Consider the following 238348-nt stretch of genomic DNA (forward strand, 5'->3'; position numbering starts at 1 on the left):
TCCCCAACTATCTCCTTTATTAAACTCTCACAGACTAAGCCCACATACCCCTGGCCTTAAGACACCTCTGTGTTGGGTCCTGGACAATGAGGGACTACTCCTCTATCCCAGAGGATAGAGTTTTATCCCAGGACTCATTGAAATTATTGAAACTATCCAACCTAAACTGACTCAGGGAACCCACCATGCCTCATCCACTCCTTCCCAACAAAGACTCTGGGCCATGCTCTGCTTGGTTCCCTTCTGCTCCTGACTGACCCTGGTCCATCCCCATGTGGCCCTGCACGGCTTCTGTTTCTAGGGGTCGTCATTTCCATGTCTGGGTGTCTTACACCTGAATAAAACAAATCCTGGGCACATTTTAACATACCAATAGGAAACGCAACAGTCTGCACACCAGGGACACATTACAGTCACCCAAGGCGCTGTCTGCCCAGCGCTTGAGCACAGAGCTTTCATTTACTTGTCCTGCAGAAGGGCTTCAGGTGATAATGTGTAGCCAGGGCTGAGACACACTCAGCGAGTGGTTCTCAAAGTGTGATCCTGGGACCAGCAGCATCAGTGTCCCCTGGGGGCTTGTTAGGAATACAAATTTGGGGACCCCACAGAGATCTCCTAATTCAGAATCTCTGGCAGTAAGGTCTTAATCTAAGTTCTCCTGGGTGACTGTGAAAATAGGCTCAAGTTTGAAAACCACTGTGCTGGGCTAAAGCAGTGCAGAGTCAGAGAAGCAGGCCACCAGCGGGCTGAGGGCCTGGAGCCCTTACATTTCTAGCCACACGTTTAATGCCATCTCTTTAAAGCTGGTGCTGAGTTACAGCTTCTTCTCTTCCTGGAATCTTGGTGCACTCCATTAATTCTGATATGTTGTATTTCCATTTTTGTGTGTCTCAAGTTATTTTTTCATTTCTCTTTTGATTTCCCCTTTGACCCAGTGATTGCTTAGTAGCATGTTGTTTAGTCTCCACACATTTGTGAATTTTCCTGTTTTATTCTTATAATTGATTTCTAGTTTTATACCAGGAAAGATGCTTGATATGATTTCAGTTTTCTTAAACATATTGACTTGTGTTGTGGCTTAACGTGATCTGTCCTGAAGAATGTTTCATGTGTGGTTGAGAAGAATATGTATTCTGCTACTTTTGGGAGGAATGTTCTATACATGTCTATTAAATTAATTTGGCCTAACCTGTCATTTAAGGCCCATGTTTCCTTATTGATTTTGTCTGGAGTCTATCCATGGATGAGTTAAAGTCCCCACCTGTTATTGCATTGCTAGCATTGGAGAAGGAAATGGCAAACCACTCCGGTGTTCTTGCCTGGAGAATCCCAGGGATGGGGTCGCACAGAGTCGGACATGACTGAAGTGACTTAGCAGCAGCAGCAGCAGTCTCCTTTCAGATCTGTTAATATTTGCTTTATATATTTAGGTGTTCTTAGATTAGGAACATAAATATTTATAAATGTTATAAGCTCTTGTTAGACTGACCTCTTTACTGTTATGTAATGGCTTTGTCTCTTAATATAGTCTATGTCTTATTTTGTCTGATATAAGTATAGCTATCCCAGCTTTCTTTTGGTTTCTATTTGCATGAAATATCTTTTTCCATCTCCTCACTTTCAGTCTATGTGTGTCCTTACTTCTGATATGAGCCACTTGTAGGCAGCATATAGATGGGCCTTGTATTTTTTATTCATAAGGCCACTTTATGTCTATTGATTGGAGAAGTTAGTCCATTTATAATAAAGTAATTATTGATAATTGTGTACTTATCACCATTTTGTTATCAGTAATTGTTTTCTGGCTGTTTTGTATTTCCTGTTCCTTTCTTCTACTCCGGTTCTGTTCTTTCGTGATTTGATGATTTTCTGCAGTGGTATGCTTAGATTCCTTTCTCTTTATCTTTTGTGTATTTACTGCAGGTTTTTGCTCTGTAGTTACCATGAAGCTTACATAAAACAACTTGTATTTGTAACAGCCTATTTTAAGATGATAACAAGTTTGAGCACATTCTAAAGCTCTACATTTTTACTCCCTCCACCTCCACCTTTTGTGTTTTGGATATCACAGTGTTCCTGGAATCCTGGGACAGAGCTGGCACTGATGTAGCTGAACTTAACCTTTGCATGCCCATCTCCTCTCTCATATAGTTTGGATACAATTAGAAAAACAAACAAACAAACAAAAAAAAACCTGAGCAAGTTATTCCTCAAAATCACGTTTTCTTTGGTGAGAATAAAAACTGGGCTAATGTTCACTCCTATGGAAGGCATCCAGATAGCAGGCCGGGCCTTGAGTTTTGGCACAGACAAGCCCCAGCCTGTGCCCATAGACACATCAGAGGAGACTCACTGGTCTGAGATCCACATAATGAAAACCAAAAGATTTTCATGTTTTCTTGAATATTCCAAGTTTACAACATTTTACCTCTGAAAGGCCCCTCTTGCCAATTTCCTTCAGTGAGTCAGTTTAATCTCTAAACATTACCTCCTCTGCGTTCTGTATTACCACAGTGACATGGGCAGTTAAGTATTTATGTTTCAGAACTAGAAATTTATCTAGCTTCACATGCTGACGTTACCTGCTACAATTAATCATGACTGCATCTGAACAATAACCCCCCTGACACTTTCAGAGCTCCAAAAACTAGGTCAGGGACATGCTTATACTTCTTGTTGTTTTGTGCTATCCTTGGAATAAGCAATAACAGAAAACATTTACATTGTGAAATATGCTATTACTGACCATATTAAAATATTATCTCTTCAGCAGAGAACAAATCTCATAAATCAGGGATTTCCTAACACTATGTGTTGATGTTAGCTTAGCTCTGTCTTGAATTTTGGTTTCAATACCTGAAATATCAGTTGACGTGAGATGCCTGTGTGGAACGCAGGGCTAGTGAAATAATTTTACTTTAAAAGTTATTTAAGTATTTGCTGAGAGGCCCCAATGACTTGGATAAGGTAGAAGAATGTGTGGAAACCAACAGATGTTTGAATCTGTAATGTTACTAATACAATGTTTATTAATAAAATTGCTAATTGGTCTTAAATAAGATCTGCTGTATTAATTATAATCTAAGTCCTTGAAGGTACAAAATCTAGAGAAAACCACCTCGGTTTTTCCCCCCTTCATTACTATTAGGGAAATGTGCGGGCTGTCACAGTCTGTTTTAGATAAATGGTGAGACTTTGAGCTGTCAGGTTGAGATCACCTCTTTTTCCAGAAAGACTACCACCTATGTGTGGAATTGGCCAAAATGAGCTAAAAGTGCATTTGGCTGCAGGAGACTGAGCCCACCGTCCCTGAGCCTCATGAGATGCGGGGAAGTTAGGAGCTGGGGACTCCACGGCCGAGGATGGCCTGACGGGGCCTCCGTGCTCTGCTGGCCTTTCCAGAGAACACACCCGCACCACAGGGCCAGGCAGCCAGCACTGAGGCCCGTAGGAAATAAGGCGGGAAAGAGCAGGATTCAGATTCCCTAGGCCAGGGTGATCTGGTAAATTCCTGGAGAACTGGAGCTAAGCTTGTTCGCAGGCTAGCGCAGTGCATGGCCCGTGGGGAGGGAGCAGGCAGGATCTAGGTGTGGAATCAGTGCAGATGGAGCAGGGGATGCAGGTCTGGGCTTTGCTTGTTGAGACAATGCAAGCGGAAACTAGATAGCTAAAAACTGGAGGTGCTGACTGACCCTGGACAGTGCTATACTCCTCTCAGCCTTCTCTACCCCCCCACAACGCTCGGCAATCAGGGGTCAGAGCTTCCCAGTGTCCAGAGGAGGTGCGATGTGTGGTAATGATGTATGTAGAGAACATGGTTACTTCCATTCCTAAGAGGAAAGCCTCTCACTAACACTAGGGGACAGAACTGAATGTCATACAGACTTGCTACAGGCAAGTCAAGTTAAAAAGACACTTAAAGAGTTCTGTAAGAAGCTACCCTCCCGATGACTAAAACATATAGTTGGGAAGAGTTTGGATATCCTGCTTTTCCACTGTGCATTAAATAAAAAACACTTTTGGCTCTGTAAGTGGATTTACCAATAAAACATAATCAGCTTTGGACTATAAACTCTAAAATATTTTGTTAAAAATATTTTAACAAATATTTTGGAGCAGTGTTGGAGCCCTGAAGCTAATTTATTCAGAGGCCTTCTAGTTGAGCTCATTAGATAACCAGAAACATCTTAATATATATCCATTCTTCCACTTAGGGACACATTTTCTCATGTCAAGTCAGTGAAGAACTACCTCCTCTGACCCATTGGTATAACTAACTGGCATTTAAAACTAACAAAAAATGTAGAGGAAGGAAAATCTTTCATTTCTCAATAATTTCTTTAAAACTATATATAGAAAATTGAGAACTGGGCTTGATGCTCAGGGCAGGGTATCTGCGGTACTGCCAAATCCATGGGAGATGCTGGAGAGGTTCACTTGTCTCTCCTCCCTCTCCCAGCGGGATGGAGATTGAAGTTGCTGCCTCTTTTTATAGACGGTCATGCTTTAAAAACATCTCCAAGTAGTTTTAGAAAGACATATATGAAAGACTCTGATGAATTATTGAGTAAGAGCCTCCCTAAGTGACTGAGATTTGTTCTTTCAGTTCAAGAAGTGTCACCCGATGGTACAAGGGTGCTCACAGATGATGTGGCTGTGATTTGTATCTGCACATCCTGGGGGAAGGAACCACACATACATCTACTTCAAAACATGCTCAGGGCACTGTTCATAAACCTGGGAAACAGTAACCTTGTCTGCAGACATACTCACAACTTTGTCTGAACATCTGCTTCATATTTACTGTGATCAGGCACTGCTTCTGGTCCAGATCCACCTTTAATTCCACAAAGTGCCTGCTCTAAAGTCAACCGTATCTGTTACTTTCAGGGGAAAAAAAAGGTGATTATATTCTAATAAGGCATATTTCTTTACAACTGAAGTCTCCTTTGTACTTTGTACAACACGAACTTCAGTCCTTAGTATGTAGCGGCAGTTCAGATGTACCTAACCCTGGGACCGTCAGACATGATCGGATTTTTCCGATGTGTTTCCTAAGTCAAAAACATCACCTTAGGGTTTAGTGCCTTGCAGTGACCTCCATTTTAAAGAAAGCATCTATGTTACAGAAAACTAATCTCTGAACTTTATTAATCTATGGACCCCATGCCGCTTAGTGCAGTGACATTTTTCGTGGGTGACTGTGGTTGAGATAGTTGTGAAGGACTGCGTAACTACACTTTGCTGAGCGTAAACATTAATAAAATATATGATCAACTTCCTACTATAGCCTAAGGGTAAAAATATGGAAAGCAACATACTTCTGTCAGTTCCCATTATCATTGAGATAGTCTTGAAAGCATTACGGACTGAAATGGCAAAAATGGAAATGTGTCTTGTATTATTTTTTCAGTTTTTAAAGAAGGACAGAGCTTCAATTCTGGAAGGGCGCTCACTTTACAGATGAGGAAACAGAATCTGGAAGGTCACTTGCTCAAAGGCACGTGAGTGTCTAGCGACAGCATCAGGCCTGCTGCCTGGGTCTCCCAGTGCTGTGGGGTGCAGACCACCTGTCCCCCATCGTCAGGTTGCTACCTGAGACTCATCTCAGGTAGTGTCAGCTCAACGGCATGTCAACATCATGCATTGCTAACAAACCAAGTGGTTAGAAAGTCAGGGGTTTTGTTTTATTTTTGTTTTAGCCCTTTTTCTTTTTGTGATGGCTCTAGAATGAACTCCTACCTGCCCTCCCCACTCCCCCCCAAAATTGAGAAAACAGTCTAGATTTCTGCCAGAGTATGCAAGAAGAGAAATAAATCTGAGTAGATATTCTATTTCTAAGCAGTTTTAAATTACTTTTTAAAGGAGCATTCAATGCAAAACTTTCAGTGGTAAACAAAAGAGGTGGCAAGGAATACTCAGTATTAAATAAATGGTCAAACACATTTTCCCACATACTATCAGTCATGAGAAAACAGTAAGCTATCAATATTTTTTATTTCTAAAAGCCAAATTTAATAAATTAATAAATGCATGCCAGATAAAAACACAAAATTACAACTGAAAACCAATAATAACTTAACAAAATGCTCCGTTGTACTTTTTTTTATTGGTAGAGATAATTTACTAAAGTAACAAATCCGAAAACACATTTTGCTTTTGCTGGAAAGAAAGTACTATGTTAGAGAAGAACTAAGAGAAACCAGAAATGAAGCATTTGAGAAAAGTAGGCATATGTTATAGTCTATGGCAATGCAGCAGCCAGAGGTACTGTTTTCTCCATTTGTGTGCATGTTTATAGAAGCATCAGAAAGCAATGACATAGGACCCAAAAGCAAAGTCACGACAGATTTACTCTGCGAAACATGCTGAGCTACAACCACGGGCGACCCAGGATGAAGGGGCGGTGCAGGTTTGGTGTCTCCTCTGTATGGGGTTCCCTTGCCAAACAGGGGGCTAATCATGCAATAGCTTGAGTTTCTCTGAACATGATAAACACCCAGGATTACTAGAACTGGAAAGTGTGTGTTCACTGTTTTACAAGGACAGCTGAGCGGTGCTATGGAAACAATGGGAAGTTCCTTCATTTTACTCTGGTTATATGCCCAAACTTCCAACCAAGAAATAATTCAGCTATAAGAGCCAATTAAATTACTATAAAACATTCCTTCATCTGTAAAACATTTCTTTTTTCCTTCAAACTAAAAATTTAAAATAAAATGTCTTCGTTTTTGATGAGCAGTTCCACCACCAGTCTCTGATACCGTATGTCGTTCAGGGCGGCCATGGCGTCCAGTTCTGGAGATCTCATGAGTGTTGGGCCGAAGACGATCCCAAGGTTCTCCGCATTCATCAGATTCTCCTTTTCGTGGAGCGTGACTCTGGAAAAACACAAGAAAGGGAGGATGACTTCGTGGAGGACATGGGGGTCTTTGTCGTGCTGGAGCGCTAAAACAGAAACAAGATTCAAAGTGGGCTCTGTCCACTGATCAACCCTGCTGCTAGGTTATTTCTCAAAGTACTGACTCTCCTTAAGTAAATGGTGGGAATAATGTAAACTTCTGGTGACCACTGGAGCTGAAGCCAGAGCTGATGTGCCGGCCTGCGCGGGTTCTGTTCTATTTGTGGACTCTCCTGCCATGGCCCGGAGCCGAGGGAAGGGGCTGGGTCATCTTGATTACTCCATCACATCTCCCTCCACTTTGGCGAGATCTTGTTTCCTATAGAGTGTTTTTGCAAGCTGAATAGTTATACTGAGTATCTAGGGGGAGAGTGGCAGTGATATTAACAGAAAACGGCTCAGGGTAAGCAACCTCATCAGGGAGTGTTAAGTATTTTTATGATTTTTATTGCTTCAGCAAAGGCACAGAGACTATAATTTGAGAGTTATTCCTTTGTTTTAGTGTGGCGTTCTTAACTGCACACACATATGCAGCAAACTTGAATTTATAAGTGAAGTTATAAGCATATTAAAAGTTTTAACTTATGGTGCTTCTAAGGATGGAGAACATGTAAAGTGTTTGAAAGCACCATGAGCTAAATATTCACTTTTGGGTAAGCTGGACCTAAAGGCATACAAAGTACATGTCAAGTTCTACTGAGCTTTTTTGTTTGCTTCTGATTGGTCTTACATCTGGGAACCCTAAAACCACTAAAATTTGGTCATATAATTTTGGAAACTTTGCTTCAACTGGGAGAGATGGAGGGTGACTGAGCCGGGAAATAAAGCTACCTCACCATCCATCACTTTAAAACATTAAATCAGAAGTAATTGAAATATTTTATTTTCCATTCCTCTCTTTACCCCTTTCTTTACTCCATCACTTTTTACAGCAGGTTTCAGTGTTGGCAACATTAATTCAAAAATCTAAAATAGTAAGTCTGAAGTGCCTATTTTGGAGCAAGACATAAGAAAAGTGAGCTTTCTTGCAAGTTGCTTCTTTCTTGCTTTATTATATTAATGCTAGTGTCTTTATATAGCTGCAACCTTTTCCCTTTCCACAAAAATTAATGCATGTCCTTGGCAGTATATTGGTATTTCTAACATGTCTGCAAACATATACTGGAACTGAAAATCCATTTATGAAAGAATCAAGTCTGCATACCGTTTTATAGTACAGAATATTTTTAGCATTCCTTCTCAACTTGTGTGATTTCACACCAGGAGACAAGACAGCTAGGCATTTATTCATTCTTTGACAGATCACCTGACCTCTCTTTCACCTTTGTTTTCATTTGATTCTTAACATCTGGATGTGGAACAAGTATATTCCAAGTTAGAAACTTGCCTCTTCAGATGCGCCATGAGGTACCGGAGGGTTTCGCAATGAGCAGGCGGCAGCAGTTTCAGTGCTTCGTGAAGGGTTTCTAATTGCTCATCAGGATCCATGATTTCTGTAACAGCAAGATGAATACCAAGGAGAGAACCTTTAACAGACAACTGGTACAAATGGCTCATTTAATTCTATTCTTGTGGTGATCTTCTGAAGCTGACAAGGTCACTGCCCATGGCTTCGGAAAATAATTTTTAAGGTTCAAGTCTCAGACTTCCAAAAGTTTAGTGTCCATGTGGCAAGTCCATTTCCTTGGACTTCTGGGGAGGCCACCCAGTGTTTTCACTTGAGGGTCCTGGGGTCTGTTAACTATGAAAATTGGATACTGGATGTATAGGATATAACTTTAAAAAACTCAGACACATGTATGCAAGGATAAAAACATAAAAGCAAACGAGGTCACCTTCGAACACTATAGACATACTGAAGCCATGCTGCGCTGTTCAAAATATTTTGAAAATCTCCTTTCAGCATCTTCATTTAGATATTTTAGTTCTTTGTTGGCCAAAAAGTCACATTCCTTTCAGGTCACAGAGTGCATTTAATCCATCAGTTACTTCCATATTCAGAAACAATAGATTTCTTTGGAATTTTGTGTTCTCAAAAAGAGAACCATGGCACATTCCTGCTTCAACCCAAACATGAGGAAGATGGGGCACCTTTAAATGTTGGGTGTCAGGGCAACTGCCTTTAAATGTTGGCTAGCATCCTTAAAATGCTGGAAGTCCACATCTAACCAGAATATAACATTTAAGACACAAGCCCAAGAATCCTGTTCTTTCTAATTTATAAAACTAATTCAATGGCAGTGTACTAGAGTCAGGTAAAAACTAATATAAGATCAATGTGAAATGTTCCTAGGATTGGCAGAGCAGATGTGGTAAATTTTAGAATGTGAACACTGACTGAAGTTTTTTAATTCAAAGAAACTTTAGCCATTTTACAGTTTCTGCTGAAAGTTTCCTCAGAGTTCTTGGTTCATTTCTCAGCAATAAAGGATGAGTTGTTTGCCTTTTGCTATAATAAATAATGCATAGCCTTTGAACCTTGGGACTTCAAGGTTCAAAGTGCCAATTCATTAACAGCCGTAACATCTCAGATACTGAATTTCAATCATTTAATTTCTAGAACTAAGAGAAGAAAATTCCATTTACTATTGAAAACTACTACTTAGTTTTTACTTGGCTATAGTTTTTATGATTGCACTAATTAATTAGAAACTACAGTATTCTGGAAATTGAAAAAAAGAGTAACAGTTTCCTTTTAACTGCTACAGCTAATCTTTATAAGGAGAATCCCGAGATAGTATGAAATTAAGGACAGTGTTGGTGGCCTAGCAAACAAGCAAAATTTCCTGTTCACAGACAGCTTACTTTCTACTGGAGGCAACAGCTGATAAACAATGAACAGCCTATCTAAAGAGGTTTTACTAGATCAGAATGATTCCTGTGGAAAAAATCAGCAGGATAAGAAACACTGAGAGGGCTGAGAGGGTGCAGTATTATGGGATGGTCAGGATAGGCCTTAATGAGAAAAAGGTCTTGAGCACAGACTTAAGAGGGAGCGAGGGAATGAACTCCATGGAGATCCGGGTGAAGGTGGTTCCGTGCAGAGAGAAGCCTTGCAAAGAAACAGCCGTGCGAAGGGCCTGAGGGGACAGTGTGCCTGTAATGTCTGAGTTAAGCGAGGAACCAAGTGTGGCTGCAGGAGCCCAAGCAAGGAGGGGAGGAGAAGGGGGTGAGGTCAGAGAGGTAAGAGGCGCTTCATCACGGCATGGGCTGTGGCTGGTTTAGGAGCACAGCATTTACAGAGAGAAATGGGAAGGTTCTACACGAGGGAGGGTCATGATCTGACAACATTTTTCACATCACTCCTCTGGCTGCCATGTAGGGAACAGGCTATGGAAGGGCAAGAGTAAAACCGGACAGATGGCTCTGGTCATAATTACACACACCCAGGTGAGGAATGACCAGGTGGTGCAGTGAAGGTGATAAGAAGTTGTTGGATTCTGGGCACATTTTGAGGGCAGTGTCCAGAGGATTTTCTGATGAGGGGTGTATGAAAAAGAGAAGAATCAAGAATGGGCCAAAATTTGGGCTTAGGCAACTGGTAGGGTGGAGCCTCAATTAACTGAGATGGGGAAGATCATAGGTGGATGAGGTTTGGGGGAAAGATGGGAGTTGCTTTTGAGATGTCTTTCAGATATCTAAGTGAACTTGCTGACTATGGACTGATCTGGGGTTTAGGGAGAGGACCAGACCGGAAATATAAATTTGGGAACTAAGGACAAAATGCAGTTGAATATACTGATATTAAATTGACCAAGATTCTTCTCTAGAATTAATTTCTCTTTTTTCCTCACTTAGAAAAGTCCTACCCATGATAAATTTTTCAGAGACTGCAAACCTTTAGCCTCAAGAAAACCACAGCATAATTTAAGAGTGAGACAGATACAGCAGAATGTACTCAGAGATGGAAGGTCACCATCAGCTGTTGAAGTACATGAAAGACTTGCATGTGAGAGGGGGACACTGGGACCACCGCGAGGAGTTAAAAGCAGGCAGATTCCCGGCGCCTCTGTCAGTGGACGTCTGTCTACCAGTGGATGGGCTGCCTGGAGAAGCAGTGATCTTAGTTTGTTGTTGTTGTTTAATTGTCTCCTGCTTGGCAGGCGGATTCTTTACCACTAAGCCACCAGGGAAGTCGTTCCTATAGTTACAGGGTGTTTAAAAAAGAAGGTGTTGGCACTGCTGTATTTTAAAATGGATAGCCAACAAGGACCTACTCTATAGCACATGGAATTCTCCTCAGTATCATGAGGCAACCGAGACGGGAGGGGAGTTTGGGGGAGAATGGATACATGTATATGTAATATGTATGTACATATATGTATGGCTAAGTCCCTTTGCTGTTCATCTGGAATAATCACAACACTGATGACTGGCTATACCTCAATACAAAATAAAAAGCTGAAAAAAACAAACCCCAAACAACAACAACAACAACAAAAAAGAATGTGTTGGAGAAAGAAGTCCAGTTACATGACCCCTTAGATTATCCAAAAATGCTAAGATACTATGGTTCTGAGTATAAAATTATGTTTACTCATTCAACAAGTGTTTTTGAACATTATTATTTTGGGTTCTCCTGGTAGCTCAGTTGGTAAAGAATCTGCCTGCAATGGAGGAGATCGCTTGCAATGCAGGAGATTCGAGTTTCATCCCTGGGTCAGGAAGATCCCCTGGAGAAGGAAACGGCAACCAACCCACTCCAGTATTCTTTTTGCCTGGAAAATTTCATGGACAGAGGAGCCGGGTGGGCCACAGTCCATAGGGTCACAGGAGTCGGATATGACTTAGCAACTAAACCATTATGTAACTGGGCACTGCGGTAATACAAACAGGAGAGGACCCCTGCACCTGAGGGAGTGACCGTCTAGCAGGGAAGACCAGATGTAACTATCACCTTGGCAGGAAGGAATGAGGCTGGGAACGAGGCCCATCTGTGTGTGAGGGGACTCTAAGGGAGAGAGGTGGCCTGCAGCTGAGAGGTCCTGGAAAAGTCTGGAGGATCTGGGGATGTGGGTATGGACACTGTGGGGGCAGGAAGTGAGCACTCTGCACATGTATCAGGCCTAGTTACAAGCTCTCTGAATGAAAGTACTGTCTGATTCTTCAGAGAAATTCAAATCCGAGAAGAATAAAACTTAAGCAAGCCAAAGGGGTGAATCAGTGACACAGCTGATGGGGAAACTCAGCAAACTCTCTTTCCAGACTTCTCTTCAGCACATTTTAAATCTCTGAGGACAAAGAACCCTGGGTTTTCTCTCTGAGTTTATCTGACTCACTCACAGTTACATACTAATTGAGTCATGTAACTTTTCTGAGATCTTCTGGGAAGGGCTGTTAGACTCCTTGGCCAGAAGATGGTTTCTCTATTCAGCCCGACCCAGAGCTCAGCTGTGGTAGTGTTCTTCTCACTGTGATGCATGCTGGGTCACTGAGCATGGCCTCTGTTTTGTAGGGCACTGATTTCTTCACTGGGGAGACCAAGGCTTCAAGTTGGTTCATAAGAGAGTTTCCAGGGGATTATGAATTAAGGGTTATGAAGCTCTTCAAGCGTTTGGTTGGGATGCCCTGGCCTTCTCCCCCCTTGAATCCTTTTCTCATTTTCTGCAACCACTCCCTTCCAGCTTTTAACCAGCAGCTTCTCCAGGGAAGGCTGCCAGAGCAGCGTTCAAACAGCTTTTGCAGGGGAAAGCTTTAATGAGAACTCTGACTTTGCTGTTGTGGTTGCTATTGGCAAGGGCTTCTAGTAAATGCCAGAGATACCGGAGACCTGAAGAACATGGTCCCCGGTTGTTTCAATGGCTGAGATACAAAAAGCTCATCGCGAAGGGTGAGTTAGCTCTGTGCTCTGTTTGAAAGGGGTTCCACCCCTTCCCTCTTGTCTTCCTCCTCCTTTTAATCCTTCTGTTCCCTGTTCCATGAGGGAAGACACAGCATGCAGAGGGGAGAGGGCCAGGGCTTTGATGTTAGACAGATGTGAATTTGAAAGCCAGGGTGGGCCACCCCCTCTTGCCATGTGACCATGGACAATTATACCTATAACATCTCATTTCTTCTAAAACAGCATCATGGGTGTAAAGTGCCCAGCACATTTCTGGCACTGAATATGTTATATAAATCTTAGCTTCTCTCATTTTCCTTATCTATCAATACAGAAAGAGAAAGGCTGTCTCTTTGAGTCTGAAGAATGAAACTGCTTCTACTACCAGGAAAGACATGTTACAAGGACACATTGTTCCACAAACTTTTTGATAGCAGTATCAAACATGTACAGTAAACATGTATATTGTGCATAAACATTATGCGCCAGGGTTTCTGGTGTCACACATTGTATTAGAGGGAAAGGGAATTTCTACCTTGATTAAGGGAAGTTTCTTCTGATATGCTTTCAAGAGCTCTCTGAGGCGTGACATAAGGGAGCTTGCTGACTTCGCTGAATAGGAGGGCTGATTCAGACACAAACCCAAGCACGGTGACACATGCTTTGGAAGAATAATAAAGAGGGGAGATTGTCCTCAGCAGCTTGGGTGGGTATGGGGAAAGGCAGGGAGGTAATTTGGGAGTGAGGGGTGAAAGGCCTTAAAATCCGTAAGGAGAGCTTAGATTTTTCTTCTAAGTAGACAAAGGGGTTATGCAGCCTTCAGAACTGGCTGAATCCTGGCTCTGTCCTTTGCTAACTGGATGCCCACGGGCTAGTCACATTTCAATTTTACTCCCAAGCCACATGGGGGCAGAAATGCCGTCCAGTGGAGCCCCCATGCTGTCCTGGGGGCTGGGGTAAACCAGGGTCCGAGCAGCCCTTCATGGTACAGGTGTGTGTCGAGTGCTTTCCAGACTAGTGGTTACGTGATTTCTCTCTCTGGGAGGAAATCTGTGCCCCACCAAACAAGAACCCGTAAGCTCCTTCACACAATTTTCATGATCTGCCCTGAACCCATCCTGAATTCCCATGGAAGAGACAGAGTCTTGTGGCTTCTAATATGAATGCTTGTAAAAAATCAATGCAATTCTCACAGCTGTTCTCTACATGAGAGCTTGAACTGACCCGCGAGGAATCGGGGCTCCATGGAACTAACCACAAAAATTCTCAACACAAGCTCTGAAGGGAAACTGAAAATTAGAACAAAGAAAGTTTGTACTTCACGAAATTCCAAAATCAAAAAGCAAATCAGTGTTACTGAGGAAGTGATGTTATTATTTAAAGATCAAGACAACATATGGTTTTTAAGAGAGAGAAGCAAACGACAGAAATAGCCTATCTTTTTAGAAAAAAGAAAAAAAAAAGGTAATGCCAACACTTAAAATCTGTTAAGAATTCCTTTCTTTAAAAAAAAAAAGTGTGAACTACAGGTATGATTTTTGCACCATAAATAAAAGTTGGCAAATGAGCCTTTGCTTTTTCTCATTTTCATCTTAACTAGAGCTTATTTTTTAACTTTTTAAAACTTTTATTTCTTAACATTTGATCTAAAACAGGGCTTCTTAAAGTATAATCTATGAACCTGAGGCAGTCTGCAAACTGTTACTGGCATGTCACAGGATAAGGACAGAAACTGAAAGTAAGAATTTATATATTTTATAGCAGTCTGACAGAGTAATCTTTGTGTTTGCTGAATCTAACAACAGATAGTTGGTATTTTTTTCAATTTTGTTTTTCTAATTGTTTTTACTTTACTTTACAAAAGTACTGTTCATGTCTAGGAGAACTGGTGTAAGCCTTACTTTGGAAAGTAAAGGTTACACATTACATAGATGCTTCTGATGGTAGAAGTCATAAATAACCTATGTTAGAGAAGAGTTCAAAATTCTTGTGAGTACATTAGCCATGGAGAGAGGCCAGGGAGAAATATTTCATAAAATGCATTCAAGATACTCAGCAGAAAAAAACAGGAGATGTGATTACCTAGGAGAGACGATTTGTCAGGTTACAAGTGCATGCCTTCATACTTACTGGCGGACTCTATAAACTTAGGGTAGGCGTCATATGTGATGAGTGGAATTGGTAAATCCCTGAAGTACAGTTTCAGTGCACCAGTGATAATGTTGATATCTTCATACATGTTCACAGAAATATCTGCTTTCTCACCATCTTTGAAGGGTGTTAAAAGAAACAAAAGTAAATATCTGGATTCATAGCACTTTTAACAAATAACATTTTTGTACACTGTTTTTAAAGATTCACAACACTTCAATTTTAAACATCAAATTCACTGTGCTGATATATTTATATGTTTTCTGTGGAACACAACCTGAATTTTTTATTGTAAAGTTATTTATTCTTCAACGATTTATGACAGAGGGGGACAGTAGGAGATGACTGAGGTTAACACAAATATTTTAAAATTTCATGAGAATTCCTAGAGGAATACTGTGGGGTAACTTTTTCTTTCTTTTTAAAATAAACATAGAGAATGTGAAAAATAACAACTGAGATCCTCCCAACTTACAAAAGACCCAGCACAAAAGGCCACCTTTGATTCACCCTGGGTTCCCATACATAATGTTCGATCTTGCCTGAGCCCTGGGGGTAGGAGAGTTAGTGAGAAGGGAAAAAGCAAAACAAAACTCTAGAGTATTGCGATAACAACAGAAGAAATTATAAAACACAGGAATATTTTAGACTTGCTGGGCCTTAACACTCTTAAGGAAAGCTGGCCTTCCTTCATGGTAACCCCTTCTGCCCTCCCCTGCACTTAGTACTTTGTTAAAACAGCTCAGTTTTCATCTACTAAAGATTTAATTTCTACTCTGAGCTAGATCTTATACTAATTTATTTTATTCCACTTGGCTTATGAAAGATTTCTAAGGATGAAAAAGCAGCCTCTTCCTACAGAGCTATTAGAATGGCTAGAACCGGAACACCGACACCACCAAATGCTGGCAAGGATGTAGAGCCCCAGGAACTCTCTCTGGTCGCTAGCAGAAATACAAAGAGGAGCTGCCACTTCAGAAAACAGGCAGGTGCTTGCAAAGCTAAACAAACACTTACCATATAACCAGCAATCATACTCCTTAGTATTTACCCAAAGAAACTGAAAACTTTTGTCCACACAAAAACCTGCACACAAATGTTTCTAGCAGCTGTATTTGCAATTGCCAAAAACATGGAAGCAACCAAGGTGGCTTTCAATAAGTGAACCGATAAACTGTGGTATACCCAGACGAAAACAATATTACTCAGTGATAAAAATAAATGAGCTCTCAAACCATGAAAGACACGGAGGAACTTTGAATGCACATTGCCAAGTAATGGAGGCCAGTCTGGAAAAGTTACATACTGTATGATTCCAACTATTTGACAATCTGGAAAAGGCAAAGCTATGGAGTCAGTAAGAAGATCAGCGGCATTTAGCGGAGGAAGGGGAAGTAGAACAGGTGGAGTGCAAGGATTGGTACAGTAGTGAAAGTTCTGGATGGCACTGTAATGGTGGATATGTGACGTTACGCATTTGCCCAAAACCACAGAACTGTACAACATAAAGATGAACTTTAACGTAAACTACTGACTTTGGTCAGTAATAATGTACTGACATCAATGTTGGCTCACAATTGTAACAGACTGTATCATATGAATGAGAGATGTTAACCGAGGAAACTGTGGCCAGGAGCAAGAAAGGAGGGGTTATATGGCAGATCTCCCACGGCCAGTGGCTGGGAATGGACTTGATTAGTTGCTACCTTCCAGAGAAAAAGAAATGCCTCTTAACATTCAATCTTGTGTAGATTCAGGGTTGTTCCCGATGCCATTTCTTCACCTCGTCTTCTTCAACCTTGTCAAATATGTGGGCTGACCTAGATTTGCTCTTACTGTGTTGATGATAATATCTCATTTTTTGGTCTTCTGCTTCTGTTGGCTGTTAGAGGTCTGTGATGGGAGAGGAGTGTGATGGAACCAGAAGTGTGTACTTGCAAAGAAAAGGGTCTGTTCACGATCACAACTCCTGTTCTTTTTACTTCCTATATTCAAGCTTACAGCTCTTTGCTACCACTTATTCCAGTGCTCAAAACAAAGACAAATCGGAGAACCATGGGAACAAAACCTTAATTTAAATGTTAAAAGAAAATAAGCTGCACTGAGCTTTTCTTTGGCTGGGCCCCTCCTCCCACAGAGGGGTCTGAGGCCAGAAGGTCTTCAGGTCCTCTCAGATTCTTGCCCCAACACATGAGCTTGAATTTTCTTTTTTCTGGTTGGTCTTTCAAATCCACATATTTTGGCAGTTTTGTGATATTGGAGATTTAACACAATATTTCAGCATAACAATGTAGGAGAAAAGACTACTTTGACCATGTAATACCATTCCAACAGTCAATTAGCTGGGAAGTGCTAAGCATGCATGCCAACTTACAGGAAAATTCACAAAGCTTCTCCTTTTTACCAAATAGATCATATCAACTCAGAAGTAAAGCTTTCAGGAAGTAAGCTAATTAGCACATGTGGTCAAAACCCTAAATTTCTTATATAAAAATTAATGAGCTTGAACTTGGATGACAAGATGCTGGGGAGGCATGCAAGCAGGCAGAGTTAGGTCGGCCACAACAGACCTAACTTGGTCTGGAAATCTGAGCTCTGTAATGCCTTAGATCCCTTCCTCTCCCATCCACCTCCACTGTTTTCACCACGGTTTCTGGTAAATTTAATTGCTCTGTATATATTTTGGTGAACATGGACCAGCCTTGGAGACTCAAATATTGGTAATATAGTTAAATTTTATACTTCCTTCTCATCCTGAAATTTAATAGTTTAATACTTACAACTAATACAGAAATTATAAAAATTATAAGCTAAGTCATATTATTTGGCATAATAATAATTAGTGATTTAAAAAAAACAATGGAAAGAATAAAATAAGAAATTGTGTCTCTTTGGGTAGAGTATTATTGTCCTAAGTTAATGAACTTGCTGGAAAACACACCTCTGTCAAAAGCCATCTTGACATCTTCAATTAGGTCACTAAATCCCGAGACTCGATACAGTCCTTCAGAATTAAGACCTGAAAAAATAAAGCAGGGGAGCTAATTAGTCTCTTTGGGGTAATGTCCTTTCCTCAGATTTTAACTTCTTCTCATACTTCAGGCTGGGAAGTAATGTGTCAGGAAGAATGATGAAATAGGTACGTTTAGAAATATGTATGTTTAGAAACCTCTTCATACTTTGCTCCTAAGATAAAATAGTTTTACTCACAGTTCTTTAATTCTGACCTACTGTCACCTGAATATCTGTAATTTGGCTCATCATTTTGTCTAACTAGATCAAATGCCTTAAGTGTTAAGGGAAATAATTTCATCACTGCTACTATACCATAAATTCTTTTACATGAGAAGACTGAGATAAGCTATATTAATAGGCCCGTAGCAATTATTTCCAAAGTATCAGAGACTAATTCTGGGTTTTGGTTGTTTGGCCTAGGATAGTTTTAAACAGAGCATTTATTTCTTTGCTTTTTTTTTTTTTTTCTTTTTTTATTTCTTTGCTTTTTGGACCTAAGAAAAGTATAAAAACTGAAAAAAGAACTGGTATTATCTACATAATCAAGTTTTACAGACTGGAAGCATCATCCATAAATATATTTTTAAGCATACTATTTCTTATAACTGGTTAAGTGTACCTTGAAATCATGTTGGTTAATTACTTGTTAACTGCTTTCAGACTGTCAGATTGTTATCTGAAATCATTCCCCCTAAACATGCAGAAGAAAGCCTGGCTGTGCAGGGAATTATGAATGTCCTGAGCCCCGCTGGAAACGCCTCACCTCGAGATTCAATCTCCCTGATGCACATGTCCACCACCATGGGCCGCTTAGTGATGTGGGCTTTCACAAGTGTCGTCAGGTCACAACTGTACACCTTCTTGACATGTTTCAAGTCTGGCTTACAGTCATTTGGGACCATCTTGGAACACTGCTTATGAACATTCAAACCACAATCTAAAGAATTTAAAAAGGAAAAATTCATTATTATTTTCAGAATTTTGAGTGTTCTGTTTATTTTGGCAAGACACCTCAACCTGAATTAGGTTTAAAGACTAGCTTTCAGCCAGCAGAGTGAGGGGAACATTCTTCTCATTCTCTCTTTTGGAAAATTTTGATTTTAAGTTAGAAGACTAGAATTCCAGCTCATATTCCATCATTTACTCACTGTATGATCTCAAGAGAATACCCAGACCAAAGTTAATAAGTGTTCAATTAAATGTCTATAAAATGTAACATTATGCCAATTAAAAATTTATCCATTTCTTTAAAGTTATATAAAAATTATATTCAATGTGGGATATAGCTGCATTTTAACAAATCTGAGGAAGTGGAATTGAACCCCTAAAAGTAGAGTATCCAAGGGCCCTCTTAAAATGATGCTGATCATACTTATATATACTCATAGCTCTTTAAATGTATGCATATGATAATGATATAGAATACATCTAGATAGCTAAAAATAGCTATAGTTATTATTTGTTACTGCTATCATCAACAGCTTACTAATGCCAAGCACACTATTTCAAGTGCTTTACATTATTTCATTTAAGCTCACAGATTTCTATAAAACAGGTGCTATTATTCTTCTCTTTTATAAATGTGATGAAACCAAGCACACGGGTGTTAACTAACTTATCTACAGCATTTAGTACATTGTGGAGCCAAGATTCAAGCCTACAAAGATTGTAGAGTCCACGATTTTAACACCTACCATACTGCCTCTACTGAAGTTGTTCCTTTGCTTTGTCATTTTATTGGGTTATAAATTCTAAAATGCCAGAGCCCAAGTATTTTCCAGTTAACATTTTGAGACATTTTATTTTCAAGAAGAAGAGCACAATGGCATTTTAGAAGAAGCAGACAGAAACACAAATATTTTTCTAAATTAGACTTAGGAAACACGGACTGTACCTGAATAATTTAACTCAATTTTATCTTTCTGGTTTTTTGGTAAATGTTACCCGTTTATTTTTAAGCTCATGAAAACTTGACACTGACCTCTTGTAAATCCAATCCAAGTGGGGTACACACAGTTTATAGCCAAGTCTTAATGGATTAGGGGCTTCCCAGGTGGTGGTAGTGGTAAAGAACCCTCCTGCCAATTCAGGAGATTCAAGAGATGCAGGTTTGATCTCTGGGGCAGTAAGATCCCCTGAAGGAGGGCATGGCAACCCACTTCAGTATTGTTGCCTGGAGAATCCCACGAACTGAGGAGCCTGGCAAGCTGCAATCCATGGGGTCACAAAGAGTTGGACACGATTGAAGCGACTTAGCACACAATGGATTTGAAAATCATACAATGCCATTACCACTGTCTGTGGTCCTTGGGTAAGCTTCAGCTTTGCGTACTGTTTGGGCAGAAAGGGGAGCATAACATTCACCTCACAGAATTGTTACAAGGATTAAGGAGCCAATGTAGTCAAGGTGATTTGCATATTGTAAAATGTTAGACAAATACTGACGATAATCATCATTATGACCTTTGGTAAAGTTGCAATTGAGTTATATATGATAGTAACAGTTAACAGAGACAAGGAAAATTAGCCATGGCTTAAAAATGCAATTGTTATTTCATCAAATATGTAGACATTTTTTGGCCAACCTGACAAAAGAACTTAAAACTTGTGGTGACTCATAGGGAGGAAGTCCTATGTTCTGAGCATCTCCCAAGTGAAAAGACAGGCTTGGTGTAGAGGGAAGTTGGGTCTTTGCAGGTGTGTGTCTGTAAGTGAACAGCACGGGAGATGGCACGGCAGTGCTGACAGTGTCCAAACATTACCACCACTAAAGAACAGCAGCTGCTGCTTTGAGCACGTAAAGGCTGCCAGGCACAGGCGCTCTAGTGCGCCATCTGAAGAAATGACCCAACACTGTTCTACATAGTCAAATAATATCCAAATGAGACCAGGACCCAAACCCTAAATTTCTCTTTATTTCATATTAGATATAAATAAGATTTCTGATTCAATCATAAGGCAAATCGGTGGTAAAATGTCCACTTAAAAGACCTCATTTTCCCTGAACATTTTAATGTTTTGGACAGCTTCTATAATTTAGAGCTAGATCTATTAATTCTGTGCTTTTGAGTGAGTTACTTAAGATTTTCTGTGACTTATATAGAATGGGAATAATAATATTTACCCATTAATATTGGATCTATCATTAGCTTCTATTATTATGTTAATGTGAGGCTGTACCATGACTCTGTTGTTATTCAGAAGAAGGAAGTAACACTGAGGAGCCTTTCCTAAGGAGTGCCCCAGGGTTCCTTGAATGGCACTGTCATGATCAGCTTAGGGTCAGGAGCTGAGCTGACCTCTAGGCCAATTCTGTTTGTCAGATGTGAGTGCCAGGTCCTGAAAAGGACTTGGATGCTGGGGTTATAGCTGCTTCCTCATCTACACAGTTCTTAGTACATTTCATTTATAGAAAAGTACCTCCAAGCAGGTACATCATTTTTCTCTGACTGCTTTACCAAATTTGGGGAGTTTCAGCCACTGATTTCTCAAATATTTTTACCCCTCCCACTTATCCTCTCCCGGGATTCCAACAACACAGATGTTAAATCTTTTGTTACTGTCCTACAGGTCTTTGAGGCTCAATTCACTTTTTAAAATCTATTTTCCCCTCTCTTTTGAGTTGGATAATTTCTACTGATCTATTTCAGGTTCATGGATTCCTGCCTCTGGCATATCCAATCTATCAATACTACTGAGCCCATCCTGTGGGTATTTTGTTCATAAGTTGCTCAGTTCTAAAACATCCACTTAATTCTTTCTTATATCTTTATTTCCTTCTGATATTTCCTATTTTTCATTTGTTTCAAGAGTCTTTCTAATTGTTTCTTGGAACATTTTTTATGAAAGCTGTTTTCCTTATCAGATAATTCCAACATCTGTATCACCTCAATATTGGTGACTATTGATTATCTTCTTTCATCTGAGTTGAGATTTTCCTGGTTGCTGGTAATGAAGTTTAATTTTGAACTGCATCCTGGATATTTTGAGTGTTATAAGACCGTGTGGTCCCTATTGAAATCTTCAACTTTAGCAGGTAGTTAAGCTGTTTAGATTTAGAATGCATATCCTGGGACACTATATAGGCTGTGTTTCAAATGTCAACCTAGTTTACAAAGCCTTTGTAATGCTTTTGCAGTGCTCACCACACTTGTATGTAATTCAAATGGCAAGACTCTACCCCACATTCTGGGCAGGGAAGAGGTCCTAGACATTACTGCAGGGCGGAGATGAAGTCTTGGTTTGCCTCCATGCCTGGTTGGGGAGGAGTACTGTGCTGCATGGGACTGCGGGGTGGGCACAAAAGACAGAGTTCTGATCATGGTCTCAGCTGCCTCATTACTGCAGGTCAGGGGTGGAGACAGGGCTCTGCCCATAGATTTAGGCTGAATGGGTGCTCCTTCTACTAGAGGGTGAGGATAAAAGTCAGGGTTCATTCCACCCATAGGCTCAGCCAAGAAAGGGTACCACTTTCTTCCTGCAGAATGGTGGGGGAAGACAGGGCTCCACTCACAGACTCACAGGAGAGAAGTACAACCCTGTGACTGCAGAGTGGGGTGGAAAACAGGGACCTACCCACAGGCTTCTGCTGCAGCATCCACGGGGGCGGGGGAGCAGTGTGGCCTTGTCATGGTGCCCACCTGGAGAATGCAGATGCACTAAAAGGTTTCTGTCTGGCTCAGCTGCCCTTTCCCCAGGACTTTGCCTAGGAAGAGCCGGTTCTCTCGGGATTATTTTTTGTGTCTGCTGGCATTTATGACTTGTGGGCGTCTCTAGTGCTCAGGCTGAGATACACAGGAGTTAAAAAAAACAACTCCAAAATACCACCAGGCAACTGACTTCTGAGTTCCTTAGCCCCCACCTTTTATTTAAAAAATGTGGACCATATTTTAAAGACTTTTATTGGTTTGTTACAATCTTGCTTCTGTTTTTTGTGCTTTGGTCTTATGACCCCGAGGCACATGGTAACTTAGCTTCCTGACCAAGGATCAAACCTGTACCCTCTGCCTAAGAAGGCAGGAAGTCTTAACCACTGGATAACCAAGGAAGTCCCAGCCTTCCTTCTTATACCAAACTTTCACAGTCTTTTGATAGTTGACATACATATTCTGTCCAGGATCTTTTGTTACCATCATTGTGAAGAATAAAACAAAGACTATTTATTCATCTCCTCTAGCACTGGAAAAACTCTCATATAGTATTTTAGAAGTATAAAAGTCGGCAGAGCTTCATTATCTAAAAATAATGCTGAGGTACTTTAAGTTACTTTAAGACACTTTAATGCTTTAAGTGTGTGTACAGAAGTCACAGAACCAGCTGGATAGGGCTGGCATTAATAACCTACCCCACCGTCTTCATTTCACAAAGACAGTGAGGCGCAGAGAGGCTGAAGCATTTGTTCGAAAGTTACTCGGCCAAAAAGTGGCAGAAAGGAGACTTTAACCTTGGCTTCTTAATTCCTAGCCTGTGGTCTTCCCACTCAGTGATATATATCACTTTTCCCTAGCAGTACACCATGTATGCAGAGTTATTATTTTCAGAGCTAAAGATGAATCTGCTGTTTTCAACCTCTTATTCAATAATGTGTGTTGTTTCTATTATTTGTTGTATATACTTAAGTTTAAAAGACACGGCTGTATATATAAGGCTGTATATATATTTACTGTTATATAGGTATCGATACATGATCTGGCAAGGATGTTTAAAAAGCAGTGATAAAACTTACCCATTATATCTTATTTTGTCACATTCTTTCCTAACTATAAACTCTAAATGGAAATCCAGTAGAAAGGAAACAGTAAAATTTGAATGTATACACAGAATATCAAAATATCTGAACCGCACTCAGTTCACTTCAGTCACTCAGTTGTGTCCGACTCTTTGCGACCCCATGAACCGCAGCATGTCAGGCCTCCCTGTCCATCACCAACTCCCGGAGTCAACCCAAACCCATGTCCATTGAGTCGGTGATGCCATCCAACCATCTCATCCTCTGTCATCCCCTTTTCCTCCTGCCTTCAATCTTCACTAATGGTCTGATACTAACTTTTTTTCCTTTGAGTGTTTGCAGTTATCTCCCATTTTAAACATCAGCAAATGACTAATTTATTTGTGATTGGGTGAAAACTGGATAAAGTGATGACTATGGTCAGATTTAGTTTTTAATGAGGATGGAAATGTTTCCTAAACTGATATTCTTTCTTCCATTTGAATAAGATTAAACTATGGGACAATATATTATGCTCAATTTTAGAAATTTCAAAGGCCAAATTTTTGGCAGGATTGGATATGAAGTCCTTCAGAGGACCAAAGGATAGGGCAAAGTCATTAAAATAAAGCATCTTTATACCCTTAAATTCACAGTGCAATATACCAGCTCTGAGCGTGCTCTGAAAATTGCTGCTTCAGGGACTAGCAGTATATCAATATTTCAGTTTGCCATTAAGACTTTATTTGGTTTTCATACTTATTTATTAAAGTCATATAACTCCTATATAGTTCCATTTCTCCCAGGGAAGCTCTACACTATAAATGAAAAAAAAATCCATAAAAGATTATTTCATTTGTTGCATCTCTTGGCTTGGCAGGTTACTTTTATGTTACAATTAAACCACATTGTCCCTTCCCAATTCTTCAAGTTAATAAGCATAGAATAAACACAAGAAAGGAGGAATGAGAAATTCAAAACATATCTTATTCTATCCTTATGAAGTATTTCTGTTAAGACTACTAACTTGAAGTTACTGTCAGATTTTCTGGGCTTGAGTTCTCTACAAAAAAATGTGTTTTATATCTAAACAGCACAGAAACCTATTTTTGAAATAGATAGCTGATATTTATATTCCACTGACAGTATTAAGGGGTGATATTAATGTGTGTTTTAAAAAGAAAGGTAATTATTCATTCTTTTCTATGCATGTTCCCATTTTAAATAACTGCAAATAGTTTTTAAACATGTCTCTTAGTTGTCCCCACCACCACCCCAGAAAAGTGGGACTAGCCCATTTTTAACATGCATCAGAAGGCCTTATTTTCACCAAAAAAAATTAAGAAGAATATTTTGTTTTGGGGGATATTTATGAAAATACCGCTTTCGTGTATTAAAGGAGCTACATGAAAGTCTTAAGCAAGTCTGACCAATTTCTCATTGGGTTACAAGGACAAATGTAACTTTTTAGATACAATCAAAGCAGTAATTAAAAGACATTACTTCCCTTTCTCCAGCCTAGAAGTTAAGTGCTTTATACACAAAGCAATAAATACATTTTATTATTAGGAAGAAACTGCTGCTATTTCCTTTTGAGAGTTGGCAGCAATGACAATGATACACTGGAAAAATGAAGTCACTTTCCTAAATAACAAACACTAAGCTGATGGGTCTGATTTACAATTATCATCCGGCTTAACTTCTTAGAATATTCTGAGCAGGCTAAATAAAGACAGTTCAGGAATGCTGGTAAAATAATGATCTTTTTAATGAGAGGGATGTTTGATGATCTCAGTGATTATGTAATAATAATAGATTACTTTAACCTATAAGCTTACATTTCATAAAGGAAAAATGGTCTAATATTATTCTATCTGAACGACAACGATCCTTTGCCCTTTACTTCTGAACGCTACTTACTTTGCTCACAACTATTTTAGTAGGAGGAGCAGTGCTCCCAAGCTGCAGTTAGATGGTCCCTTGTAATGTCGTTTTACTCAGTTTAAAGAAGGCGAGAGTAAGGGAGACTGGCAGCGGAGATGTTGAATGCCAACTATGGGGCTTTGGAGAGCACGTCTGCAGTGACTCCAGGCCCATGCATACCCTTGCTGTTCCTTCCGCTGTCCTTGTCTGTGTGGGCGGCTGAGCAAGCCTAGAACATTCGGTCCTGAAGGGACAGGTTGCTCGCTATTGGCTGCCAGCCTGGTGACTGGAACACCACCCAACATTTTATATAATGTTTAAAAAAAAAATGGGTGGTGGGATACAAAATTGCTGCTTTTGCCAAACATTCTTTAAAAGTTCCTGACAAGCTCTCTTCTGCCTTGGTGTATTTTGAAAAAAAGAAACCAGAAGAAAGCAAGCTGTCAAAAGCAGATAGATACATCTCTTTTCTGACAAGTTGTAAGCAAGCCATTTTTCTTTGGAAGTACCAGCTTTAATGTTTAGTGGCTAGTGTATTAGTTTACTATTGCTGCTGTAACAAATTATCATAAACTCAGTGGTTTAAAACAATACAAGCGTATCATCTAACAGTTCTAGAAGTCGGAAGTACAAAATCAGTTTCACTGGACTGAAATCAAGGCCTTAGCTAGCCTATGTTCCTTTTGGAGGCTCCAGGGGAGAGTCTGTTTCTTATCTTGCCTTTTCCTGCTTCCAGAGGCCGCCTGCATTCATTGGCTCGTGGCCCCCTTCAAAGCCAGCTGTATAGCATCTTTGCTCTTTCCTGACCCCTGCTTCTGTGCTTCTATCTTTCCTCTGAATCAGCTCTACTGCATCGCTCTTCTAGGAACTCTTGCAATTATGATTACATTGGGCCCATTCTGACAATCCACAGGACTCTTCCCCATCTCAAATTCCTTAACTTGGTCACAGAGTCTCCTTTGTCATGAAAGGCAAAACCTGTGCCATGGTCAGGCTCTGGTGATTAGGAAGCAGACATTTTCGGGCAGCCAGTGTTCACCATACCATAGTTCTCTCTCTCTTTAAATTATTAATTCTTTGCATTTTGTTTTAAATAAAGTAGATGGCTCAAAGATCAGGATGAGCCATTTTAGATGAAAGAATCTCACTGTCAATCTAAATGTAATTAGTTGTCATGGAATAATTCAAATCCCAACCTTCCACATTTAAAAACTGGGTTGACCTGTTTTACACAGCTCAGTAATACAGTTCCAATCACACAGAAGATAATGCTTTTGAAGGCAAGATATAACATAAAACCAATAAGCTTTTCTTTACATTCTTGACCTTTACTCACAATAAAAAGAAAAGGCTATTCAATCAGGCTATTCAATTCAAGTCAGTGCCTATAGGATGGGATGAATCATTTTCTTTCTTTTCCTTCACATTATTACTATCATAAACATTCCAAAACATTTCTTTCAAATATGATTTAGGATTGTAGCATATTGCCAAAAATTATTCATATGTGTGGTGCTAGTTTTCTGCTAATAGCTAACTCAGAATTCTCATGTAGATGGCCTTCACTCTTTCAAAACATACATGATACACATCATCCCTCTAGTGAAAGAAAAGGTTTTGAGTTAGTGACAGTCATAAAGTGTTTAAAAACCATTGCAGCCTCAGCTGGTCAAGGTTATGTCATAAAGGCAAACCAGGCTTATCGAGACCATCATTCTTTGAACAGGTGATCTGTGCTTTGGAAAGTGTACATCATTTGCCTTTGAAACACCACGACAATGTGGCTGATCTTAACTATACCACCATGTTCCACTGTGGTCCCCTCCAGTTCAAGGCTCAACCACAGCCTTCCCAGTGATGCTTCCTCATACTGACTCTGGGCAACCACCAGCCAGAAAGATAATGATCTCATTTACTCTCTGGGCAGAAGTCTGCAAATGGGGCTGTCAGTCCTCTACCATGATGGAGGAATCAGACTGGCTCTGAGCTGAGGCTCTCCTTGAAGGACACCTTTGCACAGTTCAAAGTCAAGGCGTGGGGAATGCTTACTGTTCCATGTAGCAGGGAAGTCCATGAATGGATCTGGCTAGTAACATATGCCTGAAACCTTATTATGCCTTAGTGGTGCTAAGGAAGTCATAACTGAAGGTGGGGGGGCGGGGAGGTAACTTGGAATGCTCATATGCAATGCATACTTATCTTGCTATTCAAAGAAAATGCAATTGAGAAATAAAAAAATCAGACTTTAGAAGTTTCTGCAAATAATGGACAACAAAAGTATTCCATTAAGAATCATGCCACAAAAGAAATGTGGATTTTTAGTGTTAAATTTGACAGTTACTTCAGTTACCATTTCAAAATACTTTACTCTTCATATACATATTTAGAGTTAAGCTTCATGCAAAAAACATGTAAGAACATTTTTTAGCTTTAAAATTTAAATAGCAGAAACTTCTATGACCTAACATCACACACTTGAAACAAATAATTATTTTTAAGTCTATGCCAGAATTTAGAGCTGTTGACTAAATGGCCAGTACTCAGTATAGTCGTTCTATATAAATGAATTTCACATGATTTCAGTAACACTTATTTCATAAAGCATTTCAATAAATCCCTGAGTTGGTTATTTATGTGGAAATCTTACAAGTTTCTAAATTTAAATCTAAAATACTATGGTCATATGTTATAAAAAGGATTTGGCAAATTCAAGATTTCAAAATATCAAAAACAAAGTATCAGTGACTAAGTGGTTTTTCAAAATATGATAATCATCTTTGAAGATAAATTCACAGGTTTTTAAAGCTTCAATTTGATTTCACAAAATTTAGTAAGGACAATTCAGCTTAAAAAGCTTTTAAAATTCAGTTTCTAAGGCAACAATCATAGGTCCCTGTACACTGCTTTAAAAAAAATCGTTTTTACAAATTTAGTTACTGCAACATCAAAGGCAAGGCAAATTTAACTGCCTTACTTTTACCTCCTTTTATCAGACTTTCTGAACAAGATTACTTCCCTCTTTTTAATGGATCAGACTGCTTCCCATTAAGGAAGGTTAAAGGCAGATAAAATATCAATATCCAAACTGGATGCTGAGAATTCGGCCTATTGCATGTTAAGAGCAAATAGGGATTCAGCCCATTGTATGTGCCTAACAGCCAGTCTCCTCGTAAATTATTCCTTATAACTTCATGTCTTACTCAATAAAGAGAAAAGGAAAGAGCTCTTACCTGCACATTTCACTCCCTGAGCAATGAGCCCCCACATGAAATTAGCACAGTATTCACACCAGTGTGGCCCTCTGAATGTATGAACCTGAAAAAGAGTAGTGACAAAGTGGCCAGGGGAAACACATACATGAGATTATTTCCCATCAAAGCACTCATACACAAGTCACAGTTAGTATGAAGAGGCACAATACGGTTACATGTACAAAAACCTTGGTTAAGTGGAATCAAGCATTTAAAATTTCTTTCAGAGCTTGATTTTCTCTTTGTTTTAGAAATGGTGATAAATCAAGCCAATATCCTGTGATTTCCTTTTGAAAACAGTTTTCACAGTGGAACTTTCCAACTGGTTCCTTCCAGCTGTAAGCAGTTTCATCTACATGTTATACAAGCACTGGCGTATTCTGAGTGCTATAGCACGGAGGAGGAGGATGAGGAGTGATGTAAAATCTTTCTGGATCCTGTAAGGATTTTGTCGGATGATCCACCTCTGTTCTCTGTGATCACAGTTGGGGCCATGGGTATTGAAGGTGATGTTTAGTGACTGGTCACAACAGAATCATCAAAAAGGGCCAATTTCTGTTCAAAACCGTTTTGATACTTACTATGTTAGCCAAGAAAATATATTTTAGAAACTACAGAAGTTACAGTTAATCAGAAACCCTGTTTGAATACAGTAATTACTCATCTTCCCAGCTCATAAAAGTTTAACTGCAGTAGATTCTTTTATCCCTAAGAAAGGAACTCCCAAAGAATTCAAACACTAAAATACCTCTAGAATTTATGCATAGGAAAGAGAAGCCATTTTAGCTTAAACCAGATGAAAAAACACTGGTAGAATAGAAAAACAATACATCCAAATCCTGAACATTAAAGAATAAAGGAAAAAAAATCTTGAATATTAACACTTTAGACTTCTGAGCAAATATTGGCTGAAAATGTACTGAAGAAACAGGTTAGAAGAAAAGGGAGAGGGAACAAGGAAGTTACTGATCTGCATCAATTATATTTACTTGAGATAATTTCTTAAATATATTATTTCCTCCAGCAGAAAATAGTCAAGACAAGAGTCAAAACCATAGTGTGACAATCCGATTTGCAAACAATGAAATTACAGCTAATATTGTCACTTTTACTGCTGTTCTGTTTATGTACTGAATTGGTCTTAGAAACTAAGTGATTTTTTTGTTTGTTTTTGCTTTTTGTTGGTTATCTATTTTATATATAGTGGTGTGTGTATGTTAATCCCAGTCTCCTAATTTATTCCTCTCCTGGCCCCCTTTCCCCTTTGGTAAACATAAATTTGTTTTCTGTGTCTGTGAGTTTGTTTTGAAAATAAATTCATTTGTGTCTTTTTTTTTTTCTTTAGATCTCATATATAAATGGTATCATATGTTTGTCTGGCTTCACTCAGTATGATAATCTCTAGGTTCACCCATGTTGTTCCAAGTGGCATTATTTCATTCTTTATGACTGAGGAGTATCCCACTATAAATATGTACCACATTTTCTCTACCCATTCCTCTGTCAATGGATATTTAACTTGCTTCCATGTCTTGGATACTGTATATATACTACTGCAATGAACACTGGGATTCTTGTATTTTTTTGAATTATGGTTTTTTCCAGATATATGCCCAGGAGTGGGATTGGTGGGTCATATGGTAGCTCTATTTTTAGATTTTTAAGGAACGTCCATACTGTTCTTTATAGTGGCTGCACCAATTTACATTCCCACCAACACTATAGGAAGGTTGCCTTTTCTCTAACCCCATTCCAGCATTTATTGTTTACAGACATTTTAAGGATGCCATTTTGACCTGTGTGAGGTGGTACCTCACTGTAGCTTTGATTTGCATTTCTCTAATAATTAGCAATGTTGAGCATCTTTTTTTTTTTTTTAATTTTATTTTATTAGTTGGAGGCCAATTACTTCACAACATTTCAGTGGGTTTTGTCATACATTGACACGAATCAGCCATTGAGTTACACGTATTCCCCATCCCGATCCCCCCTCCCACCTCCCTCTCCACCCGACTCCTCTGGGTCCTCCCAGTGCACCAGGCCCGAGCACTCGTCTCATGCATCCCACCTGGGCTAGTGATCTGATTCACCATAGATAATACACATGCTGTTCTTTTGAAACATCCCACCCTCACCTTCTCCCACGGAGTTCAAAAGTCTGTTCTGTACTTCTGTGTTTCTTTTTCTGTTTTGCATATAGGGTTTGAGCATCTTTTCATATGCGTTTTGGCTATCTGTATTTCTTCTTTGCAGAAAGGTCTATTTAGGTCCTCTGCCTAGTTCTTGGTTGGATTGTTTGTTTTTAATAGAGCTGTATGAGCTGTTTGTACATTTTGGAAATTAATTCTTTGTCGGTCACTTCATTCGCAGATATTTTCTCCTCTTATGTATATTGTCTTTTCATTTTGTTTATGGTTTCCTTTGCTGTGCAAAAGCTTTTAAGTTTAATTAGGTCTCACTTGTTTATTGGTAAGTGATTTTTAACACTGATACAAATATATAAATAAACTTCAAACTTAAGATGCCACTGAACATAAGACTTACCCTGAATGTAAGATACATATATTCCAGGTAGAGAAATCACCAATTAACTTATGGCATGCCACTAATTACAAGCTTCAGATTATAAATTTCAGAGATGTTAAAATGAAAAAAACAAAAAACAAAAACGTAGTAGAATCAATGAAATATGGTATATTAAAATTCAAACTACTACTGCTGGCCAAAATATCCATATAAGGCGACAGTGGATAACCCAGGGTTCATTACAAGCAGGTATGTACTTGTGGCTCTGGTCGCTGCCAAGTGAGCTCAAGTACAAAACTTTGTGTTGATTTTGAGGGGAAAAAAAAAAAGGCCATAATCCTGTCTATGTTTTTTATGGAAGTGTCAGGAATGCAGACACAGTTGCTTCTGGGTTGTTAATGATGTTCAGAGCCTGCAAACTGAAAGCATTTCCTGGAGTTCCTGAAGCTGAGCCCAAGATTAACATCCAGACAGTGTCTGATGTCTTTGTTTTTGCCTATGTTCCTCTGAGTGAATAAAACTGGATAAAGTATGCAATCTTGCTTTTAATCTGAGGCAATTGAGTGAAATAGATAGCACTGACTCATATTTTAAAAGTTATATAGCTACAAAATAGCTATAGAACTGTGAAGTTATTTTTAGAGGCAATCTCAGGATAACCCAGTGTCTCTTAACTTGGTAAGGTTAATAAACTGGATTAGAAGAGTGGAGAAGTCCTGGTTTTGTACCTGCCGTTATTCATGATAAAAGGTGTTTAAGTTCCGCTGGTGTGTAAATCACTGGAACAAAGAAGGGCTCTTGGCAAACAGTGCTGGGTACTGAGATGTTGTTGTAGAACCAATTCCCTGCTTTGCCTTCACAAAGCAGTAGTGAATGTGGCCTTCTGAAAACCTTGCGACATTTCTTTAATCAGGATCACACATGCATCTCAGAAAGCAATCTTTAGGAAATTGTTCTTGATTCAGTTCCTTCCTGGACAGGTTTTATAAAGGCATCTTGCCACCTGGGGCTGGTTTTAATTTTGTTTTCTTAAACCACTTGTAAGGCAGGTTATATAGCTCTCAAGGAAATGGTTCTAGAAGTAGGCCTTGAGGCACCAGAAGCTTGCTAAACTAGTATTTGTGTAACAGGATTTAAATGAATTTCCTTTTGAATTTTTGTATCTAAAACTTGTTATTTCTTAAATTTTTTGACTTTCCTGACTCCATGACACTGGATTGTACTTGTAAAAACTGAATATTGTAGTCTTTGTGTCTCTTTGATCCTCCTAAAGGTTATCAAAACAAATGGACATCATTCATGCACTAATCCTTTTTATTCATTTACAAACATTAAGTGATGACATATACAAAAATTTTTTTAAAATATTGGCTCAAGGAATTCACCATAGGTTTCTCCTGCTAAATACAACATGAAAAGCCTCTTCTGAAAGTGTCTGCAAAGTATAAGGGCAGCTGGGGAGGGGCGTTGCTTGGTTAAGATGAATGAGTTGAGGCTTCCAGGTGAGCAGAATCAGGCTTAAATGGGGTTGTGTGTGTCGGAGGATGCATTAGGGATAGGCTGCTCCAAGGAAATGAGAGACACGCCAGGAGAGAGACAATGGGATGTTTAGAGGATTGTGAGGCAGTTCAGTGTGGGTGGGGTGGGAGTGACTGGCGCGGCAGGAGCAGAGAGGGGCAGATGGGGCCTCTTCCATACCTGCAAACGTATACTTTGTTCAGTCAGCAATGCAGGGCCACTGAAGATTTTTAAGGGAACAAGGCTGGAGGAAGACAGACCAGGCAGGCTGCTACAGCAGTGGTCCAGGTGCCGGATGACATGGACCTGAACTCAGGCAGTGCTGACTGAGAACTCGGACGCAGGATCGGTAGGACTCGGTAACGGACTGAGTCACAGGCAAAGGAGAGGAGGAGGACTGGGGCCAAGTCTTAGGCTTTGGGGCCTGTTGTTGAGGCAAGATGGCATTAACAGGGGGAACAGGAGCAGAGGAACAGGTGTGGGAGGGAGGTGGGGGGGGGAGAGTGGAAGGGATGGAGGTAGCTTGTGGAGGAAGTTTCCTGAGGGCACCCAGTGGAGATGGGACCAGGGCAGAGGGACTAGCTCTGAATAAAAAACCGGACTCTTCCCCTTCCCCGAGGTGGGAGGGCCAAGGGCAAGGGGGAGAGGACAGCTGTGCATAGCAGGAGAGGTGGGAGCCCGGGACCCAGAAGGCTAAGGGAGGTCACACTTGGCGGTTTAGTTGCTATTGTGTTAGGAAGTAAGTGCAGTCATGAAGCAAATGAAGAGTTTAGAAAAAGTGGGGAACAGGAACCGGAACTGGTCAGAAATTCAGAGAAGCGCTGCTGTACTTGAAAGCAAGTCTCTTTCCTGGATGGCATTATAATCCTATCACTACTGTAACAGTGTAAAGTGCATTAAAGAAAAAGTGATAAAAAAAAGTGATGTATACTTTCTTTTAAAAAGGGTGATTATGTTACATTTGAGCTGTTTTATTTTATATACAGTTTTACATTATCAGTGATTTTACATATTTTTCTGATTCAAAAAAAGATACCTTTAACAAGTCAGTTGTACCAACTGTAGAACTTAGAATAGCTATATGACTTCCAGTTGTTCTGCTCCATCTGGCACCACAGAAGCAGGACACTCTACGCCTGCAGACGAAGCTCCAGGGCATTGACACTGCAGATAATTCTGCTCACTAGACGTGGTTGTATTCCGACTACCCATCTCAGAGCGACTGAATCAGAAATGTAATGGGCATTCAAAACACAATAATTAAAAGGTCAAAAGTTGCATCTTGGAGGTTCTTCCTGCTTAGGATTATGCTGAGAGAGAGCTAGGCTGGAATCTGGAAGAAAGGAGGCCTGATTGGTTCACAAGGAGCTCAGGCAAGCGCGAGGCTGTAAGAGATCGGCTGGTGCCTGAGATGCCCTGTAATATACAGCAAACACTCGCAGACATCCGCACAGGTCAGCACTCAGGGAATCAAGATTACTGACGTCTTCATAGCACAACGAACAGATACTCATTAAGTGACATTTTCCATGTGTAATTTTTTAGGGAATTTTTGTAAACTGTCCCAGATTTTTATGTTTATATGTCTGTGTTTTAGTTTTCCTGTCTCTTCTTATTCTCCAAGGCTGTCAGCTCTTTTTCTCTCTTCCTAATCCTTTTCCCACCTCTAATTCTTAGTTGTAAACCTGGAAATCTGATAAGGTAACTTTGCTAACACTGGATGTAGATCAAGAAAATGTATTGCCTATCTTCCTCTTGAAGGCATTAACAAACCAAACCAAACCAAACCCACCAAACTTCTGATTCCTTGTCTGTGTTTCTTATAGCTATGCCTGAGGGATATTGGTCCTGTAAAAAAGAACGTCTTAGTAGCATCATGTTTTATTCTATAACATTCTTTAGTCTCTATTTACTGTTTCTTATAAGCAGAGGCCACCTCAACTTCTGTTGTGTACTGTATGACCTTACTGACATATGCTGGCTTTATAAGGTGGAAAAATAACCAATTCCTTTATAAACGGCACTATTTCTTCCTTCTGGTTATTTAAACCAATCACTTGATTAATTTATAAAAAAGGGATTCCTTTAGGGAATGTTTTGATCCCAATCAGCGTTAGCATGTAACAGTGTTAGTGAGGTCAGAGATGGTCCTGAGGAAAGCTATCTTTTAATTTGGCCACAGATATTTTTTTCTAGGCCACCTCCAAAGCTTTTGGTACATCTTGATGAATGAAAGTGACATAGTACATGGTGTAAATTATACTGCCGTGAACAAAGGACAGAGCAACTTGTTTTAAGGACCTCTTCTCTTTTGCAACTGGAAAAAAAACAACTTTATTACCATGGCATCTGAGATTGCTCTCACCTGTGAATACCTCCTGTCACATCAATCACCTTAAAAGAAGATGAAAGACTATACTAACTAATGGACCCAACAGAGTCTGTCACAGGGTGGGTACCGGTCAGAAACAGGCTGAAAAGGACAGACAATGAGGGAGATGGGTGGGCTCCTGAGGGGTCCGCATGGCACAGGCCAAGGGTCCTTTGTCTCCTGGGTATCAATCTAGGTAAAAACTGAAGCTGTTCTCAACTGAGCCTCCTGTCACATTAACCCGAACCCTGGTTTCCATAAGAAAACCAGCACATCTGCTTCTCAGGTTTCTGATGTTCACATCTCCAGTTTGAATGTCAGTAACAGAAACAGCAGAAAAGAATTCTATGCTATGGCAAGAGAAAGAAAAAAAATCACATCTTCATTATTCCTCCCAAGCCATAACACTACCTCTAGAAATAAGCATGAATGCAAACAGTCAAGGAGAGTGCCTGCAAAGCCTGCTGCAAATATATACTATGTCGGAGGCGATAAGAACATTAGGGGAAATGAAAGTTTGCCTGGAAAGGTGGGAATGACATTTCAGCTGCCGCTCTTCATTTGGGAGGCTCTGATGAGTCAGTTCTCCAGTGTGATATTAGGCAACGAAGGGAGAGAACAGATGATCAAAATCAAAAGGAAAGGAATGTAGGTAGGCAGGCAGCTGGGCACAAAAGGCTTTTTTTTTTTTCATTTTTATCTTTAGGGCAGCTGAATGTACTCTTTTAAGGAGCCAAAGTTAGTCTTACTGAGATGGCTTAATTTTGATCCAAAAGGTCTGGGATTTAGAATTTTGGCCCTAATCTGACCTCTTTGTGGTTAAGGTATATTTTGTTTGATACTAAATAATGAGATGAGACTGCAGAACACTGGCTATTATCATTAGCAACAAACACTTAAAACTGTACAGAGGTACCCTGCAGGAAAAAAAAATGGTAGGGAGGGGGAACTTAAAAATAGGAGTATCTTTAGTATTATAGCTTCCTAGTGGCTTAGTGGTAAAGAATCTGCCTGCAATGCAGGAGACCTGGGTTTGATCCCTGGGTCAGGAAGATCCCCTGGAGAAGGGAATAGTTACCCACTCCAGTATTCTTGCCTGGAGAATCCCATGGACAGAGGAGCCTGGCGGGCTACAGTCCATGGGGTCACAAAGAATGGAACACAACTGAGCGACTAACACTTTTTTTCTTTTAGTATCAGAGCAATACTTCTTGCCTTGTTATTTAAACTATGAGTGGTCCTAACATTCTTCGGGAGAACTCTATAGCAAACAGTAAGGTTTGGGTCTGGCTGAGCCAGCAGCACTGACATGGCGCTGGCCGGCCTCCCTGACTTGTCCTAGTGTAAGGTGGCGCCCAGCGCAGGAAAGGCAGGAGTGCCCGGAGCTCATGCTGAGAGATGGCCTCAAGCAGCGCTTGGGGCTGGAGGGCGCCTGGTGTAGGAGATGGGGCACGGCCTCTGGCCGACCTCAGGGGGCTCTGTGCGCAGGAAGCACTGACAGATGTCCACTCTGCCAGCTGCCCGGGTGCTAACAGCGTCCACAACCGGCTACTACCCATGGCGTGCAGGGGCTGGGAGGTACTCACTTCACCACACAAGCAGTTAATACTGCCGGAGGTATCACTGTGAAAAGGAGGACAAAGGACAGAAAACTCAGGAACCTGAGGTTTCAAGAGTGAGAAAGCTGTTCAGAATTGAGGGAGGTATCATGAGACTCCTGGACATACCTTGGTCATATCACCAATCAGTGGTATCCTCCTAAATATGAGAAATAACTGCAGGAAAAAGCTAAGGTAACATGGTCAGGCTACAACAACACTAGCCATGCTTTACTAGTAGGACAATGATCAGGATACTATTAATAATTTAGTTCTGCTCCCACATGTAAAACATTAAAAAAAAATGATTTTTATTAATTGGTACATAAAATGGTTCTTTAAACATAAGCATGTACAGAAAAAGTAATGTAATGTCAGTTCTGTTCACACAGTCCATTCACCACAATCCTATACAGGGTCTTGTTCAGTTGCTGAGTCATGTCTAACTCTTTGCGACACCATGGACTGCAGCACACCAGGCTTCCTTGTCCTTCACTATCACCCAGAGTTTGCTCAAGTTCATGTCAATTGAATCGGCGATGCTATCTAACCATCTCATCCTCTGTCACCCTCTTGGGACTTATTAACAAAGTTTAAATTTCTTTATGGCTTCCTTCGTGATCTATCTTTCCACATCAACACTATCCCAGTGAGGGAGAAATACCTCTAAAATTACAGCTGAGTTAATGTGGTACAGACAAGTGAACTTGCTTAGGCTCAAACACAACTTCATTAGTGCTAAAACACAAACAGTTTCTTGTGTAAATGCTCTAAGCTGTCAGACTGGCCCCTTACACAGAGCCATCAACTTGAAATCCAGGAATCAGGCAGTGGGAACACCAAACTACTCAAGCATTTATTTTATTTATCACATTACAAGGTGAAGTTTGTGTAATAAACTATATAACAATAAATATCACCCAGTAATTTAAAAACTTTCCATTCTAAAATATGGGTGTTTAAAGCATTACAAAACCTATAATTTAATGTTTAGCCATTTTTCAAGTTTCAGAAGCAAATTTCTTTTAATTTCTTTTTATAGGAGCTCTAATGAGAGCTTTGTCTCTAAATCAAATGATGGTTAAAAAGTTTTAAAATGTTGAACACCATACCTAAAACTTCTACTTTGAAAGTTTAGTTTCATTACTTGGGCTAATGTTGCATTTAAATATCAGTAGGGAAAAATCAACACAATAAATCAATACTTCAAAATATCAATCTCCTAAAGTCATATTATGAAAGGATAATAGGAAAATACAATAAATGAATCAACTAGGTTGTGCAATAAAAACCACTGTACAATGCAAAGCTGAGCGACAATCTCTATACCACATTATAGGATGTAAACTGAACACTAAGAGACAAAAAAGCTCAGACTAATCCACATTATCTTATGATCCACAATTTCTCAAAGCCAAGTCTGTACTAATAGTAACATTTCCTCAAAGCCAGGTTTCAATTTCTTTTTGGCTTATAGTTGTAAAAATGTCATCTGAAGAAGTTTATTGTTTTATTATGAATAGAGTATTCCTCTAATCACCTAGAAAAGGTTTGACTAAAATGCACAAAAAATTCTTAGATTATGTAGTTCAAACTCTTTAAAGCTCTAGTAAAAGAGATCCAAATTTTCTCTATTGTTTTCTATTGGTTTAATTGGGTCATCTTTTTCTAATTTCCTAAGGTGAAAGTTTAGCTAATTAATTTGACCTTTTTTCCCCAAAATAAGTATTTAATGGTACAAAGTTCAGTTTAAGCACTATTTTAGCCACATTCCATGAATTTTGGTATGTTGTAGTTTTCCCTGTTATTCAGGCTAAAATATTTTCTAATGTTTCTATAATCACTTCTTTAACTAACAGTAAGTTTAATTTCTAAACATGTGGAAACATTTTCAGATTTTTGAATTTAATTCTGTTGTGGTAAGAAGATATGCTTTATATGATTTTAATCCTTTTACATTTATTGACACTTGCTTTATGGCCCAGAATATTGCCTATCTTGGTAAATCTTTCATGTTCACTTGAATAGTTTGTGTGCTCTGCTGCTGCCAAGTAGAATACTCTGCAAATACCATGTTTGATACTGTTGTTCAAGTCTTCTACATCCTTACTGATTTTACATTTGTTCTACTTGTCTGTCCTATCACTGTGAGAGCAGCGCAGAGATCTCCATCTGTGATTGTGGATCTGCCCATTTCACTTTTCAGTTGCTGCTTTATGTATTTTGAATCTCTGATATTAGGGTGCATATAAATTTTAAATTATGTCCTCTTGATGAATTTTACCCTTTTAACCACCAATAATACTTCTTGTTCTGAAAACTACTATGTTTTAAGTATAGCCACTTGAACTTTCTTTGAATTACTGTTTATATGATAAATCTTTTTATTTCTCTGTCTTTAAGGTGGGTTTCTTGCAGATAGAATACAGCTGCATCTTGGTTTTTAAATCCAATCTGGCAACAACCTCTCTTAATGGAGTGTGTAGTGTTGTTCCATTTAGTGTAGCTCTTAATAAAATTGACTTTATACCTCGCTTTTGTTTTCTATATATTCCATTTGGGTTTTTTTCTTGCATACTTTTTATGAATCCATTCTGTCCAAACTATTGGCTTATAACTGTTTTATTCTTTACAGTTTGTTCTACAGTTTACCATATACATCTTTAACAATATTATAGTCTACCTTCAAACAATATTATACCACCTCATGTATAGTGTATCTTACAACAGTACATTTCCACTTTCCGACCCTATACTTTATGCTATTGTAATTTGTGTTACTTGTACAAACTATACAATATATTACTATTTTTGCTTTAAACAGTAATTTTTCAAAAAACACTACAATGATGGAAAAATATATTTTTACACTTACATGTTTACTATTGCTGGCATTCTTTATTGTTTTGTACAGACCTAAATTTCCATCTGGTATTATTTTTCCTTTGTCTGAATAACTTTCTTTAACATTCTTATAGGTCTCTTGGTGATGGAATCACTCAGGTTTTTTTTGTTGTTGTTTAAAAAATATTTGTCTTCAGATTTGAAAGATTTTTTTACTGAATATAGTATTCTAGAATATAGTCTTATTATTATTGTTGAGTACTTTGAAGATGTTATTCCATTGTTTTGCATAGTTACTGATGAGAATTTTGCTGTATTTCAGCATCTGTATACATTCTCCCCACTCCCCAACAGTACTAGTGAAGTGAAAAGTGAAGTTGCTCAATCGTGTCTAACTCTTTGAGACCCCATGGACTATAGCCTACCAGGCTCCTCCGTCTATGCAGTACCAGTGACAAAGCAAAATATGCTTCTCCTGTTGGCATATTTTTCCTACACTGAAATAATCTTTAGTTACAGATGTTAATCCCTTTTAAAAAATGTACATTCTGTTTGTGAGTGTGCACATTTAAGGTCCTATAAAACCATAAAGCTACAAATACATAATGAAACTGGAATGTGAAAATAAAATTCAAGAGAAACCAAACACATGTTTAATTTCTAGAGCCTAGAGACATCTTTTATATATTTTACCATATGTAAGGGATTAAAACGTCACCTCTCAGGCTGAAGCAGAGTTCCACTTTAGGAGGAAAACTTCTTACCCAAAACCTGGTTTTCTCTTTGTTTCTCTGCTGCTCTTACAATTTTCTCTTTAGCACTGGTTTTCAGCAATTTGATTATGATGTGCCTAGTGGTGTTTCAATGTCTTTTCTATTTGGTGCTCATAGCACTTCTTGGGTCTGTGGGTTTTCATCAAATTTACACAATTCTTGGTAATTATAGCTTCAAATAATTGTTTTATCCCGTGACCTCCCACCATTGCATCCTCCCGACTCTAGCTGCACTTAAGGTAGATTGATATTGTCCTACTGGTCTCTGATGCTGTGCCCCAACCCCTTGCCCCGAGTCTCTGTCCTCCATTTTGGATATTTTTATTGCTGTGTCTTCTGGTTCAATAATCTTCATCTTCTCTGGTATCTAGTATGCTATTAATACCATCCAGTGTATTTTAAATTTCAGGCATATTTTTTCTTTTATCTCTAGAGCGTCCATTTGGATTGTTTTAAACAGTTTCCCTTTCTTTACTCACTGCAGCCTTTAGTCTACTGCTAATTTAATCATGCTACTAAGATGATACCATTCTGAGGACTTTTAAAACAATGCCTCATCTATTATGATGCCTTTCCACTTCTACTGGTGGGCAAAACTACTCTCAGCCTAGGTAATTATTCAGCCTCAGTAATTATTCAGCCTGTTGCTTTCTGGTGGTTTTCTGATAGTTTCTCTCATGCAGGTGTAGATAAGTACTCACCCAAAACACTCCTGAAGATGCCTATGCAGAACTCCAGGGCTCGGCGTACAGCTCTGTCCCCCAGGTACTCTGCCCCCCAAACTTTAGCTTGTCTTGCCAAACTCCAATCTGTGTCCTCAACTTGGCTAGCCCAGAGGACTCCCCCTCCGTGTGCTGTGGCCCGGACACTGCCTTCACGCAGTGACAGCGATCTTGACTCACCCGGCTTGTGTTCCTTCTTTAGGTATCACAGAACTGTAAGACCTGTTGTTCAATGTCTGACTGTTGTTTTGTGTACTTTTTATGGTTTGCTAGTTGTGTAAGATGGGAAAGTATATCTATTTCTTCCATCATGGCTGAAAGCGGGAGTTGAGATTATGTTCTTGATTCTAAAACTGATCTTTCATGTGAGCTTGAACCTGCGGCTTTTCTGGGCATCCACCCCAACACATGTCACATGGCATTAACCTCATCAGCAATCCTCAATGCCCTTTATACAGGCTGACCTGCTTCTGGATTCTTTCACCCTCATGTTCTACATGTGCACTTCTCTCAGCAAAGTCTTACATTAACATTGTATTCAGGAAGCTGTACACCAGGACCTTGTAACTGGTGATTTCATTTGTCATTTAATGTTGTAATGGGCACTTCTTATTTTTTAGCCATGCAAGATAAATGTCTTGTATTTGGCTAACTGTTTTCAACCCATGTGAACTGTATGGAGCCGACCCTATCCCCCGCTCCAGGGGAAGGTATGTGACCTAGATCCAAGCCAATCAGCACATTCCATTCTCTTGAACCAGAGCTACTGGTTCAGAGATGGGCATGTAAAATAATTGGGTGAATGCCTGCCAAGCCTAGACCCTTTGCTCAAATAGTCTTTAAGCAGCTGACTAGAATCTGAGCATATACAGAGCAGGAACCTCTGCCAGCCATTCTGTCACCAGACAGAGCCTAAAAATGAAGACAGAACTGGGTGACAGAGCATTTTAAGCCCTGGGCCAAGGGATACCTTCAAGTAACACTGGACTTTTCCTACTTTGTGAGCCAGTAATTTCTTTGCCTCAGAGAGCTTGGGTTGGGCTTTCTGACACTTGGATGGAAAGTCCCCCATCTGTTCTTTCAAATGGTAAATATCAGTTTGGGTTCCAAGTGGATTTCTAAAGACACACTGAGGCAACATCATACAATGGTGGAGTAATGAGCTGTAATAGCAAACCGTGAAAGCAAAATTACAGGCCTCTGAGAGGTGAATCTTCTCTTTACGAACACACTGTGCAAGCTTGCAGGGCAGAGCCACAGCAGCCATCAGGGTGTGGAACATGTAAGGGCTAGCTAGGACTCCAAACACAGGGAGTTCTACAAAAGAGAAAGAATGAACCTCACATTCAGGCCTGACTTGGGCAAATCCATTCACACAGCCAAAAATGTCATCTCCACTGCAACAGACTGGAGGACATTCAAGAATCCTCTGACTCCCATGACCTAAAAATGAACGTATTCTTTTCAACTTTTATGTCTGGATAAAACTTTAAAAACAACTCGGTACATGTAAGTCCATGGCTGATTCATCTCAATGTATGGCAAAAACCATTACAATATTGTAAAGTAATTAGCCTCCAACTAATAAAAATAAGTGGGAAAAAAAAAAATAAAAACACCCCCGGTTCTACTTTTGCTCCCTACAAAATACACACATATAGAAAATAAGCAGTTGAGTATTTTCTTCAGGAGTGTACCACTACTGGGCTATTTCCCCTTTTCTATCTTTCCTATTCTGCAGCAGGAAGAATATTAATGTAATTTAAGATGAGAGGTTAGTAAACCTGAAAAAAAAAGCTATTGGTATGTTATTTATTGGAAAATAATCTGTAGTGGTTTCTCAGCTATCAGTAGTGCTGTGGTAAAATATCTAAGCAAGAAAAATCAATATCTGCATGTGCTCTCTTCACTTAAAAAGATCTTTCCTAGATTTATATTCCATTTCTTTTGGTGTCTATGTGTCTGTTCTCTCTGCCCTTTGGGCAATGATATTTTGGGCTATACACTGTTACATAAGAATAACAAATGCTAACTAATAAGGGTAATAATTGTACTGAGATATAGAGAAGATGTTATGACATGTACATATTCCTCAAGCATAAACTTTGATTACTTCATTAAAGCCACAATAGGCTTCACTATTAGACTGTCTCCCAAGGAATGTTGATATAGTGAGCCACAAAGAAAAGGAAGAAAAGTATAATGTGTCAAGGTTGCAGAAAACAGAGATAATGAAATATTACATATGAATAGAATTAAGACTTAATCCTAAATTAACTCTGGGGGTGGGAGGGATAGATATATGATACAAACAACTAGAAAAAGTTGCCTATAAAGTATGAACATGTCCCAAATCCTTGAAGATTAGATTACTGTGTGGACAAAAACTAAAGTACTAAGAGAAAAGAATTCTAGAAGAGGTGGCTTTTAAAACTGTGTGTTCTTCCTAAGGATTTACATTCTTGTTACTGTGCTGAGTCACATGCCAGGCTGATCCTCCACTTTAGGAAACATTTTGGAGAAACCACACTTTCTAAAACATTGTCAACAGCACAGACAGACATGATGGAAATAATCAATGCTGCATTAGATGCAGCTCTCAGACAGAGGGTCTCAAATTAGGATACTGGTTGAAAATAAGAACTAGGATAGGTTCTGGTGACAGAGAACGAGTGCCAGGCTCCTCCTTAAGGTGTTTAAAAGTGGCAACCTTAACATCTTAAAAGTTTGTTTTGTTTTTAAATTATTTGGTTTTTAATTTCATAAAAGACATGGTACACCTAATGTGTTTCACTAACAGCCTCCTAGTGAAACAAACTTGCAAAGTTCTCCCCAAATGCTAAATTACTCTCTAATACTTTGTTCTTTAATCCCATGAAAGAAATAAGACTCCTAATAAATTCCACTAACAGTCTCCAAGAAAGACAAACTTCCAAATCTCTCTCCAAATTTGAAAAGAACAAGAGCAAAAAATAGGCAATAAGACTACATCTAACGTTCTTCAGCACAGCAAAAGAAACAATCAACAGAGTGAAAAGGGAACCTGCTGCTGGGTCATAGCACACTAGCAGTTTTAGTTTTAAGTTTTTGAGGAACCTCTGTAATGTTTTCCATAGTGGCTGTACCAATTTACACTCCCACCACCCGTGCATAAGGGTTTCCCTCACTCTGCACCCTCTACGACACTGGTCATTTCTGTCTTTTTGATAACAGGCATTCTAACCGGCATGAGATGACACATCTTGTTTTGATTTGCATTTCCCCGATGATTGGTGATGCTGAGCACCTCTTCATACAGCTGCTGACCATCTGTGTATCTTCTTTTGAAAAAGGTCTATTCAGGTCCTTTGCTCATTTCTGAAATGAATTTTTTGGTATGACTTCCCTATATATTTTGGATGTTAACCTCTTACCAGATACATGATTTGCAAATGTCAATGTTTTCTTAATCCACAGGTTGCCTTTTCACCCTGTTGACTGTTACCTTTACTGTGCAAAAGTTTCTGCTTATCTATTTTTCGCTTTTGCTACCTGTGCTTTTGGGGCTATATGTAAATAATCAATGCCAAGACCAACGTCAAAACATTTTCCTCTATGTTTTCATCTTCTAGATTTTTGGTTTCAGGGCTTATATCTAAGTCTTTAACATGAAACATTTTTTTTTTATAAATGCTGTGAGACCAGCCGAGTCCAAGAAGTACAGAGAGTCCCATACAGGATAAACCTAAGTAAGAACACACCAAAACACAAAGTAATCAAATTGACAAAAAGACAAAGAACATTAAAAGCAACAAATAACCCTATGGGAGTTCCCTTGTAAGTTATCAGCTGATTTTTCAGCAGAAACTGTGGAGGCCAGAAGGGAGTGGCATGAGATATTTAAAGTGTTGAAAGGAAAGAAGCTACAACCAAGAATACTCTATCCAGCAAGGCTCTTGTTCAGATTTGATGAAGAAATCAAAAGCTTAACAGACAAGCAAAAGATAAGAGAATTCAGCACCACCAGACCAGTTTTGCAACAAATGCTAAAGGAACTTATTACTTTTCTAGGCAGAAAAAGGCCACAACTAGAAATGAAAAATTACAAATGGAAAAGCTCACTGGCAAAGGCAAACACACAGTAAGGGGAAGAAATCATCTGCACACAAATATATCAAAACCATCAATTCTGAGGAGAGGAGGGCACAAATGCAGGACATTGGAAATGCATTTGAAATTAAAAGACCAGCAACTTAAAACAATCTTGTTTCTATAGAGACTGTTGCATCAAAACCTCATGGTAACTGCAAACTGAAAATCTACACTAGAGACACAAAAACAAAAAAGGAATCCAAACACAACACTAAAGTTAGTCATCAAGTCATAAGAGAGCAAAAGAAGAAAAGGAAGAAAAAACATCTACAAAACCAAATCCAAAATAATTACGAATGGCAACAGGCAATGTGAATTGGTTATATGACTTGGAACTCAAACCTGAGTTGAGCTCTGCAATAATCTAGAGGGGTGGGACTGGGAGGGAAGTGGGAAGATGATTTAAGAGGGAGGAGACATATGTATACTTAACGGCTGATTCATGTTAAAGTTTGGCAGAAACCAACACAATTCAGTAAAGCAATTATCCTTTGATTAAAAAAAAAAGAATGACAAAAGGAACATATGAGTTGGCCTAAAATTTTGCTCATGCTTTTACATAAGATCTTATGGAAACTCAGAATGAACTTTTTGGCCAACCCAATACATATCAATAATTACCTTAAATGTAAATGGATTAAATGCTCCAACCAAAGACACAGGCTGGCTAAATGGATACAAAAACAGGACCCATATATATGCTGTCTATAAGAGAACCATTTCAGATATAGGGACACACAGAGACTGAAAGTGAGGGGATGGAAAAGGTATTCCATGCAAATAGAAATCAAAAGAAAGCTGGAGTAGCAATACTCGGACGAAATAGACTTTAAAGATTGTTACAGGAGACAGGGAAGGACACTACAGAGATCAAGGGATCAATCCAAGAAGAAGCTATAACAATTTTAAATATATATGCACCTCAGTATATAAGGCAAATGCTAATAACCATAAAAGGAGAAATCGACAGTAACACAATAATAGTGGAGGACTTGAACACCTCAGTTTCATCAATGGACAGATCATCCAGACAGAAAATCAATAAGAAAACACAGGCTTTAAATGACACATTAGACCAAATGGACTTGATATATATAGAGCATTCTACCCAAAAGCAGCAGAACACATTGCGAAGTGCATATGGAACATTCTCCTGGACAGATTACATGCTGGACCACAAAGTGAGCCTTGATAAATTTAAGATTAAAGATCCTATCAAGCATCTTTTCCTACCACAACACTATGAGATTAGAAATCAACTGAACGGGGAAGAAAAAACTGTAAAAACACAAACATGTGGAGGCTAAACAACATGCTACTAAACAATCAATGGATTACTGAAGAAATCAAAGAGGAAATCAAAACAACACCTAGAGACAAATGAAAACAAAAGCATGGCCATCCAAAACCTTTGGGACACAGCAAAAGCAATACAATCTTACCTCAGGAAACAAGAAAAATCACAAATAAACAACCTAACCTTACACTTAGAGCAACAAGAGAAAAAAGAACACCTCCCCCCCACTAAAGTTAGTAGAAGAAAAGAAATTATAAAGAAATAAAAAAACAAAATTGATAAACCTTTAGCCAGACTCACCAAAAAAAAAAAAAAATCAAATCAATAAATTAGAAATTAAAAAATAAAAGTTTCAATGGACATCACAGAAATACAAAGGATCATAAGAGACTACTACAAGCAACTATATGCCAATAAAACAGGCAACCTAGAAGAAACGAACACATTTTTAGAAAGGTACAATCTCCTAAGACTGACTCAGGAAGAAACAGAAAATATGAACAGACCAATCACAAATATTGAAACTGTGATTTAAAAGATCCCAAGAAACAAAAGTCCAGGATGGGATGGCTTCACAGGTGAATTCTATCAAACACTTAAAGAGTTAACACCTATCCGTCTGAGATATTCCAAGAAACTGCAGAGGAAGGAATATTCCCAACCTCATTCTATGAGGCCACCATCACCCTGATATCAAAACCAGACAAAAATAACACTCAAAAAAGAAACTTATAGGCCAATATCACTGATGTACATAGATGCAAAAATCCTCAATATAATACTAGCAATCCAAGTCCAACAATACACTAAAAGGATCATATAGCATGATCAAGGGAGATTTAGCCCAGGCGTACAAGGATGCTTCCATATCTGCAAATCAATGTGATAACACCACAACAACTCTCCAGAAAGTGAGCACAGAGAGAATATACCTCAATATAATCAAGGCTATATATGACAAACCTACAGTTAACATCATTCTCAATGGTGAATAGCTGAAAGCATTTCCTGTAAGATTAGTACAAAACAAGGATATCTGCTCTCACCACTTTTCAACATAGTTTTGAAAGTCCTATCCATGGCAATCAAAGAAGAAAAATAAAGGGAATCCAAACTGGAAAAAAAGAAGTAAAACTGTCACTGTTTGCTGATGACATGGTACTATATAGAGAAAATCCTAAAGATGCTAACAGAAAATTACCAGAACTCATCAATAAATTTGGTAAAGTTGCAGGATACGAAATAAATACAAAGAAACCTGTTGCATTTCTATACACTAACAATGGAAGATCAGAAAGAAATAAAGAATCCCATTTAACATCACATCAAAGAGAATAAAATACGTAGGAATAAATCTAACTGTATTCTGAAAACTATAAGGAGGCAAAAGACCTATACTCCATAAACTGTAAGCCACTGATGAAAGAAACTGAAGATGACACAAACAGATGGAAAAATATACCACGTTTTTAGAGGAAAATATACGCAGAACACTCTTTGACATGAAATGAAGCAGTATCTTTTTTTGATCCATCTCCTAGAATAATGGAAAAACAAAAATAGACAAAAGGGACCTAATTAAACTCAAAAGCTTTTGCACAGCAAAGGAAACCATAAACAAAAAGAACCCATAGAATAGGAGAAAATATTTGCAAATGATGCAACTGGGGGATTAATTTCTAAAATATACAAATAGCTCATACAGTTCAATATAGAAAAAATAAGTAATTCAATTTAAAAAATGGGCAGAAGACCTAAATAGACATTTCTCCAAAGAAGACATACAGATGGTCAAGAGGCTCATGAAAAGATGCTCAACATTGCTAATTTATTAGAGAGATGCAAATCAAAACTACAATGAGCTATCACCTCATACAATTCAGAATGGCCACCATCAAAAGTCTACAAACAATAAACGGAAAGAGTGCGCAGAAAAGGGAACCCTCGCGTACACTGCTGGTAGGAATGTAAATTGGTATAGACACTGGAGAACAGTATGGAAGTTCCTTAAGAAACTAAAAATAGGACTACCATATGATCCTGCAATCCCCCTCCTCAGCATATATCTAGAGAAAAACATGGTTAGAAAGGATACATGCACCCCAATATTCACTGCAGCACTGTATACAATAACCAAGACATGGAAGCAACCTAGATGTCCATGAATAGATGAACGGATAAAGAAGATGTGGTACATATACACAATGGAATTAGTACTCAACCATTAAAAAGAAGGAAATACTGCCATTTGCAGCAACATCAACAGACCTGGAGATTATAATACTATGTGAAGTCAGTCAGACAGAAAAAGGCAATTATCATATGATATCCTTTATATGTGGAATCTAAGAAAAATGATACCAATGAACTAATTTACAGAACAAACTCATTCAAAGAGTGAATTTATGGTTATAGGGTATGGGAGGGATAGATTCAAAGTTTGCAATTGACATGTACACACTACTGTATTTAAAATAGATAACCAACAAGGACCTACTATATAGCACAGGGAACTCTGCTTAATACTCTGCAATAACCTAAACGAAAAAAGAATTTGAAAAAGAACAGATAACAGGTACATGTGTAACTGAATCACTTTGCTGTATACCTGAGACTAACACAACACTGTTAATCAACTATATTCCAATATAAAATAAAAATTAAAAAGTATCTATAATCCTTCATTTTTTCTTTTAATTAATTTTCTCAAGTAGTCAGTTCTGTTATTATCACATTATATGTAATCTTGACTTTGTCTTATAGAGCTATTTGAATTAAACATACCAAATGGAACACTGAATAATTTGAAGGAGGTAAAAGAAATACAGAAGATTTCACTGTATTCTGTGGTGCGTGAAAATGCTCTTACATAACTATGCCTGGGAGCTAAGAAAGAAGCAAGAGCTTTCTTTAGCACCACAATCATGCCAGGGTTCTCAACTGCATCAGGATCTCTGCTACTGGGCAAGAAACAGTCTTGGTATGGATTCAGAAAAAATACCCACTTAGGGGTAATTTGTAATAACAGAAATAGTGGTTATCACGTACCTACACATATCAGGAATTCAACTTTTCTCATGTAGAACCAGAGGTTTAGAGAGATGAAGCAACCCGCCCAAGGTCACACAAATAGCAAGCAAGTTCCTGAGGGCCAGGACTGGATCTGAGTTGTTCAATCTGGAGAGCCTCAGATGTAGGATACAGTCACAGCTGGTGGGGTGCCTGTGTCTGACCTTTAATGGCAGAGGTGGTTAGTTTTGCTTAGTTTTTAAGTCGGTTTAAGAAATCTGCACTTGTGCACTTGCTCAGTCTGTTGTGTTAGGATAGGGGCAGTTCTTAAAATGAGAGGTTGATCCAGGAGACAGTGAAAATTATTTTCACTCTAATATATGCTGACAACTTTACAGAATTATCATTTTTAAAGGATGTGGTATACTTATTTTTAAATGACGACCTCCCTAACAAAGACAACTATCTTTCTTGCGATAGATTCTTTATCAAATCCTTCCTTGTAAGTAATAATGGAAGGGGACTGTGTTATATAACACAGCAAAATGGGAAGCTGTCCTGGTTTTTTCTCTTTTATTATAAGGAACACAGTAACAAAAAACAAACACTTGCCTAGAATATGGAGTTAGGCCCAGTTGAATTTTTTGCGGGGGGTGGGGGGCGGATTTCACCAAAGGTACAAGATACTCGTGGCTTCACCTTCTGAAATGAGATCTGACAGCTGTTCCACACCACAGAGCAATGTTACATAACAAGGCAGTTCAAGAGGCAAAAAAGAAAACCACATTGAAGTGAGGCTTTGGTGAGTGGGTAGGTGGTTCAGCAGACTACACTTTCAGCAACAAAAAAACAGTCAGTGGCAAGGCCACAGGAATGATTATCAGTATGTAAATGCTCAGGACTTTCCCGACAATAAATCTCTGAGCTGGACATACTTACATATCACAGCCAGTGACCTTCTAATTGAGCATCTGTGTGGGAGAGCACAGCTCCAGCCACAGACTCTGAATTCTTTTAGGGATGTCCCCAGAAGTCAAGTATGCCCCCCCACTTCTCTTTTTTATAACGCGACCCCACAGAAACATTTTTTAAGAAACAAAGAGTAATTTCAATGGAAAGAGTCAAATTTTGAGACTTTTGACCTCATTAGCAACTCTAAAAAGTATGTAATGCAATCCACTGTCCCACATGAGCTCTTCCTGAGCATGCATACATTACAGTGAGTCCAAGCTCATTTTAATTTTTTAGCTCCAGAAAGGGAAGCAGACTTCTACTTTTTAATATGCTCCTTATAAACAACAACAAAAAACCTACAATTTTAAAACAGTATTGGTACCAAGCTATGAGTCACAATTGGTCCCACAGTCAGTACTTTCTGGTTATACAAAATCTGCTCATTAAAGTCACATGTTAAATTAAAATTGAGAAATTACTGGAAGACAGACCCCCCAAAATGAAAGAATATGCTTATTTATGAAATTCTTGAACAGATCTACCCTTTGCTTTTTATCAATATTGACAGAAAGCATGTACAATGAACTTAGCACTAAAATGGCATCCTTAACAGGTCAATCTGTTTCTGCTTAACATACCAGAGGGATATATTTAAAAAATCTCAGCCATTCTGAAAGAGTTCACATAATTTCCTGCTTAGGAACCCAAATGGCTATTTTTGAGACCAAACATGTAGCTAATTTGATATTTGCAAAAGGATATATTTGGGATCATTTTCCTGATAAAAATCCTGTTAAGACCAGGTGGCACATCATGCAAGACACTGAGGCCTAGTACCTACAGGGACTGTTCAGGTTCATAAATGGAAGAGGTACTTAAGACTGGATACATTTTATATCAGTGGTCTCAATTTCATTTTACATCAAAGACTGGTTGAAAGGTCAAATCTTTAATAATGTTGAAAGACAGAAAAGAGAACACTATTTGGTTTACCTTGAAATATTAGCAATCATTACACAGCCCATGCACTCGGGAATGTATCCTTTATCCCCAGATAATCTCAAGTTCATAAAAATCTTTTTCACTATGCAAAAAGCTGAGCATATTGGAGGCTGGGTATTTGGCATTTTAGTAAAATTAATGATAGTGTTAAAAATCAGGATAAGTTGCAAATTCGGAATGAAATGTCTTACTACAGAGCTTGGTGCATTCTATCTGCTGAATAAATTAATAAACAAATGGAAGAGCAGGGTCTCCAGCCTTATCATCTTCTGAAAACAGATATCCCCTAACATCAAAACTAATGCCATTTTGTCTACACTAACAATATTCTTATCTCAGGAACTTCATCATAAAGTTGTATAACTACTGGGCAGTTACTATAGAAATGCTAGTGCATTTACCCATGAAGTGTAATTGGGTCTCCTTACATACAGTCTCACATATGTTCTCTGAATTAGGTTGCAAAGGACTGAACTTCAAGGTCTTGTATCATGATATAAATGCAGGCAAGATCTACATATAGTTTGAATCTACACACACATTTTGATGAAAATGATTAAAGTACAGTTGATAAAACACAGTAGCATAATAATTAAAAACTATACATATATACACATACACAAGGTGAAAGGAAATACTCAAAAAGTGAAGAGAAGCTGCTAAGTGTCAGCAGCATAACAGTCCCATGGTAGCCATCCTCCTTTTATCACGGTCAATTCATTAGCAGAGGAGAAAAGACAGAAACTATGGGAAATGGACACCATCTGCTCAATCCAGATGCAACAGCACATGCTTCTTATAGCCAAAGCTTTTTACCAGAAATGAAAGGAGATAAGATCTAATCCTCTCACAAAATATCCCAGAAAGGTGGTTAGACTTCTTTGCATCACAAATAATAATGCCAAGATCATTATTAATTGAGACCTTTTAAATATCAGTCAAGACTTTTACCATTGAGTATACACTGATCAAACAGAATACTAAATCAGCACTAGAGAAAATGGGGTTGGATTCTATCAGCTTTACTCAGCTATTCCTTAAAAAAAAAACCATGCTTAAAACATCTTCATTCCCTGAATAGCAAGAACAGTTTAGTCCAGTCACCCTAATTTTAAACAGACATACTTTTAATATTGTATATTTCAAGTAATGAGCATTTCCTTTCTGAGAAGAAAAGGTTAAAAATAAATATTCTTACCTTGAAATTGTGGACCTTTTCATATTTTGGAATTTGTTCGTTTTCTTTCAGAGTTGCTCTTCTAACAAGTGATGTCAACTGCGAATAAGCAAAGAGTTTCAGAGGTTGCCAGATTGTCACAGACGACTTTTGAGAACCCAGTTTCATTCCCAAGGCTGCTATCAATAAATCTTGCTGACGGCCCTCTTGTTTTGATTTGTGAACTGTAGCTCTATTAGTTTTCCTACCCGACCAAGACTCTTTGGATGGCATTTTGGAATTCTCAGGAAATAAAGCAAACCTATATTGATCTATGTCTGTCGATGAACTCTATTCAGCTAACAAATGAGCATTCTTCCAGCCAGCACAGAGCCCTACCCTACAGAGAGCTGCAGAGAAGCTGCACGGGGAGGTGGAGGAGGGTGATGAAGCACTTCTTAAAAGAGGTCCACTAACCAGAAAAATTCTTCTTTCTTCCTTTTTTTTTTTTAAAGGGCTCTATATTTAAGCTTCTGAAAACTTAAAAGTCTGAACAGAAATAAAGAGTCGATGCCAACACACAAAACATTCAGCATTTCTCTATCCTTTTTAAAGAGCCATGCAATTTTGACAAATGATGCATTTCTAAAAGCTTTCTTTTCTAGTCAGTACATTAAAGTCCATTCTGAAGGAGAGGTGCCTACATACTGCCTGCGGTCAGGTTCCAGCAACTGACACCCTGGGAAGCCCCTGGCAGAGGGTGGGGGAGGGCAGGGATTTGACAAGGAAGGCTGGATTAGACTGGTCACCGTAAGAAAGGAGAGAACCAATGAGAATCGAGCAACAGTATTTAAGTACTGTATTCCTCAACTCTATCTCCCTCCTCTCATGTAAGATTTTCTTGCTGGCTCAAGGCAAAAAAAAAAAAAAAAAATCAGTGTGAAGACAATGAGCACTGAATGAGTCATGCATCATTACAAAATGGATTTTTTTTAACCTATTAAAAGCAAAGGAAAATTAACACACACAGCACTAGATTTTAAAAAGAAGGTACCACCTGCCAGGTAAATTATGAAAAGCTGATCTATAATTTGCCTTTGTGCATATGGACTACAGTTAGTTAACTAAAACCCCATTTTATTAAACATGAGCAAAAGCTGAAAAGTATTTTGATGAAATACAAAAGTATGATAACTTGGTTCCATCTCTCTAACAGTCAGTTCCATCTCTCTACCATGAGTAGTTTTATTGTGTATCTCTAATTTTAAATAGGTCCAACCATTATTTTAAATGTTAATCTCAACATTCTTCATTCAAAGAGCTTCAGGCCAGGTCACGGTGCAAGTTGGTTGGGAACAGTCCCTCAAGTACACAGGTCCCAGATGTAGTGTTGGGCCCTGAGGTGTCTGTTTGCTGATATACAAAGGCAAGTGCTGGGCAAGAGACTCAAACCCAGCTCCATTTAAGAGCAATACCTACACAGTACATTTTTTTTTTTTTAAACTAAGGGGCTGTAAACTTAGGTTTTCTCATACTGGTTCCCTCAACACCTCCCATCTGTTTCCTCATGCTATAGTAATTAAGTTTAACCCATTCTGATTCTAAAGTTACATTGTATTTAAAGAATCAAAAATGCTGTATTCAAATGAATTCAGTCCATCTGCTTAGATAAGTGCAAAAAATGTTTTTCAGATTTCATAGTCTGTAAGGGGTATGGGGCCCCTGCAGATTCTAATGTAATCAGGGCATGAAGTGGTCCTTAAACCATGGCAGATATTGATAATACTGAATGACTGATTTGTAAACATACCCCAATATTTTTTAATTTGTGTCTATAGTTCCATCTTTTAAAATAATTTCTTTTTAAAAAGATACTTCTAAGTAAATAAAAAGGCAAACATTAACATTTACATCTACAAATGTTTCATTTCCAAAAATTTATACCCTTACATGATTAATATGAGACAAAAAATTTTTTTCCAAGTAGAAACACAATGGAAAGAACTTCCTTGCCTAACCTACATTGCTCTTTAGCTCAGACCTAGTTTGTCATGTGATGACTAAAAATAGAAAGGCCAGTCAACTGTTTAGTTACACACAACCTATAGTCAAGTTTATGTTTTTCTCAGCGGGCCTGAAAAACACAGACTCTAAAGGCAAATTTGACAGTAATTTATTTCTCCACATTATTTAACAATGAATGTTTAAATTACTAAGTTAAAGAAAACAGTTACCCATGTAACCCAAGAAACTTTTTCCTGAGTATTTCCGATTAAGAAATACTTTATTATAGATCATTCCAGTCCTTCAGCTGTAGTAACTAAAATTCAACCAAAGTATAAAAATATTCATACTAGAGTTCTCCAGAAAATTCGTGGCTGAGTAAAAATGAATATTTTTGTCACTGAGAGGTAAGGTCTACTAAGACTCCAGAGTCACTGTCTTTCCTGAGTAACTGTTCTACCTAAGTAAGAAATACTGGAATAATTAAAACTTGGGCAACTATCTAGGGCACCAAGAAGACAAAAAACACAATGGTTCCAGATGAAAAACTTCTTAGCTCCTCTCAACTGGCTGGAGGTCTTGTCACTATTACACCTTCCATAATTGCAGCTGCATTTCTGCATTAATTTGAGGAGCTCTCAAGTCAGAATCGCTAACTCTTGCATTCAGAACCAGTATCAACGTTCTGACATTCCAGACAAATGTCTACCACTCTTCCTTATATTTTTCTGGCCATATCTATCTGCTTAGATGGATAGAGCATCTATTAATTATGACTGTCATTCATTATTAGGTACTTAGGCTCTAAGCACCCAGCTGAACACTTTACATATATACAGAATCCCATTAATTCCACAGAAAAACTATCTATGAGGCATATATTATTACCCTTGTTTTATAGCGCGAAGAACTGAGGCCTACAGAAGTTAACTTCCCCAAATTGTACAGTTATTAGGTTAAGTGGTGGATAGGAGATAGACTTTTAAACACTGTGCTATATCCACTCAAATGAGAAAACGAAAGGAAACCACTGAATCTGAGAGTAGTTCCTTTTTCTCTCTGACTCTATTCAAGGTGTTTCTCTAGTTATTTTCTCCTTTCAGTTCTGAAGAGTAGCAATAGATTGTAAGAGATAGCAAAGAATGAGGAACACCAAATGGTAAGAAGAAGTAATAATCACTAAGATCTAGATAGATCTCAAGGGTAGCTCACAATACATGCAGTAGGAAATGCAGCCCTCAGGCTCCATCCAGATACCCCCTCCTTCGGGATGCCTTTGACCATTTGAAGCAATTAGATGTGACGCCACCCACCTGTGAACCTCAGAGTCCTTCACTTGTTCATTAAATATGCGATGTATCACCTTCTATCTCATATCACAGTTGCCTACGTAGCTGTTTATATAGAACTAGATCTTACACATCTCAGTATAAACCCTGAATCTAGCACAGTAGCTTGCACAAATAAAGATTCAATGAATAAAAATCAAATGAAGGCAGCTATTTTTACTGGGGGGGCAGTGTATTATAATAAAAAAACGTGATTTAAAATCAGAGACACTGAAGTTTGAATCCTGACCTTGGAAGATTTATTTGTTGCCTTGGTTATTACATACTATGGATAACAATCCTGGAGAAGGGAATGGCTACTCACTCCAGTATTCTTGCCTGGAGAATTCCATGGACAAAAGAGCCTGGTGGGCTACAGTCCATGGAATTTCAAAGAGTTGGACATAACTGAGCTACAAACACTTTCACTTTCATGTTCATGGATAGTAATACCTATTTTATAGGGTACTGGACAGTTTGGGGATGATACATAAAGAGGAAAAGGCTATAGATAGTTCTGTTTAGTTCAGTTGCTCAGTCGTGTCTGACTCTTTGTGACCCCATGAACTGCAGCACGCCAGGCCTCCCTGTCCATCACTAACTCCCGGAGTCTACCCAAACCCATGTCCATTGAGTCGGTGATGCCATCCAACCATCTCATCCTCTGTTGTCCCCTTCTCCTCCTGCCCTCAATCCTTCCCAGCATCAGGGTCTTTTCAAATGAGTCAGCTCTTCGTATCAGGTGGCCAAAGTATTGGAGTTTCAGCTTCAACATCAGTCCTTCCAATAAGTACCCAGGACTGATCTCCTTTAGGATGGACTGGTTGGATGTCCTTGCAGTCCAAGGAACTCTTAAGAGTCTTCTCCAACACCACAGTTCAAAAGCATCAATTCTTCGGTGCTCAGCTTTCTTTATAGTCCAACTCTCACATCCACACAAGCACTCAATAAATGATACAGGGCAGCTGTACCAAATATTGGCTGCAGAGTATGTACACCGTGTAATGTAAGACAGGTTTCTGTATAAGTGAAAGTGAAAGTTGCTCAGTTGTGTCTGACTCTTTGTGACCCCATGGATTGTACAGTCCATGGAATTCTCCTGGTCAGAATACTGAAGTGGGTAGCCTTGCCCTTTTCCAGGGGATCTTCCCAACCCAGGAATCGAACCCAGGTCTCCTGCATTGCAGGCAGATTCTTTACCAGCTGAGCCACAAGGAACCAATTCTGTACAAGGAGTTAGATTAATCTGCCTTTGGTTCATCCATACAAGCATGCCTAGAAACTCCTGCTCTTCTCTTTATATTATGGTCTCTATCAAATTCCCCCAATTCTAGTTCTAATCCTATCTTTCAAAAGGCATATAATGTGTGAGCTGAGGGAGCAGGGATGGGATGGGATTAAAAGTAAAGAAGATTCTCAGCATTTGTTAAGAAGTCAGGAACAATGTGTGATGCTTCATATCTTTGTCCTAGTTCTTGGTTATAGAGCCTGAGACATGTTGCATAATGGACATTTTATAGGCAAAGAAATGCTCAAGGATCATTCTTGCTGGAGCAGTATTTTGCTTTGTATTTTGACTGGGAATCTTTGGCCTGTCTTGGACCTGACCCTGCCCACCCTTAACACAGACATCATTTCTGTATTCTGCTCAGATGAAGGTGACTAGGCTGCAAAGAGAGATGGGAAAGCAGCAGATTCCACAACTTCTCTGTGTTTACCTTGGTCCATACCATCTGTGGTTGAGAGAAGAGGACTGGGAAAATGGGGGCTGGTAGTGTTGTAAGGGGGAAATAGGTGACCTTAGAAAGGAATCCATTTGCTGTTTTTCAAACAAAGAAATTTTTCCCACTGACCCCACTATGCTGTTGTCTAGTAACAATACTGGATTTGTGCTGAGCTAGCCTCTCATTTTCACCAAGTGTAGCAAAACAGGAACATGGGCTCCTGGGTTAGAGAGAAGTGCTGACTTCAACCCCCTTCATCTACTGGCTGTGGTGTCTTTGCTCAACCTACTGATTTATTTGTTTTTCTTTGCTTATGTGTAAAGCGGATTAAAAGTACTTACATTATAGAATGACTAAGAACTAAATGAGATAATAAGCATTTTTCATTATTCCTAGCACAGAAAGTAATTAATAAATAGAAGTTTCACCTCTTTTCCTTCTAAGACCCCATCTATCCAAGTTCAGAGTTAGTATAACTTGTGACAGTGATACACATTAAAGGCCCAAGGCCACTGTCCTAAGCAACGTGAGTTTCAGGTCAAACTGTAGCCACATGGTTTAGGGACACATCATAAGCATCAGTTCAGTTCAGTCACTCAGTTGTGTCCGACTCTCTGCAACCCCATGGACTGCAGCATGCCAGGCTTTCCTGTCCATCACCAACTCACAGAGTTTGCTCAAACTCATGTCTATCGAGTTGGTGATGCCATCCAGCCATCTCATCTTCTGTCGCCCCCTTTACCTTCTACCTTCAATCTTGTCCAGCATCAGGGTCTTTTCATAGGCATCACCATTCTGCAGTTTTTAAATTTACCATGTCCTGGTAATCTGAACCCCTGGGCTCAAACTGAGTAACCCCTGTCCTCTCCTCCTTCCTACCTAAAATCCTGCTTACACTAAGGTGCAGATGGCTGATTACACTTCCTTTTCAATGAATATTTGATTTTAGTATGGGACCAAGACTTAAGCCAAAAGAATAAATCTCCAATTACCAAATGTCAGGATACATTAACAGTGAGAATGTTTTCTAGAAAACTAGAAAGATCTCATGCAAACAGTTACCTCCTTTGTAACATCATGATGACATCACAGACTCATGAGCTCAATGTTCCAGTTAATTAAGCTAAATCAACATTCCATCCAATAAGTACCATAAAGGATTGTTCTAGCTGGCATGGCCCTAAGGCTCATGGACGTGTAGAGTAGCTGGATTTACTTACTACTGGGTGATCTAAAACACTGATTCAGGTTTAGCAAATTGTGCAATTTCTACAAAATGTTGAAACTGAGTGATAAACAACAGTCTTCCACAATCAAAATTTGTAGATCCAAGCAAATTCAGCTCACTTTAGATATACTGATTATTCATATGTGTGTCCCCTAATTTATCATTTGTAACCTAGTTTCTCTCCATTAGAGCCAAGAGTGGAATATATTCAAGGTACTTAACAATTATACGTCAGCTTACATTTATTAACTGACAACTACACAGCACTGTACTAGTAAATGCTTTACAGGTATGACGTAGTTAATTTCCCCTTCCTGGATCACAGCCTTGTTGTGGTGAAGGGGCTTGCATAACTCAATGAAGCCACAAGTCATGCCATGCAGCGCCACCCAAGACAGATGGGTCACAGCCAAGAGTTCTGACAAAACATGGTCCACCAGAGAAGGAAATGGCAAGCCACTTCAGTACTCTTGCCATGAGAACCCTATGAACAGTATGAAAAGGCAAAAAAAGATATGATGTTGAAAGATATGACTCCAGGTCAGAAGGTGTCCAATATGATACTGGGTAAGAGCAGAGTCCAGAAAGAATGAAGTGGCTGGGTCAAAGTGGAAATGATGCTCAAGTCCTGTTAGGTTCATGAATCAAGATAAATTCGACATGGTCAAGCAGGAGATGGCAAAAATGAACATCGACATCTTAGCAATTTAGTGAACTAAAATGTACAGGAATGGAAGAATTAAATTCAGATGACCACTATATCTACTACTGTGGGCAAGAATCCCTTAGAAGAAATACAGTAGCCTTCATAGTCAACAAGAGTCTGAAATGCAGTACTTGGGTGCAGTGTCATAAATGACGGAATGATCTCAGTTCCTTTCCAAGGCAAGTCCTTCAGCATCAGAGTAATCCAAGTCTATTCTGCAACCACTAATGCCAAAGAAGGTAAGGTTAACCAGTTTTATAAAGACCTACAACACTCAAACCAGTCAATCCTAAAGGAATTCAACCCACAACACTCATTACAAGGACTGATGCTGAAACTCCAAAATTCTGGCCACCTGATGCGAAGAACTGACTTATTAGAAAAGACCCTGATGCTGGGAAAGATTGAGGGCAGGAGGAGAAGGGGGTGACAGAGGATGAGATGGCTGGATGGCATCACTGATTCAGTGGACATGAGTTTGAGTAAACTCTGGGAGATAGTGAAAGACAGGGAGCCTGGTGTGGTGCAGTCCATGGGATCACAAAGAGTTGGACATGACTTAGTGACAGACAACAACAACACCACCTTCTAGAACTAACACCCAAAAGATGTCCTTTTCATAACAGGGGATTGGAATGCAAAAGTGGGAAGTCAAGAGACACCTGGAATAAAAAGCAAATTTGGAGAGGAGTACAAAATGAAGCAGAGCAAAGGCTAACAGATTTATCAAGAAAACATGCTGGTTATAGCAAACTCCCTTTTCCCACAACCCAAGAGATGATTCTCCAAATGAACATCACTAGATGATCAATAATGAAATCAGATTGATTATAGTCTTTGCAGATGGAAAAGCTCCATACAGTCTGTAAAATCAAGACCTAGAGTTGACTGTGGTTCAGATCATGAGCTTTTTATTGCAAAATTCAAGCTCAAATTGAAGAAAGCAGGGAAAACCACTAGGCCATTCAGGTATGACCTAAATCAAATCCGTTATGATTATAGAGTGGAGCTGACAAATAGATTCAAGTGATTAGATCTGGTAGACAGAGTATCAGAAGAACTATGGATGGAGGTTTGTAACACTATACAGAAGGCGTGACCAAAACCATCCCAAAGAAATGCAAGAAGGCAAAGCAGTTGTCTGAGGAGGCTAACAATTAGCTGGGGAAAGAAGAGAAGCAACAGGCAAAGGAGAAAAGGAAAAGATATACTTAACTGAATGCAGAGTTCCAGAGAATAGCCTTCTTAAATGAATACTGCAGAGAAACAGAGGGGAAAAAAATAGAAAAGACTCTAGATCACTTTAAGAAACTTGAAGATCTCAAAGGAACATTTCATGCAAGAATGGGCATGATAAAGGACAGAAACAGTAAGCACCAAACAGAAGCAGAAGAAATTAAAAAGAGGTGGAAAGAATACACAGAAGAACTATACAAGAAAGGTTTTAATGACCTGGAGAACCGCGATGGTGTAGTCATTCACCTAGAGCCTCACATCCTAGAGTGCAGAGTAAAGTGGACCTTAGGAAGCATCACTATGAACAAAGCTAGTGGAGGTGATGGAATTCCAGCTGAGCTATTTCAAATCCTAAAAGATGATGCTGTTAAAGTGCTGCACTCAATATCCCAGCAAATTTGGAAAACTCAGCAATGACCACGGGACTGGAAAAGGTCAGTTTTCATTCTGATCCCAAAGAAAGGCAATGCCAAAGGGTGTTCAAACCACAGTACAACTGTGCTCATTTCACAAGCCTGTAAAGACTACGCTCACAGTCCTTCAAGCTAGGCTTCAGCAGTACATGAACTGAGAACTTCCAGACACACAAGGCAGCGAACCAGAGATTAAATTGCCAACATTCACTGGATCATGGAGAACTCAAGGGAACCAGAAAAGGCAGGGAACCAGAGATTAAATTGCCAACATTCACTGGATCATGGAGAACTCAAGGGAGTTCCAAAAAGCATCTACTTCTACATCACTGACTACACTAAAGCCTTTGACTGTGTGGATCACAACAAATATTGGAAAATTCTTAAAGAGATAGGAATGCCAAACCACCTTACCTGTCTCTTGAGAAACCCGTATGGAGGTCAAGAAGCAACAGTTAGAGTCAGACATGGACACAACGGACTGGTTCAAAATTGGGAAAGGAGTACATCAAGGCTGTATATTGTCACCCTGCTTATCTAATTGCTATGCAGAATATATCATGCGAAATTCTTGGCTTGATGAATCACAAGCTGGAATCAAGATTGCCAAGATTGCCAGGAGAAATATCAATAACCTCAGACATACAGATACCATTCTAATGGTAGAAAGTGAAGAGAAACTAAGGAGCCTCTTGATGAGGGTGAAAGAAGAATGAAAAGGCTGGCATGAAACTCAACATTCAACAAAAACTAAGATCATATCATCCAACCTCATTACTTCATGGCAAACAGAAGGGGAAAAAATGGAAACAGTGACAGGCTTTCTTTTCTTGGGCTCCACAATCACTGTGGACAGTAACTGCAGCCATGAAATTAAAAGATGCTAGCTCCTTGGAAGGAAAACTATGATAAACATAGTGTATTAAAAAGCAGAGACATCACCTGGCTGACAAAGGTCCATCTAGTCAAAGCTATGATTTTTCCAGCAGTCATGTACAGATGTGAGAGTTGGCTCATAAAGAAGGCTAAGTGCTGAAGAACTGATGCTTTCAAATTGTGATGCTGGAGAAGACTCTTGAGAGTCCCATGGACTGCAAGGAGATCATACCAATCAATCCTAAAGGAAATCAACCTTGAATATACATTGGAAGGACTGACGCTAAAGCTCCAATACTTCGGCTACCTGATGTGACGCGCTGACACATTGGAAAAGACCCTGACGGTGGGAAAGACTGAAGACAAAAGGAGAAGAGGGTGACAGAGGATGAGATGGTTAGATAGCAACATGGTTAGATGTCTGACTCAATGGACATGAATTTGAGCAAACTCAGGAAGATGGTGGAGGGCCTAGGAGCCAGGCTGCAGTACATAGGGTTGCAACGAGTTAAACATGACTTAGTGACTGAACAACAACAAAATATAGCTTAGTTGTTAAAACAACAGGGTGGGTTTCATTTTATAGATAAAGAAACAGATGCTCATACAGATTAAAGTCACCTAACTAGTATGTGGTGAGAATAGGAGCTGAACTCAGGTCTAAGTGACTTCAGATTCTGTCTTTCCTTTAAACTCTCCTACTCCTCATATTACCTACAGTTAACATACAATTTGGAAAGGCTATCATTAGAATAAGTTTTTGGATCATTTATATTCTAGTATCCCTCAGATCACTAGCCAATTTAGTACTGCTTATATTTGAATTTATAGCATCTACCAGATTCATCACCTCTTCAAAATTTTCAAATACATTTTAAGTCAAACATTAGAGTTTTCTACACAGAACTCTATAAATTCCTGAAGTTATACTGGAATAAGTAATTGTTGCACAGGAAACTCTTAAATCTGACCAGGGCTCTAAATTTTTATGTGTCTGGCATGAGTCTCATTGTAATTTCTAACTGAGTCTTCACTACATAGGGCTCTAGCATTAACATAATCTCTCTTTAAACAGATAACAACAAGGCATAGCAATACATTCATTTCACTGTATAATAAACAAACTACACTGTATTAACACTCACACTACCAAACTCTGTACACTCTTAACATGTTCTCTGACGTACATGCAGCAATTACAGAAACATAAGACATTTAAAAACACAATGCAAACAAAAAAGCACAGCCTCTCATTCCTTATTCCTGCAAGAAACAATAGATATGATCAACTTCTCCAGGCGACAGTTTGAGGAAGCGTTTTGCACACCAGGCTGAGAGAAGCGGGTGGAGTGGCACATAGCCTGGCTACCAAGCCTGGTTCTGACTGATACCAGCCAAGTCCCTGAACTTTTTCCTAACTCCCAGCGCTATGAAATGAGCTCCGTGGTCTTCTCCATATTTTAAAAAGACATTCAAAAGGAAGAAGGAAGGTTCACACTCATTCAGCACACAAGGATGTAAAAATGTGACTGTGCCTAACTGGAAAAGGCCAGCTGGCTATGAGCGCATCCCTTCAAGGTAGCTCTGCCTAATGTACTACAGGCTTTTGTATGCTACTCAGTTCTGCAGGCTCAGAAACTTAATCTGTCAGCAAGGAGGTCACGTCTGCTTCTCAACAGAAGACTGACATAATGCCAAGCTCGTGAAACTGACAGGTAAAACCAGAATGATGGTTGTGTAGTTTATATGAGATATAATGATCATAAAGTGGGTGACCAACATGCTCTCTTTTGGGTAGCATACCTACACTGGAAAGAAAAAAATCATTAGGAAGCAGAGAATAGAATCAGACAAGGGAAGTGTGTTAGATGAACTGAATGCTGAATGCACAGAGCTAAGACATCCTTTGAATCTTCTATAATTAGGATGGCCCTGCCACGGAACTAGAATGCTCAGTGCCCATTTATTGAGAGGTACTTTCATTTTAGGTCAATACTTAGATTGGCATAAGCAGCTTCTAGCTCTTTGAGTCTCCTTTTTCCAGGTGTGTCTTTACGATGATTCTGCATAGTTCTGCTCACATATGTTAGGTGGTGATCTTAAATTTCTTTCATAGGACAGTCTTATTGCTTTCATTTACAAGTTCTTAATGGATACTAGATTGCAGCCCTGGTGTATTGGTAACAATTTTATATAACAGGTGCTTTGGGAAGATAAAATAAATGGCAGGTATTTCCTGGTGTGGAATCATGTAACAAGTTAACATATACATGTAATTATATATAAAATTACATAATAAGAGTAAAATATTCTAGCCTATAGTCTCCAGTATTCAGTCATGGGTAACGAGAGTTGTATGGTGATCGATACTTATCAATATGGCAGAAAGTGAAGAAGAACTAAAAAGCCTCTTGATGAAAGTGAAAGAGGAGAGTGAAAAAGTTGGCTTGAAGCTCAACATTCAGAAAACTAAGATCATGGCATCCGGTCCCATCACTTCATGGCAAATAGATGGGGAAACAGTGGCTTCAAAATCACTGCAAATGGTGACTGCAGCCATGAAATTAAAAGACGCTTACTCCTTGGAAGGAAAGTTATGACCAACCTAGACAGCATATTAAAAAGCAGAGACATTACTTTGTCCACAAAGGTCCGTCTAGTCAAGGCTATGATTTTTCCAGTAGTCATGTACGGATGTGAGAGTTGGACTATAAAGAAAGCTGAGCACTGAAGAATCGATTCTTTTGAACTGTGGTGTTGGAAAAGACTCTTGAGAGTCCCTTGGACTGCAAGGAGATCCAACCAGTACACCCTAAAGGAGATCAGTCCTGGGTGTTCATTGGAAGGACTGAAGTTGAAGCTCAAACTCCAATACTTTGGCCATCTGATGCAAAGAGCTGACTCATTGGAAAAGACCCTGATGCTGGGAAAGATTGAGGGCAGGAGGAGAAGGGGACAATAGAGGATGAGATGGTTGGATGGCATCACCGACTCAATGGACATGGGTATGGGTGAACTCTGGGAGTTGGTGATGGACAGAGAGGCCTGGTGTGCTGCAGTTCATGGAGTCGCAAAGAGCCGGACAAAACTGAGTGACTGAACTGAACTGAACTGACAATTAGAGACTTTAAATCCAGTGCAAAACTCTGGGGTTATAGCTGTTTCCACTTTTTTCAGAGAGCTTTTGGTTGTAATATACATAAGGAAAGTACAACTAAAAAGCTAAAAAGCAGACTCAGATAGACATCAGGAGTATTTTCAGATTTTAAACTGCCATAAGAGGTTATTTCATGTTATTGCAGCTCAGTGAACATTTCGCAATCACCAATTTAACAGAAGCAAGCCAATGAATTAGAATAAAAACTAGGCATTATATTATCAGTTTTCTCATTCCTCTACTGATTTCAACTGATTAGGATAAGATGAAGCCTATGTGATTTGGTTATTTAAAAAAATGTGCTACTGATTTTTTAAAACTTGAGTTATAAAAGCATATTTCCTATATGCACAGTTTGATTAGAATATTCCAACTGTACTTTATTTTAATGGTGAAGCCATTCCCTTCTCTGGGGATCTTCTTCACCCAGGGGTAGAACCCAAGTCTCCTGTGTTGCAGGCAGATTCTTTTACCATTTCAGTCACCAGGGAAGCCCAATACGTATAGTTTGATTAGAATATTCCAATTGTACTTTAATATTCACTTTAAGCCTCAATAAAGACAAATGTGGGCTCATGGTATAAGGTGTATTCATGAAGTTCAAATTGAACATACTTCTGAAAGTCGATTTTTAATATTTAAAAATGGCAATAGTTGCCTGAAGGTAACAGATTTAACTTTCATAAATAATTTCCCTGAGAAGTATAAGAATAATTCATAGATGTGTTAATCATTCACCTCACTGCCAGATATTAATTTGTCTTTTCTTTGCAATGACACTACCACATGGCATGTTTTACATTAAGATAATGACGTTGAAAAGTAAAAATAACCTGCATCTGGGCATTTTTCTAAAATAAACATTTTATATTTTGTGTTCATAATATTTCATCTCATAAAATTTCTGTTAGTTCAAAGGATCCTAATGAAACTAAAAGAGAACAATCCCTAACTTGGATATTCTTTTCACATAAGAAATAGATTCTTTCTCATATATACATATATATATATATATGCATGTAAATGTATTTTATATATATATATATATATAAAATCTAATTATATTAGATTCTTCCATATGAACCTTGATATCTCATGAGTGATTTGAGGTATCTAGACCAGGCCCCAAAATGATCAGCACATTACAAAATTAGACATAGGAAGTCAGACTACGATCAACTTCCTGTGAAAAGGAAGAAGGAAAGATTAAAGGATGACTTAACATCTATCTTTCAGCGACATTCTAATGTACTAAGAGGGACCTACCTTGCCGTTTTCCTCCTGCACAAAGGATAGGTTAATGGGAGATAATTTAAGGAGCAACTGAAGATCTAAGGCTGATAAGATCAAATGCTACTTAAGGCGCTCTGGCCAGCTTCAGCTAGTGCTTCACTACCTTTTCCACCAAAAAGTCGCCAATAGCAACCAACAGTGAACAGGGGAGTGCAAGGATCCAGGAGTGGCTCTCCAAGTTCCCCAAATGTACCCATATAGAAACGTTTTTGATTAATGACTCCTGAGTAAAATTGATGCTCTGGGAAGATGTGTCACAGTGATCTTTAAGTTTAGCATGTCCCTGCCTAGAAACAGGAAATCACCACCTAGTTTCAGGAAAGCAGGTGTGGGTGACTGAGGGTGCCTTACAAAATAAAATCCCTCCCAGCAGCAGGCCTGATTCTGTCACCATGATGCACAGCAAGAAGTAATCAGAGAGGTAAATGGCTTCATAATCCTGTTCTAGCATCATTCTACAATAACGTCAATTACTGTATTCTTCTACCTGTTCGGTTTAAAAAAAATTCAGGCCCAACTCTTACACTGCCTCCAAACCAGCAGCACTTGTTTAGACAGAGTTTTAGATTCTAAAAGTGCTTTGTTCACACACATTATTTCACTGTATTCACATACATTATTTATTCACATACATTATTTCACTGTATCCTCATGTTCCTATTTTGCAGAAGGAACAGTGCAAAGATGTGAAGGTACCTGATCAAGGGCAGAAATTGATAAGCAAAGGGGCAATGGTGGGGGATCCAGGCCTCCCAATTCAGACCTATCCTCTGTCCATTTCACATGCTTTCCTGAGACCCAGAGATAAGATCACTCAACATGTAAGGAGACTGACTCTTACTTTAGCAAGGCTCTGGTCTACAAAGACCCAGAACCATCAGCAAGCAGAAATATTAACAGCTGAAAATTACCTTCCCCAATTCAGTGCTAAGCCTGACAAAAGGTTTACAACTCCCAGAGAAGTAAGGTCAGCCTTGGTGATTAATTTCTGGCATTTAAAAAGCCTTTTTCATTATTTTGAGGGTAGTGGGTAAAGTGATATTTCCTTTTCCTGACGTACACGCAGCTCCTTCATCAAATGTCTCCCAGGACTTCAAGGGAAGTTACTGAACAGCATGCCCGGTTTTATTTTTGCACTGGGTCTTCATGTTTTGTTTTTTAAATAAAAACAAGTCAACAAAACTACCTTCCAAGCAAATGAATTGAGAGAAGGGTCTCCTGAGCAACGAATTAAGCTGTCTTTAGAAATAGGTAATTAAACTTTCCATTAAAATTCACCAGACATACATAATTTAGAAGGTGGAAAGCCATTCTAATCTTATGGGTAAACAATCAACGAAGGCTTATATTTATAACAGTGATTCCAGAATGGCCACTGCCATGAGTAATTATATGCATTTTTCTTTAGAAGAATTTGGGTTCTGGACATGCAGCCTGGAAAAGTGTAAACACTGCATATAGTCCGTAAATTCATTAAAAGAAAGTACAGAAATGGTCAGTGCATATATTACCAGCTTCCCCCATGGCTCACGGGTAAATAATCTGCCACTAATGTAGGAGATGCAGGTTCAATCTGACTCTCCATCCCAGCTCTCTCTTGCTCTCCTTCCACTATGAATGTGCCTTCCTAAGCCTTCTAATGCCCAAACAATAGGGAATTTTGCTGGACACATCATATAGTTGTTTTTTAGTCAGAAACTGTGCACAGAGAGCTGCTGTTTTATTTACAATAGCCAAGATACTGAAGCAACCTAAATGTCTATCGACAGATGAATGGATAAAAAAATGAAGTGTGCATATATAAATACACACACACACACACACAATGGAATATTACTCAGCCTTAAAACGAAGAAATACCATTTGCTGCAAAATGGATGGAACTAGGGATCACCATATTAGGTGAAGTAACTCAGAAACACAAAGATCGTATGATATCACATATGTGGAATCTAAAACATGACACAAATGAACTTATCTATGAAAGAGAAACTGACTCACAGACATAGAAAATAGAAACCAAACTTAAATTTGTGGTTAGCGAAGGGGAAAGTGATGTGTGTATGTGTTAGTCGCTTAGTCGTGTCTGACTCTTTCTGATCCCATGAACTGTAGCCTGCCAGACTCCTCTGTCCCCGGAATCTTCTATGCAAGAATACTGGAATGGGTTGCCATTTCCTTCTGCAGAGGATCTTTCTGAAAACAGATGTTCAGTTCAGTTCAGTTGCTCAGTCGTGTCCGACTCTTTGTGACCCCATGAACCACAGCACACCAGGCCTCCCTGTCCATCACCAACTCCCAGAGTTCACCCAAACCCATGTCGGTGATGCCATCCAACCATCTCATCCTCTGTTGTCCCCTTCTCCTCCTGCCCTCAATCTTTCCCAGCATCAGGGTCTTTTCAAATGAGTCAGCTCTTTGCATCAGGTGGCCGAAGTGTTGGAGTTTCAGCTTCAACATCAGTCCTTCCAATAAATACCCAGGACTAATCTCCTTTAGGATGGACTGGATGGATCTCCTTGCAGTCCAAGGGACTCTCAAGAGTCTTCTCCAACACCACAGTTCAAAAGCATCAATTTTTTGGCACGCAGCTTGCTTTATAGCAACCAACTCACATCCATACATGACTACTGGAAAAACCATAGCCTTAACTAGATGGACCTTTGTGGACAAAGTAACGTCTCTGCTTTTTAATAGGCTGTCTAGCTTGGTCATAACTTTCTTTCGAAGGAGTAAGCGTCTTTTAATTTCATGGCTGCAATCACCAACTGCAGTGATTTTGGAGCCCTGAAAAATAAAGTCAGCCACTGTTTCCCCATCTATTTGCCATGAAGTGATGGGACTGGATGCTATGATCTTAGTTTTCTGAATGTTGAGCTTTAGGCCAACTTTTTCACTCTCCTCTTTCACTTTCATCAAGAGGCTCTTTAGTTCTTCTTCACTTTTTGCCATAAGGGTGTGATGGGAGAGGCATAAATTGGGCTTGCCCGGTGGCTCAGTGGTAAAGAATCTGCCTGCAATGTAGGAGCCACAGAAGATGTGGGTTCGATCCCTGGATTGGGAAGACCCCCTGGAGGAGGGCATGGCAACTCAGTCCAGTACCCCTGCCTGGAGAACTCCATGGATAGAGGAGCCTGGGAGGTTACAGTCCATGGGGTAGAAAAGAGTCAGACACAACTGAAGCAACTGAGCATGCATGCAGGCAAAAGGCATGAATTAGGAAGTTGGGATGAGCACATACACACTACTATATAGAAAACAGCCAATAAGGACCAACTTTGCAGCACAGAGAACTATACTCTTATACTATAATTTTTTATTGTAATAATAAAAAATTACTATTTTTTATTTTATATATTTATATATATAATATTTTTATATATTTATATATATAAATAAATATATAGTTATATAATATATAAAAATAAATTTTATTATAAAAATATAAAATATTTATATATTATAATATATAAAAAATTATAACATTTTATAATAATATGAGAAAAGAATCTGAAAAAGAATATATCTATATAACTGAATCACTGTGCTGTATACCTGAAACTAATACGAAACTGTAAATCAACTATACTTCAATAAAAAAATAAATTAAAAAATAGAGAGCTGTTGTTTCTAAACTCTCCTATTCAATCTGTCTCATCACCCTTTAAAACAATTTTAAGAAATTTTAAACTAAAGTTCAGTGTTATTATAGTTAAGTAGTCAGGAGCTTGGCTTTTCTGTAAAAAGAATCTCAACTTCACTTACTAGTTACTGGATCTTTAGAGAAGTCTCAGTTTCTTCCTCTGTAAAACTGGAATGATGATATAAGCTACCTCATGAGATGAGACAATGAATGGAATGTATGCAAAGCCTGTATCTTCAGTACCCAGCAAGCAGAGAGCTCTCAAAGATCAGGCGGTGGTAGTGTCGATGACAGTGTTGATATCATTAGCATCAGTCTTATCATCTGACACAATGTGTGGAACAAAGTAGATACTAAATATTGAAGGAAGGAGCACACAGTCAAAGTACATTTGCAAGCCTTGCTGAATTCTTCAGACTCATAGACAAATGCCTATCTGAACGGTGCCAGCTTCCTGGTCTTATGATTTGGCCAGAATAGATTTAACACAAAGAAAATGGCTATTTTTAACAACGTCTTCTGTCTTGATTTAAAAAAAAAAGTAACTGCTGGCCAGAGGTGCAAACCCAGCAGAGCATCTTAAATATTTTTTCCTCATTTGACAGCCAAAATGTATGCAAATATGAACTGAAAACATGTTAAAGAGAAAATGTGTGACAACATTGGTATCTTAGCAACACAGCTGACTACAGGATAAGACTGGACTGAAAACGTTTGTTGTGTTAAGAGAACAGGTGCTACCTGAAATACAAAGGATGTCTGAGATTCATGAACTGCCATTTTTCAATTCCAAAGATGGTTGAATCATGGTTTAAATTAATATGCAGAACCAAAACAACTATTATTGGAGGAATAGTGCAAAGTGCCATGAAGATATATGGATGAATAAAATCCCTCATTTCTGCACTCAATATGCCAGCAAATTTGGAAAACTCAGTAGTGGCCACAGGACTGGAAAAGGTCACTTTTCATTCCAATCCCAAAGAAAGACAATGCCAAAAATGTTCAAACTACCACACAGTTGCACTCATCTCACACGCTAGCAAAGTAATGCTCAAAATTCTTCAAGCCAGACCTCAATAGTACATGAACCGTGAACTTCCAGATGTTCAAGCTGGTTTTAGAAAAGGCAGAGGAACCAGAGATCAAATTGCCAGCACACGATGGATCACTGAAAAAGCAAAAGAGTTCCAGAAAAACATCTACTTCTGCTTTATTGACTATGCCAAAGCCTTTGACTGTGTGGATCACAACAAATTGTGGAAAATTCTTCAAGAGACTGGAATACCAGACCACCTGACCTGCCTCCTGAGAAATCTGTACGCAGATCAAGAAGCAACAGTTAGAGCTGGACATGGAACAACAGACTGGTTCCAAATCGGGACAGGAGTATGTCAAGGCTGTGTATTGTCACACTGCTTATTCAACTTATATACAGAGTACATCACGAGAAATGCTGGACTGGATAAAGCACAAGTTGGAATCAAGATTGCTGGGAGATACATCAATAACCTCAGATATGCAGATGATACCACCCTTATGGCAGAAAGCGAACAGGACCTAAAGAGTCTCGTGATGAGAGTAAAAGAGGAGAGTGAAAAAGTTGGCTTAAAACTCAACACTCAGAAAACTAAGATCATGGCATCTGGTCCCATCACTTCATGGCAAATAGATGGGGAAACAATGGAAACAGTGAGAGACCATTTTTGGGGGCTCCAAAGTCACTGCAGATGGTGATTGCAGCCATGAGATTAAAAGACGCTTGCTCCTTGGAAGAAAAGCTATGACAAACCTAGATAACACATTAAAAAGCAGAGACATTACCAACAAAAGTCCGTTTAATCAAAGCTGTGGCTTTTCCAGTGGTCATGTATAGATGTGAGAGTTGGACTATAAAGAAAGCTGAGCGCCGAAGAATTGATGCTTTTGAACTGTGGTGTTGGAGGAGACTCTTGAGAGTCCCTTGGACTGCAAGGAGATCCAACCAGTCCATCCTAAAGGAAATTAGTCCTGAATATTCATTGATTGGAAGGACTGATGTTGAAGCTCAAACTCCAATACTTTGGCCACCTGATGTGAAGAACTGACTCTTTGGAAAAGACCTTGATGATGGGAAAGATTGAAGGCAGGAGGAGAAGGGGATGACAGAGGATGAGATGGTTGGATGGCATCACTGACTCTATGGACATGAGTCTGAGTAAGCTCTGGGAGTTGGTGATGGACAGGGAAGCCTGGCATGCTGAAGTCCATGAGGTCGCAAAGAGTCAGACACGACTGAGCGACTGAACCGAACTGAAAATTCCTCTTTACTGATGCGTTCCAAGAAAATGTTAGAAGGAAAAGGGAATTTGGTAATATCTGCCTTTAATGAGCCTAAAGTTTATTTTTCTTCCTATGAACTCAAACTCATAACTTGCTGGAAAATTCCAAGATGAAACTATTTTCAAACGCATGAATTAACAAGGAAGACATTAAGAAGTATGATGTTAAAAAAAAGGAAGTATGATGTTAAAAAAATAACTTGCCTAAAATATCTCTTCCTGCAGGATCAGCTGTACATTTTTTTTAAGTGGATGCTTTACTTGCATTTTCTTGTGTTAGAAATATTAAACCAAGTCATCATTTGAACAGCGTTTTCTCTGTTGTCTTCCTTTTCAAAAGAAATTGGTTTTGAGATATTAAGTATAGGATTTACTGCACTATTTCACACCAGTTGTACTGTTTTTTTGAACACCAGCACATTAAGTTAGTTACTGTGGGTCACATATTTAGACAGTTTTTCCTAGCTCTGTCTCCTCTGTTGTTTCTACTCTGGATTATGTTTAGAGTTTTATACCCCTACATTTGAAAAACCATCCCAAAGAGAGAGTCAGCATCATACCAAAAGATGTAAAAGGCAATTCGGACCTTTGTGGGGATGGTTTTCTCTAGAAGTATTTTTTGAGTTGCAAGCTGAGCTGGTAGCTTTCTCCACAGAATACTATTTTTTAACTGGGAAGAACAACTAACATAAATGCTGATTACTGAGACTTGGAATTTTCTCGAAAATGAACAAATGAGCCTGCCACTTCAAGGAAAATAACATGACAGGCAGTGATAAAATCCAAACATGTCAATGAAAATAAGAACTCTGTAAACTTTGTGTCTGCCATACTGAATGTGATGGCTTCCCACTACTTAGTGAGTTTTCTGATGAAATGAATGGTGATACTAGGAAACGTGATTTTTTGTATTATATACAGAAATGTTTCAATGTTTGAAAGTCCTAAATAATTCAGTGAACCATTATTTTCCAAATGACCAATGCATGTGGTTAAGTTGAAAGAGCCATTCAGAGTTTAAGACAGACCAATGGATTTTAGTGTAACAGAATAAGAAATGCTTATTTACAACATTTCAGATTCCATATTGCAAGTAATCTTTAAGAAACTACACGTATCCAGTCTTGGTGTACCAAAGAGAAACATCCAAATTATCTGAAAAGGCTTTTAAGACACTCCTCTACCCAATGTTTATTTGTATGAGGTCAGATTTTTTCATATACTTTAACCAAAATAACATACCTGAATATACTTTTTTATATACTTTTTTCATATACTTTAACCAAAATAACATATACTGAATGTAGAAGCATTTATAAGAATCCAGTTCTTCTTAATATTATGTGTAAAGGGATCCTAAGTCCAAAAAGTTTGAGAATCACTGACCTAACCCATAAGCCATAATCTTTACTACACACAGGATCTCATACACATCACATATATAGAAAGACAATTATATTCATAGACATCTGGGTCCCATGTTGATTCTACTGAATCAAAATTTCTGTAGGTATCTCTACTGTATATTAAGTTTCATTGGTGAGAGCACTGATCTGACTTAGCACTTTAATAATTAAAAAAACCCTATTCATGACTACGTATTTTAGAACTTTCCCAGAAGTTTATTTTACATTAAATTTATTTTTAAAAAGTTCCTTCTCTGTTTCATTTCTCAAAAGTATTAATATTAATATCTTTGATTAAATCTTTATTCACTATTATTGGTTTCCCTGCTTCTAAGATATACCAAGAAGAATGATAAACTCAAATTGAGTTTAAAAGCTGAGTGAGTTTTTGTTTATTTTTCTTTTTGCCTCTAAATTATAATAAACTCTCCACAGTAAGTTTTACATATAATCTCTGGAATACTGATTTGAAAGATACTTCAACTGCCTTCAAAATCTTGTTTATATAGGAGGTGATTGTCAACTCAGAGGTCTGTCAGTTTCAAAGAGCTAAGTAAGCGACAACTTTGACAATGAAATGCTAATAAGCACTCTGAAGACTGAAATGATGAAAACCTTTAGATGTCAACCTGAATTCAAGTTAACTACTGAAAATGTAAAAGTGTGCTGACTAATCATAAATACAGTAAATGTGGCACGCTTTATTATAAATCTTACATTTCATTACTATATAGATATATTATGTTAATCATTTAATATGGTTCAGTTATACAAACTTAAAAGAAATTTATCCAGATCTCATTCTATTAAGTACACTGTGATTTAAAATACACATGCTGAAGTGACAGCTTTGCACATTTACGTATAATTTACATCACATAAGTATAAATCCTTTCTTATTTGTGTTGCTGTTTTTCCTATGAAAGGAACAAGACTATTTGGATTTGTATACTTCTGTGGTACTTAAAGAAGGAGGGTAGCATTTGACACAATCAACTTTTAGAGAACTAAGCTACATTATAAAGAAGGATAGTTTTTTTTTTTTTTTACATTTAAAATTTGAACATAAACTCTCTTATTCTGGAAGGCAGAATCTTCTTTTAATATTTGATAAGAGTTTACTTTAAAAACTGAACATAAGGAGTTGCAGTTCAACAGTGACATGCCTCAGTGGGCAAAGGGCCCATCTGAACTACACCTTCCTTTGGACAGGTTCCAGGATGTTTTAACTTCTCTATTTTGAGTAACCCAATTATTCAAAATACAGTGATCTACTTAGATTAAATACTAACAGAGTCCAATGTTTAGTCTCCACAATGACATCAAGGGGCATCTGGTGGAAGGGTCTGGTATCCTCTTGATTTCAAATTTTAAAATAAAGGGTGCCCTATTAAAACACACCTATCCAATCCCTTGATAACTCACCATAAACCTATCATCTCCAAAGATACTTATGTTATTATAATACCTACCCTCAAAAGGATTGCTATAAAGATTAAAGGAGATAATCTGGTAAAGTATTTAGCTGACTTTCTCACAGAAAGAGGCTCAATAAATGATAGTTACTACTGTTCCTAGTTTTATAACTTTAAGAGACCTATACTGAGGAGCAGGAAGAGACCTTCGATTTCCTGAGGCAAAAAAAAAAAAAAAAAATTATCTGACCAGCTCAAAGACTTACAGCAGAGTCAAGTCTATACCTAAATCAGCATGTTTAAACTTAAAAGCTTTGGCACAGCAAAAGAAACCATAAACAAAATGAAAAGACAACTCACAGAATGGGCGAAAACATTTGTAAACAATGCAACCAATAAGGGATTAATCTCAAAATGTAAAACAGCTCATGCAGTTCAATATAAAAAAAAATACAACCCAATTTAAAAAAATGGGCAGAAGATTTAAATAGGTATTTCTCCAAAGGAGACATATAGATGGCAAAAAAGTACCTGAAAACATGCTCCACATTACAAATTATTAGAGAAAGACAAGTCAAAACTACAATAAAGTATCACCTCACATAGGGCAGAATGATCATCATAAAAAAAAAAAAAAATCTACAAACAAATGCTGGAGAGGGTGTGAAGAAAAGGGAGCCTTTTTACACTGTTAGTGGGAACGTAAACTGGTACAGCCACTATGGGGAACAGTACAGAGGCTCCTCAAACTAAAAACAAAACTACTATATGATCCAACAATCCCACTCCTGGGCATATCCAGAAAAAACCATACTTCGAAAAGACACATGTACCGCAATGTTCTTACAGCATTGTATACAACAGCCAAATCATAGAAGTAACCTAAATGTCCATCAACAGGTAAATGGATAAAGAAAATGTGGTACATATGTACAATGGAATATTACTTATCCATAAAAAGAATGAAATAACACCATTTGCAGGATGGACCTAGAGATTATCATTTTAAGTGAGGCCAAACATAGAAAGACAAATATCATATGATATCACTTATATGTGGAATCTAAAAAATGACACAAATGAACTGATTTACAAAACAGAAACAGATGCACAGACTTAGAAAACAAACTTATGGTTACCAAAGAAGCAAGAAAGGGATAAATTAGGAGACTGGAATTAACATATACACACTACTATATATAAAATAATCAATAAGGACCTCCTATATAGCACAGGGAACTCTACTGAAAACTATGTAATAAGTTATATGGGAAAATAACCTAAGAAGAATAGATGTATGTGTGGGGCTTCCCTGATGGCTCAGGCGGTAAAGAATCTGCCTGCAATGCCCGAAACCTGGTTTGATCCTTGGATTGGGAAGATCCCCTGGAGAAGGGAATGGCGACCCACTCCAGGTATGACTAAACTACTGTGCTATACACCTGAAGCTAACACAACATTGTACATCAATTATACGTCAAAATAAATATAAATTTAAAAAAACCTGCATGTTTTTAGTCTGTTCTACTTCTTAAATAATAAGTTCTTAGAAGTACAGAATCTTAAATCTCTTGAGGGTTAACAAAAAAAATTTATGAGTGATACCTAGAGGGACTTGAATGTCATCTCTGAAGTCAAGTCCTTCATTTTACAACTGAGGCTCAGAGAAGTTGATGACACTCTTAAAGTGACATCATCAAAGTCATAAGATGAAGATCCTGATCTCCTGTTTCAAGGAGATGCTCAATTAAAAAAAAAACAACAACAGTTTTGGGAGTGTGTGTAGGAGGGGCTGAATAAACAGAAGGTAATATGTGATAATCAAAGCTCCTTCTGAAGTGTGTCTATCTGATGAGTAAAGGAGGATCTTTATGGAAAACAAATCTCAAAAAATAAGGAATTAAGAGAGAAAGGGAATAGCATTAACAGGGCATTTGAACTAGATGCTGTGGACTGCTTCAAAGTTATGACCAAACATTAGCTTATAGGGCTACGGAATTTCTTTTATGAGTTAACACTAAGTCAAATGTTAAGAATCCATTACTATTTACATATTCTGTCCTAGAGTGAAAAAAATTAATTTAGCTTGAAAGTTTAGAATATTCTTGTATGAAACCCATAGTGAAAATCCCTTGTTTACAGCCCAATATCACTATGAATTTAAAAAAATAGGAAGTCATAAAGAGAAAACAAGAATCATATAATATTGCTTATATGTGGAATCTAGAAAAATAGTACAGATGAACTTATTTGCAAAGCAAACCAGAGTCACAGATGTAAAAAACAAGCTTATGGTTACCAAGTGTCGGGGGTGGGTGGGTGGGATGAACTGGGAGATGAGGATTGATGTATATATACACTACTATAAATAAAACTGATAACTAAGGAGAGCCTACTGTATGGCTCTGTGGTGACCTAAATGGGAAGGAAACCCTAAAAACAGTGGAGACATGTACACATGTAACTGATTCACTGTGCCGTACATCAAAACCAACAAGACAGTATAAAGCAACTATGCATCAATAAAAATCAATTTAAAAACTACAAAAAGAATAAAAATCGGGTAGCAAAAAAAGTAAATAAAAATCTAAAATTGAAAAAAAAAGCCCCTTTGCAGTAACTATGAGCACTGCTTCCAAACTAAAGCTTCAGTCATAATTATTAATTAGGCAAATTAATTAGGCAATCATCAGTCATAATCATTAATTAGGCAAAGGCATTGACCGGCACGGGGGCGGGGGGGATGGTGCTTTATCTAAAAGGAAACAAAGGAAATTTATTATTCACACTGAAATAAGTGGTAATTTGACGTTCAGTCTACAAGGCTGCAATATATTTTTGGTTTAAGTAACAGTTCCAGAAAAGTCCTTGTGTATCCTGCAGATGGAACTTAATGGAAATCCTTTCCTCTTAAAAACTTTGTTAATTTAGAACTGGTAACTGTAAATGACACACATGTTTGGCCCTCTCTTCGTCTCTCTCTCTCTCTCACACACACATATTCATATATATAAATACACTCACATATAAACATAAATAACTGCTGTTTGAAGGGCAAACAGCAGAATATTATTGTTATGTTAACCTGTCAATAGCAGGATATAGCGGGATTTTTATATTCTTACTGTTTTTCACTTTTCTCCAGGTATTTTATGTGACCTGTATAGTCTTCCCCATGGAAGCTTGTTTCACAAGAGAATGTCATTCTTCACCTGGGACCGGGCAGAGAACTCTGGTCTACAGGACTCTTGAGTAGGTTACAACTGCATGCTTTCAAGGATTGTACAGAGAAAAATCTCAGTGCTTTAGCAGTCTTTACAAAGCTGGAAAAAATGCTTTAGTAGTGTTCCACAGGGAATTCTGGAATCATATCACTGCCACAAAGAATGCCTTTTTTTCCTTGGAGTAGACTGGGAGGAGGAAGCAGAAATAGTAGTTTTTCTCATTATTATACCTTATACCATGTAGTACAGTTCACAGTCAGCGAGCAGGGGACACCTTTTCCCATCAACTTGACCACGACTAACACCTGTCATGGGCCCCAGCCCAGGTCAGAGAGGAATGGCAAGGGGGACAGCCAGTGATTAAACGAGGGCTGGCTCAGTGCTTCTGGCTCAGGTCCAAGATGCCAGCAGATTCTTCCTCCCTGCATCTAAGAACCCTCTCTCACTATGCAGCCAAAATTATTAAACTCGTGTTATGGATTAAAAAGTAAGAGTCCATAATGATAGGATTCAACTTCAACAAGTTATAGTATCTTGCAATCACTATTACATATCAACAATTCTTTTGTTGTGCATATTTCCCTAAAAATACATGACCTGAAAAATTTTATATCTAAGAGATAAGGAAGACAGGTATTTAAAAATAATAAGATGACAAGTTTAAAATAAGTAAAAAGAAAAAGTAAAAAAAAAAGAGGTCAGAAGTGCTATAAATGTAGAAAACTAAAACATTAAATAGGACGTCACCTGTCATATCAACCATTAAACAAATTTCTTGTCCTGATGGAAAACTAATCATTAGTGGCCTTAGGCAGGAGGTGAGGGGTGGGATTTTCTACAAAGGGACACTTGGGAACTTTATGGAGCAATGAAATGTTCTATATTTGATTGCAGGTAGTGCTTACACAAGTGCATACATTTGTCAAAGGTCATCAAACTGTACATGTAACTGAATACATTTTACAATATGTAAAAGATACTCAATAAAATTCACAAAGAATTCTTGGGAAATGAGCCTATAAAGAGGTATGGGTTCATTTGTAGAGTTTTCCCCATTACACAGAAAAAGAGAACTTTCTCAAGAGCTAGGGCATCAGTTGTTTCCTTACTATGAAAACTTGCACAACACCCCAAAGTCATTCTAAAGTTATGACGCAAACTATCAATATATCCACACTTAGGGATCCCTTCCTGTTGAGTAGGGAAAAAGAAGGGAGTTGTAAACCTCTTAAGAAGGTGCTAAACAATCTGCAGCTTATATAAAAGCTTCTGCTTTTGGAGAGAAATTCTATAGCAAAGGTGACCTTTCATCAAACATTGCTGGTAAATAAGTACAGAAACTTAGAAATCATCAAGGAAAATGTTTAAGTTGTATGAGATATAAAATTAAATAATATAAAATAGGTCACCAGCAAATCTATAGCATTAGTGGATTTTCACTGGATGGTTCTAGAAGCTAAGGAAATAGAAGATAACAGGGTTGATTCATTCAAGTTACTGAGCAAACCACAGTGAAAATAATGTAGCAGCACAAAAATTTTAAGAGATATACAAACAAGGGTACAAGTAGTAGCCATTAGAGACATCTGTAATTTCCTAATGAAAGAATCTTAGTAACTGCAATGTAAAACTCAGGTTTGAGAATTTCTGACCAGTTATGATAACTTGTTGAAGTTATAGCTAGATAAATCTCAAGCTGGAATCAAGATTGCCGGAAAAATATCAAAACCTCAGATATCCAGATGGCACCAATCTAATGGCAGAAAGCAAAGAGGAACTAGAGCCTCTTGATGAAAGTGAAAGAGGAGAGTCAAAAAGCTGGCTTAAAACTCAACATTCAGAAAACTAAGATCATGACATCCAGTCCTATTTCATGCAAATAGACGGGGAAACAATGGAAACAGAGGGTTCCAAAATCACTGCAAATGTTAACTGCAGTCATGAAATTAAGACACTTGGCTCCTTGGAAGAAAAGCTATGACAAGCCTAGACAGCATATTAAAAAGCAGAGACATCACTTTGCCAACAAAGTTCTGTCTAGTCAAAGCTATAATTTTCCAGTAGTCATGTACGGATGTGGGAGCTGGACCATAAAGAAGGCTGAGTACCGAAGAATTGATGCTTTTGAACTGTGGTGCTGGAGAAGACTCGAGTCCCATGGACTGCACGGAGATCAAACCAGTCAATCCTAAAGGAAATCAACCCCAAATATTCATTGGAAAGACTGATGCTGAAGCTGAAGATCCAACACTTTAGCCACCTGATGCAAAGAGCCGACTCACTGGAAATGACCCTGATGCTGGAAAAGATTGGAGAAGAAGGGGATGACAGAGGGTGAGATGGTTGGATGGCATCACTGATTCAATGGACATGAGTTTCAGCAAACTCCAGGAGATTATGAAGGACAGGGAAGCCTGGCGTGATACAGTCAGTCCATGGGGTCGCAGAGTTGGAAACGACTGAGCAACAAAGGTAACTTTAAGGAAACCAAAGAAGAGTTAAGGACTAACTTAGGAGGTCATATAAAAAACATTAAGCTTTCATAACTCACAAAAAGGCTCAAGCCATAGCTATGACTTATCAGTCTCCAAGAGGTTTAAATATTAGGGGGAGAGAGGATGACTTCAAATAGAAGGGGAAAATATGGAGCAAAAAGCAGAAGATGAAAATTACAGACCCAAATCATTGAACATAAGGTCTGATGTAAGTATTTACTAAAACTGGTGAGCTGACTCTTAGAATGGGCCCACAAAGTTAGTTAGACAGCAATGTGGGAAGGCCCGATTATCACATGACAGCCTCTACTTGCTTGGGACCCCAAATGCCGTGACCATCCTAAGGCCAGCAGAGTTGATTTCTGTTCCATGAAGCTAATGGACGGGGATCTTGCCACCAATGATTATTTCCTCACCAAAAATCTAACAGCTCTAAAACAGCAATTGTGAAAGAATTTCTAGTTGCTTCCTTTTCAAACCCTCAAACTAGTGATTTAAGAGTTATTTTATTTATTTAATTGGCCCATACACAGAAATCTTCCAAAACTGCAGCTGGCTTGGAAAAATTACAATTTGGTCTTCCGTTGGCCTGGTTCTTTGGAACTGAGGAACTGATGTTTATCTTCCATCTTCCTCTTTCCATCTGGTTTTCCCTAATGGCTTTCAATTACTAATCCTTTCTGTGGGTGATATCATAGAAGGACAGATGAGATTCACACAAACAATTTCCTGGGTCCCATTTGAGTTTTCATCAATCATTTCAAGCGTGAGATTTTCTGGTGGGGCCCAGCTTGTCCTGACACATGACTGGTACTGTGAGTTGGGGAGACGCCCTCTGCCATGGTGGTTTCTTTGAGCATATCCCTAAAGATGTGCCTCCATCCACCATCCTCCACAAATTCATGTCACAAAGACAATTTTTCTAGAACTCAGATGGTGTATCTATGGAATGAGGAATGGCCTTCCTGCTGCACAGAGACATTCTAAAGATTCTGAGAGCAGGGTCGCCCTACTTTCCCATCAACGTGACTGTGACTGACACCTGCCAAGGGGCCTAGCCCAGGTCAGAGAGGAATGGCGAGGGAGACCGCTGGTGATCAGAAGAGGGCTGGCTCAGTGCTCCTGGCTCAGGTTCAAGACTCTAGCAGGGCAGAGAAGATACTCCTCCCTGCAGGTAAGAACCCTCTGTCATTGTTACAGATTAGTCCTCATTACAGATTAGAAAGTGAAGAGTCCACAGTGATAGAATTTAACTTCAACAAGTTATATTATTTTGCAATTGCCACTACATACCAACAATTCCTTTGTTGCCCGTATGTCCCTAAAAACACATGACCTGAAAAATACTACAACTAAAATGACAGTCTTATTAAGAGACTCCACTTTGTGATGAGGCAAGTAGGAGCCTTTTGATGTTACCTTGTGAACTCAGAGGGTCAATGAAGCACTGAAAAGACAGATCCTGAAGAGTATCCTACACATGCTGTTTCTAGTGAAGGTGGGGGAACAGTACTGAGACCCACGAATCAGCATCTGGTTGGAGATCACTCTGAGCCTAGAGGGCAATAACGTGTCACGTACAAGGAAGGTCACTTTACAAAATCTCATTAATACTCATAACCACCAGTGCAATGGAATCCATAGACCTTTTTTTTTTTTTTAAAGGCTGCAGCAGACTGAGATCTAGGGAGGTTAAGGGCTTGCTAAGGACACACAGACTTGTATATATATACTGACCATGTCAGCTTCCAAGTGACACTAGTGGTAAAGAATCTGCCTGCCCAGGCAAGAGACGTAAGATCCCTGGGTTTGATCCCTGGGTTGGGAAGACGGAGGAAATGCCATTTTCCCCAGGAGGAAATGGCAACCCACTCCAGTATTTTGCCTGGAGAATCCCATGGGCAGAGGAGACTGGCGGGCTACAGTCCATAGGGTCCCAAAGAGTCGGACACGACTGAGTGACTTAGCACACACACTGATCACGCAGGATCTTTGTTTTAAAAACTACTTGATTTCTTAAGAAGGTCATTGAGAAGAGGACAAACCCACTATGAGACGTTCTGTATGGAAGTTGTAGTTTCCTCATAAATTACTCAATTGGTTTTTTAATACAAATAAGTGACCCTGGGCCCACATGGAAGTTCTCTAAGGGCCTGTTCTCCCTGAACAACTGATCCTAACCTTGAACCAACCACACGGGAGGCCTGACAAGGGGCAAGAGGGATGGAGGAGGAAAAAAGCAGAGTAAAGGAGAACAAGAGAAGCACAGCATGGGGAGGAACAAAGAAGAAAAAAAGGCCCTGGAGACTGAGAAAACACAAACTCCAGTAACCAAATAGTTTTCTTCAGACTGTTTCATGCTGCCCACTGCTCTGGTATGTTACTTTTATAATGATTAAATTTAAGTTTGGGTTTCTTATGATTTCTACATTGAGATGATACAGAAAGAAAAAAGGTGCTATATGTATTTAAAAAAAAAAAAAAAGAAAAAAGGTGCTATATGTATTTTTAAACAAAGTAAAAACACTGAAAAGAGTGGCTTTGTGGAAGACTAAGACAATTAGCAAACCAGACAATCCATGCTCCTTCTGCTTTCCCATGGGATAAAAACTTCTGTCGCTTTATGAAGCTAACCAAAGAATTTCAGTAGTTACAGCATTTTTGGTAGGGCTTTCATTTCAACAAAGCTCTGTAATACATATGCAGTCTGGGGAACCCCAAAGAAGTCCTTGAAAAAAAAATTTTAATGTACAGGAAATTCCTTAAATTATATATATACCATATATATGGTATATATACACCATATATATACCATATTTTATATATATGTTTATATATATATAAACATATCAAGAATTGCACTCATGCCAAAATTCCAGGGAAAGGAAACATGTACATACACATAGACACACACAGGTTATTTAGCCTGGTGAACTTCCATAAAACCAACAAGCTGATTTTGCCCCCTCCTGCATCACAGGCTATCCTTATATATGAGACAGGTTTTGAGCTTAGAGGACTAAATCCAAAAGGAAAGTGGTTCTGGCTAGAGTCAAGAGTTCTGACTGACAGTATGGTGTTTTGAAATGCAAATTATGTATTTTATTTGACAACATGTATTATTAACAGTTACAGGAGACATTTTCAAAAGCATGGTTTTGGAGAACGTAAAGCTACATTACTAGTAAGTGTAGAATCATCACAAAACCACAGACAGGTCCAGTACCTGTTGAAGCATGTGCGCTATATTCACTACTTGGAAGAAGAGACTGTTCTCTGTGGGAGAGCGCGAGGGTGGGGTGACTTGAGAGAACAGCACTGAAACATGTATACCACTGTATGTGAAACAGAGGACCAGTCCAATTTCGATGCATGGAACAGGGCACTCAAAGCCAGGGCACTGCGACAGCCCAGAGGGCTAGAATAGGGAGGGAGGTGGGAGAGGGGTTTGGGACGGTGGGGACACATGCACATGTACACCCGGGGCTGACTCATGTCAATGTATGGCAAAAACCACCACCACAAAATTGTGAAGTAATTAGTCTCCAATTATAATAAATAATTAAAAATGAATAAATATAACAACCTTTTGGAAAAAAAATACTATGGCCATAAAGCCATCCTGCCAGGGCTTCCCTGTTGGTCTAGTGGTTAAGAATCTGCCTTGCAATGCAGAGGACACCGGTTCAATCCCTGCCCCAGGAAGATCTCACATGCCACAGAGTGACGAAGCCTGTGTGCTACAACTACCGTACCCCTGCACTGCAACTCCTAAAGCCCACGAGCCTAGAGCCTGAGCTCTGCAATAAGAGAAGCCAACACAATGAGAAGTTCCAGCTCCACAACGCAGAGTAGCCCCTGCTCGCTGCAACTGGAGAAAACCTGTGTGCGGCAATGAAGGCCCATCATAGCCAAAATAATAATGAATCTTAAAAAAAAAACCCATCCTATCAACCTTCCACAAAAGCTCAGACACTCAATTTAAATACCTTAAGGACTGAAAAAAATACATGTAGAATTCTCATCCTTCAATTTTAGAACAAAGAAAGACCTTAAGAGATCATCTGGCTCAAAACTTCCCAAAGTGGGTTTCATGAAACATTATTCTCCCAAAATGTTCTGAATAGGGGTGAGGTGATTCAGATAAGTTTGGGAGAACTCTTGAGAGTCACAGTGCACATTAGGGATTAGCAAAGCTGTGCAGTCTACAGAAAAGAAATGATTAGGTTTATTTTTTAAAAAAACTTAATTTTTATCAAATCTATTTGAGCACAGAACCCTTTTTGCAGTATTTATTAAAATCCTGTAAACTACTGTTTTGTAGAAAAACCCTTGTCTTATATACTGAAAAAAATGAAGTTCAGACAGGTTAGGGATTTGTCTCAAGGTCATACAGTTAGTAGATACACTGAAAACAGATTTCACCTTTCTAGACTTCACTTTAGTGCTCTTTCTTGGGCTGTGTTCTCATACAAAGCCTGTACCTCCAAAAGGATCACAGACTAAATAAACCAGACCATGGATGTCATCTAGTCCAGAGCCCTCTTATTTAAAGGGGGAAACACAGTCTCAAGAGAGGTGAAAAAGCTTGCCCCAGTGACACATAAAATCAATGCCTGTAGTAGAACCTAGCTCTTAATTCCAATGCTCGTATCCTTTCCACAACAGCATACTAGCTCCTTCAAAGCCAATGTTTTTTCCACCTCTGAGAAAAAGGAGTGATGGATAAGAGGGGATTTAGCTATTCAGGACCCAGTAAAATATTTATCAAAGTGCACTTGTGTCAGTAGGTATTTTAAACCATTTAAACATGATTGTCTTTACTTACAAATGTCATCCACTGTGACAGGGAATCAATGTTTCAAGCTGTTGAACAGGTCATCATCCCTGCCCTGTTGGATGACACCTGTAAATAAAATAAATCTAGTTTTGAGTGAGTAGATTTTAAGCCAACTAGATTTAAGATGCATGCAGCTTAAAACAAAGAATAGTTTTTAAGGGATGATTCTTAATCAAGATTTGCTGAAGAGAAATACTTTCCAGGACCAGCTATTCCACCCTATGCCACTGGCCTTCAGCACAAAAATCCAGGTAATGATATAGGTAATGTTGCCAAATATAGAGGGCACCATGGCTCTTAGAGCTAAAAACTTCTTTCAGGCACTAGTTACCTCAGTCTCTTGCCTCTGTGAATAATATTTTCACTGTGTAGAAGGGACAACCAAGGCCCTATGAGGTTAAATGACTAGTCCCATGTTAATGTTAAATAACTTAGTGTCTTTAACTTAAGTCCCTTAATGTAGAAAAATGTATACAGAACACATCAGCAAAGTTTATCATTAGGCTGACCCAATTTGAAAGACTTACAGACATTTAAAAAAATATTTTACAGATGTTAGCTTAGAATATTCTAGACACATCTTCATAACATATATCAGTGTTAGATATTTAAATACAAGCATTATTAAAAAAACGCCATGAATGAAAAATAAAAATGAGAAAATGGGAACTAGAGTGCAAAGAACAATATTAAATACAGCATTCACTTAGGATTCTAAATTCTAGTTACTTCCAAAAAAGATTTGTAGTTCCTAACAAATTTAAGTATATGAAAACCATTTGCTACAGTCTGTAATTTAAAACATTGGTTTCTCTGTAGCCACAAAATGCCACTCTAAGATCTGCCAGAAATTAAGATTTAGGTTGGATAATGCACATTTGAAATTTCCATTCTGTACCTAAATACTCCAAGATAATCAATGTTTTAGAATCCTGCCTTGAAGTAATATGACTGTCATAGTAACATTCCCATCAAACTCACATTGAGTGCTTACTTTGTGTCACAATACAAAGTGTCTGATTATTTTATATATACTATCTCAGTCAATCCTCCAAAGCTGAATATTATTACAGTTTTACAAATAAAGAACATTAGAGCACAGAGAATTTAAGTAACTTGCTGAAGTTCACGCAACTGGTAAAATGATAGAATTTACACACAAATCTATTTGGTGACAGAATCAAGCTCAAATCACTATATAATACTACATTTATTTAATATGGCAACTTAAGATACTCAAATATGTAAGAATTCATTAAAACAATTACAATTAGAAAACATAAAACTTTCCCAACTAAATCCCACACAATATTAAATATGAGGAAATTCTCATTCTTTTTCTTGGGGAATTAAAGGGAGACCAGGGACAATTTTCAAAGTTAAAATTATTTTAATGCCAAGGAATTAAAGGTTCTGATGTCAACCTTAAATATATTACAATTAAGACAAATGAAAACCTTAAACTGTCTTTCATAATGATAGAAAAGTATATCTTCCTGATTTACTTTCTAAGTCCATAAAGAGGTAAATTTTCCTGTTACTCAAGACTGATTCTCAAAATAATGTAACAGTTACTGAAAAATTGAATTTAACCATGTGCATTTAAAAATACATGTTATCTATCAATTTTATAAAGAAGAGAACTACTTATAAAGTAAATTACTTTTAAAGAAAACAAACTGATAGATAATGTAACCCCCTTAATTTTTTTATGTAATATAGCTAGTATAAGTTATGCTTCTGATTAAGACTCAAACTTTTTTACTATAAAATTTCTTGGCCATTTTTCCAACAAATTTTCAAAACTGTAAAACTGATAAAATAAGAAATAATCAGGAGTACAAAAACATACCTGACATATTTTAACTGAGTAAGAATTAGATATATGCAAAACTCGGCATCACAGAAACTCAACATTAAGGAAAAGGCACACCCTTTCCAAAGCACCATGGAGAAAGAAGTCAATCTCTTCTGGCAATAATGGTTTTCTTATAAGGACCCCAAACAGAAGAAGATAAAGTGTGGTTTCATGGTAGCTTACCCTTTTCTCTGACACCCCATCCTGGCCTGTAGAATCTTTCTCATCAAGTGTCTCTTTCAGGACTGGCATATGTTTTTGGTATGCTGGCTCTCTGTTTAAGGTTGTGTATCCTATGTGCTCATAAATTGGGTTTATCGTCATCTTGGCAATGTATTCTGCTGCCTTGGTTTCAATATAGAGAGTAATCAATCCATCAGTCACCAGATCGTGGATGGACTCAAAGCGCTTCTCCCCAACAAAGTGCTTTCCATCGTAGTAGAGCCTGAAGTTTCTGGTTTGACTTCCAAATCTGCCTCAATGAAATGGGAAAGATGTTTTTAAGAAAAGTAAGCAAGTGAATTCCTTCCAAAAAAAAAATTTAAAACTATTGCTTTGTGTGTGTCTTCTTTGTTTGTTTAAATAAACTGTGGTTAATCTCTATGAACCGTCTGGGATATGGAAAGCTAAACTTTTGAACACAAAGAATGGATTTGCAACAATGAGGGATAACTAGACCAAAGCAGGCCTACCCTAGAAGGTAAGCTTTGTTCTTATTTATCTTTTTAAGCCACTTCATTATGACTCTAGGAAAAACGGGAAAATAAACCTCATATCCTATTAGAACAGTCAATAATCAACTAGTCAACTACATATGACATTTCTGTATTAGCATGTTCTTTCCAAGTTGATTAATCAAAGTATTCCATGTACTTCAGATCCCAGCATTCGTGTCTTTTAATGGGAAAGCTCCACGGAGGGCTCCCCTGGGTGTGATGCCGGCAATCATCTGAAGAAGAGCCGGGTCCAGAACCTGAGTCCCACGGTAGAGCGGATGGCACAGAAACACACTTAGGCTATTTCTGGCCATGGGTTAAGGATACGCTCTTCCCTTTAACACAGCCATCCTTCTGTCTGCTTGCTGAGTCTGGGCAAGAGATGCTTGGAATATATACAGGGTATATAAGTCATAAACTACTGGACTCGAGAAACTCTATTTTTACTTCTGAGTCATATTTCAGTGGCATTTTTTAAAAAAACTGAAGAAGAATGGTTTATGATAATTTCAGTATTTTGCTTCCTGCGGTAAACCTCAGAAATGGATCCAAGTTGGCACAACTAGCCTAATGTCCTTCCAAGATGACAAAGACAAGAACATGCACTGACTTTTAACAAAAGCTGATGCCAAAAGGCACCGAGGGCCATCTCACAGTCTCTGGAAGATAGCCCTGAGTAAGCCTAATTTAAAACCAAACAAATCAGAAAGGATATATTTAATTTCACTGTTAAAAATACACAGAACAGAGATGAACTAAAACACTAAATTAATAGCTGCTAAAGTGTTTAAATAGAACTGCAAACTTATGCAACAATACTATTCTGGTATAGGTTACATTTCAGGAAGACAGAAGTGAGAATTTTCTTAAGATTTCACTTTAAATGTGCCCTACAAAAGGAACCAATTTTTTTTTAAAATAATGGCCCAAGGTATCTCTGATTCTGTCATTCAAATTAGACTTTAATAGTTTTTTAATCTAGAACCCAATATTCTATACATGCTGGTCCTTCTTCTAAAATAAAACTGATCTAGCTTTTGGTTCTTTAAAAGCAATTAAATTTTAGTTTATATTCAAGTGAATGATCCACTCTACTTCCCATTCTCATTTTCCTCTAACATTAAAGAGATATTTCTTCCAAGTAAAGTTTCCTTATGATGTATGTCTAAAAAGTTGGAAGGTAAAATTTCTATACCAAAGTTAAATATACACTTTTTTGAGTTAAACATACTTCTTGTATTATTTCCTCTTCACTAATATTCATTATTTGTTACTGCAAAATAAACATAGAAAGCCACTTTATAATTTCTGTACGGTTCATACAGCAATAAACACAGTACTGTTTAACATGAAGCTCTTTTATATTTCACTTGCATTCAAGGCATTTCAGTAAGGGATTAGACCATTTTATTCTACAGGGGCTTAAGATTTTACAAATAGGCAGTTTCACAATGGGTATGGCACTTAAAGTCTGTCTAAGCAATGGTGGCAGGCGTTTGTCACTCAACTGTCTTCTGAAATCTGCTAAGTATGGGAGCAGAGGGCAGAAGGGAAGATGGCTGAACTGGCCTCACAGGGGTGGGATGGTTAATTCAAAGAGTGGAAATCTAAGGTCAGACTTCTTGACCCTTTACAATGAAGCTCTTTCCAGCCATTCAAGGAGGGGTTTCCTGGCTACTTCTATGCTATTGGGCAAAAAAGTCTAAGTAAGTTTGTTCTCAACTTAGTGACTTTAAGAGACTGTGCACATGATTCCCAATTTCCACCACAAAGACAAGATGAAATGCTGAATTTATAAAAGTTTATCTTTAGGTGGTTTTCTAAAAAAAATGATTACAATAATATATATGACCTTATTCATATACAGAAAAGTTACATTTCTATATAGTGATACATGATATCAAGTCAGTCCAATATCCCCCTCATACTATGAAAACCAAGACACTCACTGTTTAACAAGATCTAACATATACCCACATAAGATCTGAGTTATTGTTTATGCCCCAATACAAAAGACCTTTGCAGTCTTGAAAGAGGGTTTGGACAGGGTTTGCAAGTCCTGGTTCCTTTTTGTTTAACAAAAAACTTCAGGCTTTGGCATCAGACAAATTAAGTTTATATCCTGGATCTGCCACTTAGTGAGGAGATTTTGGGAAAATCATTTTTCAGATTCTGCACCAAGATACAGGAATAATGTTATGCTAAACAATAGTAACACTACTTGACTGTGAGGATTACATAAGAATACTTAAGATAAAGCTACATTCAGTTAACCCTTGAATAACACAGGTCTGAACTGCACTGATGATCGGGTTTTTCCAACAGTAAATCCTATGGCACTGCACTATCTGAGGCTGGTTGAACCTGCAGATCTGACAGTGGATATCACAGAAAGAGAGGGCCAACTATAAGTGACATGTGGACTTTCACTGTGCAGAGGGTAGGTATCCCTAATCTCCACACTGCTCAAGGGTCAAGTGTGGATAGCAGGTTCAACTGCAGTCCCGTCTCCTGTATTAGCTTAGACTTCTGCAAAGAATAACAGAATGATTATCAAACAATAAAGTAACACAAAGGATATTCAATAATATGTACTGAAGTAAAACTAGTTGTGGAGGAACATCTCTGCACTGGTTGACTTTACAGCCAATGAAAAGCAAAGAGGAGTTCTTTGTGATTTTTTTTCACTCAGGATGCCCCAGGTTTATACTGAGTGGAACTACAGAGTGCAAAGAGGGGAGAAGAGAAGCTGGAAGAGTCCTTCCACAAGGCCTTGGGAGTTAGGTTTCTGATTTCAAAGAAAAGAGGTCAGTACATATACTTGTATTGAAAGCAGGATGTTTTAAATGGATCCAGCGATAACTCTGGTGGCTCAGACAGTAAAGAATCTGCCTGCAATGCAGGAGACCCGGGTTCGATCCCTGGGTTGGGAAGATCCCCTGGAGAAGGGAATGGCAACCCACTCCAGTATTCTTGCCTGGAGAATCTCATGGACAGAGGGACCTGGCAGTCAGGGACCATGGGGTCACAAAGAGTCAGACATGCCAGAGACTAACACACATACACACTGAACTCTTGAAAGCAGAGTATTAATTTGTAAAACCTGTTAATGCTAAACCATTTTCCCTTAATGTTTATAGGAAAACATTCTTTTCATCTTTTCTTCTATTCACCCTCTGCTTCTGCCCTTGGTTTTAAATAGCTGTTCATTTTTTTTTTTAACATGTTCAAAACTGTATAGGTCCAATCCTCACCTAGATAAGAGTTCAACAAGATGAAAATTTGTTTTCTCCAAAGTGGTACTGCAGCTAACAGAAAAGAAAGACCAGAATAATCTGTTCTGAACTGCTACTGCTATACATAATTATGACTTTCTAGAAAGAATGCCTTTTTATCCAGTGACTTTAGGTTTTGGTTTTCATGTTTTGAAAAACTGTTTTAACGCTGTGCCTATTTACATTCAGATGAATTTCAAAATACATAATTCTAAGAACTAACTTTAAAAAGTGAATAGAGAAGCCTTAATACCATCCTTTCTATTTTTTAGCAAGCAAATTGCACTCAGAAAAACTCAGTCTAGAGGTACAAAATGATGAAAATAGATACAAAGAATGACCTTTGGGGTCTTACTTTACTTTTTTCTGAAACCAAGAATTTGTTGTGATTTGAGCCCAAAGTATTGGGAAGTATCTCTTCAAAGGAAAGCTCTAAGCTAACAGATGTTTCCTGTTAACAAACAGAAAACAAAACATATACAACACATTTGTCTAAGTTAACAATAAAATGTTAGAACTATTTCCAGAAATCAACAAACAAAAACAATTTTATTTACCATAAATATGTATTTGTGTATTTTTATCAAAGAAGCTAGTGGTAAAATACAAATATCTCATAAATTCTTCTAATCATAAACATACTCTTGGAAGAAGGTTAAAAGACAGACAAGCATATGAGGAGGCATTCACTTGAATACAAAAAACTGAATTTAAATTAACTAAGAAAGGCTGAGGGAGAGAGAACATAGCTATACACAATTTCAAAATATTTTCTCCATCTAAAACTTTTGTTAAGATACTACTTTTTCCTATCTTGCTGTATAATTCTGGATGGCAAAATGGGACAAAATATTAAGATATGTGAACTCAACAATGATATTCCCTTGGCAAAATAAATCATCTTGAGGAAAGAAGCAGACCAATGTATCTAACCAAACCTTCAAAGGTGGCACCAGGCAGCTCTGGAAGGTGGAACTGATAAGGAAGAATTATTGCAGAAGATTTGTTTAAGAAACAGTTAGATATTCCCTCATATTCTCCAATCTTCTCCCCTTCCCCACGCTGGTGGAAGACTTGAACTCTGTTCTCTGGATAGTAAATCAAGGAGGTTTTGAACTGAGGAACACCAGAGTGGAAGGCAGAGATATCATCCTGTAAAATAACTGAGCTCTCTACATACTGAAGATTGGGACTTCATCTTTCTTTACCACCAGGTTCTCAGAAGGCTCGTATCTTTCGTTAAAAAAAGAATGGAAGATTCTTCTCTGGAAAATCTTATCAGCTCAGCTGAAAAGACATAAAATAGAGACATCATCCTATATTTGGAAGCTTCTCTCAAGCTCTCAGAACTACTAGTCAACTTTTTAGTTTTTATTTGCCTCAAGATATTTTCTAATACCCTATGTGATTTCTCCTTTGACCCAAGAGTGTACTGTTTAACTTCTACACATCTGTGAATTTCCCATTTTTCCTACTGCTTGACTTCTAATTTCATTTCATTGTGACTGGAAAAGATTTTTGGTATGATTCAGTTTTCTTACATTCCTTAAGACTTTGTTTGGTGACCAACATGTGATAGATGAATGTTCTCTGTGTGCTTGAGAAGAATGTGTATTCTGTGTTCTGTACATGTCTGTTAGGTCCAACTGATGAATAGTGTTGTTCAAGTCCTCCCTTTTCTTTCCTGTCTAGTTCTATTTATTTAGTGCCAAATAAATTATGAGCAGTCAGCCAAGGATCACCTGATACCTGAGGAAAATCTCTTTGATGAAGGATAAAGGCAAACAAATGGAATCAATAAGATGAAACAAACCAAAAGATGACAGTGTTTTTAAAATTATCAGTATGCTAAACGAAACAAAAGTAGGATAGTTTATATTTCTATTCTTGAATAGGATTCAGTAGAAGTATTAGGATGCTACAGAAAAGAACAATACATAATACATAGAAAAATAAGCAGAAAAAGGAAATGTAACATAAATGAAAAATTGAAAGAAGAAATCAAAGATAAAGTTGAGAAGATATTTAAGAAGAACAAAATGACAAGCAGATGAAAAACAGAGAAAAAATAAGATAGAGTATCAATCCAGAAAGGCCAACATCTAGGTAACAGAAGCTCTGTAAAGAGAACAGAGAAAACAGAAGGGGAAGAAATCTAAAAGGTAATTCAAGAAAATTTATCACAACTGAAGAATATAAGTTTACATAATGGAAAAAAATAGGCCCACATCAAAAGAGTAAACATGAAAAGATGCTCAAAGAGTGGTCCGGTAAATACAAATTAAATCTTCAGAATGGTGAGCTTTTGTAATTCAGACAATATCAGCCACTGGCAAGGATATAGAGCAACTAATAAAACCAATACCTGGCATACTTTTTAACAAAATGGTTTAAAATGATCTAGTAAACTTGAATATATGTACACCTAAGACACAACAATTTTATTCCTATGTAATACTCCATACAATGTGAATGATTATGTGCTCTAGGAAAGAAATACACAAACAAACAGCAGGAGCAATGCTCAAAATGCCTAAGCCTTGAAACCAAATAAATTCCCAACACAACAAAAAAAATCCTGCGGTATACATACTGTGGTGGTTAATTTTCTATGTTAACTGGAAGGGTGTTTTCAGATGAGATTCACATTTACATCAGCGAACTTTGAGTAAAGCAGATTACTCTCCATAATTGTGTGGGTCTTACTCAGGCAGTTGAAGACCTAAATAGAACAAAACGACTGGCCTTCTTGAAGCAATTTCTTTCTGAGGGAATTCTCCAGAAGACTGCCATTGGACTTTGCATCATCTGCTCTCCTGGGTCTCAGGCCTGCGAGCCCACACTGCAGACTTAGACTTGCCAGCCTCCACAATCATGTGAGCTGGTTACTTGAGGTAAGTCTCCTTCCATATACATACACATCCTATTGGTTCTGTTAGTCAGGAGAACCATGACTAACACAATAAAATACTATACAGCAAGGAAAACACACATGCAACAATCTGGATGAATTTTGAAAATATGTTGGGAAAAAATATCATGTCACAAAACAGCACATACAGTGTGATTCCATTATGTAAAGTCCAAAAGCAGGCAAAATTCAACTGCATTATATCAGAATGTATATATGGATGGTAATACTATAAACAAAAGCATGAAAAAGATAATTATAAAGTGAGTCTGGTGGGTAACGGCAGACAGGAAGGTAGAGATAATTATAAGAAAGCAAAACATAAGAACCTTCTGGACTACCATTAAAATATAATACTTGATTGGGAATTATTATATAAGTTTACATATATTTAAATGTAATCTATTTTAATACTGTACATGTTAAGTTTTATATATTTTATATGGTTTACTTTATAGTAAATTTGTACAAAGAAGGAATTCTCTGGTGGTCCAGAGGTTAGGACTCTGCACTTCCACTACAGGGGACATAAGTTCAATACCTGGTCAGGAAACTAAGATCCCTCATGCCACAATGATATGGCAAAAATATTTTTTTTTTGTTTAAAGAATAAAAGCAAAGAACATAGCATCCAAATGAAACTCAAAGACCTTACCTTGAAAGAGAAAGCAACAAGAAACAGATTCGTTATAAGTGCTTTACATGGACTCTAAGAATATAAATTTAGTAAGGGAATTCAATGCTGAGCTTTCAAAATAGTGACATGAAAAAGATGATACAGCTGAGAGAAACTGATTAGCAAAATACTATTACTATAAATCTAATAAATAACTAGAAATGGTAGGGAATAGAATCAAGAAGACTAAAAACAAAATGGTGGCATGGAGGTAAGACCTGAAGAAACATCCTGAAAGTAGAAGAAAAATTAAACAGCAAATCAATTATGAGGTAGACAGCAAAGGCAGAAGGCTTCCCAGGTGGCTCAGACAGTAAAGAATCCTCCTTCATTGCAGGAGACACAGGTTCAATCAATCCCTGGGTCAGGCAGATCCACTGGAGAGGAAATGGAAACCCATTCTGATATTCCTGCCTGGGAAATCCCATGGACAGAGGAGTCTGGTGGGCTACAATCCATGAGGCCACGAAAGAGTTGGAGAGGACTAAGCCACTAAACAACAACAAATAAAGAAGATTAAGAAAATACAACATTAAAAAACACCCCTGAGGTTCAGGTGGCAACAAACAGAACAGAAAACTTACACAGAAATATAATTTGGGAAATACTCCAGAAGGAAAAGAACTAAACCTCAAGAAGAAACAGTACACTGTCTGACGGATAAGTTTATTAAAGAACTATCAACATTAAAAGATGTCCTAGTTTAAGATACTAAATTTGAAAAACAAAGAATGTTCAGATCACCAGGCAGGAAACAGTCCATATAGGGTCGGGGGGGGGGGGGGGAGGAGGAAGACTGCTTCCAGATTTCTCTACAGTAACAACAAATGTCAAAACACAGAGATGTGATAACCATACAGTGAGGATACTCTATCCAGACAAGCCATTCTTTAAAGACACCAGGAAGACATTCCTAATAATAAAGGTATGCCTTCATTTCAAAAACAGTGTTTAGAATGGGGCCTTCCTTGGTGGCTTAGCAGTGAAGAATTCAGCTGCTAATGCAGGAGACACGAGTTTGATCCCCAATCCGAGAAGGTCCCACACGCTGCACAGTAACGAAGTCTGCGTGCCACAACTACCAAGTCTGTGCTCTAGAGCCCCAGAGCCGCGACTACTGAAGCCCACACGCCTTAGAGCTTGACTCTGCAACAAGGGCAGTCTCTGTGCAATGAGAAGCCAGGGCACTACAGCTAGATAGCAGCCCTCTCTCTCTGTAACTAGAAAAAAAGCCCACATGGTAATGAAGATCCAGCACAGCCAAAAATAAATACATAGAATTTAAAAATATATGTATGCATTTTAAAAAAGTCAGTGAATGATGATGTTAATTTGGGTGTTTTAAAATATTGATACCTTTCAGACTTCCCTAGTGGTCCAGTAGCTAAGACTGTGAACTCCTGTGCAGGGGGCCCAGGTTAGATTCCTGATCAGGGAACTAGATCGCATACGCTGCAAGTAAGACCTGGCACAGCCAAATAAATATTTAAAATAAAAGGTTGATATCTTTAAGAAATGTCTAGGATTTTACTTACATTAATAAATGACCATCCCTCACAAAGGAACTGCATGTATTAGAATTTCACTTCCATGAAATCCATGAACCTTTCTTATTTACGAACCACTGGATGAATTCCTTTATGTCTTTAGGATACCAGTTAACAGAACTGTTAGAATGAAAACAAATCCAACTAGACTTGATAAGCAGGGTTGGTCTTGAAGACCTGTTCCACCGTACTAACTGTTCTTCTCCAAGAGGCCCCCAAAGTTCCTTAAATGCAGGGAGATGCTTATTCCCTGGTAAAATCTCTTTACCACACAATTTTAGTGATAGTATCTTGCATCTTTAATTTGTAAAATCTCTCTTCTTTACTCATCTCTTCCTCCTGTACCTACTCATTCTTACCAACCCCCAAATTTCTCATTCTATCATAATCTCTTATTAACTAATGATCATTATACAGAATGTCAGGGGTAAGTCAATGGATGTCAAAGTCAAAAACATGCACAAGGAACACTTACTGCTTATCTCTGTAACAGAGGCAGTGATGTTGTGTTTTATACTGACTAGTGACTGAGTAAGACTGGGAAAGATAATTTACTTAAGTATATGTCAGTATCATTACTCCAGAAAGACGGTATATGTATAAGTTTGCACCATCACAGAAACATGTCTCAATTTCAATCAACTGTTCAATTTGATAGCTAACTAAACTATAATGAAAGATCTTAAAATGAGAATATGTTAAAAATAAATTCATATAATCCAATCAAAAATATATGGAAGAAAAAAAGATGACAATTTTCTGAACTATAATATCAGTTTGGCAAAGCTGTTAGTTAATAATGTGCTTTTACTGAGCCTTGCCTACACCTACTGGTTCATCTGCCAATCACAAATAAAAACATTACGTTGAAAGAATAAAGTATAAGAACTCTGGCTTCTACTTAACAAAAAACCTTAAGCCTGAAAGATGAAACTCTGGAGACATAAAAGACATTTGTGATTGTCCTGTTATTGTTCAGTTGCTCAGTTGTGTCTGACTCCTTGCGACCCCATGGACTGTAGCACCAAGCTTCCCTGTCCTTCACTATCTCCTGGAGTTTGCTCAAACTCATGTCCATTGCGTCACGGTGCCATCCAAGCATGCCATCCTCTGTTGCCCCCTTCCCCTCCTGCCCTCAGTCTTTCCCAGCATCATGGTCTTTTCCAATGAGTCAGTTCTTCGCATCAGGTGGCTAAAGTACTGGAGCTTCAGCTTCAGCATCAGTCCTTCCAGTGAATATTCAGGGTTGATTTATTTTAGGATTGACTGGTTTGATCTCCTTGCTGTCTAAGGGACTCTCAAGAATCTTCTCCAGGACCACAGTTCAAAAGCATCAATTCTTTGGTGCTCAGCCTTCTTGATGGTCCAACTCTCACATCCACACATGACTACTGGAAGGCCTGCAGGTCCCACTCTAGACCTTCAGATACAGAATCTTGTGAACAAGATGCTGAGGTGATTCTTATGTGGATTAAAGTTAAGAGAAACATCAGGCTACTCCAACTCCCTCATAATATAGAAGAAACAGCTAAGAGATCCAAGCCCCTAAAACTGTAAAATAGGCAGGCTAATATACACAAACCAAAAATTCCAAAGAAAACAATTTTTTTAAAAAACCCAATCCATTGTTTAGAGACTACTTTACAGCCTCTCCCTGGAATCCCAACCTGATTTCATGTACACCGTTCTCCCCAAGCATCTCTAAGCATGATCAAATCAACAGGTTCCCCCAGCAAACTTATCAACTTTCTTATCTCTTCCACTCCTTTAGAAAGTCATTCCTATCTAACACCCCTTAACAGAACCACCACCTACCGAGTCAACCCTGTCAAAACTTTCATAATTACCTGAGAGTCCTCGAACTCCCTCTACATTTAAACTTTATTTATTGATCTTTTTGAATATATGTAGACTCCACCCATTCTTCCTACAGCTACCAAGGTTTATCCCAAGACAGATCCTATCACATCACTTTCTGTCTTAAAAATTGTTGATGGTTCATTACAGTTGAACAGACTCAGTAAAGGCTTCATTAATACTTTCCCTTAAGTTGGCCAGCTATACGTAAAAAAAAAAAAAGAAAAGTATACTAAAAAAGGCATGTAACAACAGAATTGCCAGAATATAAGCAGATTACCAGAGTTCTGTCTGGTGTAACACATCTGTTCTCAGTGTGATGATGTGGATAACATGAACTCCTTTCCATATCAACACTGGAAGTAAATAAATTTATAAATGTAGTAAATTAATTATAGTATCTTCTGCTACCCTCAGTTTTCATTTTACTGTTAAATCAGAGAAAGTATTATGTCTAGTCAATGAGTAAATGCCTATGCTTACTTACAGAAAAGTATCATACACACATCATAATCTTATCTGGAAGATTATGAGAAGATCTGGAGACATCAGTCTATTTGTATAACAAAAACAGATTTAGCTTACTCAAGAGTTGGTGACCAGTCCCACTAAAAGTTTATTAAAAAATTGTTTCCAAGAGCTTATAACTTCAGGATAAAGTCACACTACTATAAAGGTTTACAAAAGCATGGAGTTATATATATGCATTAATGCTTGATAAGTGCGGGGGGCGGTACAAACACAAACTCACATGTTCATATTTGTTTTCCAGCTTCCTACTATTTAATTCCTTTAAACAACAAAATGGTTTATTTAGCCATTTCTGTATAAACTACACAATACTGAGTATTACAAACAGTCTATGATTTAATATTTTTCTTGAAGGTTCAGGTTTATTACAATGAATGTACTACTAAAATTTTGGTGTCTAAATACAGAAATATCACAGAGGCTATTGTAGTATATTGAGTTGCCTTACCCTGATCTACATGGCCCCTAATTATTGAACTTATAGTTCTTAAAACTAACTTAATATTTTAAAAATCTTCTGGGACTTCCCTGAGGATCCAGAGGCTAAGACTGAGTGCTCCCAATGCAGGAGACCCAGATTTGATCCCTGATCAGGGAACTAAAATCCATTTGCCAGAACTAAGAATTGGTGCAGTCAAATAAAATAATTAAATAAATAAATATTAAAAAATAAAAATTCTTCTTTGCAGGTTGTTACCTGTGCTCATCTTTTAATTCACTACTTAATCTGTAGTAAGCTTGGAAAAAAGACACAAGGGTTTATAAATATTTTATATAAAGCTAGATTAAAGTGAGGATTCCTGAGCATTCTTTTGCTATAAACATACAGGCTCTGTGGCAACTATTTAGCCACTCAAAGGCACTTTCCAGCCTCTTACCCATACTTTGGAGACCTAGGGTTACCAACCGTCTGACCATCAGATAAGTAGGATGCTACTGTAGATGAGCAGAGACTGGCCTAAATTTGCTTATAGCTTTAAGTTTATTACCTACAGGTCATTAACAATCTGCAAATTACTACATTAAATGCATCATAAAATGCCTCGCTTTAAAAATCAATTTATTAATGTATAATTTATGTACAATAAACTGTACCCATTTAATGTGGATAATTAAAAGTTTCGACAGATGCTATTACCATAGTCAAGATTCAGCAACATTTTTAATACCCCCCAAAGTATCTTTGTGTTTTTTTGTAGCCTAAAACTCTACCTCTTGTCCTATTCAACCACTTATTTGCTTTTGGTCACTATAAATTTCTATTACTTTACGTAAATGGAATCACACAGCACAACAAACACCTTTGTGTTTGAATGTCTCAGTTTCTGCCATGAAGATTCACTTTAAACTGATGGATATTGTTCTCATCAGATTTTAAATACAACTAGACTAGGATTTTAGTTATGGAAAAGCAATAAAGCAAATTTGTAATTGCTACTTTCTTTCTGAAGTTGTTCTTAAATACTCTCATATCGCCAATGATATTAGGCATCAGATATAATCAACCTGTTAGCTAGAAAAAAAAAGGAATCATCAATATAGTTATGGTTGCCACTTGTTGACTTTCAGTGGCTAGGAAGAGCTTAAAATGTAATACATAATGTATCTGTAGTGTTCATTTTAATAACACAATTTAATACTTGAGTGTTATGTGCTACACACTATGTATGTATGCATGCTCAGTTGCCCAGCTGTGTCCAACTCTGCGACACCATGGACTGTAGCACACCAGCTTGTCTGTTCATGGGATTTCCCAGTAATCCCATGCCGGAGTGACTTGCCGTTTCCTCCTCCAGGGGACCTTCCTGACTCAGGGATCAAACCTGCATCTCCTGCACGTCCCGCACTGGTGTGCGGATTCTTTACCACTGAGCCACCTGGGAAGCCCTACACACTATGCATTATCCCAAATAATCCTTCTAATACACATGAGGGGTTACTATTACAACTCATTTTATGATTTAAAAAACTGGGCTTTAAGGAGATAAATAATTTGCCCAAAGTCATACTGAAAACGCTGGAACCAGAGTTTGAATCCAGGACTGTCTTGACTACAAAACCATGTTCTGAACCACTGACCACATATACTGATTTAAAATCACAGGTCCAAAACGATCATCAAAAGCCCAATAATTAGGTCAAACGTATTTCTAAGAGCAATACAGCTAAGGAAACATGAGTATCTGTCAGCTTAAGAGACTCTTAAGACAAAAGCAATACATAGAATGAAAAATGGATTTCCTTAATTCCTTATTTGTATAAATAACTATATCACAGGGAAGGATTCTAAGTCTGAAAATTATCCAATGCAATTTTATTAAATTAAATAAAAATTTTAAGAAACCCCTGGAGAAGGAAACGGCAACCCACTCCAGTATTCTTGCCTGGAAAAGTCCATGGACAGAGGAGTCTGGTGGGCTGAAGTCCATGGGATTACATGACTGAGCATGTGTGCTAGAGGGTGGAGGGAGATGGGTTGGTAGCAATAAAGTGGTAGAACTAAAAAAACAAAATCAATTTGAAGAAACCAATATGAATAAGCTTTACTGCCCTGGAGAACCTCAGTTCACTTGTAAAGATAAACAGACAGGTAAATAGATTATTACTGTGGATAGTACCTTGTTCCTAGGTATACTCAAGGAATACACGAAGATCTTTTCAGAAAATAAACTAAAAACCATGTGATCAACAATATCAGGTATCAGTGAATCATTAGAGACTGAAATATAACCCTGCACATTAGGTACCATTCATAAAAATAAAAACACCTCAGCCATAAATAGATTTCTGAGTGAGCCTAAAAACCTGGCAGCAAACATCTACTAGAATCTTTAAAGAAAATTTTGAAAGATCTAGCAGGAATAGTCAATCTGTGGCTTGGAAAATGACCACAACTGATAGCGGAAGCAGAGCCAAAACCCAACACAATTGGCAGATGGGGAGCAGGAGGAGGGAGGAAGACTCACTGAGAACAATGACAAGAGCCACAGGGCAACTATTTTAATCTCGGGATAACATGAGACATTCAGAGGAGGTCCCTTCCAGGCTCAGGGAAAACAGTACAATGTAAAAAGTGTGGGTAGGTAGGATGACAAGCTAGAAGAAGCATTTAACATATTTAATGAGACAAGTATCATGTGTGTAAAAGATACCCAAGAACAAGATGGAGGAACAGGAAGTTCTAGCTCTCATTCCCTCAGAGAGACACAGAATTAACAAAAATTTATGGACCAAAATTCTTTTATGAATTTTAAAAATTAAATTCTTAAAATTTTAAGAATTTTATAAATTCTTTTATGAGCACTCTAAAAACTGTTTAAGAAACTACAGTGGCCCCAAGTGAGTACAAAGCCAAGAAGAGCTGCACTGTAAGCAGAGATAAAAGATGTTGTATTTTATCCGTAATTGCCCCTTCCCCAAGTTAGCATAGTTCAGCCTGGCTTGTGGCTTGCCTAGGTCACACCTAGAGGTGGAGCAGGAGGCATAAGACGACGACAAGAGTGGATCTGTGTCTAACATTCTGGCTTTTCAGAGGGTTGCCCAAGGGATGGGCTACGCTCTCACCTGATTGAGTGCTAACAGAACTGGTATAGTCTGGATGCCTGGGGCAGGGTGGTGGTGCTGAAAGCAAGGAAGAGTGAGGGTAGCCTGCTACAGCATCAGAGGGCCTAAGGTGTCCCACACAGACAAGAGAAGGCGCCCAACTTGTTGCTTCGCCCTCAGCAGGGAGACAGAAGAGTGGGCAAGTGTCCTGTGCTCCAGTTTCTCAGATATCCACTCACAGGGACTGGTATTTGTTTTGCCTAATTTGGGCATGTATAGGGAGCTGGCATACTTTGGATGCCCAGGGCTACTGAAAACAAAGGGAGCAGGATAACTTGCTCCTGTAATACCAGAGAATCTGCTGTATCAAGACACCAGACAGCGCAAGAGATTACAAAGTCCTAAAAAAGAAACTGGCAAGCGTCTTTAATAGGGAAACCACACACACAGGCCTAAAGAGGTCACATCTACCCTCAAAAGGTGTCAGAGGCCCTCATAACCTTTGCCTGGGTAGACTGGTGAAGGGCTCCCTCTGAATGAAGTCAGTCTGAAGTCTGAGAGAAATGGCTGTTTTACACATGCATAAAACTCAGACAGAAAATCATAAATTACATGAAGAATCAGGGAAACATAGCCCAATCAGCAAAAATAAACCTCCCAAATAAACAAACCCTGAATAAATAAATTTTTTTTAAAAAAACAGCCACACTACCCAAAGCAATCTACAGATTCAATGAGACCCCTAGCAAATTACTGATGACGTTTTTCGTAGAACTAGAATAAATAATCTCAAAATTTATATGGAACCATAAGAGACCCAGAATTATCAAAGACCCAGAATTATCCTGAGAAAAAAGAACAAAGTTAGAGGAATGACCCTCCCAGACTTCATATAATGTTATAAAGCTACAGTAATCAAAACAACATGGTATTGGCACAAAAACATACCTATGGATCAACGGAACAGAAAGGATAGCTTAGAAACAAACCCACACACCTACAGTCAATTAACCTTTGACAAAGGAGGCAAGCACAATGGAAAAAAGACAGTCTCTTTAGCAAGTGGTGGTGAGAAAGCTGGACAGCCACATATACATCAGTGCAGTTAGAACACACCCTCACGCCATACATAAAAGTAAACTCAAAATGGTTTAAAAAAGACTTAAATTTAAGACACAAGACCATAAAACTCCTAGAAGAGAACATAGGTAAAAGAAATAAAAGCAGAAATAAACAAATGGGACCTAATCAAACTTAGAAGCTTTTGCACAGCAACAGAAGCTGTAAACAAAACAAAAGGACAATTTACAGACTGGGAGAAAATATCTGCAAATGATGCAACCAACAGGGATTAATTTCTAAAATGTATAAATAGCTCATATAAATCAATAACAATAAAAACAAACCATCCAATCAAAAAATGAGCAGGGCTTCCTGGTAAGGCAGTGGTTAAGAATCCACCTTGCAATGACAGGGACACTGGTTCGATCCTTGATACGGGAAGATCCCACATGCAGTGGAACAATTAAGCCTGTGTGCCACAACTACCAAGCTCGAGCTCTAGAGCCCACAAGCCACAACTACCGAGCCCACAAGCTGCAACTACTGAAGCTTGTGCACCGAGCTTGTGCTCCACAACAAAGAAGCCACAGCAATGAGAAGCCTGCACACTGCAACGAAAAGTAGCCCTTGCTTGTGGCAACTAGAGAAAGCCAGCAAGCAGCAACGAAGACCCATCACAGCCAAAAAAATAAATAAATCTTTAAAAAAATGGGCAGAAGACTTAAACAGACCTAAAAGAAGACATACATATGATCCACAGGCACATGAAAGGATGCTCAGCACTGTTAATTATTCAGTTCAGTACAGTTCAGTCACTCAGTCATGTTCGACTCTTTGTGACCCCATGAATCGCAGCACGCCAGGCCTCCCTGTCCATCACCAACTCCCAGAGTTTACTCAAACCCATGTCCATCAAGTCGGTGATGCCATCCAACCATCTCATCCTCTGTCGTCCCCTTCGCCTCCTGCCCTCAATCCATCCCAGCATCAAAGTCTTTTCCAATGAGTCAACTCTTTCCATGAGGTAGCCAAAGTACTGAAGTTTCAGCTTCAGCATTAGTCCTTCAATGAACACCCAGGACTAATCTCCTTTAGGATGGACTGGGTGGATCTCCTTGCAGTCCAAGGGACTCTCAAGAATCTTCTCCAACACCACAGTTCAAAAGCATCAATTCTTCAGTGCTCAGCTTTCTTCACAGTCCAATTCTCACATCCATACATGACCACTGGAAAAACCATAGCCTTGACCAGACGGACCTTTGTTGGCAAAGTAATGTCTCTGCTTTTTAATATGCTATATAGGTTGGTCATAACTTTCCATCCAAGGAGTAAAGGTCTTTTTATTTCATGGCTGCAATCACCATCTGCAGTGATTTTGGAGCCCCCAAAAATAAAGTCTGACACTGTTTCCACTGTCTCCCCATCTATTTCCCATGAAGTGATAGGACCAGATGCCATGATCTTAGTTTCCTGAATGTTAATCTTTAAGCCAACTTTTTCACTCTCCTCTTTCACTCTCATCAAGAGGCTTTTTGTTCATCTTCACTTCCTGCCATAAGGGTGGTGTCATCTGCATATCTGAGGTTATTGATGTTTCTCCCGGCAATCTTGATTCCAGCTTGTGCTTCTTCCAGCCCAGAGTTTCTCATGATGTACTCTGCATATAAGTTAAATAAGCAGGGTGACAATATACAGTCTTGATGCACTACTTTTCCTATTTGGAACCAGTCTGCTGTTCCACGTCCAGTTCTAACTGTTGCTTTCTGACCTGCATATAGGATTCTCAAGAGGCAGGACGGGTGGTCTGGTATTCCCATCTCTTTCAGAATTTTCCACAGTTTATTGTGATCCACACAGTCAAAGGCTTTGGCATAGTCAATGAAGCAGAAATAGCTGTTTTTCTGGAACTCTCTTGTTTTTTCGATGATCCAGGGGATATTGGCAATTTGATCTCTGGTTCCTCTGCCTTTTCTAAAATCAGCTTGAACATCTGGAAGTTAACTATTAGAGAGATGCAAATCAAAGCTACAGTGAGATATCACTTCATACAGGTCAGAATGGCCATTATTTAAAAGTCTACAAATAAAATTGCTGGAAAGGGTGTGGAGCAAAGGGAACACTCCTACTACAATGTTGGTGGGAATGTAAGTTGGTGCAGTCACTATGGAGAACAGTATGGAGGTTCCTTAAAAAAACAGAAAATAGAGTTGCCGTATGATTCAGGATTCCCACTACTGGGCACATATATGGAGAAAATTATAATTTGAAAAGATACATGCACCCCAATATTCACAGTGGCACTGTTTATAATAGCCAAGACATGGGAACAATCTACATGTCTATCAACAGAGGAATGGATAAAGAAGATGTGGTAAATATACAGACACTGGAATGTTAGCCATAAAAAGAATGAAATGATGCCATTTGCAGCAACATGGATGGACCTAGAGATTATCATACTATGTGAAGTCACAAAGATAAAGACAAATACCATATGATATCAGTTGTATGTGAAATCTAAAATATGACACAAATGCATTTATTTATGAAACAGAAACAGACTCACAGATACAGAAAACAAATTACAGTTACCAAAGGGAGGGATAAATTAAATTTAGGAGTTTGGAATTAGCAGATACAAACTATTACATATAAAATAGATAAATGACATGGTCCTACTATGAAGCTTGGGGAACTAGGTTCAATATCCTGTAATAAATCATAATGAAATAAATCATATAAAAAAGTATGTGTATGCGTAAAATTGAATCATTTTGCTGTATGCGAAAAACACAACATTGTAAATTAGCTATACTTCAATTAAAAATTTTTTTATAAACCAGGAAAAAAGTTATAAAGGGTCAATTCATCAGGAACATATTACAGTTATAAATATATACGTACTTAACATTAGGGCACCCACATATATGAAACGCATTCATAGAACTGAAGGCAGAAAGTTACATAGTAATGGTAGATTTCAATATCCCACTTTCAATAATGGATAGAATCAGACAGATCAATAAGAAAAGGGAGGACTTGAATAACACTATACCTCAGTTGGACCTAAAAGATATACAAAACATTCACCCAATAGCACCAGAATACATATTCTTCTCAAGCGCACAGAGAACATTCATGTTGGTCACAAAGTAAGTCTTAACAAATTTAAGAAAACTAAATCATACCAAATGTCTTTTCCAATCACAACAACATAAAACTAAAGTTAAGAGCCCTAGGAAACCTGGAAAACTCACAAATATGTGTAAATTACACAACACTCTTGAATGACCAAGGGTGTCAAAGAAGAGATCACAAGGGAAATTAGAAAATATCTTGAGACAAATGAAAACATAACATACTGAGAAGGAATTTTATAGCAATAAACCTCTACATTAAAAAAGGAGTTTCAAATCAACAACCTAACTTCACACCTCAAGAAACTAAAAAAGAATAACAAACTAAAATCAAAGTTAACAGAAGAAAGGAAACAAAAATTAGAAAAGAAATAAAATAGAAAATAGAAAAACAGTAAAATAAAGAAAGGTCAACAAAACTAAAATAAAACAGAATGGAGAGCCCAAAAATAAACATTCATGTACATATTCAAGAGATTTTTAAATTTTTTTATTTGTTTTATTGAAGTACAGTTTATTTACAATGTTGTTTTCATTTACAGTATACAGAAAACTGGTTCAGTTTTTATACATACACTCATATATATATATATATATATTTTCTCTTTTTTGGAATTATTTAACCATATAGGTTATTGCAAATATTGAGTATGGCCAAAAGGATAGTCTCTTCAACAAATGATGCTGGCAAAACTGGTATCCAAAAGAAAGAGAATGAAGACACCATAAACAAAAATTAACTCAAAATCTACTACAGACCTACATGTAAGACCTGAAACTATAATACTCCAAGAAGAAGACAGGGGGAAAGCTGCAAGACAATGGAATGAGTAATGACTTCTCATATATAATGTCAAAAGCACAAGTAACAAAAACAAACAAATGGGACTACATCAAACTGAAAAAATCATGCACAGCAAAGGAAGCAATCAACAGAGTGAAAAGGTAACCTACAGAATGGGAGAAAATATTCACAAACCAATATCAGATAAGGAGATATAAGAAGAACTCATACAAATAAAAAAAATTTTTTAATGGACAAAGGACTTGAATATAACAGCTCTCCAAAAAGATAAACAAATGGTCAACAAGCTTACGAAAAGATGCTCAACATTACTAGTCATCAGAGAGATACAACTCACAACCTCAGTGAGGCACTGCCTCATCGCCAACAGTATGGCCACTATACTATCAAAAAGACAAAAAACAACAAGGACTGGAGAAGACGTGAAGAAATTGGAACCCTTATGCACTGTTAGTGGGATTATAAATGGTACAACCTTTACAGTAAACAGTATGAAGTTTCCTCAAAAAATTATAAACAGAACTACCATGTGACCCAGCAATCCCACTTTAGGATATATATACACATATATAAAACTAAAAACGAACCTTGAAGAGATGTTTGCAGATCCATATACACTGCAGCATTATTCAAAACAGGTAAGATGCGTAAGCAACCTAAATGCTCACTGAAGGATGAATGGATACAGAAATGCGAGCCATTACAAAAAGATAAATACCACATAATTCTATTTACATGAGATATTACAGCAACCAAACTCATAGAAACAGAAAGGAGAACGGTGGTTGTCAGGGGTGGGGGAGAAAAGAAGTGAGAACTGTTGTTCAGTGGCAGCAGTTTCAGCCATGCAAGATGACAAAGTTCTAGAGATGCACTCTACAACAATGTGAACAGAGTAAGCAATAGTATAACCTATACTTAAAAGTTATTGAGAGTAAAATGATATATGTGTATGTATACACATCGTTCAGAAATATGAGGGTATCGATTAGGAGTACCAAAGGGATACTCCACTGAGACAAATTAATAACTGCTCTTCCCCAGCAAATCCAAATACGTCTCTTCACACAAAACAAGTTGTTATCCTTAAACTATACACTGTCCATGATGCTCTTTGAAAAGTTATCTTTATCCATGGCAAAGGAGGTTTCTTAAATCTGAAAGAATTTATTAAATTTATTTTTATTATATATATGCAAAGTTTCCATTTTCCCTCAGCTCAACTAATAGGAATTACTTATCTTTATTGACAGAGAATTGAAGGATTATTAATATTTTCAGTCAGTAGAACACAGACATAAATGTGACTGAAACATGTGACACCGAAACATTTCGAGTGCAAAAAATGTGCAAAAAATGAAAGGCTTACTAATTACTTAAGGACAGCACCTATACTGAACTCTTATTAAAGCCAGATCTATGAATATTTACATGGTATTTATGAAGTCCTTGACTATTTCCAGCTTCAATATGTTTTACTCACATAAGCTGAAAAAGGATGTCACAATGGTTTAGCCTAAAATAAAAAAAAAATAACACTTCCTTTATATATGAGACCTATATATATTTTATTATAGCCGCAAAAGAGTATAAAGAGCCAGTTTATATTCCTGAGAGAACAGGACACTGCTATGTAACTCATTAACTTCTCTATGTATTGGGTATAACAAAGGTTAAGTTTGCTAAAACAGAAAACCACAAACTAGCCCAAATAACCACAATGGTGTGGTCGCTCACCCAGAGCCAGACATCCTGGAGTGTGAAGTCAAGTAGGTCTTAGGAAGCATTCCTACGACCAAAGCTAGTGGAGGTGATGGAATTCCAGCTGAGCTATTTCAAACCCTAAGAGATGATGCTGTTAAAGTACTACACTCAATATGCCAGCAAATTTGGAAAACTCAGCAGTGGTCACAGGACTGGAAAAGGTCACTATTCATTCTGATCCAAAGAAAAGCAATGCCAAGGAATGTTCAAATTACTGCACAATTGCGCTCACTATACATGCTAGCAAAGTATTGCTCAAAATTCTTCAAACTAGGCTTCAACAGTCTGTGAACTAAGAACTTCCAGATGAACAAACTGGATTTAAAAATGGCAGAGGAACCAGAGATCAAATTGCTAACATCCGCTGGATCATAGAAAAAGCAGCAGAATTTTAAAAAATAAAAAATCTGCTTCACTGACTACGAGAAAGCTTGCAACTGTGTGGATCACAACAAACTGTGGAAAATTCTTAAAGAGACAGGAGTACCAGACCACCTTACCTGTTTCTTGAGAAACCTGTATGCAGGACAAGAAACACCAGTTAAAAACCAGATGTGAAGCAACAGACCAGTTTCAAATTGGGAAAGGAGCAGTCAAGGCTATATATTGTCACCCTGCTTATTTAACTTACATGCAGAGAACATCATGCAAAATGCTGGGCTCACAAACTGGAATCAAGACTCACAAACAGGAATCAAGATTGCCAGGAGAAATATCAACAACCTCAGATATGCAGATGATACCATTCTAATGGCAGAGAGGGAAGAGGAACTAAATACCCTCTTGATGATGGTGAAAGAGGAGTGAAAAGGCTGGCTTAAAACTCAACATTCAAAAAACTTTCAATATGCATTGAAAGTATTGATGCTGAAGCTCCAATACTCTGGCCATCTAATGAAAAGAGCCGACTCACTGGAAAAGACCCTGATGCTGGGAAAGATTGAGGGCCAGAAGCAGAATGGGGCAACAGAGGATGATAGCTGGATGGCAGCACTGACTCAGTGGACATGAGTTTGTGCAAACTCTGGGAGATGGTGAAGGACAGGGAAGCCTGGAGTGCCGGAGTCCATGGGGTCCCAAAGAATCAGACATGACTGAACAACAAGGTTAGGTTTGTAACAGAGAAAACCACAAACCTCTTTCATTACATCTTAATCTGTGATCTCTTCCCTCTTTTCAATCTTAAGTACACACTTGGATTTCCCTCTGTTTTTAAGATATAATGTCACCTACCTGTCACCTTTTCTTAATCTTCAGTTCTTTAAACACTAAGAACAATTAAGTCAGTTTTCTGGAAAGTATTTGGTGATATCTGGCAGGGCAGTTTAATTAAGTAGGTGCATGAATATAATACATATCTGTTTCCAACATCAATGTACTTCATTCTGCTTATCAATAAATCTTCAAAATTCATATTTTGGGGACAAATGCCAGACTTAACTAGTAAAATTTCAATGTATATCACCAACCATATATATAATATGCACCTATTATATAATGGCATAAATTATACTTTTATCTACATTATAAATGTCATATCAACATTCATATCATACATGCTTTAGTGAAACAGCTTACAAATATGAAAAAATAGGAAAGGAGGAGACAAGCAAAGAAAGAGAATAGTTGCTTTCCCCATTTTCTATTGATATATTCTGGCAAATCCTAAAACTGCTGTATTCTCAATCTGTTCTGGCAAAATGTGACTAGAAAAAAAGTTGGCTAATTATTTGGAACCTCATGCTTTTTCTAATTCAAAATGGATATTCCACTTTGTGAAATCCACTGAAATTTAGAGAATGGAAAGATGATTTTTCCCCGAATAAGTAAAACCTGAATCACTCTGTATACTTACCTTTGTATTACTTTATACATTATAATCTAAGAGAAAGTACATTCATTCTTTTATATTTTGACATGGAAGAAGTCTATCCTTGCAGTATCAATGACAAAAGACCAATATTTGCCTTAGGATCATGACAAAACCATCTTCAAAGAAATCTGTGTCGCGGGGAGGTGTGAGTGCATATGTGTATGTGTGCACACGTGCATGTATGAGCTATAAATACAAATATATATAAATGTATTTTTTAGACACTTCTAAGATATCGATTGTATCTACTGTTAAGATAATTTTAAAAAATTAAAACAGTCCAAAGTTCAGCTGCATAGAATAAAAAGTATCCTTTCTCTTCCTAGTTCATAACAGTTTCATCAACCTATCTAGTGGTGATCTGAGCTATTGATACAAATATATGTACTTTTATTTTGAAAGCAAAGAAACACATAATGATTGAAACAACACAAAAATAATTACCATGAAATTGGAAAGTTTGCTAAACAAGGTAGCTCTGACAACCCTAGAGACAAGGCGCCCCTGAACTGATTAGTCTGTTCTCTTCCAGGCCTATCAACAAAAAGGTACGTGCTAAAAAAGGAAAAGGCAAGAACCAGCTTTTAGTATTTCCCACAATGCATGGCCTGCCTCTACATAAGACAAAGTTTGACAGCAAGCCATCATTTACTTTTGTGTCAGAGTTCCTCCACAAAAACCCCTCAGATTCTCTGGTGCGAATATGGCTCTCTAAACTGAAGACCACATTTCTAAGCTTGCTCTGCTTTGCTGTTAGGAACAGCCAACGGGAACTAAGTAAAGTGACAGGGCTCTTCACCCTTTCTGTCTCCGAGCTGAAAAGTGGACATAGTCTGGCACTCCAGCAGCCACCTGAGATAAACTCGTAAGCCACACACATGAAAATGGTAAGACGGGACCAGTCTGGATCTGCCACCTTGCAGAGGGCTGTTGGCCTTGAAATACTTCCAGATTTCTCGAATGTTGGCGAAAAATAAACACGTATTTTGTATTAGAAACTGATGCTTACTCAGTAACTCTTGGTCAAACCTAATGCCAATTCATGCTCAAAATTCTCCAAGCCAGGCTTCAGCAATATGTGAACTGTGAACTTCCAGATGTTCAAGCTGGTTTTAGAAAAGGCAGAGGAACCAGAGATCAAATTGCCAACATCCGCTGAAACACTGAAAAAACAAGAGAGTTCCAGAAAAACAGCTATTTGGGCTTTATTGACTATGCCAAAGCCTTTGACTGTGTGGATCACAGTAAATTGTGGAAAATTCTGAAACAGATGGGAATACCAGACCACCTGACCCACCTCTTGAGAAACCTATATGCAGGTCAGGAAGCAACAGTTAGAACTGGACATGGAACAACAGACTGGTTCCAAATAGGAAAAGGAGTATGTCAAGGCTGTATATTGTCACCCTGCTTATTTAATTTATAGGCAGAGTACATCATGAGAAACGCTGGGCTGGAAGAAGCACAAGCTGAAATCAAGATTGCCGGGAGAAACATCAATAACCTCAGATATGCAGATGACACCACCCTTATGGCAGAAAGTGAAGAAGAACTAAAAAGCCTCTTGATGAAAGTAAAAGAGGAGAGTGAAAAAGTTGGCTTAAAGCTCAACATTCAGAAGACTAAGATCATGGCATCTGGTCCCATCACTTCATGGCAAATAGATGGGGAGACAGTGGAAATAGTGGCTGACTTTATTTTTTTCGGTTCCAAAATCGCTGCAGATGGTGATTGCAGCCATGAAATTAAAAGACACTTACTTCTTGGAAGCAAAGTTATGACCAATCTAAACAGCATATTAAAAAGCAGAGACATTACTTTGTCAACAAAGACGTCTAGTCAGGGCTATGGTTTTTCCAGTAGTCATGCATGGATGTGAGAGTTGGACTAGAAAGAAAGCTGAGCACAGAAGACTTGATGCTTTTGAACGGTGGTGTTGGAAAAGACTCTTGAGAGTCCCTTGGACTGCAAGGAGATCCAACCAGTCCATCCTAAAGGAGGTCAGTCCTGGGTGTTCATTGGAAGGACTGATGTTGAAGCTGAAACTCCAATATTTTGGCCACCTAATGTGAAGAGCTGACTTATGTGAAAAGACCCTGATGTTGAGAAATATTGAAGGCAGGAGAAGAAGGGGACAACAGAGGATGAGATGGTTGGATGGCATCACTGCCTCAATGGACATTAGTTTGGGTAAACTCCGGAGTTGGTGACGGAGAGGGAGGTCTGGCATGCTGCGGTTCATGGGGTTGCAAAGAGTCGGACATGACTGAGCGACTGAACTGAACTGAATTCCAATTCTTATTCCTTACCACGAAAGATAGTCCACTTCTGCTTCTTTTACTTGGGGATTTTCCTTTATGAGGTCATGTCTTTCTCAGTATAAAATTTTTTTAAAGTAATAGTATGAATGACATTCTGTCACCATTTGCCACCAGCTATCCTAAGAATTCTATGACAGTAACAAAATAAGAGCTAAAACACATGCAAACAGAAAGGCTCTAAATTACTTTTCATTATCTAGATATTACCGCCCTCAAAGATGTTTGCGTTTGTCTGTTATAACAATACAGTGAAAATCAAGAGCAGAATTTAAGTTTGATGGCAATTGGATTTGCTTGAAAAGTTCCTGGAAAAATCCAGAGCTTTAAACTTCTTCTTTTACCAGTGGGACAGGTTCCATTGCCTCCAAGGCTCCGACACTGCATTGCGACTTTCTTCATTTCCTTTCAAATGTACATTTAAGATAGTAGAATCTTTTTTAATAAAAAAGAGCAGAAAAAGTTTTATAAATTAAAAAGGTAAGGGCCCTCAGGAGAGGACACACAGGGCAAATACAAATCAGAAAGAGTCATCATGTATGTTAGTTGCTCAGTTATGTTTGACTCTTTGCAACCTCACAGAGCCTGCCAGGCTCCTCTGTCCATGGGATTCTCCAGGCAAGAATACTGGCATGGGTGGCCATTCCCTTCTCCAAGGGATCTTCCCGACCCAGGAACTGAACCCAGGTCTCCTACACTGCAGGCAGATTCTTCACTGTCTGAGCCACCAGGGAAGTCCCATCATGGTATACACGTCTAAAAATCACTGATAAGAATAACAGGAACTATATTTGAACAACAGAAGCAAAACAAAGCTGTAAAACCATTCTGCAAATATCTTCTTTTCCTTGAGGCTATGACCTAGTATGTACATCTACGCTAGAATGCATAAGGAAGTCAAAGATTTGCCCACTGCAGTAGTAGGAACACAGACAGTGCTACGTAACTCACCAGCCAAATCCAGGCCACTATCTGGTTTTGTAAAGCCAACGAGCTAACAATGGATTCTGTATTTTTCAATGGTTATATTTTTAATAGCTGTGTAAGTATCTACGTAACACAATATTCTCAATTGGCCTGCAAAATCTCTAATATTTGCTACTGAATCTTTAACAGAAAAAGTTTTCCAACACCTGACCTACATGACTAACCATGTCTTTTAAACTAAAGTTTAAAGAATGGAAAAATACACATAACTTCAATTTGGAGAAGTCTGGCAAAGTCCACAGTATAGTTGACAGCATTATGATGTTAAAAATAACCCTTAACAGTTGGGAAAGAAATGATTACTTAAGAATTTGAATGTGAACCACTGGTTCTCAATTAGCAAATAAATCTACTTGGAAATATATTTTATGATATGAGGTACTAATAAGCACTACTTGTAGTCAAAAAGTTAGGGAAATACTTACAGAAAGTTGAACAAATTATTATCTTTTATGTCTGTTCTTCTTGGTTTATTGTACGATTCTCAGAGTTAAAAAAAAAATCTCCAGAATAAGATGCAGTATGCACCAAATACAAAATTCATTTTACCTTACTTCTATGACACCAAATATCTGGAAGAAAGTACCCCAAATAATACTTTCTTCAGTATAACTGGGGAAATACTTACCTCATATGACATCAAAATAAGTTAGTGGGGACTAAAATGTTCAGCTCAGTCGCTCAGTCATGTCCGACTCTTTGCGACCCCATGAATTGCAGCACGCCAGGCCTCCCTGTCCACTTAAAAGGTTAAGTGTGTAAAATACATCGTAAAGTAGAAGAGAACCAATTTAACTAATCAAATCTCTTGTGGAGGCAGTGCTTTCCAGGCTAAAGAAGAATGGAAGAAAAAGATTCACTGAAAATGTAACCACATAAAATTAAAATATTTTATGTCAAAACCAACAAAAGAGAAGATATGCCCAGTAAATATGATACATGGTTGCATATATAACATGCAAAAAATTTACAGGGCAATGAACATGAAGGTGACAGTACTAGCTGCTCAGTCGTGTCAGACTCTTTGTGACCCCATGGACTGCCGAGTCCGGGCTCCTCTGTCCGTGAAATTCTCCAGGCAACAGTGCTGGAGTGGATTGCCATTCCCTTCTCCAGGGGGTCTTCCTGACTCAGGGATCAAACCCGGGTCATTGCAGGCAGATTCTTTCCTGTCTGAGCCACCAGGGAAGCCTGGGCCATGACCATGAACAAGTCACTAAGAGAAAAATTTAACAAGTTAACTTTCTTGTATGTGTTCAACTATTGCCCTCCTTTTGTTGTTTTCCCACGGAAACCAAAAAGAAATTCAGACTTGGCTCAAATCACAATCCAGCTTAAAACCTGGCTGTGGTTCCCTAAGAGAAAAACCCCCCACAAGGCCCACAGGAGGAGAAGGTGCACCTCACCCCTTCACTCCAGCTCACGCTCTGCCCCCAGCCGCAGCCTCTTTAGCTTCTTTCGCTCAGCACGAGGCTGCTTCAGCCTTAGAGGCCTTGCTCACGCTGGTCTTGGGTCGCTCTCTCCCTCACCCTCTCACTCTCAGACATTCTTCAGTTCCCAAATCAGACTTTACTTCTACACAGTAGCGTTCCTGACTGTGATTCCTCGAATTCAGATCACATTCTCCTTAGTACAGTGACAGCACCTGGGCTTCCCATCCACCGCATTCGCCTCAGCTTTTAATTCTAGGTTTGCGGGACAATTTCATTAAAGTCTAACCCTCTCACTGACAGACTCCTTAAGGTGAGAGATATTTCTTGACTATCCTGTTGATCCTTGTATCCCCAGAACCCGGAGAATATCATTACAACTTTTTTAGAAACAAAACAATAACAAAATACTTTTTAAAAAAAATGCCAAAAACATTATTTATTTTGGGGGCACTTATCCTACTTTTCTGTATTTTACATATTGTTCTAGTGCACGTTTAATAAACAAAAGTGTACAATGGACCTAAATTTAAAGAAATAAATATAAAAAGTGACAACAGTTAAAAAAAAAAACTGAAAAATGAAAACAGACCTTTCGAAGAATTAACTCAAGTAACAAAGTTCTTACATATTTATTGACATGGAAGATGTTCAAGATACAAAGAAAATGTATATGAAGCCATTTCTATTCAACCCAGGAAAGTACTAGAATTTCATACATTACAATTTTAACAGTGATTATCTGTGACTAGTGAGATCAGAGGTGATTTTCTTTTTTTTGCTTTTATTTCTGCTTTTTTTTGTTTTTTTTTTACTGTTCCCCCCACCCCAAATATTGTTCTCTGTATATTTTCAAATTCGGAAAAAGCTAATCTCTCAAAACAGCTATGCACTCTTGTGGATTTACAAGACAATCCAATCTGGAACCCATTTTTAGGAATACATCTATATTTTTTTCAAGTAAGGGATGCCTTATTTTAAGCTACCCATTCCCTACTGTTCCACATCAAATCTACTTTCTATGGTTTATTAAAGCATACTTGACCAGAGGGTCCTTCATATGAATTATTATGCCAATATTTTTTAAAGCTTATGGCACTGACAACATGGCATTACATTTTAAAGTAAACTATGCTATCCTCTTTATCAATTTTAATTTTTTGACACTGCAGGACTACTAAATTCTATTGCTGTCATGTGTTTTATCACATAATCTTATATCCAGAAAATTTCCCCCAAAAGTGATTCATAAGCTTAACTAAGAGAAGCAGAAAAACATTTTTGAAAAATTATTCTGCAGAATACTATTTTTCACTTATTCCAAATAGCATAACAAGGAGGTTTGCAGGAAATGAAGTGAAACCATGGTAACTGACTAAACCTATCATGAGCTATCAGATCAAGAGAACACACAGTACATTACACGTCAACGCCCACCAGCCACATAATCCTTCTCTGGTTTCTTTTGATCCTTCTCCCTAAATATGAAAAAGCTTTCAACCAATTTTCATATTTTAAAAATGTGAAAGCCCCTGTACCAATATCTACTATAACCTATGACTTTACCAAGGAACTCTTTGGCTGGGTTCACTTTATAAGTCAACTTAATGATCTGAGATTCAATTAGAAATTTTTTTTCAATAGCGAAATTGTATTTTTTTACTTCAATGCATTTTACCATTTTCTAATACAGTAGCAATAGTTTCTTCATACTGAATCACAGAGTTGTAAAGATTACCATTCTCTTAGGAATTCTTTCCTTAATAGATCTTTGTTGTTTGTTGTCTAGTCACTATAGTTGTGTCTGACTCTTTGCAACCCCATGGAGACTGCCAGGCTCCTCTGTCCATGGGATTTCCCCAGGCAAGAATACTGAATGGGTTGCCATTTCCTTCTCCAGGTGATTTTACTGACCTAGGGATCAAACCCACATCTCCCGCATTGGTAGGCAGATTCTCTACCATTAAGCCACCAGGGGAGTTAATAGAATCTTAGTGAAGAGTGAAAGTCGTTCAGTCGTGTCTGACTCTTTGCAACTCCACCGACTGTATAGTCCCTGGAATTCTCCAGGCCAGAATACTGGAGTGGGTAGCCTTTTGCTTCTCCAGGGGATCTTCCCAACCCAGGGATCAAACCCAGGTCTCCCACATTGCAGGCAGATTCTTTACCAGCTGAGCCAAGAATCTTACCAGCATTCTAAACTGAAAGACACAATGAATTAAATTACAAATGGAAATGCATTTGCAACAGGTGCATTATGAGAGGAGCCCATTTAATCACCTTGTTACCCATTCTATTACTAATCATCAACCCCAACATAAGAACTAAATCTAAACTCATAGACTTTAGCTCAAAATGTTCTTAAACGGTTACCAACTATCAGCTAAGACTAAATAAACAAGGTATTGATAGCTTTTTAAAGGCATTGTCTATTAGTTACATAACTATACAGCCAAACAGACAATAGGACAAAGATCTGGAAAGACTAGAGAGGATCTCTGCTTCTATAATTAGCCTCTACCTAATAACTATCACTTATAATAAAATACAATGCATATACATGACATATAAATGCATATATACTTTATACTTGACCAACTTCTAGAAGAATAGACAAATAATTGTGAATAGCATTATCTCTATAGACTAGAACTAAAAGTATGTGGAGGGAAAGTAAGGTACAATATAATTATATACCATTCTTATTTGAAAAAAAATTTTTTTACCAGTCATATGTTGTTTTCATAATCAAAAGATGTTATAAGTGACATGGATTCAAGAATACTATTATTTTTAGAGATTATTATTGCTGTTTTTCTCTGAAAAGGAATCCAAACTCACTACAAAATTCTTATAAGAACATATGATTATGAAATGATTTTATAACGGAAGTTTACCTTACATAACTAAACGTGATATATACTTAATTTGACTTTTCTCTTTCTTTAGGGGAGAGGGATGGAAAGTTAACTCTTGAGAATTAGTTGGAATAAATTTCATCCTTAAAGGCTTTAAACAAAGGTTTATCCACTTTATAAAAATGGTACTGTAACTTAAAAAACTTTATTAAAAACTCATTGACTTAAAAGCTAAGGGTTTACTCTTGTGCCACACACCCCTTTTCAACTTACGTAAGGGCTACATGTTTTATTATTTTGGATGTTGTTTTTCTTAAGTTATGTTTTCTGTTTCTTAGCTTTTGTTCTTGAGGAAGTTAAGCCTCAGTTTTCTTATCTGTAAAATGCAAAAATACAGCATCTAACCAATGTACTTATTTATAAATAAAACTGAGTTTTCCAGCTTGTATATCAGAGTTAGAGGTCAGAGTTACAAGATATCAAATCTGTTGGCCCTTTCAGGGGCCAGGAGGTTTGATGTAGCTCAAGTCCTTGGGCTGCTCACATCTGGCAGAGTCAGCCCCCTGCATTTACTCTTAGTGTATCATACAACAGCACAATTTTCAGTGGGTGCCACAACATGAAAAAGTACTAGAAAATACTGAATGATAGTTCATAAAAAGTATTTATCATACTCCCTGATACAGTAAATATTCAGTAAACATTCACTATTATATGGAAAAATCCAGTAGGCCCATTAATAAAATATCTGTGTATGCAAATCATTCACAGGAAAGGAGGCACATTATCAACACCTTATGGAGGTGTTTCTGGTTACCAAGAAACAGCTCTTACATTTAAAAGAATCTGGTATGTTTCCTACTGCCTCTTAAAGTAGATATACAAGTCATATTCTAGTGCCTCTTTCAGGGTAGACAGCCAGAGAGTCAGAATTCTCCCTCTCGTGTCAGTTACTGTTGATTAGCCACAAAATGTACTTGAAACTCAATTCCATCCTAAAAGAACTACTCAGTGAAATATGCTTTATGCTGTGCCTTAAAAATACAAAAACCAAAAATATCTTGAAATCTGCTTTTTTGACTTCTCTATCTTCTGCTTTCAACCCATTGCTATGGATGCAAACTTTTGAGAGGAAACTGAAGTTTTGAATAGACAGAGCATCAAGGAATAAAACACATGCTGTGAATAAAATCTGAAAAATTAAGTACCATTCAGAAGTAAAGTTCAAATCAAAAGAGATATCACTTCATACTCACTAGGATGTCACACCCACTATTTAAATCAAAGACATTAACAACAGGTATTAGCAAAGAGTGGGGAAACTAGAACCCTCACATATTGCTTGTGGGGTTGTAAAATGGTAAAACCACTTTGGAAAGAAAAATTTGGCAGTTCATATGATCCAGCAATTTCACTCTTAGGTATGTACCCAAGAGAAAGAGAAACATATGCCCACACGAAGCCTCATACACAGCATTATTCATGGTGACTGCACTATTCGTGATGCCAAAAAATGGCAACTCAAATGTCCATCAACTGCTGAATGGATAAGCAAAATATGATATATATCCAAAGAGTGGAACAGTACTCAAACATTACTTATTAATAAAAAGATATAATGTAGTGATACATGCAGCAGCATGGATGAACCCTGGAAATACACTAAGAGAAAGAAGTCATCACAAAAGAACACATATTATACACAATTCCACCCTTATGAAACATCCAGGATGTATAAATCTACAGAGACAAAAAAGTAGGCTAATGGTCCCCTGGGGCTGGGTGGGTTGAGGAGAAATGGGAACTGCCTGCAAATGGGTTATGGAGTTTCTTCTTGCGGTGATTAATGCTCTAAGATTGATTATGTTGCATAACTTTGTGAATGCACTAAAAATCACTGAATTGCACACTTTAAGTGGGTGAACTGGTAGGTTATTCATAACCAAAAGAAGGGAAAAGTTTAAGACTAAGATACAATAAATGTAAAAAGCAAGCTTTGGAATATAGTTTAAAAATAAGAAAAAGGTTGAATTTTTGTAATACATAGAAACAGAGCTTGGTTGCCATAAGTACATGTTTCAGAACACAGGATAGGAGGTAAATCTTTTTTGGTCCAGGGAAAAAAATCAGAAAACAGGAAGAAAAAAATTGGTGAGGCACTTAAATTTTTTTTCCCTCTATCAATTCAACACTTCAACAAGGAATCTTTTAAGTTCATTAATCAAGAAGGAGGGTAGAACAAAAGAAAAAAATGAGGAAGCTATCTGACTTACTCAACAGAAGAAATCTGATATATTTTTTCCTTCTTTTCCCCCCTTACTGCCAACATTTAATTCTAACTTATTAACTGAAAATGAGAAATAACTCAAAAGCTCAAACAGCCTATCCATTTTTAAGTTTTTTCTTTCTGTAGATGAACCACATTGAAAGACACTAATCAGAAAACTACATTCTATTAGGCCACTAGCACACTGATACCAAAAGCAGACAAGGATACCATAAAAAGAGAAAATTACAGGCCACTATCACTGATGGACCTCTATAGGCAAAAATCCTCAACAAAATACTAACAAACCAATTCCAACAATACAGTAAAAGGATCATACACCATGACCAAGTTGGATTTATCCCAGGGATGCAAGGATTTCTCAGTATCCACAAATCAACTGATGTGATACACCATATCAACAAACTGAAGAATAAAAACCATATGATCATCTCAATAGATGAGAAAAAGCTTTTGATAAAATTCAACATCCATTTGTGATTTTTAAAAAACTCTCTGGAAAGTGGGCACAGAGGAAACACATCTCAACGGGACACATAGGACAAACCCACTCAAAAGACCATACATGGCAGACCCGCATATATGACAAAGCCAAAGCTAACATCATATGCAATGGTGAAAAGCGGAAAGCATTTCCTCTAAGATCAGGAACAAGACGAGGAGGCCTACTCTTGCCATTTTTATTCAACACAGTTTTAGAAGTCCTAGCCACAGCAATCAGAGAAGAAAAAGAAAGAAGAGGAATCCAAATTGGAAAGGATGAAGTAAAACTGTCACCTTTCACAGATGACACAATGCTATATGTAGAAAATCCTAAATATGCTAACAGAAAACTACTAGAGCTCATCAATGAATGTGCAAGTTGCTGGACACAAAAATAATAAATGGAAATCTTGCATGTATACACTAATGACAAAATATCAGAAAAAGAAATTAAGGAAACAACCTCATTTACCATTGTATCAAAAAGAATAAAATACCTAGGAATAAACCTATCTAAGGAAGCCAAGTCCTATACTCTGAAAACTATATAAAATGCAATGAAAGAAACTAAAAACGACACGAACAGATAAAAAGGTATACTGTGTTCTTGGACCAGAAGAATCAACACTGTTAAAATGACCATACTATGCAAGAATCTACAGATTCAATGCAATTCCCATCAAATTACCAATGGCATTTTTCACAGAACTAGAACAGAAAATTTTAAAATTTGTACACAAATACAAAAAAGGTCCCAAATACCCAAAACAATCTTGAAAAACAGACTCATCAACATAGAGAAAACAAACTTATGGTTACCAATAGTAGGGGCTGCAGGTAGAGATAAATTAGGAGTTTAGGATTAACATATACACACTCATATATATAAAACAGATAAACAAAAAAGACCTACTATACAGAACAGGGAACTATACTCAACATCTTGTAATATCTTATATTGATAAAGAATCTAAATATATGTTTGTTTTATTGTTTTAGTAACTAAGTCGTGTCCGACTGTTTTCTGACCCCATGGACTATAGCCTGGTCTCCTCTGTCCATAGGATTTCTCAGCTAAGAATACTGGAGTGGGTTGCCATTTCCTTGCCCAGGGGATCTTCCCAACCCAGGGACTGAACGCATGTCTCCCGCATTTGCAGGTGGATTCTTCACCAATGAGCCACCAGGGCTGTTATATATATAGTGCTATATATGTTAATATATAGCTTTGCAGTGGCCACAGGACTGGAAAAGGTCAGTTTTCATTCCAATCCCAAAGAAAGGCAATGCCAAAGAATGCTCAAACTACCGCACAATTGCACTCATCTCACGCTAGTAAAGTAATGCTCAAAATTCTCCAAGCCAGGCTTCAGCAATACGTGAACCGTGAACTTCCAGATGTTCAAGCTGGTTTTAGAAAAGGCAGAGGAACCAGAGATCAAATTGCCAATATCTCCTGGATCATCGAAAAAACAAGAGAGTTCCAGAAAAACATTTATTTCTGCTTTATTGACTATGCCAAAGCCTTCGACTGTGTGGATCACAATAAGCTGTGAAAAATTCTGAAAGAGATGGGAATACCAGACCACCTGACCTGCCTCTTGAGAAACCTGTATGCAGGTCAGGAAGCAACAGTTAGAACTGGACATGGAACCAACAGACTGGTTCCAAATAGGAAAAGGAGTACGTCAAGGCTGTATATTGTCACCCTGCTTATTTAACTTATATGCAAAGTACATCATGAGAAATGCTGGGCTGGAAGAAGCACAAGCTGGAATCAAGATTGCTGGGAGAAATATCAATAACCTCAGATATGTAGATGACAGCATCCTTATGGCAGAAAGTGAAGAGGAACTAAAAAGCCTCTTGATGAAAGTGAAAGAGCAGAGTGAAAAAGTTGGCCTTTAAGCCAACATTCAGGAAACTAAGATCGTGGCATCTGGTCCCATCACTTCACGGGAAATAGATGGGGAAACAGTGGAAACAATATCAGACTTTATTTTTCTGGGCTCCAAAATCACTGCAGACAGTGATTGCAGCCATGAAATTAAAAGACGCTTGCTCCTTGGAAGCAAAGTTATGACCAACATAGATAGCATATTAAAAAACAGAGACATTACTTTGCCAAAAAAGGTCCATCTAGTCAAGGCTATGGTTTTTCCAGTGGTCATGTATGGATGTGAGAGTTGGACTGGGAAGAAAGCTGAGCACTGAAGAATTGATGCTTTTGAACGGTGGTGTTGGAAAAGACTCTCGAGAGTCCCTTGGACTGCAAGGAGATCCAACCAGTCCATCCTAAAGGAGATCAGTCCTGGGTGTTCATTGGAAGGACTGATGCTGAAACTGAAACTCCAATACTTTGGCTACCTCATGCAAAGAGTTGACTCATTGGAAAAGACCCTGATGCTGGGAGGGATTGGGGGCAGGAGGAGAAGGGGATGACAGAGGATGAGATGGTTGGATGGCACCACTGACTCAATGGACATGAATCTGAGTAAACTCTGGGAGTTGGTGATGGACAGGGAGGCCTGGCGTGCTGCAATTCATGGGGTCGCAAAGAGTCGGACACGACTGAGCGACTGGACTGGACTGAACTGATACTCATATGTGTATATACCTACATATATATATATATAAACATAATCTGATAAATGTTAGTTTCTCAGTCATGTCTGAGTCTTTGCAACCCCATGGACTATAACCCGCCAGGCTCCTCTGTCCATGGAATTCTCCAGTCAAGAATACTGGGGTGGGTGGCCATTTCCTTCTCCAGGGGGTCTTTCCGACCCATGGATCGAACCATGTCTCCTGCTTTGCAGGCAGATTTATAAACACTGCAGGCAGATACACAAACATATGTGTATATATATGTGTGTGTGCTAAGTTGCTTCTGTTGTGTCCGACTCTGTGAGACCCTATGAACTGCAGCCTTCCAGGATCCTTTGTCCATGATATTCTCCAGGCAAGAATACTGGAGTGGGCTGCCGTGACCTCCTCTAGGGTATCTTCCTGACCCAGGAATCAAACACATGTCTCTTAACATCTACCTGCACTGGCAGGTAGGTTCTTTACCACTAGTGGCACCTGGGAAGCCCATGTATATATATACATATGAATGTATATATATAAAACTAACTCACTTTGCTATATACCTGAAACTAATACAATACAGTAAATGAACTAAATGTCAATTTAAAAAATGGTTTAAAAAAAAATCCCTCAAAAAAAAAGTTACTCAGTGATCATGGAGTCCACAGCCAGAGGAACTAAGTGAATCAAATGTTTAATAGATTATTTCTCAGAGTGTTTCACAGAGAGATTCCACAAAAAGAGGGTATCGTGATCAAATGAGTTTGGGAAAGGCAGTATAGTTTTATGAACACTCACATACTATGACCAGTACTGCATCAAACAAACCCAACTGATTATGTTTAGTGGCAGGGAAACTCATGCTGTTCCTTTAGGAGCATCTCATACTAGATACAGCACTGCCAATGTAGGCCAAGATCACCCTCTCCCATAGATCCTGAACTCTAGAACACATTTCTGTGACTTGCCTATTTCCCTCAAGGCTGACTAATTCTTCTGATCAATGATTTAAATATGATGATACATTTCACTTACAGTCAAATCTTCAATGATTTAGAAGGTACTATCTTCCATTTTGACCCAAGGTTCCAGCTAGTGTCTTTGATTTTTCTTAAAATGAAAATAATCCTATTGATATTTTTGCCTGATTGTAAAAAATGATACACAAGACATTGTTTTAAAAATACCAGGCAAATCAGAAAGGTACGGAGAAGTATTAATAAAAATCACCTTTAAGTTCATTATTCAAGAGATAACACTGTGAATAGTGGCAATCATTCTTTTAGAGAGTTGTCTACTTACATACACACCCTAAACAGACACACACACACACACTAAATAGTATGATACTATACATACTATCCTGATAGTGAATTTTATTTTTAGGTTAACATAGGGTATACTTCAGAACTTACTAAATATTTTTTAAAGAAAATATAATAAATATGCCCAAACATTTTGCTTCCTTAGTTTTTAAATTCTCATTGCTTTCCAGTATCTAAAATTTTTACAAATAATTCTTATTTTGATGGTCAGTATAAAATCAACAGGAAGCATCAAGGACTGTAGGTATAAAACATTATCTGAAATACTTCCAAAATCTGTTCTGGAATATCTGAACACTGGGTTTGGGGATCATCAAGACTCGTGCACATGCGTCATCCTGCTCATTACCCAATACAGAGAAACTAAAATGACTCTGACTCAACAGGAATGTCTCTAGAGTTGCCAAATTTGGAGTTAACATTTCTCCTCGTAAGGAACTCTTGAAAATCTATAAAGTAACTAGAAACTCTTATAAAGATCAGTTTTCCGTTGTGCAAGGAAAACCATTTATTAAATTAATTATCAAGTAATTCTGGTAAAACTTAATTTCCACCATCCTATCCATTTATTTATTTATTCTTATTGCTCCCACAATGATTTTTAACATTGCAAATATTACAAATAACCATTATTCTCTTCTATTAAAAGTCTTCAGTGACTCCTATTTCCTACAGATAAAATTCAAATTCTTAAGCATGAAATACCAGTCTTTCCTGGCAATCCTATTGCTAACTTTCTGCACCCCCGAGTCCCAGAAGCATGCCATACACCAAATGTTCCACACTGTTCTAAATATTCCTTCCTTGACTTTTTCTTCTTCCCAAAATACTTTTTTTTTTTTTTTAATTAATCACATCCTATCCTTCTACCTGGCAAACTTACATTTTACCTTTAAGAGGCAGCTTAAATGTCTTCCTTTTTGACCCATTTGGATAATATCTGGTAGAATTCAAAAACTCAATAAAAGATCCTAAATCATATATAATGTTATTTCTTACTGATGTTTGCAATCAGAAGAGAAGAATCTTTATAACATTACTTCATTTTGCTATGGTTTCTACTCTGTGAAGAAAATTTCTATTTTCATAGTTATAAAATACTTTGAGATGATGTGCTGCTATTTTTGATGATGCAGGTTTTTATATAATCTTTAAAATATTAAATTATTTTAAAGTCAGTTTGGAAAATACTTTAAATGAAGTTGAAAATATTACAGCAAAAGAACTTTATCAAAATAGAATTTACATAACTTTGGTGCCTCGCCTTGCCTAAAACTTTCTGTGGAACTCATACTAGGTTTTCTTACTATTTACCAAAGCTAAAACGGAATATACTACTTTAATAAGAAGTTGGTCAGGACTAAAAGATTTGGAAGGCTTGTATCATGGACTGATCCTCACTATCTAATAAGGAAATGACTTTAATGAATACCTACAATGCTACACCCTGGAGAAGGACACGGCAACCCACTCCAGTGTTCTTGCCTGGAGAATCCCATGGACGGAGGAGCCTGGTGCGCTACAGTCTGTGGGCTCGCAAGAGTTGGACATGACTTAGTGACTAAACCACCACCACTATGCTACACTGTGTAACTGGTATCCATTTCAACCTTCTTCCTTCTTTTAAAACAGGAAAAGAAAACCAGACTTTTATCTGGTAAGGACCAGATTCTTATTAGGAACAGTGGTGGGAATGAGAAAATAGATACCAAATATTTAAAAGGCCATTTCACATGATCATTTACACTAGCTCTCCACTAGTCTTTTTACTTTCTTATTTCACATTTCCAAGAATTCATGGTACAGTGCTTATGTAATTTTAAGTTACTTATAAAGAACAACTGTTTTGATAGGTTATGGTTCAAGAATATATAAGAAAAGATGGAAAAAAGAAGAAAAAGATTTCATCAGAGGATTAAAATCTTTAAAAGAAATAAAAAACAAATGAAAATTCTGGAACTAAGTAACACAGTACATAAAAACAGGAACTCAATGAGTGGATTTACAGCTGACCAAAAAGAGTAGAAGAAAGTCAAATAAAGGTCCAGTGGACTGGAAGACAGGTCAACAGAAAATGTCCAAACTGAAGTTCAGAGAGATGGAAGTCAGGAAATTAGAAGTCCAAAGGGGGAAAAGAAAGTTAGAAGAGTCAGAAAATAGTTTATGATGAATAGCTCTAAAGTTATAGTAACATGACATTTAATAATTTTATATTTCTTATAAGTGTTCTTTTGTATATATTTAACATCTAATAAAAAGGATAATACAAAGCAAGAACAGTCCTATCTTTTTCACTTGCTATTCCATATAAACCACAATACTGAACTCAACAAGCTTTCCTTCTAGTGAGAAAAGTTATAGAATGACTCATAAAATTTTTTTAAGAAGTCATTCTAAAACTATGAAAATCATATAAAGAAAAATGTCTTCAACAAAACTTCTTAAATTATTTTAGGTTACTTGCAGCTGATATAGACCATGATAGCTCATTAAACTATAACTAACTAACACAAATGCTGTCAAAGTCAACACAAAAAATTCCAAAGTGACAGGAATCACTTCATGTTTCATGAGGTATAATCTAGTGCCTGGGAGAACATCTTATCTTTTTTTTACAGGGTATAAAGAGCATCTTATCTTCAGCTGCAGTCTCCAACCATGTGGATATATGTCCAATGCTTCATAGGATACAAAGACATTGACTGAGCAACAATCATTTTTCCTAAACCAAGTGGTCCACAACAGCAAAGGCAGAAAAGCAGGACAAGGCCTGGCTAGAAATTCAGGCTGAAACAGGCGTGTAGGAGAAGAAGACAATGAAGAGGAAAGTGAGATGTCAACCACAGACAACCTCTCATGTCATGCAATGAGAATCTCTTTCCTGACTGCAATAAGTTGATACTGAAACAGCACACATACTACACACACTTCCTGAGCTAATAACTTACACTGTACACAAAGACCATCAGTGAAGGTTAGGCGTCCCCAGGTATGGGGAAGACGCCAATGATGGAGGTGTGGCCTTTGAAACCTTGTGTCCCATTCAACATTACAACCTCGCTGATCACTGCATCAGATTTTACAACTGATCACTCATTAGAAAGAATAAGGCTGGATATAGAGAAATTTCTCATCAAACTAACCCAGAAGGTGGCTTGACTGAAAGGGAGGGGGAAATGTGAGAAATACTTAAGAAATAATGATTGTTGGGTATGGCTGTGTGAGAAGAGCAAGATGAAAAAAAGTTCTTTTAATCATTAGATAATACAGGTACAAGTATTTTAGGCTTTCCAGAGTCTATGAAAAGGTATAAAATATATATATATAAAAAAGATATGATTCCAAAACATAAAAGGAAAACTACAAAACTAAAGTTAATTCCAAAAGTAATTTATATTTCAAAACACAAACAAGAGCAAAAAAATATACATTTGATATGGGATACAGTATTTGATAATAGTGTAAGATGGAAGCCTCTAAATGAGTAAGGCCAAGCCTACAAACATCTTAAAACAGAACTAAGAGAAAAGAAAATGGTATTTTGCTTTTGGTCTTATGAAATGGCTAAATAACAGCATCACCAGCTATTAAAGGGAATACAAGCGTATTTGGTAGGAAAACTGATGAGCTTGGTTTTGGACATACTGAGGTTGAGGTGCCTATGGAACAACTTGAGTTCAACAACTTATTCCTAATTTTAGGGCCTGTTTAATACAGAAAATGCATGATGAACAACGACAACATAATGAACATTGATGGCTATAAATTCAAACTGCCCCCCTACTTCAGTGGGGCACACATTCTCTTAAAACAAACTGATGTTAGTTGGGAGAATCATTAGTTGAAATGGGGAGTATCAGATAAGATTAATAGATAAAACAATACAACTATTTCACATTCTGTTTAACACTTCCCTGCCACACATCTAGTTCAAAACTAAGAGAATCATATTTTAGCATTTAAATTGCTCACAAAGCATATTTACAAATTCCCCACCTCCACTACAACCCCTTTGACTATCTCTTTGCCATGTAAAAACTTTATGATGATTGTTCCATTAGCAAAAGGAAAGCTGCATATTACCCAAGGCCTATACATTAAACTCATGTTGATCTATTCCTCAATCCAATTCCAGGATTTCCAGGCCAGAGTGGACAGTGAGTGATATAAAATAAAGCCACGAGTAGCAGTAGTGAGGGTGAGAGTGCAGGAATGAGGAAGAGCTGGGAAGGCTGGGGTGCTATTTGTCTCTAAATTGAATTCTTCACCCCAGGGCATATGATGGAGTCATTCAGTAAAATCAGCATTATAACCACATTATGAGAGGCAATGTGGTATAATGGAAAGTATCTGAACATTGCAGTGTGGCAAAATTGAGTTCCAATTCTAGCTTTCAAACTTGCTACCGGATCTCAGAAGAAGGTGGGGAGATGGCAACAAAAGGAAAAGAAGAGTGTACAGATTTCTTTCTTTCCTCTCACCCCACATCCTTCTTCCTTTGTTTGGCCCATGAGCCTGTAGTTAAAGGCTTATCTGCCCCAGGCACTCAGATGACTATCTATTTGGATATGTGATGTCACAGAATCCTAGAATTATAAAATGGTAAGAGTAGAAAGATGAAGACGATGGGTTCAAGAGTATAGGTGATTTGCCGAAATCAATCTTTTAGTTTATTTAGTGGCAATAGGAATAGGTATTTGGATTCCCAGCCCAGATGTTTTTCCCCTATATGTCACAAATTAAACCTGGAAAATATGTAATTAATAATTGAAGAGGGGTTTACATTTTATAATTTTCCATAAAGAGCAAATTTCCATGAATTCCTATTAACAAGCTCTGTTCTCCAAGTATGCCACTGATTCCAAATTCAGCATGAAGAAATAATGAATTATATCATTCTTTTGCCAGAAGGATTAATAATAAATCTGGTGGGTGGGAGTAAGAGCAGTCCCTGCTCACTTACCAAGCATAAGTGACTGGAGAAGGAGTTAAACATACCAGAGTCCTAAGCTGCATTATCATCTTTCTAATGTCTCGCTGTGGTTACCAAAAGAAATGCTATTTCTTTGACTTCTTTCTTAAATGAAGTTTCTACTTTTAAACTTTTCCAAACAACGTATAAGTGACTGCACCCAAGAACAAACGAAGGAGTGAACAAAGACAACTGATAATTATTCTAAGCCTCTGGAAAGGCAACAATGTGGAGTGACTCAGAGCATAGACTCTGAAACCCAACTGCCTGGGTTCAAATCCCAGCCACATGAATTTTTAAATGTATGACCCTGGCCAAGCTCCTCAACCTCTAGATCCTGTGTTTCCTTATTTATAAAGTGGAGACAATAATTGGACACACATCCTAGACCTGTTACGAAGATTAAATGAGGTTAGAGGCCTAGCAGGAGGTAGGCCCAACAGATAAGCATGCTATTGTATTATTATTCTGTTATTACTGCAGGGTTAATGGATATATTTGTTTCTGGCCACTGTGCTGTAAGCTAAGAACAGTCAAAATGCCAGGCAAAGTTCAATAGATAGGAAAGAGCCAGGCTTTTCCAAGGAAAGCTGCCTGAACCAAAAGCCAATTTAAGAGAAATGACATTGGCTTTAATTTTAGAAGTTACAAAGATCTTTTCTCTTTAGTTCCTTTCCTTATTCAAGAAATAGATGGGCGCTGACACAGCAGGACAGATGGGAGGGAACGGGTAAGACGAAATATTAAGAAAACAGCTACAATAAAAATGCCTTAAAAGTTCTTAATTACTGAGTGCTACCATTCATGAGGAATTTTTAAGAGTCTCAAAGCTATTAAAATGGTAATTAGGTCCCAAGAAAACAAGAACCAATTCAATTACATGCTGGATGCTTTCAAAATTTAAAGCCCTCTATTAAGAGGGTTTTGAACGAGGCACAGTTATAATTACAGGTCCACGACCAACCTTAGAGCCAAAGTGTAGGTTCCTGGCTGACGCTGGCTCTCCCGGATGAGGTAGCTCCCCTCGGCTACACTCAAGAGCTGGTCTGCAGCTTCTCGGGAGATCATGCCGTGAAACCTAAGAAACAAAGTCAATTCAGAAACTGCAAGCTTTCCACCTTTTTTGATAAAACAAAACCTCCCACCTTCTCCTGTAGTTTTCTAGACAAAGTACTGCCATATAATCGAAGGGGAGCAGTTGGTTTAACTGTGCTTGTGTTTCCCAGGGCCTGGCCCTGGGCCGGCTTCTCTGCAGTGACAAGAACAGCACCGAAGTAGCTCTCCAATCCATTTAACAATCACGGAGTCAAAATTCACTTCCATCTCCGCGAAGATCAACCGCCTAACACGAGGACAATTCCCTTCTTATGTAGCCACCTGACCATATGGACACACTAAAAAAATACACAGAAACGTGTCCCACTTCCTTTCTTCACACCAGTGGCATTGCTTCAAAATTCTGGCTCAGAGTCTATGGCTGGCAATTCTCCAGGACCCTGGGTTGCCCTTAATTGGCATGATTGCCCAATAATGTGCATAATCTGCATCACTGCATACTCAAGCCAAGAGCCAACAAATGTTAACACTTGCTTTCACTCTCTGCTAAAACACTATTTTTGATTAACAGAGAAAAAAGGAGGAGTAAGAATAAACATAAATAACACATTCTTTATACAAAACATTGTAGGTTCACCTATAACATTCTGACATAAAACACTGGAAAATTTAAAAACATCAACGGTAACTAATCATTAATATTAAAAATATAAAACCACCTTGTATTCGTATGGCGATGCACAATTTACACAGAACCTACACATATACTATGCCCTTTTATTAACTCAAAGAAAACCAACTGAACAAATGCTCTAGTGAGACTGTAGCTTTTAAAGGTACAAAAAATCCCAACAGTCCCTTGAATTTGGAATGATACATTGAAAAGGCCCTGAAATGGTACAATAATAATTTAAAAACTTTATGAGAGTTCAAGTGGCAACCTTTAGGAACTTTTCTCATGGGGAAGATTTGGTCTTTCTCAATTTAAGTCTTAAAGTAGCTCGTGCTAGCTATGCTCAATTAGAACAACATGTTTTAGACAACATGACAATTAGAATAATAATGTTTAATGAATTTCTTAACTGGAATTTCTTAACTCCATAAATTTCCTCAATTGTTCAAAACCAGATCTGCTCTGATTCTGTTGGAACAAGAAGATGGTAGCCTATCTCTGGTAATAACACAAATATTAGATTATCAGATTGATATCTTAATTTTACATGACACCAATTAATTGAGAAAATTTAATATATCCTTGCTTTTAAAAACTCAATTAATTTAAAAGGAAATCTCATTCAAGGAAACTAATTTTGAGACAAAACTTGATGTATTTAAAGACTCTTAAAACTATTCGTACCAGTTGACCCAAAATTTCCATCCCAGTAAAACCTTTATGCACTAAGATATTTCTTATGGTATTATCTTTAATACTACAGTTTAAATTCAGCCTACAAGCCAAAAGCAGAAAAATGACTAAACTATAGTATAACAATAAAGAACACCACTGGCTCCCCGCAACTCATAAGTGCCTAGGTTTTACTTACAAGAGTCCTGAAAATGTAAACAGAGCTTTAGATAAACATACTTGTTTTAGACATTATTGTTTATCTGAAAGATAAATGAATTTGGGGAATGATAGGATTGTAGGTGATTTTTGTTCTCTTCCCCAAAGGGCTATATTTCTTTTTTTTTTTTAATAATTAGAAGAATCAAGGACTTTAAAAATCATTACATTTTTCATAAAATAGAAAAATGCTCATTATTAATATTAAATCAGGCTACAAAAATTATATATATAACAACTCAATTTGGAAAAACCGTTAAGAAAACAGATCTTCAGAAGATAATACTTCAACTTTTTAACATGAATTATTTCTAGGTAGAAACTGACTTATAGAAAATTGGTAAATAAAAGTATAAATGTAGACTAAACCACCCATATCCTACTACATATATGTGGGTATATGTATCTATATGTTTAATATATATATACATACAAATATATACATTCTCTCATATACATCTAGTATTATTTATTTACTTAACATGGCTTGCATCTTTATGTTAGCATTGTGTGCACATTTTTCCCAAGTTAATTTTTGCAATACTTGTCTTTATGTTCTGTATTTTCACCAACTATAATTACATTTATAGTCAGAAAAACAATTTAACTAAATCAAACTTGAACACTTCTCTCCTCCTGCTTTTATTTTTTACTAAAAGCATCCATTTACCTGTTTCTCTTACATATTCCAATCTATAAAATGTTTTCTGATAATCCATACTTACTCTCTTCCGTAATACTTTGGTCTATTTTCTACCTATTGGGAAAGAGAAGAAGGATATTTATGAAATGGAAATGTTCAGAATACAACTCAACATTTTGAACATGTAACAAACTAAAGCATATATAAACAGAAAGAATTAGAATAAGATTAGAAAAATCAGAGCTTGGAGTTCCAATTCTATCAGCAGATTGACTATTGCATTTAGACTGCTCACTTCATCTCCCAGACCTTTTTCTTATCTATAAAACACTGTGCTTGTAAAAAGAGTCAGACTAAATTATCTTCCATTTCTAGGATTTTATTAATCTGAAAAAAAAATTTACATCACTTTATTCAAAAAGTAAAATAAAACATCCAAAACCTTAGTGCCATGGTTGTGTCAGAACAGACTGGCTTTCTCTCCCGTCCCCTCCCTTCCTGTTACACCATATTCCCCATTCTGTTACCATCTCTATATAATCTTGCCCCTTTGTTTGCCCATTCAGTCCTTCCTTTATCACAGTCTACCTCTCCAAGAGCTTTTCCTGGTCTGTGCGCTCATTGTACCTAGAGAAAGGTCCAATAGAATAAATTCTAAGGAATTTTCCTGGGGTAGACTTAGAATATTAGACCTGTTCATTCAAGACACCTTTATTTAGTGGCGAATAAGTGGTGGGAATCATCATAACTGTCATATGACAAAACCAGTTGTTACTCTTGAGATTTACATTCTGATGATGAGAGACACACAATAAGGTTTGAAGAAACAAAACGAACAAGAAAATAGGATGCAGTAATAAGTGCTATAATGAAAAGAATGAGTGACAGAAAAGGGAGGACTAATGAGGTATTTAGGTTGGGTGATCAGGAAAGACTTCTCTGAGATGACATTTAAACTGGGTCTTGACAGAAATGGAATAAGGGGGTAGCTTATTGTAGTAGTCCATTGTGGACACCATGGACTACATTCACTGAGTTCATGTTAGGTGTTATAATTACATTTCTGAATCATTTAATGCTCACAATGAGATGAATTATTCTACTTCATCCTCATAAGACAGTATTATCATTCTCATTACACTGCTGAAAAAACCTGAGAATCAGCATGGTTAGAGAACTTGTTCAAGGTTACTTGGTAGAACCCAAGGTGAAACTGGGATTCTTACTCTGAAATAGCAAGAAGGGCCCAAACCCTTTGTCTATTTGACACTGACTCATCTAAATCAGTTAAATATGGCAGCTTCCCAAAGCACCTCAGTCTGTCCTTTCGGTGACTATTTCCCTTCACCTCCACACACAGCCTGACTACCAAGTTTAGATTACCTAAAGGTAATCATCAAGGTCAGGTACTGTTTTCAGCAAGCTTGAGATATTTATTCATATTTGAGAAATAAATTTTGCAGTTCAATGAAATGTATGATTATAGCATATGCTGCTGGCTTATCTAGCCCAGATCACTGTCTTTGAGCTATTTTCAAATTCTCTAAAATGTAGGTAACTGATACACACACACAAACACTTTTCCTGTGTGGCAGTGGTTTAACTGACTTCTTCCTTAGCCTTTCTCAGGGGAAAAACAGGCTTTAAGTGCAATTCATCTCAACAGCGCCTGAATCTCGATAAATATATGCTATTTTGACTTTTCCTTTGAACTGATTATTAACATTTACCTGGTTTCTTCATATGAGAAAATACATTTTAAACACATGTTCATCTTCATTTCTGTAGGAGAGACACGATGTTACCTTTCACTGAAAATTGTATTTATATAACACTTCACCCTTTAGGAATCTTCTGTTGTCTGTTGAAATTGTAGTCAAGTCATTTATATTCTCAAAAGTAAATTCCACCTGATTTGGTCTTGTTGCATAACTTCTCTGCTCATAAAACTCAGTGTGCTAAAAATATGCCAGCTGGTCCCCACAGCTACAGAGGAAGAGTAGGGCCACGAAACTATTTTTGTTTAAAAGCAAACCTTTGCTTTTGAGAGAAAATTTTAATCTTTAGGTCTTAAATAACTAATTTAAGGTTCTACAGTACTGTATGATGAAATGTTATCCAGAACAACTGTGCAGTGCTTATTCAAACTAAAGATGTATAAACCCCTGGTACTGACTGTAGAGGAATACTTGCACATGTATACATGAGGATATGTATAAGAATGCTCACTGAAGCACTGTTCACAGTCATTTTTAAAACGGAAATAAATATACACCAACAGAGGAATAACTAAACTGCTTTACAGTATAAATGATAGGCATGGTTTGAAGGCATAAAGTAGCTCTAAAGGAACTAACACGAAGAGGTCACCAAGACAAACTACTGAATATAAACATAAGCTCTAAGAGTAATACAGTACGATACCATTTAGGAAAATCACTTGTGCATGCAATAATATATATCTACAGCATGGAGAGAGATCCGGAAAAATACACACCAAAGGATACCTCGAGGAAGCTGAGAGATAATTAAACTGAGAAGACCTTGGGAAAGGCAAAATGGGACTTTAGGACTGCCTGTAAAATCATCTTTTAACAAAGAATATCACCATAAAAAAACAGAAATCAAGAATAACTTTTGTACAAACTAACAGTGGCGTCTCAGACACATTAGAATGGTCCCCCAAGATTTCGAGGAGATGATGGCCTTTCCCTCAAATTGTGATCTCTCTGTAGGTGGCTAAAGATAAATTACCTTATCAGGCATATGTGACTGAGGTAAAAACAGAGGAAAGGTCTTGAATACACTCTACTCATTGATGGAAATCTGGGCCAAGCACAAGTAGCAGTGAAGACCGAGGAACTGCTGGCCCCAGGTGGCGCGGCGGTCAGCGGCACTGAAACGCAGCAGGACTGTTTTCAGCAAACCTGCCATATTTGCGGCAGGGCCCTCCCAGGTCCAGCAGCCTCTCCTTGGCCCCTATTTCTTGTAAGTAAAAAAGCATTTTAGTCTCCGAGCCCTTTCCTGAGTTCCAAAGAGGAAACTCAAGCAGTTACTAATTAGGGAAGAATCACGCAGTGTCTCAAGTAGTAGAAACAAAAGAAAAGCAGTCAAGAAACAACAGCTCAGCAATAAACGCACCCAAGTTCCCCCTCAAGGGAGACACACACCATCTGACACCTATGTCTGAGTTACTCCGCAGGAATAAGACCTGGATCAGGCAGAGGACGGTGACTCTGTGCTGACCACAAACATGTAGATTCTAGACTGGCTGGAACCAGAGTTAATGATTAGGATTCTTAAACACCACCCCATGACCTCACCATCAACCAGTGAGAACAAAGTCATTTCCCCTGCAGCCCTCAGTCCAATGTTGCCTTAAAAAAACCTTCCCTGAAAGCCACTGAAGAGTTCGGTTCTTTTCATCGGGAGCTGCCCACTCTCTGCTTAGCTGGGCAATAGGTGGTGTACTTTCCTTCACCAAACCCAGTGTCAGTAAATTGACTTAGCTATGTTGCAAGTGTGGAGGCAAGTTTGGTTCAGTAACAGGGTTACAACCCAAGATAAATAGTGATTACTTATTTGATAGTCCTGCATTGGTCTACAATACGCTTCCACTGATTGCCTAAGCAACCATCTTCATAAGACAATTAATTTTGGCTTTATATTGTTGTATTTTCCTTACCCAAAGGTCTTGAATTAAAAGAAATCAGGTAAGCATTGTTGATTAACACAGTACTGATAGAAGAAACAGTAAGTTCAAAACAATATTCACACACCAATTTATATCTTCTCTGCATTTTTATAATGGAACTGTCAAATAAAACTTAAACACAAACTAATTCTTTTTTTCTCTTACTTAGGTAGTGAAGGGGATCAGATCATGCCACTTTAACATAAGGATTATTTTGAGCTGAAGGCAATTAAGAAAGCAAACACAGGAAGAGACATCTGCCCTCTCCATTTCTGTCTAAAACTAGGGCGTAGATTTAACTTCCCTTTGTAAAGGCATCCCCTTCTCCCAAAACAGGAGCAGAAGAACCTAACTTCAGAGACAATGATCACCCAAGATGACTTGAATTTGCATAATTAACCCTTACTAAGTAGCCCTTACTTACCGTACAGTTCCTAATCACCTTCCCACAACTTCCCACCTCTCTCAGAAGCCCAGACTCCTGTTTTCTCTGTCTTTTTTGCACACTTGAATATTCCTTGTTAAAATGGCGTATAAGACCCTGGGTGTAACTGCCTCTTGGGGTTTTCATTTACCTGCTTTGAGCCCCTCCTCACCAAAGTACATATGAAATAAATCTTTTCTGTTAACCTCTCTTTTGTTAAGTTTAATTTGTAGGCCCAGACACTGAATTTAAGAGGACAGAGATTTCTCCTCCCTTACATGTTCAGGGGATGTCTAAGGTATCATTATTTAAGTAGTGACTTGGGATAGTCTTTTCAAACTCACAGACACTATAGCATTACCCTGATTATCAAATTAAAGGATTAGTCAGTAATATAACCACCTTATAATCAATTTGAAATGGATTCAAATGAAATCATACAAATGATTATAAATAATCCTAAAACTAGTTTATTTGCAAATAGATCAAACTGGGAATTTAGATCAAACTGGGAATTTAAATGTTATATGCAATAATAAAAATGTTTGTGTGTATATAAACATTTGTATGCTTATTTCTAAGTTTCTGAAGTTCAGAATAATAGTCAAGGACCTTTTTTCAGACAAAAACTGGTTGAAGTCAATGTGGTTAAGACGTGATTTTAAATTATCACTTGTGCTGAATTATATGCTTTGCTTTCTCTAATTTACTATATTTAGTAAGTAACTTTTTTATGATAGCATATAATAGGTAGATAAAATGAGAAATGAGGAGAACAAAAAATTCCAAACTAAAAATAAAAGGTGCTCATAAAAGATTCTGTAGCTTGGTCTGCATAAATATATGTCCTTCCATCATAGAAAGAAAACTTTAAGTTAATCTACATTATTGAATATAACATAAAGTGCATAATATAAGAATTTGGTAGCTAAACAGATGCCATTCTACAATATTTTAAATGTCAATGGAATCCATCAAATTAACATTTATTGTAGAACTTTGTAAGTAATGACCTACTTTTTTCATACATAAAACATTTTAATCAAATTCATTAAACCACACTCTTCCAAATAAAGGTCTTAATTCTTATATTTTCCACAAAAACAAAAAGAACTTGTTAAAAAAAAACAAACAAAAAGAACTTGTTTCATATATAAGTATTTTGCTCTCCAAAGAATAATTGCAAACAGCAGAAATTTAAAAAAAATATATATATATAAAATAATTGTTAATCCTCTCCCCTCCTCTCCCACAATATTATAGATTCATGTTTTGGATTATTTCTTTAATGAAACCCTATTCATGGCCATACTTCAAAATAGTAGTTCTAAAAAAGTGTTTTTTCTAATTTAAATTCAATTTTAAAGAATATATAATTCTGAAGACAAAACCACTAGAATAATGCACTAAAACAGAACACTTCCATAATGTTCAATGCTGTTCCTTCCTAACAGTGGTACTGACCTAGTCAGACATCATGTCAGACATCAATACTTCCCTTTTGTTTATATTTGAACAACGGTACATAGAGGTAGTCACTTTAAACTTAGTCTGGAATTTTATAGGATGCTTCCTGAAAGGGTATAAATACATGAAACGTTAAGGAATATGACCTTGGCCAAATATTATTAATTTTTCAGGCAGCAACCTAGAGGATATATATAAAGCCTATATACAAAAATAAAAATGCTTTCAACTGTCAAAATTTTATTTTGTACTGTTTTTCAAAATGGCTCAGTTATCTGGAGGCATGAAAGAGGGAAGAGGGAGGAAAAAAACTGCATTTGGGGTTTGCTTCCTACAATGGTAGATTTTGAATTAGACTTACAAGTCAGTAAATATTCAAATAGAGCTTTGGATCTATTTTATTTCCTATGTTAAAGTGGAGAGGAGGAGGACAGAGAATGAGGAGAGGATTAAAGGGGACGAAGAGGAAAGGGAGGAGGAGGAGGAGAAAGAGGAAAAGACTAGGAAGAGGAGGAGGAGCTAATTTAAAACAGCTCAAAGACAACAAAAGACCAAAATCAGATACTCTGTAAGGATGTGCGGCATGCAGACAACAGCTTTCCAGTGGAGAACACGTTTTCCACTACATTTTCAAAATTACTGTTTCTTCTCACGCATTTTACACCACACAAAAAAATCAACATGGACAATATTATTGTTGTTTCATCGCTAAGCTGTGTCCAACTCTTTTGCCACGCCTCGGACTGTAGCTCACCAGGCTCCTCTGTCCATGGGATTTCCCAGGCAAGAATACTAGAGTGGGTTGCCATTTGCTTCTCCAGGGAATCTTTTTGACCCAGGGATCGAACCCATGTCTCCTGCATTGGCAGGTGAACTCTTTACTACTATGCACCAGGGAAGCCAATAATGTGGATAACAGACTTCAACAAACCTAAAAAATAAAAACCACAAGAAAAAGCACTGCCAGCACAGTGAAGGAGTGGGCACCTGTCAAAGAACTACATATCAACAAATGACGTGTAGGGAAAAGGTAGCAAAAAAGATCAAGATCAAGAAGTGTCGTGGAACTTACAAAGGCTGTCCAACTTTCTATCCTCCATTAACGGTAAAATCCACATAGGAAAAGGAGTACGTCAAGGTGGTATACTGTCACCCTGTTTCTTTAACTTCTAGGCAGAGTACATCATGAGAAACGCTGGGCTAGAGGAAGCACAAGCTGGAATCAAGATTGCTGGGAGAAATATCAATAATCTCAGATATGCAGATGACACCACCCTTGTGGCAAAAAGTGAAGAAGAACTAAAGAGACTCTTGATGAAAGTGAAAGAGGAGAATGAAAAAGCTGGCTTAAAGCTCAACATTCAGAAAACTAAGATCATGGCATCTGGTCCCATCACTTCACGGCAAATAGATGGGGAAACAGTGGCTGACTTTATTTTTGGGGGCTGTAAAATCACTGCAGATGGTGACTGCAGCCATAAAATTAAAAGACGCTTGCTCCTTGGAAGGAAAGTTATGACCAAGCTAGACAGCCTATTAAAAAGCAGAGCAGAGACATAACTTTCTCCACAAAGTTACATCTAATCAAGGCTACGGTTTTTCCAGTAGTCATGTATGGATGTGAGAGTTGGACTAGAAAGAAAGCTGAGCACTGAAGAATTGATGTTTTTGAACTGTAGTGTTGGAGAAGAGTCTTGAGAGTCCCTTGGACTGCAAGGAGATCCAAGCAGTCCATCCTAAAGGCCATCAGTCCTGCGTGTTCATTGGAAGGACTCATGTTGAAGCTCAAACTCTAATACTTTGGCCACCTGATATGAAGAGCTGACTCATTTGAAAAGACCCTGATGCTGGGAAAGATTGAGGGTGGGAGAAGGGGACGACAGAGGATGAGATGGTTGGATGGCATCACCGACTCAATGGACATGGGTTTGGGTGGACTCCGGGAGTTGTGTGATGGACAGGGAGGCCTGGCGCACTGCGGTTCATGGGGTCGCGAAGAGTCACACACGACTGAGCAACTGAACTGAACTGAACTGAATGGTAAAATAAACTTCTGGGTTCCTACCTTCCTCCTCAATTCCATAACACTCTTGATGGTACTGTAACTGAGCAAGGGCTTGTATGCCTACAGCGTAGAAAGCTAAACCCTGACAGTCGATGTTTACAGTAAAGTTAGGGTGTATGTCAGGGCTCCTAGCAAGGGAATAGGAGACAAGCCTCAGATTCCCACTTGGTCTTTGAGTTAGCGTGTTTTTTAAATAGGGGAAAGTGGCTAGGATTAACTATGGTCTTCTGATGTTTCTTAATCACAGTTTCAGGAGTCAAGATGTCTCAGGTTTATGATTCTCTGATTGGTGGTCCATGGCTCAGGGGTCTGTTAGCTCATCTTGCCTTGGATAAACAACCTAGTTTGTAGATTAATGATGATATTTATAATAGCAATTTCAGGACATTAATGATTTTATCAACAACAGTAATTTTAGTTATCTGATTCCGGTTGATCCATGTTCAGTTAGCACAGGTAGGGGTGGGTGGTACTCAATCACAATATTTAGATCAAAATTTGAAGTATTAAGAACACAGGATGCTTTCCATTGCATTTTATACTTTGTCCAAGAAAACACTAACCTTCAGCATGTCAAGCAGGATAGCTCTCTATGTGCTGTTGGATTTTACAAATTCAATAAAGAATATTTATATTTTTTTAAAGCTCTGCAATTACTATATAGGGACTTGCTGAAAGCCAGGTATTCAGCTTCTTGATATTAGTTATTTTTTTATTAGTAGACTATATTAGGAAGGTGAATAGGTAAATTTTAAAAAATAAACTTCTTTTCCCACTATTTTCCCACCTTAGATTAGTTACTAGAAGTAACTTCTAGTAGTAGGGCTAAAGAGGTGGAAACTATCAATCTGTTTATGTTAACAGTTCAACAGTAAAGGCATTTTTCTGGAATTATAGATGTGATCCCTTTTTAAATGTACTTCTACATCAAGGCATCATTAATTTTTTTACACCAAAGCATAAAGATGACATTAAAATAAGGTGAAAGCAGGTTTTTGAATGGATAGGTTGATTTAACAGTTGGTTTAATAACTCAATACTACTACTGAACATTCAAAAAATGCTTTCCAGATACAGCACATAAGTGTTAAATAAGGGACCATCACAACACCCAAGAGACACATGAGCATGAGAATCTTTATTTTTATAGAGTCAAAAGTTAAGCTATAGGCTGTGTCAGCACAGAGGTAATCAGAACTGAAGAGTATGATTTCAATTAAACTGTTTTCCTCTCACTCCTGTACCAAACTCATACTCTCACCTAGCAGAGCATGTCCTCTGAAACAGAATAAATGTTAAATTTGTGCTCTGTACCTCCCATTCATTTATTTAACAAGTCTTTATTAAGCACCTATACTTATGTGTCAAGCAATGTTCAAGGCACCTGAGAAATACTAATGAACAAAATAGAGTAATATCTCTACTCTCATGGAGCTTATATTCAAGAAAGAGAGCAATAAACATAATAGGTAATGAAATTATACAATATGTTATAGAATGAGAAGAGTTATGGAAACAAAGATAGGTGAGGACTGGAAATGCTGGGGGTGATAAAGTATAATTTTAAATACAGTGGTCAGGATGGGCCTCACTGAGGAGACTTGAAGGATATGAAAAAATTAGCCATGTGGATACCAGAGAAACCTTCTAGTAAGAGCCCAAGAGAAGCATACCTGGAGCATTTGAGGAATACCATGAAGGTTGGTGTGGCCAAAGCAGGACAGGAGAGAAAATGAGGGACAGAGAAACAGTAGACGAGTCCAGCAAAACAAAGCAGATGTGGTGATTATTCAGGGCCATATAAGTCATGGTAAGACCTGGCTTTTACTCTGGAACAGGAAACCAATGCACAGCTCAGAGAAGAGTGACATGATCTGACTGAAGTTTCAAAAAGAACATCCTATGATGAGAATTCAGACCAGGAAGGGAAAGATCAGTTAAGAACCATTTCCATTACACAATAAGAGGGTAGAATAATTTAGTATGACAAATTGACTTCAATATATAGAAGTCTATTTCTTGCTAACATAGGCAGACCTCAGAGATATTGTGGGTTTGGTTCCAGAACACCACAATAAGGTAAATATTGCAATAAAGTGAGTCTCACAAATTGTTTGGTTTCCCAGTGCATGTAAGTTAATAGTTACAGGCTACTATGTAACAGAACTGCCATATGACCCAGCAATCCCACTCCCGGGCATACACACCGAGGAAACCAGATCTGAAAGAGACATGTGTACCCCAATGTTCATCACAGCACTGTTTATAATAGCCAGGACATGGAAGCAACCTAGATGCCCATCAGCAGACAAATGGATAAGGAAGCTGTGGTACATATACACCATGGAATATTACTCAGCCATTAAAAAGAATTCATTTGAATCAGTTCTAATGAGATGGATGAAACTGGAGCCCATTATACAGAGTGAAGTAAGCCAGAAAGATATAGACCAATACAGAATACTAACGCATATATATGGAATTTAGAAAGATGGTAACGATAACCCTATATGCAAAACAGAAAAGGAGACACGGATGTACAGAACAGACTTTTAGACTGTGGGAGAAGGCGAGGGTGGGATGTTCTGAGTGAACAGCACTGAAACAAAGTATACTATCAAGGGTGAAACAGATCACCAGCCCAGGCTGGATGCATGAGACAAGTGCTCAGGGCTGGTACACTGGGAAGACCCAGAGGGATGGGGTGGGGAGGGAGGTGGGAGGGGGGATCGGGATGGGGAACACAAGTAAATCCATGGATGATTCATGTCAATGTATGGCAAAAACCACAATACTGTAAAGTAATTAGCCTCCAACTAATAAAAATAAATGGAAAAAAATGTTTTTAAACTAAAAAATAATATACATATCCTAATTTTAAAATATTCTATTGCTAAAAAATGTTAACCATCACCTGAGCCTTCAGTGAGTCATAATCTGGTGCACGGTCTTACCTAATGTTGATGGCTGCTGACTGATAAGAGCGCTGGCTGCTGAAGGTTGGGAAGCTGTGGCCATTTGGCCATTTCTTAAAATAATACAACAGTGATGTCTGCCTCACCCATGGACTCTTCTTTTCATGAACAATTTCTCTGCAGCATGCAATGCTATTTGGTAGCAATTTACCCAGAGTAAAACTTTCAACGTTGGAGCCAATCCTCTCAAATTCTGCTTTATCAACTAAGTTTATGTAGTATTCTAAAACCTTTCTTGTCATTTCGACAATCTTCACAGCACATTCCCCAGCACTTGACTCCACCTCAAGAAATCCCTTTCTCTGCTCATCCATAAGAAGGAACTCCTCATCTACTGAAGTTTTACATGAGATTGCAGCAATTCAGTCACATCTTCAGGCTTCACTTCTAATCCTAGTTCTCTTGATATTTCTACCACATCTGCAGTGACTCCTTCCACTGAAGTCAAGAACCCCTCAAAGGCATCCATGAGGATTGAAATCAACTTCTTTCAAACTCCTGTTAATGTTGATATGTTGACCTCTTCCTGTGAATCATGAATTTTCTTCATGGCATCTAGAAAAAGGTGATTCCATTCCAGAAAGTTTTCACTGGCTTTGCTCAGACCCATCTACAGAAATAATACACATTTCTTAAATAATAAAGACCTAGAAGTCAAAATCACTCCTGATCCACGCTGCAGGATGATGCTGCGTTGAAAGTGGAAGTATTAGTTGCTCAGCTGTGTCCCACTCTTTGCGAACCCATGGACTGTAGCCCAGTGCCAAGCTCCTCTGTCCACGGGATTCTCCAGGCAAGAACACTGGAGTGGGTGGCCATTTCCTTCTCCAGGGGGTCTTCCCAACCCAGGGATCAAACTCACATCTCCTACCTTGCAGGCAGACTCTTTACCACCTGAGCTACCAGGGAAGCCCTGCAGGCATGAAAAAAAACATTAATCTCATATATCTCCATCAGAGCCCTGGGATGATCAGGTGCATTGCCAATGAATAGCAATATTTTGAAAGGAATAGCTTTTTCTGAGCAGTAGGTCTCAACAGTGGGCTTAAAATAGTAAACTATGTTGTAAACAGATGAGCTGTCATCCAGGTTTTTTTTGTTCCATTTATATAGCACATGCACAGTAGACTTAGCATAAGCCTTAAGGGCCCTAGGATTTTCGGAATGGTAAATGAGCACTGGCTTCAACTCAAAAGTGACCATCTGCACTAGAAACCCTAACAACAAGACCCCTAACCCTGTCCTCTGAAGCCAAGCATTGACTTTTCCTCTAGAGTCATGAAAGACCTAGATAACTATTCTTCCCATGTAAAGATATGAATTCAGTTTTATTCACACTGAAAATCTGTTGGTTTGTATAATGACCTTTGTTAATTATCTTAGCAAGATCTTCTGGATACTTGCTGTAGCTTGTATGTCAGCACTTGCTGCTTCATCTTGCATTTTGATGTTATGAGATGGCTTCTTTCCTTAAACCTCAGGATCCAATCTCTGCTAGCTTCAGACTTTTCTTCTGCAGCTTCCTCACCTCTCTGTCTTCACAGAAATGAAGAGAGTTAGGACCTTGCTCTGGATCAGGATTTGGCTTAAGGGAATGTGGTGGTTGGTTTGATCTTCTATCCAGACCATGGAAACTCTCTCCACATCAGCTATTAACTATTTCACTTTCTTATCATTTGTGTGTTCACTGGAGTGGCACTTTTCAGGAACTTTTCCTTTGCATTCACAACTTGGCTAAAGAGGCCTAGTTTTTTGGTCTATCTCTGCTTTCAACCAGCCTTCCGTACTAAGCTTAATCATGCCTTGCTTCTGATTCAAAGTGAGAGATGTGTAATTCTTTCTTTCACATAAACACTTAAGAAGCTATTGCAAGGATTATCAATTGGCCTAATTTCAATATTGTTGTGTCTCAGGGAATAGGGAGGCCTAAGGGGAAGGAGAGATATGGGGGGAATGGCCAGTCAGTGGAGCAGTCAGAAAACCCACATTTATTAAGTTCGCCATCTTATGTGGAGGTGGTTAATGGTGCCCCAAAACAATTACAATAGTAACACTGATCACAGATCACCAGAACAAAATGTCAACAATGCAAAGTCTGAAATATTGTAGGAATTCTCAAAATGTGACACAGAGACATAAAGTGGGCAAATGCTGATGGAAAAATGGCTCTGACAGGACTTGTGTGAAATGCAGGGTTACTACAAACCTTCAGTTTGTTAATGTAATATCTGCAAAGCACAACAAAACTAAGTATGAAAGTGAAAGTCGCTCAGCTGTGTCCAACTCTTTGTGATCTCATGGACTATACAGTCCATGGAATTCTCCAGGCCAGATTACTGGGGTGGGTAGCCATTCCCTTCTCCAGGGGATCGTCCCAACTCAGGGATTGAACCCAAGTCTCCCGCACTGTAGGCGGATTACCAGCTGAGCCACAAGGGAAGCCTAAGAATATTGGAGTGGGCAGCCTATCCCTTCTTCAGGGGATCTTCCCAACCCAGGGATTGAACTGGGGTCTCCTGCATTGCAGGTGGATTCTTTACCAACTGAGCTATCAGGGAAGCAAAAACTAAGTGTGCCTGTATATAATTTCTAGGTAAGTATTCAGGTCAAGAACACAACTGTCCTACATCCAGATATCTTCCATTTTGTAGCTCCACTATCTCCTTGTCAAGAGTTCCTAATTTTTATCTGAATCCAAGCAGAAGATAAAAATAATTCTGAAGGACTTAGGTGGAAAGTTTTAATGGACTTGACGTTAAGCTTCACTTCTATTCCACAAGAGAAAACTGTCACATGGACGTGACTATTGAAAAAAAAAAAAAAAAAAAGCTGATGAAATTTAGAGTAACCTTATTTCCAAAGAAAGAATGGATTTGGATGGGAATCTAGCAGTTTCCAAAGTACATACCTGAATGGTAGCCATGGCGATAGTAAGAAGTGATAGAATTCTAGACATGTTCTGGACTTATTCTGAAGACAGACCCAATAGGACTTCCTGATGGATTATTTTTTTCTCTCTCATCTCCCCACAATTAAAGAGCAATCAAGGATGATGCATGGTTTAGATTGGCTCAACTGTAAGTAAGGAAATGCCCGTAACTGAAATGTGGAAGGCTCTGGTAAAGCAGTTTTGGGAAGGAAGATAAAGGTCAGTTCTCCTCTGGATGTGTTATATTTGGGATGCCCACTAGATAACTGGAGGAGGAGGTAGAGCAGATACTGGGTATATAGTCTGGAATTCGGGGAGAGTGAACTGGACTGGAAATATAGTCAAGACCATGTGATTATTCTATTCACATATAACTTTTTATTCAATGTTTTAATGTCTAATGATAAATCCTGCTTGACTCAATTACTAGTGAAAACCATTACCATTCTTTCTACATTTTTAGCTACTAGTCTACTGGAAAGAACAATCTCCACCCCCCCACCCCTTGTTTTCCTCTTTGTGTTGGGGAAGGTTTTTCTTTTTTTAAAATAACATTACAGACTTACAAATTCTCTTTTCATTCAATGTGTTGTGATTACTATCCTTCTTTCTGTTGTCAAACTGTCCCAAATTTTGCTTGTAGGATCTCTTCAAGTGGGATCCTATGTGTTTTTGACACATCCTCATCCACTTGCTTTCTGACATAAGATGTTCCCAGACCTCCCATCCCCTATATTCTAGAATCAGGAAATTTCTCTAAGGGACACTGACTCCTTTTAGTAGGAAATAGTACTTGGAAACTAAAATCTGAGCACTGGTTTTATTCTTCCCTACTGGGACATTTCTTCTAAGACCTTTCCATGAACTGAGATGGAAAATACATTTTAAAAAATCTATAAGGTCATATTGATACCTCCAATTCAAATTCAATTCCACAGTGTATTTGTCATTTTCCTCCTATTCCATATTTGTATCTCCTAAAACTTTGGATCCCCAAAATCCAATATAATTACTCCTTTGCTCTATCCTATGTTACAACAAGATAACTGCAGAATTTCTGAACAAGTACCAGTAACAACAACAAACCAACTAACTATAGTTAAAACATCTTTTCACAGGTTTCAGATCTTAGAATATTTCCTTCTACATCTGTACAGCCAAAACAGTATGTTTAAAAGCTACTTAATTTGGGGTGATTTGTTGTTGTTCAGTAGTGTCTGATTCTGCAACCCCATGGACTGTAGCATGCCAGGCTTCCCTGTCCTTCACTATCTCCTGGAACTTGCTCAAACTCATGTCCATTCCATCAGTGATGCCATCCAACCATCTCATCCTCTGTCATCCTACTCTCCTCCTGCCTTCAACCTGTTCCAGCATCAGGGTCTTTTCCAATGAGTTGACTCTTCACATCAGCTGGCCAAAGAACTGGAGCTTCAGTTTCAGTATCAGTCCTACTAATGAATATTCAGGACTGATTTCCTTTAGGATTGACTGGTTTGATCTCCTTGCATTCCAAGGGACTCTCAAGAGTCTTCTTCAACACCACTGTTGGAAGGCATCAATTCTTCAGCAGTCAGCCTTCCTTACAGTCCAACTCTCACATCCATACATGACTACTGGAAAAACCATAGCTTTGACTATATAGACCTTTGTCAGCAAAGGGGTGATAACGTTATGAATTTGTTATGTTCACTTGTTTCTCTTTGTATTCAAATTTTAGAGTTTTTTAAATCCTTTTTATTTAATTTGGTTATTTAAATATGTGAGACACTTGCACAGTTCAGAAGTAACACACCCTCAGAGAAGTCTCACTTCCACCCTTATCCCCTCTACACTGCTCCTCACCCAATCTTTATAGAAACTATTTCACTAGTATCTGGGTTAACCTTCCTTTGTTTCTCTTTTGCAAAAGTAAGATTTATTTCTCTTATTTTCCCTTCTTTATTACTAAATAGAGACCAAAATTACTACATATAAATTCTGTATAAGGAAATAATTCATATCAGCTCATAGAATTCTTCCTTATTCTTTTTAGTATTGTAATTTATTCAATCAGTTGCCTAGGAACATTTAGATTTTTTTTTTCCCCAACATTCTGCCATTACAAATAATCCTACAGTGAAAAACTTTTGAGCATATGGTATTTCATATTTGTACAGGCAATTCATCAGAGTAAATCAGAGTAGAATTTGGACTGCTAGGTCAAATGATAAATGTAGATGTTAGACATTACAAAACTACCATATAAAGTTGTAGCATTTCACATTCCCATAAGCAATATATGAGTGCCTATTTCCTCACAGGTTTACCAACTAAGAGTATATTCTAAGCTGCTGAACTTTTGCCAATCTGAAAAGTGAAAATTTTCACTGTATATTTTAATTTGCATTTTCTTATTAAAGAAGTTGAAGATCTTTTCATATATTATCTTGTCATATATATATCTCTTTTGGTGAACAGTCCATGACTTTTGCTTTTGACTTTTGCTTTGTAAAATCATGATTTAAATCTTTAAACGATGGAAAAATTACTTCAATATGTTACAATGATGCCTTCGAACTTTAAGAAGAATAAAACAATAAGAAATGGAAGAATGTATAAATTCACTGAAAAGAATACTAACATCACTTAAAATTATACTGTCTTAGTCTATCCTGTGTTCCAAACAGTCTATTAAAAAGTTAGAAGAATGTTAAGAAAAATGCACTCAAGTTACAATTTTATGATGTTAAGTAGCATCAACGGTTAATCCCACAAACAACCACACCACTGAAGAAGGTCAAAGTCTGGGAAACAAATGATTGACAGACATTTCGTAAAGGTTTCATTACACCCACCTCATTAGTACAGGTAATTCTCCGAGGATGAGGGGCTTCTTGTTGCAGTTGATATACTGGGAAGTTAGAAAATAAAAGATGTCAGTTTCCCTTATGCAGAACATTTGAATACATTAGGAATCAAAACCTGCCTGCTTTTTAACTTTCATAAGAAAACTGTGGTACAGCCCTATTTGCTATTAAATTAAATTTTGTTATGAAAAAAGTAAAGAAAGTAAGCCAAAGTATATTTAGTGAAAGCCCAGAAGCAAACACAAATAAAAAAATTATAAGCCACAGAAGTGTTATAACAACTCAATACTGGATATTTGGCTCTGCTCTCCATAATCTGGTCATTTATTTTCCTCAATTTTTATGGATATATTACATAAAGAATGTCTCTGTTATAAACAAGTAATAGTTGTGTATTTTAACAGCACATTATTAAGTGTCAAAACTTGAAACTAATATTAGGATTTATAGGCTACATGTAACACATACACTGTTTTTCCCCCCTATTTATCTTATGAACATTTATCTTCAAAGATAATCTCTCCTAGAAACAAAGTTTCTGAGTCAAAGTTACCACCACTTATTCAACTACGGTAAATGCAGCAAGAGAGAATTCAAACACCAAATAGCTGCCAGAGGATAATTTTTTGGACATCTGAAAATGGACTGGTGAAAAATTTTATCAATACCATGTCCTTCTAAGGGCTTCCCAGGTGGCTCAACGGTAAAGAATCTGCCTGCCAATGCAGGAGCTGCAGGTTCAATTCCTGGGTCAGGAAGATCCTGGAGAAGGAGATGGCAACCCACTCGTGTTCTTGCCAGGATAATCCCATGGACAGAGGAACCTGACCAGCTCTAGTCTGTGGGGTTGCAATGAGTCAGACACCATTGAGCACACACATACATGTCCTTCTAAGCCTCACTTCAGGCTTTTTGACTTGATACAAAGAAAAAATCAAAAGAATGTATGGTTATCAGAGAAAGTGTGTTTATGTAGGTCTAAGTTTATCTCTTGGAGAAAATCTGTTTTCTATTTCTACACATATAATCAACATATAACTGAATTTAATAGTGTATTTAAATACGTAGACATTTGGTCAATGTAATATTTGGGACAGCATCTGGGATTGTCAAATAATACAAGGCTCACATTTCAAGTGGACTTATTATATAGACTCTGCCTCTGATAATACCCATATATAGTGCAGAGACACATATAAACATATACAGTTAGACCATGTATACGTGTGTGTGTGAAAGTGAAAGCCGCTCAGTCATTGCTGACTCTTTGCAACCCCGTGGATTATATACAGTCCATGGGATTCTCCAGGCCAGAATACTGGAGTGCCTTTCCCTTCTTCAGGGGATCTTTCCAACCCAGGTCTCCTGCATCGCATGCGGATTCTTCACCATCAGAGCCGGCAGAGAAGCCTGTGTGTACACGTACAGTAAGCATACTCAGAACATACACAGACACACATCACTGTCTGTACTGCTATGTAAGGCAACAAAGTACTGAAATTGAAAATCTCAACTCCTGAACTAGACCAGCTGGAATCTGAATGCTGGTGCTCCGCCACTAACACTGCATACTGAGCATCAGTTTTCGTCGTTTGAAAACAGGGATAATGATAGTTTCTACTTTACAGATTACTGAAAGGATTAAATACTATATGCGAAAGACTTAAAACAGTCCCCAGCATATGATAAGCAGTAAAGATTAGCTATTTTTATATATAGGTGACTGATACTAATACAGAAAATTCTTTACAACAAATATTTATCACAATGCATCTTCAGGTCATCACCAAAACATAACAATATGGTAATACTATGATTTAAAAGTGCTAAGAAGATGGAGCTTTTCTGTTTAAGAATCAAAAAATAAACTAAACACTTCCTCATTTAATAATGTTTGACATCTACTGATAGAAATGTATTCCTTTGCCTTATTCTCCTTGTTGCAAAAATCCCTGAGACAAACTAAATTAAAATAGTTTAGATAACCATATTTTACGGTGAAAGTTGGTTTTTCAAAAATACTCCCATGAATATGTTTTTTATGGATTAAAGAGATGATCTGAAGGGAATAATTCTGATGGGAAGGGAAGAGAGAAAGCAGTGACAATAAACTTGAGTGGCCCACTTGGCGAGAGCACACGTGCATCACCAGCGTGTACATGTTCCGTCACTTCAATCGTGTCCAACTTTGCAGCCCTGTGGACCACAGGCTCCTCTGTCAATGGGATTTTCCAGGCAAGAATACTGGGGTGGGGTGCCATGCCCTCCTCCAGGGGATCTTCCCAACCCAGGGATGGAACCTGCATCTCCTGGGTTTCCCACAATGGCAGGCAGGTTCTTTACCACTAGAGACACCTCTGAAGCCCAGAGATAATTGTAAATCTCCATCCTCCCAAGAGGACCAAAACATGACTTGCAAAAAGGTCCATTCTTCAGGTCCATTTCTCCCTAGTTGTAACTAAGATGTGAAAATGTGGTTCACATTTCTGTTTTGAGCAGTAGTTTTCCTTTGTCAAGACAATGTTTTAGAAAGTAGGGTCACCTATGGAAACTCAATTATGAGAACTGAGTAGTGCCCAAGGAGGACATTACAAGTTATTAGAGAAAGTGAAGTGTTGACTTTGAGTACAAGCACAAAAATACTGTAGCATCTGGTTATCATCAGTGATGCATTTACCTTTTCAGTAAGCAAATATTAAGATAAGCCAGTATGAAAAAGAGTGATAACCTCATAAGAATTTTACTCTTTGCTTCCATCAGAGTTTCAAAGGGTATAGTTCTGTTTGATTGAGAAGAGCAATTTTTAGGCAAACAACCCCCCTACTGGCTTGGTACCAAGGGTTACTCTAGCTCTATGACTCATTTTTAATAAAAATACATATAAAGGGAGGGTCTTTGAATATTGGGTATTGTATAACTAAATATAACATATGAATTCAGGGAATGTTCATCAAAAGGATCATCAAAAATCATAAACTAATAAAGAAAAATTAATTCAGGTCCTTCTAAATTTAGAGGGTATTTTTTTTTGTAATTTAAGCTGAAACTCAGCTGAAACTTAAATTGCACAATCATCTAATAACTCACCAAAAATTAATAGCTAAATTCAAGATGAGAAGATGTATGATTAAAGTACTCAACATTTTTCAATCACCTCAAAAGTGTTAAAGTTTATGTACTTCTTATGGAAATTCTTAGTACCTAGAGACCATACATTGTGAATTACGTTCAGAGTCCACAAGCTGGCATCTTAAGGTCAAAACTGGCTTACATGTGTTTTTTTTAGCATTTGTTTTTCAAATTAAAATTTGTTTTTAACATGTAAAACTTAAGAGATTTAGCAACAAAAATAAAAGCAAGAGAGAATTCCAGCTCCTCTTGAAACTGTTCAGACCCTGGCTGATTTCAAGTAAGACATATTGAAAAGCAACAAAACTGCATGTTTTAAGAGTTCTCAACTTGGACATCTTGCTAACTCCTACTTAATTACTGATTTGAACTTGTAAGGTATTAGAATTATGTTCTCACAAGCTCAACTGAACCAAAATCAGAATGCACAAAAGAGACACAGGTTAAATGTTTCTCATAGAATCACAGTGAAAATAAGTTTCTTATAGAATCACATTGTGAAGAGCTGCTCAGACCCCACCAAGCTAAAGACAGAAGAAAATCCTTAACATGATGCAACTTTTGGCATGAGAATGTAACTGTTCCCTTCAGTTTTATAGATGTAGTACAGAATAAATGTGAACAACCAAAACATTCTGAATAGCTTTCATTCCGCTTGTATCTCCTTATGTGGACAGACATACATGATTTTTTTAAAGTCTCAATCCATTTAGATTTTATCACACCATTTTGAGAATTAATTATAAGTCACAATGCAGAGAAGGTAACATATGCATTATGGTTTTTCAGTCCCAAAGATGACCAAACAGAATTTGTTACTTATCAACTCTGAACAAGGCATACATAGGAATTAAACAAAATGTCACGGCTCAATTATTGAGGGTACTGGGCAGGGCCTTTTACCCCAGTAACTTAAAACTTCAGTCACTCACGATGAAATAAGGGTGTCACAGACTTGTTAGTTCTAAAAAAAACTTTTCCTATTAAAATGCAGACTCTAGGACATGTGAACTTCTTACAGTATTATTATTAAATACCTTACTGGGGATTATCTACTGTTACCTGGACATAAAACTGTAAAAGTGACTATGAGTGCCAAAGGCAAAACAAACAAAAAGAAAACAAAAGAATTCAACACACATCTCAATTTTTTTCTAGAATCAGAATTTTGACAAACACATTTAACAATCTAAACAATCATCATACCAATTACTTCAATGTGAGAATGTAATTTTTACATGTTTCTCATTAGTTAAAATGTGCACATATACAAATTCTTAGACAACATCATGATTTCATAAAGTAATTTCACATGACTCATTTAAAATATGGGATGGGCTTTTCAGCTTGGCTTTAACAGTTTAATCATAAAATTTCCTTGATTTGGAAGCTTTTGCATTTGATGGTCAGAAAATAGAGTCTATTCTAATAATTTCCTCCTTGTTCTACTATTAAAATGATGAGGGGTGGCAGTGTTCTTCAGGCTTGAAATCACTAAAAGAAACTATTAAAACAGTATTATCACCAAAATAAAAGAGGGAATATGCCATTTTTAAGACAAATGGTTGCTACTCTAAGACATATGAAGATACAGAAAATACAAATTGCATACACCACATTAAGCAGTCAATATTCTTCAGGGGGAAAAATCACCACCATGATTAAATAACAGTCTGAGGTTTTATAGATGCTCTTACATTAAAATGCACAAGGCACAAGTCAGAGCAAAGGGAATAAAGATAAATTGAAAACCAGAAAATGCAGAGAAAAATTTTAAATAGGTCTCCCGCCAATGAGATTATATGACAAAATCTTTGAGAGGTAAAGAACATTAGTCATTTTTATACATTCTTTGAACTATACTCCCCAGAAACAAAAAGAAAGCATCAGGGGTGGGGGAAAATACATCTATGGAATATTTTTAGAGACTGTTCATTTTTGCTTACTATAATTAGCCCAAAGTGGAAACCTATTAAACAATAAATTGTTCTGGGAACACAAGAATCTGAATTACTGCTCTTTCAGTCAGCAAATTTCAACAACTTACAAATATCAAAATACAGAATAACTCAATATTTACAAAGATGCTAATAATCTATATTTAAAGTTTTTTAGGTTGCTATTCGACTCTAGACAGCATACAGAAGTTTACAGTACTGGTTTCTACAACAGTGCATTCATGGATTTTTTAAAAAACAACTATTGTAAAAAAAAAAAAAAAACAACTATTGTATTAACCTTATTTCCATTTTTAAAAAATCTGAAATAGATTTTCTTTGATGCAACAATATTCTCTAGGAAACAAGGAAGGGAAAATAAAGGACTAAGAACATAGACTCATCAGAAAAAAATTGTATTCTAATGCAAAGTTTAAAGAACAATATAGAATTCAAATGTCTCTCTCATATTGCGGAAGGCAATTCCTTCAAAAAATTTTTTTTCTTTTGTCTCTTTTTATCCATTCTTTCTAGCAATTTAGCCTCTTGACTTATCATCATTTGTTTATTCCTTTTTGATATAAAGAATCAGGATCTGAGAAAAGATTCCTTGAATTCTTAGTTTCTCCTTGCATTAGTTTTACCAGCCATTGTCAAAAAGTGGTCTCAAGTTCCATAATACGGAATTCCACGTGAACTCAGGGGGATGAGACGCATTCCTAACATGCAAACCATGTACAGGCTTCGTGGAAATGTTCTGTTTCCCCACAGTTTCTTTTCCTGTGCTGGTCACAAATCCTGTTGTAAATTAGTTTTTCAATAGTGGGCACAAAATTGAATCAATCTTTGTATCTACTGAAGATTAGATTCTAAAATCTAAAAAACCTTAAAATATTAAAAATATCTTAATATTTTTATGTTACTTATAAAGCACTATAACCCATCCAATTTAAAATTATTTGTACACTTACAGTAAGATTTCCAAACAGGAGGTCTATATTCATCTGTATCTGAAAGAAAAAACAAATTAATGTTAATGAATATTTGTATTTTAAATGAGTTATTTTAACCATTAATTCATTTAATATATATTTGTTAAGGTCTATTATTTGTCCTAGGCATTGTGCAAGGCACTAAAGGGTATTCAAAGATTTTTAGTCTTGGTCCTCCCTTCCTTGGAATAAAATTTCACAGAGATGTTTGAAGAAAATTATTCTTATTTATTCAACTGCTTATCACTTGAGAACATCAAGCTTAACTTTTACTGTTTTATCATCACTGAGGTAATAGTCAATAATGTCTCAGGGCTTACCTCTATGATCATTCCACTGAAAGATCCCTGAACTCATTGGAATTTTTCACTTTGGGAGGATGCCAGTGAAGCTGGTTTTATTAACATTAGGAGAAGAGAACAGCAAGGTATGGACCTTAGTCCTCATACATCCTGGACAATCAAAACCAGGAAATGAGGAACTTCGGTGGAGGTGAGTGTATCTAGGGAGCTACAAAGAACATGGGGTGAACATGTGCTCCCCAGGCCCATTCACCTCCCTCTGCCCGAATGTGGATTAGGAGAGTGTGAAGAGGCAGCGGAAAGTGATGCAAAGACAAGCACTCGAGGGAGAAAGGAGAGGGGACAGCGCAGCCTGGCATTCTCATCTGTAAAACACAGCTGAGGAATAATCTTGCCAGCACAAAGTCATGCCTGCAAGGCCATGCAGCCAAACCAGCAGACAGCATTTTGGTGTCGGGAGGTGTGGCCAGACACATCACCTGGCTTTGCTGGAATCCAACATAAACCCATTGAGGAATCTGATCCTAAAAATCGTGGTCTCCAAGGAAAAAGGAAATTCACAGGAAGTCTACTGAGAAGGGTGAATCTTGCATATGTAGCTCATATTAAAATTATCACACACTGAAAACATTCAGCTCCCAAATCCCAACCTTTAAAATGCAATCTTACACTTCATATTTGATGTGTTATCATAAACCACCACATGAATGCTTTGAATCAGAGGGCTACAGTAAGACTACCAATGATGGGCAAAAGGACATTAGAGGGAAATTCTACATCATGTAGAAATTACTTGGCACCAGGAGTTTTCATGTATGTTTTCTCAAAGAATGAATAAAAGATGACATGAATAAATGAATGAAGTAATGCAGCAAACAGAATTGACTCTCATTATTCACAGAAGTTATATCCTACAACATCACCATACACAATGAACTAACCAACACTGAACCACTGCTCCTGGGGAAACAAGTTAGGTTCCTATGAACCTCTGGTCACAATATTTTCATCAATCAATCAATATGTAGCTTTGCTTTCTGTGTATTTCTGTTTAAAGATACCTTATTAGTATATATTGTTGGTTCATAAACACTTAACTCACAGACAAATAAACTGTAACTTATGCTTCAAAGAAGCTTATCTGACATGTATTCTCTTCATAAGACACATCTTTGTGTTTTTGCACTTTGGAACACCAGACAGAATTTTGACACTAGGGGCCATTTTTAAAAATAAAATCACCAATAAAAAGCCACAAAAATGCAAAAAACAAACAAACAAACAAAAAAGTGGCATTAACTAGGTCCTGATAAGAACACTTGTTTACAGTATGAGAGTTTAAACGCAGAAGGCAGAGTTGCCTTGCTCAGCCTCAGCTGGGAATATACAGGTCAGACAACTCAATTTGCCACTCTATAAATGTTGGCAAATTACCATGAGAGTGTCACAAGTATTTATTTTAAAAGGGTTACAAGTAAATGTTAGCAAGTAAGCAAATTTGCAAATACAGAATCAAGAATAAGGAGGATTATCTGTATATGAATGAGTAGTTATTTAGGAAAACTATCATCTCAGGTAAACTCACCTAACAATGATATAACATTAGGATGAAATATGACCTTAGCACAGTAATATATAGATATATACATATTTACCCTAGCTAGGGGGTGGGGGTGGGCATGTGGATGTGTATGTTTAGAAGGTTAATTGTACTGATGATGTTTTTCTTAAAAAATAAATTATAATTAATTGAATTATACTTTTTATACGAGGAAAAATTTGCCTCTAAGCATTCAAGTCATTTAATGATTTCATCGATGCCATATGGATCCTGTTAAATTGTTATTCATTCCTAAGCCAGTTTTGGGTTTAATAGGAGAGTGGATGTTCACTCTCCTGGCATTTGGCCTGAAATATTCATGTGTGTGTCTCAGCCTTCCTGCCAGCATCCAAACAGAATAAACTGCGGTGACGAGGCACCTCCCGACCCACCGGTGTAAGACAGCACATGTGGCCAGGAAGAAAAGAGAAGAGGCACTCAGCAAGGCTGAGACCCAGGGTAGTAAAGAATTTACCCTTGCGCCTAAGAAGAGGTCTAACTTTCGCCTTCAGCTCCTCGGAAGTAATTTTATTTGCCTGGGATCCTTGGGCTAGCCAGAGAGTAACAACGTGACTTAGGGTGGAGTTTTAGGCCACACAGTGTCAGTCAACTTGGAGACCAAGTTCCACCCTGTGGGTGGGCCATCAATCATAAAACCCTCATTAAAAACTCTGAACTCAAGGACTGAGAGGGTGTCCTTGGTTGGAAATCCTGCATGTGTCTCATCACACGTCAGTGCTGGAAGACAACGCATCCTGACTCCACAGAGGACAAGAGACACTTGCATTCAGTCCTTCTCCTGGACCCTGACTTAGATGCTTCTTCCTTTGGTGGATTTTAACCTGTATCTTTTTCCTGTAATAAATCATGACTCTCAGTATAACAGCGTTTAGTGAGTCCTATGAGTTCTTCTGGAGAATTATCAAACCCAAGGGTGATCTGAGGGAACCACCTCCCACTTGCAATTGGAGTCAGAAGTGAGAGAAGCGTTTGCGACTGTGCCCTCTTACTTTGCAGTTGGCCCTAACTCCTTGCAAACCCTGCACAAGGGTGTGCCGATGAGCAGGCGACCCTGGAGGTCACTTCCACTTTGGAGATGGTGAGAGATAAAGAGGCTAATATTCTGTCTCTGGGGGACTGTTTACCTGGTCTTAGATAGGAATTTTGGAGGGGAACATCAACCTTAGCTTGTTGTGTGACTTTAGGAAACTTACTACCTCTTTTTTCTTTATGTATAGAGTAATAATATCATCTAAAATGGGAATAGTAGTAACACAGGTTTGTTGGAGGATTAAATTAGGTGTCATACATTAAGCATCTTGCACTCAGGAGAACTTTAGGAAATGAGAATCCTCTCCAGCTTTCACTAAAAGTGAAGTTAAAAACATGATGATGTTACCATATTTGCCTCAGGGCACTGTCAATGATTTCACCTATGCATTCTTCTTATTTTGATCTTGCCTATACACCTACTATATTATAGAAGACATTATTCAAGATGCTACAGATCACAGTTTTGTGCCCAAATAAAATGAGTATTTGGCAAATAACCAAGAAATACTGGCATTTAACTTTGTGTTTAATGCTAAAAGAAGTCTAATCATTCGTGACATTTAAAAACAGAATGTGGGTTTTGAAAGTCTTTTCCGTATAAGCAAGGTGAAAAGACAGCCTTCAGAGTGGGAGAAAATAATAGCAAACGAAACAACTGACAAAGAAATAATCTCAAAAATATACAAACAGCTCATGCAGCTCAATACCAGAAAAATAAACAACCCAATCAAAAAAAGGACCAAAGAACTAAACAGACATTCTCCAAAGAAGACATACAGATGGCTAACAAACACATGAAAAGATGCTCAACATCACTCATTATCAGAGAAATGCAAATCAAAACCACAATGAGGTACCATTACACGCCAGTCAGGATGGCTGCTATCCAAAAGTCTACAAGCAATAAATGCTGGAGAGGGTGTGGAGAAAAGGGAACCCTCTTACACTGTTGGTGGGAATGCAAACTAGTACAGCCACTATGGAAAACAGTGCGGAGATACCTTAGAAAACTGAAAATAGAACTGCCATGTGACCCAGCAATACCACTTCTGGGCATACACACTGAGGAATCCAGATCTGAAAGAGACACGTGCACCCCAATGTTCATCGCAGCACTGTTTATAATAGCCAGGACATGGAAGCAACCTAGATGCCCATCAGCAGACGAATGGATAAGGAAGCTGTGGTACATATACACCATGGAATATTACTCAGCTGTTAAAAAGAATTCATTTGAATCAGTTCTAATGAGATGGATGAAACTGGAGCCTATTATACAGGGTGAAGTAAGAAAGAAAAACACCAATATGGCATATTAACGCATATATATGGAATTTAGGATTCCAAATATGGTAACGAGGACCCTATATGTGAGACAGCAAAAGAGAAAGATATAAAGAACAGACTTTTGGACTCTGTGGGAGAAGGGGAGGGTGGGATGATTTGAGAGAATAGCATTGAAACATGCATATTACTATATGAGAAATAGATGACCAGTCCAAGTTCGATGCATGAAACAGGGCACTCAAAGCTGGTGCACTGGCACAACCCAGAGGGATGGGATGGGGACGGAGCGGGGAATGGGGTTCGGGACGGGGGACACATGTACACCCATGGCTAATTCATGTCAATGTATGGCAAAACCACCACAATATTGTAATTAGCCTCCAATTAAAACAAATAAATTAATTGTTTTTAAAAAAGTCTTTTCCTAGCAATCTTTTTTCCCAGTGGAAGTGTAAACCGGTACAAGATCTCTAAAGAACAACTGACAATACATATCATGAGCCTTTAAAAGTGTGTAACAGGCATCTGTTAAGGCAGAGTAAATGAGATGCTCTTTGAAAAAGAACATTTAAAACTTATGACAAAAAAAAAACAAAAACAAAAACTTATGACAGTCTTTCTCATGTCTCGGGCTGGAGATACTAGTTCACCGTCGTGTGGACAATTCTGTTGAACAAGTAAGGCAAAGGGTAGGTACCACCATCCTCAGGACTCAGGGGAAAGGGGCTCATTGGGAGGGGAAAGTTGCATGGTCTAGAAAAACATACCTTAGACTCTTAACAAATTAATTGCTAGAGTTGCTGAGACCAATTTTATAGTAACCTAAATCCTTCTGGAAGGGAAGAAACATTACCCTCATCTTTGATTCCTCAGATTCAAAATTAAGTTCTGTCACAGAAGAAACTCAGAGCCCAAACCAAGTTCTAATGGCAGGAAAAGGCAGAAACTCTTCCGAAAGAAAAATGACTTTGAAGATGAATTAATTGAAACTGGTGATCGAGAGTCACAAAATGAGCTTATGGGTTTATTAGGAAGGACAGACACTGGCCCAGCATGAGGCCAAGGCCAGAAGTGTCTCTGACCTCAGCCTCCTTGACACATGGAACGTTCCATAGAAGAGTGTGAACAAACTGCAGTCTTGACCTCCAGCTGGGTTCACTATGACTCGGGCCAAGTCTGACTAAAATGGGTTATCCTAGCAGTCAGACAAGCAACTGTCTACCAAAGGCTGGACTTTTAACAGTGACAGAAGTGATAAAGAGAAGGAAGGTAAACAGTGTATAATTACACTTACTGAACTTCTCTTCTGGGTATTTGTAAGAGAATAGGACTACTTTGGGACTGAGTAAGCCTCATGAAGCTCAAACCTGGGGGAGGAGACTACCTAAAGAGGAAGATACTAAATTTCCTGCTAACTGAGGAAATGAGGAAAAAATATGGGAATATCCTTGTTCCTTCTGCACACTTTTAACCCAGCAGCTCTATTTCTAGGAATTTGTTGTAAAATAATTATGCATGTTAGGCAAATATTAATACAGAGGAATATCACTGAAATATTTCTTTTAAAACTAAAAAACTGTATTCAACCTAAATGCTTCACAATTAGAGACTGATGAAATCAATGATGATAAATTATAGTTTGAAGATACTTTGACTACATCAAGAAGATTTCACCTTTAATCTGTTAGAAAGTCTGACAGATATTTTAAATATTTTTAATCTTTTAAACCAGTGGCTCTCAGACTTATTGGTTTCAAAAGTGTGGATTCTAAGGAGCTTTCAATTTCTATTGATATTAACCATATTAGAAGTTAAAACAAATTTTAACAGCATATATTTGGTAATTTATTAAAAATAATAAATTGGTTATATCCTAAACATTTTTATGAAAAAAAGCTTTAGTTTTCAAAACAAAAATTTGTTTTACATTTTGCACATCTCTCTACTATCTGGTATAAGTGAAGACAGCTGGTTTCTCCTATCTGCTTCTGTATTCAATCTGTTGTGCTATCACATGCCATGTACAGTTGGAACATCCAACTAGTCACTTATGAGAGAGGAGGATGAAAAAGGCAAATAATGCATTATTACTATTATTTAAAATAGTTTTGACCTTGTGAAAACTCTGAAAAAACTTGGGAGATTTGTAGGAGCCCCTAGAACATGCTTTGAGAACAACTAATTCAAACCATGATTTCCTTGGCATATTTAGGACATGGGGTAAGGTAGGATAAGATACATTTTATCTAACAGAAGAAATATAAATGTTAACTAAAACAGGAAGAGAGAGAAAATCATTAATTCCTTTAACGGATCAAAGTCCTTTCAGTTTGTTCAAAGGAAGTTATCAAGAGCTACAGGGCTCAAGGGCTCCCATCACCTCTTTTTTATTCTGTCAGAAAATCCACCCAGACCAAGCATTTAAACAGGACAGACTTCATCTCTAGAGCATGACTGAGAATGACAGCCAGACAACCTATGACTCAGTGACAGCTAATTTTAAAACCACCTTAAAAAATTCAGGGACAACTGCTTAAAATAATCTTAGCATGGTATAGATGAGAGCTTAAATTAAGTACATACCCACAAAATCCAATTTTCCCACTGCCTTTAAGTGTGAGTAATACTTTTCATTCACCATGCAAAAGACAATTTTATATAAATACCAAATTATTGATTTTTGTTAAAATAATTATAAAGTTCATGGCAGAAATGTTAAAATAATCAGAAAGTTTAATTCATTCAGTAAATACATATTAAACAGCTTCTATGAGTAAGAATGTCAGTAACAGGGTAGGTCTAGATGTAGTTTATGCCTTTAAAGGCAGTAAGAAAAACAGGATGGATATGATTAGTTACTAATAAAGTAATATAATAAGAATAATACATAATGCTCTTATACATAACTACAGTTTTATAAACCATCATCTTGTCAAAATGCTTGACAAGACTAGGCTCCAATAAGTATCTGCTGACCTGACGAAAGAATGGAAGAGAAGGAACCACTTTTGGTCAGAGTGTCAAGAAAGACAAACCAGAGGTGACATCATCTGACAATGGTTCTGAGGACAGATTTTTAAAATACAGGGACCAATGGAAGGAGACTGGAAATAAGAGAGCAGAACATTCTAAACAGAGGGAACACAGCGAACAGGGCACAGAGGCAAGACAGTTCAGATCTGCAGTTTTTGAGAAACTGCGAGTTTTACATTTTTATGCAGAGTGGCTAAAATAAAAGACACATTGAGAAAAGCTTGAGAGAGGCACTGGAAGGAATCTGCGCTGTGTGGTCCAGGAGGGCATCCATAAGTAATGACCACGTGTTTTCCTCTGCTTTGTGTATTAAATACTCAGATGTCCGAGAGGAACACCATGGAATACCATTTATTGAGTCACAAGGTTAAATGTGCTTATAAACACCCTAATGTTCTGAATTTTTAGATTAACTTAAAACACTGTACAACGGAATTAAATATTTATACTCTCTCCAATTAGATTCTATTTAGGTCTCATACATTTACGGATGTCATTGAAAATGACTGACCTTTGAAAAATGTAAAAAAATTTATTTAATCTATTACACAGTTTCGTGAATCATTATATAATAGTTATGTCTTATGAATTCTTTGGTTTAGAATAATATTCCACTGATGAAGTTTAAACCTGCTTAACTTTTTATTTTAAAATATAAGTAGTTCATTCTAGAACTATAAATTTAAGCTGTTTACTGTTTTAGGCTCAAAGCAAAAAGGCTTTTACAACTTTTTAATAATACGAATTTTCTCAACAAAGACTATGTTGCATTTTAAATGAGGTTTAGACTAATGACATATTCACACTCAAAAACTAAGTGATTAATGTTTTAAAGCATGTTTCAGATTGCCTTTGGTTTGAAAAATAACAATGTACAATTCTGTTTTAAAAAAATGACACTTATGGATAAGAAAAAGAGTCATTTTTCCCTTGAAATGAAGACTCAACTTTCAACCTACTGGCAAGAGATTTCCTATCCTGTTTTCATCAGAAAATACAATGCATTAATGATTAATCCACACCTGTTGTGTACCAAATTCTGGCATACCAAAATAATGAGATGCTTGTGGCCATGAAACTATTTTACTAATAAAATGATCTTCTAAAAGAACAAGGGCATAAAATTCATAATAAATACCAAATAATTACTACAGTTAATATTTGGAAGAGTCATAAAGAAAACTAAACTCTAAAAGAAACATTTTTCTTGGAAAACAGAAGTTCACAGCAAAAATTTAAAAGCTGACAACATTCACAATTTTAAGGAGAAAACAAATAAAAAAGAGCTCAGCTAGGTTTCTAGGTAACTCATACCGATTAAATCTTTTCCGGAAGATGCTTCAAAACACAATGAATAAGCATTTTAACTAAAACAATTAATATTCACTCTGCAAAGTCATGGCCAAATCAGGTCACTTAAATTCACCCTCAGAAGAAACAAAAGTCCTTTAAAACTGCTCCAAGTTGAAAAGTGATGTGTCATGATAAAATTCTGACAGAAATAAACTATTTTTAAAACCAAAGATAATTGTTTTTAATTCTTCAGAGAATAATGACCCAGAACTGTTAGTACATGGGAAAGAAAAAAAAAAAAAACCTCTGAGCCTGTGCAAGTGGAGTGCTCACATGTAGCTTCATCAAAGAGCTCCACAAACAAATACCCTGCATGTGCAGCGTTCTGCTCTTCAACCACGGACCCACGGCTTGGGCCAACAAAGCCTCCTACATCAAATGTGAGCCAAACTTGGAAACCTCTTGAAAACTCAAGCTTGGCCTTTAATTAAAGATCTAAGCAATGTTTCCTCTAACCAACTTGGCAGACCTAGCAAACAAACTACACAAACAAAGCCTTCTGCTTACTCCAATCTTTTCACTATACAGTATTCTTGGAACAAAAAACTATACACAGGAACTAGGTCATTCAGCTCAATTCAAAGGTAATAAGGGCTGTCATTTTCCAACCTACTATTTCTCCTTCTAGACAGGACGTCTCTCTCTCAAGTTTTCTCTTTAAGAGGCTTGATCACTTCTCATCATGTTGGTTAACATATTGGCATATTAACAGAAAGTCCTCAGGCTCACTCAACACCAAGTTTCTAACAAGAACTTCAAGAAAAGACTCAACTCCTATCTAGCGCTCAAGGTGCCCAAATGGCTCCCATTTGGATTTTGTCAGGCAAGTAAAAAAATTCACCATTACTAACATGATAGCTCCTAAAACCCTCTACCACAAAACTCAACGAATGTGATAGGGTATATACTCTCCTACTTGATTTCTCTGCATCCCACATATCTAAAATTAAATTGCAATAAACCATTCAAGAACTCCTTGTAATTCTACATCTGTGAGAGAGTATATACCATATGATATATACATTTTACCAAACACACAAAGAATACACCTGGGGAACACCTTTCCCAAATTCAACAACTTAAGACTTTTAACCACCTAGAGCACTTGAAATCACAGATATGAAAAATACAACCATGAAAACTCTTCAGAGAATTTTTATTTTTATAAATACAAGTTCTAGAAAACACTTCCAGTGGAGCTCTTAATTATCTAGAAGTATATCCCAGTCGTCTCAAACGCCCTCAAAGCCTTCAATACCCTAGTTCTTCTCTTAATGGAAAAGTGGCAAACAACATTTCTTCTCCTTGCTATTCATACTTTGGGACAAATCATTCCTGACCCATAGGTCAGGATTTCCCATTGCTTTAAATATACAGTTGTAGCAATATCTCACTAGGATCCTTGCCCTTGGGAAAGGAATCTATCACCATATTTTTAGCCTTAGAATGTGCATTATTTTTTTTAACACAGATTCACAGAATAGGATTCCACAAAGCCAGCAAGCAATCTTTCAAAGTCTTGCCTTACATTAATTACTGTTTTCAAGTTTTATCAAGAGGATAGTCACTCAGAAAACATGATACATTAACCCTTAAATTTAACTCTATGGGGGTAAGACAGGTAATGTTTATTACCAATATTTTGATACCATAGACACTTAAGGTGAGAAAAGGTCACATTCCTCCCTCATCTTATCACTGATAATTTCCAAATGTGTTTCTTTTAAACTGGACTTCTCTGGGAAAACCGATCACAGTCTATCTCTCTCTCTCTCTTTCTCAAACACACACACAAAATGGATTCTGAAGAATACAGATTGCTTTAGATCACAGGATGTGGAGCCAAATGTGCAAAAAGGCAGTTCACAGCTGTAGGAAGAAAGCAGAGTCAGATATGGACGTAATCATGTGTAAGCCACAAATGAGCACAGCCGGATAATTTTAAGCACGTGCTAGATGTCCCAAGGTGTAATAAAATGCTCAGCGTGTTTTAACCAACGGTGCTTTGATTGTGCACACGACAGTATGGCTGCCAAGATGCACAAACTCTTTGGAAACGAGAACTTGTGCTTCAAATTGATAGGTCATCTATGCTTCTTCCTTTGAGAGCAGAACCCAGGGCACGAAAGATCTGGGGCTGTGCAGCCAACAAGCCCCATAATGAACAAGTAATGGATCTCTTTGTCTCAAAGAAGCTCCTTCTGTGTGGGGACATGAGCAGCAGCTAACTCAAAGTACCATAGGAACACAGATCCACCTTTCTCAATTCTTAAAATCTGAATTGTTTGAAGAGTGAAAATATTTTTATAACTCATTTGGTTGCAAATTCTAATCCAACCTGAACCTAAGAGTGTTTTAATAGTTCTTTATAACTCATTTGATGGCAAAAACCTCACCTGAACGGATGTGAGAACATTTAGTCCTTATATATATATTATTTACTACATGGAGGGTGACTCCACTCGTTTCACTGAAGAAACACTATTGTGTGATTAGAGATTGGTGTCTCAGACATCACTAGGGTGTTATATGTATGTATGTAAAAATATAAAATGTATTACCTTTCTAAAATCTGAAAAATTGTGAATTCTAACATACATTTGTTACCAAGAGATTTGGATAAAGGATTCTAGATCCATTATTCTTATTAACATCACAGCAAATCATGTTACAACATGAAGTCAGAATATGATACTCTCCTGCTAGATTCTCTCCAATGGTTTTCTGTCTTCACAATTGTCTACGACAGCAGCCCCGACCATTTTGGTACGGGAGACAGTTTCATGAAGACAGTTTTTCCATGGACTAGGGATGAGGGGGATGGTCCAAGTGCATCACATTTACTGTGCACTTTATTTCTATTATTATTACACCAGAAATAAACATAGTTTATTTCTATTATTATAACATCAGCCATCACATCTCAGAGGTTGGGGACCCCTGGTTTACAAAACTGCTGCGCAAAGGAGTCCCCAATACTGACATCACTTGGTAAGCCACTAAAAATGCACATCTGCAGGACCAACTCTCATCTCTGAATCAGAATCTGCAGTTTCACAAGACCCCCAGGTGATGTGCATGCACCTGAGTGCCCAGAAGCACTGACCTCTAAGACCCTAGCTGATCTGTCCTCCTTATTTTATGGAGTTCATCTCCTATTTCTCTCCCCCTCACCCATTCTTGGGACAGTCTCTCTGGTTTCCCTACCATTTATCAAACACACAAGGAAACTCCCACCTAGCTGCTCCCTGGGACTGGAATGCTCTCCCCAAAAGAATCTCTGTTGACCTGCTCCTTTACATTCTTCAGTTCTTTCCTCAAAAGTCACCCTCTAAGTGATGCCTTCCCTGTCACCCTAAGTAAAATGCTCAAATCCCCCTGACAATTCATATTCTCTTTTGTTTTCATTGGTTGTCATTGTATTCTTTCTCTTTAGTCCATATGAATACCTAAAATAGTAACATTTTGCCAAATTGTGTTGGTTTTTGTCTGGCTCTTTCCACTAGAATGTAAACTTAAAGAAGGCAGGGATTCTTTTGCCTGTTTTTCACAGTGTTTTATCCTTAATGCCTAGAACAGCGATTCCTGGTGTGGTCTGTAGACCTCTGTGGATCACTGAGGCTCTTTTAGGGGGTACACAAGGTCAAGACTATTTTCATAACTATACTAAGAAAGGTGCCTTTTTCACTGTACTGACGTTTACACTGGTAGTGCCAAAGCTCTGGTGGGTAAAAGAGCTGGTGCTTCAGCACAGAACAATGCAGGGGCACCAAACCACATCAGAGTCTTTAAAAAGAATTCAGCTTCACTTGGGAATATCCCTGAACACCTGCTTCTTCAATCTTGACCCCTGTGTACCTGCCTTTGTGACGACACGTGAAGCACGCATAGGGTGTATCTGCTGCTCACTGCAGTGTGATGCTGTCTTGAGAGAAGTACACATGAGATCATACAAGTTGTGACCTGGACTAGCTGTAATTTTCATAGACACCATTTCACTGGAAAGAATGACTAACAAACTATGACTATTCAGACTTGGGTATTAGTTATCTATTTTCTTCAAAATGAACAATGTGAGCTTGTCACTTTCAGGAAAATAAAGCAGAAGAGTCATAAAAATCCAAGCCTTCAAATGAAAATGAGAGTTTGGAGAAACTGGCGATAAAATTTAAAGACTTCTGTGATGAGATCAAGGGATATTAAAGACTATGATTTGTTAAATAAATTGCACAATGAAATCAAGCATGTATCCGGTGATACTTTTCAAGTTGTTTGTCTTTATACTTAAGAAATATCTCTTAATAGTAGGTTTCCCTGGTGGCTCAGATGGTAAAGAATCTGTCTGCAATGCAGGAGACATATGTTCAACCCATGGGTCAGGAAGATCCCCTGGAGAAGGAAATGGCAACCCACTCTAGTATTCTTGCCAGGAGAATCCCAAGGACAGAGGAACCTGGCAGGCTATAGTCCATGGGGTTGCAAAGAGTCGGACACAACTGAGCGACCATCACTCACTCACTCACTCACAATGAAATGGGTTAACTTTTGGAAGATTTGTATAACTCAAAGAGCAAATATTTTTGAAAAGACAAATGCATGTCTTTTCAAAATCTCACACAGGTAAAAGATCCAATCAAAGCACAAGACAGGACAGCATAATGTAATGCAACAAGAGTACATAATGTTCATTGTCATGGTTTCAAAGTTACAACTGATCTTTATTTACAAACTATCACATTATGTTTTATAATCATATCAAAGAATATCTATACCTATTTGAAAGATTATTAAAATACTCCCCTTTTCAATTACATATCTATTATGAGGCCAGATTTTCTTAATACACTCCAATCAAAACATATTACAACAGATGATAGCAGGTATGGGCTTTCTACTTTTAAGCTAGACATCAAAAAACTGTAAAAGTGTAAAAGAATGCCACTCTTCCTAGAGCCAGATATCCTGGAATGTGAACTCAAGTGGGCCTTAGGAAGCATCACTACATACAAAGCTAGTGGAGGTGATGGAATTCCAGTTGAGCTACTTCAAATCCTGATAGATGATGCTGTGAAAGTGCTGCACTCAATATGCCAGCAAATTTGGAAAACTCAGCAGTGGACACAGGACTGGAAAAGGTCAGTTTTCATTCCAATCCCAAAGAAAGGCAATGCCAAAGAATGCTCAAACTACCGCACAATTGCATTCATCTCACATGCTAGTAAAGTAATGCTTAAAATTCTCCAAGTTAGGCTTCAGCAATATGTGAACTTTGAACTTCCAGATGTTCAAGCTGGTTTTAGAAAAGGCAGAGGAACCAGAGATCAAATTGCCAAAGTCCGCTGGATCATCGAAAAAGCAAGAGAATTCCAGAAAAACATCTATTTCTGCTTTACTGACTATGCCAAAGCCTTTGACTGTGTGGATCACAATAAACTATGGAAAATTCTGAAAGAGATGGGAATACCAGAGCACCTGACCTGCCTCTTGAGAAACCTGTATGCAGGTCAGGAAGCAACAGTTAGAATTGGACATGGAACAACAGACTGGTTCCAAATAGGGAAAGGAGTACGTCACGGCTGTCTATTGTCTCCCTGCTTATTTAACTTCCATGCAGAGTACATTATGAGAAACGCTGGGATGGAGGAAGCACAAGCTGGAATCAAGATTGCCAGGAGAAACATCAATAACTTCAGATCTGCAGATGACAGCACCCTTATGGCAGAAAGTGAAGAGGAACTAAAGAGCCTCTTGAGGAAACTGAGAGAGGAAAGTGAACAAGTTGGCTTAAAGCTCGACATTCAGAAGACTAAGATCATGCCATCCGGTCCCATCACTTCACGGCAAATAGATGGGGAAACAGTGGACACAGTGGCTGACTTTATTTTTCTGGGTTCCAAAATCAGTGCAGATGGTGACTGCAGCCATGAAATTAAAAGACGCCTACTCTTTGTAAGGGAAGTTATGATCAGCCTAGACAGAATATTAAAAAGCAGAGACATTACTTTGCCAACAAAGGTCTGTCTAGTCAAGGCTATGGTTTTTCCAGTGGTCATGTATGGATGTGAGAGTTGGACTATAAAGAAAGCTGAGTGCCGAAGAATTGATGCTTTTGAACTATGGTGTTGGAGAAGACTCTTGAGAATCCCTTGGACTGCAAGGAGATCCAACCAGTCCATCCTAAAGGAGGTCAGTCCTGGGTGTTCATTGGAAGGACTGATGTTGAAGCTGAAACTCCAATACTCTGGCCACCTGATGCGAAGAGCTGACTCATTTGAAAAGACCCTGATGTTGAGAAAGATTGAGGGCAGGAGGAAAAAGGGACGACAGAGGATGAGAGGGTTGGATGGCATCACTGACTCAATGGACATGCGTTTGGGTGGACTCCAGGAGTTAGTGATGGACAGGGAGGCCTGGCGTGCTATGGTTCGTGGGGTCGCAAAGAGTCGGACACGACTGAGTAACTGAACTGAACTTCTCAATATCTTAAAAATAGTGGTTTTTCTGTAAAATTTTATTTATGCTAACATGTAATATACTCTTATGTTTAAACCAAAAGATAATTTTTTAATTTGTTTTATTTTCAAATACAGTAAATGGAAATATATATAAACACATAAACAAATGTTCCGCAATAATGTTTAAGTATGTAAATGGGTCCTGACATTAAAAGGTCTGAGAACCACTGGCTAAAAGTATAACTAGTAAATAGTAGTAAGTTTTGTTGCCCTGAAATCTTAACAACATGTTGGGCTCCTGTTAAATACTTTTACATTTATTTATGCCTCCCAACAACCTTATAAAGTAACTATTATTGCTATCACCATTTGACAGGTGAGAAAACTAGTACTTGAAAAAGATCAAGGCAGTTGTTTAAAACACAAATAGCAGTCAGTACTAGGTGACTTCAGATTTCACGTTCCTAACCATTACTGACACTGAAATAAAGGCATGCTGGGTTAGAAACAAGGCAAGCAGTGCAAAGCCTGGTGACAACTTTAAAAATATCAAAGTATAAGAAGCAGCCAAAATACAAAGCCAAATGTGTGGGGACTGAAGAAAGGCAATCCAAGGAGGTTCATATGAGTAGAAGAAAGAACAGAACAACTTTTCAGAGGCAGAATCAGATGCTTGAGAAAGTATTTCAAGTACAGCTTACAAGATTACAACTACCACCACTAGGCTGAGGAACAGACAATAAATACCCTAAGATGTCTATTCAGCTTTGAGACCAGCTTCCAAGGATGGCACGGACAAGCTGACATCCCCTTATGGTCAGGTTCGTTCATGATGCTGCTGAAGTCTTCTTGCTGCGGTTGATCTCCTTATTATCTCAAACTTGACTATAACTTTCAATGAAATGTTTCAGATACTCATTAATGTTTCAGATAGTCATTAAATCTACCCACCTCAAGAAGTGCCTCATCTGCTGCCCACCGCAGAGTGATATCCTGAAGCTTCATCATTCTGACTGGATTAGTGACAAGAAGCGCATTTAATGTCTGCATTTTACAAAGGAGTCCTGTAAGGTCAAGAACAGTAATTCCTTTCCAACTTCAAACTGTCCTAAACTAAAATTTCCTGGTAGAATATGCAGATATACGTTCCACAGTCTGGAAGCTTCTACATCTTATAAGATTTAAACCATGATTCACTGACTGGGTAGGGAGGGAGGAAGGAGATGGAAGTGGGTGGCAAAACAAGAAGCCTAGTTTTAGCAAAGGACCATTCAGACAAATACTGGAATTTAGAGTGCGGGAAGCAGTGAGATCTCAGAACCATTCTCACTCCATTGGGAGGGAGGCCACATGTCAGGCTAGAGGTTCAGTGCTGAGACTGTCAGGAATTAGACCGCATAACTCTATCAGAAAAAAATTCTGAGTCAACTATGCATACAGAAGGCCAGAAATGGAAAATATAACCTCTTGATATATATAATATCCACAGCAATGGAAACAATGAATATATAAGTGTAGCCTCAAAACTTTTGAATGAGGGAGATTCTGAAAAAACCTGATATACAAGGAATGATAAATGATATCTGACATTCTCTTTCTGGAGTCTTATTTTCTTTTTGTATCAGTGAATATAAAAAGAAAATTATGAAGGCATTTCATAGCTTCACTAGTGACCAGAATTACCCTAACACTATTTTTGCCTGGAACCTTTCAGTTCCTCAACCACAAATTCTTCTACTTGGGGTCAAAGTTCTCAACAAAAATCTAAGTTTTAAAAAGAGAATGCTAGGTGAAGATGATCATGCTCACTGGTATTTTCCAGAGCTGAGAGGGCTATCAGCCAATCACCATGCCTCCGTTCCACCACAGGTCATGCTCTGACACATGGCATATGCAACTACAGTGACTCAACATTTTGCTGGATCATAAAACAGAAAACACGTATATGAAACACATCTATTTGTGCTTTAGATTCCTCAGTGTTCTGCCGTCTTCTTGCATGACAATGAAAGTGAAACAGTGAGAGTCGCTCAGTCATGTCTGACTCTTTGCGACCCCATGGACTGTAGTCCATGGAGTTCTCCAGGCCAGAATACTGGAGCGGGTAGCCATTCCCTCCTCCAAGGGATCTTCCCAACCCAGGGAGCGAACTCAGGACTCCTGCATTGCAAGCAGCTTCTTTACCAACTGAGCCACAAGGGAAGCTCTCTTGCATGACAGTAATACACCAACTTGGGCCACTCAAAGCCAATCACAGGACACAAATTTCTTAAGAAGGCGAAAAACCTGTAGCAGAGGCTGACAGTACATCCAACAAGGTCAAAAAAATTAATGACAGAAACAATGTGCTGGGATAGGTCTTTATAAACATATCAAACCAGCTAAAGAACAAGGATGCCCGAGTCTTTACCACTGGGATCTTAGGAAGAAGATGAATGATACATCGTGTGCCAGGCCAATGAGTTTCAGGACTGACTGGGAGGACCTGCCCCACTTTGTTACCAGGTTGAGCAGTGCAGGGTAGCTGTCACAAGTGTGGGCTCCGGGGGTTTGGAAGACTGCTGCTAGTAGCACTTACTAACTGAATCACCTTGGGCAAGTCAACTGGATAAATTAGTCATTATCATTATTAACAAAAAAGTTTTAACTTGATTCCTTAGGTACTTTATATTAAAGAAATTTCCAGGGAAAGAAACATAGATATCACTAGTAAGACATCTTAAAGACATTCTTCAGAACACATTATATGCTATAATCTAAGCCATTACAGAGTAACATTCTTTTTTTGTCATTCTGCAATGAGCATTTCCCACACTACTAAGCATTTTCTGTAGAAATAATGGCAAACAGTTTAATAAAAGGGACTATTTGATGTAGTCAAAGCTGTCTAATTCAATTTCAGTCAATATTTATCTGACAGGATTTCAACTTTCCTGCATATGACAACTGTAGATGGCATATATATAAAAGAATATATGGCACATCCAACAATTGTACATATCTATATGAATATACATACATACATGTATATATAAAACATCAAGCATGAGACAGGGAACATTGGGAAAATAGGTACTGGCTAAAACCTTAAGAAGAAATATGAGTTAAAAGCAGTACAAGAGATTTCTTCTATGAAAATAGCTAGAGCTCAAAGAAGTCCGACCAGCTCTACTGGGAAGTGAGGACTACCATGCTAATACCTAGAAGTCTCTCAAACTACCCTACTTTAAAGAATGTTCCAAAATGTCCTTATTTAAAAGACATCAATTCTTTTTTTCCCCATTATACTTCAGAACTCAGAAAGAATGCTGTGTTAATGTCCAACATACTTCGGATATGAAATGTTATATAGTCCAACAGTTCTACCAAAATGAAAAACGAGATGATCAGTTTATTTAAGATATCTAAATAGAGTATTCCTTTGTTTAACTCCAGACTTGATGCACTTTCTAATAAGCAATATCATGTTATTCAAAAAGCAGACTGAGTGATTTATGTCATGCAGCTGTGAACAAGCATTTTGTTTAAAGTACTGTCTGCATGCTTTACTGCACTAACGTTGTTAGAATGCCCTCAAGGATGCTGAATACTAGGAATTGGAGAACAAAAGGTCATTGTCACTGGAGAATGAAAAAAGACTCATCAGATTCAAACCAGCATCTACACAGAGAAATGACAGCAATAGAAAACATTTTCATGTGCTTTTATCAGTCTGTAATTACTTATCTCTAACCAGACTTTAAATTCTTATATCATAACAAAAATAAATGAATTTTTACAGTTCACAAGTGACAAACCAAACTCTATCTTCTCATAAATTTTTAAATATTTAGCATATTCTGGAAAGTCAATGCAAATATGCTAGTAGTAAACGACTTCCCAGCAACCATGAAATGCCAAAAATAGAGGTAAAGTAATATAAATCTCACTCATATCATTAATACCTACACATACATGAGACTGGCTTCTTTCATGTATATAATATATATATATATGGGAAGTAAACATCATGCAAAATGCCAGACTGGATGAAGCACAAGCTGGAATCAAGACTGCTGGGAGAAATATCAATAACCTCAGATATGCAGATGACACCACTTTTACTGCAAAAAGCGAAGAGGAACTAAACAGCCTCTTGACGAAGGAGAAAGAGATAGAGTCAAAAAGCTGGCTTAAAACTCAACATTCAAAAAACTAAGATGATGGCATCTGGCCCCATCACTTCATGGCAAATAGATGGGGAAACAATGGAAACAGTGACAGACTTTATTTCCTTGTGCTCCAAAATCACTGTAGATGGTGACTGCAGCCATGAAATTAAAAGGACTGCTCCTTGGAAGCAAAGCTATGACAAACCTAGACAGCATATTCAAAAGCAGAGACATTACTTTGTCAACAAAGGTCTGTCTAGTCAAAGCTATGGTTTTTCCAGTAGTCATGTATGGATGTGAGAGTTGGACCATAAGGAAAGCTGAGCACCAAAGAATTGATGCTTTTGAGCTGTGGTGTTGGAGAAGACTCTTGAGATTTCCTTGAACTGCAAGATCAAACTAGTCAATCCTAAAGGAAATTAGTCCTGAATATTCATTGGAAAGACTGACGCTCAAACTCCAATACTTTGGCCACCTGATGCAAAGAACTGACTTATTGGAAAAGACCCTGATGCTGAGAAAGATTGAAGGCAGGAGAAGAAGGGGATGACAGATGGTTGGATGGCATCACCGACTCGATGGATATGAGTTTGAGCAAGCTCCAGGAGTTGGTGATGGACACTGGTGTGCTGCAGTCCATGGGGTCTCAAAGAGTTGGATGTGACTGAGTGACCGAACTGGACTGGAAACAATTTCAGGAAACTTGAATTCTCATACAAAACATATGCCTGTAATTTTAGAGAAAATGTTCTTGGTCTTCTATGTAAACAGGCCATAAGAAATGATAAAAATGACACAGAACATATTGACACAAGCTGGGTCGCCCACTGGGGTTAACTATTAAAACAAACTCACCTAATACATAACAAAAATAATTTCTCAATTTTATTGGTAAATGTAATATTTTCTGAAAGCATGATAAGTTAAAAAAAAAAAAACCTGATGGTAAACAATGCATGTTATTAAATTCACTATTTTATTCTTCTATTGCTCAGCAGTAAAATGCTGAAAGAGTCAGAAGCAAGCTAAACTAATAATTTAAGATATGTATTTAGCTCTTTCCCTCAGGCCCATGGTGCCGGCAGGATGGGCAAGTGTCACGGTCTTCATATTGCCAGGAAGCTCTGTAGCCACCAACGAGACCAGAAGTCGCATGATAAACAGTACAAGAAAGCCCATTTGGGCACAGCCCTGAAGGCCAACCCTTTTGGCGGTGCTTCTCACGCCAAGGGAATTGTGCTGGAAAAAGTAGGAGTTGAAGCCAAACAGCCAAATTCTGCCATCAGGAAGTGTGTCAGGGTTCAGCTAATTAAGAATAGTAAAAAAAATCACTGCTTTTGTACCCAATGATGGTTGCTTGAATTTTATTGAGGAAAATGATGAAGTTCTGGTTGCTGGATTTGGTCGCAAAGGTCATGCTGTTGGTGACAGTCCTGGAGTCCGCTTTAAGGTTGTCAAAGTAGCCAATGTCTCTCTTTTGGCTTTATACAAAGGCAAGAAGGAAAGACCAAGATCATACATTTTGATGATGAAAGCACGATAGTAATAAATTTTCATATACCAAAAAAAAAATAAGAATATGTATTTATAGTATAAATGCAAGTGTCCCCACTAAAAGGGAAGCCTATTGAGGGGGTTCTTTTTTCATCTCTTTGGGAGCCAAATTTTCATTTCTGTGATTTATTTCCTCTATTGTTTTTACTTTGAAAATATCCAAACCTACAAAACAGCTGAAAGAATAGTATGGGAACACTATTCCATCTTTCATTTAAATTGACTAATTCTTAAACATTCTGCCCCTCCATATCTCCTCCCTCTTCTCTCTATATATACCTTCCCAAAGCAACTTCAGAGTAAGCTGCAAGGATCACAAAACTTCACAGCAGGTATCTCTTAAAAATAAAAAAATTCTCCTACCCAACCACAATGTCATTATCACATAAAATAAATTAACCCTCAGTGAGCCAGGAAAAAAGTCAATACTTTACTATCCAGGTTCATGAAACTTTACTTTTCTACATTTAAGTCATTATATGAAAAATTTACAGATGTAAGAATAAAAGGATGGTAGAAAATCAACATATTGGAGGTTTAATAAACATTTAAACATGCAAGCCCAAATTTTATTCCATATTTTTCTCTTTTGAAAATGATGTGGCCAAAACAGGCAGCATTCTTTCAATGCAGCCTACTGCTCACCAACTGTTGTGCATGAACCTGTGATATACCCCCTTTGTAAGTACCGATTCCAGGTTTTGTGTCTAATGGATTATAGCTTACCACAGCTCTGCTGCTTCTTGCACTTACACTGTCAAAGTGCAATAAAGATTTCACATTTCAGAACCATTCTGTTTATGTCCTAGTTTATTATTTCTGGTTTTTCCTCTTGCACTTGCATATTCAAAACGTAACACTTTTGAAAACCTGGACAGCTCAAACATTTTGTCAAAGAGAAGAGAGCCATCTTCTTTGCTCCATGACTGCAAAACATTCTGCTATTTAGGTTTACAGAAACTCATTAAAATGGCCAAGCCAATAAATATGTTCACTTGTAGATCACTTATTTCCTTCCTGTCACTTTTATAAACACACCTGCCTTAGGTACCTGTCCACTTAAGAACTATATCAGGCATACTGTAGTTCAAAACTATCATGAAAGATGAAAAAATAATGTCAATTATTTTTAAATTAGCAAAATGGGATGGTCCAGATTCTTGCTGCAAAATATGACACAATGAAATCCTTCCTATCGAATGACTAACTGAATTTAAATACATTATTCCCTTTTCTCCTTTAGACACATATTGCTCATTGTCACCTTTAAAGGTTGAAAAAAATTCACCTAACACATTACTTGGCAAAGTTCTTCTGTAAGGAGTCAGTATGTTTGGTTTTACAGGCCCAATCAACTCTCTCTCAACTAGTTAACTTTGCCATTATAGTGGAAAAGTAGCCATCAACAATATGTAAACAATGGGCATGGCTTTCAGTAATACTTCACTAATCAAAAAAGATGGTAAGCCAGCTCTCTGACCCTGGACCTTGGCTATCATCATTGAGTGATTTATACTGAGATCTCTTCTGTGCGATAAGTTTAACAATCATCATTAGAGTCCAGAGTGCTTTTATTTATCTGATTTATCCAATAACTGTGATAAGTTGTCCTCTATCAAAAAATTTGGAAATATCTTTGCCATTATAAGCTGAAAATAAAAATTCTAAACTTTCGACTGTGTTCAACAGTGAAATGTGCACAATGAAATTTTAACAAAACACACCACAAGGATAGTGTCACTGAGCTTCTTTTATACTTTCTTGAAAGATGATGCAATCCTGTTACCTCACCAAACTTGGGTCCGCTCGCCTGCCACAGGCAGAAGCCAGTCTGCCGACACTGGGTTGTGGTGAAGCAAAGTGCAGCACGTATCACGTACTGCAGGGGACCAGTCAAGGAGAACAGGCAGCTAGTGCTCCAAAGGCCTCAGCTCCCCAGTGGCTTTCAGAGAAGGTTTTTTTAGAAGGCAATGTTTGGGATGAGGGTTGCAGTTTGTGGACTTTCTTCTGACTGGTTGGTGGTGAGGTTACAAGTTGATGTTTCTAGGACTGCAATCATCCACCCATCCAGTCAGTCTGGGGTCCAGTGGTTGTGGTCAGCATGTAGTTATCATCCTCCACCTAGATGGGAGTCTCAAATTCTGCAGAACAACTCAAAGCTATGCGTCAGATTGTTGTGTATACCCTATGAGAAGGAACTGGGACTCTGCTTTTCGTTTATTTCTGCATTCCATCACTTCTCTAATTAGTAACTGCTTTGGTCTCCTCTTTGGAACTCTGGGAAGGCCTAGGAAACAAAAATCTTATTCTACAAATAAGAAATGGGGACCAAAGAGGGGCTTTTGTACCCAGGAGGGCCCAAACAAGGTCCTTCTCAGTTTTAATGCTTTGAACAATGCAATAAGAAAACCAAAGGATGCAAAGAAAAACAAAGATCTGTCTAGTCAAAGCTGTGGTTTTTCCAGTAGTTACGTAAAGATGTGAGAGTTGGACTATAAAAAAGCTGAGCACCAAAGAATTGATGCTTTTGCACTGTGGTGTTGGAAAAGACTCTTGAGAGTCCCTTGGACTGCAAGGAGCTCAAACCAGTCCATCCTAAAGGAAATCAGTCCTGGATATTCACTGAATGAATTCACTGAATTCACTGATGCTGAAGCTGAAACTCCAATACTTTAGCCACCTGATGCGAAGAACTGACTCACTGGATGATGGGACCCTGATGCTGGGAAAAATTGAAGGCAGGAGGAGAAGAGGACAACAGAGGATGAGATGTTTGGATAGCATCACCAACTCAATGGACATGAGTTTGAGCAAGCTCTGGGAGCTGGGGATGGACAGGGAAGCATGGTGTGCTGCAGTCCATGGGGTCTCAAAGAGTCAGACACGACTGAGCAACTGAACTGAACTGAACATAGGTGATGATTCATACTTCCCACTGCATCCCATTAAGACATACACATTTGCATACATATACATTTTATAAGTGCTAATTCCAAGCTTCGAATACATCTCTAATCAGTGCCAGTTTATCATTTTCATTCTGGTTCTTCTTGCACTGTATTTGTCAAAATGCAATAAACAGCCAAGATTTCAAATACATCTCAAATAAATTCTAGATAGTTGGAAATGTAGTTAATGATATACAGTAATTTGAAACTATTCACAGCATACTATCTCCTATACTATCCCCAATACTATCTCCTTTTAGACTGGCTACAACAATAAAATGTTCTCAAATGCCCGGGAAATCAAAGTGGTATGTAAACTTTAGTGACTCCAGGGATGAAAATTTATATTACCATTAGATAAAATTTCATCTATCCATTCACCCACCAAACATGTATCAAGTACCAACTACTGATGGGACCTTGGTCTATATTTTATAGAAATAAATAGGAGTAGGAGTAAGACACTCACTGTCCCTGTATTTGAGAATTCCATCGTTTACATCTAAAGAAAGACAGTTTGACAAATCATAAAGCAATATGAGAAATGCTAGAATAGAGAAGCTAATGGATACCAGGAAAGCCAATTTCAAGCCTAGACTTTGCCATGTAATAAATTTTACAAACACCCGCAGTATGTTTCACAGAGGATTTAGTGGGGTTACAATGAAAGAAACAAAATTATTAAGTGATGTAGAAAAATAGAGGTATTATTATAAACCATAATAACTTATTCTTGATACACAGAGTAGTTATTTCCTTCACTAAAATACTCAAGAGCAATAGGAGATTTTATGGATTAGAAACTAAGTATTCATGTTAAAAGAAGGTGAGATCAACTTTATAATATCACTCAAGCCAGAATCTCAGTCCTCCATTCCTTTTTTCCTACATTCGACCCAGGAAATCTGTCTAGTGACAGGCTCTGGTTACCTGTAGCCCAAGAGGGTGCAAAGCAACATTTAGGATACACACAGGATTAACATGGTATATCTTTCACAGCAATTGTATGCCAAGATTTAAAATCCTTAGATTTTTGCATTACCAGCTGATTCATGCTTTTCCCTGGGGGACACAGAAGTTATGAAAGTCCTTAGAGTAGAAATGCTTCTATACAAAAACAAAACAAACTAGAACTGTTGGCACTTTTATGTTATTAGGGGATTATTCTTACTGTCAAGTCTAAGTGAACTTAATAAAACTAATGCTCTGAGAAAGATTGGCTAGTAACACTGACCAACACAATTTCTGCTATCATCATTTCACCAAGAAGAGGGAAATATCCAACATCAAGATTTAGAAGGAAATAGAAGGTTTCACACTAGGAATGAATGTTTAGTTGGTTTTCTTATTTACTTGATATGCAAAAAAAAAAAGCCCCACCCCCTACATATCAGTTAAATTTCCTGCTGCAATTGCATTCAATCAGGTCTGTAAGCACTACATTTAGTTCTATTTCTCTGACATTATGAGTCTTCATAACATAAAAACACCTGAAGTCCTGTTGTTTGCATGTGAAATGTTACAGCCTTTATTTATTATGATTTAAAACTGTTTTCAAATGGGACCATGCATCTCTGGTTAAAAAGAAACAGGCTGACTAATTAAGCTTAAAGTACACTGGAAAGTACAAATGATTTTTTAAAAAGGAATTCACATGAGGAATAGCTGGTTTCCTAACCTTAGAGATGATTAGGATGCTGTTTTTTTCCAACCACAACTAACGAAACAGTAATAGTTAGTGGTCATCATCCAAAAAGTATATGATGTATCAAAATAATGATTTTTTTTAAAGGGTAAACTATTGTGAACTAGCAAATGAACCTAAGCCTTTATGTTTTTTATATAAGAAGTATCTGCAATGAAATTAATCACTCTTCTAGAGATTTGTAATTAAGTAAATTTTGAAGGAAAAGCCCCAAAATATACTTTGCAACTGAACAGAAGATACATCTTAGGTGGGAACACTAAAGTAAGCAGCTCAGCATGAAACTAATTTTAAAATTGAAAACTGCTTACTACTTCCATACAGGTCACCTTGGACGTGAAATGTGGCCAAATTTTGTCCCTTGGATATAAGCTAATCCAGCTCTGGCAAGAGGAGGGACTCAACTGGAGAAAGGTGTCACCATCAAATGATATTTTGAATGTACTCTAAGATCTATATAAGCAACTGACTGAAAAAACTAATCTGGCTCTTTAACGTCAAGCTCAATAAGAATTCTGATAATTTGGTCTTCATTCATATATTTATAATAATAACATCTAAGTAGACATGTCATTTTGCAAAGTGTTTGATGATAAGACAGAAGTTATGAGGTAAACTAAAAACTTCCAAAGGCATACATCCAAGAGACTGGAAGATGACAGGTAAAATTATATGAAGATTCTCAGCATCAAGGGCATCAAGCACTTCAGAAGCCACTGTATCATTCACAGGAACAGTATCTTTTTGTCATGGAAAACACCTCTTTAACAAACATTTTCCAAAGAAGACATACAGATGGCTAACAAACACATGAAAAGATGCTCAACATCACTCATTATCAGAGAAATGCAAATCAAAACCACAATGAGGTACCATTACATGCCAGTCAGGATGGCTGCTATCCAAAAGTCTACAAGCAATAAATGCTGGAGAGGGTGTGGAGAAAAGGGAACCCTTTTACACTGTTGGTGGAAATGCAAACTAGTACAGCCACTATGGAGAACAGTGTGGAGGTTCCTTTAAAAACTGGAAACAGAATTGCCATATGACCCAGCAATCCCACTCCTGGGCACACACACTGAGGAAACCAGATCTGAAAGAGACATGTGTACCCCAATGTTCATCACAGCACTGTTTATAATAGCCAGGACATGGAAGCAACCTAGATGCGCATCAGTAGGCAAATGGATAAGAAAGCTGTGGTACATATACACAATGGAATATTACTCAGCCATTAAAAAGAATTCATTTGAATCAGTTCTAATGAGATGGATGAAACTGGAGCCCATTATACAGAGTGAAGTAAGCCAGAAAGATAAACACCAATACAGTATACTAATGCATATATATGGAATTTAGAAAGATGGTAACCATAACCCTATATACAAGACAGAAAAAGAGGCACAGATGTCTAGAACAGACTTTTGGACTCTATGGGAGAAGGCAAGGGTGGGATGATCTGAGAGAAGAGCATCAAAACATGTGTATTATCAAGTCTGAAAGAGATTGGCAGGCCAGGTTGGATGCATGAGACAAGTGCTCAGGGCTGGTGCACTGGGAAGACCCAGAGGGATGGGATGGGGATGGAGGTGGGAGGGGGGATCGGGATGGGGAACACATGTAAATCCATGGCTGATTCATGTCAATGTATGGAAAAACCACTACAATATTGTAAAGTAACTAGCCTCCAACTAATAAAAATAATTGGGGAAAAAAATACATGAAAGTAAAGCTTTCACTAAAGAGCAAATCAACTCATTCAGGGTAACACCAAAAAGGCATCTCTAGAAAACTGAATTCCTATTCATAATCTCTGATTTCATTTTTAAATGGCTAAAAATTTGATTTGAGATTAGTTAGACTGCTTATTAATGAAAAATAAAAGTGTTGCTTTTTGTAAAAAAAAAAAAAAAAAACATTTTCATATGACAAAGCAATTTAACTTCTCGGCAAGGTCACACCTACTGAAACTCCCACTAAGTACAAAAACATTGCCCAGGCTATTCAGCATCCCTTCTATGACTGCCTAAAGGTATCTCACAAAGCAATAAGAAAAAAATTCTCCCCATTTGTGTTAACAAATTTATATGAGTCCAAACACTTCCTAATGTGACAGCCAGTTCATTAGCACCTGTCCATTAACTAAGATGACACCACCCTTATGGCAGAAAGCAAAGAGGAACTAAAGAGCCTCTGATGAAGGTGAAAGAGGAGAGTGAAAAAGCTGGCTTAAAACTCAACATTCAAAAAACTAAGGTCATGGCATCCAGTCCCACTACTTCATGGCAAAAAGATGAGGAAACAATGGAAACAGTGACAGACTTTATTTTCTTGGGCTCCAAAATCACTGTGCTCAGTGACTGCAGCCATGAAATTAAGACATTTGCTTCCTGGAAGAAAAGCTATTGCAAACCTAGACAGCATATTCAAAAGTAAAAGCAGAGACATTACTTTGCCAACAAAGGTTCGTCTAGTCAAAGCTATGGTTTTTCCAGTAGTTATGTACAGAAGTGAGAGGGGGACCATAAGGAACACCGAATGCCAAAGAACTGATGCTCTTGAACTGTGGTGTTGGAGAAGACTCTTGAGAGTCCCTTGGACTGCAAGGAGATCAAACCAGTCAGTCCTAAAGGGAATCAGTCCGTAATATTCATTGGAAGGACTGATGTTGAAGCTATACTTTGGCCATCTGATGAGAAGGGCCAACTCATTGGAAAAGACCCTGATGCTGGGAAAGATAGAAGACAGGAGGAGAAGGGGACGACAGAGGACAAGATGGTTGGATGGCATATCTGACTCAACGGACATGAGTTTGAGCAAGCTCTAGGAGATGGTGAAGGACTAGGAAGCCCGGCATGCTGCAGTCCATGGGGTCACAAAGAATCAGACACAACTAAGCAACTGAACAACAACAAGTTAACTAAGGAAAGCAAAAATAACGCTTACTGATGATATGAAATAACATTAAAAAGTCAAAATATCAAAATTCACACTAATTTTTAAGAGACAATTTAGTTCAAAGAAATGTCATGCTTATGGTTATATCAGATTATGACTCACAAACATTCCCCAGCAACCCCTAACCCCACCCATTTGTTCTCTGCCTCTGGTTCCAAGTGTGAAAAACACCAGGTGAGGTTGTGTTGCTGTAGGTCCCTTTTTCTTTTTGTTCCATTTATGTTTGTTAGTGGGAGGCTAATTACTTTACAATATTGTAGTGGTTTTTCCATACATTGACATGAATCAGCCATGGATTTACATGTGTCCCCCATCCTGAACCCCCCTCCCGCCTCCCTCCCCATCCCATCCCTCTGGGTCTTCCCAGTGCACCAGCCCCGAGCACTTGTCTCATGCATCCAACCTGGGCTGGTGATCTGTTTCACACTTGATAATATATATGTTTCGATGTTATTCTCTCAGATCATCCCACCCTCGCCTTCTCCCATGGAGTCCAAAAGTCTGTTCTAGACATCTGTGTCTCTTTTTCTGTCTTGCATATAGGGTTATCGTTACCATCTTTCTAAATTCCATATATATGTGTTAGTATACTGTATTGGTGTTTATCTTTCTGGCTTACTTCACTCTGTATAATGGGCTCCAGTTTTATCCATCTCACTAGAACTGATTCAAATGTATTCTTTTTAATGGCCGAGTAATATTCCATTGTGTATATGTACCACAGCTTTCTTATCCATTTGCCTACTGATGGGCATCTAGGTTGCTTCCATGTCCTGGCTATTATAAACAGTGCTGTGATGAACACTGGGGTGCACGTGTCTCTTTCAGATCTGGTTTTCTGTAGGCAACAGCACTACCTTCACCTATCGTTAACGTCTTTCAGTAATTTAAAATGGGTAGTTACAGAGGGAGGCGGAAGGGGAGATCCAGAAGGGGAACACATGTAAATCCATGGCTGATTCATGTCAATGTATGGCAAAAACCACTACAATACTGTGAAGTAATTAGCCTCCAACTAATAAAAATGGGAAAAAATTAAAAATAAAAAAAAAATAAAATGGATAGTTACATACCAGGAAATACCATGTTCACTTTTACAACTTTATCATTTAAAATATATTTTTAGAATACAGTGTTTCTCCACATATACAATTACCTCCCCATCTATGAGATTCAAAAGCATTTTACCTGGTTGAATTGGACTCTACACTAAAGACCGGTGTAAAAGAGCATTTCATCATCACCACCACAAAGAAAAAATGCTATCTAAACAAGGCAAAATTAAATTTACAGTGTTAGCCATTAGCACCGTGATAAACTTTGTTTTTTGTTTTTTTGTTTGTTTTTTTTTTTTTAGTTGGAGGCTAATTACTTCACAACATTTCAGTGGGTTTTGTCATACATTGATATGAATCAGCCATAGAGTTACACATATTCCCCATCCCAATCCCCCCTCCCACTTCCCTCTCCACCCGATTCCTCTGGGTCTTCGTAGTGCACCAGGCCTGAGCCCTTGTCTCATGCATCCCACCTGGGCTGGTGATCTGTTTCACTATAGATAATATACATGCTGTTCTTTCTAAACATCCCACCCTCGCCTTCTCCCACAGAGTTCAAAAGTCTGTTCTGTACTTCTGTGTCTCTTTTTCTGTTTTGCATATAGGGCCATCGTTACCATCTTTCTAAATTCCATATATATGTGTTAGTATGCTGTAATGGTCTTTATCTTTCTGGCTTACTTCACTCTGTATAATGGGCTCCAGTTTCATCCATCTCATTAGAACTGATTCAAATGAATTCTTTTTAACGGCTGAGTAATATTCCATGGTGTATATGTACCACAGCTTCCTTATCCATTCATCTGCTGATGGGCATCTAGGTTGCTTCCATGTCCTGGCTATTATAAACAGTGCTGCGATGAACACTGGGGTGCACGTGTCTCTTTCAGATCTGGTTTCCTCAGTGTGTATGCCCAGGAGTGGTATTGCTGGATCATATGGCAGTTCTATTTCCAGTTTTTTAAGAAATCTCCACACTGTTTTCCATAGTGGCTGTACTAGTTTGCATCCCACCAACAGTGTAAGAGGTAGAACCGTGATAAACTTTGGAGAGACAGGAGGGGGGGAAGGGTTCCAAAGGAGACTAGGATGTTGACAATGCCGTATTTCCTGACTCAAGTAGTCATCCCATGAGTATCTTCATTTTGTAACAATTCATCAGGCTTATGATATCCATCTGTTACTATTTTTGTGTATTTTACTTAGATGTGCTTATTACTGTATATTTTTCTGTGTGTATATATGTTAGATATATATGTATTACATGACACTTTACAATGGGAAAAAAATCCTTAAGGAATAAATATGGCTCCTTACAGTTTCACTGCTATTAGTATAATGTCAGTAGATCTGCTAACCAGGTAGAACTGGATAAGAGGGTGCAATAATTATCTGAAACAGTGTTTGTCATGGGCCAGAGAGATCTCAGGGCCAAAAATCTCAAACTTAAACAGGCCGCTGTTAGAGATTAGAAAAAGAAATGAATAAAATGTATCTAAATCTGGAATAATGCTTTAGAATTCATGCATTCAGGAAAAAACAAAATAAAAAACCAGTCAGTCAACCAACTGAAAACATCCTTTCCTTGACAACTACATCCATGTCTACAACTCCTAAAGATGTGATAGGAAAGACCCACAGAGAACACATTTCACTTTGAGCTATTTCTTCACTTGGTCTCAAATATGGACTATGAATTTAAAGACAGTAAGAGAGAAATGTTTTATTGTTTGATTTTTTTTTCCCATTTTCAGAGGTTCTTTAGAATTCAATTCTAGGAAAAAAACTGGAAATAGGCACACATGAAATCACACCTTCATTCCATCAATGAAACAAACAATCAAAGCACTTTAAAAATAAAATCTTAAGATCGCAGTCTTCAAAGACGCCAACAGAGGAGTCAGCCCTGTGTGCCGTGCGTACGCCTCTCGCATCTGCTCCCATGTGACATTTCTCTGACCGATGTGTCTCAGAAGTTCCGCAGCTTAAACTAATTTAGCTTAAATTCAATGCATAAATTCAACGAAAATTACTGGACTTTAAAGAGATGGTGTTATATAATCAGTTTTTAAAGGAGATCCTGTGCAAAACAGTGAGATGTACATGATGGCAACCTGAAACCAAACACTAAAGCCTTGACGCAGGAAAGGGCGAGCTGACAAGGGAAAGGGCAGCCTACCCGCGGAACACACTCATTATGCAAGCTTAGCAGCCGGCACGTACGATAATTGCTTGAAAAAAGAAACCCTTAGTGATTCTTTCTCCATATAAAAAAAGACTCTTTCTTCACAAATCTTCATATGAATGGTAAAAAAATGACTAGTTTCCTAACCATCTAAAATATCTGATTAAAAGCTTCAGTTAAGATTTTCCAAGTTTGACAATTTTGAACAGAAAATTCTTTTACTGTTTTTATGTCATGATACGCCTTTGACTCTTTGGATTCTACTGACTGCTTTTATGACAAGGCTAAGAAAAATCAGACCAGTGGACTGCTATAAGACCTAAACCTAATCTGCTCTAAATTTCACTGGACATAGTTTCCTGTCTCAGTCTTTTATAAATATAGCTCTTTTCACTGAAATTATCCACATGATTTCACAAAACAATCAATATAAAACTTGCCTTACCAATATCAACATAATTTCAGTATAATTCCCTTCCCTAACAACGTTAATGTAAACAGTAAGGATGTAAAACAGTGTACAAAAGGCGCAGCAGTGAAAATGAGTGACTGCAACTCATGTTACAACTGGGTAGAGTCCTCTTGTCCTTCACTGCTCCACTTACTATATCTCACTCATAAGTAGAAATTCTAAACTATATTCCAACTACAACTTTCCTGTTTTTAAATAGAAAACAGAACAATTATTCTAGAACGATTACTAACGGCCAGCCAGGTCCTTATAGATATCGACAGTTTAAGACATCTAGAAACTCTGCATGCACACTAGACGTGTCATAAATCACACACTAAAGAATCACGTATTTTTTAAAAAATAAGGGTGAATAAAAATACAGGCAAATGGAGTGAATGGAGGCTGCCCTTTGTATTATACAGATCCTAGGGTGTTTTCAAAAGAACCTTAAACTCTTCAGCAAAAACTCTTAGTTCCTATATTAGAAATGAGTATTTTGGAAAATGTTAAATTGAGGTTCATCAATTTTAAGGAGTCAAGCTTTCTGGAAATCTGAACTTCAGCATTCAAAATACATAAATATTTAGATGTTCCTTCTTAAATTGCTGCCAAATTTCTTTAACCTAAGGAAAAACTGAGGAAACAGGTTGACAAGCGCCATCTTGTGGATTCCTTAAGAAATATTCTCACTTATTCATCAGTACAGCTACAAAAGCAAATCATTCTAAATATTCAAAACAATACTAAAACTGTTCTCAATATTCAAAATGTTACTTTAAGTCAAAGTATTTGCTAAAGGCTAATTTTCCAGGGTCCAAATACCAGTAATTGTAATGAAGTACATTTGTGAATTTGAGGTTAAGATCTTTCTTCTAAAGCACTTGGGAGTTATTTATAGCCAAACCATTACGTTGGATCTTAGCATCCTAAGGAGTTAGGCTGGAAAGATATTAATCTATTATACAATAATGAAGCTTGAGAATTTTACACACCAAAGGAATTTTAAAAAGCATATAGTCAGTGGAGCAGTTAGAATAATTCTAATTTTGTAATGTAGCAAACAAAGTGTTAGGATAGTACTTTGCAAAATAGAGGCTCTTTGTTGTTCATAAGAACATCGAGAAAGTTAACAAGAATTCTAAAAGTTTAGAAATAAATACATCCATAGATTCAGTGTATGTGTCTCAAATGCAAAAGTTTACAAGCTTAATCTGGAGTTAAGGTGCAAAGTACATGGGGAAAAAAAATCAAAAGACTAATGGGAAGGAAAATGCCCCAGAGTCATGTTCATATGATTATTTTTAGACTAAGAAACAGTATAGTTTTTTTCCATACATTAAAGATGAAATATTAACACTGTAAACTTACATAGTGGCCTAGGGTTGCCTCACCACCACAACTTCTCTTTGGCCCACCACAAGTAAGAGTTTTATACCCACCAAAACTCTTTCTTATTGGAGTTTCATGAATGACTATTTACAACATGGGGCCTCCCAGGTGGTGCAGTGGCAAAGAATCCACTTGCCAATACAGGAGATGCAAGAGACTTGGGTCTGATACCTTGGTCGGGAAGATCCCGCTAGAGTAGGAAATGGCAACCTGCTCCAGTATTCTTGCCTAGAAAATTCCATGGACATCGGAGCCTGGAGGGCTATAGTCCATGGGCTCACAAAGAGTCAGACACAACTGAGCACACACAAAACTGGGGAAAAGAATTTGAAAAACAGGTAAGAATTTGGAAAAAAATAAATACATGTGTGTGTATATGTGAATCACTTTGCTGTACACCTAGAACACAACACTGTTAGTCAACTATACTTCAATATAAAATAAAAATATTTTTAAATTTTATTTCATCAATGAGTAGTAGTTTGGGACTTCCCTAGCAGTCCAATGGTTGACTCCCCTTCCAATGCAGGGGGCATGAGTTCTACCCCCGGGTGAGGAAATAAAATCTCAAATGCCATACAGCATGGTCAAATATATACCTATCACGTGTAAAACAGTAGGAAGTTGCTATATAACACAGGGAGCCCAGTCTGGAGCTCTGTGATGGCCCAGAGGGGTGGGATGAGGGGAGGGCAGGGAGGCTTAGGGGGAGAGGGAATACATATAATTATGACTGTTTTGCATTGTTGTATGGCAGAAACATTGATGTAAAGCAATTTTCCAGTTAAAAATTTTTTTTAAGAATTGAAAAAAAGTCACCCCCCAAAAAAGTAACTTTTAAAAAAGAAAAAAAAGTTGTAGTTTGCATTGTAAAAGCGCTCTCATTTCTTGTTGGGAAAAAAAAATGTATCCATTTATTTTAAATGTAACCTTGCTAATAAAAAAATACCTACTTGGGATAGATCTTCTGCAAATTATCCAACACTAACACACATATCATACAATAATGTTCCTTCTTCTTCAGGTAACAGAAAATAGCTTATTATAGGATCTGAAAACACTGGATATTTTCTGTAGAGACTTATTACTAACTTTTGATGATGTGAAAATTGCTTCAAAAAATCATTTTTAAGTTTTCAAATGTCTCTGTTTTCCCTCAGGTCTATTATGGTACTTGAACAAGATGAAAGGAGAAAAGTTTTGATTAGAGGAGTGAAGTCAAAAGGCACCTGGAGCTGAAGGAGGTCTCACGGGCATCACTGGTCCTTCCTCTCACCTTTCCCGAGCTGTGAGTGAGTGAGGAAAAAGAGAGCAAGAGCTCCCCCGTCTGGAGACACCGGAGAACAGCAGGTGGGGGCAGAGCGCGGCACAAGAAAGGCTCGCCTCTCTCCAGAGAACGACAGAGCCATCTGTCTGGAAAATTCGAAATGACAGGCCTCTGCCTCTGAGTATTTGGTAAGTCTCCCTACTGTACAGCAACCTCTGTTTCTTCCTTTCTTTTTATTACTGTACTATTAATCCATCTTATCCTTTTTCTCTTGTTCTTTATCCTTTTAAGTTCAACTGAAAGAGTGAACTGACAAGTTGAGAATCACTTATTATTCAGATTATAGAACTTAAAAGTCTCTGGTTCACTTTTAAACATTATGAGTAGAAAAAAACTCATGAATTTTGCTTTTATGGCTCTCATCTTTAACAATATATTTTGCATACATATATTATGAGCACTTCTAAAATCTGAGAACATTAACAAATGTCTTCTGAAGACTTATATACAAAGGATCACCAAAAACAACTGATAAGAGTGGCAAAATCAATTTCATAACCAAATTTCACAACTAAATGAAGTGTTATTGTCAATACATAAAATCTCCTATAAACCACTGACCTCACCTTTCGGGGTTTCAGCACATTCTGAAAAACAATCAGTAGCATGAGCTTTTGGGTCAACTGCTTACTGACTTCTATTCAGCAATTCTAGAAACACTTAATTAGCCAGTTTTTAAATGGCAGACCAATATGCAAACATCCTATGAACTTGGCTAACACACCAAGGTCTGAAATGAAACCTGAGCAAAGCAGGGCTCTTCACCATCTCTTTGCTAATGGCTTGAGAAAGTCTAAAGGCTTGAGAAAGTCTAAAGACTTGAGCAGAGAACAGATGTGAAACCTGGAGAACTCATCATTTCTCTTACCTGAAAATGGTCTCTCCAGAAGGACATTCCATTTTCAGGGGAATATGGACACAATGCAACATTAAAGGACCAGCAAGTCAACCTAGGTTAACCAGCCCTGTGTTTGCAGAAACTACTGTTTAGGGCCCCTTCTCCAAGATTAAGATGATTTTTACAGACTATAAAGCAGTATAAATTTGACCAGAATTTCACCAAAAACTTCTGGGAAAAGTCACGCTAACAAAAGCAAACAATCATAATCAGTACTGCAGAAATACAAATATTTCTTCCTTTAAAGACTGAAAATAAGACCATCAGATAACAAAAATATATGAGAGATTCTGAGATATGCTTATTATAAAGTATTATAAAGTTACAGAAAAAAACTAAAGACTGCTTTATGTTTCTACCCTGGATATTGTTAAACTACATAAGTACCGAGGTTTAAGAACTCTTTTATTCACTTAAATATTTTTTTGAGTACCCACTGCATGTGACGCAATGTGGCAAGTATGGTAAGGAGTACAGAAATGAGAATGACTTTTCCCTTACAGAAACCATCAGCCTAGAAAAGATGTGATAAAGATACATAACTACTGTCAAATGTCACAGGAGATTCATGGATAAAATGATAACGAGTTCAGAAGATGAAGGGATTTCTTTTGAATGGGTGGCAGGAGGTGGAGAGCATCAACTGTGGTACTGAGAGAGCTGAATATAGAGAAAGGAATAGATCAGAGGCTACTGCAAAGATCAAACAGAGTTAGCAGCTAACATGCACTAGAGACAAGGGAGAGAGGATGGAAAGACAAAAGCTAAGGATCCGGGGCTGGGAAGTGTGGAGTTGGACGTCACTACAGGAAATCCTGACAGAGATTTGGAGGGCAGAAGAGCAGAGTTGCAGATGGAGAGTTGGCAATCACCCACCCACGGGCACCGCTGAAGCCTAGATACTCCCAAGTGAGAAACGAAGGTCCATTCTTGAAAAGCAGTGACGGGGGATCAAACGAGAGAGAGCTGCGGAACAGTGAAAGACAAGAAAGAAAAGACAAGAAAGAAAAGACTAGTTGGAGAATACAATGCTTGAAAGATGAGAAAAAACATTTAAAGAAGACAGAGGCAATCAAAAACAGCAAACAGTGCAAAGATCAAACACGAGGACTAAGGAGAAGCCACTGTTCACTGGCTAGGAACTGATAAAGCACTTCCAGACAGAAGCAGAAGGTAAGGGGGTAGTTGTGACAGGAGGCTCTTCTTGACCAAACTTCAGTCAGGCTCCTCTAAGCCCATTTCTTAAGGGCTCAGCCTTGAGCCCCAGCCTTGTCAGGCCTGCACTGCCCCGTTTAAGCAAGACCTCTAAGTCACTTTAGAAAGAATCCGCCACCCTTGATATCCAATCCCTCCTGAAATCTTAATCAAACTCCTTACCCCTCACTTCTGATATCTGACCACCTGGCCTGCCCTCAGCAAGAATCCTGTTAGGTCAGTTTAACAGGAACTCCCCCTACCCTTGTTTCCTCTTAGTAATTTTCCATCCACTGATCACCCCCCACCAACCTGCTCCTTGACTTAGAACACCCCACTTGTTCTCATATTCAGAGTTAAGCCTCATCTCTCTCACCTATTGTCATAGTCTTGACACCCAGTGCAATAGTCTTGATGTTTTCCTTGTTGTTTTAAGTGTCAGAAAAGTTTTCCCTTTCACCGTTGTCCATCTTTTTTCACTAGAGAATGAATGACATTCACAAATGCCTTATAATCAATTATGATAAAATGCGGTGGCTGGGAAGAGAGGGTATAGAGGAGAGTGAAAGAGCAGTTGTGCAGAAAGAAGAGGTGGGGCACATCAAATGCCGTTTCAATAGATCTCTGGCAAGAGGGCCTCTCAAAACTCAGGACGGCTTGCGATGCAAGGGTTCCAACATCAAGGAAAGGCTTTCTCACACGGGACAGGAAAGCACAGCTATCATCGGGAGGAAACCACCCAGGATTCAGGGGAGAGGAAGAAACTGATATAAGACAAGAGAAAAAGGAATTCCCACGCTTGTTATTTTCAACCCCCTTGCACTGTATTCTTTCGGAAACCACCTCAAATTCTTTCTTGAACAATGAGAGGTATTAATAAGTAATAAACAAAAGTTTTCTTTTAAATCTTTCCACTTAAAAATACAAATGCTGAAACTGTTGTTTTTACCTGCTCTTCTAATAAATACACCAAAACTAATAGGAATGTTCCTGTAGTACACAAATTTATGATTATGAGAAAAAGATAATACTGTTTTTATCTTCAGACTTCTAAAAGGTTGTTAGCCATCTTCATACTGAATTCCAATTCAATTTGATTATGTTCCCTACTGTGAGGGTAAAACATGAACAAACCAAGCTAAATTATGTGCAATTCTTTTGTACTATTGAAATGAAAATGAACAATAGTTTAATGAAGTGGAATTTGTTATCTAATTACACCAAATAATTTAGAAACATCTGCTGGTGGTTAGTAATACTATAGTTAAACCTCAAGGAATCTGCTCCTAGAGAGATTTCCAATTTATTCAAACCTTTGTGGGCTTCCAGTTGGGGATTCCATATTAAGAGTGTGGAATCAAGGGATGGTATAACAATTTATTTAATTTTTTAAAAATTAACAAATGAACAAAAAATTATGAAAAATAGAGGGTGTATATCATATAGATTTGGGCCTGAAAATTAACTTCCAAATATAAGAAATATAGTAGACTACTGTTAACACTGAACATGCATTCAAACATTTCTTGCTGAGCTATTAAGTAGTCAGTATACATCAACCATGGTGACAGTGAAAGTGAAAATTGCTCAGTCATGTCCAACTCTTTGTGACCCCATGGACTATACAGTCCATGGAGTTCTCCAGGCCAGAATACTGGAGTGGGTAGCCTTTCCCTTCTCTAGGGGATCTTCCCATCCCAGGGATCAAACCCAGGTCTCCCACACTGCAGGTGGATTCTTTACCAGCTGAGCCACAAGGGAAGCCCAACAATACTGGAGTGGGTAGCCTATCCCTTCTCCAGTGGATCTTCCCAATCCAGGAATCAAACTGGGGTCTCCTGCATTGCAGGTGGATTCTTTACCAGCTGAGCCATGGGGGAAGCCCTCAACCATGTAGCAGTTGTTAAAGACAGAAGAAATCCACAGCTTTCCCATTAGAGAACTTCATCTAATGGGTCATACAGGGGAATACAAATTAACCATTTATCACCACATGATAAGTGCCAGGGCAGATGGGCATACAGCACTACCTGTGCAGAAAAGGTGCTGTGATGATCACTCAATCGTGTCTGACTCTTTGTGACCCCAGGAATGTGGCCCGCCAGGCTCTTCTGTCCATGGGACTCTCCAAGCAAGAACACTGGAATGGGTAGCCATTCCCTTCTTCAGGGGATCTTCCCAACGCAGGAATCAAACCCCAGTCTCCTGCACTGCAGGCGGACTCTTTACCATCTGAGCCACCAGGTAAGCCGTTACGAACTCATAAAGACCTCTTAAAAGAGATGACTATTCAAGGCGAGTTTTGCAAGATGTATAGAAGGGAGTAAGGCAAAGAAAGGCTTGCAAAATGATGCCAAAGCCACGCTGGGTACGATCCCTTCTGGAAACTTCCAAGTTGTTCAGCATGAAACACAACCTCTGAGGAGGGGATGAGAGACAAAGCCAAACAGGTAGGAATGTGGACTTAACGGTGATGAGGGCTCGCTGGGGGATTTCAGGTCGAGAACCTAATTATTAGAGTAATAAATTTCTAAAAAGCAGGTCTGAGCTTCCAGTTATGGACTCTAACATAATACGAATAAACCAAAATAATAGAGGAAAAAAGATAACTGTTTAAACTGAGTCAAGGCTCTCGAGTGGCTCAGTGGTAAAGAACCCACCTGCCAATGCAGGAGACACAAGAGACGCGGGTTCAATCCCTGGGTCGGGAAGATCACTGGAGGAAGAAATGGCAACTCGCCCTGGTATTCTTGCCTGAAGAATCCCATGGACAGAGGAGCCCAGTGAGCCACGGTCCACGGGGCTGCAAAGAGTCAGACAAGACTGCGCATGCACGCGAGGTTGCTCACAGGTAAGTATATAGAGGGACAGTCCATTATTAAATGTTTGTTCTTCGTTCATTTAGTCACTCAATAAATTTGGACTGAGAACCTAGTATGTGCCAGCCATTGAGCTTACACTCCTTGGTACTTTTAAGTGCCATGAGGACTGAGGCTAGATCTGATTATATCTTGGATGACCTCCCAAAGGAGAAGCAAGCATTCCCAACATGTTGGCCAGTGTTCTGTTTTTGGTTTTTTGGTTTTTTTTTTTTTACATTTTCAGAGCATATTAGAAAGTAGCAAGCGACTAGCACTATCAGAAGTCTATCTGGTCGCCACCATACCTCACTGAACCCGGTCTCAAGCATGCTCAAAGTCTACAGTGGCCTGTGGCAAGTATCCAACCACACATACAAGCAGAAATATTGCAGAACCACTTTCTCAAGTGGGTTGACAGACTTGTGAAATAAACAAATGGAGAAACTCTGCTGATATCTTGGATCTTTGCTAGTATTTACAGTAACAGTGACAAAATTAGCTACTATGTATCGTCAGTGACTGTATTAAGAATCTTAGATACATGATCTCATTTATTTCTGCAGGAAATTAATAGCCCCTGTTGAGATATATGGAAAATGAGACTGGGACATCTAGCTGACACTTGGCAGAGAAAGGATTCAAGGCAGCTCTTACTTCAAAATCTAAGCCTTTTCCTCCACACCACATGCTATGGAAGTATCCACTACAGGCTTTTGATTTCACTCAGAGTGAACTCTGAAGTCCTCACTGAGGTTTACCAACAGGGCCCTCGTAATCTGTGACCCCAGGACCCCTCCTCCACCAGATGCCTCTGCCCTCACCTGCCAGCACTGCTGCTGGCTCACTCTGCTCCAGCCACGCTGCCCTTCTTCCTGTTTCTCAAAATGGCTAAGCACAGCCCCGGCTTAAAGCCTGTTCCATGAGGCGATTCCCCATCTTCATGTGACTCTTTCCCTTACTTCCTTCAAGTCTCTGCTCAAAACCCACCTTTGCTGTGAGGCTTACCCTGACCACAGCTGGCGCCATCCTCTTCACCCGCTTCATTTTTCTTCACAGCCTGAGCCCTCTGGCACATTATACATTTTCCTCTGCGCCCTCCACTGCAAATACAATTTCCTTGAGGACAGGAACTAATAAATACCTGGCACATATTAGGCTCTCGATTCATCAAACATAAGCAAACAAATCACTGAACAGGAAAACACACCCCTGGCCTCAGAGCTACTCCTCAGGAAAATTACCAGAGTATGTTCCTGTTTCTGCTTCCTTCTCCCACTCTACTGTCCTCTCCTTCTCCCTCATGTCAGATGTCCTGAGCTGTTATTCACACCACCACCTACAACACGGGGCCCCCTTAGTAATGCCCAGACAAACACTTCTGCACTTTCTTTTCCCATACAGTGTAGTTCCCTCAGTCAAAATGCTTGTCTTACTACTTTAAGATCTTCAGTCCATAAATTAAAATCATTCTTCCATGCATATGATGATAAGCATCTATATTTAGCATGTTATTCCTTAACAGGTAATATACTAAAAAAATCATGCTTTAATTTTAATACAATGGTGTAAAATTCATTCACCATAAAAGGCCTGCAGGGAAACGTAGTTCAGTCAGGCAGATATTTACATAGCCCTTAAATGCGCAGCTACCCACCTATCTGCTGTCTGTCCCATCTAGTACAAGCAATTTCAAATCCTAAAGGCATCTCTGACAAAGTAATGTCACAGCCATTAAGGACCTGAAAAACAAAGTTCTGTAGAAGAGGTACAAGACAGAAAGATAAGGGCTGAAGCTATGTGCTAATGGGAGAAATGGGAAAATCAGGCAAGTTTAGTAGTTTAAAGAAGAGGATCCATTCTGTTTTTGAAATGTCAAGTTTGTGGTCAGAAAGATCTATCTATTCCAGTGAGATAATATATTTCTTGAACAAGACCCTTTTTCTGTTTGCTTTACACCATGAAATATATAAGGCAAAAGGTCAGAGTGGAAAGAGAAAGGAACCACTTTCAGAGCAGCTGGGTGTAACACAATGAGGTGGCCCCACGCCACCATCAGCTGGCAGCAGGCCGGGCCTGACTCATCTTCCCTTCTCCCACAAACTGCTTCACAGTCAGCAGTAACTCTTTCCAAGAAGTGCCTGCTTTTCTAAATTTAAAACCACCATTCAAAACAGGTAGCGGTATTTTAACCTATCAGTTTTTGGTTTTTTGTTCCTTGGGGAGTAAAAGGAAAAACAAAGACTTTCTGAAAACATGGACAGTTCTAAAGGTTCCTGAATATAAAACCACTTTTTAAAAATAGTCTTTTCTGGTTTCCATAGTTTACCTGAAGTAAATTTTCCTTCCATTCATTCTGATTTCCTACCCTCCTCCCACAATTTTATTAATACAATCTTACATTGAGATATAATCCACATACCATAAAATTCACCCTTTCAGACTATACAAAGCAAAGCTTTTCAGGATATTCACAAAGTACTCATCCTTCTTTTTAAATGTAAGTAGCTAAATTAGGAATGTATATTTGTAACTTTATTTTGTCAGACATGATTCTTTTTTTAATATCACTTTCCAATGTAAAATATGGTCACATCGTTCTGCTTTCTTAGTTTTCCTACTCTGCTATTTTAAGTACAGCAGGATTATATTAATATATAAAAAAATCAAAGTTTGCGAGGATCGAAAATTTCCTATGTAAGAATGACTTATGATCAGTAATAGGTTGTAAGGCCAGGCTTGAGAATTTGACTTGCATTGGGTTAGAAATTAAGTACGGTGATTTCATTTAGTTTATTGTGACTGTGAAAGTTGCTCAGTTATGTCCAGCTCTTTGCAACTCTACAGACTGTAGCCTCCAAGCTCTTCTGTCCATGGAATTCTCCAGGCAAGAATACTGGAGTGGGTAGCCATCTCGTTCTCTAGAGCATCTTTCTGACCCAGGGATGGAACTTGGGTCTCCTGCACTGCAGGCAGACTCTTTATCATCTGAGCCACCAAGGAAGCCCCTTTAGTTTACATATTACAGATAAAAAAGTGTTTTAAAGATACTGTTACTGATCTTTATATAAAACTGAGAAAACACCAATTCCCCATATCAGGAGATATTATTATTACTGGATGGATTTTGAGAAAAGCTACACATACCCCAGTCCAATTAAGGAACTCTGTGTTATGGCTGCTCTCAAGATGAAGCACACTGTTAAAACTTAGGTTAAACCAATCTGGTGAAAAAATGCATAACTTATTATATCTATGTCACTTCTTCAGAATTATGTGACATATAAAACAATATTTTCTAATTCTCTTATGATTGCTTTAGATCAGTCTCAAGCATGTATTCTCAATGGGGGGTAAGACTGCCTCAAGGGAGCAAAACTTGGCTTCCAGGGGTCAAAGAAAAATTACTCTTTATGCATAAAGCAAATATACAAACAGTCCATAAACAGAATCTTGGTATTAAAGTTTCACGGAGAGATCAATTACAAAAAAATGTGTAAAAGACTTCTTACAGGGAACACATGTAAATCCATGACTGATTCATGTCAATGTATGGCAAAAGCCACTACAATATTGTAAAGTAATTAGCCTCCAACTAATAAAAATAAATGGAAAAAAAACCTTCTTACAGAAGGTGACTTAAAAAAAAAGTTGAGAAATACTGATCTAAAAGAAACTAAAACTCTTAGTTAAATACATTAAAAATTTGTCATTACACTTATCACTATCGTCTAAGATTAGAATGCTTACAGGATGGTTATTGCAGGGACAGATGTGACTCAAGGTGGCATCCACCAATATTCCTCTTACACTGTACACAGAAGGTGACTATCAGAGCTATAACAACTATAATTCTTTTCTCCCTCTTACATAGTACCAAGTCTCCAAACAGTAAAAGAAAACATTTTAAGTTGAGACTTTAGGCTTCTGACACCAGTAAAAGAAAGAATATGGGCAAGCATTTAAACAAGGATGGTGATTTTAATGACAGTTAAAAAGATGGCACATTCTAAGAAAAGTAGCTGCGCTTTCAACATCAGACCACCCTGCTGCTTCTCATACTCCTTGATGAGCAATATCTGAAAAATTAAAATGGCAACAGAGTATATTCAAGTGGGAGTTTCCTATAAAATAAGCTTTTGGTCAAATAAATCATTCTGAAAATGTGCAGTTGTCTGCCAGGACAGCCATGGAAGTCAGAAAACATCCTAACTGTATCACAAAGAATACTCCGTCCTTATTTAACTGCTCCAAAGTCTCTCTGAAAAGATACCCACAGACAGGTGTGTCAGGATAGTGAACGATGCCAAATAAAGCAGCATGATGAAGGGTTTCCATAGGAGTAGGAGAAACTGAGGAAAGAATGTAAGAAATTACAGCGAAATCCTAAATACCAGAAGTGATCAATGGCAGTGATGATGGTGACTATATGGTAAGAAGAAAAAAGGGGGGTGGGGCGGGGAGAGCAGGGGCAATGCCAGAGCCAGTTCTACTCAGAGAGTTATTCAGGTTTGGCTAGCTTACCCAGCTGAATTATAACTGAGTTCCCAATCTCACCAGCTGTCCTGGGCTGCAAACCAGAGCTCCGTTTAGCTATAAATGACAGAAATTCCTGCCAAGTGATGACCTGACAGGATGCTTTTCCCCCAGTTCTGTCAACTAGGGCTCCACCAGTGCAGCAAATCAGGATATTCTGGCTGGTGCATCAGCCCAAAGATCCTAAACTATATGATCTGAGACCTTCCCTCTGGTCCAGCAACTGTCAGACAACAGGTACTTCTCTGCCAGAGAAGTTCTAACAAAGCCCACACGGAATTAGGTAGCTAGACGGAAACACTAGTTCTGGAATGTCGGCTCTAACACAGGGACCATGTTTCCTGCACACTGCTTTAGATGTTTGTCGAACAAATCAGGAAGGAGAGGTGAGTGACCAGAATATGAACTACATTTGGAGAGTTCTTAGGATTTGAGGATTTAAAAATTATTTGTATTTATGCTGATGACTGGTTCATTTGAAAGATGAAGAAACATGTTTGCTAATTCCTGAACCTTCAATAGCACTCATTTTCAACTCCCAAATGAGACTGTGAAATAATGAAGGACTGGGATCTGGTTCTTCCATCCTAGAATAAAAAGGAAATTCGCACTAAAAATGTCTTTTTAAGCACAAAGGTGATTAATAGTGAAGACAATATATAAGACAGTCTTCACTCTTCAGCTTAATTTGACAGGTATTTTACTAAGTTCCTATAGTGTAATTGGGTAGAAAAAAATGTATATAAATGTAAAAATGTATTAGGTAATTTTAGAGGCTCCCCTTTTTAAAAAATGAATCTAACTTTCACTAAAAGTTTTTCCTGTAAAAAGAACATTCTTTACAATTATTAAAAAAAAAAAACCTAGATGAAAATGTAAAACATAAAGCAAAAACACTAAGACTCTATTGCTGGCTGCAATAGACACTTAACTGTGTCCTCCCGAAAAGTTCATATGCTGAAGCCCTAACCCGCAATGTGATGCTATTTAGAGATGGACCTTTGGAAGATACTTAGGATTAGATGAAGTCATGAAGGTGGGGTCCTCACGATGGGATTAGTGCCCTTGTAAGAAGAGACCAGAAAGCTGTTTTCCCTCTCTCCCCATCATGTGAGGACCCAGAAAGAAGATGGATGTCTGCAAGCCAGAAAGAGGGCCCTCATGAGGAAGTAAACCAAATGACACCTTGGTCTCAGACTTCCCAGCTTCCAACCCTGCGATAAATAAACGGCTGTTGAGTAAGCCACCCAGGTTTTGCTGTTTTACTACGGTAGCCCAATCAGCCTTAACTGCTTAACCAACTCACACACCCAATATACACAAGACAGTGTCCTGGCAGTGATTACTTCGGGGAAGCTTAGGTAGAAACTCTATGGAACTCTGATCATGATGATAAGAAGGTCACACTTATCCAGTATTTTGTTCCTACCTTCTCTTTTGTTCCTACCATCTCTTCACCATCTCATAGAACTTTATTTCATTGTTCCTCAGCTCTAAGTTGGTTATTAAGAAGAGACAGGCACTTCTAAGGCCAATTAATTAAAAAGCAGTAATATCTAAAATAAAACCAATTTCTTCTAACCCTTGGAGACTGCTCTTAGCATATTCAAAGAACTATTTTGAACTGAGCAAGTTTGAGCCAATCTACTATTTATCATTAATATAATAGTTTTCAAACTTAATCGTGTGTAAGAATCACAAGGGAGTTCCTTTAAAATCCCCTTCCTTTAAAAATGCAGATTCTGTGGGTCTCTGGACAAAGGAATCTAAATTTTTAAACAGACATCTCAGATGACTGATGAGTGGTGTGCAACCACACTTGAGATGAACTGTTGCTCTATCATTACTGAGAAGATAGACTCTGAACAGAGATATACTCTGCTTTACAACAGAGAGATATTCTTAAAAATTGTAACCAAATTGGATTTTTAAACCAAATTCTATTTTCCCACAAGATGACTTTTAAAATTTTAAAGACACTTTATTCATCCTAAGAGGTGGGAGTGGTTTCTTTCACCTTCCTCAGGAGGTCAAATTCCATGCTCTTCCTTTTCTCACCTCCCCTTCAGTAGTTAAAGATTTAATAATTTAGGAATTCATTCAAAGGAGTCTCATCATATACTCCATGTCTCCCCAATTTATCCATTTTATTCATTGAGAATGTCAGTCTTTTGAAAGTCATTGATTCATAAATTATATCTTTGAAAACAAACCTTGAAAATGCAGACTATCTCTTTAAAAAGGTAAATGAATTTAGTCAAAAATAGTTTAAAAGAGAATTTTCTACAGTAGATTTTACTGCAATGTATTAGCTACAACAGTGTAAGATAAATGCTTCAAAAGAAAGTATCAACTATGAGTAAAGTGTTCCATTAAAGTTTAACTCTATACCAAAAAAGTTCACACTTAAGGAAACACTTCTACTAAGTAATGCATATTTGATACAAGGTATTGGAAAACAGGAGATTTTTATTATCCTTTTCAGAGAAAGAAGAAACATTTTTTAAAGCACTCATGGACAATCAACAAACACCAAATAAAAAATGTCATTTCTAGTACCATAGGTGTTTGAGCAAAGTAATTACAGTCCTAGACGGAAGATGGCAAACTATATTCTAGTCTCAGTTTTCCCACAAAAAGGCCATGAGCCCTCTGTGTCTAAACAACCTCTCTGGGTCTAAATTTAATTTTAAGAATAACAGTCACTCTGATTCCAGCAGATTAATAAACTCTTAAGTATTTACATCAAAAAGCATTGTGGCATGTGATGCCTGTAATGTGTGTGATCAAATGACATTGTTAAAAGGTAACTGAAAACTTCACGTTGTGATTAACTTACTATCCTGGTAGCCATCAGGTACATATCATTGTACTTTTCTTCTTTGAAAAACTGAACACTATGATCATCTAAATTTTCACATACTGAATTTTCTTAAAGCAAAATACATATGTAACACAATCTGCTTTTGCAAAAGAAAATAGAGTATTTTTGGTCCTTTCCAACCCATTGTCATTACAGACTCTGGGGACAGGGGAAAAAGCAAAACACCTTTAATTAACTGCTGAAACAATAGTGTCACAGTAATTACATCACAGAAATACTACTTCTTTCGTAAAATGTTCAACGATATACTCCTGAGATTACTTATCTTCAATACCAACTTCCTTCTGTCTGCTCTCAAACGCATTAGAGCAAACATTTTCAATTTTAGCAAATATTAAAATAAGTTCACCACTTATTCTTGTTTCCAACAGAATATACCGAGTCCAAAAAATTCCCCCCAAATCCAACAGGAATCAACACACGCATTTGGCAAATGCAGGAAGGTTGGGATGCACAGACATCTTGTTCAAAATAAATAAACTTTCCAGGATCTTTATTTACCGACTTGAGAAACAGAGGCTTGGAAACAGCCAGCTAACTTCGTTCCCAACTTGGCATCTTAGAGAACCCTCCGTTTACAAAACACACAGGACCTCAGAGCCTCCCAGCCCAGAATTGGCCAGGGGAGCACACGCCCATCGGCCCTGCCTGGAGAGGAAACAATGGGAGAGGCGCGAAGGAGCTAGCCCGGCGCCCCGGGCGCCCCAGCTCCCCTGCCACCGCCCGCGCCGGACACCGCCCGCGGCGCCCCCTCCCCAGGTGCCCCCACCTCTGAGCCCCGGGGCGCGGCCCACCTGCGGCGGCGCGGGCAAAGGGCTGCACTTACCAAACAGGGTCAGGGCCATTGTAAAGGCGCTCGCCAACTGCTCGCCGCCGCCCGCCGGTCCACGCGCTCCTCGCAGGCTGGCCGGAGATCACCTCATCGGCCCGACGCGCTCACACCTCGGACGGAGCAAGCAGTCGGAGGGGCGTGGTGGGGGCGCGGGCGCGCGGGGAGGCTGCAGGCCGGGAGGCAGGGGGCCGCTGCAAGAAAAAAGTTATTCACGCGTTATTGTCAAGCGCACCCTGACAAGGGGGAACCCGCTAGCCCTCGGCGAGCCGGCACTTGTCGCTGCCATCTGTGCAAAAGCGGAGCGCGCGCGGGCGCCGGTACCTACGAGGTGGGGAGGCTTGGCCGCGGCGCAATGGCAGGCGGAGAGGCGGCGCCGCAGTGGCGGCGACGGCGGGGAGAGGAGCAGCCTCGCAGAACCCCCGGCGGGGTGCGCTCACTCTGCATCCCGCGGCCTCGCAGACGCCATCTTGCGATAGCGTCTCCCACTGGATCCGCCGCCGCGCCTCCTCCCTTTTTCCCCTTGGGCGGCGGAGCCCCGTGCGTTCCCATGGCAACGGGCGCGCGCGGGGGCCGAGGGCGCGCGCCCCTGCTGCCCCGGGCCGCGAGGAGCCGCCCGAGCTGCTTGCCCCCGGGAGGCGGCCTCCCTGAGCCTGGCAGCAGCGGGGGCGGGGTGCGTTTTAGCTGAAATCCCAGGTTTTTCCTTGAATGGGATTTGTGAAGATGCAGAAAGGAGCTGTTACTCGAAAGAAGTCCCTAAAGGATGCTCCATGAATACAAGGACCCAGCGAGGGTCATCTGGGGATCGGGTTCGTGTGAGGATATTCCTTTTCCCTGGCGCCTCCGGGGTTAACGGAGAGTCTGGAGCCCTTGACCCGAAGCTGCAGGACCCGGGCAGGGAGCCTGGAGGCTCTAAATGTTGTGGCACTAAATGCTGCTTTCCCCTCCATTTGGATTTAGGAGCCACTAAGAGTAGTTCTGGTCAGATTATCATATGTGAGGAAACAGGAGTCGGTTAAAAAGCATCTGGGAATACCTAAAATAATTTGTTGTAAGGGCTTAAATCTAATTTTCTTCTTTTTACTTTACACCTCTTTGATATTGTCTCGGGGGAAAAAAATCAACATTTCTCACCGACTGGCACTTCTTTACCACAAAAGATTCTTCCCCTGAGCTTTTTGCATTTATCTGATAATCACTGGCAACATCTTTCTTTCTGTGATTTTCTCTGATCGCCTCTGTCTTTGCCTTAATTAAGGAGAAGCCATATAACGCCTTGAGATTATCAGCCAAAAGATGTTCGTGAAAAGCTGAGTTATGATGGTTTTGTCGTTTCCATGTAATGTATTCAACAATTCAGTATTCTTTAGTTGCTATACTTGTTTCTTTTTTGTTTTAATCCTTTTTTCTTGTTTCTCTGCTTAGGGATTTGATACTATTTCAGTATCTAATCATGTAAGATTTTCTGTTTGGTTCTCATTTCTTCCTGGCTTTCAGTTCCCAGTTCCTCAGATTCCCTATTATCATTCTCCTTTTTACTTTTGAACTAATTCTTTTAAGAATATTATATAAATATCTTTAATTTATCTTGAGGATCAAAATCATTATAAAAATGAAAATTACTCCTTCAAATAGAACCACAGTTAATTCATCATCCTTTCACAGCAGACTCAAAGATCAGAAGGAAAAAAAGCAGGTTGGAAGGAGGAGCCAGCCTTTTGTTTCATATCAGTTAACTCAAGAAAAAAGAAATAGTAAAATAATTCAACCTCAGTAGGCAAATATTTAAGATGCTATAGGCTTAAAATTTTCTGATGTAGTCAAATGGCTCTCCTTTAGCCACTAATATTAACATAAATCTTGAAATCTCCAGAATTTTAAATCTTTAATGAAAAGGACTCGATTTTGAACAGGCTTTCTGCTCATGAAAAATTACAAGCACACAGTTCATGAAGATAAATGAGAAACTCGAGAAGGCTTTGTGGGACAGATTTTAGAACTGGGTAAAGATTGCTGTGAATCTGCTCACACAACTAGACAAAGCAGGATCGAAAGACACCTTTTACTCTCTCAATCAAAAGTCCCCAAACTTTGAGGGACCTAATTTCCCTTTGAGTCTCTAATAGAAATACTGTCTCCCTAGAAAAATATTTATGTACATCACCAGAATTTTTTCACACGATTTCGGGGAGATTATGAGGGCTTCCCTGGTGGATCAAATGGTAAAGAATCTGCCTGCAATGCAGCAGACCTGGGTTTGATCCCTAGGTCAGGAAGATCCTCTGGAGGAGGAAACGGCAACCCACTCCAGTATTCCTGCCTGGAGAATTCCGTGGATAGAGGACCCTGGCGGGCTGCAGTCCGTGGGGTTGCGAAGAGTCGACACGACTGAGCGACTAACACACACAGGGGGATTACAGACTGTTGAGGGAACTAAGGTTAACTGCAGATTTATTTTGTAATCTAGGAAAGTTTTTGCCTTTATAATTAAACTGTTTTAAAATGTCCCTTTCACATAGAAGCATGTAATAGTGAAAAGAAAAGGACCAAGATCCCCCCAGTACAAGATAAGGAATCTGAGGATACACTGGTCACAAGGTTTCCAAATTCATACACTTGTATTGTGGCAGAATTAATTGGAAAAATCTAAACATCTGGTCTTCTCCCTGACCACCTCCCTCACTCTCCATTCCCCCACCAATTTAAATGGTACATGGTTTGAATTTAAAAAGAAAAACCTTTTTTAGTATTAGAGGCAGAGTTGCAAGGGGGGTGTGTTTTGTCCTCAACCATTTTGTGTGTTTGAGTCTTCTTGTAGTTTGGGAAGCTGAATTTTGTTGAAAAGAATCTTTCTTCACAAGCTCTTCAGCTCAGAACTGTGCGTCCAATCAGGCTGAGAGTAAACATGTTTTTTACTTCCTCTTTGTTAAGCTGTCTTTGAGGGGTAACAGAGCATCAAGGTTTTGATGCTACAGCTCAGCTTGTTGGTAATTCTCTCATGCTTTGGAGTGACATCCTAGGGGTGAGTCAGAAATTAACTGTCCTGTTCTCAGACTTAACCCTCCCATTGTGTAGATAAGCCTTGGTTACTGGACCAGCTTTGTACTCACTAATGATGGCTGATCACAGCTGAATCCTAGTGACAGACAGCTTGGCTCAGGTGAGAACTATCTTCCCCTCCCCTTCCTCTTTTCCATACTAGTCTTAGCACCCCCACACCCAGAACACACAAACATGCACAGACATATCGCCCACACACACCACAAGATGTTTTTAGGATATTGTACTACTTTAAACAAGACAGCTGAATGTTACCGTGTTTCCCTTTTCAAGCATCTAGCTTTCCATAAGTCCTTTGACTTCCTAATGGTTTGATGTGCTAACAAAATGCTCTCTATACTTTACCCAAGTGTTATGTCTTGAAAATAGTATTCATTTTTTATAACGTTGTATTATCAGGAATAGAGTATGTTTCTTTTCTCATTTAGCTGGAAACTAAGCAATAGCTTTTCTGCTACAAATTCAATGTAAGGAAGGGCGTTAACCACTTGGGGTGATTATTATGGGTGGAGACTTAGATTGTTTATTAAAAGGGCAAAAATGAATTGACTTTTGAGAACATTTATGTTTTCATTCAAAGATTTAATTTTGTGCTTAACACATAAGCACCTAGAAGGGCAAGATTTGTTTGCTCTGTTACTAAATAGTTGTTCGATTTTTAGACCAATATTCTACTCTTTCTGTTTCTTACCTTTCTCATTTGTAAAATAAAGGAATGGGACTAAGTTATCTCTAATGTTCCTCTTAGGTTTGGTTGTCATTCTGTGATATTTTTAAATATTTAAATCAACTGGATTATGGATAAAACAGAAGAAGACTTTTATTTGAATATTCGATATATTCAAAGTGTTGGTATATCTAGTATATTTAAGTATCTTATGTTACAGTTTCATAAATATCTAGTGTGATTAAGAAGTCATACTTTGTTAAAGCATTGATATGTGATTTCATCTGCAGTATCCTATACCGATGTATTTATTGTATAGAGAGCAGCCTTTTTTTCAGATTTAACAAGATTACAATTAAGAGTGCAATGAACAATCCATTTCAACTGTACTAAAAACCGTTTTCTCATTTTTATTTGTTTTGTTGACTAAACAAAACTTAGAAAACCCTTTGAGTTTTTTTTCTACATTTTAAACTAATGACTTATCACAAACTGTTTTGGGTTTTCATTTTGTTACTCATTTAGCTTCACTCCCATTGGTAAACATTGATTCCTTTCTCAGTTTTGAATGAAGCAGAAATTAATGAGGCAGTTTCTGCCTCACAATAGCAAGTTAAAATTATAGCACTTTATCATGTCAACACGGCTTTAAACACTAGGAATACCAGTGCTACTAGCACCGTTCCCAAAATAGCGCAGAGTGTTTGCTGTTGAAGAAAAATATCACAGGGTGTATTTCTGCGAATGTGATAGAAAATTCTATTCTTCAATTATACTGATAAAGGTTCAAATTATTTATTTCAAATATTCACAGTATGTAACATTCTCTCCTATGTTCATGTTACCAGTTGAAGTATTTTTTTTCCACAGTGTGAATTTACTTCAAGTAGACTTGGTCTGTTTTTAATAATGTCTTCCCTAAATACTTTTTCTTTTTTTAAAATACTTAATCTAGATGAGTCTCCCCACCCTCCTTTTATCTGAGGCTTACCTGATGTTTGTGTGGCATTTCATGATTCATAAGTAGCACTTTCACTGGACAAAGCCATTTGCTTTACAATGGAGGTAGCATTTACTTTGAATTTAGGGATTTAGACCACGAAACTATGTGGGGGTGGGGAGAAAAGAATATTTATGTCATCAGCTGTTAAAATGGCCTTCAAGCTTAGATAATTCATACTAATGTTTAGGAGAGTTAATTGTATTCTATTGACCACCAGAGGGTGCCTAAATTATATCCATAGGACCAATTTTGGATCTTAGAAATGAAATTTGAAAAACACATAAAAATCCTTAAGAACTGAAAATGTTTTCTGTTCTCCTCCATAGTGCTTCTTATAGTAGCAGAAAATAAATCCCACCAAAATTCTGCTAAGAGGAGAGGTGGCTGTTGGCTGGTTGGGCACCAATTTGTAATCGCATATTACTGAGACACTGCGCATTTCTGAGCAGTGCTTGCTTAGTTTTTATTATATCACCTCCAAAGTTATAGAAGGGCTGTGTGTGTGTGTGAGTGTAGAGGTATAAAGAGAGAGGAAATTGAAATTCAAAAGCAGAATGGAAAGGTTTTCTATCCCTGACCCGAGATAATGGATTTCTTGTTAATTGCTCAGCTTGCAGAGGAAGTCTTAGTGCAGTACATGAGGGGACCACAGGTATTACTATGAACTCTAGGGCAGAATCTTCTGAATGTCATACGTCCTATTTGTAAAATTTTGTGGTAGAATTTATTTTGACAAGTCAAAATGACCACTGGTTTTGAGTGATCAAGGAAAAAGGGTAAAAGAGTTCTGTTTTTAATTTGTTTTGAATACACGTTTAAAATAATACTTATTTCCTGGTAAACAGTAGGTTTAAAATCAAATAAATTTTCAAATACACGCTAGACAAAAGTACAGCGATTATGGCTGCTCTCAAGTAAAAGTTTTTGTTCCGAGCTATAATCATGTTATAGTACTTTAAGCCAACATTTCCATTTGTGTGTATTTTTCTGAGGTCACCAGGCATATCTAATGCAGAGTGTAGCTAAATGTCTATTTGACTGGAGCAGTTGGATTGCTGCCAGATTTTGTTTCCAAGAGGGTATAAGAAGGTTTGGCTACAAATCAATTCTCCCTAACATGGCCATGGTTTTTCCGGTTAATGTGGGTGTCTACAATAAGATGACTTACTCAAGCTGAATACATTGTAAGTTACAAATCAGCAAAATAGCTATGAACTCTGGGTGAGAATTACCCAGTCTCTAATTAAGCAACAGAGCTGAAAAAGAGGGAAGTGTATTTCCATGATTGAAAACAATCTGGGTCTAAATCTTATCTATCCCTGTGATGGATTTTTCATAAAATTCCTTTGTATATTGTTGTAAATTAGGACTTGTATCAGACATTTAGGACAATGTGCCAATGCAATTTATCCATCCATCCTTCATCCAGTCAGCAAATATTTACTGAGTACCTGTGATATACCAGGCATTGTGCTAGATGCTGGCAAAGGAGTCAATGATGTATCAAACGTGTATCCAGATCTTTGAAAATTTGCAGCCCCTGGGGGTAAAACTTACAAATAGAACAATGAAAGAGCCACAAGAGGGGCACAGATTAAATACCCTGGGAATTCAGTAGAAAGATTGTTTCCAGCTCATGAAATGCATGAAGGCTTCATGAGGAATAAGCTTTGAGGTATGGGTGGGAATTAGCAACCAGAAAAGAGAAAGGGAGAGGTGAGGTTTAGGTAAGAGGAAAGAGGTAGGCAATTGTAAGAGAAGAATGGCAGGCAGGGCAGTTTAGCTCCAGCAAGGACTCATGGGAGAAGATGCTGGACATGCTGGTGGGGGACATATGTTATAGGATATCCACCTTATACTGCACAGAAACACTTCTTAAAACTCCCTTTCCTCTTTTCCTGTCTGCTGCTGCTGCTGCTGCTAAATCGCTTCAGTCGTGTCCGACTCTGTGTACCCCCATAGACAGCAGCCCACCAGGCTCCCCTGTGCCTGGGATTCTCCAGGCAAGAACATTGGAGTGGGTTGCCATTTCCTTTTCCAATGCATGAAAGTGAAAAGTGAAAGTGAAGTCGTTCATTCGTGTCAGACTCCTAGCGACCCCATGGACTGCAGCCTACCAGGCTCCTCCGTCCACGGGATTTTCCAGGCAAGAGTACTGGAATGGATTGCCATTGCCTCTCAAACCTCCCAAATTATTTCCCACACCTCAACCTTTATAGCCTTCCTGTGCTCTCCCCATCCCTGTTTTCTGTTATGCAAATTGATCTCTCTGGCTTCTGTTTCTTTTCCTTAACTTTTGACTGGTACCTAAATTCTTCACTATACAGGGAATTCAGGAACTGCCCCAGCAAGCAAAAAATCTACATCCCTGCCTTCTTGCCTTTCAGTTCTAGTCTTTCTCTGCGCTTTATCTCAATTCTGCACCACAAAAAAATGCATAGAAGGGCTTCCTTGGTGACTCAGTGGTAAAGAACTGCCTGCCAATGTAGGAGATGTGGGTTCGATCCCTGGTCCAGGAAGATTTCACCTGCCACAGAGCAACTAAGGCAGTGCTCCATAATTATAGAGCCAGGGAACTGCAACTACTGAAGCCCGCATGCCTTTAGAGCCCATGCTCTTAGAGCCATTGCAGTGAGAAGCCCCCACTGACTGCAGCTAGAGAAAAGCCCATGCAGCAACAAAGACCCAGCACAGCCAATAAGTAAATTAAAAATTTTAAAGAAAAAGCATATAAATCTGGCCTTTTCGTTAGAAGATGAGACAGTAAGACAAAATTCTAATTAATTTTGTCCAGAGCTTAAAATGAGTACCAGCAACTGTGTGAAATACTTTTTATATACATTTTCTCATTTGAACCTCACAGAAACCACATGGGATAGAATCTTGGAATCCAGGACTCCCAATTCAGAACTCCAGTGCTGGGTAACTGGAGCACCTCTCTCTATAAAAAGGTTTAGCCACAGACATATTTTGATCATTGGTATATTAATGTACATTGCCATCCTGACTGCCGTGTAATGGTACCTCATTGAGGTTTTGATTTGCATGCCAATGCAGGAGATGCAAGAGATGAGGGTTCAATCCCTGGGTCTGAAAGATCCCTTGGAGAAGGAAATGGCAACCCACTCCAGTATTCTTTTTTTTTTTTTTTTCATTTATTTTTATTAGTTGGAGGCTAATTACTTCACAACATTTCAGTGGGTTTTGTCATACATTGACATGAATCAGCCATGGAGTTACATGTATTCCCCATCCCGATCCCCCCTCCCACCTCACTCTCCACCCGATTCCTCTGGGTCTTCCCAGTGCACCATGCCCGAGCACTTGTCTCATGCATCCCACCTGGGCTGGTGATCTGTTTCACTATAGATAATATACATGCTGTTCTCTCGAAACATCCCACCCTCGCCTTCTCCCACAGAATCCAAAAGTCTGTTCTGTACTTCTGTGTCTCTTTTTCTGTTTTTCATATAGGGTTATCATTACCATCTTTCTAAATTCCATATATATGTGTTAGTATGCTGTAATGATCTTTATCTTTCTGGCTTACTTCACTCTGTATAATGGGCTCCAGTTTCATCCATCTCATTAGAACTGATTCAAATGAATTCTTTTTAACGGCTGAGTAATATTCCATGTTGTATATGTACCACAGCTTCCTTATCCATTCGTCTGCTGATGGGCATCTAGGTTGCTTCCATGTCCTGGCTATTATAAACATTGCTGCAATGAATATTGGGGTTCACGTGTCTCTTTCAGATTTGGTTTCCTCAGTGTGTATGCCCAGAAGTGGGATTGCTGGGTCACATGGCAGTTCTATTTCCCGTTTTTTAAGAAATCTCCACACTGTTGTCCATAGTGGCTGTACTAGTTTGCATTCCCACCAACAGTGTAAGAGGGTTCCCTTTTCTCCACACCCTCTCCAGCATTTATTGCTTGTAGATTTTTGGATAGCAGCCATCCTGACTGGCATGTAATGGTACCTCATTGTGGTTTTGATTTGCATTTCTCTGATAATGAGTGATGTTGAGCATCTTTCCATGTGTTTTTTAGCCATCTGTATGTCTTCTTTGGAGAAATGCCTGTTCTTTGGCCCATTTTTTGATTGGGTCATTTATTTTTCTGGAATTGAGCTTCAGGAGTTGCTTGTATATTTTTGAGATTAATCCTTTGTCTGTTGCTTCATTTGCTATTATTTTCTCCCAATCTGAGGGCTGTCTTTTCACCTTACTTATAGTTTCCTTTGTTGTGCAAAAGCTTTTAAGTTTCATTAGGTCCCATTTGTTTATTTTTGCTTTTATTTCCAATATTCTGGGAGGTGGGTCATAGAGGATCCTGCTGTGATTTATGTCAGAGAGTGTTTTGCCTATGTTCTCCTCTAGGAGTTTTATAGTTTCTGGTCTTACATTTAGATCTTTAAGCCATTTTGAGTTTATTTTTGTGTATGATGTTAGAAAGTGTTCTAGTTTCATTCTTTTACAAGCGGTTGACCAGTTTTCCCAGCACCACTTGTTAAAGAGGTTCTTTTTTCCATTGTATATCCTTGCCTCCTTTGTCGAAGATAAGGTGTCCATAGGTTCGTGGATTTATCTCTGGGCTTTCTATTCTGTTCCATTGATCTATATTTCTGTCTTTGTGCCAGTACCATACTGTCTTGATGACTGTGGCTTTGTAGTAGAGTCTGAAGTCAGGCAGGTTGATTCCTCCAGTTCCATTCTTCTTTCTCAAGATTACTTTGGCTATTCAAGGTTTTTTGTATTTCCATACAAATTGTGAAATTAGTTGTTCTAGTTCTGTGAAAAATACCATTGGTAGCTTGATAGGGATTGTATTGAATCTATAGATTGCTTTGGGTAGTATAGCCATTTTGACAATATTGATTCTTCCAGTCCTTGAACACGGTATGTTTCTCCATCTGTTTGTGTCCTCTTTGATTTCTTTCATCAGTGTTTTATAGTTTTCTATGTATAGGTCTTTTGTTTCTTTAGGTAGATATACTCCTAAGTATTTTATTCTTTTTGTTGCAATGGTGAATGGTATTGTTTCCTTAATTTCTCTTTCTGTTTTCTCCTTGTTCCACTCCAGTATTCTTGCCTGAAAAATCCCATGGACAGAGGGGTCTGGTGGGCTACAGTCCCAAGGGTCACAAAGAGTCAGACATGACTGAGCAACTAAGCAGACACACATATACCTGGAGCTCAGATATACAGAGTTGAAATCCAATTGATAAAGCAAACTACAAGTATTTACAAAACACCTTTTATGAGTGCAATATTTTGCAGTGTTTTTGATAGAAATGTTTACAGTGTGCTTGCAGCAGACCAAATGAAAGCAAGATCATTGAACAAGTGTGGGTGTACTAAGTTCACTTCAGTTGTGTCCGACTCTTTTTGACCCCATGGACTGTAGCCCACCAGGCTCCTCTGTCCATGGGATTCTCCAGGCAAGAATACTAGAGTGGATTGCCATGCTCTTCTCCAGAGGGTCTTCTCCAACCAGGAATTGAACCCAGGTCTTCTGCATTGCAGGAAGTTTCTTTTTTTTTTTTTTTTTTCTTCTTTTTTTTTTTTAAGGAAGTTTCTTTACCCTCTGAGCCAAGTGGGGTTAAATTTTTTTTTAATGCTGGAGGTGACTGATCTTGTAGCTCTTGCCATCACATCTCTTAGGATAATGGTGACTAGAAGGGAGACAGCTGGCTAAGTAGGAGAGAGACGAAAGGGAAGAGGACCTTAGAACTTGCCTGTCATGGGAGCATTAGTCCCACCATCAGTGCCCAGACAGTGCTCACCCAGGAATTGCAAGGGGTCAAAATATAATAAGTTCTTCAGTAGATGAGTACCAGGCTGAAATTTATTTTACTGACGATATTTAAAAATTCCAACCTGAGATGGAATAACTAACTTCCTGCTGAGTATAGATTGTAGCAATGAGTAACTTTGTTAATACTCCCTATTTTGGGGCTTGGGTTAGCTGATTCCTAGGCTTTAAAAACACTGGAAGTGCCTGATACCTTTTAAGTTGTTAAGGGAAACCGGCTGTCTTAGGGTATGTCTTCCTGTGTTTCCTGTGTTTCTTCTGAGGAACAATGAAAATTGAAGAGAGATAACCTCCAGAGACAGGGTAAAATTTTAACAAAGAGAAGAAAACACCCAGAAAGAGCAAGATCTCTCATATCCGGTCTTCACTCAGCCTGGCCCTGCCCCTGCGTTCTCCACCCCTTTCCAGTCTCCAGCATGAAGATTAGTTCATCCCTCTAATTTCAATCAAAGTCTCCCTTGAGTCCCCAAAAGCCTTTCCTCCCAAAACTATGATGGGAAACATTAGATTTTGTACCTTTCAACCTGCATTTTATCCCATTACTTAATGTCACAAAATGGCTAATTGATTTCTCCAGCTGCTTTTTCCTTTTTCTTTAAACAGTATAATCTCCTTCAGGGAAGAGTGATGTTTGCTGTCTTACTGTAATCAGGGTCAGACATCTCTTAGAGTGAGGAGGTCAGGTTGGATGGTGTGCACATTCCCCACGACGCAGACCCTCAGGACCTAGATTCTGTGCCCTTCTTTTTCTTCCTGCAAAGCTGGGAGTTAGAGTTTAATTTAATTTGAAAAGATTTAATGCCAGTCCTCCTTTAGGCCCTCTCATTAATTTTCAAACCTGTGCAGCCCTTGGCACTATAGGGATATGCTAATACAGATACTTGGTTAAAGCAGAACCTGTGTGTATATATATACACACATATACATGTATTGGTATATATATATAGGCATATGAGTTATATAGAGTGTTAAAATATATAATGATATGTTAAATACCTAGTGGTAATACATATAATGATGCAACATAGACATATAATGACATATAATGAAATTGTTCAGCTGAAATCCAAAAACATTTAAACTGAAATTCTAAAAAAAATAAATAAACTGAAATTCTTTATGAAGTCACCCCAGAGAACTCCCAGAGAACTCGTGCTTTAAGTTCAAGTGTGGGTCTAAAACCACTCTACATTTCTTGTAATTATTTGAGCATATATATATGCAAATATATAAAATATGTGAGGTAGGACAAGGTGTTAGTCACTCGGTCAGGTCCAACTCTTTGTGACTGCATGGACTGTAGCCCACCAGGCTCCTCTGTCCAGGTAATTCTCCAGGCAAGAATACTGGAGTAGGTTGCCATGCCCTTCTCCAGGGGATCTTCCTGACCCAGGGATTGAACACAGGTCTCCTACATCACAGGCAGATTCTTCACCACTGAGCCACCAGGGAAGCCCCAGAAATATGTACTTGTGTGTGTGTGTGTGTGTATATATATATTTGTAAGTAATACACAGACACACAGACATATTCTACCTTTCTACCCACTGGATCCTTAGCTTAAAGTAGGCTTCTGTTGTGTGTTTCTTTATATTTCCCAGCACATAGATGCTCAGCAAAAGTCAGTTGCATACATTCATGTAAATATAAAAGCTTAATTCAGTGATTTCAAATAGTCTATCTCCATGATGAACCACCCAGTGTGGAGCATGCTAGGATATTGATAACCTTCTGACTGATGGTTTACATTGCCCTGCTCCACCCTGTATTTTGGCAAAAGCAAATGGAAGGTTTTGTTTAAAGTTTGCACTTACAACTTGGACTCGTGATAGAGGATTAAGGAGCACCAGGATGTCAGAAGATTACTTGTAACTGCTGAATATTTGGCCTTTCCATGTTTCATTTCTGTGTGATTCAGTGCAATAAACTTTGCAAAGTCAAGCTGGTCTTTCACACCAGCTCTCAGAAAATCTCACCTGATATGAAGTCTTTCTATATCCTATACCTGGTGGCCCTTTTTGTACAGAGGACCAGAGCCAAATGCCTATGTTTTCCTTTTAAAAAATATTTCAATTGCAAAAATGTTATTTTTATACATATAACAATTACAAAGATATACATGCAAAAGGAAAAAGAGGAAAGAGAAACCATTGTTAATTCCACTAGCAAAAAATAGCTACAGTTAACATTTTAGTTTATATCCTTTGAAAAAATTTTTCCCTGGCTGTATAGATGTGGTGGGCTTTCCTGATAGTTCAGTTGGTAAAGAATCTGCCTGCAATGCAGGAGACCCCAGTTCGAATCTTGGGTGGGGGAGATTTGGTGGAGAAGGGATAGACTACCCATTCCAGTATCCTTGCGCTTCCCTTGTGGTTCAGCTGGTAAAGAATCCGCCTGCAATGCAGGAAACCTGGGTTTGATCCCTGAGTTGGGAAGATCCCCTGGAGAAGGGATAGTCTACCCAGCCCAGTATTCTGGCCTGAAGAATTCCATGGGCTGTATAGTCCATGGGGTCGCAAAGAGTCAGACATGACTGAGAAACTTTCACATTCATTTATAGATGTGGCACATGCAAGCATGAATTTGCTCCTTTCTCTGTCTCCTTGCATCCTAATGGTTATAGCATGTTAGTACCGTGAGACTTCACCCTCTATCATAGTTATTTGGTGGGTCTGTGGATGAACACTGACCCAAGCTGGGTCGTTCAGAATTTCTCTGTCTCTGAGGATGAAGCTAAAATGTTTAAATTGGGGCTGTTGGAAATCATCTTTGACTGTGAGGAACAAGAAACAGAAAGCAACCCAGTGTAAAAGAGGTGCATTAAAAAATAAAATAAGAGAGAAGCCCTGACAGCATTAAAGAATCTAGCCCAATTATTCTTCGTCTTGGAAGAACACACACTTTAAGTTCTGTAGGGAGAGTAGCTGCGGTGGTGTCCTACCCATATCCTCCCCATCAGGAGTGAAGTATCCATTTCCCAGGGGCCAGGAATGTCTGTTGCCGATGGCTCACAGCTGAGTTGATCCCAGGACCTTCCCTTGGACTGAAAGAGCTGCTTGGGCTAATGTCACACATCTTTTCCACAAAGGGGCAGCCTACATCCAATGATTGGTTGATATGTGGGTATAAAGGCCTGGGCTCCTTGCCTCGATATTGGGCAACTCTGAAGCTCTCCATGGCATTGACCGTGGCATTGATTATAACATCTCAATTTAACCTTGCCCTCTGTCCAGTTCTCCTTTCTTCACTCTTTTACAGTTATTGATTTAAAGAGGGTCATCTGTTAAACTTTCTGCATGCAAATCCCTATCTCCATGTTTCCTGGGGAGCCAGACTAAAGACAGTGGGAGTGGCAGAGATATCTAAACATTCCACATAATGCATTCTCCCTTTTATCCTTGTTATAAATCCTTCCACCATTATTATTTCGCCTAGAACAAGTGGTTTCTTGGTTTTTGCAACCAAAAAGGTTCTAACTAGTATGTTATTTCTTTATGATAATTTTGTGGAAGTAAAGTCAATGTTACACTAGAGATACAGATTTTTAAGAATTTTGATCCCTATTGCCACATCATCCTTCAGAAAATTGTACCACTTTACATTCTCATCAGGAGTTCATGGAAGCAATCTTCCCAGATGCTGCACAACACTGATATTATTCTCTTTTTATTCATTTATTCAACAGTTGTTTATTGAGTGGCTGCTGTGTGCCTAGGGATAAATCACTGCCTTCATGAAGCTTGCATTCTAGGTATGAAAAGATAGCCAATTAACAATTAAGTGAGAAAGTTTTATACCACAAAGTGGTATAAATACCACTTTGAATGGTATTTGGTATAAATACCAAAGAGACATATAAAACAGGAGGAAGCGTCCATTCAACCACAGTGGTCAGGGAAGCCATCCAATGAGATGGTGACTTTTCAGCAAAGGCCTGGAGGAGGTGAAGGAACAAGGCATGGAGATATCTAGGGAAAGAGCATTTTTGGCAGAGGGAGCAGCAAGTTCTTGAGGTTGGATAACACATGTTCATCCAAATAGCATCAACCAGGCCAGAGACTGGAGCAGGGAAGTTGGGGGGGACAAAGGGAAGAGGGAGAGGAGAGGTGGTCACTGAGGAAATGGGGGCTCCTACATTGTCCTAGAGATCGTGGCTTTCTCTAGACAAGATGGAGAGATTGGAGCACAGGGGTGACATATTCCAACTTATGATTCAAAAGATGCCCTCTGCACCACAGCTAAAGGGAAGTCTGCTTACCACAATGGAAGATCCCTAGTGTCACAACTAAGACCCAATGCAGCCAAAAATAAATAAGTAAAATATTTTTTAGAAAAGGCACCTTCTGGCTGCTGTGTTAAGGAAAGACTCCAGCAGCCCCCTCTACCCACCATCCTCAGGGGATACAGTACAGGACCCCCAGTGAATGCCTAAAACTTCGGATAGTACTGAATCCTAAATATACTATGTTTTCTTCTATCCATACATATCTAGGATAAAATTTAATTCATAAATTAGGCATACTCAAGAGATTAACAATACCAGTCATAAACTAGAACAATGACAAAAATATACTCTAGTAAAGTTATGTGAATGAGGTCTACATCCCAAAATATCTTACCACCTGAATTCAATGCCTTTCCCATCTTAACCAAGCCCTGATCATGCACTGTAGCTGTAATTTTGCAGTTTGAGGTGAGACTGCAAAACTAGCATAATTCTTTTTTCCCTTCTTACCAGAGATCTGAGCAACCTCAGTGTACAACTTTTTTCTTTCTTTTAAGTTGAGAACTTTCACCTTTTCACTTAAAGAAAGTGGGAGGCCAGTCAGGAGACTTTGCCTAACTGCTAGACCAAAAACAGTATTTCACTGTGGTTTGTTTTGCATTTGAAGATTTTACATGTAAGTTGATTGTTTCTATTTCTTCTATTGGATATGGCCTATTTTTAAAATCTTTGCTGATGCTTCTATTAGCATATTACCTTTTGTTATGATTTTCAGTGATATCAAGAATGTAGCTCTTTGCATATGTGTAGTTCTCTGTCCAGAGTTATTCTTTTCATTTAATCCTGTTTGTGTTTTTTTTAGAGAGAGAAATTTTTAATTTTTATGAGGACAGATTTAAGAATAACTTTTCTTTTAGGGATTCTGCTTGTGATATAATATTAGAAGTACTTTGCCAAGATTATTGCTTCAGGCTAGGCTTTTTTTATTTGAAAGCACAGGGAGCTGGCTTAATTAAAGGAAAATTCAATGCAATATTTGTGATTTAAACTGGAACCTGGAGGTAGGAGATTTAACAAGGCTACATGAGATTCTGGAACTGGAAACTAAAACCTTACCTGTAACCAAAACATCACTTCCATTTTTCTGAGTTTTCCTGTTCTCTGCTCTCTGCTTATCTCTCAGTATCTGCTTCATTCTTCTCTGAGAAATGGTTTATCCACACTGTGGCCACCCAAGTTGGAGCACCACGGACGTGTAGACTAGTATCTCTGTGCTCCAGTTTCCACTCATAGGAAAGAGAAGCTAATTCACACAGTCCATTCAGTAGTAAATTGATCTATCTCCCTACCCCCACTGCCGCATGACAAATAAGCTATGTCCAGGGAGTGTTGGCATTACCAGCTATAAGGGGCACATGGAGAAAGGGCGTTCTCAAATGGGAATAGGGACACATGCGTTGAGCACACCACAAAAGACGTATAATCCACATTCATCCAAATTTCATTCTCCTAGTTTCATGGTTTTAAATTTTCCATACATCTGAAATCAATTTTTGTGGAAGACATGCTTTAGAAATATCACTTTATATTTTGTTGCAAAAGATTAGCCACTTGTCCCCAAATTTTGATAGAGAAGTTGAGTTTGTGTCAGAAACGCTATTGATATGAGCCAGATGTCTTATATCTTGAATTGCTTAAAGTGATTTGACTATTGCTATTTAAATAATCTTTATCTAATTGTTTGAAATTCCTCTTGGTATATCCGTGTCAGTTGTGCCTCAGTATGTTCATTGTGCTCAGTTGTGTCCAACTCCTTGTGACCCCATGGGCTGTAACCTGCCAGGCTCCTCTGTTGATGGGATTTACCAGGCAAGAATACTGGAGTGGATTCCCATTTCCTTCTCCCGGGGACCTTCCCAACCCAGGGATTGAACCCGTGTCTCCTATGTCTCCGGCATTGTGGGCAGATCCTTGAGCCTGCAGAGCTCAACCCGCTGAGCTTTGAGCCCTTTATATGTTTTTGTTGTTGTTGTTCCTTACCAATTAAAAAAAAGCTAAAGAGTAGAATCAGACCAACGTGATTACCTTATGGTTGAAAGACACAAGAAAGATGGGATTCACCACCAGCCCACCATGTTTGAGGAATTCTTTTATAGATCTTGGTGGAAAGACAGTTGAATTCACCGCAGAGAAGCAGTTATAGTGGGAAGTGATAGGGAAGATGCCTGTCAGTTAATGTCATGCTACTGGGATCCTTAAGGTGCCCTAGCTCTTCTTGCTGGTGAGCCTCATTCTTCCGTTGATTTTACAATTCTAAAAGCCACCCCATGGCTTCTAGGACATTTCCTTTGCCTTTGAGGTAGCCAGGAGAGGCATCTTATTGCCTGTAACCAAAGACCTTCAGCTGCTAGAGGTGGCTCTTGTTTATCTCTGCCTGGTTGGCCGCTCTAATCTTCTATTGAAAACAAATCCCACCCATCCTCTAACCACTTGGCCTCTAGATCCTAACGCCTCTAAATAAACATCTACTCCTCTTGCACTTTGGATATGATAGACCCCTCCTATTTGGCTGGCCTGAGCCAGGTTTCTGTCACTTACATCTGAAGTCACCCTGCGCCCAAGCCCCTCTTGTCTGGCCTGTATATGTGTATCAAGTGCCAAGCATAAGACTTGGAAGTCAGCAAGTACTGGTCAATAAATAAACTACTATGATCTTAAAGACATTTTAATAAATCTGTAAACAACAGAGAAGTGGAAATGTTGCTTTGAGCAGCATAGTGGTTAAGCCTACCTCTCCTAAAGTCAGACTACCTGGCTGTGAATCCCAGCTCTGTATATGAATATCAACTCTGTGATCTTGGGCAAGTTATTAATGTCTCTGTCTTAGCTTCTTCAACCCTAAAGTGTGGATGATAATAGGATATATCTCATAAAGTGATTGGACTTCCTTGGTGGGCCAGACAGTAAAGAATCCATCTACAATGCAGGAGACCTGGGTTCAATACCTATGCCAGTAAGACCCCCTGGAGGAGGGCATGGCAACCCGCTCCAGTACTCTTGCCTGGAGAATCCCATGGACAGAGGAGCCTAGTGGGCTACAGTGCATAGGGTCACAAAGAGTCAGACACAACTGAGCGACTAACACACTCACAACCATAAAGTGGTTATCAGGATTAAGCTCATTAATTTACAAAAAGCATTTAAACAATGCCTGATACATGCAAGTGTTCTAAAAATGGTTTTGCTTTGATGCTGATCATTTTTTGAATGATAGAGTCAGGAATGAAAAAGATTTCAATGTGCTCTCAAGGATTAGGGTGCTAAAATCTTGGTTACTAGTTGCAGAATCTTAGATGAAATGCCTACTTTCCCTGAAAATCCATTTTTTCATTATTAAACTGGCACATATAAAGTCCCATGTGCGTGTGTGAGCTAACTCGCTTCAGTCATGTCTGACTCTGCGACCCCATGGACTGTAGCCCATCTGGCTCCTCTGTCCATGAATTCTCCAGGCAAGAATACTGGAGTTGCCATTTCCTCCTCGAGGGGATCTTCCTGACCGGGGATCAAATCCCGGTCTCCTGCATTGCAGGCAGATTCTTTACTGTCTGAGCCACCAAGGAAGCCCCATGAAGTCCCATATTGTGGCTCAAATAATGAAACATAGGTGGTTTAACAGAAGTTCATGTAATAAGGACCTTGAGTTTGGGGAGAGGCATGGGGTTAGCTGACCACAAGCTCATTTTGAGCTAATACAATGTCAAGGCTGTCTTAAAACTTTAAGAAGTCAGACAGGTTTGCAAACAGTAGTGTCAATTAAGAAAGATCACAATGCTTGGGTCTTCACTCAGCGTTCAAGTAAGAGTACAGATTAAGCACTTCGATAAGCTGGAGAGTGTCTGGTGGAGAGCTAGACAGAGGTGAGGGATACTTCAATCAGGTAATTTGAAGAACAACTGAGAGCCTTTAAAATGCTTGTTCTGAATAACAGGAGTTGAAGAGAAAATGAAATAAAAGGTACTCAAAACGTTGTCCTGTGGCGGAGGGATGGCACTTTACCTGCCATTCTCCAGAAGCCCTGGGGGGAAGGCCCTCGTGGCAGACCCCAGCTCCATGTGAGTACGTGCTCTTTACCAGCTAGAGCTGTTTAATGATGGAGAGGACTGCCTAGCAAAGCCACAAGCCCCTGACCCTGAGAGGAACGGGGTGAGCCTGAGTGTGTGTGTGAGCGTGTTAGCTGCCAGTTGTGTCCTACTCTTTGGACCCCGTGGACTGTAGCCCCCCAGACTCCTCCATCTGTGGAATTCTCCAGGCAAGAATACTGGAGTGGGTTGCCATTTCCTTCTCCGGAACCTGAGCTTAGGGACATATTAACAAAGAACCTCAAATGTAGGAAGGATGGGTCATTCCTGACTTCTCTGTTTCATTTCACATTCTGAAAAAACATTCCTTTATTTTTGTTTTTTAGATTTAAAAGAGGTCAACTAAACACTTGATTGATGGGTTGCAACTTTTGAAAAGTAGGAGCAGCTGCATATAAGTGTTGCTTTTTGCCCTAATGGGAATGGAAATAGTCATGATTGCCTCCCAGGGCAGAATGGCCCAGCTGGTCCTCTCTTCAGGATCATGCCAAGTGGTTAGCATTGAATCTGCTTTCACTACTGCTGATACTTTTGCCCACAGCCTTGGAATGACCCAGAGGAAGCCCCACCCCAGTGTGATGATAAGGTGAAACCTTATGAATCCATCTGAGTGTAATATCTCATTTTGATCACTTCCCTCTCACCCCAGGAGGCTTAGAAGAGAATTATAGTGCAAATCCTGTTTGCAAGTGCATTTCTTTCTAAAGAAAGAGTTGCCAGAATGTTTGCTCACACAACAGCCACTGGCTAGCAGAACCCATACCAAATAATCACAGGGGATTAAAATTAATCATGAGGGTCAGAATTATTCCACACTAAAAGTGATGGTTTACTTTTTCTTAAAAGAAAAAAAAACAACCACCACCAAAAAACACCTTTCATATTCAAACACTGCTCTACCTCCATGCTGCTTTTTAAGAAAGAAAAAAAAAACTATAGAAATACTATTGTTTAAAAATATATTTCTTGTACACTGTAGATTCAAACAGCACTGAGAAACAGCCCATGGACACTTTGGTATTTATGTGTTTGATATATGTGTGTGTGCATGTGTGCATGTGTGCGTGTGTGTGTGTGTGTGTGTGTGTGTGTAGGAAGAAATGTAAATATCTTGTACAGAAACTCTTAACTACAGTTGCTTATCCAAATAGAGACAGCAAGAGGTGTCAATCAGTGAATCATTTAAACTCCTTGAATCCCTATTGCTGCCTTCCCTGGAAAATAAAACTTATGTTTTAAGGCAGGACAAGAAAACAAACACAGAATTCTATTTGTTTGGGCCTTCTCCCTCCCTAATGTGCAGTGTGTAACTGCATTACACATTAACCAGAGATCCTCAAAGATGGGAGTACCTGCTCAGCCATAAAGACCAATTTTTTTCTCTATTCTGAGGCTAGTAATGTAACTTCTTAAAATAACAGTATTCTTTTCCAGCACTGTAGGGGGTCATGGTGACTTGCTGCTCACTTTGTACAAGCTTACCTGGACTATATATCCTTGGTGACCTTTATGTAAAATATCAGTCTGTCATTTTGATATATGACCTTTGTCTCAAAAATGTATAAGATTATGCCTTCTAAGAGTTGGAACAGTTCTTGTAGCCTTCTGAGAATCTGTTTCTAGGGTTATAATCCTCCATTTGGCTCGAATAAAATTCTCTTTTTTATTCATAGTTAATTGAATTTTCGACAGGAGTTTGTTTCTTTTCTGATTATAAAAGGAATATATAATCATTGTTTAAAAATCTGGAATATATGGAAAATTATGAAAAGCTTTCTAGGTTCAGAAAAGTGAATATAAAAACAAAAATACACATTTTAGGCGATTGGTGTCACATTAAATGTGCTTAGCTATCCTTAATCACAACACTTCTGACATCAGACGTGTTGGATGCTGTTTTTTACACTAATCTATTCTTCTTATTCTCCAGACACCAACTGGGTGTCCTACAATTCAATTCTAACCCTAACTACCCAGAGTTATTTTGCAGATTCTATAGGACTACCCAGTCAAAAGTCTCAGACTGTCTGTCACCTGTATTTTTGACTAACCAACTGGCTATTAATAGAGAGTTCTCATGATCTCCCTCCTAATTCAATAACTTGGTAGAATGGCTCACAGAACACAGGAAAGCACTTCACTTACTATTACTGGTTTATTCTAAGGATACACTAAAGAACAGCCAAACAGAAGAAATGTATAGAGCCAAGCATGACATGCCTTCTCTGGGCAGGCCACCCTCCTAGCACTTCATTGTTCTCATCCACCAGGAAGCTCTCCAAACCCAAGGTTTAGGGGTTTTATGGAGGTTTGATTACTTAGGCATGACTGGTGAAATCATTAGTCATTGGTGACTGAGCTCAGTTTCCAGTCGGGGGTGGGAAGGTTGGTGGAGTGGAAAGTTCCACCCTTCTACTGACACCCTGGAGACAAGGTCCATCCAGAAGCCATCTAAGTGCCTCCAGGTACCAGTCATCTCATAGGCGTACAAAAGACACTTAGCACTCCCCAGAGTTTCCAAGGGTTTTAGAAACTATGTGTCAGGAACGGGGAACAAAGACTAAGTATATGTATTTCTTATTATGCCACAGTGCTCTATTTAATGGAGAAGGCAATGGCAACCCACTCCAGTACCCTTGCCTGGAAAATCCCATGGACGGAGGAGCCTGGTAGGCTGCAGTCCATGGGGTCGCTAAGAGTCAGGCACGACCGAGCGGCTTCACTTTCACTTTTCACTTTCATGCATTGGAGAAGGATATGGCAACCCACTCCAGTGTTCCTGCCTGGAGAACCCCAGGGACGGGGGCGCTTGGTGGGCTGCTGTCTCTGGGGTGGCACAGAGTCGGACATGACTGAAGTGACTTAGCAGCAGCAGCAGCAGCTCTATTTAAAAATGTTTAAAATGTCCTAACAGTAAATACTGACTGATTAATCTCCCTCTAAGGATCTCAGAGCAATTTGTCAATATCCCTTCTCTGACTGTAAAAGGGTATAGTGAATCTTCTAGACTTTAAAATCATACTGATCCTTTGGAGCTCTTTGGACTAATTCATTCCCTAGTAAGCAGTCTCAAGAGGCAATGTGCTGATGCAATCTATGCTTATATCTGCTGGAAACAGACTGCATCAAAGGTTCTCTGAGCTAGGCAACTGAATGTCATAATCGAAAGACCACCAGCTAAGTACCTGGCTGATTCATTTTCATCAAAACTGTTGTGGTTAAAACTTCCTTCTTTGTGTGGTTAACTAACACTTGCTGGCAATCCCTGAGCCCTGGTTGGGGCGGTGTTCTCTAAGTGTGGTCTTGAAGAACAGCATAGCATCTTCTGGGAACTTGTTAAGAGATGCAGATTCTCAGCCCACCTCACATCAACTGAATCAGAAACTCTGGGGTGGGGGCCAGCAATCCGTGTTATAACAAGTCCTCCAGGTGATTCTGATGTGTGTTAAAGTCTGAGAACCACTGCCTGCGGTGCTCCCATCCCACAGTGGGGAATTGGCTTCAATTGACTCACACTATCAAGTCCAATCACACACGTTCCTGGATCTCTGTGGCTGTTACGCAGGGACATAAATTCATAAAAACTCTTCAAACTCTACACTTACTATCAGTGGATTTAATCAGGCCTACTTTGTTTTGTATTTTGGGGGGCTTTTTGTCTTGTTCTGTTTTTAATCACAGTCAAACTATTTTTAAGAAGGCTGGTTGGGGCTGGGCTTGTCCCTATGAATTAAGGTGTCAGATCCAGGAATACTGGCCCCAGCAATACTGTCTTCTAACCAGTGATCACTAGGTGGGCATTCTATGGTACCAATAGCCAAGGAGGCCTATCCCCAAAGGTATTTATTGACATTGTTTAGTAGTGAATTAGACCCCTAGCAAAATCCTAAACTTGTTCTATAGCATCCTGGGTATGTCTCCAAAATGTGGGGCACAGACCCAGGAAGCCCTAAGGTGACTCGTGGGAGCAGGTAGGAGGAAGTACTGGTCTTTGGGAGCAGTCAAAAAACTCAGCTGATCTGGGCTATGTGTATACAGACAAGTCTTGGGCAAGAGAGAAGTCATGGCCAAAAAGCCATGAGTCACACAAACAGCGAGAACAGACCTGCTGAGAACAGCCTCTCTTCTGCTGATAGATTCTGCAGGAGCATGAGAAAGGGGGTGGAAGGAGATGGGCCAAGAAGGGCCCTGCAGCTTCTAACAGGCGTCTGTCCCCTGTCCTGAGAGGTGCAGACACCTGAGAGGCACAGAGAGCTCTGCACCCAGTCTCAGGACCACAGAAATCCTCTGCTCCAGGGCCAAGGTGTCTTGTGAATCCTGAAAAGAAAAAAGTCCAACTTCCAGTCCCCATCACGAACTGTCTTCTTGATGAACCGGCCTTCCTTCGCTCTTATTTGAAGAACCCATCCTAGACTATGCAGCTGGGCCCACTTTTGTTAATCTCCACACTGCCGGGCAGTGACAGCCCTGCACAGTGAAGGGTCGGCGAGAGAAAAGTCGGAGAAAAACTGCTCCAGCAGGTGGACCCCGAGTCCACGCCTCGCGGTGCGCTTGCGCACAGTCGCCCGCCGCTCCCCGCCCCTGAGACTCCTCCAGAGTTGCGTCTGCGGTCCGGGACTCAGGAGTTAGCTGAACCTGGAGTTTTCCTTTCAAATGCTCCCTACAAGGTATTGTTCAGTTCGTCCTTGCCCAGTGAAATGGAAACACATTTACAGCCATTCCTATCTAAATCAATGACGTTTCCCTTCATTTCCCAGACCATTTAAGGTGAGATGCAGGCTTCTGCGTTTCTGGTTCCAGGTCCTAATTGGTTTTGTTTCTGATGCTTCGATTGCATAGTTTCACTGAAGGGGGTGCTTGTTAGTTCCTTTGCCTATTCAGCATCCAAACTTTATTTCTGTATTGGGTGGGTCTCCCATTGCATAAGGCTGGGCGGAGAAAGGCCTCCCTCTCATGGCAGAGACAGAAGCAGACAGGTAACCTCTTTCCATCTCCTGGGAGTTAGCATGGGCAGCTGTGGACCTGGACTTGGCCAGTCAGATGCTACCACCTGCGACTTTAAATCTTGAGCAATAATGCCAAGAGGAAGGGACCACTGCGAAGTTCTTCAGTGGGACAGCAGTGCAGTTTGAGTGTCCAGGGGTAGCGGAACCAGTGGCAGCTATCTGGTTCCATTGTCCTAAAGTGTGATCTTGTCAGCTGACTAGCCCAGGCTAGTTTCTGTTCTCTGTCTCCTCTGGCCATGTTAATGCTTGTGGTCAGCTCTCCCCTCCTGGGAGACTTGGTCTCCTTTCCCCAGATCCCAGGTCAGCATCATCACTGCCTCTGCAGGCTCTGCGCCCAGCACCTCCACCCTGCTGTGGGTGACTGATCCTGGTTGTCAGGTTATCAAGGGCTAGCTTACCTGGTAACTCCTGCCTGCCTGCTGCTTGTCTGCTAAAGCCAGCATTCAGCTTAGTTTTTGGAGGTTTTATTCCAGGTATGATAGTTTTCAGCCAGTTCAGACGAGCTTCTCTTTGTGTAAATGCGGCACTTCTGGTCACACAGGTTGTGCAATAGGGCTGCTCTAACAAATAACCTAGACAACATATTAAAAAGCAGAGACATTACTTTGCTGACAAAGGTCCGTCTAGTCACAGCTATGGTTTTTCCAGCAGTCATGTATGGATGTGAGAGTTGGACCATAAAGAAAGCTGAGCACCAAAGAATTGATGCTTTTTTTTGGTCTTTTTTTTTTCCATTTAATTTATTCATTGGAGGCTAATTACTTTACAATATTGTAGTGGTTTTTGCCATACATTGAAATGAATCAGCCATGAATTTACATGTGTTCCCCCAAAGAATTGATGTTTTTGAACTATGGTGTTGGAGAAGACTCTTGAGAGTCCCTTGGACAGCAAGGAGATCAAACCAGTCAGTCCCAAGGAAATCAACCCTGAATATTCATTGGAAGGACTGATGCTGAAGCTGAAGCTCCAATACTTTGGCCACCTGATGCGAAGAATTGACTCATGAGAAAAGACCCTGATGCTGGGAAACATTGAAGCAGAGGAGAAGGGGACAACAGAGGATGACATGGTTGGATGGCATCACCAACTCAATGGACATGAGTTTGAGCAAGCTCCAGGAGATGGTGAAGGACAGGGAAGCTGGTGTGCTGCAGTCCATGGGGTCACAAAGAGTCAGACGGGACTGAGTGACTGAATAGTAACACCAGCAAATCACTACAGACTGGGTAAGACCCAGCAAGTGTCCCCTGTCCCAGTTCTGGGGGCCAACACTTACACAAGGTGTGAGTGGGGTTGGTTCCTCCTGGAGGCTCTGAGCGGGGTCTGTTCCATGCTCCTCTCCTGGCTTTGGGCATCGCTGCCTCCTTTGGCCTTCCTGGGCTTTAGCTGCATCACTCTACTCTGGCTCTGCTTCACATGCCCTCCCTCTCTGTCTCCGCTGCTGCTGCTGCTGCTGCTAAGTCACTTCAGTCGTGTCTGACTCTGTGCGACCCCACAGGTGGCAGCCCACCAGGCTCCGCCGTCCTTGGGATTCTCCAGGCAAGAACACTGGAGTGGGCTGCCATTTCCTTCTCCAATGCATGAAAGTGAAAAGTGAAAGTGAAGTCACTCAGTCCTGTCTGACTCTTCGTGACCCCATGGACTGCAGCCCACCAGGCTCCTCCGTCCAAGGGAGTCTTCAGGCAAGAGTACTGGAGTGGGGTGCCATCACCTTCTCCCTCTGTGTCTCTCCATCTTCTCTTTTTCTATCACTTTTGTAGAATGTAGAAAGGGAACATTTGGACGCAGATGGAAGCCAGCATGAAGAGGACACAGGGAGAGACCTTTGTGAACACAGTGAGCCAGAAGGTGGCCATCTACAAGCCAGGGAGGTGAGGGTGGTGGGGACAGCAGGAGAGTGCCGTAGAAATCGAGGGACAAAGATCACCTCAGGAAGGAAGGAATGACCGCCTGAGGTCAGTGCTGCGGAGAGGCCTGAAGTTTCCGGATTCCATTCGGTTAAGGAACAAATGGCAGATAAAGAACTGGGGACAGAAAAGGCAGATAACCTGTAAAGAAGGAAAACGGGACTAAGGATAGATAGAGGCGGTCACTGAATAAATGTGAGGTTTGTCTGCTGGTAGGATGGGAGAGGGAGAAGGAAATGGCAGCCCACTCCAGTACTCTTGCCTGGAGAATCCCATGGACAGAGGAGCCTGCTGGGGTGCAGTCCATGGGGTCGCAAGAGTCGGACACGACTAAACCACCACCGCCGCCAGGATGGGAGAGACAGGCCGCGGTAACGAAGCTGGGGATGAGTCTGCAGGGAGGTGCCTGGAGACGGCAGAAAGAGGAACATGCCGAGATTCAGATGGAAGTAGTAGCTCGAGCTCAGACGGGAAGAAGACACCTCTTCTGTCCTCTCAGGAGGGAAGAGTGCCGCTTCGGGGGCAGGAAGGTGAGAGTTCCTCCGTGACGGCTCCCCTCTTCTGTGTGAAGTCACAGGCACAGCATCTGCTTCAGGGCGATGGGCGAATGGATGGAGGTTTGAGAAGAGTGGAGGTGACTGGACGCTACACAGAGAAGGGACGCTGCCGGGCTCACTGACACGTCTATGAAGCAAATCATCATCGCCTGCTAGTGTTTTTTTAATCAATTTTTATTGGGGTACAGTTGCTTTACAATGGACAACAAAATGAATTGGCCAGACATAGACATACATCGCTCCCTTTTGGACTTCCTTCCCATTCAGGTAGCCTGCTAGTTTTGAAAATGAAAATTCTGAAATGTGGGGAGGGTGTATTTCTCTACACAAGTAGAGACTGTGTGCCATTGGCTGTGTGCATGACACAGCCTGTGCCTTAAGAAAGGGGTGTTCAGGGATACTTGGTTCAACAGGAATTTATCTGCCTGACTTTTCACAGTTATAGCCCCCCACCCCAACCCCAGCTATGTAAACTCTTCAATATTTTAATATTGAAAGTTACCTGGTAAAGTAAACCGATAGTGAATTCGTTCCATATTTTCGACAAGGAGCTTGTGTTCCTTGAACTCTTCACTTTCAAATATTTTCGACTACCACTAGGTGGTGCTTTGTTCAATTCATTCAAAAGTAAAATTTCTTTTGATTCAGAAGGAAAGGTACTGAAAAGTGAACACGCTCCCAGCTGCACTTCAGTGCTAATATTTACTTTCCAACTCATTCCGATTTTCTAGACCAGCTGTGGTATAAAGGAAAACTTTGCTTTTCTCAAGTGTTACACACTGTCCTGCTTGTCTTTAAAGGAAATAGAAATGAGGAGGTCCTTCTTTTTGTCCCCTTAAAAGGATCTGGAGAAGGGAGTGATGCAGGAGGCAGGTCTCATATGAGAAAGAAATATGAATGTATGCGTGATTGAGAAATCACTTTATATTTGCAATTCTTACACCTTTTTAAAAATTAAAATTTTGGGACGTCCCTGGTGGTCCAGTGGTGAAGAATGCGCTTCTACTGCAGAGCGTGTGGCAAAAAAATAAATAAAATTTCATATTAAAAAAATCAAACTGTCTTTTAAACCAAAGATGCTTACTAGCCCTTTTAGTTCCATGTAATAGTGCCTGTCACTTCTATGCTAGACATACCAGGTCTTCTGTAAATTCTTTACTAAAATCACTCTGTTAAAAACTGAAATGGTCAATCTCTTATGAAGGTACTCTAAGCTAGTGGAACAACTATTTAAGTAAAAGAAGTACATTTTTGCTTTCTCATCTGAAGTGGTAAAATGGGATTTTATGTATCAACCCAAAGCCTCCCTTTCCCTCTGTGTGCATTCTGGGTTTGAACACTAACCTTGCCGCTTACCAGCTCTGTGACTTTGGGCCAGCCTCTTAACCTCTCTGAACCTTGGCTTTCTCACCTGTAATACCAATATCTGCCCCACCCCCACCTCTAGAGTTGTTATGGTGAACAGAAGCTTTTTTTTTTTTTTTAAATATTGTGAAGTTTGGGGTACAGAATATTTGCTAAATAGGAGAGATTAAGTACAAGTGCATCCTTTCAGATTCATTGTTATTTCTGCTTGAAAACTAATGTACTAGAGTTGTGTAGCACATCTTCCATTCTCTCTTCCTCCCCCACCCCAGGCCCAATGTCCACCCATTTTCCTCTTGTATTGTGCCCCAGGGGGTTGACTTGTGTTGACTGGATGGACAGGTTTCTTTATCCTCTGGCTTTTCGCTGAGTTTGGACAATGGATAGGAGATTGGAGGGAGGATGGAGAAAGAGGTTGGGATATTTGTTCATCTAGCTCCCTTCTGTGGGGTCACTGGGGGCTGGCTGCAGCTCTCAACTGAATTTTCCAGGTTCCCCCAGGTAGCCCTCACCACACAGCTCTCTCTATTCCTCTGAGTTTTAGCAACTTCTCACTGTTTTTGCTCTTGCAGTGACTCTCACCCGTTACTGAACTTGTAGGATCTCTGTGCCCTACTCTTTGTATTATTACATAGTCCCTTTATTAAACGCTCCTCACATAACCTAAGTGTACCGTCTTTTTCCTGCTGGGTCTCTGTGATCCAAGACCTCTGCTAATTTTGGAGGCCACTATAAGAAATGTCCTTGGACTCTTCATTGCTTGGGGCCTCTGTGTTTCTCTGGAAATCTTGATGAAACTTGGACGGAACTCAAATTCCAGGAATTGAATTTGAAAGCCTCCCCACTACTTCCACCATGTTCTTCCACTGCCTTCTGTGCTCCCGAGTCCCCCAGTCTGCTTGGTCCAAGTGTGGATCAGACCCAAGGGGCAGCTCCAGCCCTTCTGCACTGTCCTAAGCACTCCAAACATGCTCACATTGTGTGATGCTCTTTAACTTAGCTGACTAGTGAGGGTGACACAGTAGGGACCTTGTAGCATCCCATCCAGGTTTCTGCCACCTTTACTGCCTCCCAACACCTGATCCACTCCCAAAGCAGCCCTCATTATCTCTCTTCACTTGTTCCCAGTGCTTCTTTGATTGAAGCACCTGTGACAGTTCAAAACCATCTCATCCTGTACCCTTGGGGAAAACAGGCTCAACAAAGTCCTGAAATCACCCTATGGGCTCCGCATTTAGGCTAACTCCTTACCCAACCCCACTGACAGTTTTCCCCTAAGATCCCCCAAGCAGACGTGGGGGGAGCCTTCAGTTTGGGAGTAGTTGGCAAGAAACAAACCAAAGGATCTTGGAACCAAGTTTTTAACCCAGGACTCTGCTTGAGAACCACAGCTGGGTGGACTTGGGACTTTTTCCCCTGTGTGCCAAGTAGCTACTTTTACACAGTTTAAAGAGCTCCTCTAAAACAGTGATTAAAGATCACCACCCCCCTCGCCAACACACACACACAAATAAAGAATAAAACCTGGCTATAAGAGTAGTGTCGGCCCAGAACTGTGGGCACTTAGCCGGAGGGCCTTTCCTCTTGGACCAGGAGGTGGGCTGGTGATGAGGTCCTAGGCCTGAGGCCTTACTGGCCAGGGTGATGGCAGGACATTGCAGACCCAGAGCACGTGGGCCCAGCCAGCTGCCAGCGGCAACCGCCCTCTGCTTAGGGAGTCTGAAGAGGGCCAAGATGGTGGGGGAGCTGCAAGGCCAAAAGGACACTCTGATGTCCCTGGCCACCAGGGCCTGGCCGCATTGAGCTTCCAGCTGCGTCTCCTTGCACCAGCTTTGCCTCCATCATCCACAGTGAAAACTGAGGTCAGGTGGGAACATTTAAAAAGACTTATTTAGATTTTTCCAAAGGTCTATAGCAATTGTGGAGAAAGTTAATGGAGGGAGGGTGCGGGGGGGGGGGGGGGAACCAAAAAGGAAAAACAACACAAGAACAAAAACTTCTGAATAGGCCAGACCTTCCCAGGGCTCCTGACCTGATGCCCATTCCTCACTCCCAGCCCACCTGAGCAAGGAGTAGCTCACACCAGACATCTCCATGCTCCAGATCATGGCCTCTCATTTCTTGGGACACTTCCTTCTGTGTGGTCTGAGCTATTCCCAGAATGACTGACAATGAAAGTATCCACCCCATCAAGGGAAAACCCAGACTCCTCACAAAGGCTTCCTATAATTACCCAATAATTACAAGTATGTTTCTCAAATTCTGGGCTGTTTTACCTAGTATAAGAATATGTTTGGAACATCAAAAGCTGAATTGAATTTGGGTTGTGTGATAATCTAAGTCCAATTCCTTTGCATTCTGTCATCAAGACATCAAAATTCTTGGAATCCAGTTTATCCATGGTTCACTTTGTTACAACATGTTTTGGTGATGTGTTGTTCAGAATAGAAGGCTTATTCATATTTTTGATACATTTTTACTATTTTAAATGTTTTTTGTCTCATGTAATACATTAGACTTTGAGTGTTCCTCCACTCTCAATTTTATTAGTTTGCATTTTCCTACCATATCTTTTTTCCATCTCTTCATTTTCAACCTTCTCTCTTTTTGCTTTATATGCATCTCTCTCTCTTTCTCTCTCTCTTTTTTTTTAATATGCTTCTCTTGTACAGAGAGTACAGTTGGGGGCTGGTTGCTCTTTCACCTAACTTTCTGTTTATTATGTAGTATTGTTTTGTTACCTTTTCACTCAATGTCACAATTTCTGCTGAATTAACATTTTCTGCATTAATGTACGGTGGCTCCACAATTTCCTTTAAATTTTATTACTTCGCTACCAGGTGTTGACTCATCTGTGTGGCTGTCATGGCTCGCCTCCACGTGGACATCATAGCCCAAGGAAAGAGAACAAGGGCAGGGCATGACCCCGCAATTGCATAGGTGATTCCCATTCGTTCAATGAACCAGAAACGCCCTCCCCGTAGCAAGGGAGGCTGGGAAAAAGCGGTGGGGAGGCTGGTGAACGCTTGTCTCTCAGATCCATTTCCACCCTTCTAAATTCTGGTTTTTGATGCTGGAATTGGGACTCTGCAAGCTACGTTTCTTCTGTGTCTGCTGCCTTTGTGATAAATTCTACGAAGAGAATGCAGTGGAGGTAGGAGAAGCTGGAAGATAGGAGGAGGGGAGAGGAGAGTACTTCTTTATTTGCTGGCTGTCGTTTTCATGTCATGCCGGGGATGGTTGTGCATCCCAGTAGCACCAACTGGTTTCGGTCTCCGACTTGTTTTGGCTCTCCCAGAACCAGACCTCAGAAGTCTGAATCACAGCTCTGGGAGACCCTTTCTCTGAACTTTTAGGTTCTACAACTTTAATTTCTTCTCTTTGTTCCCAAAGCCCTAGGAGTTGTAGCTTCTTCCTGAAGTTGTTTATCTCTGTTTTACCGCCACATTCTTCAGTCTTCCAACATCTGTTTTTTTTTTTTTTTAAGTCTATTTTTGGCTGCACTGGGTCTTTGTTGCTGGGATTAAGCTTTATTTAGTTGCAGTGAGTGGGGCTACTCGTCGTGGTGCGCGGGCTTCTCATTGCGGTGGTTTCTCTTGTTGAGGAGCATGGGCTCTAGGTCACACAGGCTTCAGTAGTTGCGATGCATGGGCTCATTAGTTGTAGCACACCGACTTAGTTGCTCAGGGCCATGTGGGATCCTCCCAGACCAGGGACTGTGTCCCCTGCATTGACAGGTGGATCCCTAACCACTGGACTAATGGGGAAGCCCCCTAACAGCTGTTAAACTAATTTCTTATATTAAATTCTTATTATTTAATTAGTATGGTTTCAGCTTTCCTGAATGGACCCTGCCCAACACATTAATCTGTAGCTGGATGGCCAAATGGCACTAAAGATTCCAGTGCTATTTAGGATGGGAAAAATGGTTATTGAGAACAACTATCTTCAAAACAGACCAAGAATTCTAGTACAATTTCATTCTGTTGGGGGCATAACCCCACCATATCTTTCAATATTTGTTGAAATTATGTTAAGCTTTTGCTCCAGATGATTAATTTTTTATGCCTATAACATTTAGAGACTTTCTTAAACAGTTCTACTTAAATTCATGATAATTATTTAGACTTAACACATTTTATTGGTTTTATTTTAATAACTCTTTGGTATAACAGATCTTATTTTATGTTATTCTTTTTCCTCCCTTGGGTTTTTTTTTTTTTTTAAATGAAACGTGTGTATGTTGCATACATTCTGGATTCCTGGATGTTGAAAATGTGTCTTATCGTGAATGGGTGCACATGTCAGTTGTGTCATGTGACATTGACTTAAGATTATTTAGGGGAAAAAAACCAGAAGTAGCACAAGGCATCAGTGCCCTGAGCTCCCATTACTTCACAGAAGGGTGATCTTGGTGTGATCTTCGTGGACTGCATGCATATGGAATGGTTCCAGGAAAGGAGATCCCCAAAGTACTTTATATATTTATAGGGAAGATGGAGGAACACTTAGTGGATATAACAGTGGGGTTTCCTGGTTCAGGAGGCTAATAAAGAGCTTCCAGAGCTCAGCCTTTGGTTTTAACCTGTTCTTCTACTGGGCTCATTTAAACCTGCTAAATGGGCTTCTTGTTAAGCTACTGAGAGAGGTGAGAAAATGAACCTCCAGCGCCTTTGGATGTATAGTTGTCGTTCAGTCGCTAAGTCTTTTCTGACTCTTTGCGACCCCATGGACTTCAGCACACCAGGCTCCTCTGTCCTCCACTATCTCTTGGAATTTGCTCAAATTCATGTCCATTGAGTCGGTGATGGTATCTAACTATCTCTTCCTCTGCCACCCTCTTCTCCTTTTGCCTTCATTCTTTCCCAGCATCAGAGTCTTTTTCAAAGAGTCAGCTCTTCACATTATGGCCAAAACATTGGAGCTTAAACTTCAGTATCTGTCCTTCCAATGAATATTCAGGGTTGATTTCCTTTAGGATTGACTGGCTTGATCTCCTTGCAGTCCAAGGAACTCTCAAGAGTCTTCTCCATCACCACAGTTCAAAAGCATCAATTTTTCGGTGCTCAGCTTTCTTTATGGTCCAACTCTCACATCTGTACATGATTACTGGAAAATCATAGCTCTGACTACATGGATCCTTGTGGGCAAAGTGATGTCTCTGCTTTTTAATATACTGTGTAGTTTGCCATAGCTTTAGTTTCATGGCTGTTGTCACCATCTGCAGTGATTTTGGAGCCCAAGAAGATAAAATCTGTCACTGCCTTCAGTTTTTCCCCTTTTATTTGCACGAAGTGATGGGACTGGATTCCATGAACTTAGTTTTATTAAGTTGAGTTCCAAGCCAGCTTTTCACTCTCTTCTTTCACCCTCATCAAGAGGCTCTTGGATGTTTATCTCCTCAGTAATGTTGATACTGATACATATAACAGATAATTTGGCTGGGGGTGCAATTCTAGGGTTCGAACTCTGTAAGAAAATTACTCTCAGATATTAGTGCGGCTTTCTTGTATCTTTGAGAACTATATGAGATCAACTTGAACCCTGACTTCACATTTTGTACATGTTCAGAGCAGTACCCAAGAGTTCTTCAGATTCCCAGGGGATTTGTGTAGCATAGTGGTTAAAAGAAAAAAAAAAAAAAAAAAAAAAAAACAGGTTCATGACCTAAATTGCCTGTGTTTAAATTCTGACTCTTGTTGCTCAGGTAACCACGTGACCCGAGTTTCTTAGACTTTCATTGCCTCATCTGTAAAACAGGGAAATAACACATCATCTGTGCTGACCAAATCTTTCCAGCCCCCTTGTGGTGGGTTAAGCTGTGTGACTAATTGTTTGTTGTGAGTAGAAATGACTTTGTGATCCATGGAATTTTTGATTTGATACTTTCAAGAGTCCCCTCCCCCAACTTTGGCATGGTGATAAACAGTGTTTAAGATAGTAAGAATTGTCCAGTTTGCACACACAAATGAAAGGGAATAAAGAGAATCTTGGAATTTGAGGCTTTGTAGGTAGGCTTGCCCATAACATTTTTGAGGTCTGAGGCCAGAGCACAAAGGTGTATACTCAGTTGTCTGG

General features: G+C 38.6%; 1 protein-coding gene and 1 pseudogene across 3 annotated transcripts; one reads left to right on the forward strand and one right to left on the reverse strand.

Annotated features, from left to right (window-relative positions):
- Positions 1 to 6000: 6000 nt before the first annotated feature.
- On the reverse strand, positions 6001 to 204990 carry CHN1 (chimerin 1). Of its 3 annotated transcripts, XM_065927919.1 has the most exons (14): positions 204847 to 204990; positions 204516 to 204712; positions 156487 to 156525; positions 150438 to 150493; positions 134129 to 134160; positions 131748 to 131861; positions 88021 to 88309; positions 52713 to 52790; positions 28749 to 28833; positions 18652 to 18825; positions 17815 to 17892; positions 14853 to 14990; positions 8289 to 8394; positions 6001 to 6881 (listed from the first exon to the last, which is right to left on the reverse strand). In XM_065927919.1, exons 2-14 carry the CDS (start codon positions 204532 to 204534, stop codon positions 6710 to 6712), a joined length of 1380 nt encoding a protein of 459 aa, XP_065783991.1. In that variant the 5' UTR covers positions 204535 to 204712; positions 204847 to 204990; the 3' UTR covers positions 6001 to 6709. The 3 variants fall into 3 exon arrangements, with proteins under 3 accessions (XP_065783991.1, XP_065783992.1, XP_065783993.1); XM_065927920.1 differs by lacking the exons at positions 88021 to 88309; positions 131748 to 131861; positions 134129 to 134160; XM_065927921.1 differs by lacking the exons at positions 88021 to 88309; positions 131748 to 131861; positions 134129 to 134160; ... (2 more) ...; positions 204516 to 204712; positions 204847 to 204990 and adding an exon at positions 85968 to 86034.
- LOC136163480 (small ribosomal subunit protein uS12-like) lies at positions 176803 to 177319 on the forward strand (annotated as a pseudogene).
- Positions 204991 to 238348: the final 33358 nt, after the last annotated feature.

This window comes from Muntiacus reevesi, chromosome 3 (genome assembly GCF_963930625.1).
Source record: "Muntiacus reevesi chromosome 3, mMunRee1.1, whole genome shotgun sequence".
NCBI classification, from domain to species: domain Eukaryota; kingdom Metazoa; phylum Chordata; class Mammalia; order Artiodactyla; family Cervidae; genus Muntiacus; species Muntiacus reevesi.

Excerpts from the sequence above, each read along its gene's own strand:
- CHN1 (XM_065927919.1), bottom strand. Across the intron at positions 88,310-131,747 it reads ACCTACACTTTGGCTCTAAG|ATTTGGAAGTCAAACCAGAA; the intron begins GTTGGTCGTGGA and ends TCATTGAGGCAG. Across the intron at positions 18,826-28,748 it reads TCAGGGAGTGAAATGTGCAG|ATTGTGGTTTGAATGTTCAT; the intron begins GTAAGAGCTCTT and ends TAAATTCTTTAG.